Below are 207,137 nucleotides of genomic sequence, written 5' to 3'. Positions count from 1 at the left end.
AATACTACTCACCAACCATAAGGAGGGAACTACTGATACACACAACCACTTGAATGACTCTCAGAAGCATTGTGCTAAGTGAATGAAACCAGGCACAAAAGACCACATTCTGTATGGTTCTATATATATGAAATTCTAGGAAAGACAAAGTACAGTGATAGAAATCAGATGAGTGGTCGTCTGAGGCCAGGGAGAAGGGGGATGAAGGATTGACTGCAAAGGGGCAGAAGGGAATTTTGGGGGGTAATGGAAACGTGCTATATCTTGAACTGGGGCAACAGTTAGCCCGGTGCTTTCATTTGTCAAAATTTCGTCTGTCTTAGAACTGTATACAGTACTTAAAATTTCTGGTATTTACTGTAGGTAAATAATATCTCAAGGTAGTTTTGTAAAATGTGAGGGCTTCTGTGAAGCATGAAGGAGAACACACGTGAAGGGATTCTGCTCAGGGTCTTCCAAAAAACATTTGATCTGGAAGGGAGGGAGGGAGGCTCTCCTCTACTCCGTCAGCCTCACCGAAAAGGCTTGGTGCAACATTTCGCCGCCAGGGGGCAGTGTCGTAGCTGCCGGCCAGCCCCCAGGCTCCGGCCACAGCCTCCGGGCCTGGGCAGGGACCCTGCGGGACCCGAAAGACGACAAGCCTGGCCGCGGCGCGCCGAGCTCCGCCCTGGAGCCCATGGGTGGTGGGCGCTCCCCCCGCGGAGGGACCGGGAGGGGTGGGTCCAGCGCCGCGTCCCGCGCTGGGGGAGCCGGCGGGTGCGGGCCCGCGCCCTCGGCCCAGCCTTCCCGCGGCCGGGCGGCGGGTGTGGACGCCGGCACCAAGGGCCGCGCGTCGGAGAGGGGAGCGTGGGCTCCCGGGCACACAGTGACCTCCCTCCAGCCCCGGCTGTCGGGCGACCTTGGGCACTCATCTGTCCCCCACCCGCAGAGCGCAGAAGGGACGCAGTGCCCGCCGCTGGACTGTTTCCAACATGAAATGCGCCGCGCCGGCGGCTGCCCGGAGCGAGCAGCGTCCACGGGGAAACAGGACCCGCTTCTCCGGCGCCGCTGCTCCAACCGGGCCCGCAGAAAGCCGTGCCGCGGCGCTGTGTCCTCCCTGACCTCTTCCACTACATGAAGCAGGCCATCTTAGCCGTGGCAAATCCCCAGCCACATAGAGCTCAGAAATGTTGCTTTTGAATGACACAAGAAGTCCGGCCTAGAAATGTTTTGCTTAATTGTCCCCCTTGCTAAAAAGGCGGCTCACCAGGCGTGGCTGGCCAAGGAGAGGGCTGCTAGGGGAAGGAGCTGGAATGCAGGCGAGAGATCAGTCACTGCCCGATGTGCCACGGCCCAACGGTCACTGGATCCTCCATAATGTGCCCACTGTATCCACTGCCGGCCATGGGATCGGGGGACGCACTGGTGCGTCCGGGACGCCGGGCGCGCCCGCCAGCTGGCGCACTCGTCTCCACTCCTCTCCGTCACAGCCCCACCCCGCCCGGCGCACTGCGCGGTTTGCCTAATTTCCTGCAGCGGGCAGAGCCGGCCTTGCTGAGGACACGCCGAACCCCCTCCCGCCCTCCGGCCCCGGCGGCTCGGGCCCAACTCAGTGCCGGCGGCGCAGGTGCAGCCCGGAGGCGCGCGCAGGTGAGTCAGCTGACCAGCTCCAGAGGAGTTGACGGGTGTCAAGGGAGGAGGAGGGAAGAGCTGGGAGGACAGCAGTTTCCATTCCTACCTTTGCTCGCTGCCGAGAGACTAACAGTTGCTGGAGATTGGGGAGCAGGCAGGGGAACTATGGACCCCCACCTTCTCGCGGGCAGCTTTCCCCAAACGGGGGTCCGCCGGCTTTGAATATTGACCTGCCCCAACCTTGGGGGGACAGGAGGCTCGTGCTGACGTTTTCTTGAGAAGGGGAAGGGAGGCCATGGGTATATTCCACTTTAGAGCGCTAGCTTTGGAGCCAGACGGAGGCTTAGACTTGAATCCTCTCCTGCTACCGACTAGTGTTCTTGGGTGGTTCCGTCAGTTTACTGAGCCTCATTTTCCCCATCTATAAAATGGGAATATAAGAATGCCACCTCCCAGGGTCCTTGTGAGGATGAAACCAAAAGATGCTGCAAAGTGCTGAACACAAAGCCTATGGACACAGAAAGATACGCGTTATTTTAGCGGAGAAGATTCTCCACTCCCGCCTTGCTGAGTCCACTTAGTGCCAAGCCTGCCCTCCCGCAGGGTGAGAGATTAGCCTTCTTGGCCAGAAGTAGCATGGGGGCACGGAAAACCGCAAAAGCCTGTGGTCAAGGATGCTCCAGGCGACCCTGCGGGTGAGCACCTACCGCTCTGGTTGGTGGCTGTCCAGGCCTTTGCATGGGACGCACAATATGGCAAGGACAGTTGCAGCTTTCCTTAAGGAGGACGTCCCTCACCGTTCCTTCTCAAACGGCATTCTTCACCCCCAGACACCTTCGCATCAGAACACTGGGAACCACTGTCAAAATTAACACCTCCAAACTCCCGGCTACAGAGCAGAGTGCCCATTTTGCAGATGGGAACCGTGAGATCACGATGGTTAAACGATGTACGCCAGTAAATGGAGATACCTTGCTCTCCTCCACTCTCCCTTATGTGTGTTTAATGCTGTGTGTTGCATTCTCTGTTAATCAAAGAATAAACATGGGCGGGTTTAGGCAACCAGAGGAAGGAAGCAGGCAGGGTCGGACTTTCCAGTGCTTCCGGGGTGGGGCGCCCTGCATGGTTTACTGCATGGTTTACCCCGGGATCCAGGTGAGGTTGAAATGCGACACCAAACAGAAAAATGGACGCAGGAGCGCCACTCTCACCCTCTGCCCCTGGGATGGACTCCGAAGTTTGGAACAAGATCTTGGCCTTGATCTTGCGCCAAGATGGTCCTTGCGTGTTGGAGTCGGAGAAGACGCCTTTGGCTGTTGCGCAGGGGCCCTCTTTCTCCTCCAACACTCCCGCCCCCGCAGTCTTTAAAACTTGCTTCAAATGCCGGATCCCGAGAAAAGACCGAACCTTGGGCTTGCCGCCCTCTCCCGTAAGCAACGACCCAGCAGATTTGTCAGGAAGAAGTTTAAGTTTGAAGATAGGGACATTCCTTGGAAAGAGCCACACGCGAGGGCTGCCCTTCTGGACCATGCTCGTTCAGAACTGTATCCCCACAGCCGAAACGGTGCTGCGCACACAGTGGGCGCCGGAGAAAGGTGGGGCACCAAGAGCCGGCCCGGGCCCTGTGACTCAGAGATAAAGACCCGGGTCTCTGCCCACCGCGGCTGGCCCGAGCCGTCTTCCTTCTCGTCCTCTCGCCCCAATGATGTGATCTCTTCTCCAGCTTCCCCCCGCGCCCGGCGCAGTGGTTTCCGCTTCGCTGTACCCCTGCCACCGAGATGGTCTCTCCCTGCTGCCTGCCCTCATACATCCCCCGCACACGCGCGGGGGATGCTCCTGTCTGTGGTTATCAGCACCGGCTCCCCTGCCCCACAGTTGGATCTCCGCGGCCCTAGTCGCTCTGCCTTTATGCTAAAGCCTGCAGCACCCTTGCCTTTCCGGAGATAGACACTCAGCCGGCTGCGGAAGGTGCACGATTTGGACCCCCGCCGGGGCAGCTCAGTGTGCTTAGGTGCGTAAATAAGCAGGCTCCCATCCTGATTGGGTTTAGGTGAGTAGTTGCCACGCCCCATGGTGTTGACTCCGCCCCCCTACGACACCTGGTGGGGGGTGGCCGCAAGGACCGTTCCTCCAGCCCGGCCTCCGCAGGACCAGCAGCCGGAGGGTTTCTTTCTAGAGAACTCCAGCACTTGTTAGGTTCAATACCCACTATGTTGCCACCTGCTCCGGGGACCTCCGACTCTATGCTTGACTCTGGCCCCGGAGTGGGCCCATCCAAGTGGACTCAAGGGACTGAGATGGATTCGAACGGATCCCAGACCTGGGGGACCTGAGCCAGGCAGGGCGGAGAAGCAACCGGACGGCGCCAGCGGTCGGTGCAGGGCGCAGTGCGAAGCCTGGCAGAGGGTCCTGCGGAAATGAGGTTAGGGAGGGCTTCTTGGGGGTCTGGGCAGTTGAAGCAAAATGGATAATGAAAGAAAGCACTTGTTATGTATTTTTTTTTTTCATTTCTTCTTCCCAACAGCCCTGAGGTAGGTACTATTGACATCCTCATTTTACAGATAAGATATAAACTGGGGTCCAGAGATATTAAGTGCTCTTTCACCATGAGCAAGTGATAGAGCGAGAATTTGAAACTGGGTCTACTCAGTGCCAAAGCTGGTCTTAACTTCCATGTTATAAGCATATCCGGCGAAGAAAGGAATGTGAGCAAGACGCTGAGGTGAGAAACAACGCAGAATACAGGAGGGGACTGCGGAAAAAAGTAATGTCTCTGGGCCACTAAGTTCTGTGCACAGAGGCAAAAGTGGAGGCTGGAGAGGACAGTAGGGACCGTGGAAGGCCTTGTAAGCCACAGTTAGGAATGTGGACTTGGTCGTGAGGGTGGTGAGCAGCTGGCCCCCACCCAGAGGTTTTACACGGGAGAGGAAGTCACTCCTTCTGGCTGCAGTCCCGAGGGTGGGTGCAGGTGGGGGAGGGAAGGCAGAGAGTGGGGGCAATCTATTCTAGTTCTTGCTTCTCCACATTTTTCTCATCATGCACACATAGAAAATTATTCCTTTTGTATGACACACTGGGGTAGGAAACGAGGGGGCATTTTGCAGCTAGAGGCAACCAACCCAGGAATTCCAGCCATCTGAAGTCCCTGCACAGCCACCCCTAGGGCTGAGGAATCTCAGGCAACATGTACCCCAGTCACTGCAGACCTGGACTCAGAGAGTGACAGTGGAGGGTGAAGAACAAGAGCTGGATTTGAGGAATGATTAGAAAGCAAAATTAGTATCCCATAGTGAAGCGATGAAGAAGGAAGATGACCCCGGGGTTTCTGGACTGAATAATCGGACAAATGGTATTTCCCTCACTGCTGCGGGGAACACGGGGACAGAGCCGGTTCCTGGGAAAATGATGAATTCTGTGTGACTTCCACTTTCCAGATTTCTCCCATCTAAGGACCAACTTCTGTGTTCTTTATTTCTATTATGTTATGTTATGTAGTTATGTTCTTTTAGCATATGAATTTTCTCATCTGTGAGGGCCTATTGCCTGTAGCCACCTCTGATACCAGATGGTCAGAGTTCAGTGCAGGAAATAGAAGCCAGCAGCAGAAGAGTTTATACAGGGAATTAGGTACTAAAAATCATGAGGTGCACGGGAAGAATGGGCTGTAGTTTGGGCCTCCAGGAAGGACTCTCTGAACACCCAGAAGTAACTCACTAGAGTTTGTGACACAAACTCTGGTTTGTGTGTCACACAAATGGTAACACACTACCATTTGTGTGACAATCAGGCAAGTGTCAAGACCACCTGGGAGCTCCACTGAATTTAGTAACACAGCACTGTTGCTGAGATCCCGGATACCATCATAACTGCGGTTGTGTCTTGATACCCACAAAGTTGGTTCTGGACACTGGAAAGCTGCTGCGGGAAAACCCCATGTGTCCGTAATCTTATTTGCCAGGAGAAAACAGTGAAAGCTGCAGAAATATGGCCGGTCTCACATCTGCTTTCTAAATTCTTAGAACCTAATTTGCATAACCCAACTTCAAAGGAATCCAGGAAATGTAACTTTTTGTTTCCCAGCCTTTTATAGTACAGGAAGACACTCTAGAAGGAGATAGGAATTGTGGAACGAATCCCTGTTGTCAAATGGCATGCAGTGGGAGGGCCTGAAGTGGCCATTGGGTTTGACAATTAGAAAACCAAGGAGGCCCTTGAGAGGGCTGTGTTCATGCAGTGGTGGAAGGAGAAGCCAGACTATTGGGTAGAACCGTAAACAAGGTTCTACCATGAGGAATGAATTCAGTGAATGTGGATGGTTTGAGGATTCCTGTGGAAGGAAGAGTAAAGAGAAGTAGTAGATGGAGGGCACATCCAGTTTCCAGGAGAGTTTTGGTTGGTTGTTTTTCTAAGATTGGTAGAGAATCAAACATGTTTATGGATGGAAGAGAAGGTGCCAACTGAAGAGAACAGAGGGAACAAGTGGATGCAAGATGGATGGAGAGTTTGCGGCTGGTGGGAGGGCATGCTCATGATGTCTGGAAAGATGCTCACAATATTTTGCTAAGTGACAAAAGCTTATTATAAAGCAAACATTATATGATCCCTTTTCTGTTTTAAAAATATGTTAGATACATTCAAAATACTCACTGAATTGTCAGCCCTCATAGAGACAAAACTCAATTCCTTTATTGTAAGCCTGCCCCACTGAGATGGAGCAGTGCCAGCCAATGGCCTAGGCTTGGGCAGGGTGTGTAGTAACTAGAGGGGCAGGATAAGAGCGGGAGAGGGTGGGATGGAGGACAGCAGACCTACACTCTTGCAGGCCATATGGCCACAGGCTGGCTTGCTCCATAGGCCTCATGCTCATGATCCCAACTCACCCATCTTCCCATACACTAAGGAGCAGCCTGCCAATAGTTCTAGAACCAGCTTCAGAGGCCTAGGCATAGCATCTCTCCATTCCATCCACCCTCAACAATTGTGGAGACAACCAGGTTCCCATAGTAGTCTTGGGCAACATCCTGAAAAAGCACTAATGTGATTGCAACACAGTCCCCTTGTGTTTCCTGTTCCCCTCCAAATCATGACCACAGAGATCCACTGACTCTTTTTTATTTCTTTATAATTTTTATTTTTTATTGTTTTTCCCCCAAAGCCCCAGTAGATAGTTGTATGTCATAGCTGCACATCCTTCTAGTTGCTGTATGTGGGGCGCGGCCTCAGCATGGCTGGAGAAGCGGTGCATCAGTGCGCGCCCGGGATCCAAACCCGGGCCGCCAGCAGCGGAGCGCGTGCACTTAACCGCTAAGCCACGGGGCCAGCCCCCCCACTGACTCTTAAGTACATGATTTCCTTGAAAATAACTTGACATGGCTTAAACTAACTTGGCTTTTCTCAACCCCCATCTTATCTCTCAACATGGCTATTTCTTATGCCAACCTAATATATATGTATATATATCTTGTATTCTTACTGTATGTGCATTACAAGTCTGGGACCATTTTTAATCATATTATTGGCTCCAGGTTTTTGGCTTTTTTTTCTTCTAGGGCTTATTATCTATACAAGATAGATAATAATAAATATAATGATATGTGGGCTGAACAAAAGGTAAGGACTACTCAGGCATGAAAGCAGGGGCCTAGAGAGGTATGTCCAAAGCCAGATTTGGACTCAAGGGAATATGCAAAACCAGGGGCATCCAAACACTGAAGATGCTTGAAGATAAAGCCCAGTGCCCACCCAAGAAGGATGTCTAACAGGAGACTCCCTCAAAGCTGGGACCCCAGAGGGATACATTCTCAGTGTAAAGGTGACCTGGAAATAAACTCTCCCATTCCCAGAGAACTGCAAGGAAAACTGCCTTTCTTGGATCCTTGATGCTAATTGAATTGGAGTGGGGGTTTGGGATCTGAGAATTTGCATCCATGAGCCTGCCCTCATATAGTTTTTCAGCCTGAATTCACATGATTAGGCACCACCTCCCCCAAAAGAAAAAAAAAAAACACAACAACCTGGAGCCAATAATATGATTAAAAATGGTCCCAGACTTGTAACGCCCCCAGGTACCTGACAGAAGCAAGTGTAAATCCTTTCCAATGGAACTCAGAAATTTGCCTTCATCCCTGGCGTCAAAGAATTCCCATAGGTAATGTTCCAAAGAAAATGAGCAGCCCCCAAATAAAATCATTCAGTAAACAAGGCACTATGAGTGAGAACCAGTAGAAATAAGACAGCAGATTCAGATCCAAAAAAAACTTTAGATGTTGGAATTATCAGATTTAGTATATCAAATAAGTATGCTTAATATAATATAATAAATAAAAGAACCTTAAAAATATGACAAAAGTGCAAGCAGATGTGTAAAAAAATCAAACTCCTAGAAATGAAAAATATAGAATTGAAATTTAAAACTCAATAAATAGGTTTAACAGCTGATTAACTATGGCTGAAAGGATGATTAGGGATATGGAAGACAGAAGAACTTACTTGAAATATAGCCCAGAGAGACAAAGATATGGAAAATATAAAATAGAAGTTAAAATGACATGGAAAATAGACCAAGAAGGTCTGTCATACATTTAATCATAATTCTAGAGGGAAATTAAATAAAGAAAAGGTAAGAGGCAATATTTGAAAAAATAATGGAGGATTACTTTCTATAGATGACAAAGGACTCTAATGCACAGAGTCAAGTAGCCAAAAAAATTCCAACTATGATAAAGATAAATGCACACCCAGAATAATCATAGTGAAACCACAGAACATAGCATATTAAATATTAAAATATTAAATATATTGCATTTATAACATAATGGAAATCGAGTACATAACTTCCAAACTGTTAGAGAAAAAGGAATGAGAAAAAAGTCAATCCAAGAGAAGGCAAGAAAGGAGAGAGAAACAAAAGATAGAAAAGGCATGAAAGGGCCGGCTCTGTGGCTTAGCGGTTAAGTGCGCGCGCTCTGATGCTGGCGGCCTGGGTTCGGATCCCGGGCGTGCCCCAAGGCACCACTTCTCCGTCCAGCGCGAGGCCGAGTCCCACGTACAGCAACTAGAACGATGTGAACCTATGACATACAACTATCTGCTGGGGCTTTGGGGGGAAAAAAATGAATAAATAAAATCTTTAAAAAAAATAAAAAAAAAAAAAAAAAAAAAGAAAAGGCATGAAAAAAAAAAACACAAAGTAAGATGGAAGCAATAAATATATCAATAATTGCACTAAATTTAAATATTTCAAAATAAAGCTGCATTTTAAAGACAAATATTGTCAGACTTGGTAAACAAAATCCACCTATTTGTTCTTTACAAGAGACATATAAAAGTATAAATATACAGAAAGATTGAAAGCAAAGGGTGGAAAATGATGTACTGGGTAAATACTAAATAAAAGAAAGCTCGGGGCCGGCCCCGTGGCTTAGCGGTTAAGTGCGCGCGCTCCGCCACTGGCGGCCCGGGTTCGGATCCCGGACGCGCACCGACGCACCGCTTCTCCGGCCAAGCTGAGGCGGCGTCCCACATACAGCAACTAGAAGGATGTGCAGCTATGACATACAACTATCTACTGGGGCTTTGGGGGAAAAAATAAATAAATAAATAAAATTAAAAAAATAAAAGAAAGCTCGTATAGCTATATCAATATCAGACAAAGTATTTTAGGGAAAAACAATCATTAGAGATAAAAAGATAACTGTATAATGATAAATATTCAATTTTCCAATAAGGTATAACAATTCTAAACTTTTATAAAAATAATGATACAGCTTCAAAAATTAGATAAAATGACAAAATTACAAGGAAAATTAGACAAGTCCACTATCTCATGAGCTATTTCAACATAAATTTCTGTGATTTGTAGAATAAGCAGTAGAAGAGCATTAAGGATATAAAAGATATGAGCAACACAATTAACAAGCTTGATCTAATGAACACTTATAGAACTCTACATCCAATAACTATAGAATATATGGTTTTTTCAAGCATCCATGGAATGTCTACAAAAATGGACCATTAAAAATTAAATGCTGGAGGGGTAGGGGAAGGATGAATAGGTGGAGCACAGAGGATTTTTAGGGCAGTGAAAATACTCTGTATGATACTATAATGGTGGATGCAAGTCATTATACATTTGTCCAGACCTATAGAATGTACCTCACCAAGAGTGAACCATAATGTAAACTATGGACTTTGGGTGATAATGATGTGTCAATGTAGGTTCATTAGTAGTAACAAATGTGCTGCTCTGGGGGGGAATGTTGATAATGGGGGAGGCTATGCATGTGTGGGGGAAGAGGGTATATGGGAAATCTCTGTACTTTCCTCTTAATTTTGCAGTGAACCTTAAACTGCTATAAAAAAATAAAGTCTTAATCAAAAAAATTAAATGCTTCGACCATAAAGCATTAGTCAAAAAAGAAATTACAATTGAATTAGAAAATATTTAGAATCAAAAAATAATGAAAATATTATAAAGCAAAACTTGTGGAATGCAGTTAATACAGCATTTAGAGAAAAACGTATAACTTTAAATACTTCTCATAGAAAACAGGCTCAAAAATTAAAGGCTCAGAATTAATGAGCTAAGTGTCTATATCAGAAGGTTTAAAATAAAACAGCAAAATAAACCCCTAAAAAAGTAAAAGGAAGGAAAAAATAAAGATAAGAAAAAGAAATTAATTAAAAGGAGTTGAGCAATCGCATGGTGATGGATGGAAACTAGATTTTGGTAGTGAGCATGCTGTAGTGTATACAGAAGTTGAATTATAGTGTTGTACACATGAAATTTCTCAATAAAATAAAAAAGGAGATGAGCAAAGCTAGAACTTGATTTTTTAAAAAAGATTCATAAAATTGACAAAATTCTGGTAAAAATGATCAAGAAACAAAAAGAAGGCACAAGTAACCAAGATTAGGAATAGAAATGAGTTAAGAATACAAGCCACAAATTGGAAAAGAATATTTGTCATGCAATAAATATAAAGAATATATAAAGAATTCCCACACACAGTAAGAAAGAGATGGACACCTAATAAAAATGGTCGAAAGGAATTCTACAAAAGTAGAAACAAAAATGTTCCACAAGCATTTGAAAAGGTGTTCAATGTCATTAGTAAACAGGGAAATGCATGTTAATACCCACAAGATTCACAAAATCAAAATGTCAGACAATATCAAGCATTAAGGAGCATATGAAACAATGGACACTAGAGTATCTTCTAGCTGGCAGGGAACTTTGGAAAGCAGTTTGGTATTGCTTAATGAAATTAAAAGTATACATACTCTCTGACTCAGGAATTCCATTTCTAGGTATGTATGTCAGGGAACTCTTGTATAAGAATGTTTATAGCAGCCTTGTTGGAATAGAAAAAATTTGTAAACACCTGGGAGATAACCTAGCAGATAAGCAACAGTAAGAAACATAAATAAGTTTTAGTATATTCATCCAAGAGAATACCAGAGAATGAAAAGGAGCTACAGCTACAGAGAATGACATGGTGAATATCACTTACAGAACAGAGTATAAAAGCAAGTTATTGTTGAGTTACATAAAGAATTATCCCATTGACCTAAAATTCAAATACAATTACAAAACATTGAATTATTTAGGATGTGATGGTCAGTTTTATGTGTCAATTTGGCGAGGCAATAGTCCCCAGTTATTCAATCAAAAACTAATCTAAGTGTTGCTGTGAAGGTATATTGTAGATGCAGTAAAAGTCCATAATCAGTTGACTTTAAGTAAGGGAGATGATTCTAGGTAATCTGTGTGGACCTGATACAGTCAGTTGAAAGGCCTTCAGAGCAGAACCAAGCCTTTTCTAAATAAGAAGAAACTCCTTTCTGTGGCCTGTGGCTTCAGCTCCTGCCCAACAGTGTAGCCTGCCCTTCCTGATGATCTGCCCTACAGATTTTGGACTTGCCTAGCCAGCCCCCACAAATGCATAAGCCATTCCTGGCAATAAATCGTCTTAATATATATCTCCTACTAGTTCTCTTTCTGTGGTTGAACCCTGACTGATACAGGGTTCCTAAGGGTGAGTTTTCTGAATAGGTTCTGGGTTTTCTGAAATTGGTTCTCTAGTCTGGTTCGACTTAAAGGCACCAATGAGGCCGGCCCGGTGGCGCAAGCGGTTAAGTGCACACGCTCCGCTGTGGTGGCCCAGGGTTCGCCGGTTCGGATCCTGGGCGCGCACCAACGCAGTGCTTGGCAAGCCATGCTGTGCCGGTGTCCCATATAGAGTGGAGGAAGATGGGCACGGATGTTAGCTCAGGGCCAGTCTTCCTCAGCAAAAAAAGAGGATTGGCAGATGTTAGCACAGGGGTGATCTTCCTCACAAAATAAATAAATAAATAAATAAATAAATAAATAAATAAATAAAGGCACTAATGACTCTATTTCAAGTGGTAAAGAGGGCACTGGTAGTCCATGGAGTGATGTGGCATTGAGATATGAAAAATATCATCTTTCGATACTCCAGGCAAGGTTTTGGGTGACCATGTACATGGTACCTTTGAACATTTTAGTCAAACTGAGTATAATGAGATTGGCTGGTTGCTCCTGCTTGTGCTGGACAAAGTGGGAAAAGGATGAGCTCAGGGTTTCCAATTCCCAGCTGGAGATCCTCATAAAATGACCCAAAAGCTTCTATGTCTGCCCTGAAAGAGACTCTTATCTCCTGTTGCCTGCAGGGCTGAAATTGCTGAAAACCAAACCTGGCATCTCTTCCGGTTGAGTGGCTCAATTACAATGCACATTGCATGCACAGCCTCAGAGGGGATCTGCTGTTCAAGTGAGGGCATTGATTGGGAAGGAACGGGTCCTGAAAGTTGGAATGGGGACGTGCGGAAGATGCTGACAGAGCTGGGGACATGGAGTCCACACATTCTGATGAGTCTTTTTCACAAGTAGAAGCAGCTTTTCCACGCCCATCTGAGGCAATTAACCCTGCATTCCTGAGGAAACTGTAATGGCCTCCCCTGGGGTGATTGCCTTGCAAGACAATGCTGATTCTCCTCAGGACCCACCCCCCACTGCCCCCCTCCATGCTTCTAGACCTATAACTAGACTCAAGTCCCAGCAAGTCAAGGTGAAGTACAAAGTACAACCCACAAGGAGGTGTGCTATACACTAAAAGGACTGCATGATTTTTCCCAATTTATACAGAGAGAAATCCAAGGAATATGACATTGGCATGTTAGAGTGGAGTTATTGTGTAAGACGGCTCATCCACCCAGGAGGGTCCAGAGGACACACTTTTCACCACAACACATAGGAATATTTACAAAGTGGGAAAAATTGTTAATACTAGCGAAGGAATGATGTCCCACACACCCTTGCATCCTCACCCCACCAAGCCTGGCAGAGAAGAGAAAGGCTATGACCCACCTTGACCAGTACTTTTCCTAGTTCCTCTAATTGGACCATCTTGTCACGTGTCTAACCCTGAACCAATGAGTGTGGCTGGTGGGATGGGAAATGTTATTTGGCTTAAGCCACTCAGGGTCTATACCTGGTTTTGGGGATGGGATAAAATCCCAAACCACATAGCTGAAACTTGGTGGTAGGGGGTGAGGATGCAGTTCTTGATACTGAACCTCTTAATCTCAAGTTCGTGTGCCCAATGTGCAGTAAGCCAAACACTGAGATGTTGGTGTTTAGAGATGGAGAAAGACTTATTCAAATTGGCCAAAACAAGAAGGCAGGAGCATGGGTTCTATCAAATCCACCTTAACAAGAGAAGAAGGCAGAGAGTTTTATAGAGCTAAGGGGTGTGACAGGAGGTGTTTCAGAGAAACAAAGAGGTAATCTGTGTTTCTTTTACTCCTGATAAACCCCTGGGCAATTGGACTTCTGGGCATCAATGGCAGCTAGGGGCTGGTTATCTGATGATCCTTGAAGGCATTCTCTTTCTCTTGTAAAACAAGCTCATAAATCTTTGTGACTCTTGAGTTACCTCTCAAGTTAAATAAGAAACAGCAATTTGACAAGATTAACTTTTCATAACAATGTCAAAGGGTAATCTTACTGAATATTTACAGTAACCCTCAGGTACCCGGCTTCAATCCCAACTGTCTTTTTTCCCTTCCTCATTCCTGTAGGAAGTGGGGTGTCAATCACTCTGGCTACTTCCTGCTGAAAGGAGGTGAAAATGGGGAAACTGAGGAATGAAATTTTTCAACCTGAGATTGAAAATACTCTTGGGTACCAGGTTATATTTTGCATTATTAGAATTTTTGCACCTCATTCAACAGTTTTAGTACAACATTTAAAAGCACATTTTTATCATCAAATATCTGGCCAGAAGAATAAGAAGTATAGACAACCCAAATTTTAGTAGTCTCCGAAGAATGGATCTAATCCCTTGGGGGTATCCAAGAGAACAGTTCTGAAAACCAGTCTAGACATTATGAACCAGAATTATCAAGGGGTGCTCATGGTCATGCACTAAATAAGGTTTGGGATGACATATGCAACCTCTCGAAAGATTACCTGCGTTTGCTGACATCTGAGAAATTGTAATAATCCAAGTGTCCTTTCAGGCTTGGGGGTCAAAGTCAACAAGGAAGCATAGTAGCCAGTTTACAGATAGAAAACAAAAACCTCAAAGACAATTTATAGAACTAGAATCTAATATCCACAAGTGTATATTATAGTTTCTACCGAAACATAATTTTTCTCTCTAAAACTACCCTCATTTTTCACAAAAGATAGCCAAATTAAGACTAACTGGTTTGCAAAATAAGTCTAGTTTCAATAAACTTGGCCCAATTATTTACATAAGTACAGCAAGAATAGCCATTGATCATATAGGCTCTTTTATTTTTTTATTTTTTAAAGATTTTATTTATTTATTTTTTCACCCCCAAAGCCCCAGTAGATAGTTGTATGTCATAGCTGCACATCCTTCTAGTTGCTGTATGTGGGACACAGCATGGCCAGAGAAGCGGTGCGTCGGTGCGCTCCCGGGATCCAAACCTGGGCCGCCAGCAGCGGAGCGCGCACACTTAACCACTAAGCCACGGGGCCGGCCCAATATAGGCTCTTTTAAATCTGTTTTGCTGGAACTTTTTATAAGGAATCTCAGATTGAACTTTAAAGGCCTCTCAAGGCCAGGCCAAGCATAGCCAAGGACTTGTTGTCAGACTCTACTTGTAATTTTTTTGAGGTTCTCCAAAATATCCTGACATTCCTTGCACCTGCCAGAGAAGTGACCTTCTTTACTCACCTGGTAAGGTGGTAAGGTTGCTGGGAACGCTGTAAGCAAGGTACCAGGCCAATATTTCTAAGTGGCTTTATTTCATAAAGTCAACCTTTGTCCCTTAGCTGTCTTGTCATATCTAAGTCTGTATATTTTCCAATTGTGTATAACAGATTCTTACTGAACTTATGCAAATAACTATATTGCCATGGAAATAAGAATATTTACTCACTAAGAGTTCCAAATTCCGGAGGTATCAGGTAGGGATAAAAAGACGTGTCAAGTCTCCTTACAAAGGTATAATTTACCAAATTGCTATAAGTCATAGTTAGCTTAAGACAAAAGAGTAAAGGTTTCCTTAAATCTGGAGAAAACAAAACATTAAAGATCAGCAATATCTCAAATGAAAAGTCATAAAAATTATAATCATCATTATCAGTTCATTTAGTCCCATGTAATCAACTCTTGATCTTTCATTAGCAGTTTCATGAAGTCATCAGTTTTCCATTAGAGTTCTGTAATTTCTTACTCAGCTCAGTTTTATGATCAGAAAGTTTATCAGAAACTTGTATTCTAGAGTAAGTGTGAGGGGCCAGCCCTGTGGCGCAAGCGGTTAAGTGCGCACGTTCCGCTGCGGCGGCCCGGGGTTCGCCGGTTCGGATCCCGGGTGCGCACCGACGCACCGCTTGTTAAGCCATGCTGTGGCGGCGTCCCATAAAAAGTGGAGGAAGATGGGCATGGATGTTAGCCCAGGGCCAGTCTTCCTCAGCAAAAAAGAGGAGGATTGGCATTGGATGTTAGCTCAGGGCTGGTCCTCCTCACAAAAAATAAAATAAAATAAATAGAGTAAGTGTGAGAGTCCTTTCCATGTATCTCTCTGAAGATGAAATATATTTGCAAAAGCAGAACTAGAATTATGACTGACAACCAGGCCAGATCAGAATTTTAGGACTGTTGTATAATTTTTAAAATGCTTATATCAATAACATTTACCTACACAATATCATGGGTCTCTATGAAACAATGCTTAGTTATCCATTTAACCACGGTGGCAATTAAAGATTTTCAGGCAAATGCAGAAAGTTAAATAGCTGTCCTGTGATTAAAGACCTGATAAAAACAATACAGGAAATTTATTTTGATAAAACATAAAATTCGTACCCTTCTGGTAGACTACTCAAAGAAGAATCTTTCATAATCTCTTTATCAAGAGCAGACTAAAAGTTTAAGAAAATTATTCTTTTAAGAGAGGGGAAAAAACCAAATTCTAATTTTGCACCAGCTTTTGGTATTAAAATTGATTCATTAATTTAATTGAATTCATTTGATTGAATTCTTAATTGAATTCATTTTAATCTTAGCCAACTTAACCATGTACAAAATTCTTTCTCAGAGTTTTTCTTCCATAAACCTTCTATAATGTTTTTTAACAAAAATATCTTTATTTCTTATACCATCTTTACTGAAAACATACATCTTACTTTCCTTGAATACAAAGATGTTTCCCCTATTAAAACTAAGAAATAAGAAATTATAAACTGTCTTTTACATTAGCAGTCTGTGGCTTGGCAAATTTATAAATACTTGTTATAATTTCTAGAAATATGCTACTTCGTAGTACAATCTTTTTAATAAAATACAAGACATGTTTACCAATAGACCCAAATATCTTTTAGTTTCTCTGTAATAAGAAGCCAAAAGTGGATAAACCCATATATAGTAGTTAATGTCTAATATTTTATCTTATTTAGAGATGATCTCGATATTCAATGAATTCTCCATCATTTAGTCTAACCTAGCAAAACTTCAAAGTTTCAAGTTACCGAAGAGATTTTGGAAGTTATTTTAAATATACATGCCATAAAATATAATTACTGCTAAAAGCTTATCTATAAACTCTTATCTCACTTACACCTAAGTCATTTGCTCCCAACAATTATGTTTATATTACCCATGAAGATTTCATGAGACAGTAGAAAAAGTTAAATATTTGCATTTCAAAGACTGGCTTTCAGGTCCTAGAGAAGATGGGAGCAGAAAATCTACATCACAAAGGCACAGAGAAGGCATTCAAGTTTTCTCCAAGATGGAGTTTCTGGGGCATAACAGGGGAGGCTTTGGGATTGGCAAAACGACAAGTGAACTTTGAACCACTTTGTAGAGCCACACCTCTGGCCCTGCAGGGATTTGCAAGACAAAGACAGTTGTTTCTACTTCCCCAAAGAACTGGATTATAGTCTGAATGATAAGAGAGGTTGAACTGCCCTTTCAGCTACATTTTTCCAATTGCTTCTTTATATCAGGTAGATTTTTAACTTAAGAAGTGAATCAAAAGATTTTTATGTTCTAAAACTTCAGGACAATGTATCATACCTTTAAGGAGTCTGCATAAAGTGTTCAATAAAGGCCCTCTTTCCAAGTACTCAATTCAACTCTAGACCAATTTACCCTGGGTGCATGGGGAGCTTTCATTAACATCTATAAGACCATAAGAGGAAGCTGAGACCCCAAATCTGATTAAGTTCTTAAGACTAGTCATTACGAGAGCTCTCTAAAAATTTTCCCAATTTAGAAGTTCTTCCAATTTAAGGATCCATAAAAGATATTGTGGCCATGTGGTGTTATAAAAGAATATCATCTTTTTCCTTTTTCATGGGCTCATAGCTAAAAGTCAACCAATTTTGGAAACTGTAGCCCAGGGGGCTACAGGTGGGGATCGAATTAGTGTTCCCGATAGCTGACTCACAAGACAAATGCACCCCCACACAGACAAAATCCAATTCCTGCAGGACAAAAACAGAAGGTGAAGTCCAACAATCCCCTGGATCTCTCCCAAACGATGGTCCCTCCTTTCACTCACAGAAAATGCAAATGGAGAGACAGGGAATTCACAACCTCGTGTGTTGTGGTGACTCAACCATCAAAAACAAAATCTGAAAATACTCAGATACAAGACAAATGCATCCACACAAGGACAAAAAGTAGACTGAGGTGCAATGCATTTTTCCACTCCAAGCGAGCATTGTGCTGATGGTGGCTGACCCTGGCATGAAGCGGGGAGAGGCAGGAGAAGTCCTCCAGGTAAAGACGCCCGGGCAGCTGCTGGAGACCACCAACCTCTTGAACCCTCACCAGGGCCATCCAGCCCCTGGCACAAGACTCCTGCCTGGCTCAACAAAGTTGATACCAAACCTCTTGATCTCAAGTTCATGTGCTTGATGTGCAGTAAGCCAATCACTGAGACATCAGTGCTTGGAGATGGAGCAAGGTTTATTCAAATTGGCCAAAACAAGAAGGTGGGAGCATAGGTTCTCTCAAATCTGCCTTCACAAGAGAAGAAAGCAGGGGGTTTTATAGAGCTAAGGGGTGTGGCAGAAGGAGTTTTGGGGAAACAAAGGGGTAATCCGTGTTTCTTTCACTCCCGATAAGCCCCTAGGCAATCTGACTTCTGGGCATCAAGGGCAGCTGGGGGCTAGTTATCTGGTGATTCTTGAAGGCATTCTCTTTCTTCTGTAAAACAAGCTCTTAAATCCTTATGACTCTTTACCCCTCAGGTTAAACAACAAACAGCAAATTGACAAGATTAACTTCTTTTCATAACAATGTTGAAAGGTAATCTTATTTACAGTATATTTACAGTATAATACAGAATATTTACAGTAACCCTCAGGTGCCTGGCTTCATTCTCAGTGGGAAACATGAGTACTGTCACCTGGGAAAAGGGGACTAGGTGGTGGGCACTAAGCAGATGTCCCCTTGCTGAATCTCTTCTGTTGCTGCAGAGGGAAAACAGCGCAGCCTCAGGACCCAGGCTTATTCTGTAACTACTCACATCAGTGCAGGGAAGCCTGAGTTTCTGTGTTCCCAATCAGTGTGTCAATGCAAATAATCCATAATCAATCTATAAATCAAAATTGGGGTGAGTTTACTCTATGAGCCAGCTTTGAGGACAGTACCCCGGGAGCTTCCTTCTCCAAGGAAGGATGCACTCCAAAGAAGAGGAGTGTACAGAGTGATTATACACCATCTTGGGAAAAAAAACATACATCACATAGGACAGGAATATCTCTTTTACTACAGTCACAAGATGCTTTGCTGGCACAGCAGGTCAGTGGTCACGAGGTGAACACAACAGGTCGGTAATTAATCCTTAGTTTCAGGGAAGAAATGCTTATCCTTGAAGAAATGCTGATATGGGGAGGGGGGCAACGTCACTATCTTTAAGGGCATCATTCTTGGCTTTGGGACACTGTAAATGTTTAAAGCAGATGAACAATGCATGCTCGATAGGCCACATCAACCCCCTCTGGAAAGAAAAGGTCAGGCTGAATTAGTTTTAAACCAAATGGCTTCCTCATCTACTCCAATATATCATATTGCTTTTCATTTATTCATCAAGTGTAATGGATTTGGTATTTTATTCTAATCATGGAGTAAAAGTTCTGTACTTAGAGAAAAACTTCAAACACATGCATAAATGTATCTAGGCAATTGGACTAAACCAAATCCTGTTTATTTGTGTAGCCAGTATAAGTGCTGATTTTGAGAATCTCCTAGAGTGTCTGGAGCAGCCTGGATTTTATTATTTGTGCCTCGACTAAAACTAGTAATAGGAGCCTCACAGTGATCACTTATAAATGCAAGCTCTGTGTACTAAGTGCCCCCCATGCATCAGCTTTTTAAATCTCCCTCAACTCCTTGAGGTTGATATTATTGCCTGACTTTCCTGATGAGGAGCCCGAGGTTTAGGGATATAAGCAGCTTGCCTGAGGTGACACAGCTAATAATGGTACAGTCGAGATTTGAACCAGGCCTGCAGGACCCCAAAGTCTGTGCTTTCCCCCCACCCCTATCTCCACCCCCCTGAACCCCACCCCCACTTATCCTGCAGTGTCATTTGGGCTGTTGATGAGGAAAAATATTCTGATCCCACCTTTGCATCCCAGCACTAAGACGTTTGGCCTCATCTTCCATCTGAAAACTCTAAAAGTCAGGATATTCACTGGCTCTGGAAAAACAGTCTGTGCAATTCAGTTGGAAAGTTCGAGCAGAGGCTGCAAAACTTAGCTTTCAAGCTCTATGAGGTTGTAGTGAGTATCAAGACGCTCCTTGTCAACAGCTGCCAGATTCCTGTTCTGTTGCTCCACTTCATCTGGTCTCCTCTGTTATGACATGATCTCATACCTGAGAGCAATAGCTGTTTAGGTCAGGCTGTGAAATATCAAAGTCAGGAAACAGTTACCATATGTATCTCTGGAGGAATGACAAACATGTTGTCAGACTAGTTTTTCTGTTCACCAGAGATGATACGTAGGCGCTGATATATAGGTCCATCATGCAGTGGGCTCAGACTCCCGCTGATCTCTGAATCGAGGGAGTGAGAATCCCCATCAAGAGGAATTACATAAGTGTCTTAGTCCATTAGGGCTGCTGTAACAAAATATCACAGACTGGGTGGCTTATCAACAACAGAATTTATTTCTCACAGATCTAGAGGCTGGGAAGTCTAAGATCAAGAGGCCAGCATGGTGCAGTGAGGGCCCCCTTCCTGGTTGATAGCCAGCGCCTTCTCGCTGTGTCCCCACGTGGTGGAAGGGGCGAGGAAGCTCTGTGGGGTCGCATAGAAGAACACTAATCCCATTCATGAGGGCTTCACCTTCATGACCTAAGCACCTCCCAAACGCCCCACCTCCTGATACCACCCCATCAGGCATTAGGATTTCAACATATGAATGTGGGGGAGGGGGACACACAAATATTCTGACCATAGTGGTAAGTTTCCATCACCTTCCAAAAGGTAGGTTCCAGGGTGTGCGGCGAGAAAGTTGGAGGGAGTGAGTGGCGACATTGGGGTCGAATGTTGTTCATTTTTGCGGCGAAATGGATAGAATTCATTGAGGTTCCCAAATTTTTGGACATGCAGGAGACAGGCTGCCATGCTTGCCTGTGGATAGGAGCTGATGAACAGGATGCGGCTGTGAGACCCAGATTCGGAGGGCACCATAATCCTACTTGCAAATGTCATATTCAGACACTTAGCAAATATGGTTAGCAAATAACCAGGTTACTCCACAGAGGCCTCAGTTTCCCCCTCTGTAAAATGGAGATCATAAGACCCACTGTCCCAGACTGTGGAAAGGATTAAATGAGATACGCATGTAAAGTTACTGGCACTTAGTAAGTAGCAGCTATTATTATTAACATTTTTATTGTATGTAGACCCATTTTGAGTTTGTTCAGACAACTGAACATATTATAATTTACATTATAATAACTAACAAATGTTATCCTCGGCAGATGCAGATCTGTGGCACCAGAATAGCAGCCGTAGCAGCTGAGAAGCCATTCTGACATCTTGGCCCAGTGTCTTGGTGGCAATTTGATATGAAGATGGCAGCCCGGGTGCTGTGGGGCAGCCTCAGCCTGCTCCGCCTGGGATGGTGTCTTCTTCCACAGACAGGCTATGTGCACCCAGATGAGTTCTTCCAGTCACCTGAGGTCATGGCAGGTAAAGCTCTCCGTGTACGGGTAAGATAAGTTGCAGCAAAGTCTGGTTGAGGAGCTGGTTGGATATTTAGTGGGGAGGGAGAAAAATGTCTGTGCAGAGGAGCAGTAAATCCACGAGCCTGTCTGGAATAAGAACCTGGGAGTGGGGACTTCACATCTCCTTCCTGAGTGGTGACACTGACCTTCTAGCTGATACTAATGAAATGCCAGTCTCTTGGATGTTTTCCTGCTTGGACCAACAGTACAGGTCATTCAGAATGAAAGCTGTTTTGGGCTTCTCAGTGGCAGAGTTTTAGAGCTGGGCTTCCCCAGTGGTTAGGGAAGCTTACGCAGGGCTGTGGTCTGAAATAATGAAACTTTTCTTCTATAGGTTCATGTAAAGGCTGAGAGAACCCAGACCTGGAATGCTCACTTGTTAGAACTTACGTGCTAAGTGGTGTAGGACACATCATGAGGATGGTTGCCAAAGATCTTGAGGTGTTTCAGAGGCTGTGGGCACATGGCTTCCTCCTCATGGTTCAAGATGGCTGCTTGAGCTCCAGCCTTCAAGTCTAAAACCAAGTCTTTTCAGCCACTGGAGAAGAAATGGGCATGCCTGCTCTCTTTAAGGGCATATTTTGAAAGTCACATACTTTTTGCCCATTTCTATCCCATTGGTCAGATGTATCACATGACCACACCTAGCTGCAAAGGAAGCTGAAAAAATATAGTCTTTATATCTGACCAAATGCCCAGCTAAAGAGACTAAGAAGGAGGGAATGGATATTGAGACATCCAGCTATCTCTGCACAGAGCTCAACAGGTGATTTTTTTTTAAAATCTTCTTTTACTTATTTATTTATTTTTGTGAGGAAGATCAGCCCTGAGCTAACATCTGATGCCAATCCTCCTCTTTTTTTCTGAGGAAGACTGGCCCTGTGCTAACCTCCGTGCCCATCTTCCTCTACTTTACATGGGATGCCACCACAGCATGGCTCAACAAGCAGTGCATTGGTGAGCCCCAGGGATCCGAACCGGTGAGCCCCGGGCCGCCACAGTGGAGTGCGCGCACTTAATCACTTGCGCCACCGGGCTGGCCCTGATTTGTTGTTGTTTTTTTTTTTTTTTAAGTTGAAAGGTCCAGTCTTATTTCCCACACTTTTTTTTTAACCTGAACCAGTGAACAGCAGCCAGCTTGATCTGATCCTAGATTTTCTGTTTCTCTTTCACCTTCTGACATAGAGAGAGAAAACGTCCAAAAGGCTGGAGGATTAGGAGCAGAAGCAAAGAGCCCTAAAAAACCAGCAAGGTTATCAAGCATGAGATGTTGTGGGGCCTGGAGCTGAGATGCAGAAATTAAGAGTTTGTTTTCCTCCCCCCACCCCTCAAAGCTCTGGTACACTGGGGCACAGGGTCACAGACCAGCCCCAGGCAGCAAGTATTTTTTTAATTACATAAGTCCTGCTCGAATACATTCTTATAAAAAAATTTGAGTATCACGGGCAAAACTAAAGTTACTTTTTTTTTTTTTTTTTTATGAGGAGATCAGCCCTGTGCTAACATCTGCCAATCCTCCTCTTTTTTTGCTGAGGAAGACGGCCCTGGGCTAACATCTGTGCCCATCTTCCTCCACTTTATATGGGACGCCGCCACAGCATGGCTTGCCAAGCGGTGCGTCGGTGCGCGCCCGGGATCCGAACCAGCGAACCCCGGGCCGCCGCAGCGGAGCGCGCGCACTTAACCGCTTGCGCCACCGGGCCGGCCCCTAAAGTTACTTTTGACCACAACCCCAATTGCTTATTCCTTTCCCCTATTCTCACACTGCCTTCCTGGATACAATCATAATCACAGAGCTGGGGTTTCGATCCTGACTTTGGAGACTTTAGAACTGCGAGGAGAGGAATGGAGCCTCCCCCAGCCCCTTCCCATACACCCTGTCCAGGGCACATTGTCGCCTCACTTTCCAGGTGGTTCCTCCCGCCCCCTTCACGGGCGGGCCTCAGAAGGGCCGAGCTCCCCTCTCTTCATTTCTATTGCTACATGACAATCATCACAAACCTGGCAGCTTAAAACTGCTAGTCCAGAGTTCTGTAAGTCAGAAGTCCAGCACGGACCCTCTGCTCAGGGCATCACAGGGCTGAAAACAAGGTATGGGCAGGGCAGAGTTCTTATCTGGAAGCCCTGGGGAAAAATCTGCTTCCCAGCTCATTCTTCTTCTTGAACGAATTGTTTATTGCGGCTATGGAACTAAAGTCCCTGTTTCCTTGCTGGCTGTCAGCCAGTGGCTGCTCTCAGCTCCCAGAGGCCACCCACATGCCTTGCCAATGGCCCCCTCCGTCTTTAAGCCAGCAATGGTGCATCAAATCCTTCTCACGGTTTGAATCTCTGACGTCCTCTTCTGCCACCAGCTGAAGAAAACGCTCTGCTTTTAAAGGGCTCTTGTGATTATGTCAGGCCCCCCCAGGGTATCTCCCTGTCTTCCAGTCAGCTGTCCCCTGCAACATAACCTAATCACGGAGTGAAATCCTTCATCTTCACAGTCTCAGGGATTACACAGGGCTGGAACATCCTGGGGGCGATCCTAGAATTTGGTCTCCATATTCTCTGAGCTTGGCACTAGCTCCCCTCTGCTTTTCTCTCTGCAGAGGACATCCTGGGCATAGAGGCTGCACGGCCCTGGGAGTTCCACCCCAACAGCTCCTGCCGCACGGTGGTCTTCCCCCTGCTGACCTCGGGCTCTGCCTTCTGGATGCTCAAGCTCTGGGAAGAGTGGGGGCCATGGCCTGGCCCAGTGAGTGGCTACATGCTGCTGGTGGGGCCCCGACTCCTCCTCACTGCCCTCTCCTTTGCCCTGGACGCGGCTGTGTACCACTTGTCCCCTCTGTGGGGGGCAGAGCGCTGGAACGCCCTGGTCCTGCTGTCTGGTTCCTACGTTACCCTGGTCTTCTACACAAGGACCTTCTCCAACGCCATCGAGGGACTGCTCTTTGCGTGGCTGCTGGTGCTGGTATCCCACCGTGTGGCTTGGAGCCCCACACCCAAGAAGCCTGCTCTAGGCCCGTGGTGGCACAGCTGGCTCCTTGGAGGCATCGTGGCTGCTGGCTTCTTCAACCGGCCCACCTTTCTGGCCTTCGCTCTGGTCCCCCTCTTCCTCTGGGGCATTTGTGGAGCCACAAACCCTGGCTTCAAGTCACTGACCCAGGAAGCCCTGGTGCTGCTCCCAGGGGCGGCCCTCACAGCAGCAGTGTTTGTGGCCGTGGACAGCTGGTACTTCTCCAGTCCATCTAGATCTAGTACCCTTGTCCTCACACCTGCCAACTTCTTGCTCTACAACCTGGATCCTCAAAACCTGGCGAGGCACGGCACACACATGCGGCTCACTCACCTGGTGGTCAACGGCTTCCTGCTCTTCGGCGTGCTGCATGCCTGGGCCCTGCGTGCTGCGTGGCAAGAGCTGCAAGCCTTCCCCCAGGCCTTTGCACAAAGGGGCTTCCTGAGGGCGCTGGACGCCCGGAGCCTGCTTTCCAGCCCCAGGTCTCCCCTCCTGCTCCTCTACTTCATGCCCCTAGCCCTGCTGTCTGCCTTTAGCCACCAGGAGGCTCGGTTTCTGATCCCCCTTCTTGTCCCCCTAGTCCTGCTTTGTAGTTCACAGACCCAACCTGGGCCCTGCAAAAACACCCTGGCCCTCTTCAATGCCCTGGGGGCCCTCTTCTTCGGCTGCCTGCACCAGGGGGGCCTAGTGCCTGGCCTGGAGCACCTGGAGCGGGTGGTCCACGCGCCTGTGCTCCCAAGCATACCCACCCACTACACACTCCTCTTCACCCACACCTACATGCCCCCCCGGCACCTCCTATACCTCCCAGGCCTGGGGTCACCCGTGGAGGTGGTGGACATGGGTGGGACTAAGGACCGGGTCCTGTGCCAAGCGCTGGACAACTTCACCAGACAACCAGCCTGCCAGGTGGCTGGTGGGCCATGGCTCTGCCGCCTTTTTGTGGTGACCCCTGGCACCACCAGGCCTGCCGTGGAGAAGTGCAGCTTCCCCCTCAAGAGTGAGACACTCCTGTTTCCCCACTTGACCCTGGAGGACCCCCCAGCCCTGTCCTCCCTGCTGAGTGGGGCTTGGAGGGACCATCTCAGCCTTCACATCTTGGAGCTGGGGGAGAAGCCTGACAATATGACAGAAAAGCCACTGCCCAAGATTCAGCCATAGGTGAAGGTGCCGCTCCACCTTCTACGTGGGTAGCTGGGCTGGGACAGAGCCCTCATTCTCTTCCTCTCCTTTCCCTTCCAGAATCCCCATCTCTGCCTCTCCTGGGCAGTCTTCGGCTGCTCTGCCTTCTGGGTGAGCTGGCATGCTTCTTCCCTCAAAGACCAAAGATTTGACCAGTCATGGTCCTGATCCCAAGGTCCCCAAAGAACCTGGTGTAACCAATGGCGCCTAATGTCTGTTTCTGTCATATTCCTTCCAGCCACTGTGATGTTTTAAATATATAATAGCACCTGGTTGTGAAAGAGACAATGATCTGCTAATGACATTCCCGAATGGTCTCTCCCAAACCTTCCAGGATGCCTTACCGCTTGCTGTCTTGACAACCCTTTGGCTTCCTAGATCCCTGGAAGGAGGCAGTGTGGTGATGTTGAGAAAGCAGGTAGCTCAGATTCAGGGGACCTGAGTTCTAGTCCCTGGTCTGCCACTTACTGGCTGTGTGATCTTAAGAAAGCCCCTTTCCTTCACCCAGCCTCAGTTTCCCAATCTGTACAATGGATCAGAGGATCTCTGCAGTGTCTGCCAGCTAACACTGTCACTCCTGGGTCTGTAGCACATGTCCCCTGGCTAGACAGCTATGTGTCTCCCAGAGGTCTCTAAGCAGAGAAGCAGGTGTACTGTTGTACTTAATGGCATGTTGGTGCCTGCTGTCTCAGTGTTCCGTAATTACCAAAACAAGTAATTCTGGAACTTTTCTCCCCACTCTCTTCTACTCCTGTCCCTGAGAGAGGTGGTGGGACATTTCTGCATCTCACCCTTTAAAGATCATCGTCCCAGATGAGGGAGCTCAGATGTTCTCCCTCCTCAGCCTGCCCCACTAGGAATGGAGAACACACGATGCTCAGTCAGTATCTGGCGGCACTTGAGGACAACCTGGCGCTCCCAGAGGCCCTTCTTAAATGTGGTCTGTTCACTTTGCAAGTTCAAAGCTCCTGTCTGAAACCTCTCTTCACAGGATGGAGAGCAAACCCCATGCCAAACCAACACCTGCTGCTCTGGTGGAAGCCATCACACCCCTGGGCATGTTGCTCCCAACATACGGTACCCCTACCCAGTCCACTGGGAACGTGAGGAGCTGTGGCTACCATTCATGAGAACCGCTACCATTTCATGAGAACACCCAGGCCACAGGGGTCAGTGAGCTGGAGGTCAGCGCAGAGCAGGAGACCAAACCTGTACGAATGACCAAACCTGAGCACTTCTCTAGCTCTGCATTCTGCCCGCTAAAGCCTTGGGTCATCTTAAAGCCACACCCTTACCCCGGCATGCTGCTCTGTGGCTGCTGCTAGGGTCTTAGTGCCACACTTTCCTCATGACTCCAACCTGGAGGAAGAGGAAAGAAGTGGTAAGCTGGTAAATGTTTAGCAACCTGTTCTCTGGTGCAAAAAAGTCCCCATTTGTAGCATTTGCCAATTTCTGGGTATAAATACTCCCAGCATGGCTCTGAGATGGGAGGAGATGCCAAGGATCTGCTCTGTATAGGCTGCCTCTAGCACACTCCCAGACGTTTCCCTACGTTAAACTCTACAGTACCCTTTCATGACAATTCACTGTTCTTGTGGTCTATTTCTGCTATGAAGCTCTGATTGGTCTTCTTACCCCTACTGCTTAGCATCATCTCTGGCACACGATAAGCATGTATTTGTTTACTATGCTGCCAAAGATGGCTTTCCTGCCCAACAGATAAAAACCAAGTGCCACCTTGGAGACATCCCAGACTCTAGGGGGGGTCCCAAACTCCTCTGCGCTTCTTGGGACTTTTGCCTCTTCCTTCCCTCAATTGGGTCCACAACCTCAGAATTCCCTGGAGGAACCACTGGTGTAGCAGTCCACGTGGATTGTGGTGGTCCGAGTTCAAATGAATTTGTCCATAAACCGTTGGTATCTAAATCTGTGTGGCATCAGGGGTGAGTCGGAATTGCCCTGCAGTATAGCAGGGTGAGTTGCCTCCCTGCTTCCCTTTCTGGAAGAGCTTAAAAGGCATGCTGGGAAATCGCTGCTACTGGGGGTGGTGGGAAGAGTTTGGTCTGTTTCTTGAGTCATAGGGTAACCGGTGGGATGGCAAGCCACTGACTACAAACACTGGAGGCTTCTCCAACGAAGGGGGTAGGCATGTAAATCACCTCCAGCTGCACAGAAAAGACCCAGTTCTCTCTCTCCTCCCAGACTCCTTCTACAAAAATGGAGGGAACGCAGTTCTTATACACTCCTTTGACAAAAAATAAACTGCTCCCTTCGCTTGCTTTCCTTCCTTTCTTACCAAATGGCCAGTTTATCTGGAAGCTGCATTGCTTCCTGTACTGCTTCCCTTTCTGACTCTGCTGGTCTGGAAAAAGACCTAACAGTGAGTGTGCTTATTTATGTTGAGGGTAAGGGGTTGGGCTGGGGACTGCTAATATTCTGCTCCTCTGATATCCAGAGTAATGAGTGGGATTGAGACCAATGAGGCAGACAAGGCAGAATGAACAAACTCCTCAGGCTCCTCACTGCCAGGCTCAGAGGAGAAGCCAGTGAATTGCCTCTGGTCTGGGAGAGGATTTGTCTTCTAATGGGAGGACAGGAAGATAGGACACATGCCAAATCAGGACTTTGGTAATTAGGAGACTGGGACCTCTGGCTTCAGAGAGGATTAAATAGCAGCACCTCTGATAGGAAGACTGGAGAGTGGGATGTGAAGTCAAAAGTCTGACCATTAGGAAACTGGAGGATCAGCTACTTTAGCTTCTCCATCTCCAGCGTAGGTCTATGGCTCTATCTAACTCTCTCTCTGTGGCTATCAGAAAAGCCAGAGTATAAATTGTCTTTGGTTACCAGCCTAAAAGCTTCTCCTGTGGTTTCGAGCTTTCTAGATCACATGATTAACTGTGTAGCCTAATTAGAGGTGATCAGATATGCAGTCAAAAGCCTCAAATGACGCCATTTCTGTGTACAATGAATTTCCTAACCATGGGTCCATTCGCTGGACCATAGTCTTTAGATTGTATCCCAGACCCTCTAAAATGGGGAACAGGAATCCAGGCAGCTTGTTCCACGTAGGCAGGAGTCCTAACACCCAATGGTGATGATGGTGGGAGGCGGGCAACGAAGGTCCGGGTAAATGTGGCAGGGAGCCCTGACTAAGGATTTAGGCACTGGAGTCAAACGCCTGTATTCACATCCCACTCTGTAAGGCCACTGGCAACTTAAGGAGCAGCCTACACTTCCTGATGTGAAACTGGCTGTAAAGAGTTAAGTGAGCTAACCCACACAGAGTGCATTAGCTGGTGCCAGCACTGAGTAAGCACCCAATACGTGTTCACTAGTATTACCATGTGCCTACAGTCCCCAGGAATCCTAACCCATCTTGCCGGAGAAGTACCACGCTCATACCCATTACCCAGCTCACACATTTAATCAGAGGATTTTGGCAGCTGCAGGGCTGTCTTCCCATCCATGATCTCCCTTGGAAGTCACGCCCTGCTAGCACATCAGTGCAGAGGCAGCATCATAGACCACGAGTTTTAGTCCCATTCGCGGAGGGCAGACTGTCTTTCCGGCTGAGGTTTGGTCCGTGGCTCCCTGTCCGTGATGTATCCAGGCCCAGCCTATCTTTCTTTCTCTCAGGCTTCGGGGGCTTCCTTCACACACGGTGCCCTGTCGGATCACAGGGCTTCACCCGGCTCTGGCCAGTGGGACCTCGGCAGGCCGACGATCTGAGTCAGGATTCGAAGCCGCGCGCTGTGCCCGGGGTGACTCCTTAGCGCCGAGGCCTGTGTCGAGCCCAGAAGGGAAAGCAGGCGACCTCGGCCCGGCCCAGCCCAGCCCGGGTTCAGGGGTTTGCGCCCGGGCCCCGCCGGCTACCTGGTGGTGGCCCCGGGCGTTCCCGGAGGCCGCGGCGTAGCTCCTGAGTGAAGGTGTCTTTGAAGCGGGCAGCCCGGCGGCCCAGGGAGCCCGCGGGCCCAGCCGCGAGGCGTCGCAGGCGCCGGGCCGCGTCCTGGCCGCGCAGCTGGGCCTGCAGCAGTGCGAAGGCCGTGAGCTGCGCCGCGCGCCGGATGGGCCGCGACTCGGACAGACGCTCCACCAGCTGCTGGCTGTGCAGCAGGGCACCCAGCAGCCGCCGAAGAACCATCCTCGGACCACCCGGAACCCGAAGCACGCCGCTCTTGCTTCTGCTCGGCGCTGCCCAACAACGCACCACGTCTGCGCCCGCGCCGCTGGGTGACGACACTGCCACGCTTGGATTGGGCCGCACGATTCCGACTTTCTGCAACGGCCCCCGCGCGTTTCCGCTTCCGCCTGGGCCGCGGCGGCCTCGTTGTTCCCGGAGTGGCGGCGTCGCCGACCAGCTGTCTGCACTATGTCCGGCGGCCTCCTGAAGGCGCTGCGCAGCGACTCGTACGTGGAGCTGAGCCAGTACCGGGACCAGCACTTCCGGGTGAGGGAGGCCGGGCCGCGAGAAGGGAAGGCGCTAGGCCGGGACGCCGAGAATCGGTTTGCTCTTGTCTCATTGTGTCGTCTCCCGTTCTCCAGTTTCCCGGGACGCGAAGAGAGGCCCCGGTGCCTCCTGGGGAATGGATGCTGAAAGGGCGTTTGGATGTCACTGAAGCCCCATCTCTCATAGAAAGGGAGTTTGAGGCTCGCTTTCCCATTCCCTTGCAGCCGCTGCCTGTTAGCGGGCCACTGCAGAGCGGTTTGAGCGGCAGTAGTGGTGGCTCACGTTTTCACGGGCTGTGTCTCGGGAAGCTGACTTGGCGATGAGGGGAAGAGGTGTCCTTTGACGCCTGGAGTATGTGGAGGCGCCTTCCTGACCCAGATAGTGGGACTTTTTATTGCCTTTTTAAATTTTAAGTTAAATTAGCCAAACTGCCCCTTGGCGCTTCGAGTCCTGTCCTTGGTCTGGTAGAACGGTCCTACACAGTTCTACGCGGTGGATGGGAGACACAAAGTTGAGTCCTGTCTCCACCCTTAGGGAAGCCCTTGGAGTGGGGAGGTGGACCAGCCAAGCTAGGCACATTAAGTGTCTGGATATCAGGATCAGAGAACTGCTGGGTTTCAGAAGGGGGAAATTTCAGTTTCTCCTATGTCATAGTAGATTATGTGGAAAAGGGAAGGCTGCAGATATTCGGGGTACGTTCTTCAGTATCAGCAAAGGCGGGGGTGGGGTGGACGACACATGAACCACTGGTTATTCAGTAAACTTTTATTGAGTGTTGTTGCTGAAGCCTTCTGCTAAACCTTAAAGGGAGAGGGAAGACAGTTTCGGCACACTTAGAGTTCATAATCCTCTAGTAGGGATGGTAAATAGAGGTAAGTAACCTTAATCTAGAGCAGAAATGATGAGTGGAAAGGGAGGGGCTGTGAGGAAGCAGAAGGGAGAACCCTTATGACTGGGAAAGGAGGGCCACATATAAAAGAGGGTAGGCATGGAGAATGTAAAATGTGTTAGTAGGGTAGGGAAAAGGAAATTTTGTTTGAGGCGAAATTGAGGAAGATCTTAAATTCATTCACTCAGTCAACAGTTTTTAAATGCTTACTCTATGCCGGGCATGATTTTCACTTCTATTACTTTCACAGTTCTCATTACTTTAGAAAGTTCCACATCATAACCATCTTGAATTTCAAGCATCCTGCAAGATTAAAACTGTGAACAGTTTTAATTAACAGATTAAACAGAAAAACGACTTTTTCTGTTATTCATCTCTGCAAGTCTAAAGCCTATAGCTTTATTTAGTAGAAAGATACTGTGATGCAGAATTTCTAGTGTTCCCTGAATGGAATCCACATTAACATCACACGTTAAGTACTTACACCACAGTTGTCTTAAGCCATAGGGTATTTGTTTGGACATTACTTACAAGTGGGAGAAAACTAGAAAGAAAAATAAATGCCTCCTGACCATAATTTTAACAAATCAGTAACAGCAGTAATATAAAGTGAATCACTTTAATGTCTCATTCCAAAGTTCTGAAAGCCTATTTTAATGTAGAATGACTCTTGTCCTGTGAACTTTTTAGGGAGTATGAGATTGGGGATAAGACAGGGTTTGGATTCCAGCTACAACTACTGAGTAGCTGTGTGACCTTGGACAAGTTACTTAATAGTCTTTCCTCAGGTGTAAAACGGGGATAATAAATTAGGACATACCTCATTCAGTTCTGAGAATTAAATGAGCCCTCATACATGGAAATCCCTGACCTGCAGTTCCTTGATTCTCCCTAGAGGCAGACATAATTAACTGTTTCTTGTGTATATCTGTGTATATTCATACTTTTATATAACTTGCAGCGTACCTTTCACGTTCTGTACCTTCTTTTTTCACTTTGCTCTCTCTCGGAGATGTTCCATATCACTGCATGTGGATGTTAGATTTTTTTGGGGACTGCATAGTTTTATATTTATTGATGTACCATAATTTATTCCATTTTCCTTTTGATGGATGTGAGTTCAGATGGTTTCTCTGTTCTACCACTGAATGTGATCAGGAGACCTGTTACTCAGCACTGTGCTGCAAAGCATTCAGACACGAATAATGCAGTCTTAGTCTCTGAGTGAAGGAAGCTGGATCAGCATTATGTATGGTGTGGTACATGAAGAAGGGAGGCCTCTTGGGAAATGCTCTGCGGGCCTGAGTATGGATCTACTGAGCTACTTTCCAAGCTGGAATACCACTGTATGGTTGATGTTAGAGCCGTAACCTGGGTCAGAGGGGCCTGCGAGCAGGTCACTTGGTAGGTCTTCTCTTTAGTCTTCTATTTAATTTAATTCGTCCTCCCCAGTGTGGAGGAGGTGAGAAGAGAAAGTCGGAGGACGGCCACACAGGTTTCTGTGAAGCCATCTAAAATACCACGTCTAGCCCATGATTAGCCATCTTGTCCCCAGGGATTGTCAGGTGTGTTGGCTGAAGTCCAGTTGTATTCCTCTCGCTTCATCTTGTCTTCCAAATTAGGAAGCCCATCAAGAAAGTGAGATATCTTATTTTTAGTGATCCCTACATTTTCTTCTAAACTCAGAGAAAAATATACGAGCATGTAAAACCATCTAAGCAGTTGTTGCTTTGAACATTCTCTATGGAAGTATTATAAGGAAGTTCCCTATCTCTGAAAATCCATTTATTTTTCATCATGAAGGATAAAAGGGTCCCCTCTAATATATTGGTTCAAGGTCCAGAAATTAAATTTGGGCCATTAGAGAAGGAGCCAGTGCTGAGGATATGGGGTGTACAGGGAAAAGGCATGCCATTTGTGTGGCAGTATTGTGCAGGAGGAGGAGGGCCACATGCAATGTAACTTACAAGCCATGGCCCTCTACTAAAAGCAGTCTGGACCCTGCATAGTGCTTCATGGACTCTTTTTTTTTTTGGCAAGGGATTTGTGGTGGATTGGGATGATGAGAGAAGCTGATTCCCAAATCAGAGTTAATGAAAGTTTTTTCTCATACTTAGGAATACTGTTTAAACAAGGCTGTTTTTAGATTGTGTTGCTTAACTTCTCTATTTGAAATTCTAGGGTGACAATGAAGAACAGGAAAAATTACTGAAGAAAAGCTGTACATTGTATGTTGGAAATCTTTCCTTTTACACAACTGAAGAACAAATCTATGAACTCTTCAGCAAAAGTGGTGACATAAAGAAAATCATTATGGGCCTGGATAAAATGAAAAAAACAGCATGTGGATTCTGCTTTGTGGAGTATCCTTCCTAGGTGTTTGATGAAGCTCTTGGATGAGGGTGGGGCCACGAGTGGCTGGTCACCTGTTTAAAAAATGAGTGAGGATATTCACTAATTAGCACCCCTACACTTATCTCTACTTCTCCTTCCTTCATCTACCTCCTACCTTCTGTCCAGTGTGTCTACACTCTTACATTGTGAAAGCTGGTAACATTTACATTCTGTTCTGAAATCCATGCTTTGTTTATAGTAGATGCTTCAAGAAAAACAATCTTTCGAGAATGTATGCTTATGGTGATTAAAAAATCCAAAGGGTGTAGTGAAAATAATATCCCTGTACCATTCTAAGCCCAGAGACAATCAGTTACCAGTCTCTTGGGTGTCTTTCCAGAAGTAATCCTGTGGATGTGTGGTAGTGTACTGCATGCACTAGTTTTTTTCCCCACCTATCTTAGATTGTTCCATGTTAGCACATGTAGATCTACCTCTTTTTAAGATGGCTGTATAGTTTTTCATTATGTAGATGTATATAGCTAGATTTTATTTATTTATTTATTTATTGTGAGGAAGATCAGCCCTGAGCTAACATCCATGCCAATCCTCCTCTTTTTGCTGAGGAAGTCTGGCCCTGGGCTAACATCTTGCCTATCTTCCTCCACTTTATATGGGACGCCGCCACAGCATGGCCTGACAAGCGGTGCGTCGGTGTGCGCGCAGGATCTGAACCCCGGGCCGCCAGCAGCAGAGCACGTGTACTTAACCGCTACGCTGCGGGGCCGGCCCCTGTAGCTTGATTTTATAGGTATTTACGTATGATCGTTTATTGTCTCCCTGGAAACTCTATAAATATTGGACCTTCTGGATTTATCCTTTGGTATTTTGGTTTTTTTTTTTTAGCTAATATTTTCTTTTTTGGTCATTTTGTTTTATATTCTGAGAAATTTCCCAGACCTGATCTAACATGTCTTTTGAATTTTTTTTCTGTGCTCTGAATTATCTGTTTCTTTTGGTTGTATTTATGCTGTAAATTTTCCTTAAATGTCTGGTGATCCCTGGGTTTCCAATCGTATTAAGGAAAAGAAGGCTGAGTTTGTGCACTCAAGCAGAGCTTCTCTCTCAAGTTGCTGCCTTGCCTTTGGGATATGTGGGTTTCTCAAATGCCAGAATGAAAAGGGATTTTATTTTAGCCTCCTAACATCAAAGACTGCCCTAGTTCCTCCAGATAGTTCGTTCAGAACCATATCATTTTATTTTTATTTGCCTGGGATTAAATGCCTTCCTGCTAGCTGGTCGTCTTCCCACATAGAGACCTTTAATTAAATCCTATTTGTACCCTCACTTCTTATTCAACTGTGAATTAAGAGCCTCTGGGTTTGCTGTCTCCTTTCTTAAGCCCCTTCAAGAATATTTCACACTGTGACTTTGTTTCACCCATTAGCACTCTTCCATCAGCTTTTGTTGAATCTCTCATCTGCTGATGGCCTCTTCTATTCTGTAGGTGTATGTTTGTTTCCTATCGTTTTAATAGGGGTCTTGAGAAGGAAAGGAGAGAAATATGCTCACTCTATCAGCTTGAACCTATTCCCCGCTTTTCATTTTGGTATCTGATTTCTGGGCTCTGCAAGCTTCTTCCCTTCTCCCTTCAGACACCAGGCACCAGAATGCCCAGGTTTTGCTTTTGCCTTTGGTGGCAATATCATAAAATAGTTCACAGGGCAGGGAGAACAATGAAAACACAAAAGGCAAAGAAAATCCACCTTGTAGATAATAATCAGTCTTTGAGAACTGGAGTGTTTTTGCATTTGCCTTGTAGGTCAGAGATCAGCAATCATAATGGCAAATACCCGAAAGAGAGGCTGCCATTGCCAGTCTTTTTTTCTCCGTTTGCTCTTTTAGCATACATTTTATTCATTCAACAAAAAATTACTGAATGTCCACTATTTGCTAGGCATTGTGTAGGTGCTGGACACTGGAATTTCAGCAGGGTTCCCCTACCTGTGTGAAGACAAGGAAAAAAACATCTAGATCAGCCTGTCTTAAACCCAGCTAATAATCATAATTGCTTGTAGAGATTTCTTTTTAAAATACCATCCCTAGGGGCCGGCCCCGTGGCTTAGCGGCTAAGTGCGCGCGCTCCGCTGCTGGCGGCCCGGGTTCAGATCCCGGGTGCGCACCGACGCACCGCTTCTCTGGCCATGCTGAGGCCGTGTCCCACATACAGCAACTAGAAGGATGTGCAGCTATGACATACAACTATCTACTGGGGCTTTGGGGGGAAAAATAAATAAATAAATCTTTAAAATACCATTCCAAAGATAGATTTATTAGATCTGATTAAATAGGTTTGGGAACTACTAACCCAAGTAATAATTGGACTCTTTCCTTCTAATGAAATACAATGGCAATTCCATATGCTCTGTGACCTCTTTTTATTTATGGTTCTTCTTGAATATACAGCTCCAAATTTGGATGCTGTTGTTTGGATAAGAAGTGTGCAGTTTGTGGTCTAAACCTGCACTGAACATATTTTATATTTTGCACACCAAAATATGGAGACAGTGGGACCACATTATTACTAGGATTATCCAGGAAATCATGATCAATGTAGCCAGAGATAAGTGTGCTATTTGACTCTCTAAGTGCTTCTGGACCAAAAGCAAACAGGCTTGTGCAAGCCAGATTATTGTCTTTGAAGTCCATCTGCTTGGATTAGTTTTTGTACTTTTTCTTTTTTTTGGTGAGAAAGATTAGCCCTGAGCTAATATCCATTGCCAATCGTCCTCTTTTTGCTGCGGAAGATTGGCCCTGAGCTAATGTCTGTGCCCATCTTCCTCTACTTTGTATGTGGGATGCCTGCCACAGCATGGCTTGATAAGTGGTGCATAGGTCTGCACTCAGGATTCAAACCCATGAACCAGGCCGCCAAAGTTGAGCATGTGAACTTCACCACTACGCCACCGGGCCAGCCCCTGTACTTTTTCTTAACTTAGCTTCATTTAGATGTTGCTTCTTTCCAAAATGTTTGGAGAAATGCTATATAGTGTTCCTTAATACTTACATTTAAGATACTATTCAAGAGCAGATGCAGAAAATGCCATGCGGTACATAAATGGAACTCGTCTGGATGACCGGATCATTCGCACAGACTGGGACGCAGGCTTTAAGGAGGGCAGGCAGTATGGCCGTGGGCGATCTGGGGGCCAGGTATGCAGGAAGGTTCTCTGGGCACCGCCTTTGCCTGGGATTCCAGTCCTAATGACAAGTGTTCTGTCAATTTGTATTTGCTCTTTTGAAAATAACTTTGTGCCTATAACCTTGGTTTGAAGTGAATCTGAAAACTAGCCACTGGAATTGGTAAATTGCTTTTTAAACCATGAAATAGTATTGGACTTCTGCTAGGGGCTAGATATTTTCCACCTGCAAGTATCTAGGAAAAAAGCAAAATGCACTGAAATGAGTTTTAAGTTTTTATTTTAAAATAAATAGCCTAATTTAAGTACTTATTCTTTGGAATGTGCTATTTTTGAATGCTGGTGAATGAGTAGGAGCCTGACGTTTGGGAGAAAACCATTGGGTAGTCTTAGGTAATTTTGCAAGGCAGTTGAGCTTTGTATCAGTTGCTCAAAAAAAGTTATGTCCTGCTCAAATGTTCACATTATGATATTTGAAAAGGCTTAGTTGGTTGTCTGACATGTTGTTGGAGGCATATGTGTTACACCGATCTTCTCTGTACTGTAACTTGTGTTCTTTTCAATTAAGGTACGAGATGAGTATCGGCAGGACTATGATGCTGGGAGAGGAGGCTATGGAAAACTGGCCCAAAACCAGTGAGTGGTGAGAGCCCCATCACGAAAAACTCCTCCTTTGGCCTCTTGAATTTGATGTACGTTACCCAAGGTCTGCACACCTGCTCATTTTTACCAAGCTTTGATCAATGTCTGTACTGAGCGGGAAGCCCCTTCATGGTTTTCCTCTGAAAATTATTAAAGGACAGAATCCAAAAGGATGCCTTTAATTCTTTAGTCTTAGAATCTTGGCCATGTGTCAGGTTACCAGAATGATTTTCTGTTACCAGATCAAAAATTGTGTTCCTTGGCAACAGATTTGATCTATAATGTTGATCTTTCAGTCCCAAACACCACACTTTTTTTTTAGGAAGACTGGAAAACTTAAAAAATTTGTTTACCGTGTTTGCATCTAAGTAGGTTCATGGTCTGCACTGGGGCCTGGAATTATTATTTTTTTAATTCTAAGTTTGTGTGGGATAAAGTTTAATAAATGGAGTTTTGCTTTGTTGTATAGCTTTGCTCTAAATTAGGAACAGATGTTTGACAACTGAATTTGTTTTCTATGTTGAATTCTAATCTCTAAAGGCAAATTTAGGAGTCAAGGGGACTTTCTAAATAGTTGGTGCAAAAGTACGCCTTAGACAGACCCAGGGGACACCACCTGCTTCCATGCTTTACAGATCAGGAAGTTAGGGACAGGACTTGGAAGGGTATTTACTAAACATACTTTTCAAAAGATGTAAGTGTTATACCTAAAGCTAAAAAAAGCAAGGGTTTGTATTATGGAGAACCTCAAATACTTATATGAGCAGGGGGGACACTGTCAGTAGGAAATGGGATGAAGTATCGGGGACATGAATTAATTGCCTTGACATGATGGTTGCTGTGAGGGCCATCAGATTTATTCTTTTCATTTTTGGAGTGATCTTGGGAATGGAGTGGGTTTAAAAAAGAGCCTGAAGATCCAGAGAATGCTTAACAAAAACAATCAAATGCTTCCCTCAGGAAATGTGTTTCGGCCAGTTCCCATACTGAAGTCTGTCTTGTTTTCCCCAATTGTGCTTACTGAGTTTCAGAGCTTTGATAGTGAGCTGATGGTCTCTACAGAGAAGGGAGTCTAGAGAATTTATTTTGCATTTGTAAGGCAAGAGGTGATTTTTCTCTAATATTGTGTGTGAACTATAGCTTATTTAAAACTGCTAGTCTAGTATAATTTTCCCTGACAAATGAAATTTTTTCATCTAGCAACAAAGTATCTCGTAACTTCCAGTACTTTGTGAAAAGTTGGGGCTGAAATATCTCAATGTGAACATCTGTCATGGTACAGTAAGTGTAGGTTGTCTCTTTAAATTGAAACTGGTTATTTGAATTTTTAAAAGAGCTATAACTAGTTGTAAGTGCTTTGGAAAAAACTGTTGGCAGACATTTAATTTAATGAGGACATAATATTCATTTTTAAAGTTTCTTTTTACATCGTAGTTTGAATTAATGTACTTTATATTCTTTTGTAGTAAAACATAACTCTAATTTCTATAGGCCTTAAAACCACAGACAGTGGTTCCTATTTGAATTGTGTCTTCTGTAACGGATTTCAATAAAGTTGGACCAACATCATTGTGCCGGTTTCCTCATCTATAACGAGGGACATTGGAACTTGCTTACTCAGGAGTATTTATGGATGTGTTTTAGGGAGGATCTGTGAATAATATGTAGAATTTGCATGTCCATTTTGATTTTACAGTTACCTAATATGGTAGCCACTAGCCACATGTAGCTAATTAACCAAATTAAAACATTTAGTTCCTCAGTCACACTAGTCACATTTCAAATGCTCAACAGCCACATGTGGCTAGTGGCTGTTGTAATGGATGCAAATATAGAACATTTCCATCACTGCAGAAAATTCAATTGGACAGTGCTGTTTAAGGGTAGGCTGCTTAGAGCCTACATGGATCACTGTTCATTAATGAACCTTGTCATGACCGGAATGTCACTGGTAAAAATTACTACTCACCAAACAAACAGGATATGTTATTCAACACACGAGAACACACATTTATAAAGGCATTTAGTTTATTTTTCAAAAAAATATTTTTGCTAGAAGGTTTGAGTAATTTTACATCATCACACTCTTTAAATAAATTCTTTTTCTGACCAAAAGGTACCATTTAAGTGAACAGCTTGTCTAGGTCTGCTTTTGCAACACCCAAATATAATTAGCACTTCTCTGATGGTATTCCCTGGGTCTTCTTAATTATCTACAGGCCAGGAGGCAGAGCCTAGCACATAACAAAGTATGTGCTTTATAACTGCTGATTAGTTCAGTTTCTTAACAGAATTAAACAGAGCAGGTAGTCTTTATATCTAATTCACACTATTAATAAACTGTTTCTCCCCTGAAGGGTCTGATCCACCCAGAGCTCCCAGTTATCTCTTCTAACCCAGGGAAGCAGTGAACTACAACTGCAGAGAAAAAGGGCAGCTCAACTTAGGCTAGTGCTGGCTTTGTCCCAGTTAGGTTTGTTATTGTTTTGTTCCAACTATGAAGTCAAAATGACCAGTGTTACTAGTATTCAGTGATAAGTAGAAAATACAATGCAAAGCCAAAAATGTGATTTGGGGATTACTGGCAGCAACTGCTTCTTTTCCCTTCCTTAAGAGGTTCCCTTCCTTAAGAGAAGGTTGGTTCTCTATGATTCTTGAGAGAGCTTAACTAAAAGTTGAATTAAATCTACATTCATTGCTACAGATTTAACAAAAGGAAAAGTCACTGGAAAGAAGCAGACTGGTAAGTTTGCTGATGGAGAGGACTGGGCAGCTTGTTGAAGGCACATCATAAGTAGCTTTTGGTTTGTACAAGGCCTGCACTCAACCCCAAAAGCATATGGTCTGCCCACCTTGTGGGCACCAAAACATTTCAGTGCCAAGCTAGTGACAGTAAAACAATGCCTGTCTCTTCTACCAACAGCCTAGACTATGTTTCAAAAATGTCTTTGTTGCAAGGAAGCAATTATTGCAAACATCAGGACAAAGGCCATTCTAATGTGGACTTGGGCTAAACAGAGGTTTACACCTAATCACAAGAAGGGGTGGGGAAAGCAGGCTATGTGTGGTAAAACCAAGTTTCATGAATGACAAACATTTTAACCAAACTTAAAATGTTTAACATTTAGAGTAAAGCACACTGGACAGTACACCTCAAGGTACCCTATTAAGCTGGAAATGAAAGAGAAACTGGACTTGGACAGCTCACTTTAGGTTCTCTGTGCTCGTCCCTGTGTGCCTCAGTGCTGAGAGGGTGACCATTTCTCAGATTGGAGGAAACAGCAACTCAAGCTTTGGGCATTAATTCAGATTCTTGACAGAATACAGTTCTTCCTGTCTCTTCTGCATGCCTAGTTCTGTCAGTGAGGAGGTGAAATATGGAGCTCTAAAGTATAAGACATTTTGAATTGATAGCTTAGTTACTGGCTACTTTGTATAGCTACCAAAAAAAAAAAAAAGTTAGGCAAATGTCTCACTTACAGATTTGAAAAATAGCATGTTTGCATAATTATGTCTGAAAACTTGAAGAAGACATCCTCTCCACTTTAAATTGTCATCTTTCCTAATGCTGACACAACCCTACCTGTAGCAGCATAAAGTGCCTCTAATCTCAGTCTTTTTAATGACCTGAAGCACAACAAGAAATACTGACCTGGTTTTACACCAAGGGTTGGAGTCTGGGGGACTCAGGAAAGTGCTGGGGCTGTTTACAATGTAAACACTGGCGTTGAGCTTGGAATGTCTGGGGATGGGAACCCTGCGTGTAAACATGTCCTGACGCCACTCTCAACTGCTGGCAGTCAGCCTCACCTTAACGGCAAAGTTAAACTGCACATTTTAGCTTTTTATTTTCAACACCCCACACCTAAAGAGGCATAAATCCAAGTATCTTTTGCCATTTACTTGGTATTTTTCTGTACAAGCTTCTGAGTTTCTTATATACACATTTATTGTCTTTCCTGCCCCCATTCAGAAAAGATAATTTGGGAGTTTAACATGCATCCTTCTTTATTTCCTTTCCTTTCAAATATCACAAAAGGCTAAAGATGCAAGATCCATTACTTTAACCCTAATGCAGCTAAGTGTAAGGACAGGGCTATTTCTGCCTTTCCCTAGAAGATGAGGTTCACAGACTGGAAAAAAGGGCTCCCTGTGCTGGAGCCTCAGGCTTGGTCAAGCAGAGGCCAGATGAGGAGCCCTGCATGTTGCTGAGATCACTAAAGAGACGAGAGGAAACAAACTGTAATGACATTTGCTTTACTCCCACAGAATCAAGTTGTCTTTATTACCCTTCCTCTCTTCTCCCCACCCACCTGCAAAAGACCTGAAGTCAGTCTTCGGTTTTGAATGTTTATATTTTAAATACCCTTGAAATAGAAAGGTATTTGGCAAATCTTAATTTCTTCCATATAGAAGACAACAGAAGGGAAGTGACAACTTGTAAATTACTCTTAGGCTGAATTCTCATTTGTCTGACCACTAGTTTGATGGATATTAAGTTTTTTAATGATCAATAACAGAAAAATCCAGGGAATTCAATGTTCCAGCAATAGCATTTGTAAGATTTGGGCATTTATTGTAATTCGTCTTAAAACCAAAATTGAAATCTCTCCATGTGTTAAGATAACTGGACCCTCAAGATCGTTGTCTTTTTCTCATACCTTAGTCAACTCTTGCCAGAGCAGGCACTATGCCTGCAAGTGTGCCTCTATAAACAGAACACGCCAGTCAGTTTATGGCCACTTCCTTCTCACCCTTCAAAAGGAATGCAGCTCACTCTCCAAGACTCACTTGGAAAGGGAAGTCAGTGAAAGGTGCTGCTGGTAGAAGTAAAACAGGACTGGCTTTGTCAAAACCACTCCTAACTACCCTTCATGCCCCAGGGAACATCTACTATTCTCAGAGTTATGTTGTATCAAAAACATCCTGCATTTTTAGGTTCTGGTATTAAATTTTAAACCTGTATTCAGTTCATGTCTAACTAAGTTTCAAAAGCTGCACCAAATCTACTAGGTATTTTTTTCTTTTTTTTTTTAATACTCTGCACTGCATGCTCTGTCTATATGCATGCGTTTGGATAATAAATATTAAATATGGGGGGAAACACGCAGAATCCATAAAAATAAAAATGAAACCAAACTGAACATTAAAAAATAGTACATGGTAGATAGAGAAATGAATAAGGGCAAAAAATAAATTTGAGGTAACAATAGTGGCCCAACACCACTGATCTGAAATATCTATAAAAATTCAAATAAGTGTTTGGAGATTCAAGTAACAAACCATCTGCTCCATCTTGGTCACACTTCCCAGAGTCCCTGCTGAGTTTCAGTCCATGAGCCGGCACTCACACAGCTCCTTGTAAATCCTCTTCCGCACTCGGGGCATGTCTTCTTGGGAAAACTGGAAAGGCTGCTCTAAGGCGAGGCACTTGCAGTACTGCAAAGGTCCCAGAAACATTTAAGTGGTATGTGAAGTTATATACAGCCCAAACAGAATAGGGTCTAAGGCAGCATCTTAAAGTTTTCTAAAACTTATTGTAAAGCACATTGTTTTAAAACATTTACCTCCAAATTATAGTCAACTTTTCAGGCAAGTATATGGCTTGGGATCTCTCCTCCCTCCCCACTCAATACTGTGAAAAGTAGAAACTGATGAAGAGGCGCCAGTTCTTCTCAAGGTGCAACCTCTGCTGAGAATGCACCTAGAGCTAATGTGGTCTTTGAGAATCTGAATTTGTTTACAAACTTCAGTCATTTGTGAGTCATATGAATGAGCCCGTCTAAGATGTTTGTAAACCTCTAAATTCATGGATTATATACTATAATTTCCTTCATAAATATAATGTATAACAAATTTTTTAATAGCCCTTTTAGATCACTAAGAGAACTTACAGCATGAGAAAGTTTTTGAATGTGGCCCTTATTTAAAATCTAATTAGGTTTTACTTTGTGGTTAAAGACCATTTGCCAGTGGTTAAAAAAATATAGTTAACTCTACAAATGGCAAGGGTCTATGATATGGATGAATTCAGGACAGTCTCCAGTGTGGCTTACTAATAACCTCTGAGAAGACATGGATGATACCAATTATGCATGCTTGGCCTTAGAAGTTGGTTGTTCCTTATGATCTGAAAATGCAGAAACTACTGCTTCTCAACAACAAAGGAAGGGAGGGGGAGGAAAAGTACTCTGTTACCTGTATGTAGTACCACATACACATCACAAGGACTCCCATTTCTCCTCTCTAAACCCAACAAATTTAATTCACACGCTGTAAATTCTGAAAAACAGTATTTCTTTACCTGGAGCACAAAGACTCCACAGTCACTGTCATTTTTCTGTTGTGGAATACACTAAGGGGAAAAACAAAATGATCATTAAGACCAAGTACTCTTCTTCAGATAAGAAAAACTGTCTTTATGGAAAAATGAGCAAGAGACAGGAAACTTATCTCTATCCAGGATAGCTGATGTATACCTACAGTATTTAAAGTGTTTGATTTTACGGAGGCATCTGACCACATGAAAAGAACTATCAATCAACCACAATTTATAGAACAACAGTTTGCCTAAATATGAGAAATAGGAAATCAAATAAAACCCTATATTAAAACTTCCATTTGGATAATTAGTTTTGCTATCAATTCACTGACAATGGAATCAAAATGGAATTGTGGATCAGAGAACATATGCCTGGACTCTGAATACTTAGCAAGTAACAATCCTGCTTAGCAGTCTTCACTTTTCATCTCGTATTACACAACTCTGTCCCCTTCTTTGAAAGGAACTGTAAAGGAAGGAGTATGTTTTCAAAAGAACTGGTTACTATATTCTGCCTCAAGTGGGAATATGAAAGATTCTTACTAAATTTAGGAGAATACCTGGATATTCTAGTTGGGTAAATTAAGAAAATTTACAAGTTCAATTCTGGTTTGAACTAATATACTAGGTTATTTAAAACACAAAACAAGTTTAAAATTTAGCATTTGGTTCAGTTCAAGGACAAACAAATAAATCTTGTCCCTTTGGGTGTGGGTTAAAGGTTTATTTCAAGACCCTGCCTCTAACATTGTGTCAATGATCCAGACAGACCCGAGTTCAAGGACCTGACTATCAATAGTTTTGATGGCTTTTGAGGAAGCCATTTATGCTTCAGTTTTCTCATCTATAGAATAAAAATGATGCTTATCCCTAGCTGACCTACCTTACAGGTTGTAAGGATCAAATGAGATCATACATGCAAAAACAACTTTGGAAACACAAAGCAGTGACCATAAAACGTAAGACACTGGTATTTGTGACAGGATTGAGAGGCTGTGCCTGGACACTCTGCTCCACATACAGTTTTAATGTCTATGGGCCAACCTAGTGCTGCTTCCTGATTGTGTTCAGAAGCACTCAGGCCAATGTCTTCCCCACATGCCTGGAAAGTAGCCCAGTGCACTTGCTCCCTCAGTGGATCCAAACAGTCATTTCAGTATTTTTGGGGGTCTATATGGGTCATCTGGAAATAAGAGCCATGAGGCAAGAGGCAGGTACCACCAAAAAAAAAAAAATAAGTAAAGTATATATATTTTTTTATTTTTTTCAATAGAGCAATCATATCATTAGCAGCTGCCCCAGGGATGAAGTGATTTAATTTATTTGTTCCCAGCAAGCACTGGGAAATTGAGCAGCCAGATGATGAATACTAAACTGAGGTTTATTCTGAGTTGCCTTCCTGCAGCCTCCAGGTTCTCCATTGGTACTTTCGTCACTAGTCTTCAAATGCTTTTAAAGACACCACCCCTTAGATAATTCCATCCCCTTGACATGCCTGGGTTTTCATTTTTATCACATACTTACCTTTGTAACAGCAGTCTGCCAACCCTGAAGAAATTCAGGTCTATTTTTTTCTCTGGCTTCAGTCAGCAAATACTTTCTTATATTCTGGTTAAAAAGAAACCACAACACAGATGCTGTGTTCCATCAGTTGGTGAAAAATGGAACCTGCCCATAGCAGACAGAAGCAAAGGAGGAGGCTGTGGCCCCACCACTGGGCAAAAGTATGCATTACAGAGTTTAAAGCTGGAACTTGATTTCAGACCTTTCACTTCATAGTGTTAAGAAGGACTCAGACCTTCTGCACTCAGGTATACACTTAGACTGCGGACACTGGTATGTTGTAATTAAAACTTTTTATGAGGTAGTCAGCCCATTCCAGCAGTAAGTCAACTTGCTGAATTTGAAACTTAAATACTAGCAAGACAAAAAGAAAGTCTTAAGTACTGCCAATGCTCAATAGAGGGAAGGAAGCCATGGCAGAAATCATTAGTAACTGAAACTAAGTGAAAAACATTCCAGCCTTAGATATACTCCTTATTTTTGCTGCAGGTAAAGGTATTCTGTTTCTTGAAAGTTAACTTAAAACCACTGTGGATACGAAATATAATCAAGTCCACTGCTGAAATCTCTACCAAGATGAAGCCCATTGGAGTTTCAAATTTTCCCTTACACCCTCAATGCTTTTGTGCATCTCTCACTCTGCATATCTCTTCTAAGGGTGAAGTCAGAGGTTACATGAATTAAATCAACCACCCTGAAGATAGAGTAGAAGTATCAGTAGAAGTATGTATGTATGTGTATATATACAAGTGTGTGTTTGTATATACATACCTATATATACATATACATGTATGCGTATATGTATTTTCTTTCTATAAACATACTATACCATTCTGCAACTTGCTTTTTTAAACTCAAAACATCTTGGAGATCATTCCATGTTAGGACACGGAGATCTACTATATTCTTTTTAACTGCTATGGTCAATTTAATAATATGAATATACTATAGTGTATGTATTTAGCTATTCTGTTGGTAGGGCTAAATTTGGGTTGTTTTGATTTTTCACTGTTATCAATAATGCTGCAATGAACATCCTGGCGCACACCTCTTTCTTATGTGCATACACAAGCATTTTTATGGAGTAGATACCAAGAAATAGAACTGGTATGCAATAGGATATGCATCTTTTAAATTTATAAGGCACTTAGAACTGATTAGAATTGCAATTGTCCCCTAAGTTGCTATATCAATTTATACACTCCACCAGAAAATATGATAATGCCTGTTTCCTTACACCCACATAAACACTTAACATCAAACTTTTCCTAATATAATAGGCAAAAAATGGAACACTGACATAGTTTTAATTTGCATTTCCTGTAATTCTGGTGAGGCTGAGCATTTCTCCATGTGTTTAATGGTTATTTACATTTTTCCTAAAAATTACTTATTTTATCCTTTGTCCATTTCTATTAGATCTTTCTTTTTCTTTTTCATTTGTAGGAGTTCTTTATATATTCTGGATAGTGACTAGCTATAATGTATGTCAGAAACATTTTCTCTAAGTCTATTCCTTGTCTTTTAACTTTAAGGCATACAGAAGTTTTACATTACGTTACGGTCCAATTTATCAATGTGTTCCTTTATGTCTTTTGATTTTTTGTTCTGTGTAAGAAGGCCTTCCCTACTCTAAGAACATAACATCTTCTACATTTTATTCTAACTTATACAGTTTTCTGTTTTATATTTAGGTCATTAATCCATCTGGAATTTGTTTTTATAAATGGTATGAAGTAAGGAGCTATATTTTACTTTCTAAACAGACAGCGAACTTCCCCAGTGGCATATTCTGAATAGCCTGTCCGTTCCCAACTTTATCATATACTAAGTTCCCACATATACATGAGTTATTTCTAGATTCTCTATGCTGTCCCACCAATCTACTTGTCTATCCCTAAGCCAATATAAATACATAGTTTTAATTATTAAAACTTTGGTTTGATGTCTAATAGAGTATTCCTTCCTTCACTGTTCTACTTCAAAACTTTTAGCTGTTCATGCACATAAATCCTGCAAGATGAATTCTAGGATGAGCTTATCAGATTTCACTCAAAATCCTGTTGGGAAATTGGTTAGGACAGAAATTGGTATATATTAGTTCGGGGAGAATTGATCTCTTTCCAATATTGAATCTGCCTGTCTTTCCATCTATTCAAATTTCCTTTAAATACTGCCGAGTTTTCATCTTGAAGAACGTCCACATGTTTTGCTACAGTATATTCCTGGGTAATTTACATCTTTGTTGCTTTTGAAAATTTTTCAGTTACATTTTCTAACTAGTTCTGCTAGTGCAGGAAAATCAGGAAACCTACTGATTTTTCTTGTTTTTATTTTGTTGAACTCTTGTTAGTTGAACTGTAATATTTCTCCAGCTGATTCTCTTGGCTATAATTCATTCTATAGGTTATTTTGAAGATATAAGCCAATCCTAGCTCTAAGAGAGACCAAGGAAAATAATTTCTATCCACATTCAAAATGTAGTTTTAAGAGAAAGGCAGAAAAAAATCTGACAAAATCCAAATAAGACATGTATCTCAGAGAGGGATCCAGATCGTAGACAGCTACCTCTCCCCACCTGGAGATTCCTCTTGTAGACCTTTTCTCTGCCAACATTTTAGATAGTTTTTATGACAGAAACTGACTATGGTACTGACTTCCGCTATTTTAGCTAGAGCTAAGATACTATTTGGTCAATCACAGGAGAAGCAAAAAAACAGGCAGTATATTAACTTACCTCTACACAAAACTTAAAATGAATGCCTTGGGAATCATAAAATGAAATAATTCGATTAGAGAGTGTCACAGTAATGAGAGACCAGTGGACTTCCAGGTGAATAGGAATCAACAGAAGACTCTTTTTAAACAAATCCACCTGATTAAGAAAAGAAAAAGAAATGCAGCCATCACCACAGGCTCTCCAAATCAGTAACAACAAACAGCAGCTTCCATTTACTGACCTTTGACCTGCCCAAGGTCATAAAACTAGGAAGTGGTGAAGCCAGAATTTGAACCCAGGTTTTAGCCCAGGCTTGTAACTACCAAGCTATAGTACACGACAATAAGGAAATTGAAGATACAGAAAGCACTACTTTCCATTTAACCTGCCAAACCTGTGCTTATCAACTGCCTAATATCACTGGGTGCCTTATTTTCATGCTAATTTTCTTGTGAATATATTTGACCTAGACTCAATTCTTATTTCGGAAGGAATCATGGTATTAGAAAACAGCATAGGCTATAAGCCTTCTATCTTTCTACAGACTCAGTACAGTAGTTGAGATCATGGGCTCTGAAGCAAGTCTGGTCAAGTTCCTGCTGTGGCTCTTCCACTTACTGGCCAGATGACTTTGGCAATTTTGGTAGCTTCTTTGTGCCTTGATTTCCTCAACTGTAAGATACAGATAACAATAGTACCTACTTTATGAAGTCGTTGAGTGATAATACATGTAAAATGTGTAAAACTGTGCTTAGCACATTATATGTAGTCAATAAATCTTAGCTATTATTATTACTACCTCGGGTCTCCCAGATGTCAAAATTGAGAAAAATGTCTTTGATAATTCTTTACACATCATTTAAAACCTAACTCATCCTTTACATCCTGATACATATCCTTTACAATTGAGAAATATTTGCTATTCAATTCAAAATCCCAGTTGTGGACTGGATGATAAAGTAGTAGATGCTCAGTAACCATATGTGAAAGAGTTAATGAATTTCGTTTTTCAGGTCTTTTTTCAGAGTATTTTAGTGATTCCTTGGGTTAAAACAATTACAAGGCTATTTTAAACTACATCAGATTTTAAGAAACTATTTCTCAAGCCTTTTTTGCTTTCTGATATTCAGATAATGTCCTGCTCTAGATGAACCTTCTATTAGTCTACATAACCTTGAAGCAAAGCATTGAGCACTTCTGCTTTTCAGTTTCTACATCCATAAACCTGGGAGGTGAGGTGGACAGAAAGAAATGTTAGACAGGATAGACAATTGATCCTTTCCAGCTCAAAAATTCCAAGTATCTAAAAAAAGGACATTTAACATATAGTATTAAATGAGACCAAATTTACATTCTTCTCAAAAAGAAACTTTTTTCTTAATTATGAAACAATTTTTTAAATAAAAATTAGAAAATACAGATAAAAAGATACACTTCAGTGTATATCTTTCCAGATCTTTTGCTTCTTCTTGTTAATATATTAATTTTCACACACACATAACTTTATACGTAGAATTAAGAATGATGTGTGTGGCAGATTGTATTATTGATCCCAATTATTTGTTGCCCTCCCTATACGAAGTTTCTACAGAACTACCTATTGCCATGTGGCTTCACTGCCCTTCCCAGGGGAAGAAATGTAGTCCTGTCATGTGATTTGCTTTAACTAATGTGCTGTAAACAGAAGTGAAGTTATGTCATGTCAAGAGCCATCATGTAGCCCTGAGACTGGCATGTCTCAAGATTAAGGGCTGCTCCTTCAGTTTGGGTCGCATTAAAGGAATAACGACAAAAAAACCATAGGATCATCTTCTTAGGTGCAGGAAAAGCATTTGATAAAACTCAACATCCATTTATGATGAAAAACTCTCAGCAAACTGGGAATAGGAGGGAATTTCCTTAACCTGGTAAAGAGCATCTATGAAAAAACCTATGGCTGACATCATAAATAGTAGCGAAAGCTGAATGCTTTCCTCCTAAGATTGAGAACAAGGCAAAGATGTCCTCTCTTATTACTTCTATTCTACATTGTACTAGAAGTCCTATGGGACTGGCCCCGGGGCTTAGCGGTTAAGTGCGCGTGCTCTGCTACTGACGGCCCGGGTTCGGATCCTGGGCGCGCACCGACGAACCACTTCTCCGGCCATGCTGAGGCGGCGTCCCACATACAGCAACTAGAAGGATGTGCAACTATGACGTACAACTATCTACTCGGGCTTTGGGGGGGGGGGGGAATTAGAAGTCCTAGCCAGTACAATAAAGCAAGAAAAAAATGGCATACAGTTTGGAAAGGAAGAAATAAAACAGTCACTACTTACAGACATGATTGTCTATGAAAATCTCACAGAATCTACAAAAAAGCTCCTAGAACCAGTGAGTGAGTTTGGCAAGGTCACAGGAGACAAAGTCAATATACAGAAATCAATTGTATTTCTATATATTAACGGCAACAACTGGAAGATAACATTTTAAAAATTCTCTTTATAGCAGTTTCAGAAATATGAAATACTTAGGGATACATTTTTAAAAATGTGCCAAGACCTATACACTAAGAATTATAAAATATTGCTGAGAAAAATTCAAGACCCAAATAAATGGAAAATATACCATGTTCATGGACTGGAAGACTTATTATTGCTAAGAGGTCTATTTTCCCCAAAAGAATGTATAGATTAAACACAATCCCAATCATAACCCAGCAGGTTTTTTAAAAACATGGACTGACAAACTGATTCTAAAATTCATATGAAAATGCAAAGGACCTAGAATTACCAAAACAATCCGGAAAAAGATGGATAAAGCTGGCCAACTTACACTAATTTCAAGACATACTATAAAGATACAGTGATCAAGACAGTAGATATTAGCATAAGAACAAAGAGATCAATGTAAGAGAGACATAAAGTCCAGAAACAGACTCACATATATATGGTCACCTCACTTTTTCCAAAGGTGCCAAAGCAATTAAACTGGGAAAGAAAACTCTTTTCAGCAAATGACATTGGAATAACTGGATATTCACATGGCGGGAAAAAAAAGAACCTTGATCCCTACCTCATGTCTTACACAAAAATTGAGATGCATCAGAGAGGTAAATGTAAAACCTAAAACTATAAAGCTATTAGGAGAAAACATATGAGACAAATATTTTTTAGACTGGATACAGAAAGAACTATAAAAGAAAAAAGGATGGTAAATCAGATTTCATCAAAATTAAAAATCTCCATTCATCAAAAGACAAAGTTAAGAAAATAAGTAGAAAAGCCATAGACTGAGAAAACAATCACAAAACATAGATCTAACAAAGGACTTATATCCAGAACAACTCAATAATAAGCCTTTCTTTACTACAAATCTTTTCATTTATATCATTCACCCACTTTTCTATTGAGCTGGTGGTGTCTTTTTCTTGATTGATTGTAGAAGCCCTTTATATATTAAGAAAATGAGTTCTGTGATATGTACAGCAAATATTTTCCCCAGTTTACTATTTGTCTTTTTACACCAGTCCTATTTTTAAATGCAGAATTATTTTTCTTTTTATGTAAGTGAATTCATTTTTCTTTTATAGCATCTGAGTTTTCGGTTGTACACAGAATGGACTTTGCTACTCTGAGATTATTTTTAAAAAGTTCTCTCATGGATCCTCTTAGTACTTTCATTGTTTCATTTTTGTTACATTCAAATCTTTGTTCATTCTGTAATTTATCTTAATATAATCTAATTTAGTGAGTAATTAATTCTTCTATTTTTCACTTTTATTTAATAATAAAGGCATTTATGGCCATTAACTTTCTCCTCAGAACAACTTTCATTATGTTCCACAGTGGTTGGTAAGATGTATTCCCCATCCCATCTCTTTCTCTAGACAGTTTGTATACAATTTCCCTTTTTATTTTGTTTTAGATCCAGGGGTTATATCCAGTAATACGTGTATCTGTAAAACTTTCAAATTGTTAGGAATTTTTAGTCACCTTTTATTATTTATTTTTAATTTGAGTGAATTTTGATCAAGGAATAATGTATGTAATAATTTTCTTTGGGGCCAAGTACGTGATCAATTTTTACAAATGTTCCTTAGATACAGGAATAAATGGATATTCTCTTTTTGACGGGTATAAAGATCTAGTATATACCTATTAAACCAAAGGAATTGGTTTTATTTTTTAATTTTTACTTATGATCTTATTTTTTGGTCTACTAGATTTGTCAAACTATGAGAGGTCTCCCACTATCACTATTTTATCAAGGTCTCCTTGCTTCTGTAATCATTGTTATATCTCCTATACACTGAAATTTTATCACACAGTTTGTTTTCACCTTAAATTCGACCTCATCTGCTGTTAATACTGCTATTCCTTCTTCTTGTTTGCCACTCCTTTCTTTTGGTTTGCATTTGCCTAGTATCTCTTTATCACTTTATTTCCAATCCTTCTTTTTCATATTATTTTACATTCTTATATACAACATATAGTTGGATTTTGTGGCTTAACTCAATCCGAGAGGATCCAAAGGATGGAATAATTTAATTCATTCTATTTAATGAAATAACTCACATACCTGATTTTATTCCTTCACTCTCATGTAGTTTATTATTCAGACATTTTTCCATGCTATTTATAACCTTTCTCTACTCCACACTATATGTGATCATCTTTCCTCATCTACATAACTTTTCCTGGTTAAGTAGCATCCTATTATATGGATGTATATATATATTTTTGTGTGTGTGTGAGGAGGACCAGCCCTGAGCTAACATCCAATGCCAATCCTCCTCTGTTTTGCTGAGGAAGACTGGCCCTGGGCTAACATCCGTGCCCATCTTCCTCTACTTTATATGGGACACCGCCACAGCATGGCTTGACAAGCGGTGCGTCAGTGCATGTGCGGGATCCGAACCGGTGAACCCCGGGCTGCTGCAGCGGAGCATGCGCACTCAACCACTTGCGCCACTGGGCCGGCCCCTGGATGTATATTTTTAATTTGACCTATTTCCTACTAATTAGTTGTTCTCAATTTTTCTAATATAAACACCACCACAGCCCATCCAGTAGTACAAGCAACATACTTGGAAGTCATCTTTTCATACTTCCTTCTCCTTCATCTCCATACCCAACTCACCACCAGGTCCTGTTAATTTTACTTCCTAGATCACACTCACATTTGTGTATATCTCCCACTTCTCCTGCTACTATTCTAATCCAAAGAAACATTAATCTGCAATGGCCTTCTGTTCCACCCACAACAGCTTTGCTCTCATACTCATCCATCTTCTTCAGTGCTGCTAGAGCAAAGAATACAAATTAGATTATGTTACCTAAAACCCTTCAATAAATTCCTATACATTTAGGATAAAATTCAAAACATAGACCTCAAGGCTGTACATCTCCAGATCAGGTCCACTTCATGCCATTCTCTTCTCTGCTCTCTGCATTCCAGTTATAGAAGCCTTCTCCCACCATAATATAGTCATGCGCCCCATAACAATGTTTCGGTCAATGACGGACAGCATATACAATGATGGTCCCATAATATTAGTATCATATAGCTTAGATGTGTAGTAGACTACACCCATCTAGGTTTGTGTAAGCACTGTAGGAGAGGAAGAAATTCTACTCTACCCTTCTAGGTTCTTCTGGCTGGTCTGAGATTTAAATTGACACAAGACAGATTAACCGTAGAAAAGCAAACAAAAGTTTAATAACATGTATACATGGGAAAAACCTAGGAAAACTGAGTACCTTGCCAAAATGGCCGAAGCCCTCACCTTAAATACTATCCTCAGATAAAAACAAAAGATCTTGGGGTGGGGAGAGTCAGGGACTTCAAAAGGAAAGCAGACAATTCACAGGTAGGTGAAGGAGCAAAAGTTTGGAAAACAAGTGTTTGGCCACACAGAAACAGAAGAACACAGGGGAGCCCCACAAACAGGCTTTTCTAGGTTCCTCCCTGTCTACCTCCTAGTCCATATTATGCTAAGGTGATAGCTCAGTTCCTGAGACAGGTTGTTTTTTTAATCAGAATTCTTTTAGCCAGTTAAGGGGGAAATAAAAAAACCCTGAGTCTTTTGTTTCTTAAAAATAAACAGCCTAAAATAATCCTCATGTTAAAGAGACACTTTTTGGGGTGGCAAATTTTGTTCCCCTTCAGCACGCTCTATGATGTTCACACAATGATGAAATCACCTAATGAAGCATTTCTCAGAACTATCCCCTATTGTTAAGCAACACGACTGTAATGATTATCCCTGTGTGTTTATCATGTGCTTAGTGGTTTACATGCATTATCTCATTTAATCCTCACAACAAGGTAAATACTATTGATGTTCCTATTTTACAGATGAAGAAACCGAAGCTTAGAGGCATTAAGTAGTTTGCCCAGGGTCTTACAACTAGTTAAGTGGCTGAACTAGGATCTGAACCCAAGTCTGATTCCCGACTTCATTATATCTATTTCCCCAGAATCGCACTCTTCAACTACATTTCATTTATCTTGGCACTACTGATGATACTTTGCACATATTACCTACATAGCAACATTCAGTTAGGTGTTTGTATCTTGCAAAAAGTTATTTCCATGCACAACTACTTCAGACTTACTCTTAATTTCTTTAACCCATCTAGTATAAAAAGTGAAAAGTTACAGTATCTCTTGATCTATGACTGTGGTATTTGAACTTGTTGGTAATTTTGTCAAAATATCAAAAATAGAAGATAAATGGGCTTTAAAAATAATGTTTCAGACATAGTCAATGAATACAGAGAGATATTAAGGTTTGAAGGAACCATAGGGATTACTCTGATTTGTCATGTTGTTTTATAAATAAGCAGTCTAAAGCCCAGGCAAAGTAAATGTCTTGTCCAAGTTGTACAGCAAGCTAACAGCAATGCTGGAACCATTAACTTCCAGCCCAGTGCTTTCAGTTATAATATTCCAGTCAACTGGATAGACTCAGAGTTTTACTAGTGTCTTGTCTTTCAAACAACAAGATTTAAAATAAACAATAAAAAACAACTGTCACATTAAAGAGTGTGTTTCTAATTAACATCATACTGGCATTAACGTTCTTATTGTTCCACTCAAAGTGGCTTATCATCTGCCTTTCAAATTTAGAATAAAAAAGAAATAAAAAGAATACCTTTTTAGTCCATCTTTTTACTCCGTTATATCCTTTGGTTACCAGCTGTCTATGAAAAAAGCTGTTGAAGAAGTGAACCTAGAAGAGATGTCAAATACAAGCACCCAGATTATGTTAGGCTATGCCCAGATTTAACATCAAAAGAAAATGGAAATTTAAAAATCCTTGAATGTAAGACAGACAAAAAAGTGATGAAAAGTTTCTTTTTAAAAATAATGACCAAAATATAGAAAATACACAGTTCACACAAGATTCTGTTCCAAATTTTCACTAGAATGACCTTATAGCTGTGGTCTGTAGTCAACACTGGAATGGGGCAGTAAACAGATTACCTGAATCCAATCAAGTAGAGAAGCAACCTGACAAACCTCTCCCAATCAGGTGACAGAGCTGAAAGAGTACTCAGCCATTAAAGAATGAGGTGACAATTACCTTGAACTCAAGGGATATGGATTACAAGTTTTGCAAACTAACTCCATCTGAAGGATGAGGATTTGGAGACTCCTGCTGTCATAACAACTATAAAAGGGCCTTAGCATGATCATTTCTAGCACTGAAAGAATTACCCTAGTCGTATGGAACGTCATGTCTTGCATTCTTGGCTTCAAATTTCTGCCTTATAAATTAGTATCAGCTCATCCGAGATAGAAAACATATTGTGGTCTTAAAGTGTTCACTCAGGGGCTGGCCCCGTGGCATAGTGGTTAAGTTTGTGCACTCTGCTTCGGGAGGCTGGGGTTTGCAGGTTTGAATCCCAGGCATGGACCCATGCACTGCTCATCAAGCCATGCTGTGGCGGTGTCCCACTACAAAATAGAGGAAGATGGGCACAGATGTTAGCTCAGAGCCAATCTTCCTCAGCAAAAAAAGAAGAATGGCAATAGATGTTAGCTCAGGGCCAATCTCCCTCACCAAAAAAAAAAAAAAAAAAGTTCACTCAGTAACTTTCACTCACTTGAGATGATGAAACTGTTCCCTCACTTCTGAGGTTCTCAGGGTGTAGTCCTGGCTCTCAGAGTGTGGTGCAGAAACTCTAAGGGTGGGGCTCAGCAATCTGGTTTTATAAACCTTCCAGAGGATTCTGATGCACATTTGTTTTGAGAACCATGCAGCTTAAGATATCGATAAAAAGAGTTTGTAGTAGCCATCTCTAGAGCAGTGATTCTCAAACTTTGTGTGCATCAGAATCTGGATGGCCATTAAAACACAGATTGCTGGACCCCACCTCCAGTTTCTGATTTGGTAGGTATGGGTTGGAGTCCAAAAATATGCATTTCTAGTAAGTTCCCAGGTGATGCTGATTCTGCAGGTCTGGGGACTACACTTTGAGAACCACTGCCTTAGTAAGTGTCCTTTTAATCCAATGAAGGTTTAATCAAATGTAGAGGTAATGAAGGTAAATTATATCCTTAAAGTTAATACTTTTATGTTAAAAATCATCTGTATGTGTTTAGATTTAAACTTTCTGATAATTAAGAGAATTTGACATAATAGAGAATCTGACAGATGAGCCTCATGATTCCAATTTGAAATGCATAAGAGATTTATGATTTTAAGTGGAAAATTATAAGACATTTTGTCTATATTCATGAATAGCATTGGAATCTGACATTCATTATATTTACCTGTTTAAATTATTAGATTTATAAAAGTTTATAAAGTACTGAGAAAAGTTTTGCTTGTTGAAATCAAAGGCTGCCCATCAGGTAATTTGAGTACTCAGAAAGGAAAATTAACATATTAAATTAAAAAAAATAGTTTTAATATGTAAATAAGCTCTTAAGGGAATTTTAGAGTTTAAGGGGGGTTACTTTGTATTCGAACTGGGTATCAAATATTAATCCAAGAAGAAGGGAAGATGAATACTACTTTACTACATTTTTAAACAGAGTAAGACTTTAAGTTAAATTTTAAAGCTTAAAGCAAATAGTGCCTTTTGTGCATCTCCCCACTTAAGAAAAAAAAGCCTCCTCAAGATATCAACAAACACACCCACTCTGAAACAAATAAGCAGAAAAACACTGGCATCATCACTTTCTTATGCAGAAATTACTTTATGGAACTTACGCCCAAACTGAGCATATTATCAATACAAAACCTAACCCTTTTTAAAAATCTAAAGAATATTAAATAACTACATAAAGTTAAAAAAAAAAAAAAAACTTTAAAAGTTAAAAAAAAAAAACTTCTCCTTTTAATATACAAAGACTCTGTCCTGAAGAAGAATAAGTTTTCACTTACTTTTTCTGGGACTGCATCCATTATCAGCTCACCGTACATATTAATAACCTATAAAAAGTCAACACAAGACCAGCTTACTAACCCTGTACAATTCACAACACCTCACTTAGAATGAATAACATATTGATACTGCTAACAGTAATCAAACTTTGTGGATACTGGGGTTAGTGAATGAGTCACTTCAGTAAGGAATAAAGAATCCTTGATTTCAAAAGAAAACCATGAGGCCAACCCAGAGGTTATTAATCACATTTTATTGTTCAAAATCCTCTGCAACTCTTCCATGTTGAGAACCTACAATACACTAACCTGGTCATTCAGCCAATTCTGACCATCTAGGGTCGCTAGATCATCCATATCCAGCATGTGCTTATTGTAGAAGATGCGGAAGTTGCATTTTTGATGTCTGGCCCGATAGTTTGTTATTTCCCTATTGATAAACGGTTTTCTGAAAGGAAAGATTTTGAAAGGTAAAAAACATGAGTTCTACTCAATTTATTGCTAAGCATCTTTTTTTCAATCAAGAGAAAAGTCATATATGTCAACAATTTTATTTTCAAGGGCTTAACTTAAGCATCATTGACAAACCTATTAGAAAAGTCTTCATTAAAGACATCTTTTAATCTTCCAAGGACATCTTTTTCACTGAGTGGGACCAAACTGCCATACTTCTTCATAACCTCATCTAGGAATCCTTAAAGGAAGAAAGAAAAATTAAGATGGAAAAACCATTTTCAGCAAAGTCATTCCCCCAATACTTAACCTATATACAACACAACCACATTTAACCTATATTACTACATGTATTATACTATAAAGAAATCTTTTAAAAGTTATGCTTTGTAAAAAAAAAATTAAATGGATCAAGCCCTCACCATTCCAATCTAGAGAGAAATACTCTAAGGCATCAGGCCACATTGGTTTTTTAAGCTACTGATGCATGGCTAGAGGCTAGCTAAAACTAAAGATTGACATCTTTCAGGAGCTTAACCTTGGAGAAGAATCCTATCTCCTAAAGAGTGAAATCTAAAGGGCTTAATCACCTGGTTAAATGTGTTTATCACATTTGGTAACTGAAGGAATTATTCTTTTAAAAATCATAATTAGAGGGAATTCATTGTTGAGATCACTGTCACTGTATTATTTGGTAAAGGTATGTAATTTCACATCTCATAGCAAGGGAAAAATTCTAAGGCATTTTTAATATCATACAATTTGAGAGTTATTCTCCTCCTGATACTGAATAACTCTATGAGGTGAGCTTAACTGGATAACAGCTGGTGAGGCATATTTTAAGAGGGGAAACAGAATTGAAGGGTGACTTCCTGGCCAGAATATAGGATAGTCAATTTAAGTAATATGTATATGCATTTTAATGGCTTCCAAGAGGATCCACTGAAAAAACATACCTAAAAAGGCCCTAGGAAATAAACCCAGGACATTATTTCTAAGTAAATACAAAGAAGCTGAGGGATGGCTTAAAGGTTCACAAAAGCGCAGACACGACTTAGGCTATTCACTGATGCTGAAAGGGGAGAGCAACAGCCTGGGTAACCATCACCCTGACAGCCAAGTCTACTGAGTTAAGATGGGAAAAATGAGGACTGTTAGCCACTTACTTTACCAAGCTCCCTTTCTAACTTCAAGAATGGCCTCTGCTAATGCATCAATACAAAATGGACAGGAAGGATTCCAAGAGTGACTGTCCTGGGAATGGAGTGTTTTGTAGGGGGAGGGCATCAAAGGTATGAAAAACTTATTTTTCCTCCTCTTAGTCTCCCACCAGAGTGGCTCTCAATTTGAAAGGCTTAAGACAAGAGCAAAGGTCAGGGTATAGGAAACAAGAGTTGCTTGCTTGCTTATGCCTGCTTCTGGTCTAGGGCTTTAGGTATACGGAAGACAGAAAGGGAGTCCCATGTTCCAGCTTAATCAGAGTAGGAGATAAAGACTCAGGGCTTCCAAATGAGGAATAGAGCATATATTTGCTTATAGTTTACTGTATCATATCTTACAGTTATCTAAGCACAGCCTTGGGTCTACACAGGAGAATGGACCCAAACAAAAGATAAAGAATCCCAACATTTGAGAAACTTTTTTTTTTTTTTAATCTGAGGAAGATCAGCCCTGAGCTAACATCCATGCCGATCCTCCTCTTTTTGTTGAGGAAGACTGGCCCTGGGCTAACATCCGTGCCTATCTTCCTCCACTTTATACGGGACGCTGCCACAGCATGGCCTGACAAGCGGTGCATCGGTGTGCGCCGGGGATCCGAACCCGGCTGCCAGCAGCGGAGCACGCGCACTTAACCACTATGCCACAGGGCCAGCCCGAGAAACTGGTTTTAAGGAACAATTTTATACAAAAAAAATATTTTAACAAAAAATTAAACTTTAGGCCTGGCAACCTTAATTAAGATTCCTCAAATAAGAAAGCAGTCTCCTCTATCAAGGGGATATGGACCTCAATTCCAAATAAGTGATACCATGGGAAAGAGGTGTTCTTGTTAACAATGTTATTTCTGGATGGTAGTATTTTGAGAGTTTTAAATTATTATATTTTTCCTCTTATCTGTATTCTTGTTTTCACTTTCAGATGATAAACATGGATTCCTAATGTATAGAAAGGCCCTACCTGGATCTTCAAGGAGAACTCTAGATGACAATGTCTCACTGATGCACACCATTATCTCACTGGGACCAGAAGTAAAACGACAGTTAAAGAGCACTTATGAGCCAAGAACTAGAATATCTCATCTCATCCTTGTAACTACCCCATGTGTTAGACAGTATCTCTCCTTTACAAATGGAGACAGGAAGCTTAGGGAGGTTAAGTAACTTCCCCAAGGACCCTTTTTTTTTTTTTTTTTAAGATTTTATTTATTTTATTTTTTCCCCCAAAGCCCCAGTGGATAGTTGTATGTCGTAGCTGCACATCCTTCTAGTCGCTGTATGCGGGACTCGGCCTCAGGATGAACGGAGAAGTGGCGCCTCGATGCGCACCCGGGATCCGAACCCGGGCCACCAGCATCGCAGCGCGCGCACTTAACCACCAAGCCACAGGGCCGGCCCCCGCAAGGACCCTTAACTAGCACATGGCAGAACTAAGGGTCTGACTCTAGGTCATGTGACCAGAGAAACCGAGCCCATAACTATCATGCTGTGTCACCTCCAAAGCAGGGAATACCTACTATCTTTTCTCTATAAAAACAATTTGGTTCTTCACTTCACCTTTCCCTTTTACTACCAGTGGCCAAGAATCTCCCAGAAAACAGACTTCTTAAAATGTGAGTTAAATCCATTATTCTTTACCTACTTGCTTTCACCAAACTAATGAACCAAAAAGGAAAAATGCATTTGCTATACACAATTTCTTTTACTCCAAAAACACTAAAATTTCAATGTGACCAAGAAATAAAGGACACAATGTTACAAACACACAAAACAAAAAATAGAGTTCAAATTATAGTCTATCTTGCAAGTAATAACATGAAAAAGGTTAATAATATGAAAAACAAAACCTGAGGTGTTATAAGTTCAATTACTTATGATGTTAAACCAACTGCGTTGTACAGTTTTTTCTTGAGACAACTGACTTGGGCGACGTCCCAACCTGAATGTAGAATGGGGTTCATTGTGTTGTGTACGTAAGAAATGCAACCATTTGGTTCTCCAACAAAACACAATACACATGTCAGAAAGGTCCCATCAAAAATAAGGAAGGCACGGGGCCAGCCCAGTGGCCTAGCGGTTAAGTTCGTGCATTCTGCTTCGGAGGCCTGGGGTTCACTGGTTCAGATCTTGGGCTTGGACCCACTCACTGTTCATCAAGCCATGCTGTGGCGGCGTCCCACATAGAAGAGCTACAACTCAGTAACTATGATACACAACTACATAGTCGGCTTTGGGGATTAAAAAGAAAAAGAGGAGGATCGCCAACAGATGTTAGTTCAGGGCCAATCTTCCTCAAAAAAAAAAAAAAAGAAGGCATGAAACATCTAAGAATAAACTTAAAGAATATGTGAAACCTAAGTGAAAAGCACTACAAAATTCTAGTAAAGGACAGAGGTCAATAAATGGAGTAATTCTGTTTTTAGAAATGCAATTTTCCCTAAATTAGTCTATAAATGTAATGCAATACCAATCAAAAGCCATTGTTTGTTTTAACTGAAAAGACAAATCCAAAATTCATCTTGGGACAAGAATGTGAGAAACTCCTAGAAATTTTTGAAAAGGATTAAAGGGGAGGTGAATAACAGGCAAGAGAGAAGAGGAGAAGGAGGGCCTAGTCCCATCAAATTATAAAACTAACTACAGTAATTAGAGAATAGTGCTAGCATAGAAATAGAGAAACCAAGTCCAGAAAGAGACCCAATGGCAGGTGTCATCTTACAACCATGAGGAAAAGATCAATTAATCAATAAATAGTATTAGAATTACTGACAATGTTTTATTCACAGGTGAAATTCATTTTGGTGTACAGAATGAGGTAGGGATCCATCTTTACTTTTTTCCAAATGGCTAAATGTACAAATAACACATTAACAGTGTAGAAGAAAATAGGGTTGAACATTTTTATAAACTTGAAGTGGGAATAAACTTTAAGTAGAAGTTTGGTTTTTTTCCCCTAATACATGACCATAAACATTTTAAAACGAAGTGGCAGTTACCTCATAATTCCTTTATACCTTTTATGCCCTCATGAACATGTATTTCTTAAACACTGTAAGTAGCACACTGTACTTACTCTTTTTGAAGCTGCTTTTTTCCATTCAATACAAATCATGGATATTTTTTTCCTAAATCAATTCAAAACAACCTAGAAGTCTATTAAATGGGTATGCCATATTTTAACCAATTCCCTATTGATGAGGATTTAAGTTGTTAATTTTTAGCTCTCTAAATAATGTCACAACTAAAATCCTCAATATATCCTTGTTCTATTGTTTCCCCAGAACACACTTGCTAAAAGTCAAATCTCTGGGTCAAAGGACATGCACACCTAAAACTTCCAAATTTTCACTGATGACTTTTGTTATATGCATATACAAGATTTTAATATTTATGGAGTCAAATTGGTATATTGTTATTGCTTCTGAGTTTCCTATCATACTTTAAAATATCTTTTCAAGATAAGATTATAAAAATGGTCTCTTGTATGTTTCTTTTTAACAGCTTTATTGAGCTATGATTCACATACCACAAAATTCTCTCTCTTAAAGTGTACAGTTCAGTGGGGCTTTTGTATATTCAGAGTTGTGCAACTATTACCACTACCTAAGTCCAGAACACTTGGAATACACCCACAAAGAAACTTTGTACCTGTTAGCAGTCACTCCTCATTCTCCCCTCTCCCCTGCCCCTGGCAACCTTAATCGACTTTCTATCTCTAAATATTAGCCTACTCTGGACATTTCAAATCAATAGAATCATATGGTATGTGGCCTTTTGTGACTGGCTTCTTTCACTTAGCATGTTTTCAAGGTTCATCCACGTTGAAACATGTATCAGTACATCATTCCTTTTTACGGCAGAATAATAGTCCATTGTATGGATACACCAAATTTTATTTGTCATTCATCAGTTGATGGACATTTAGGTTGTTTCCACTTTTTGGCTATTATGAATAATGATGCTATGAACATTTGTGTATAAATTTTTGTGTATTTGTTTCTAATTAGTTAAATTTTTCTTTTTGTGAGGAAGATCGGCCCTGAGCTAACATCTGCCAATCCTCCTCTTTTTGCTGAGGAATACCGGCCCCAGGCCAACATCCATGCCCATCTTCCTCCACTTTATATGGGACGCCGTCACAGCATGGCCCAACAAGCAGTGCATCGGTGTGCACCCAGGATCCGAACCAGCGCGCCCCGGGCCGCCACAGTGGAGCACATGCACTTAACCTCTTGCGCCACCGGGCCGGCCCCTCTAATTAGTTAAATTTTTAATCCATCAGGAATATACTGTGACATAGAAATCTATTTCTTTTCCTTCCAAAACAGATAGCTAATCTGAGCGCAGAATCCTAGATTTTTATATCCTCCCTCAAATCTTTTAAAGTTATCTTGTACAAGTGTAACTCAGTATTAATTTTTTTCAGCAACCCACTGTCATTACAAAGCATTCAACTTGGTTTTGAAGGGAATAACTTCCCTTTTATACTCATATTTCACCAGTTTATGCAATATTTAATAAAATTATGAAACACAGTAAGTAAACTGTAATAAGTACAACTGGCTCTTGATAAATATATCTACTAAAATGAGCATAATGTGCATTATATTAGAGAAGAGCCAGCATTCAGCATACCATAGAGCTTAATATTGGCTAACGCTATAGAAGTCAGCTAAGAGAGCATCTACTATACTGATTGTCCTAAATTGATTCCTATTCTGATTGCTCTATTAACCTTGATAACTCAGGTTTAGTTCTTTTATTTGTTGAATTTGTCTCTCATTGTGTTGGCTTTCCTGAGATGTTTAGTGATAGATTATGGGCTCATCTCTACTTGGGTAACTTGCTGGGTAGGGGGAGGGCTGTGATAGGCAGTAGCTATTGCTCTGCCTTGAACTATTTTCAGTGGGAATGGGGATGCTTAGAACGTCAAAAACTGTTCTTCTGGAAAGGGATGTTCCTCCTCCTTGCCAGGTGTTACAAGTTATGGGGGAGGGGGAGGGGAAAATATCCTCTCTCCCCCCACCAATCTCCTGTTCTTAGAATTTCTGTGATGTCAATTATATCTCACTAAAACTTGCTGATATGTGGCACAGGCAGGGAGAGAGACTACTCAGTCTTTTACGATGGGTCTCCCCTTTCTTCTCCACCATCTCCAGAAACGGGACACCCTCAGTGTTGCACCATTTTCCTGCACTAATCTTCCTTCTGCCACTGGGGCTCCCCTCTAGACCTTCCCTCTACTTTCTGCCTTGTGGGAGTTTCTCAGTTTCTGATCCACCAAAACTCTCCTCCTTGTTTTTGAGTATGGAGATACGTATGTGTTTTAATATATTTTTCATAATTTCTATGGATTTGAGAGGAGGGAGAAGACATTCCATGGTGCTTACTTCATCCTCTTAAACCTGGAACTGCTATTTGTTTCTGACAGATGTTGTTTACTAAGTGAAGAAGTTTTCTTTATTACTAGTTTTCTAAAAGATTTCAACACAAGGGTAGCTGAGTTTTATTAATAGGCTTTTCAGTACTTGCTAAGATGCCATGATTTTTCTCCTTTAGCCTATTAAAATAATGAATCACATTACAGATCACTAAGTGTGAATTCTGTAAAAATTCCTACTTCCTCACATCATGCTACAGTTTTACTATATGTCATAATCCATTTATCAATTGTTTTTTTGTTATTTATAAGTTAATTAGTATTTGTGGGAAATGCTAACTTTCGGGGTGCTAACCACATAGTAGGGAAATTTGTTTTTATTCTAGAACAGTATAAACAACAGAAAATAGTTTTTTTTAAATATTTACTAGGACTCTGTACTTTGTGTTTTTGTGGGGAAAAACTTTTTTACATACTTCATGGTTGGGAAAACAAAGTGTTCAGAATTATTTAAACCGCCAAGAAGTAACTCTCCTACATCCCCAGAAAAAGCCATTTATAACAATGTGATATCTGTCCAGAATATACGCTATACAAATGCATGTGCACACATACATATAATCATGCTACATGTGTGTATATATATATCTTTTAATTAACAAAATGGCATCACTCTGCTTTGCAACTTGCTTTTTTCACTTTATATAGACAGCTTTCAGTATCAAAATATAGATCAAATTTATTCTTTAACAGCTTTGTAGTATACTATTGCCTGGATGTGCAATAATTTATACTTCCATAGAATCATTTGCTTGGGTTGTCTTCGGTTTTTTATTACCAAGACAATACTATAAGTAATGTCCCTGTACAAATATATTTGTGCTGTTTTATATCTCGGATAAAGTGCAAGAAGGGGAATGGGTCAAAGGCTGATACTGTCATATTGTCTTTCAAAAATGTTTATACCAATTTACTTCATGGGGTAGATTTTGACAAGATGACTTTTTAAAGCATGACGTAAAAACTTGAAGTCACAAAGTAAAGACAGGTAAGTTTTACTATGTTAAGAAGTGAAATTTTCTGTTAAAAAAAATCATACACAAAGTCAGGGTACTGAAGGCTTTTTATCTGATGGGAGAGAAAAATGTAAAACTCTTATGACATTTATAATTAAAATTAATTTACATCTTTAAAACTAGAATAATGCTGAGCCAGCCCTGATGGCTTAGTAGTTAAAGTTCAGTGCACACCGCTTTGCAGCTCGGATTCGTTTCCCGGTCATGGAACCACACCACCCATCTGTTAGTTGCCATGCTGTGGCAGTGGCTCACATAAAAGAACTAGAAGGACTTACAACTAGGATATATAACCACACATGGGACTTCGGGGAGGAAGAAGAAAAAAAAAAAGAAAGAGGACAATTGGCAACAGATGTTAGCTCAGGGCAAATCTTTCCCTGCAATAAACCAAACCAAGACCAAAACCAAACAAAACAAAAAACTAGAATAGAGGAAGATGGGCATGGACGTTAGCCCAGGGCCAATCTTCCTCAGCAAAAAGAGGAGGATTGGCAATAGATGTTAGCTCAGGGCTAATCTTCCTCACCAAAAAACAAAAACAAAAACAAAAAACTAGAATAATGCTAAGGTCCATGAAGATAGGAATCAGTGTATCCTGCTCATTGCCATATTCTTAGAGCTAGCACAGTACCAGGTACATAGGAGCTTCTCAGATATTAAATAAATAAAATATAAACAATCCAATAGAAAAATAGGCAAAGAAAAATTATATACAAAAAATGGTCACCAAAGGAAAGTATGTTCAAACTTTAAACTTAAAAACAACAATTAAAACAAAGAACTTTCATGGGATCTATAACACTGGCAAAGTTTAACAAGTACAAACCGGTTCAACTTTTTGGAGGGTAATTTAACAATCCTCTTAAAATTTTAAGTGTGAGTATTCTTTCACCATCAATTCTACTACTAGGAATTTGACTTAACAGAAACAACCGTGTGAGTATAAAGAAGTAATTTCATTACACTATTGTTTATAGAAGGAAACGACTGGAAGCAACACGAGTGTGCACCAATCAAAAATTAAATAAATTATGGAACATCTATATAATATGGCAATATAAAAGGCATGCAGAAGAATGTCTAATTGCTTAAAGGGAAGTCCACGTGTGGAAGGAAAAAAGAGGACTCTCCCAGAAAGGATAATGGACAGCAAGTGTGGGCTGGAGGTTGGGGGAGAATAAAGGAAGAGTGCATACCAGAAAGGCAGACTGACAGCTGTTCATCATCCACTGGAGATGCTTTTTGACTGTTCTTCCCACCTCCCACTTGATTTTCTAGTTTGAGTCCACTGCACATCAAAGGAGCCTCCAGTGGACTTTTACAGTAAGGGTGGTCCAGCAACTTAGAACTAAGAATGTTCTGCTTGAGAGATCCATCCTCATCCATGTGGCATGAGCTCTTATTCTGAACAGTCTCTTCGGATACAGGCCCGTCTACACTACTCACAGATTGATCTGTCCCAGACACTGACAGTTTTAGTCTGTCATCATTGACAGTACTTGTCCGATTTTCCTGACCCAGAGTCATAACTTCTCTTTCAGTTTCCGAGACAAACGTGTTACTAGAATGATGTTCTGGTAAGGGGATGTCATGAATCAGCTCTGTACACTCCCACTTAGGAGAGGAACAGGGTGACTGGTCCCAGGAGTATGTGGCACTGCCATTCTGTTGGTCAGGGAATGCTTCATCTAAACTAAGCTCTTTGCCCAAGAAAGGGCTTCCTTTAGCATGGCCATCAGGCATATGAGAGTTCGTTCCCTTCACCACAGCACTGCTGTCCATATCTGGGAAGTATGGTTGACGCTGACAAGAAGGGTCTTTAGGTTCTGGGGGAGGAAATGGGCTGCAACTGCCACCCTCACCTTTCTCCCTAAGGGTCTCTTGATGGTCCCCAGTGACCTGCACCCAGCTTTGCTGGGCTTTTTTTAGCTTGCAAACTTTGTTTTTTGTTCTGAAGTGCTGTGATCTGAGAATCCTGTACCGAAATCTAATCATGGATAATTTCTCATACATCATAAGAGGAGATACTTTTACTCTTCTATGTTGGCTAAGTTGGAACTTTTTTGGAATCAAGGGTCCCCCACTCCTGTGTTGCTCCAGCCCTTGGTAGCAGCCATAACAAAAACGCTTTCTCTTATGGTTGTTCAAGGTGACCACAATCGTGCCACTCTCACCTGGACTTTGGCTCTCCCCATTGAACTTCATGGGAAAGTCAGAAGCTTGTGGCTCTGTCCTAGGTCTGTGACCATTGGCCTGACCTAAAATACTATTTGCTGGTAAGTCAGCAACTGCCTTCAAGAAACTCTTCTCTCCACAGTATTCATGGTCACAATTCTCTGCTGATGACAGCAACTTCTCTGCTTGGAGTTTCAGGAGGGTCCTTGAAGAGGAAATGAAGTGTTTAGTGTCCTTTCTTTTCACTTTAGAGGACAAAGTACTAACATTGTGAGCAGCCACATTGGAGTTTGTCTTAGCAAAAAGGGGTTCATCCTGGATCCACGTTTTCTGGATTTGAAGGGCCTTCTTTCTGCACTGGAAATGCCTCAACTGCCTGCTCCAAGTAACTGGCCTTCCCAACTTGGCTTTCAGAATGCACAAGTGTTGGTGAAAGTAGAACTTCTTAAAGCCTCCGAACCCAGTGTTCCATTTCTCAGAAAAGGCTAAGTGGATTCCTTTCCTCCATAGAATTTTCCTCTGTTTTTTCATTTTTCTGATGCATAATGAGATCTGGATGCAGCTGTAAAGAAGAGAAAGAAAAGTTACATTGCTACCCTAAAAATAAGGTCATAAAGATATATTCACAGCAATATAAGTTAGAAAATTGAAAAAAGAGACAATATGAAGTTCAACTTAGACTATCAGACAAAATAAAATCCAACTTGATCAAGATTTTCCCCACAATGAAAACTGAAAGGAGGGAAGACATAAGGGAAGTCATGTTAGAGTGACTTACTAGCATGACCCCATTTGCTGTACCTGCCTCTCACAGAAATAAATTTCAAGAATCATTTCCCAGGGTCTGGCCCCGTGGCGCAAGCGGTTAAGTGCTGCGTTCTGCTGCGGCGGCCTGGGTTCGCCGGTTCGGATCCCGGTCCTGGGCGTGCACCGACGCACCGCTTGTCAAGCTATGCTGTGGTGGCATCCCATATAAAGTGGAGGAAGATGGACATGGATGTTAGCCCAGGGCCAGTCTTCCTCAGCAAAAAGAGGAGGATGGGCAGATGTTAGCTCAGGGCCGATCTTCCTCACACACACACAAAAAAATTAAAAAGTAAAAAAAGAAAAAAAAGAATCATTTCCCAATACGCAGTCAGTTTCTGATGGAGTACACAGGGCAGGGAGTCAAAAGAGAACTTCTAAGTGTTGGCCCTCCTTCTCATTAGCTAAGTGACTTTAAGCAAGTCACCCAAATTCCGTGTTCTCATTTGTAAAATGAAGGATGGAGAAGGAGTGGAGACCAGACACCATTCTACACTGATTCTGTATCACAACAGTTTTTTCATACAGCAAATTTTAGAAAGGAAGTGTAGGTACTTTTCCTATGTACAGTCATCCAAAGGCAGATATTCAATAAATGCAAGCAATATCAGTATTTCAAGAGGGAGACCAGCCTCCTCTTTGTCAGTCAGTCAAAGACTTTCTGAGTGACTATGTGGGGACAGGACTCTATCAGGTGCTCTCACTCAGTTATGGTTTTGGCTCTCAAGTGAATATAAGAAAAAAGAACCAACACAAACACAAACACACACATGAACTTCAGGAACACACTTATGGGATATGGTAGATGAAAATGATAGTTAAAACCAAACATGATTTTCCCTCAGATTTAATAAGATCTAATATTACTGAAGGCTCTTTAGCCTAGACAGAAAGGCACCAGTCACTGCAGGTGGAGTAGAAGAAATACTACACTACGAATCAGAAATACAATATTCTAATTTCAGCTTGCTAATAACTCACTAAGAAAAGTTGTATTAACTTTCTGTGCAGTTTTCTCTGAGAAACAAAAAGAGGACCGAACACGTTCCTTGTTGAAATCCCATTAAGATGACAGAAATGAGGTTTTAAAAAAAGCAAAAACTCTCAAGGACAAAGATAATGAAAAAGGAGAAAAGAGCAATAAAATTTTTCAAAGAGGAAAGCGGATGAATGAGTGATAAGAGACTTAGGAGGCGAAAAGAGCTAAGTCTAAGCCAGCAGTAGGGGAAGCCAAGAAGCAAGCTACAGGACCTTAGAAAGGCTCAGGAATTGGAAGCAACAATATCTGTGAGGGTCAGGGTACAAGGGGAGCTGAAAAAGGAAGGACTGGTTGAAGGTGTGAAAAGAAGCAGTCAGATCCCAAGACCCCTTCTTCTACCTTGTCAGATAACCAGTTTCACTGTCTGGGGAGGATGAACGAGGATAGTTAGGCATATCATGCACAAATGAGGGCAAGGGTACAAAAGGAGGGTAAATGAGTTTATATAGTGAATTCCTTCCCTAACCTCTTTTCCCAGTCAGCTCCCAGAAAGGTGGCGATCAATCCCAGTGGGAATGGATAATTCAAAGAGAAAAGACTAACAGATACTGATATCCAAGGATGCCTCAACTAAACAGGCCTGAACAATTACTCTACAGTGTACCCCAAAGTTCAAGAAGCAATGAGACCACAAATCCCTCCCCAACTCCACATAGCAGGTAATTGCCCCTCCCCTCCCAAATGGAAGCTCTGCAGACAGGGGGATCCTAGGTACAGTTTAAAGATGGAATTATCTATTGAATACAAGAACCCCAACACCTGCCCACTCACCTCCCAGAACCCTAGTAGTCTGTCTTATCCATCCAAGAGGTAGATTGGAAGAATCTTCTCTGGAGAATCTGATTAGTCCACACAAAAATACATAAATACAGATTCCCCCTCCACTCTCAAATGGCCCAGCATCACACAGCACACTCCAAAGTTGACAAGTCCCACCACATGCTCAGAATTTCTAAGCAACTTCTTAGTGGTCATTCTTTAAAATGATGGGATAATCAAGAATCACCAGACTTCTAGGGAGGAAAAACAGACCAAAACAAACAAATAAAAGCAAAATTTTATAGAGAAGTCAACTTTAAAAGACTAAGTGGGGGAGGGAAGAGGAATTATTGTTTAATGGGTACAGTTTCAGTTTAGGAAGATGAAAAAGGTTCTGGAGATGGGTGGTGGTGATGGTTGCACCACAATGTGAATGTATTTAATGCCAATGAACTGTACATCTAAAAATGATTAAAATGGTAAATTTTATGTTATGTATATTTTACCACAATAAAAAAAAAAAGAGAGAAGGAAAGAAAACTAACACTACTCTCAAAGAAGTAAACGAAAATATTACATCCACTGGGAAGAAAAGAACAGGATGTTATTTTTTTAAAAAAAGGAACAATCAAAACCAATAAAGGAGCCTTGGAAATTAAAACTAATAGCAGAAATGAAAAACTCAATAGAAAGTAAAGGGCTAATATCTCTGATATAAAGAACTCTTAAGTTGAGGGATAAAGAACAAAAAGCCTGATGGAAAAATAAAAAAAAGACATAAGGAGAAAACTCACAAGATTTTTAAATGGCTTTTAAACATAAGAAAAGAGGGCCGGCCCCATGGCTTAGCGGTTAAGTGCGCGCGCTCTGCTGCTGGCGGCCCGGGTTCAGATCCCGGGCGTGCACTGACGCACCGCTTCTCTGGCCATGCTGAGGCCACGTCCCACATACAGCAACTAGAAGGATTTGCAGCTATGACATACAACTATCTGCTGGGGCTTTGGGGGGGAAAAAAAATTATTAAACATAAGAAAAGATGTTCAACTTCACTCATAAAAAAAATTGGCAAATGGGGGAGGGGGTCAGCAAAATGGGTAAGGGAGGTCAAAAGGTACAAACTTCCACTTATAAAATAAATAAGTCACGGGAATGTAATGTACAGCATGGCGACTATAGTTAATAATACTGTATCGCGGGGCTGGCCCCGTGGCTTAGCGGTTAAGTGCACGCACTCCGCTGCTGATGGCCCGGGTTCGGATTCCGGGCGCGCACCGACACACCGCTTCTCTGGTCATGCTGAGGCTGTGTCCTACATACAGCAACTAGAAGGATGTGCAACTATGACATATAACTATCTACTGGGGCTTTGGGGAAAAAAAAGGAGGAGGATTGGTAATAGATGTTAGCTCAGAGCCGGTCTTCCTCAGCAAAAAAAAAAGAGGGGGATTGGCATGGATGTTAGCTCAGGGCTGATCTTCCTCACAAAAAACAAAAAAACAAAAAAACACTGTATCGCATATTTGAAAATTGCTAAGAAAGTAAATCTTAAAAGTTCTCATCACAAGAAAAAAAATTTTTTTAACTATGTATGGTGATGGATGATAACTTATTGTGGTGATCATTTCGCAATGTCTACAAATATTAAATCATTATGTTGTACACCTGAAACTAGTATAATGTTATATGTCAATTATACCTCAATAAAAAAAATTGGCAAAAATTATGACACCACATTCTGTTGGTGGGAGAAAAGGAGCTTTCATACTTGGCTGGTAGGAATACAAACTGCTAAAATCCTTTTGGAGGGGAATTTGGTAATATCTAACGAAACCACGGAAGTATTTACCATTGAATCCAGCAATTCCACTTTTAAGAACTTACTCTGAAGAAAACACCTTCACTAGTAATGAAAATACAGAGTCCAAGGTTATTCATTCCAGCACTGTTTGTAATCGCAAAATACTGGAAACAACCTAAATACATAAGATAGTGGTTGAAGAAACTGTGGTTCATCCATACAATGAATGAAGCTATAAAAGAATACAGATGAGCTCTATGAACTAACATAGAGCGATTTCCAGGTTGAGTGAAAAAAGCAAAGTTGAAATGAATCAACAAAATGCCACTGCATAGTTTAGCCAAGTGTAAAGTTAGAGAGAAGAGTCCACACAAGATCTTCCTCACTTCTGACACTAACTGCAAGTTCGAGGAGTTCCCAAAGCCACCCTCAGGTTTGATAAGTTGCCAGAAGGACTCACAGAACTCACTGAAAACCGTTATATTCATAGTTATGGTTTATTACAGCTAAAGAATATGGATTAAAATAAGCCAAGTGAAGAAGCACATACGGCAGGGTCCAGGAGAAGTAACAAATGCAGAGCTTCCAGCTGTCCTCTTCCCATGGAGCCAGGACAGCGTCACTTTCCCGGCATCAATGTGTGACAACATGCACAGAGTATTGCCAGCCAGGGAAGCTCACCTGAGCCTTGATGTCCAGTTTTTATTGCGGTTCGTAGGCATAACTGATTGCCCACATGACTGAACTCAGTCTTCAGCCCCTCTGGAGATCCACTGATACCAAAGTCATCACCCTAAATCACGCTATTGGTCTTCTGGATAGCCAACTCCCATCCTAAATCATAGACTACCTGTGACCCAAGGCCCCAGGCAAATAAAGCCACTCCAATCAGGCATGACATGCCAAGGGCTTAGAGATTATCTCCCAGAAGCCAAGGATAAAGGCTTTCTTTTCGGGCAAGGTTAATTTCTTTACTATATAGCCATCTTTCATAAAAGATAAAATAAGAAAATATACATGTATCTGTTCCTTTGTGCCAAAAAAAAAGACAAAATAAAAATCAAAATATGGGAAGGACTGGGGCTGGCCCAGTGGTGTAGTGGTTAGGTTCGCACGCTCCGCTTTCGCGGCCCAGGGTTCACAGGTTTGAATCCCGGGTGAGTACCGATGCACCGCTCATCAAGCCATGCTGTGGCGGCATCCCACATACAAAGTGGAGGAAGATGAACACAAATGTTAGCTCAGGGCCAATCTTCCTCAGCAAAAAGAGGAGGATAGGCAGGAGATGTTAGCTCAGGGCCAGTCTTCCTAACCAAAAACAAAAAACAAACATGGGAAGGATAAACCAGAAACTAATGAGAATGGTTAGCTACATGACATGGTAGCTGGAACTGGAGTGAAAAGAATGAGGAATAGGTAAATGGTAGAAGGGATGAGAGGGGAGTAGTACTTCTCTGAATATGTCTTTATGTAAAGTTCTGACTTTTAGAACCATGTTAATGCTTCATATACCTTAAAAATATACAAATAATTAAAATCAACCAGAATGCAGGAGGAATCCAAAATGAAATACAAACAATAACAAATGGACCTAACTGTATTACAAATAAATAACATAACCACACTGAAAGGAGTTGAGCAGAAAAGAATTAGCAAGAGTAACTTTGGAAAACATTATTTTGACTGTACAAGACTGGAAACAAAAGGACTGTATACAAACACTGTATTTTAGTTAGAAAATTTGTTTTTCACAGAGGAGTGAGTTAATTCTGAAACTACTTTGTAAGTATTCTAAAATTGAGCAAATAAGTAAATATGTTGTGGATAATTAGAGCTAGGTTTCTCACTGCTGGTGAAAGGAGTTACAAATAACGAAAGACAGAAAGTGAGATAGCTTTGAATCCGCAGTGACAGACTGAAATCAGAGGTATCCGTATGAATGCATGGTGTTTAGTATATATATACACAGAAACAGATCTACAAGTGTGCATACACATATATTTATTTCCTAGTGCTATCTGCTTAGAGGGCCTAGAAGCAATAAGATCCCAGTAGCAATTAGCAACCCTAGCACCTAGATCTTGTTTCTAATTATTATTCTCCACTTAAAGAAATGGCTGATTCCAGAGCTGAGGCAAAGGAAGTAGATGATGAGCCTGGAATATCACTGTAGTGCCAGAAAGTAAATAAGTGCTCAAAAAATAATGACAACATGTCAAAAGAACACAGGAGCCAATCTGAAGGGACTCACAATGGCCAAAAGAACTGAGCAATTGAATATATAACGATAGTAATGGATTATAACTCAAGAATAAAACAAACATCCTGAGTCTATAGTGATATAAATAACTGATTAAATAAATAAAGGGGGAGAAGGGACAGCTCTTTCTTATATAGAATTTCAAATTAATACATACAGAAAGAATGACAGAAATAGAAAAGTTACAGTTCGCAACTCCTCTCAGAAACAACTGACTCAGGCAAGAATCATCAATGGATGCTAAAATTAGAGGGGAAAAGTACAATGAGAAAAAAGATATTGACATAATCTCAAAGTATCTCCCACAAGATACTTAAAATTACAAAGGCAAAAATTGTGCCTTTCAACGGAAAAATCTGGCAAACACCTTTATCAGGTGATCAAGGTTAATATCACTAGTAATGAGACATATGGACATCGTGTGCCTCCTGATGTGGCACAATGTCACTTGTGTAGCATTCTTGTCAAAAATGTACAACCTGAATTTAATCATAACGAAACAACAGACAAACCCACGCTGAGGGACACTCTATAGGATAACCAGCCAATACTCTTCAAATGTGTCAATCAAGGTCATGAAAGACAAGAACAGACAGGAACTGCCCCAGATTAAAGGACTAAAACCAAGGAGACAGGACAACTAACGCAACGTGTAATCCTGGATTGGGTCCTAGTCCAGAAAAAGGAAACTGGTGGGACACCTGACAAAATTTGAATAAGGCTTCTAGATCAGTTAACAGTATTATCAACGTTAATTTCCTGGTTTTGATAATGTATTATAGTTACATAATATAACACTGGCAAAAAGCTGGGTGAAGTGTGTATGAAAGTTGTTCGTTTTTTTGTAAGTTTGAAGTTATTTCAAAGTGAAAAGTTAAAATTTCTTCTCAAACTTTTAATTTTTTTAAAATTTTTATTTATTTATTTTTTCCCCCAAAGCCCCAGTAGATAGTTGTATGTCATAGCTGCACATCCTTCTAGTTGCTGTATGTTGGACACGGCCTCAGCATGGCCAGAGAAGCAGTGTGTCAGTGCGCGCCCAGGATCTGAACCCGGGCTGCCAGCAGCAGAGCGCGCGCACTTAACCGCTAAGCCACGGGGCCGGCCCTCTTCTTAAACTTTTAAAATTTTGAAAAAATCTCCCAGAAAGTAGCACAAAACGACAGATTGAAAATAACGGAGAAAGATAAGAATATTAAAGGATTAGGTCAGGAGATCAAATATCCAAATAAGTTTCAGAAAGATAAACTAAGAAAGTGTAGGAGGAGTGAGGTGTCAAATATATAATTCAAGAAAATTCTCCAAGGCCAGCCTAGTAGCATAGTGGTTAAGTTTCTGTGCTCCACTGCGGTGGCCTGGGGTTTGTGGCTTTGGATCCTGGGCGCGGACCTACACACCACTCATCAAGCCATTCTGTGGCAGTGCCCCATATACAAAAAGTAGAAGACTGGCACAGATGTTAGCTCAGGGACCATCTTCCTCAAGCAAAAAGGGGAAGATTGGCAACAGATGTTAGCTCAGGGCCAATCTTCCTCACCAAAAAACAAAGAAAAAAAACACCACCAAAAAAACCCTCAGAATTAAAGAACACGATTTTGTACATGGAAAGAACCTATCACTGAATGAAAACAGATCCATACCAAGGCACGTCAATTATGAAATTTCAGAACACTGGTGGCAAAAATAACCTTCTACAAGCTTTGGGGGGGGAAGGTAACTGACAAAAAAAGGATATATATATCGCATATATATATATACATATATATATAGTATATACATAAAACATATATAAAACATAAAATATATAAATATACATTTATATACTATAATAAAAATATATTTATATAATTTTATATAAATTTATATAAATATTTATATATATAAAATCAGGTATAAGAATGGTAATGGACGACTTAATAGCAAGACTGGAAACTAGAAGAAAATGTACTAATGCTTTCAAAGTTCTGAGGGAAAATTAATTCAACATAGATTTTTGGACCCAGACAAATTATTGATCAAAACTGAGGATAGAAAAAAGGTTTTTAGAGATGTAAGTTATCAAAATATATACCTCACAGGCAACCTTGTCTCAGGGAGCCACAGGAGGAAGTACTCTGACAAAATGAGGGAATAAATCAAGAAAGAAGACAAGAGATCCAGAAAATGAGATCCAAAACAAGAGACAGGCAAGGGGAATACTAAAGAAAATGGTAAAGAAAGATCACAGAGTGACAACTGTGCCTCAGGCCTGGAGAGCCACCAAACCAGAACGAAGAGGTCAGAAGGCTCTGGGAGAGATGTCTCCAAAAATGTGAAACTGACAGAATTTCTAAAGTGTCTGAATGCAAAGACAGGAGATACAGACAACTGGAAGAGAGCTTGAAGATAAACTAGTAATAAGTACAGAGACCACTAAACAAAAAAGACAATTATTAATTTCAGGGATCACAAAAAGTTGTACAAGAAAGGAAAAACAGTTGTTTTAAATCACAGTATACTACACAGCTTCGCAGTGACTACCATTTACCTAATCATAATAAGGTAAACACCGATCTAACCCAATGATTCTCAACTAGATACCCTATGCCATACCACAACCCAACATTTGGAAATGTGTGGGAAATTCTTGGTTGTTGCAATGAATTCAGGTTGGTATTGATATTTAGTGCCTGGGGAATGCTAAATATCAGGTAAGGGACAGGATAATGAAGAACTCTCTCATGCAAAATGACAATACTGCCCCTATTGAGAAAAACTAATTCTAGCCACAATTATGGTATCACTCTATAGGGAGGATGGGTGGCAGAGTTGATAAGCAGTGTACATGTATACAGGAGTGAGGAGTAGACATGAAAGAGAACTAAACCTTCATCTTCCATAGTCCATAGATAAAGCCTAAAACCAGAAAATCAAAAGTAACATAAAAAGGTAATTTAGAGACATGCTATTTATACCAAAAGAACAGCTCAAAGACCTGAAAGAGGCTGCCTTTGAGGAATGAAAACAGTGGAGAGGGGTGGGATTCTGGGAACTAAGTCTGGAAAGAAGGCTAAAGGTTGCTGCCTTCCGTATATAAATTTCCCTTTAGTCCCTATATAAAGCACTGTACCCCACTGTCGACTATGCATGGTATCTATCCCCCAGTCCAGAGACTGTTTTACTCTCTCCACTTCAGATACTAAGCCTCTAGGTACCCTGTTTATATGTATGGGGAGAAGAAAAGGTCAGATCTGGAAGTATTTCTCTTAAACAGACTTTCAAATAATCACTTACACTTTTTGTCCCACATTTCCCACCACTTACATAGTACATGACACCACTAATCCTGAAACTTTCAAAAGGCTCTAAAACACAAACATGACTACATTTTTTTTGTGTGTGAGGAAGATTAGCCCTGAGCTAACATGTTGCCAATCCTCCTTTTTTTGCTGAGGAAGATTGGCCCTGGGCTAGAATCCGTACCCATCTTCCTCTACTTTATATGGGATGCCACCACAGCATGGCTTTACAAGTGGTGCGCTGGTCCACGCCCAGGATCCAAAGCTGCGAACCGTGCGCCACGGAAGAGGAACTCTCGAAGTTAACCGCTATGCCACCGGGCCAGCCCCCAAATATGACTACTTTCTGGCTTTCTCCACTTGTTGGTTTAGGATTCAGCTTTCTCAAGTCGGCTAATCAGCAACTAGCCTTTTCTGCTTTCCATTTTCCAGAATTTTGTAGTTATTCTCACTGCTCCTGTTCTTTGTCATTTGGGTTTTAAAAAAAACAGAAAACAAAAAACTTCTCTACTGTTTTAATGGAAGTTTTTAGGCTAGAGTGGAATTAAATGTGTTATGTTCAATCCAGTATCTTTACCATAATATATTGTTGAATAAAAAAAAATCAAGTTGCTAAACAATATGTATAAGCCTATTTTTTGTTAAAAGGAAAAAATGTATGTATGTTGTGAATATTTATAAGGGAAAAAATGTCTAAAAGGATTTACACCAAACTATTAACAATTTAGGCCCACAGTTCCTAAACTGTGCACCAAGGAAGCCTGGGGTTCTGCAGTGAATTCAGAGGGATGTCATAAGATATTCTAAATTAGAGGGAAAAGTGATATTCTATATCTGTTAAGCACAAACTACCAACTCAAAGATAGGCCAGTTTCAAATTAGATCATGCTATATTCCTCCTGATGCTATCATATCTTTGCAAAGCTGGATTTCTATTGGTTGCTGTGATTAAAAAAAATGAATACCGTGCAAAAATCAATTTGGAACAAGAATTGTAGGTGGCAGTGTTTAATGATTCAAAGGTTTGAGAAGTTTTGTAGTGCTCTGTAAGTGCATACAGTTGGTAACTGTGGTTATTTAAGAATGAAATAAAAATACTATTTTGTCTACCAATTGATGTGTAATTGTTTTTTTTTTTCTTGGAGGAAGATTAGCCCTGAGCTAACATCTATTGCCAATCCCCCTCTTTTTTGGTGAGGAAGATTGGCCCTGGACTAACATCCCTGCCCATCTTCCTCTACTTTATATGAGACACTGCCACAGCATGGCTTGATAAAGCACGCATTGGTCCGTGCCCGGTGTTCTGAACCTGCGAACCCCGGGCCGCCGAAGTGGAGCATGCGAACTTAACCACTACACCACTCGGCTGGCCCCTATGTGTATTTTTTTAAAACAACTATTAGGTTGCTAATTATTAAATTTAGACCTAATTACTTAGTAAACTACACTTCTAGGCCTAAGGGCACTATGAAAAAGACATTAAGGGAGCTATGAACAGAGAAAGTTCAGGAACCTCTGGTTTAGGGTATGGTATTTTACCTTATTTCTTTATCAACGGAAAAAGCACTTTAAGATAAACTTCTTAATATGAAGTTCAAATACGCTCTCATTGTGTACTACCAATATAACACGCGATCTGGAATTTATTCTTCATAATACTTAAAAGCAATATAATTGCTGAGCAATCTCATCAATAAGATGTTTATTTTATTAAGAATATTACATTACACAAAAACATACAAAAAGCTGCATAAATATGGGTCCAAGTTTGATTGACATGGTGGAAAAAAGCATGTAACTAAGTTCTTAAAAATCCTCCCTAAATTAGAGAAAACTATCTGGACTGTACCTTAAAAAGTTAAACTAATCTAAAATATTTCTGGTGGCTGTTATATTATCAATAATGCTGAAATTGTAAAAATATACAAACATCTACTACATTTCAATTCAATAAATATTTGAGTTTCTACAAATATAATGGCACTGAGCTTTCAACAAATTTATAGTCTAGCGGGCAAATCACTTGAATAAGTATTAACAAATGTGACGCATGTAAGAAAAGCAAAATTCAGAGTGTTATGGGAATACTTGGCAAGAAGGTCAGGGAAGACTTCTCTGAAGAAATTATGTTTAAGCTGAGACAAAAGATGAGAAAGAGTTAGTAGGCAAAGGGAAAGATAAACAAAAGCCCAGGAGAAGGAATATAATTTTCCAAGGAACTGAAAAACCTTCAGTATCACTTAAAGAAGGAGCAGGAGAGGTAGGCAAGGAATAGAAAAGCTAAATTAACAATGCTGCTGTTTACCATTGTGAAGCTACTGAAAGACAAAGAGGGGTACAAGACCTGATTTGTATGCTTAAAAAGATCATTCTACTTGCACCGTGCAGAATGGCTGGGAGAAGGCCACCGCAAAGGAAGCGTCTTAGGAGGCTGTAAAGGGTAAATGTAGGCAAGGTGCAATTGCCGCTTGGATTAAGGAAAAACTGGGAGAAGCAGCAACGTGAATCGACCTTGACATTTTCCAGGACAGAAATGACAGGACTGTGAAAAAGCCTCCATGTGGAGGAGTTCCAGTATGAGCTACTGGGTAGATGGTGGTATAATTTACATGGAACAAATGGAGAAAGACTGGAGGAAGGTTATACTTGCTATGCCTTTAGTTTTAGACATGTTAGGTTTGAGGTGACTGTAAGAAATCCAAGAGGACGCATACTGTTGGTTATATAGTTCAAGAACTCTGAAAACAGGATACCACAGGAATTCCAGTTTAAGTCATCAGCTTATAGTGACCAAGCTACAGAAAATGATAAGCTCACTTAGGGACAATTTGTAAAAGGTAGAAGAAAATGCACCCTAGGGCAGTGTCCTGAGGAACTCTAGGATGTAAGAGCAAGGTAATGGAAGACTACTCAGCAAAGGAAAGTGAGAAGGAATGATAAGAGAAATAAAGTGGAAAATCAGGTAAGTGTGGTGTCAGGACAGCTAGACAAAGTTTGTAGAAGGGGAGAAATGGTCAGTCAAAGGCTGTTGAGAGGTCAAGCAAGATAAGGATTAAAAAGTGTCCATTTGATTCTCATGACATTTACAAAAGGAATTTTAGTAGAATGGAGACGACCAAAACCCAGATGGAGTGAAGAAGTCAAAAATAAAACTGCTCAAGAAGTCTGAGTAGATATGAGAGACAGGGCAGACTTTTTTTTTTTTTTTTTTAAATGGAGACAGTTTACATGTTTAAATGCCAATGGAGTTATTTCACTTATGGACAAAGATGGCAGACTAAACAGACACATTTTAGTTTCACTCCCTCCTAAAACCCCATGAAGATGAGAATAAAGAATTTTTTTAACTTTATTTGTTTTTAAGATATAATTTACATGCAGTGAAATACACAGTTCTTAAGGGTTTACCGGGTGTTTTTTTTTAAAAGCATATGTACACAAAATGGAAGACAGAACAACAACAAAACCTTTGGGAAGCTGGAAAGCAGACTGACTTAAAGACCTAAGAAAGTTAAATCTCAAGCTCGGAATGAGGAAAGCAATCTGATTCATACAACGGTGCCTCAAAACAGGTCAGGAATTGGCAACAGGTTCACACCTAAGTAAGGTGTGAACATGGTGCTAAAAACAAGAGGATTGGTCAAATCATTTAGATATCTTCCTACTCTCCACAAAACCAGCCAACTGTCCCTCCCTCATCCTTGCAGAAGCCTGGAGCATTATTTTCTGGACTAGACCAGAGCTGTCCAATAAAACTTCTGCAATGACAGAAATACTCTGTCCAATATGGTAGCCTCTGGACACATGTGGTTACTGACCACTTGAAATGTGTCTAATGCAACTGAGGAACTAAATCTTTAATTTAATTTTATTTTAATTACTTAAATTTAAGTTGCTACACATGGCTAGTGGCTACCATATTAGACAGTGCAGTTCTAGGGAGTAAAACAAAGGATTTCTGGACTGAAAAACATCTGGTCCAGTTGAGAACGAGGGTATCATACAGAAAACAGTTGACTTAAATGAACATAAGTGAATGTTTACCTACTGAATGCTAAGATCTCTATCCTTTCCTTCAATTTAGCCACCAGATTGCTGGCAGCCCAGCTTATAAGTGCCAAGCAGGAGATATGAAGATTCTTCTTTGGGGAACAAAGATATTGCTACTGAAGGTTCTCCGATAAAAACGTCCATCCAGCACACCCTAAAAGGGACAGATCCCAGGCATGCACGCAGAGCACATGTAAATTAAAATTAAAAGCAACCTCCACATGGGGTCCCTCTACATTTCTGCCCCTGTATTCCTGGCCATCCTGTTGCGTGTTCATGTTCACCAAATACCAACAAAACACACATACAAGGGAAAAAGAAGAGAGTTTTCAACTCTTATTAGATACTCACTGACCCTAGGACAGCTCGAAGTCTGAACGATCCTTAAGGGGCCCAGTATTTGGGTAAGTTTCCAGTGCAGCCCTGTACAGGTTAACTCAAGCATCACTATGAAAAAGTTCTTTCTCCTAGAGGTAGTAAGACAGTAGTGAGAATAGCTGTTGTGGGATTATCCAACCCAGAAAAATGAGACAGAATGAATGGTTTGTAGCAGGAAACAAGATCAAAAACAAACAAAAAAATACTGCCCATTGGCATCAGAGGGCATAAAAAAGATCAAGATTGAGAATTGGAGACCTGCACATTTATGGTACCTACTGCTGATACTTTCTTCACATTCGAGTCCCAGATATAAAGTGGAGTAAGCTAAGTATCCAATTTTGGTCTCAAGTCCTTACAGACACAGAAAACTGCCTCAAGGACTAGCAAGTGACTTCTAAACTCCACTTTCCACTGGGTCTTCAAGTTGTTACTACCCCCACCCTTCCTTTGTTTCTATGTTAAACCTGTAATATCAGTTTAGATTCAAATTGTGACCCTGAGTTCGTATTTATCCTTTCTGAATATCTCTACTTGAAAAGTCTGCTCTGTCAGAATCTGAAATTCAACAACTTTTAAAACTTCAGAACTGAGCCATTTCAGACACAAAAATCAAAAATCTAGAGACTCAGAGATTTGGTTTTTCATCTCAGACACATACCATACATCTCCCTAAAACTCTGAATTCATAGACTACCTACCTGTTAACATCGCTTTTTCAATCAGTGAATTTAGAAAGCCCTTTGTCATCTGGTTGTAGGAAGTTAACATGCTAAAAACAGTCATTTTTAGAAAGAAAATAATTCAGCATCTTCCATTAGAGGATCTGGATGTAGGGTTCATTTCTGGCTCTACTACTAACACAGAATAGGAAATACTGAAGCACTGAGAATGCTATCAAAGAATAATTTGAGAATGAATATATCTCCCTAAAAGAGAATGTTTAACTCTGCCGGATGGCCTATTACCTTAATAATTCTGAAAATATTACCAAAAAAAAAAAGTCGTGAGGTTTTCATTATAATGGGTAAAAAAAAAAATACATGAGGCACTGTTACCACCTCATCAGTTGATCCTTTCTAGGTGTCCACCAAATTCTTTAAATCAGTGGCACTGTACAATTTAACCAAGAAAAGAAAGAGGTACTAAAAATTCAAGGATAAGCTTAAAGCAAATACAAGACCCTCTAGTTAAATCAAGTGTTTATAAGGCAATCAGAGATGTATCGAGCCCAGTTCTCAAACTTGAGTTCCATAGAAAGCTGGCTAATAATACAAAGTAAGTGGTCATGCACACCAAGATGGAAGAGGGGGAAAAAAGCCTGTGTATAGAGCACTAGGTTTATGATAAGCCAGAACAAAACCAAAATATTCTTAAACTGGAATTTTTCTGTGGTTTAAACGGCGTAGCATAAAAAACTGATTTATAAAGTGATATGATCTTTATATAATTTTACCAATAAACAAACCTAAGCAACATTTAGAATGAAATTTTACTGTAAAATCTAATGCTTTGATCAAAGAGCATTAAGGAGTCTAACTGAATAGGAAACTATAAAAACAGAATTACACAGAGCTACTGACTTAAAGGACTTTTTTTTCCCTTCTGGGCTCAAGGCACTACAAAAGCTGAAATAGTACTATTGATTCAAGTAAGGTTATTCGTTAAGGAAAGGAAAAGAAAAAAATTAAGAAGGCATAGAGGGGCCAGCCCCGTGGCTTGGCGGTTAACTGCGGGCGCTCTGCTACTGGCGGCCCAGGTTCGGATCCCAGGCGCGCACCGACGCACCGCTTCTCCGGCCATGCTGAGGCCGTGTCCCACATACAGCAACTAGAAAGATGTGCAACTGTGATGTACAACTATCTACTGGGGGGCTTTGGGGAAAAAAAAAGGAGGAGGATTGGCAATGCATGTTAGCTCAGAGTTGGTCTTCCTCAGCAAAAAGAGGAGGATTAATACGGATGTTAGCTCAGGGCTGATCGTCCTCACAGAAAAAAAAAAAAAAGAAGGCATAGAATGCAACAAACTAATTGGGCATGACATTTCATCTCTCTGAACCTGTTTATAAACTAAAATGTGAAACCTGATCTACTACATCTGTGCTTCCGAACCATGAGTTATCATCTGAGAAGCTTTTTAAAAGCCACCAATACCCAGTTTGCACTTCAGATCTACTAAGGTAGTGTCCAGGCATCTGGGATTTTAACTTCCCAACTGATTCTGATGCCCAGCCAGGTTTTGGCACCCCTGGATTAGATGAAGCTCAAAGTCCCTTCCATATCCATGACTTAAAATTCCAAATTGATAATCGTGTCAAAGGAACTGAAGATTGCACTTGCACAGCAGCCATCATCATGCACCACTGAGGAAAGGCAAGCATCCTTAATTTGTCTGACCAGGCAATTGTAAGAATAGGTGCTACTCACTCAAGTCACTGACTGCAACCCCCACTCCCTCCTCCCCCAAACACTTCTCTAACTTGGAGTCTATTAAACTTCAGTGTCTGTTCTCTCCAATATAGAGAAAAGCATTTCCTTAGATTAACTTAGATCTGTAATGTCCAGCACTCAAAGGATTCAAGTTTCTGTATTTATTCTCTGCATATTTTTAATTAACATGAAATGTTTTAGAGGCAGAGCGAGGGGTCCTCAGAAATACGCCCAAAGAATCCTTCTAAAGTGGGCCAAGGAGTAAATGAAGCCCCTGCCAGCTTTTCTCCTAGAAAGGGTCCACTGGGCAAAACTGTCTTGAGTAAGGAGCACAACTGATTTGGGTCATCCCTCATATACCAATAACGTTTTATCAATAAGCATGAGACATCTGGGTGACTAGGACAGTGATTTCTTCCTAATGCTGCCCAACCCAAAGCACAGACTGCAGTTAGGTTCTAACCACACAAGATCCTAGTACTTCCCCTGGCACCCTTCTTCATACCAAGCTTAGTTGTTCTGAGTAAAAGACATAATTAGGAACCTACCATTAAGTGTCCTGGATATTCTTAAACCGAGCTTAACTAGATTTTCTCAAAACACTTCATGATTAACGTTCTGCTTTCTTCATTTCATTTAATTCTCCCAATTAATTTATATAGGTATAAGAAAGCTCCACTTCACATACGGTTAAAAATGTTAAAGTGTCTAGCACGAGATTAAAACCACTACCAAACGGCAGGTTAGCATTTCAACTCAACTCTTCTGACTCTAAGTCCAAAACTCGTATCTCCCACATCCTCATTGCCTCTCTCCTCCCACAGAGTGGCCATACAGCGGAATGGGGGTTGACACTGCCTAGCACAGACAGACTAGAAAAACAGGCTTCCCACCACCCTAATGTTCAATTGTGCCATATCCGTTCATTAGAACAGGGTCCGAGGAGTGTGGGGAAAAGACCCAAAGGCAGAAAGGAAGCAGAACTGTGCCATCAAATAAAAACGCTTGACTTCCAAGACGGCAGGAGCTGGAGGACCTCTAACAGCAGCTCTTCCTCTCAAAGCTGTCCCCAGTTTCAGGAAGAGCGGCCGGGGGCGCTAGCTTTCTCTGCTTCTGCGTCGTACAGCTCGCACTGGAGAGAAAGAGGAGAGGACAGCGGTCCCTCGGGAAGAGCTCCCTCCCCGCCCCCAGAAAGGCACAGCAGCGCCAGGGAAGAAATCTTCTGCCACCGGTTAGGGCGTGGGGGGAGGGCAGCGCTCGAGGCCTGCAGGCCCGGGTGCTGAGCTGGCGCGCACTAGCGCGGGCATCGCCAGCGAGCCCGGTCCGTTAAGTCATTCGGCGGATCTGACACCCAGGCTCCCGCTTACCTACGCCCCTCGCTGCCGACACCTGCCTCGCCGGGGATCCAGATACTGCGGCACCTCAGATTGCGGCCCCGCCTTCGCCAGCTCTAGAGGAAGCTCCGTCAGCGAGGAAGTGTCCGGCCTGCTCACAGCGGCCACGGCCGCCGAGCTTCCTTTAGACCTGCGGCCGCGACGCTGGCGCACACTTACGTCGTCATCTCCTTCCGTGCCCTTCCGCCTCAGCCCCGCCCACGTGGTGAGCGGGGGGCGGGAGAGAGAGGGACGGCCGGGCGCTGGGGGCGTGGCTCCGCCTTCCCTCCCCTTCCGGCGGCGCGCGCTCCCCTGCCCCCTGGGCCGTCAGCATGACGCACGGCGCCGCGCCGTCCGGTCGCTTGCTGTATCCCACTGGGCGTTTCTATCGAAGCGCTGGAGGAGTTGTAGAAACTGTTAACCCGGAAATTGCAGAGGTTCCTCAAAGCGGGTTTGAGACTTCTGTTCAGCCCTCTCTCAAGTTTTTAACCCCAAAAGGGCTTAAGCGGACCACAGCTACTATATGGCCCCTCCCTCCACTAATCTCTTTTCCCGTTTGCCAAAAGCGAAAGACCACATTCCTGCTCTGGATGCACTTTGAGGCTCGGCCCAGGCTTTTCTTCTCTGGTTTTCCCATGGTGATCTTACCCCTGGGTATTGTAATGTGTCTCTTTATCTGTGCCCTGCCTCTCCTTAACTGAGAACACTTACTTCCCCAGAACGGCAGAGCCCAGTCTTATTCAACATTCAAAGAGTGACTGGCCTGTAAGTGCTTAGTAAGTCTGTGCAGTAAATGTGTTATTCTCTTTCTGATGAGACAGGAAAGTGACTTCAGCCTGATTAGTTGAAGCACTATTCATTCAACAAACATTTTTAAAATGTGAACATGAAGTAGTCTTTCTCTTGAAGCTCTCAGTCTAATTGTGGGGAAGGAGTCATAAATAGATAATTATAATACAATGTCCTGACAAGTAGAAAATATAATAGCAGATTTATGGTGGAAGATGAATTCAATTTTGGACATAACTCGGTTTGAAATAGAGTAGAGATGGGTACAATGGATACCAAGGTGGGGTGCTGGAGCCTTGTGCCCCAGGTGCAGGCAATAGCGAGGGTGTGCACTGTCTGTAGTAGAGATGATAAAAACAATAATAAAACCGACTACAAGGTGGTTTGCTTTGAATTATCACGTCTCAGCAAATTCTAAACAATATCAGTGATAAAGTATTCCTTCTCAAACAAAAGCTTTCCTTAACCTTAGTTCTAAATGATTGCCGTAGTTACTACTATTGAGTTTTAATAATATATGTGTGGGCTTCAGATTGGCATATTTCCTCAGTTTAAAAGAGAATCTATTTTGAGATTTCCACTTCCAGCTGAGATGGAATAACAGAGGTCAGATTTACCCTCTCAGTTGAAACAACTAAAAAACCAGACAAAAAAAGTATGAAACAACAGTTTTCGAGACATTTGACATAAGGCAAAGAAGAATGGTGATCCCTGAGAGTTGGGCAAAAAATAGGGTGAGTCCCCCAAATGGCTCAGTTTACTGCCTGGAGAGAGTCTCTAGGATATGTCACAGGTAGGGGAAACCAGGAGGAGCCTGGTGGTCTCCCTGAATTGAGGGGAACAGGCTGGGAGACTGGGAAGGCCAAAGCCAACAGAGTTCACAGGAAAGAGCCCCAGGGAAGAGAGAGTTGCACAAAGAGAAAGCTCTAGCTGCTTTTAGTATTTTCTCTTTGTTGTGGGTTTTCAGCCATTTGACTATTTTGTGCCCTACTGTGGTTTTCTTTGTATTTATCTGGCTTGGGTTTCACTGATCTTCCCTAATTTGTGGGTTGATACCTTTCATCAACTTGGGGAAATTCTCAGACATTGTCTCTTCAACTGTTGTTTTTGCTCCATTCTCTGTCTCCTTTCCTCTAGTATTCCAATTACATATGTAAGATTATTTGACCTTGTTCACCATGTGTTTTACACTTTTGTACCTTCTTTTTTTTCTCTTGACGCTTTTGTTTGAATGTTTTCTATTGACCTGTCTTTGAGTTTACCGATTCCCTCTTCTCTGGTCTCCAGCGTGCTCTCAAATCTATGCACTGAGTTCTTAATTTTTAATATTGTATTTTCAGTTTTATAATTTGATTTGTTTTTATAAATTTTTGTATGGATTCTAGTTATCCCTTGAAAGTCTCTAGCTTTTCATCCATTTTGTTCATCTTTTCCTCTATTTTTAAAAATCTTATTTGTAATAGTTTTTTTTTTCAGTCCTTGTCTGCTAACTTCGATATTTTGTTCATCTGTTGGTCTGGTCCAATGGTTCATTTTTCTTTCTTGATTATCAGTCATATTCTCATGCTTAGTAATGTTTTATTGTGTGCTAGACAGTATAAAAGAATTGGAGAGCCACCACATGATGTAATCTATCAGTGAGGGTTCCCCTTTCCCTTTTAGGTTGATAGAATGAGGGGCTGATCATCATAATATAATCAGGGATTGAGCTGGGTCTTGGCAAGGTTACCTTTTAATTTAGATTCATTCCACCTCTGGTTCATCCCCATTCCTCAGGTGTAGCCCAGGCCTTTGATAGAAAATCTGTCTCCTCACCCCTGAAAGACTACAGGACTTTCAGTTCATTCCTTTAGAGACTTTGAAGTGTATTGCCTCTAGCCTATTAAGCTTCAAAATATGAGAAATGTCTTGAGGGAGAAGTTAGCCATGTGTTTGAGGAGCCCATGTTCCTGTAATGGAGCATGGTTTCCTAAGCACCATGACTTGTTAAAAGTTTTGGCCCAGTCCCACAGCCTCCCAAGCAGTTCTTGGACTCAGCAAATGCCTCACACAGCAAACCAGCCATGCACTGGGGCTCTTTTGATTTCCAGTCATCCCCAGTAGCCCCATATGACCACCAAAAGTTCTTCTGGGTTTTCTTTCCCCCAGTAGACTCCCTCTGCCTAGGTTAAGACTGATCCGCAGCTTGCACCTAGAATCAGCAAATGTTTCCAGAAAAGAAAACAGCTGGTAATTATCAATTCACATTGGAACGGCTCTCCCCTCTCTGGAATTTTAGTTTACCTAAAATTTGGTAACAAATCCTTGTTACCTCACAGCTCTCCAATATATTTTAAAACATATTTTTAACGTACTCTGCATTTTTCAGATTGTTGTAGCAGGAGCATTGTCCTGGTGCAACCTACTACATCCTATTTGGAAGCAAAACTCACTTGTAAAACTCAGTTATATCATGTCTACAATGCCCTAGTGTATAAATGAAACCTTCTGTTTATAATGATAATTCTCACATTTCTTTAGACTTAGATATTTATATAGATTCATTGCTCACTGCAAAAACTGTTTTAAAAAAATTTTCCACCTATTATTTGGTTGCCCTAAGTTTGTCTTTTAGAAGTTTTTTTTTCCCCCCGCAAGGGAAGATTCGCCCTAAGCTAACATGTTGCCAATCTTCCTCCCTTTTTCCCCCTTCCTTCTCACATACCCTGCCCCCACCAAAGCCCCAGTACATAGTTGTATATAGTTGTAAGTTCTTCTGGTTCTTCTATGTGAGCTGCCACCACAGCATGGCTACTGACAGACCAGTGGTGTGGTTCTGCACCTGGGAACTGAACCCAGGCCACCAAAGCAGAGTGTGCCAAACTTTAACTGCTAGGCCATCAGGGCTGGCTCTAGAAGATTTTTTTTTTAAATAAATAATCATTAATTAAGCTCTTACCATGCATTCGGCATTTTATTGGCATCATAACATTTAACTGTCACAACAAACCACCAAGGTGGGAATTTTTGTTTTTATAAATAAGAATATAGAAACTAGGTTTAGTTAAATGCCTAGAGTCATATAGCTAGAGCCATCTGATTTCAAAGCCCCTAAAAAATATATTATTTTGCCTTCCTCTCAATGTGAAATACTCTACAACTGTGCTATAAAAAATAATAGCTGGGGTGCCCCAGTGGCGCAGTGGGTTAAGTGCACGTGCTCCGTGGCTTGGGCTTTGCAGTTTCAGATCCCGGGCGCGCACCGACGCACCGCTTGTCCAGCCATGCTGTGGCAGGCATCCCATATAAAGTAGAGGAAGATGGGCATGGATGTTGGCCCAGGGCCAGTCTTCCTCAGCAAAAAAGGGGGGGATTGGCAACAGATGTTAGCTCAGGGCGGATCTTCCTCAGCAAAAAAAAATAAATAAAGTGAGTTGCTTAAAAAAAAAATGCAGTTCCTCAGTTGCACTAGCAACATTTCATAATTACATGTGGTTGAAAGTTACCATAATGGAGGCAAGGATATAGATAATTTCCATTGTGAAAGTTAATAAACAGAAACCTCATTTAAAATGGAGTTGGGAGGCCAGAAGAGAGAGCTCTCACACCCTACCACTCCACATCAATTGCGGACTCAACAGCAAGAGGCCTGCTTTGCTACCTCAGCAAGAGGAAGGAAGATTTTGTCTTTGCAACAGCCCAGCCAATGAGAGATTATCACAACCCAACTGATGAAAAGCCACTACACTTCAAACTCCCAGTTTCCTCCAACGGACTTGTTGTTTATAAGAGCCCCTCCCAACTCCCCCTTCTCCTCTATAAAAGAATGTTCCTCTTCTTGATTCTCCGGACTTGCCTGTGGTTCACCTTAGATTGCATGTCTTGAATTGCAATTCTTTGCTGTTCCAGAGTAAACTTATTTTTGCTGGTAAAATAACTGTTTTGTTTTTAAGGTCAACACTTTAAGGTCAACACCATTCTACTGGAAGGTTCTGCTCTTAGAAGATTTTTAAAGAAAGGTCCATGAGAATGATATACTCTGAGTTCTTGCATATTTTTAAAATGTTTGTGGCCTGCCTGCCTTTATGTTTGAACAATGATTTTCATGGGTATAGAATTAGAGGGTGACATTTTCTTTCATTGACGATTTCAAAGGCATTAACAAAGCATTCTAGTTTTGAATGTCATTAGGAAGAGGTCTGAAGCCACCTTATTATTTTTTTTTTTTTACAATAACAGCTTTATTGAAATATATATTCTGGATACAAATACCTTATCAGATATATAATTTACAAATATTTTTTTCCCATTCTGTAGGTTGTCTTTTCACCTTCTTAGTGGTATTGTTTCAGCATAAGAGTTTTCAATTTTGAATAGTCAAATTTATCTATTTTTTTCTTTTGTCCCTTTTGCATTTGGTGTCATATCTAAGAAACCACTGCCTCAATGAAGGTCATAAAGATTTATTCTTATGATTTCTTCTAAGAGTTTTATAGTGTTATCTCTTACATATACATCTATGATCCACCTGGGATTAATATTTGTATATGATGTAAGGAAGGGGTCCAACTTCATTTTTTTGCATATAGATATTCAGTTGTTCCAGCAGCATATGTTGAAAAGACTATATTTCCCCTACTGAATTGTCTTGGCACCCCTGTCAAAAATCAATTGACTGTAAATGTGAAGGTTTACTTCTGGCCTCTAAATTTTATCCTTTATGTCAATTTTTATGCCTACTACACTGTTGCTTTTTGTATATTGATCTTATATCCTGAAACTTTGCCAAACTCATTTATTAGTTCTAATATTTTTGTATGTGTGTGAATTCTTTGGATTTTCTTTTTACAAGGTCATGTTATCTGTGAATCGACATAGTTTTACTTCTTCCTCTTCAATATGGACACTTTTTATTTCTTTTTCTTGCATAACAACCCTGGCTAGAACATCTAGTACAATGTTGACTAGAAGTGGCAAGAATGGACATCCTTGCCTTGTTCCTGCTCTTACAGGGAAAACAGTCGGTCTTTAACCATTAAATATAATGTTAGCTGTTGGTTTTTGCAAATGGTTTTTATCAGGTTGACGAAGTTCCCTTCTATTCCTAGTCTGTTGAGTGTTTTTGTCATGAAGGGATGTTGAATTTTGTCAAAGGCTTTTTCTGCATTTATTGCAATGATCACGTAGTTTTGTTAGTTTATTCTATTAATATTTATTCTATATATTATTTTGATTGATTTTTATCTGTTAGAACAACCTTATGTCTTTCTAGGAATTTGCTCATCTTATCGAGATTATCTAATTTGTTGGCATACAGTTGTTCATAGCATTCCCTTATAGTCCTTTTTACTTCTGTAAGGACAGTAGTGATGTCCCCTCTTTAATTCCTGATTTTAGTAATTTGAAATTTTCTCTCATTTTTTTTCCTTGGTCATTCTAGATGGAGATATGTCAATTTTGTTACTCTTTTCAAGGAACCAACTTTTGGTTTTGTTGATTTGCTTTATTGTTTTTCTATTCTCTATTTCCTTTATTTCTGTTCTGATCTTTATTATTTCTTTCCTTTTTGTTTTGGGTTTAGTTGGCTCTTCTTTTTCTAGTTTCTTAAGGTGGAAGGTAAAACTATTGATTTGAAATATTTCTTTCTTTGAACATGGCCATTTACAGCCATATATTTCATTATAAACATGGTGTTAGGTGCATCCTGTAAGTTTTGATATATTATGTTTTTGTTTTCATTCATCTCCAAGTATTTTCTAGTTTCTCTTGTGATTTCTTCTTTGACCCATTGATTATTTAGGAGTGTGTTCTTTAATTTCCATGCATTTGTGAATTTCCCAAATTTTATTCTGTTACTGATTTCCAATTTCATTCCCGTGTGCTCTGAGAACATACTTTGTATGATTTCAATCTTTTAAAATTTATTAAGATTTGCTTTATGGTCTATCCTAGAGAATGTTGTTTTTTTGTGTGTGAGGAAGACCGGCCCTGAGCTAACATCTATTGCCAATCCTCCTCCTTTCTTTTTTTTCCCCTTTTTCTCCCCAAAGCCCCAGTAGATAGTTATATGTGATAGTTGCACGTCCTGCTAGTTGCTGTATGTGGAACGCCGCCTCAGCATGGCCTGACAAGCGGTTGGTCAGTGCGCGCCCGGGATCCGAACTCAGGCCACGGAGCATGCACACTTAACCGCTAAGCCACGGGGCTGGCCCCAAGAATGTTTTATGTGCACTTGAGAATATGTATTCTGCTGTGGTTGGGTGGAGTGTTCTGTAAGTGTCTGTTAGGTCTAGCTGGTTTTATAGTATTGTTCAAGTTTTCTACTTCTTTTTTGATCTTCTGCCTCATTGTTCTGTCCATTACTAAAAGTGAGGTTTTGAAGTCTCCAACTGTTATTGTCAAATTCTCTATTTCTGCCTTCAATTCTGTCAGTTTGTACTTCATGTATTTTGGGGCTCTGTAGTTAGGTGCATATATGTTTATAATTGCTATATCTTCTTGATATATTCACCCTTTTATTATTATAAAATATCCTTCTTTGTCTCTAGTAACATTTTTTGTCTTAAAGTCTATTTTGTCTGATATTACTATGGCCACTCCAGCTTTATTTTGGTTATTGTTTGCACAGTATATCTTTTCCCATCCTTTCACTTTCAACCTATTTGTGTCTTTGAATCTAAAGGGATCATTAAGTAGTAGATAATAACAACAATAAACAAACACATAGAGACAGAGATTGGATTGGTGGTTACCAGAGGGGAAGGGGGGAGGGAGGAGGGTAAAAGGGATAATTCAGCACATGTGTGTGGTGATGGGTTGTAATTGGTATTTGGGTGGGGAACATGATGTAATCTATGCAGAAATAGAAGTATAATGATGTACACCTGAAATTTATACAATGTTATAGACCAATGTTACTGCAATAAACAAAAAATTAAAAAAAAATAAAGGGGATCTCTTGGAGATAGCATATAATTGGATCATGTATTTTATCCATTCTAGAAATCTCTGCCTTTTAATTGGAATGTTTAATCCATATACATTTAATGTAATGACTGGTAAGGTAGAATTTATCTCTACCATTTTGATATTTGTTTTCTATATGTCTTATGTCTTTTTTGTTTCTCTATTCCTCCATTACTGCCTTCCTTTGTGTTAAACTGATAGCTTCTAGAGTACTGTTTTAATTCCCTTGTCATTTCTTTTACTATATACTTTGTGTGTGTGTATATATATACATATATATAAATACACACACACACACACACACACACACACATATATATATATATAAACTTGGAGTTCCTTTGTTTTCCTAGGGATTACAATTAACATATTTATAAAAATCTAATTCATATTAATTCCCCCTTTATTTGAATAGTATACAGTACTATTTGAATAGTATACAGTAATTTTGCTCTTATATAGCTCAGTTCCCTCCTCCCCTCTTTTGGACTGTTGTCATATAAATACATTGTGTTCATATCAACACTGATTTTAAATTATTGTTTTATACATTTCTCTTTAACTCAGATAAAAGAAAAAAGAAGTATGAAATTACATTTGTGCTGTCTTTTGTATTTATGGTGTAGTTATCTTTCCCAGTGCCCTTTATTTCCTCATGTGATTTCAAGTTACTCTCTGGTGTCCTTTCAGTCAGAAAGGCTCCCTTTAGTATTTAAAGCAGGTTGCTGGTGACAAGTTCTCTTAGTTTTTGTTTATCTGGGAATGTCTTAATTTCTCCTTCATTTTTGAAGGGTAGTTTTGCTGGATATAGAATTCTTAGTTGACAGTCTTTTTCTTTCAGCACTTTGAAAACATTATCCTGCTTCCTTCTGGCCTACATGGTTTCTGATGAGAAATCAGCTGTTAATCTTATTGAGGCTCTCTTACATGATGAGTTGCTTCTCTCTTGCTGCTTTCAGGAATCTCTCTTTGATTTTGGCTTTTGACAATTTGATTATGATATGTCTAGGTGTCAATCTCTGAGTGTATCCTGCTTGGAGTTTCTTGAACTTTTTGGATTTATAGATTAATCTTTTTCATCAAATTTGGGAAGTTTCTAGCCATTTTTCCTTCAAATATTCTTTTATACCTTTCTCTCTCCTCTCTTTATGGGATTCCCATCATGCATATTTTGGTAAACTTGATAGTTTCCTACAGGCTTCTGAGGGTTCATTCATTTTTCTTCATTCTTTTTTTCTTTCTGTTCCTCAGACTAGGTAATCTCAATTGACCTATCTTCAAATTTGCTGAATTTCCTTTACCAACTAAATTTTTAATTTCAGTTATTGGGTCCCCCACCATTTTTTTTCTTGTAAGTTATTATACTTTCAACTCCAGAATTTCTATTTGGTTCTTTTTCTATATTTTCTCTCTATTGATATTCTTTATTTGGTGAGCCATCCTTCTCATACTTCCCTTTGATTCTCTAACATTTAGCTTTTTGAACATATTTGAAATAGCTGATAGTCTTTGTTTAGTAAGTCTAATGTCTGGACTTCCTCAGGGATAGTTTCTATTAATTGCTTTTTCCCCTGTGTATGGGCCATATTTTCCTGTTTTTTTTTTTTTTTGGCATATCTTGTAATTTTTTGTTGGAAAGTGATAATTCTGGAAATCAAATTTTCTCCTCCCCAGGACTTATTGTTACTGCTACTTGTTCTAGCAGTAATTATTTGTTTAGCAGTTTTTCTGAGCTAATTCTGTAAATCTGTATTCTTTATTGTATGTGGCCACAGATGTCTCTATTCAGCTAGCCTAGTGGAGTGGTCAGCTAATGACTGGACAGAGATTTCCTTAAAGGCTTAGAACCAATAAGTCTCCCAGTCTTTACCAAAGGGTATGCCTTCAACACTCCACCATACAGTTTATAACTCTGCCTTACCCTTCACTTCCTGCCTGCTCAGAGCCTTAAAGTCAGCCAGAGGAGAAAGATTAGGGCTTTCTTAGGTCTATCTTGAGCATGGACATAGCATGCAGAGCCCTGGGCATGCATGTGGACGTCTAGGTTCTCAGGAATATGTCAGAGCTTTCTAAAGCCCTTATAGATATATCAGGCCTCAGATTGTCCTTTTAAGCCTTTTGGTTAGTCTATTGTTTCTCCAGCCCTGATCTGCTCCCTCCATTAGCTGCCAAGCTAATTTTCACCACTAATGTGAACTGTTATTGTTTAGAGCTACTGCAGAACTGGAGAGTGGAGGACAGGATTAGGGCAGGTTAAAACACCACAAAGCTCACTGTTCTTACAAAGATTCAGCTGTTTTTTCTTGAATAAATGCTGCCAGATTGCTGCAAGCCTTTGGTTAATTTTCACAGTTCTGAGAAATTGAATCTAATAATTTTTGCCAGTTTTCTCTAACCTTTATGGAGGAGAAATTTTTCAGAAGTCCTTACCCCACATTCTATTGATAGCACCCTATAACTGCCTTTTCAAAGTGTGTCTCAGTTTTATTCTCAAAAAAAAAAAGAGGGGGAGAATCTTCAGATGAGTTTGCTCAGTAGAATCAACATACAGGACTCCCTGCCTGTCTATCCATTTGTCTACCTATTTGTCTATCTGTCCTATCTATCTATCTATCTATCTATCTATCTATCTATCTATCTATCTAACAATCATCTATGGATCTTTTAATACACAGCTCTGAAATAAACCTCTCTTCTCTGCTGATGTGAAACTCTGCAAACTCCTTAGTTCCAGGAATACATATGACAGGACCAATTGCCAACTGATGATCAAGATATGCATCATACTTTTCAGTTGGGCTCCTACTCTTAGCCATTCCAAAGCTAATTTTTTTAAACAAATTTTCCCTGAAAGCTTCTCCCACTGCTACCTCTACTAGCTAAATGGGGCAGCCTGGAACTGGGTTTTATTCTGGTGCCCTCCCACACTGAGCCCTTACAGTAAACATAATGAAATAGACACTGGAAGCTACTTCCTTTCTTCTGCACATCATGAGGCTCCTAAAATCCACCTCCTCACCTCCAAGGCCATTTTACCTCTTTTTTAGCTGCCTCATCACCCTTACCAAGATGAGGCTTCTTTGACCCAACAGGTGGGGATGGCCAGCAGTTTGTTAAAGATAGAGTGAAAGAACAATTTTGATTCACACTTCTTTACTGAAATATCCCTGAGATTTTCAGGGTTGTAGGTGCTCCCCTCACTAACGTGGTTCTCAATGCCTTAGTGAAGAGAGTGTCTTCTGTGCCTTCTTGGGAGATGTAGTTGAGAGTTGGTGTACAGGATGTACATAAATCCACTTCATACATCTTCTAAGCCTTTGGATTCTTTCCTTCACATAATGCCAGTGAACCTACGGCATCTTAGCCTTAGTACATGTAGGTCACCATTTAATCCAAGTTTTAGTGAACCAGCTGATTAAGCTGTTAAAGCCACTTCCAGCTGCACAAGCTGACACATTAAATTGAAATCTCTAAAAAGTGCATCCATATCAATTACTTTGGCCTGATGGGGTGTTATTTCCTTCTTCCTTGGGGTCTAACACTCTTAGGATCCACACTCACATACATTCCCCAATATTTCTGCTGGTATATATTAGCAAAATATTACAATTCTTTGGTGTATAAGCTCTTTTCTCCTGAGTCATACTGTGTACCTGGGGCATGTTGAGATTTGACTCTAATTATAGGTCTAGTGGCAACAAGTAGTGGTTGTAGTGGATCTTGAGGAAAATGAGTATTTTTCTACCATTTGCAAGGTAGCTGCTCCGTGTGAGACTACTGGAGGATTTTCAAGCAAAGAAAGGCTCCTCAGCCATAGGAGAGAAAACTACTTCCACTGGTAAGGGAGGCTCAGAATATCATGTGTGTGGAGAGGTGTCTCCAAGATTGTTTCACCATCTGAGTTCAACAGAATTTTCCGATTCCAAGCTTCAGGATCCCATTCTTTCCTAGTGAATGTCCCAAATTTCACATAAGAAACTTAGTGAGGTTGTGAATTCAACTGATGTTGTAATTCTGCAATCCGCACAATTAAATTTCATGTTTGATTTTCAGGAGTATCAGCACTGTGGCTATAAGAAAGTAGAGATTCTTTTAGGGCTGCTTTTGAATCTCTATGGTTCTCAGTGACTTGAGCTGAGAGTTAAAGGAACTGAGCATGTCATTTTCTTTCTGTAATCTCTCCAATGCACTCAGGAAAACCATCCTACACCACAGTGCTTGCAGTCATTATTACAGCAGCCACTTGGGCTTCCAAAACACTTGCCTTGGTTAGCACCTCATCACAATCAACCACAAGTGGTAGCTTGATTAATTGTTATGCCACTGCATGCCATGGGTTACTAGCATCTCATTTACCACAGGCAAGGAGCTCAGCACTGCACTCAAACCCAAAGGCACAACTAAACCAATCTCTAAATCCCATCTTTGAGTGACTATCCCCTGGGACCACTGCTGGTACAAAATTTATCAATCAGGGTCCAGGCAGAAGACAGAATTTGAATTTGAAAAAAATTTTAATGGCTTTATTAAGATATAATTCACATACTATAAAATCCACTCCTTTAAAGTGTACAATTCAATCGTTCTTAGTATATTCATAGCGTTGTGCAACATCACCACTATCTAAATTCAGAACATTTTCATCACCTCCAAAAGAAAGCCTGTACCTATTAGTAGTCATTCCCCATTCTCCCCTCTTCCCAGCCCCAGGCAACCACTAATTTACTTTTTGACCCTATGGATTTGTCTATTCCAGACATTTCATGTAAACAGAATCATACAATGTTTGTCCTTTTTTGATAGGGATTATGTTGAATCTGTAGATCAGTTTGAAGAGTATTGGCATCTTAATATTAAGATCTGTGAACATCAGATATCTTTCCATTTATTTAGGTGTTTTTAAATTTCTTTCAACAATGTCTTGTGTGAACAGGGAAATTTTAATATAAGGAATGATTAACTAGTAAGGATGTTTATTAAAAGGAATAAAGGAGGATACTAAGGAATACAGAAAAAGCAAATGTAGGGAGCAGCTACTAGCTCCAGGGTTGGGAGAGAGTACATAAGGTAAGACCTAAGAACATGAAAGGGTAACCCCTCCTGAAGGCTGAGATGCATTGCTCATCAGCGAGTGTGGGTCCCAGAGGAATAACAGTCTATCAGTGTTGAAGAAACTTGCCAGAAGCGGTGGGCTGAAGTTGGTCTGTGGGAACAACCAGCTGGGTTGTCAAGACACTCACTAGAGGGTTTAGGTGAGTGAGCTGGCCATGGTCCATAAGAACCACCTGCCAGGTGGCCAAGAAGTTCTCTGGAGAGTGCTAATAGGCCAGAGATGGAACACAGGAAGTAGCTTTCTGGGTGGCAGAAAAGTTCACTTGGTACTGATGAGTCAGAACTGATTCATAGGAAGTGGTCCATAGAGATACCAGAGAAACTTACTAGACAGCAAACATCATTGGACCACCTGCATGCTTCTGGCAGCCACACCAAAGGAGGAAAAAGAGACTGAGAGCTGTTTGAAAGATGGCGGCATATGCAGACTCTGAACTCACCTCCTCCCTGTGGACACAGCCAATTTACAACTACTCATGGAAAAATTACCCGAGACAGAACTGAAAACTGGATAAGAGGAACTCCTGCAACAAGGGACAATCCTGATTGAGGTGGAAGAGGCAGAGGCTCCCTTCTAGAGAGAAAAAACGCCGCCTTCATAAGCCGCCAGCTTCGCAGCCGCCCGGGAGCAGCCCACAGGTACGGAGCCTCCCTGAAGGCGCGGGGCCCTGAGCCGGGGAGTGTCCCCCGCTGTGGGCATTTTGTGGACCCAGCACAATCGAGACCAGCGGCATAATATCTGACTTTGCCTGTTACTAAAACATTGGGGAATACTCCCAGAAAAGCTGGTTCACAAAGAAACTAAAGCCAGCTCTTAAAGGGCCCGCACGCAAACTCACCCTTTTCAGAAAGCATCCTAAAAAAACCAGAAAGAAAGGTGCATAGTGCTTTGGTGAAAAGAGACTCACCTGATAGGCCCTGAGTGCATCTCGGTGAGAGGTGAGACCTCTCCAGGGACTGGGACGTTGGCGGCGGCCATTGTTGTGGCCTGGTGTGGGCATGCTGACACAGACGCCATTGGAGTTCTCCCTGGGGCCTGCTAGCCCGGGTCTGCCCCACCCACTAGAGCACCAATTTAATCCAGCTCAGCCAGGGTGGGCAGCCGACCCTAGAGACTGGACCCACCCAGCAACTAGCCCTCAGGCAACTTGTGGGCCTGCATAGATTGGTGACTGGATTCTCTGCAGCCTGGCAACTGAGCCGACTTCAGTGGGGCAGGGCATGCACAAGGAGTGGGTGGAGAGTGTGGGGCAGTGATGGAGTGTGTGGGGCTCCCACCGTGGAGAGACTGGGTCGACGTCGGGAGGTCGGGGTGCACACATGGGGCAGGACTGTGTTGACTGTGTGTGTGGACCTGTGGGCAACAGGGCTTGTCAGCTGCAGAAGACTTGTGTTTCTCAAAGACCCACATAGGGGGTTTGCCCCACCTTCCCAAGTCTGAAACAATTGGGTGCTCCTGTGCCTGAGGCCAGCCCCACACAGCTGCAATCCTCAGAGAGCTGACAAGAGACCTAAAGGCTGGAGGCTTATAGCAATTGTAAGCCCCTGAGCCTAACAACCTGCCATGCTGGGGGCCTACTCACTTAAAAGAAATACTGCAACACAAATGTGGTATTAGAACTTGTAGCCAACTGTGCTGGGGCTCCCCACACCTGATAAAGAGACTGAAGGGCCCACAACAACTACAAACAGCTGAGCATTACAACAGCTGGCCAGGAGCATAACTCAGCCTACCTGAGCACATACAGGGAGAGCAAACAGGCCACAACAGAAGGACACATGTAGCCCACATAGGGGTCACCCCTGGAACATTGAGAACTGAGGGAAGCACACTGCAGGACTCCTAAGGCATCACTTGTATAAGGTCACCTATCCAAGAGCAGGAGACGTAGACACAAGCACAGGGAAAGAGGCAAAATGAGGAGGCAAAGGAATACATTCCAAGTAAGGGAACAGGACAAAACTCCAGAAAAGAAACTAAGTGAAACAGAAATGAGCAACCTACCCAACAGAGAGTTCAAACTAAGAGTGTTAAGGATGCTCACTGATGTGGGGAGAAGAACAGATGAACTCAGTAAGAATGTCAACAAAGAAATGGAAGATATAAAAAAGAACCAATCAGAAATGAAGAATACGATACTGGAAATGAAAAATTCACTAGAGGGACTTAAAAGTAGAGTAGAGGATACAGAAGAATGGATCTGCGAGCTGGACAAAAGACTAGAAGAAATTACCCAAGCTGAACAGGTAAAAGAGAAAAGAATTAAAAAGAGTGAGGACAGTCTAAGGGACCTCTGGGACAACATCAAGCACACTAACATCCATGTTATAGGTGTCCTGGAAGGAGAAGAATGAGACAAAGGGGCAGAGAATCTATTTCAAGAAATAATAGATGAAAACTTCCCTAACCTAAGGAAGGAAGCAGACATCCAGGTACAGGAAGCACAGAGAGCCCCAAACAAGATAAACCCAAAGAGGCCCACACCAAGACACGTCATAATCAAAATGTCTAGAATTAAGGATAAAGAGAGAATCCTAAAAGCTGCCAGAGAAAGACAAGTTACATACAAAGGAAACCCCATAAACTATCAGCTGACTTCTCAGCAGAAACCTTACAGGCTAGAAGAGAGTGGCATGATATATTTAAAGTGCTAAAAGGAAAAAACTTACAGCCAAGAATACTCTACCCAGCAAGATTATCATTCAAAATGGAAGGAGAGATCAAAAATTTCCCAGACAAGCAAAAATTAAAGGAGTTTGTCACCAAGAAACCAGTGCTACAAGAAATGTTAAAGGGACTGATTTAAGGGGAAAAGAGAAGACCACAAATAGGAAAAATTATCTATTTCCATGATAAGAGGGCAATGGATACTAATGCACAAAAAAGAGGTTAGATATGATATCAAAAACATAAAATGAGGGAGGAGGGGAGTTAAAGAGTAGAGCTTTCAGACAGAGGTCAAACTAAAGAGACCATCAATTCTCTTTAGAGAAGAAGAAAGGAACAGAGAAGGACTACTAAAACACTGAGAAAAAAAGTTAAAAAATGGCAGTAAGTCCATATCAATAGCTACTTTAAACGTCAATGGACTAAATGCCCCAATTAAAAGGCATAGGGTGGCTGATTGGATAAAACACCAAGACCCATATATATGCTGCATACAAGAGACACACTTCAGACCTAAAGACACTCACAAACTGAAAGTGAAGGGATGGAAAAAGATACTCCATGCAAATGGCAATGAAAAGAAAGCTGGGGTAGCAGTACTTATATCAGACAAAATAGACTTTAAAACAAAGAGACAAAGAAGGGCATTACATAATGATCAAGAGAACAATCCAACAAAAGGATATAACACTTGTAAATATGTATGCACCCAATGTAGGTGAACCTAAATATATAAAGCAATTATTAACAGACATAAAAACAGAAATAGACAGTAACACAAAAATAGTAGGGGACTTTAACACTCCACTTACACCAATGGATAGATCATCCAAACAGAAGATCAATAAGGAAATATTGGCCTGAAATGACACACTAGAACAGATGGACCTAGTAGATATATACAGAGCATTCCATCCAAAAACCGAAGAATACACATTCTTTTCAAATGCACATGGAACATTCTCCAGGATTGATCACATATTAGGCCACAAAACGAGTCTCCATAAATTTAAGAAGACTGAAATAATACCAAGCATCTTTTCTGACCACAACGGTATGAAACTGGAAATCAACTATAGGAAGAAAATCAGAAAAGCCACAAATACGTGGAGATTAAACAAAATGCTACTGAACAACGACTGGGTCAACGAAGAAATCAAAAAATACCTGGAGACAAATGAAAATGAAAATACGACATGCCAGAATTTATGGGATACAGCAAAAGCAGTTCTAAGAGGGAAGTTTATAGCGATACAGGCCTATCTCAACAAACAAGAAAAATCTCAAATAAACAATCTAACAATGCACCTAAAGAAACTGGAAAAAGAAGAACAAACAAAGCCCCAAATCAGTAGAAGAAGGGAAATAATAAAAATCAGAGCAGAAATAAATGAAATAGAGACTAAAAAAACAATAGAAAAGTTAATAAAACCAAGAGCTGGTTCTTTGAAAAGATCAATAAAATTGACAAACCTTTAGCTAAACTCACCAAGAAAAAAAGAGAGACGGCACAAATAAGTAAAATCAGAAATGAAAGAGGAGAGGTTACAACAGACACCTCAGAAATAGAAAAGATTATAAGAGAATACTATGAAAAACTATATGCCAACCAATTCGACAATCTGGAAGAAATGGATAAATTCTTAGAATCATACAACCTTCCAAAACTGGATCAAGAAGAAGTAGAGAATTTGAATAGACCAATCACCAGTAAGGAGATCGAAACAGTAATAAAAACCTCCCCAGAAATAAAAGTCCAGGACCAGACGGCTTACCTGGTAAATTCTATGAAACATTCAAAGAAGACTTAATACCTATCCTTCTCAAACTCTTCCAAAAAATTGAGGAGGGGGGGAAGCTCCCTAACTCATTCTACGAAGCTGACATTACCCTGATACCAAAACCAGACAAGGACAACACAAAAAAAGAAAATTACAGGCCAATATCACTGATGAACATCAATGCAAAAATCCTCAACAAAATACTAGCAAATCGCATACAACAATACATTAAAAAGATTATACACCATGATCAAGTGGGATTTATTCCAGGTACGCAGGGATGGTTCAACATTTGCAAATCAATCAACGTGATACACCACATTAATAAAATGAAGAATAAAAATCACATGATCATCTCAATAGATGCAGAGAAAGCATTTGACAAGATACAGCATCCATTTATAATAAAAACTCTGAATAAAATGGGTATAGAAGGAAAGTACCTCAACATAAGAAAGGCCATATATGACAAACCCACAGCTAATATCATCCTCAATGGTGAAAAACTGAAAGCCATCCCTCTAAGAACAGGAACCAGACAAGGATGCCCACTGTCACCACTCCTATTTAACATAGTACTGGAAGTCCTAGCCAGAGCAATCAGGCAAGAAAAAGAAATAAAAGGGATCCAAATTGGAAAGGAAGAAGTTAAACTGTCACTATTTGCAGATGACATGATTTTATATATAGAAAACCCCAAAGAATCCACCAGAAAACTTTTAGAAGTAATAAACGAATACGGTAAAGTTGCAGGATGCAAAATCAACATACAAAAATCAGTTGCATTTCTATACACTAACAACGAAGTAGCAGAAAGAGAAATTAAGAATACCATCCCATTTACAATTGCAACAAAAAGAATAAAATACCTAGGAATAAACTTAACCAAAGAGGTGAAAGATCTGTACACCGAAAACTATAAAACATTGCTGAAAGAATTGAAGAAGACACAAAGAAATGGAAAGATATTCCGTGCTCTTGGGTTGGAAGAATTAACATAGTTAAGATGTCCATACTTCCTAAAGCAATCTATAGATTCAATGCAATCCCTATCAAAGTTCCAACAACATTTTTCACAGAAATAGAACAAAGAATCCTAAAATTTATATGGAACAACAAAAGACCCCAAATAGCTAAAGGAATCCTGAGAAAAAAGAACAAAGCTGGAGGTATCACACTCCCTGATTTCAAAATATACTACAAAGCTATAGTAACCAAAACAGCATGGTACTGGCACAAAAACAGACACACAGATCAATGGAATAGAATCGAAAGCCCAGAAATAAACCCACACATCTATGGACAGCTAATCTTTGACAAAGGAGCCAAGAACATACAATGGAGAAAAGAAAGTCTCTTCAACAAATGGTGTTGGGAAAACTGGACAGCCACATGCAAAAACATGAAAGTAGACCCTTACCTTACACCATACACAAAAATTAACTCAAAATGGATTAAAGACTTGAATGTAAGACCTGAAACTATGAAACTTCTAGAAGAAAACATAGGCAGTACGCTCTTTGACATCGGGCTTAGCAACATATTTTCAAGCACCATGTCTGACCGGGCAAAAGAAACAATAGAAAAAATAAACAAATGGGACTACATCAAACTAAAAAGCTTCTGCACAGCAAAGGGAACCATCAACAAAACGAAAAGACAACCTAACAATTGGGAGAAGATATTTGCAAACCATATATCTGATAAGGGGTTAATCTCCAAAATATATAAAGAACTCATGCATCTCAACAACAAAAAAACTACCAACCCAATTAAAAAATGGCCCAAAGACCTGAACAGACATTTCTCCAAAGAAGATAAACAGATGGCCAACAGACACATGAAAAGATGTTCAAAATCATTAACTATCATGGAAATGCAAATCAAAACTACGTGATATCACCTCACGCCCGTCAGAATGGCTATAATTAACAAGACAGGAAACAACATGTGTTGGAGAGGATGTGGAGAGAAGGGAACTCTCATACACTGCTGGTGGGAGTGCAAACTGGTGCAGCCACTATGGAAAACAGTATGGAGACTCCTCAAAAAATCAAGGATAGAACTACCATATGACCCAGCTATTCCACTGCTGGGTATTTATCCAAAGAACTTGAAAACACCAATGCATAAAGATACATGCACCCCTGTGTTCATTGCAGCGTTATTGACAATAGCCAAGACTTGGAAGCAACCTAAGTGCCCATCAAGGGATGAATGGATAAAGAAGCTGTGGTATATATACACAATGGAATACTACTCAGCCATAAGAAACGATGAAATCCAGCCATTTGTGACAACATGGATGGACGTTGAGGGTATTATGCAAAGTGAAATAAGTCAGAGGGAGAAGGTGAAATACCGTATGATTTCCTTCATTAAGTAGTAGATAATAACAACAATAAACAAACACACAGAGACAGAGATTGGATTGATGGTTACCAGAGGGAAAGGGGGGAGGGAGGAGGGCGAAAGGGATAATTTGGCACATGTGTGTGGTGATGGGTTGTAATTAGTATTTGGGTAGTGAACATGATGTAATCTATGAAGAAACAGAAGTATTATGATGTGCACCTGAAATTTATACAATGTTATAGACCAATGTTACTGCAATAAACAAAAAACAACAACAAAAAAAAAAAAAAAGGAGGAAAAAGAAATAAACAGCATCTGGGAAGAGAAGCCTCTGATATGCCTTGCAGTGTCCCTCTAGCATCCCCTTCACAAAACCTAACAATGCACCAGCTGGCAAAAGAGAAATTTTTATAGGGAACAAGCAGGACAAAGAAGGTTAGATTTGGAGCTAGAAAAGGCAATATATTGTTTAGGGGGCACGCCCCCTGAATTTCCTGTTGTTCTGTCAGTCCCAAGTTCTGTTTCATGGTTGCAGGCATCACAACTCCATGAGCAAACAGCTACTTACCCCAACCCCTAGCCCAGTTCCTGGAATTCTGCCCCTACCCAACCCTCGCCTCTCTCAGCATCTGAGACCACCTCCTCAAAGGCCTTCCAGAGTCAAAGTGAATAAGACAATTCCTCATATCTACCTATCCGTTTGGCTGGAACAATTACATTATGTGGATGAAGGCACAAAGCAAGTGCCAGAAAATTAAGGTGAACATTTTGAACACCTCCTAGGGGCCTGATGGTGTCACAATGCTGAACACTTGGGATTCACAATAGGCCAATAAAATCAGATTCTCTTTCTTAAAAATGTAGTAATATTAAATGCAATGTCCTATTCTGGATTGGATGCTGAACAGAAAAAGGACAGTAGTGGAAAAACTGGTGAAACAGAATAAAGTTTGCAGGGTAGTTAATATTTAAGTTAATATTACTTTTTGACCCTATGGATTTGTCTATTCGTACCATTTTTTTTTTGTTTTGATAAATATACCATGGTTAGTAATGTGAAAGATGACATGAGTGAGCCATATTAAAATAGAGCTGGAGTATCCATTTCACAGGAATTGCCCTGCACATCTTGTTTATTTTCCAAACTGGACCAAACTGCCAAAATTCCAAGAAGTCAGTAGGGACAAGAATATCCTATTTGTAAGGACTGATGAAATTGGACTTTGGTGATGAGTGAACCACTAATTAATGAAGTAAAAAACTAGCTTTTTGCCTGATTACTGAATCTCAAGCCAATCTATGAAATACAAACCTAGCCTTATCTCCTCTAGCACCAATGAACTCTTCTTTAATAAAACTTACCTCATCTTCCTCCCTTTTCCCCATAAAAACCCTGAGCCCCTCTACTATAATTGGGAGACTATTTGGGTTTCTACCTAAATCTGTGCTCCTTGAATTGCAATTCTTTGATCCCAAATAAATGCTTTGCCTCTTAAACTGGTTTTCTGTTTTTGAAGGTTGACACATCTGGTGTCAGAAGTGGGGCCTGAAGCAATCTCACCTTTTCAGGCCAGCATCCTCCGGAAACAGATTCGGTACCAACAGGAGTCCCCTTGCATGCTCACTGCTTTCATGGACTGCCAGTTTTCCAGTTGTGAATCCTCTCAGGTTCTGACCTTCCTCCCTTTTGGTTGAGGTCTTTATCTTTCTTTGGGATTCTGGGGGCAATAGCCCAATCTGAGATCAATCAACCAGAAGACAATTGTCTCTGAGTCACGGCTTTTGCCTGTCAGGAAGAGTTTCCTTCTTTGCACCACCTTGTAGCGGCTCACAGCTATTGTCATCTGAAAGAGTTTCACTGTTTGAGCCAGCTATGGCTTTTGCTGTCTGTTTATTCCCTATCTGGTGATTACTCAAATTCTGTCTTTCGTGTTGTTTGTCCAAACAGCTGTGGCCAGTGGGTCAGAAGCACAGGTAACAACCTGGGCTTTGCGACTGACATCTTTTTGTCTCTTTGTCCAGCCATGCTTTAACATGGGAATTTCATCTGAAAGTTCCTGAGAAGTTCCTCCCTCAGGAATTCCAGCTGGTTTTATGTTTAAGAACTATGGTCCTTCCTCTTGTAAATTTTTGTCCTGGGGACCAATCATAAAAAAGATGATCTAAAAGTACAGTGGCCACTTTGGGGCTCCTTTGAGCTTCTAAAATTTGCCTTTTTGCACACTAGATTGGAGAACCGTGGACTAGACAAATTGAATGCAATCTTTAATTTCTAAAGAATCAAGCGTGCCACCTTCTGGCACACCTGCTTAAAAACTATGGTCCCAGAAGCTGTAAATATTTACAAAAACAGCAAGATCTTACTAAGCTTGTTCCGTGTCCTGAGAGCTTGGCTTGGTATCTGTCATGTTGGGGGCCCAAAATATGGTTGGACAGAAAAGTGAGTTACATCCCATTTGTAGCCAGATATGTGGGTTGAACTCCATTTGCAGCTAGGCTCCTACCAAACTGCTGCCAGCCCTCAGGGGAATTACACTAAGCATTAGAAGGAACGTTCTGATCAGATAAGTGCCTTAGAAGTACATTTAGAAGCAGAGCCTTCAAAATTCCAAAATAGCCTGATTGAAAGTTTCATTGCAAAAAGCTAATGAAAAATTAAGATATAAGAAGTACCTAAAAGAAAAGACTATGCAAAAGTCGGTTAAGTTAATGGCTTTACAGACACCCTCAATTTACCTTCAAAGGAGGACCCCATATGGGCCCCTCCCAAAGGTAGAGAAACTGTGATTTTCTGGTTAACTGCTACATTATTCCCTTAAACAGCCACAGGGAAACTAAAATTAAAAATTAATGAAGTTGTTTAATACTGCCAGAAATATTTACTGTTTTTCCTGGCTGAAATCTGACAGGATTTAGTAACTTATGATCAGAAATTTGGCCAAATTGAATTTTGAAGAAATTTGGCCAAAGCTTATATTTAGAGCCTGATAGGAATTTTTTTTAATGCAACTTCTTCCTTAAATTAAAATAAAACCATGTACCCAGAGATAAAGAAGCAAATTAGGGATGATGTAGTTGGGCGGGTAGATCAACCTATGATATCATTTAAGTTACAACCCAATTTCTGAGGAATTCAGAGCAACTGTCCTTATCTTACAAATCTTTGCAAAACTGGAAATGCAGCTCTAGAGGCATTTCAGAATTCACCCATTCCCTTTCACCAATCCCCAAACCTCCCCTATTTATCTCAAAAGGCTTGCAACCTCTCTGAGAACTTACTGAGACCATCCCCAATTCCTAAGACTGAAGGAAAAAAGAGGCAAACAGCTAGAGAAGTGCCCTTGTCCAAAATCTAGCATCTTAAGTGACTTCTCCACAAATATTAGTAAAAAAAAGCTTTAGCCATCTGAGCAGGTAAAGTTAATTTATTCCATCTGCCAGAACACAGTTTGAATCCAACTTTTCTTTTATAAACTAGTGAGTTTTGCATTATCATACCTCTCTCATGGCTAAAATTTTAAAAATGAAAACTAAGGTCTCTGCTTGCGTCTCTACAGACATGTATCTATATATGTCTATGGATGTATGTTATATATGTGTGGTAGTTTTCTACCTCCAGATGGTGTAATTTCTAAAAGAGCTCTATTTAATTGGCTTAAAGTAAGCACTTATATAAATTATTTCTAAATATAATAGAAACTAACCCAAATGTTTTTCAAGTTAAGGTGATGTAAAACTTTTGTTTTACCTAGGTTTACTAAAAGTCAAAGAAATTCCTATTATCTCTGTTACGAAATTTGGCACCAAAAAAAATTGATGGCTGACTTTGTCTAATGTCTCGTGAAGTTTTTGTAGGTAACCTAAACATAATTTTTGAAAACAAGTAAACTAAATAGATGTAAGTAAGATAAAAAGTTTTTTTTAGGAGAACTTTTTAACAATAATTATGTGTTATGGTATATGTACTTAAAAGTAACACCAAAATCTTTTTGGTAACTTGAAACCTTAGAGTTTTGCTAAATTAAGTTAAATGATGGGAATTCCTTGAGTATCTAGATCATTTCCAAATAACATAAAACACTGAAACATTAATTGCTAAACAAATGTAAGTTTACCTAGTTTTGGCTTCTTATTACAGAAAAACTAAAAGATGCTTGAGTATCTTAGTAAACATGTCTTGTGCCACATTAGAAAAATTTTATGCTATGAGAAAATGCATGTTTTCAGTAAAAGAAGATATAAAGAATGGAGATATTTTTGTTAAGAAAGTAAATTTGTCCTAAAGTAAGACTGGTTATGGGAAAAAGGAAAGGACTAATTCTGAATGTAAAAAGAAAAGAAAGTTATAGAAGGTTTATGGAAGAGGAACTCAGAGAAAAGAGTTTTATGCATAGCCAAGCTGCCTAAGATTGGAATGAATTGAATTAAGTAAATGAGTTTTAATATCAAAAGTAAGCTGGTGAAAAATTAGAATTTGGTTTTCTTTTTATTATAAGGACAGTTTTCTTGGACTGTTGATCGGCTCCTGATAAAGAGATTATGGGAGTGAAGTCAGCATCATGGCAGAGTGAGTTCTTCCCTTTGTCTCTCCCCTCTAAGTTACAACTAAATGCACATTCATTAACCAACAAAGGATCCCCTACACAGCACAATAGGATGTCTGAGAGATCCACGCAGCCATACATCTGAAGGTGGGGAGACTGGATCCCTGGGAAGCAGTGGAACTAGGTGAGAGGATCCCTCCCCATCCCCAGCAGCAGTGATCCAGGTCACAGGTCCAAACACAGCAGCCGACACAAGTCTAAGAGGAGGCAGGGGTGGCCTGGCCGGTATGTGGAAGCTTTTGGAGTGGTAGCCTAGCCCACAAGAGCACCCACCATGCCATGGTGGCCCCACACATGGGAACGCTCCCCACTGAGTGGCACAGCTCAGCCCCCACAAAGGAACTCCCACCAAGCCAGCAGCTTAGCCGAGCTACCTATCAGCACAGAGCCAGGCCATGCAGGAAATAAGGTGCCCTTCCCCTCCTGCCTAGCTCACCAGCTCGGCCAGTCTCCTGCCAAGTGCAGCAGTCCTGCATGAGAGCAGCCTTCTAGCAGAGCACAGAAGCTCTGCACGCATGTGCACGTGTGACCTGCCAAGAAGCTGTGGCCAACACGCAAACACAGAGCAACCCCACTGGCACAACTACCAGCAGACAGGGCGGGACCAGAAAACACAGCTCCTGTCCACCCCCAGTGGTGGCAGGTGTAGCCCACGACCTGAAACTACCACAAATGCGCCGGCAAAAGATTAGTTCAGCAAACACGAGAAACTACAGCAACAATTCAGAGCAGAAGGAAAATGATAATTCTCCAGAAACCGATGCTGAAGTCACAGAAATTTACAATCCAGATGACAGAGATTTCAAAATAGCTGTCATAAATAAAGTGAACGAGTTACAAGAAAACTCAGAAAGAAAGTTCAGTAAGCCCAGGAATAAAATTAATGAGAAGAAGGAATACTTCACCAAAGAGACTGAAACTATTAAAAAAAAAAAAACCAAGCAGAAATCCTGGATATGAAGAATCAATGAAATAAAAAATAATCTAGAATCCTTGAAAAATAGAGCTGACATTATGGAGGAAAGAATTAGTGATTTGACAGAAATATAGAAATGCTTCAGGTGTAGGAGGAGAGAGAACTAAGGTTTTAAAAAAATGAAGGAATTCTTGAGAAATATCCAACTCAATTAGGAAAAACAACATCAGGATTATACGTATTCCAGAAGGAGAACAGAGGGAGATATGAGCAGAGAGCTTGTTCAAAGAAGTAATAGCTGAGAATTTCCCAAAACTGAGGAAGGAACTAGAGTTACAAACACATGACGTCAATAGAACTCCTAATTACATCAATGCTAAAAGACCTTCTCCAAGGAATATAACAGTAAAACTGGCAAAAGTCAGTCACAAAGAAAAAATATTAATGGCAGCAAGGCAGAAGAAAATAACCTACAAAGGAACCCCTATCATCCTTTCAGTGGATTTCTCAGCAGAAACCTTACAGGCTAGGAGAGAATGGAATGATATACTCAAAATACTGAAAGACAAAAACTTTCAGCCAAGAAAACTCTATCCAGCAAACCTATCCTTCAGATATGATGGAGAAATAAAAGCTTTCCCAGATAAACAAAATCAGAGGGAGTTCATCACCAGTAGACCTCCTCTACAAGGAACAATGAAGGATGCCCTTCATACCTGAAATAAAAAGGCAAAAGTCTGCAAAGCTTTGAGCAAGGAGATAAATAGACAAAATCAGAAAACTGCAGCTCTCTTTCAGAACAGGGAAGCAAGTACTTAATTATAACTTAAAAGATAAAGGGAAGCAAAGCATCAAAAGTAACTACAAACACTTTGACTTAGTCATAAACTCACAACACAAAACAGAATAATTTCTTTTTTTTTTTTTTTTGTGAGGAAGATCAGCCCTGAGCTAACATCCGTGCTAATCCTCCCCATTTTGCTGAGGAAGACCGGCTCTGAGCTAACATCTATTGCTGATCCTCCTCCTTTTTTCCCCAAAGTCCCAATAGATAGTTGTATGTCATAGTTGCACATCCTTCTAGTTGCTGTATGTGGGATGCGGCCTCAGCATGGCCAGAGAAGCAGTGTGTCGGTGCGTGCCTGGGATCCAATCCCAGGCCGCCAGTAGCAGAGTGTGCGCACTTAACCGCTAAGCCACGGGGCCGGCCCCACAATAATTTCTGACAATAACTCAGAAGAGGAAGAGGAAAGGGATAGAACCTGCTTAGGTTAATGGAGACAAGAGGCTATCAGAAAATGGACTATCTCATCTATGAGATCTTTTATACAAATCTCATGGTAACCACTAAAGAAAAAATCAGAGCAGAGCCACAATTCATAAAAAAGGAGAAAACTGAGAAAATCTCCACAGAAAACCAACAAAATGAAATGGCAGTCAGAAATACAAAGGAAGAGGGCCGGCCCCATGGCTTAGCGGTTAAGTGCGCGCGCTCCGCTGCTGGCGGCCCGGGTTTGGATCCCGGGCACACACCGACGCACTGCTTCTCCGGCCATGCTGAGGCCGCGCCCCACATACAGCAACTAGAAGGATGTGCAACTATGACATACAACTATCTACTGGGGCTTTGGGGGGAAAAAATAAATAAATTTATTAAAAAAAAAAAAAGAATTTATAGGCATTCAAATACCTATGGAAGCCTCCCCATTTAAAAAAAAAAAGAAATACAAAAGAAGAGAAACAATGGAAACAGAACAACTGGAAAACAAGAGATAAAATGACAGCATTAAGCCCTCATAGATCAATAATCACTCTAAATGTAAATGGATTGAATTCTCCAATCAAAATTAGAGAGTAGCTGGATGGATTAAAAAAACAAGACCCAACAACATGCTGCCTCCAGGAAACACCTCAGCTCTAAAGACAAACATAGGCTCAGAGTGAAGGGATGGAAGAGGATACTCCAGGCTAATGGCAAACAGAAAGCAGGTATTGCCATACTAATATCAGACAAGCAGACTTCAAGATAAAAAAGACAATGGGAGACAAAGAGGAGCAGTAAATAATGATAAAAGGGAATTTTCAGGGACCCACCCCGTAGCCTAGTGATTAAGTTTGGCACGCTCTGCTTCAGTGGCCCTTGGTCAGGGGTTTGGTTCCTGGGCGCAGACGTACACCACTTGTCAGCTGTGCTGTGGCAGCGACCCACATACAAAATAGAGGAAGATAGGCACAGATGTTAGCTCAGGGCAAATTGTCCTCAGCAAAAAAAAAAGGGACTTTCCATGAAGAGGACAGAACACTTATGAATGTATATGCACCTAACACAGGAGGACCAAAGTATATAAAACAAGTATTAACAGACTTATAGGGAAAAATTAACAGCAACACAAAAATAGTCAGGGACCTCAACACCCCACTTACATCAATGGATAGATCATTCAGACAGAAAGTCAACAAGGAAATAGTGGATTTAAATGAAACACTTGATCAGATGGACTTAACAGATATATAGAGAGCATTCTATCCAAAAACAGCAGAACACATTCTTCTTAAATAGAGGCACATGAAACATTCTCCAAGATAGAACACATGTTGGGAAACAAAGTAAGCCTCAATAAACTAAAGAAGATTGAAATCATAACAAGCATCTTTTCTGACCACAATGCTATGAAACTAGAAATCAACTACAAGAAAAAAGCTGGAAAATTCACAAATATGTGGAGACTAAACAACATGCTACAGAACTGCCACTGGATCACTGAAGAAATCAAAGGAGAAATTCAGAAATACCTGGAGACAAATGAAAATTAAAATACAATATACCAACTCTTATGGGATGCAGCAAAAGCGGTTCTAACAGGGAAATTCAGAGCAATACAGGCCCACCTCAACAAGAAAAATCTCAAATAAGTAATCTTAAACTACACCTAAGAGAACTAGAAAAAAAGAACAAATAAAGACAAAGTCAGTAGAAGGAGGGAAATAATGAAAATTAGAGCAGACATACATGAAATAGAGGCTAAAAATCAGTAGAAAGGATCAGTGAAACTAATAGCTGGTGTGTTGAGAAAATAAACAAAATTGACAAACCCTTAGACTCACTAAGAAAAAAGAGAGAAGGCTTACATAAATAAAATCAGAAATAAAAGAGGAGAAATTGCAATGCATATTGCAAAAATACAAAGGATTATAAGAGAATACTATGAAAAACTATATGCCCACAAACTGGATAACTTACAAGAAATGGATAAATTCTTAGATTCATACAACCTCTGAAAACTGAACCAAGAAGAAATAGAGAATCTGAATAGACCAATCACAAGTAAAGAGATTGAAACAGTAATCAAAAACTTCCCAAAAAACAAAAGTCCAGGACCAGATGGCTTCTCTGCAGAATTCTACCAAACATCCAAAGAAGATTTAATATCTATCCTCCTCAAACTAGCCCAAAAAATTGGAGAAGATGGAACGCTTCCTAACTCATTCTAGGAGGCCAACATCATCTTGATACCAAAACCAGACAAGGACAAGACAAAGAAGGAAAATTACAGGCCAATATCGCTAATGAACACAGATGCAAAAATCCTCAACAAAATACTGGAAACCAAATACAGCAATACTTTTAAAGGATCATACACCATGGTCAAGTGGGATTTATACCAGGGAAACATGGATGGTTCAACATCCGCAAAACAATGTGATATACCACATTGACAAAATGAGGAAAAGAAATCACATGATCATCTCAGTAGATGCAGAGAAAACATTTGACAAGATCCAACATCCATTTATGATAACAACTCTCAATAAAATGGGTCTAGAATGAAAGTACCTCAACATGATAAAGGCCATATCTGACAAGCCCACAGCCAACACCATACATAATGGTGAAAAACTAAAAGCCATTCCTCTGAGAACAGGAACAGAACAAGGGTGCCCAACTCTTGCCACTCTTATTCAATGTAGTAAAGGAGGTTTCTGCCAGAGCAATGAGGCAAGAAAAAGAAATAAAAGGAATCCAAATTGGAAAGGAAGAAATGAAACTCTCGCTCTTTGCAGACGACATGATTCTACGTATAGAAAACCCTAAGGAATCCATCAGAAATCTATTAGAAATAATCAACAACCACCACAAAGTTGCGGGGTACAAAATAAACTTATAAAAATCTGTTGCATTTGTATACGCTAGTAACGAACTACAAAAAGAGAAGTAAAGAACACAATCCCATTTAAAATCGCAACAAAAGAATGAAATATCCAGGAATAAATTTAACCAAAGAGGTGAAAGATCTATACACTGAAAACTATAAGACATTATTGAAAGAAATTGAAGAAATTATAAAGAAATGGAAAGATATTCCATGCTAATGGATTGGAAGAATAAACACAGTTAAAATGTCCATATTACCTAAAGCAACCTACAGATTCAGTGAGATCCCAGTCAGAATCCCAATGACATTCTTCACGGAAATATAACAAAGAATCCTAAAATTGATATGGAACAACAAAAGACCCCGAAGAGCCAAAGCAATCCTGAGAAAAAAGAACAAAGCTGGATGCATCACAATCCCTGACTTGAAAATATACTACAAAGCTATAGTAATCAAACCAGCATGGTACTGCCACAAAAACAGACACATAGATCAATGGAACAGAACTGAAAGCCCAGAAATAAAACTACACATCTATGGACAGCTAATCTTTGGCAAAGGAGCCAAGAACATACAATGGAGAAAGGAGAGTCTCTTCAATAAATGGTGTTGGGAAAACTGGATAGCTGCATGCAAAAGAATAAGAGTAGACCATGATCTTGCACCATACACAAAAATTAACGCAAAATACATTAAAGACTTGAATGTAAGACCTAAAACCACAAAACTCCTAGAACAAAATATAGGCAGTACACTCTTTGACATTGGTCTTTTCGAATATCATGTCTACTCAGGCTAGGGAAAAAGAAAAAATTAACAAATGGGACTACATCAGACAAAAAAAGCTTCTGCAAGGCAAAGGAAACCAGGAACAAAATGAAAAGACAACCCACCAACTGGGAGAAAATATTTGCAAATCATATATCAGACAAGGGGTTAATCTCCAAAATATATAAAGAACTCATACCACTCAACAACAAAAAAACACAACCCCATAAAAAATGGGCAGAGGACATGACCAGATGTTTTTCCAAAGTAGATATACAGATAGCCTACAGACACATGAAAAGATGTTCAATACCACTAACTGTTAGGGAAATGCAAATCAAAACTACAATGAGATATCACCTTACACCAGTCAGCCAACGGCTGTAATTACCAATACATAAAATAACAAACGTTGGGGAGGATGTGGAGAAAAGAGAACCCTCGTAGACTGCTGGTGGGAATGCAAACTGGTGCAGCCACTATGGAAAAATGTATGGCGATTTCTCAAAAAATTAAAACTACAAATACCATATGATCCAGCTGTCCCACTACTGGGTATTTATCCAAAGAACTTGAAATCAACAATCCAAAGAGATTTATGCACCCCTATGTTCCTTGCAACATTATTCACAATAGCCAAGATGTGGAAGCAACCCGAGTGCCCTTCTACGGGTGAATGGATGAAGATGATGTGATATATATACACAATGGAATAGGACTCAGCCATAAAAAAAGACAAAATCGTCCCATTTGCAACACATGGTTGGACCCTGAGCGTATGATCTTAAGTGAAATTAGCCAGACAGAGAATGACAAATATTGGATGCTCTCACTCGTACGTGGAAGATAAAAGAAACACATGGATAAAGAGAATAGATTAGTGGTTACCAGAGAGGAAGGGGGCTGGAAGGAGGGCAAAAAGGGTAAAGGGGCGTATGTGTATGGTGACAGATAAAAATTAGTCTACTGCTGGTGAGCATGAATAAATATATACAGAAATTGATAAATAATAACGTACACCCGAAGGCGGGCCCCGTAGCGTAGCGGTAAAGTGCGCACGCTCCGCTGCTGGTGGCCTAGGTTCGGATCCCAGGCGGGCACCGGCACACTGCTTGTCAGGCCATGCTATGGTGGGGTCCCATATAAAGTGGAGGAAAATGGGCACGGATGTTAGCCCAGGGCTGATCTTCCTCACCAAAAAAAAAAAAATAATAATAATGTATACCAGAAATGTCACAATGATATAAATGAATACAATCTCAATAACATAATGGAAATAAAAAAATTTAAAAAAATAAAAATAGACACTCAGGAGGCTGGTTAGATGTACAAGGTGCCTTTATTGAGTCCCTTTACTCATCATGCCAATGTAATTATTTTCAAACTTCCCATAAGAACTAGTCTTCTTTCCTAAAGGAATAAATCAATTCTGTTATCATGACAATGACTGAAATGTGACTTTTAAAAATAAATTTCAGGGCCGGCCCCGTGGCTTGGTGGTTAAGTGAGCGCGCTCCACTGCTGGCGACCCGGGTTCGGATCCCGGGCTCGCACCGACGCACTGCTTCTCGGGCCATGCTGAGGCCGCGTCCCACATACAGCAACTAGAAGGATGTGCAGCTGTGACATACAACTATCTACTGGGGCTTTGGGGGAAAAATAAATAAATAAAATCTTTAAAAATAAATTTCATTTAATTGGCTATGATCGCCCACAATGATGGTACGAGAACTATACTTTATAAGTAGAAACATACTAAAGTTTCCTCCAAGAAAATCGCAACCTGCTCCCTGACTTTCCCTGATAACATCCTCCCCTTATCAGTGGGCCAAGGCCTCTGAGGGCTGTGTGTGAGATCATGGGCAGGTCCAGCAGAAATGGGGAGGAGGTGGAAAGGGAAGGTGGGTGCAGCTCAGCTGAGGCTCCAGCCTGGCAGGCAAGAATCTGTGAGGGGGTCCCAGCGCGCAGGAGAGAGGGTGTGTGGGGGATGTCAAAGGAAGGAGTGCAATAGGTCCCTCTTAGTCCTTGAGAAGCAGAGGAGCATGAGGCAAGGGACTTTCCTAAAGAAACCCTACAAATCTCTGGCTGGGAGGGTCCAGAAAGACCCAGAATCTACGTCCCAGAGCAGGAGGGGTCATGGCCGCCTTTGAGAGTCTGGTGAAAGAGATGTCTTTGCCCAGTGGGGAAACTGAGACCCAGGCTGTTGGGGGAGATGACTCACACCTGGCTTAGGACTTGGAAGGCTCAGCCTGGGACTGGGTGAGTGGCCTGTATAGCCGGAGGCAGGGACCCAAGAGGTGCCACCCTGATGACCAGCCGCCCAGCTCTTATCCTGGCATGGAGGCAGAGGGACGGGCAGCAGGGCAGGGTGGGACTAGGCCTCCCCAGACTCTGGGGCCTGGCCTTCCCAGCCTCCTGCAGAGCTGGGGCTCCAGCAGGCGCCACTCCTACACTCACCCCATTCCCAAAGCTCCCCGCGGGACTCAGTCCACCTGGTCAGGACTCACAGACCTCAAAGCCTGCTCTAAATAGCCAGGGTAGTCACAGATCCAGAGAGGCTCCACCAAATGTCACCCAATACTCCCAGCCATCAACAGCTCCCCAAGGCACCAAGCACTCTATGCCTCTGTGACTTTGCACATTTGGTTCCCTCCGCCTGGAATATCCTCCCTTCCCTGATGCCTTTTCTGCCCTTCCCCTGTCCAGACTCTCATGATCTGTCTTCCTTTCTGTCTCTCTGTAAGAAACCTGCCTGCTTGTGTGGGTGACTCACGGGAAACCGAAGAAGAGCCTGCTGACACAGACCAGCAGGACTCCAGTGAAGGCAGCGAGCAGGCTCGGGATGAGCCAGGGAAGCGGGACCTGAGGCGGGGGATGGCGCTCCTTTATGAGGGGAATGCCATCCTGCCAGAGCCACATGGCCAGACCTCTGGTGCCCACAGGCTCCCTCCCTGATACTGGCTCCGAGAGCCCTATGTGCATAGCGACCGCTGAAGCCATAGTGAGCTCAGAAGCCACAGCCCACGGTGGAAGGCAAGAAGTCCCAGTGTGACATCACAGAGCCTGAGGAGAATGTGGACTATGGGCTCTGCAGCCTGTGACTGTCACTTCCCACAGCAACCACCCCACCCCCACCCGTGCTGGGAACTGAAAGGTCCTGCCCCTGTGAGCTTGCCTTGCACACCACATGAGATTACACAAACACATGGGGAGAAGGAGGTGATTCCAATCTCCCTCTCAGGCAAAGTGCCAATAGAAGCAAACAGTGCTCATTGCTCATCTGTCTGCAGTTTTTCCTTTGTACTCTTCTAAAATTATACTTTGGGGGAGGGGGCAGCAAAATAATTTCTCAGGCTTCCTCATTTCCAGGCTTTTCATGACACAATTCTGGTCGATGAGATATAAGTGGATGTGTGTTCAGGGTTTCTAGAAGAGCTTTTGCCTTCCTGATAAAGGGGGAAAGGACACAGTTGGCACAGCTCTGTTCCTTCTTCCTGTCTTGAACCCAGATATGCTGGCTGGGGGGGGGTCCCCTTGGACCCGTTAGCCAACCCCTCAGCAAGCTACACAGACAACATGTGATGACCTTGTTGAGTCACTGCCCCAACATTGATTCCTTCCGCCTGAGCTGCGTATTATTTGAGAAAATAACTGGCTTCTCTCTTACGTGCAGCTGACAGTTGTCATTCGTTTTAGCCACTGAGCATCTGAACCCCTCTGTGTTTGGAAGATTCCCCCAACTGGGACTCAGGGGCCACCAATGAGCCTCAGAGCTGCTACCACCAACCAATGGGTAGTCTTGGCCGAGAGGCAGCCAATGCACACATTTTCAGAGCTCCTGCATGTTGCAGTGTAGTGGCCATTTTGGAGGTCACTTCAATTTCAACGGTGATTGGCTTACTCTTGAACATGGGCAAAATATGTAATTCCAAGGTTCCTGCTTTGCTTTAAAAACTTAGGCTGATAGTGAATGGGAGTAATTGAACTAGAACATTCTGAGAAAATTAATTTGAGACCTACATATGAGAAAATTAATTTGAGACCTACATTAATTAATAAGTACATATGGAGAGATATTAAAAATTTTAAAGGTATATGTATAACAGAGACAAAGAATTGGTAGCCTGCAAGAGAAATGACCTTTGAATAACAGTCTGTTGTCAACACGATACAGTAAAAAGTCCTTATTTGCTTTCTGCCTATTCCACCCAGTGGCAGACAGTCATGATCTCACCGAAAACCTAAGTGAGTCATCTGAATGGGGTCTATTCACGTACATGCTTTCTTGCTGTTTTGAGACATGTTATGACCATAGACAATTCTAAACAAATTAATAGAATGATGGGAGAGTCCTCACTTCTAACAAAAACTGAAAATGCTGAATGTTTGTTATGGTACCTTCTGCTATGCCATGTAAAGACTGTTAGTCTGATGAATAACACGGCCAGCACTATGACCCTTTCTTATCCTCAGGCACCTGGACTCATATAGAGCAACAGCTCTCTGATGTTGCTGTTTTCTGACGCTGAGCTCCAAATTCAGAAAAACAAAATTGACCTTGTGTCTTTTTGGCTGCTAGGTGCACAACAGGCTGGCTCCGCCATCTAAGAACCCATGACATGGCACTCTCATGCATCAAAGAATGTGGAAAACATAGAGATAGAACCAACATGCTCCATATTTCCTTCCTGTGCTCAATGACATTGTAAGCACTGCCTTATTTATTGAGCCCACATTGTGGGGTAAACTGATAAATTAGAAAGATGACTTCATCTCGGTTTTCTATTTCTAAAGTGTTATCAATGTGAATAAGTTTTCAGTAATTTGGATCCTCTTGCAAAGTGAGGAAAAGCACATTCGAAGTCAAGTGCACGGCCCAACACAGAGAGTGTCAACAAACTGGTCTCTAAGAATACTTTTTATTTTTTATTTTTTTTGGGGGGGTGGTGAGGAAGATCAGCCCTGTGCTAACATCGGCCAATCCTCTATTTTTTTTTTTTTATCTGAGGAAGACTGTCCCTGGGCCAACATACGTGCCTGTCTTCCTCCACTTATATGGGACGCTGCCACAGCATGGCCTGCCAAGCGGTGCATCGGTGCGTGCCCGGGATCCGAACCGGACAACCCCGGGCCAAAGCAGCAGAGCGCAAGCACTCAATCAGTTGCACCATCTGCTGGCCCCATAAGAATATTTTATTCCTTGGTTTAAAACACTTATGTTAGTTGGAAGCAACTGTGGCACAAGCTTTACATAACAGATTCCTCAGTGTTTTCACGGCCCATTAATTCATTTTCTCCTCAGATTAACTATCAGTTAAGTCTTCACGGAAAAATGAAAGGGACCCACACACTTACATACCTCACCTCCATAGAGATTCGACTCTCCTCCATCTGATAATGTTGGCCTCTGTAAGAAGTTGCCCTGCCTTGTCATCAACACATGCTTTCTCTGCTTCCTTCATTTTTGCCTGAAGGTCCCTGCAAGAAGCTATAGACCAGAGATTGGTATTCTGGAAGAAAATCAGAGAAGGACAGCCTGAGAGAGGGATACAGGGAACAGATCCATGCTCACAGCCTTCCTAGAAGAAGCTGATGTCCCCACCAGAGAAGACACCGGGGGGACCTGACACTCGGGACTCCAGGACTCCAGGGTCCAGCAACAGATGACTTCAGGAACACAGACTGTTGAGCCAGGGTTGACAGAATGAGATTCACAACATATGACTGAGTAACGCCCATGAGGGAAATCTGACGGTGCCTATTTCTTTCAGAATTTGTGGCTTCTTGTTTCAGAATTCTGTTGACCAGATTTACTGATTTCTTTTCTGATGAGGACACAATAAGGCCCCTTTTTATACTTTATGTTCCATCTCCAAACCCTGAATTTCACAGGCTATGACCATGACTATGACAATTATCAAACTTATCTGAATATTGGTGTTTAATTTAAATCTTTCCTTGATTGATATATTCATCCAAAATATATGGAAAGAACGATCCTATTTGAAAGAGCAAAAATACTTCTTCACCTGGGCCCACCTATCGGAATCTGGGCACAGATAATAAGAGTTCCTCCACACTATCACGGTGAGGCTGAATATGGAAAGCTGTGAGTTACAGCTGAGAATTACAAGCTAATTAATTCGCAGGAAAACTTTACAATCATGCCCTAATAATTGGAATCCAGAGGAGTGCTTTTACACAAATTGAAGCTTGGGACTATTCCAGCTGCCCTGTGAACCTTCTGGGAAACATTTAAATTGTGATGTGTAGAGAGCTCCACTTTTTAGTGGCATGATAACTCTACAGGAACTTGAACATACATTTACACACAGACGCTCAGGAGGCTGCTTAGATATACACAGTGCCTTTACTGAGTCCCTGTACTGAACACGGCAATGTCATTATTGTCAAAGTTTCCATAAGAACTAGTTCGCTTTCCTCATTGAATAACTAGGAAAATTGGTCATGATAACATGACCATGACTGAAATCTCGCTTCTAAAAATAAATTTCATTTAATTAGCTATGACCAGGCCACTATGAGGGAATAAGAACTGTACTTTATAAGTAGAAACATGCTAAAATTCCCTCTCACAAAAATGGTACCTGTCACTGGCTTTATAGACGGCACGTCAGGAACACTGGACAGCGTGGGGCTCTCAGAGAACACCTGGAGGTTTCTCACTACATGCCTGTAGCGACTGGCAGCAAAACCTGGAGGAGAAAGCACACTTGATCTCGACCTTGGAATACACAAGAAGATAGGTTCAGCAAAAAAATATATCTGGAATTTGGGAAGTATCTAAGTGACTCTCCAGGCAGAGTTTAATTCTCTAGTCTTAGGGTCTTACAGCTCTAGATCTCCGGCCAGAAATCACGGAGGTCTTTGGGTGTCTTTTACTTACACCTCTTCCTATTTTACATAAACAAAACAGCCCAAACAGAACATGACATGCACAAGTTGAAAGCCCAGGTCCTCCCAGCACACCAGCTGCCACCCCAGCCCTGGTCGCCGTGAGGTTTCGTTTCGATATCCTTGCCTAAGGGAGGAAACAGGCATAAACAAACAATATCAATGTGTGTAAAAATATAGCTGCTAATTGTGATTGTGTATGTCTTCTAAAAATTAATTTACATTCATGATAATTTCCCAATTATTCCTAATTTCCACTTCCTATAAGAAATGTAAAGAGGTAACATATTCAATTAATGATATTGTCAAAACAAAACAAAACAAAAAGACCACACCTGAGATGGAACTTGAATTATTAGCTCAGTGAAAAAGAGGTATTGGAAAAAGTTGTGTGAAAACCCGGTCTGGGACATTTTGCCTGTGATAAATTGCTAGCTGCTCTTGGGAAACAACTAGTGTGCTTGATCAAATTTGGTATATTTTAATCAGATTAAGATTTCTTCTACGCAGTTACCAAGAAGACCCAGCCAACCGTCAATCAGAGGTCACATTGTCTTGAAGACATTTATTTGACCCTTTCCTTCTTTTTCTTTCATTCTTTTCTTTGTTTCATTTCCTTCCTCCCTCTCTCTCTCTTTCTCTCTCTCATTCTCTCTTCCTTTCTTCCTATTAATGTCTTTGAGAGAACTCTTCGAATTGGACTGCTTACAGTCCTCTGTCCTTGCAGCAAGTTTGAAACAAAACTTGTAGGCATGCTTGTAGCCAATTTGTAGAAAAAGTTGTACTGTTGTACTGTCTACAATAATTAGACACCACAACCTCCTGGTTTTCCTCCTCCTTTATTTGCTTCTCTACCTGAGTCTCCTTTGCTGATGCTCCCTCCTCTCTGACCTCTAAATATTAGAGCATCCAGTGCGCTTCTCCATCTCTACTTCACTTCCTAGGCCATCTCTTGTGGCCCATAGCTTAACTACTCTCCATCTGCTTTCAGTTCCCAAATTAGTATCTCCAGCCCTGACCTCTCCCCTGAACTCCAGACTCATCCTTCCACCTGCTCAGACGACATCTGCACTTGGTGTCTAACAGGCATCTCACATTTCACCTTTCCAGACTGAATCCCTGGATTCCTTCCTCCAGAAACCTACTCCTCCCTCAGTGATGTACGTCCGAGAAATTAGGACCATCATTCACCCTCCTGTTCAGATCAAACCCTTAGAGTCACCTGACTCCTGTCTCTATCTCATGTCCCACATCCAATCCATCAGCTCTACCTTCAAAACAGAAACTCATGAGTCCAAGCCATAACCTTCTCTTTCTTGGATATTGCAGTAACCTCCTAAGTGACCTGTGCCTCTTCTGCCCTGACCCTTAATAGATTCTGCTGCAAATAGTAGCCAGTGCTCCTTATAAAGCTTAGATCATGGCCTCTGCTCAGAAGCCTCCAATTGTTTCCTGGCTCACTCACAGTAAAGTCTGCAGTCTTTACTGTGGCCTTCAAGGCCCTCCCTCATCTGGCCCCACTCACTTCCTGACCTCATTCCTAACACTCAGCCCCTTGCTCAATCCATGCCAATAGGCACACAGAATTCTCCGCCAACAATATTCACAGAGCTGGCTCCCTCACTGCACCGAGTTCTTTGTTCAAGGGGTGCCTTCTGCCATTATCCCCATGCCTGCATCTCCAATGATATCCTTAGAATAGATTCCCAACTGTTAGAAGGGGGTTAATGAATGTGAACATTTGAAACTTCTTTTGCATGGTTTGGAAGGTGCTTTCCTGAAAGTTTGCACATGTTTATACTATCATTGTGAGCATACCAATGCTATAACACTAACATTATAATTAAATATTAGCATAAAATAATATCATCAATTTTATAGATCACAAATAATACGTTGATCTTTTCATTTATATCTTCTTAAATTACTTATGAAATTAAATATTTTTATAAACCTGTAGGTCATTTTATTATAGTTGTTTGGTGAATCTCCCTTTTATATCTTTTATCACTCACATTTCAAGTTTATGCCTTGGGGTATTTTTCTTTTTTTTATTGTGGTAAATAAACATAACATAAAATTTACCATTTTAACCATTTTTAAGTGTGCAGTTCTGTGGCATTAAGTGCATTCACAGTGCTACATGACCATCACTACTATTCATTCCAGAACTTTTTCATCATTCCAAACAGATACTCTGTACCCATTAAATAATGACTCCTCATTTTCCACTACCTCCAGCCCCTGAAAACCACTGTTCTGCTTCTGACTCTATGAATTTGACTACTCTAGGTACCTCATACAAGTGCAACAATAGGATATCTGTCTTTTTGCCTATAATTTACTCCACTTAGCATAATGTCCTCAATATTCATTGTCACTGACATTTAGCAGTCCTGAAAGTTGGTATGTTGTAGCATGTATCAGAATTTCCTTCCTTTACAAGGCCAAATAATATTTCATTGTATGCATATGCCATATTTTCTTTATCCATTCATCTATTGTTGGACATTTAGGTCCTTTCCACCTTCTGGCGATCGTGAGTGATGCTGCTATGAACAGGAGTGTAGAAATATCTATTCAAGTCCCTGCTTTCAGTTCTTTGGGGTATATAGCCAGTAGTGGAATATCTGAATCATATGGTAATTCTATGTTCAATTTTTTGAGAAAGGGCCATATTATTTTCCACAGCAGCTGCACCATTTTACATTCTCGTCAGCAAGGCACAAGGGTTCCAATTTCTCCACATCCTTGCTATCACTTTCTGTTTTCTTCTGTTGTTGTTTTATAACATCCGTCCTAATGGGTATGAAGTGGTATGTCATTGTGCTTTTGATGGAAGTGTTGGGTTTTTATTTCTGATTTACAGGAGCTCCTTTCTTTAAAACTTTTGGCACTGTTTATTGCAAATATATTCCTGGTTTGTTCTTTGCCTTTTAATTTTGTGTGCAATTTTGAATATCAGGTTTTGTTGTTTTTCTGTAATCAAATCTATTGATATTTCCTTAGCATCATCTTACCTTTCTTCTAAGTCTTTCCCTCTCCTTCTCTCTGATAAATATTTACTTATACTTCTTATTTTCTTTGTCATTTAAATCTTTAATCTATCTGACATTAGGTAGTGGTAAGACATAAGGTAAAGGTCTAATCGTGTATGTCACTCATGTCATCACAGTAAATTGTTCCAGCATCATTTATCAAGTAAGCTTTCCTTTTCCTCTTACAACAGTTACTAAGTTCTTCATATATGCTAAGATCTGTGGGTGGCCCTGTGAGGTGCCTCCCAGACCCCAGTCCTGGAAGGCAGAATCTATCCCCCAGCTGCTGGAAGACAGCCTCTGCTTTGAGGGTAGCCTCCTCGAAAGAAAATTGCCTCACCCAAGGTCCCGCCTCCTTCAGGGGCAGTTTGTTTGCATCCAGGGACTGGTCAACAAGAGGGTTTCAAGGTCCAGCCACTTTGCCCCAATGCAGGGTAATGCTGAAGTGCCATCCCAGCCCCCATGTGACCTCTGGGTTGCTTGAGGCTTTTGTTGGGCCCTTACCACAGATGGACTGCTCCCTCTGCTCAGGCCCGCTTCCTTCCCATCCCTTAAATTCTACAGGTGTTGATCCCAAAATGATTCCCTATTAAACATTCTGCAGGCTACTCTTTAGAATCTGTTTGTGGACTTTTGTTTCATTAATTTACTAAAATTAGCACCATGTATTTCGGTGTTTGTAGTTTTAGAATTCAGGGGGCTTTTTGCGTTCTTAGTTGTCACACTCTGAATCCCTAAAGTTAGCATGTTACGTAGTAAACAAAAACACCAGCACGCAAAAATATTCACTGATGAACAAGAAATGAGGCCCCACCCAAACGTCACCTTTCACTCAAAAGTAGCATCTTCATTTCCCATCTCAACTGTAATGTAAAACAATGCCAAGTGCAGGTATAATGAAAACTTACAGCAAAGTCAAAATTAAAATCTTGCAAAAGAAGCAGAATTTAATGATGTTTATAGAAGTGATATTAGAATACCATTGAAGTCACCCAAAGGCCATGAACCGATAAGGAGCTAGTCTAAAACAGCTAAACATTGAAGAAGGGACAACACGGTAGGCTCTTCAAAAAGAATGGCCTATGGCTTCCCTGGTAAATTCTAAACACATTAAAGAATGAACACTCATCCTTCTCAAATTCTTCCGAAAAACAGAAGAAGGAAGACTTTGTCCAATTCATTCTATGAGTTCAGTATCGCCATGATACCAAAGCCAGATGAAGACATCACACACATACAAACTACAGACCAGTATCCTTCATGGATATAGATGCAAAAACCCTCAACAAAATACTGGAGAACTGAAACCGGGGCATATTAAAGGATTACACACCAGGATCAAGTAAGATTTAGCCCAGGAACGCAAGAGTGGTTCAACACACAAAAGTCAATCAACGTACTACACCATATTAATAGAGTGCAGGGAAAACACAGCATGATCATCTCAATGGCGAATAAGCATTTGGCAAAATCCAACACCCCTCTGTGATTAAGACACTCACACACCAGGGATAGAAGGGAACTTCTTCAACCCGATAATGGGCATTGATGAAAACCCCACAGCTAACATTGTACTTGATGGGGAAGGACTGAAAGCTTTCCCTGTAAGATCAGGAACAAGACAAGTGTGCTTGCTTTTGCCATTTCCATTTAACACTGTGCTGCAAGTTCTAGCCAGAGCAGTTAGGCAAGAAAAACAAACAAAAGCATCCACACTGGAAAGGAAGAAGTAAAACTATATCCATTTGCAGATGACATGATCTTGTATATAGAAAACCCTAATCAATACACACACACCCACACCCACCCACCCACCCACACACACACACACACACACACAGAGCTAACAAATGAGCTCAGCGAAGTAGCAGCATTATTCATAGTAGCCAAAAACAGGGAAACAACTCACATGTCCATTAGATGATGAGTAGATAAAACAAAATATGACATATCCGTATGACAGACTATTATTCAGCCATGAGAAGGAATGAAGTACTGATACATACTATGACATGAATAAACCTTGAAAACATGCTCAATGAAAGAAGTCAGATGCAAAAGGCCACATATTGTATGATTCTCTTTAGATGTACCATCCACAAGAGACAAAACCGTACAGACAGCAAGTAGATTAATGGTTGCCAGGGGATGGGAGGAAGGAGGAATTGGGAAGTATGAGGCTTCTTTTTGGGATGATGGAAAGATTCTGCAATTAGATTAATGAAGATAGTTGTACAACATTACAAATACGTTAAGAACCTCTGATTTATGCACTTTAAAAGAAGAAAATGCTGAATTTTATGTTATGTGAATTTTATCTCAATAAGAATTTGTTGAAAAGAGAGAGCACGGCTTTTAAACATCAAATGATTGAGGAGTCCTGGGGAAAAAACGGTGAATCTCAGGTTTCTTTTGCGTATTTTTAACTGTCAAAAATGACCCTTACTGAGAAAGCCAAACTGAAGGGAAAGGTGTCATATCACATTATCATACAATTTTGTGAGGGAAATTAAGGCAAAAACATGAAACGAAGGAACCTGTGTTCTTCTTGGCTCTAAAAACCAGTGTTTGAGAGGTAGCAGTCCAAAACTGTCAAGAGAAGAATTGATTGGCTGGTCCAGCTCGTCCTCTCTTGCCACAGCTGAGCTATGAATGGGCTGGCCTTGAGTCAGGGCATCGCCCTGGACTAGTCACGGGTCACCCTGCACAGAAGATAGCCACTGAGGGACTTTGGGTGGGGCAGAAGTACCCCGTCACAGCTAAAGTCCTCCCCCTCACCCACACCCTGCCATTCCTCCCGCCATCCTCAGCCATCCTGAGAATTCGCCAGTCTCCCCTGGACCTCACAGCCCCTACAACCCAGCTGTGGGAGCACTGAGTGTCAGCCCAGCCGCCTCCCTTCCCGACTCCCTCCTGCTCTTCAACTCCCCTCTCTTGCCTCCCCCACCCCCAACTCTGTCCTGAAGAAGTTTTGGAGAACATCCTCAGCACCCTGTTATCGGCTCTGGAGCAGGCTAAGGTTCAGGGCTTTGGCCCATTAAGCTCAAGGCCTCTCGCTGGCTAGAGATGAATGACCCAGGGAGTGCTCTGTGCACATAGTTTGAGGAAGCTGAGTCAGCCTGTGTCTTTGTCAGGGCTGCCAAGGGGGTGGACCCTCTGGGGCTCAGTGCCCTTGATTCTTTGTTGTGCCTTTATCCCCACCGCAGGAGGTAATGGGGCCCCTGAGACTCCTGGTTCCCTGCTTTGTCCTGTCCCCAGCATGTACTTTAGGAGGAGGCTGAGAGAGGGAGAGGATTCTGTTGACCCTGGGGAGATACTTGGAGGTGTTCGCAGACAGGACGAGGGAGTCCTCTTGGCACCACAGCAGTAACTGCTTCCTCTGATCGCATCTACTCCCCAGCCAGGGCAAGAGCCGCCTCTACTTTCCCAGAATTCACTCTCTTGACCCCCTATGAGTCCTTTCCTTACCATCAAAAATCTTCACCCGAACCTCAACAGAGCCCCTATAGCAGGTCCCTTCAGCTCTCTCCATACCTCCACAGCTTTCTATCCAATCTGATGTCATAACCTCTCTGAAACTCAGTTTCCTTAACTGGAAATTGGGAATAAAGATAGTATTTACCTGATAAGAGTGTTTATAAGATTGAAATGAGATCAGGATCATATTGTATTTCACACAGCACCTGGTGGACCATAAAAGCTTAATACACATTAGTGGCTGCTGTTGCCATGATTTTATTATTTTATAAGTCATGCAACCAATTCTAAGGAGCACTGAGTATGTGTGAGGCCCTGTGCCAGGAACCTAGGGTCACACTCTTTGGCCTCAGATAGGTTTAAATCTATTCTGAGAGATAAGAGAAATCACCAGTCAATAAAATAGTTCATAAGCATATAATCGGCTTATAAAAATTGTCAGTTTTTCAAAATGTGTCAAAATGCTCAGAAATCTCACTCAGGACCTCTGCCCCTGAAATACAGCCTCCCTCGCATTTGCTGCAACCTTCGCTGCTGTGTGGCTGGATAAGCCCGTCATCCACATGTGGTGGGCCGGGCTTTGGGAAACCCACAAGGGCCTCATCTGGCTTTTCCAGCTGGTCCTCCCTTCCACATGCCGGGCCAACAGCACCAACACAGCCTACGCCTCAGCCCTGACTCTCCAATTGCCAGGGCACCAGAGCCTGAGCTCCAGACAGGTTCTGGGGGAGGGAGGGTTGCTGTCCAGGAGGTCTTGCAGGGAGGATTGAGAACTCTGTCCCTACCACTGCCCTAGAAGGCTCCTTAGTAGGGGAAGTAGATGGGGGTGGGCCAGGGGCAAGGGGTGGCCAAAGGCATTTGTGGGAGGGAGGCAGGAGGGACCACACCTAGGGACAGGGAGGAGTCAGGAGCCAGGGAACTCAGCCAGCAGACAGGATCCAATTCCTCCGGGGTGAACTCTGAGAGAGATCCTGGGAACTTGTGCGCACAGAAGGCTCCAAGAGGGAAAGAGCCAGAGAGGAAGACCGGCCACTCCACCTACCTGTGGCCTGAGTCCTCTGGGAAAGGCCAGCAGGCAACAGGGCCAGTGGGAGCCGCCTCCCTCAGGGCCCCTCCTGCCTACCCCTCCTTGTCCTTCAGTGCCTGCCTGCAGAGATGGAGAGGGAGAGAAGATCACGCAGTCAGGCAGGACTCAGATAAAGCTGGACCCCAGGCGAGTGAGAGCACCAGGCCCTGAGCCAGTAGCCAGTTGATAAGGAGCGGTGGCCCCTATGGCTCTGGCCTGTCCCTCCCTCCCTCCCAGGGCCCTTTGGCTCCCAGCACACAGCGTGAGACAGGACTGATAATGGTCTGGCTGTCCATGAGGTCCTCAGGGACACAGTGGGTTTGGCCCAGTGCATGAGCCCTCGGAGCCTTGGTTTTGCACGCCAACTGGAGAAAGATAGATCCCAGAGGTGGGGACTCTGGGGGACTTGCACAGGACCCGAACAGTTGGGGACCCATCCCTGGCGCTAAGGCTCCTGAGGGTGCTAAGCTCTTTCTCTGAGACCCTGCTCTTTCTCCACAGCCAGCCTCTGGGCTGCTGCCTCAATGGAAGTGGAGAGAATGCACTGTGGGCTTTTTGGACACCACAGCCAGACCTGCCTGTGGCCTGCGTGGCAGCCTGCCTGACACCCTAGCCTGGGCCAATTCTCCCTTCCCTACAGGTCTTGAGGGGAAATGGCCAGGCTTCCTGAACCCAGGAGTGTTTGAGGGAGTGTCAAGTAACTGGTGTCCCTTCTGGTACCCTCCCCCTTCCCCAAGTCCCCATATTCTGAAGGCAGGCTGATGTCTCTCCAGGTACACGGCAGATCTTCTGGACATACTGAAAACCAGCTACAGCATCCCCTCTGCCTGCTTCTCTCTCCCGCCCACCGCAGCCCAGCTTCTGAGAGGTGAGTCAGGGACCCTCCCCAGAGGGAAGTGAAGGGAGGAAATGAGCATCCCAGCGGGAGTCAGGACAGCTGAGAGGAGCTGAGGAGAGGTGGTCCTGAGCTGGCCAGCCTGGAGAGCCTGGGAGGATGGCTGGCCCAGTGTCCGTCGTGGTTAAGGCCTTGGAGAAGAGCAACTCCTCACGGAGCCAGTGGGTCAAAGAAGGGACGTGACAACATAGCCCGGGAGACAAACTTGCATGTGGGGCCTCCCACAGATCCCAGGCTCAAAACTCTCAAACAGGGGACACTGGCCTGGAGCAGTGAACTTAACCACTGGGCCATCAGGTCAGCCCCTAATCAGCATATTTTTTAAAACGACTTTTTATTGAGCAAATACTACACGCCAGGTGCTGTGCTAAGAGGTTTAATGAGAGGATAAATAAGCTGTCCAAGGTCCTAGAGCAGGAAGGAGAATTTCGCTTTGAACTCAACTGTCTCTGACTCCAGAGCTTACGATCTTAACCTCCCCGGAAACAAATACGCAAAAAGGAAAATAATTTTGGGTTGGGGACTAGCTAGGATTATGACTCATCCACTTTTTTTCAAAATTTTAATGATGTGATATTGTTTGCATTGTTTAAAGAAGGAATCTTCGCTATTTCAGAGACAGTGGGAAATGTGCTAGTTGCTAAAGGTATAGTTGTTTTCAAAACGGTCGGCTAGACAAGCATTTCCCAAAGTGTGTTCCTGGAATAAGAATCCCGAGGAGCGCATCGTGAAAACAGAGTCGGCAGAAACACAAGTTTTGTACAAGCTGTGGTCTATGACATCCTTTTGGAAATTAATAATGTAAATCAGATTAAAAGGTCCAGTATGCTCTGCAGGAAAGAAACACGTTTAACTTTGTTTAAGGCATTTCTTTTGTCTAAGGCAGATCTTTAGGCGATAGAACACTTTTGTCCCATCATATCTATTAAGATGATGCAGTCAAATACGGTGGGGGACAATTTTCTAAGAAGACAAATGAGTGTGATGGAGCGAGGGGTGGCAGGCTATGGGTGCTCAGGCCCTGCTCTCTCTCAGCTTCTGCGCTGTGGAGGTGCACACAGGAGCCTGTAGTTACTGCGGGTACTAGAAAGAGTCGAGTGCCCAAGCCAGCACTCACAAGACACTGCACAAGCACTTCTGTACTGAACAGTCAGGACATGCCCATCCCCACCTTCATCAACCGAAACAACCCTTTAGGGCTGCATTTGATTGTCTGTATCACTCCACGCTCTCTCCCGTATCCACGTGAACACACACCAAGAGTGAGTGTGTATAATGGTGAAGAATACGGGCTTAGCCTCAGGACCCCTGGGTTTCAATCCAGCTCCTTCTTTTCCAGGCTGTGTGACCCTGGGCAAGGTGCTTAACTCTCTCAGCCTAGTTGCCTGGAAAAGCCTATGCAATGGAAATGACAATAGCAATTGTCACGGGGTCATTTCTTTCATTCAAGAAATAGTCACAGACAGTTACTGCTCCAGGCAGTTGGATGGTGGAACGGAGAACAAGCCCCAAAGAGTCCCTGCCTTCGTGGAGCTTACACAATGGTGGGAGGACGGATGGTGGGGGCAACGTCACACAGGGCCGGGGGGAGGCTAGCTGAGCAGGGGCATTGAAGCAGAGAGCTCAGAGATGAGAACGAGCCAGCCACACGCAGCTCAGGGAGAAAAGCTGAGCAGGCAGAGGCCACCTGGAAAGTCCTGGAGGTGGGAATAGCTCACATAGTTGCAACATGGAGGAATCTCAAACTCATTATGCTAAGTGCAAGACACCGCAATCAAAAGGCTATGAGTCCATTCACATGAGACTCTGGAAAAGGAAAGACTAGAGGGATAGAAGACAAATCAGCGGTTTCCAGGGGCAGTAGGTACCGGGAGAAACTGACTACAAAAGGCCTTAAGAGAATTTGGGGGGGTGATGGAACTGTTCCAAATCTTAATTATGGTGGTGGTTACAGGACTGCATGCATCTGTCAAAACTCCTATAACTAGGCACTAAAAAAGCGTGAATTTTACTCCATGTTAAAAACAAAAAATCTTGTTTTGGCTCCCAGGTTTCCACGGCACCAAGACTAATGCTCCACCGGAACTTCTGGGCTGTTTCCCTATGGCCAATCCCTAGCAGTCCACTTGATTTTCCATCCACTTTCTGCTCCAATTACAACTTGCTCCTCAGCATCTTATCAATATTCGACAGACTTGCCATCTTCCCGGCCTTTTTGCATGCTGTGCCCCTCACCTGCAATTCCCTCCCCTCGGCCTTCTGCCCCTCTAAACCCTCTACACCGTGGTGCTCTGAAGCCTCCAGTCCCTTGCAGAGTCTGTGCTGCACACCGGAGGGCAGGCTCCTCTCTCAGTGTTCCAGGGCGTCAGGCGGGAGTTATTCTGACTTCAGGTTCCTTACCAACAGGAGCGCAGGATGTGGCCTTACTCACCTCCACGCCAAGCGCTCAAAATAATGCACGCGCGGCCTAGCACACAGTAGGCCCTCGATGCAGTGCACGCGGGAGGGAGAGGGACCCCGGAGCCCCAGAGGAGGTGAGATCTGAGCTGAATCTGTGTCTGAAGGGCTAACGAGGCACCTTCGAGGGAGGTCAGGCCATGAGGACCGGGGCGGGGTAGAAAGAGTGGCAAGTGTGGCGGTCCAGGAGGCGCAAGGTGACCGCCCAGAGCCCGCTGTCGTGGCGCCCCCGGGGACCCGCGTACCTTGTCCTCGTAGGAGCGCTGGGCGGCGCTCACCGACCTGGCCTTCATCAGCAGAAGCACCAACAGAGGCACAGGGAGCCAGTGGCGGATACCGCCACCATGATGCTGCCCACGAGCTAAGGAGCTGCGCCCCCAACGGTCCTCCTCGGCCCCGCCCCTCACCCCGACTCCGCCCCTAACGGACCCGCACACGACCAGCCAGTCCATCCTCTCCCCACCCTCCAACTCCTGGTAAACCTCACCCCACCCTGCCGACCTGGTCTCGGTGCCACCCTCAGCACCCTCCCCCCAAGACAGGGCTAGATTCTCCAATTGCCACAGTGCCTCCTAGCCCCACCCATCTCCCCGACCCTACCATCCTCACCTGGTCCAGACTGCTCCTCCTCACCCTTCTCTCTCTCTAACCTGGCCCACCAATCGCTCCGCCCCTGGCACCCCGCCACTCGGCTGTCCCCGCCCTCCCCACTGCTCCCCAAGTGGGCCCAGCAGACTGGCGGTGATGGGATGACCCTATCCATGCCCAAGGGCAGGTGAGTCGTGCGCACCAGGAAGACCACGGAGGTGACCAGCAAGCTGCCCGAGGAGAGGCATAGGGACAGGATGGGCAGCATGAAGAAGCCAAAGTTGCACTGACCGATGCTGTTGTTGACACACTTGCAGTGATGTTCTAAGTCCTGGGCAGAGGGAAGGGGGCAGCGTTCTGGACACCAGAAGAGGACAGGTAAAGCTCCCCGGGCCAGGCCTACAGCCAGTGTGGGGCCCCTGGGCATCTAGTGTCAGCGAGCCCTGGGGTAGGACAGGGGTGCCTTTTCTCCCCCTGGCCTGACCAGGCTTAGCATAGATGTGGATGCTCCTGGGCGTGTGAGCACGTGGGTCGGCAGGGGCCAGCCTCCCAGGACAGGTGCCGGCAGGGAGGCAGTGAGCTGCATGAGCGACGAAGACTGGCTGGGAGTTACTGCCACCCTTGGCCTTGGCAGTCCTGGAAGTGGTTTGAGGCCTGCTGCTGGTCCCCTGTGCAAGTGGGCCTCTTGAACCGGCCAGGTGCTGGGCAGGTGTGGGTGGGGGCCGGAAGGGGCAGATGAGAGGCGCTCACCTAACACAAATGTTTCACCAGGGGCACGGGTACGTCCGCGGCGGGCGGTGGAAGCAGCACTGTGAGCACCACGCACGCAGAAGGCTGTGTGGTTCACCCATTCCACATGCACCGTCCTGGGGCCCTGTTCGTTGGAGCCTGGCATGGGAAGAGGATTGTGCAGCAGCAGGAGCACTTCATCAGTCTGCTGCTGGCGGGAGTCTCGGACAGCCCTGCAGCATCACAGGGCTCCGGAAAGGGTGGGGAGGAGGTGGGCAGGGGAATCCTAGTCCCCACTGAGAAAGCTGACCAAACTCGGAGAGGCTGGCAATCCAAGGGAAGGTAGACTTCCAGCCAGAGGAGTCTGTGATGACTCAGGCCTTTGGAACTGTGATTGATGCTGTAAGCAGTGTGTGCAGTGGGAAGGAAGAAGACAGAACTGAGTGGTTGCCAAGAGCTGGCTTCTCTCGCTGGCCTGCCCTGCCGTCCCCTCCAGAGCAATTGGAAAGCCTCCAGACTGCAGTTTTTTCACATCTTGGTGGCTTGGGAAATGAAGCACCAGAAGCAGGGCCCAAGCAAAGGGGATAGGGGTTGACGGGGTCTTGAGACCCACGGAGGTGAGAGGAGGAGCACTTTAGGAATCATCCCTGCATGCAGGAGCCTTTAGGGTGCTACCTCCTTAACCTAGGGCCCGAGAGCACACCTTGATGCAAGATGTCAGAGTCTGAGAAGTTCAGGAAAACCAGACTGCTGAAGGTGAGGACGAACAATGGGAGGCCTGTGACAATGGGAAAGAACCACTCCCCACTCTGGGCCAGCCATCTGCAACTGAGACCAGAGTAGGACTCAGTCCTGATCCCGGGGGGCCCAAGCTTCTCGGGGGACTCAGTCCACCTGGTCAGGACTCACCGACGTCAAAGCCTGCTCTAAATAGCCAGAGTAGTCACAGATCCAGAGCGGCTCCACCAAATGTCACCCAATATTACCAGCCACCAATAGCTCCCAAAGGCACCGAGCACTCTATGCCTCTGTGCCTTTGCATATTGGGTTCCCTCTGCCTAGAATATCCTCCCTTCCCTGATGCCTCTTCTACACTTCACCTGTCCGGACTCTCCTGATCTGTTTTCCTTTCTGACTCTCTGTAAGAAAACTGCCGGCTTGTGTGGGAGACTCACGGGAAACCGAAGAAGAGTCCGTTGACACAGACCAGCAGGACTCCAGTGAAGGCAGCCAGCAGGCTCGGGTCGAGCCAGGGAAGCGGGACCTGAGGCGGGGGACGAGACTCCTTCATGAGGGGCATGCCATCCTGCCAGAGCCGTGTGGCCGGACCTCCGGTGCCCACAGGACCCCACCCCGATACTGCCTCCGAGAGCCCTATGTCCACAGTGACCGCTGAAGCCATAGTGAGCTCAGAAGCCACAGCCCAGGGTGGAAGGCAAGAAGCCCCAGCGTGGCATCACAGAGGATGAAGAGGTCTGGGCTAGGGGCTCTGTAGCCTGTGACTGCCACTTCCAACAGCCACCCCCCAACCCTCAACTGTGCCGGGGAAGGAGAGGTCCTGCCCTCTGAGGATGGCCTCCACACTACAGGAGATTAGAGAAACTCCTGGGGAGAAGAAGTTGATTTCAATCTCCGTTTCACGCAAAGCGCTAATCGAAGCAAACAGTGCTCATTGCTCATCTGTCTCCAGGTTTTCTTTTGTACTATTCTGAAATTATACTTTGGGGGAGGGGGCAGCAAAATAATTTTGCAGGCTTCCTCATTTCCAGGCGTTTCATGACACAATTCTGCTCAATGAGATATGAGTGGATGTCTGTTCAGGGTTTCTAGAACAGCTTTTGCCTTCCTGATAAAAGGGGGAAAGGACACAGTTGGCAGAGCTCTGTTCCTTCTTCCTGTCTTGAACCCAGATGTGCTGGCCGGGGGTGCCCCCTTTGACCCGTTAGCCAACACCTCCACAAGCTACACAGACAACAGTGAGGACCTTGTTGAGTCACTGCCCCAGCCTTGACTCCCTCCCTCTGAACTGCTTATTATGTGAGAAAATAACCAGCCTCTCTCTTACCTGCAGCTGATAGTTGTCATTCGTTTTAGCCACTGAGCGTCTGAACCCCTCTGTGTTTGGATGATTCCCCCAACTGGGAGTCAGGTGCCACTAGTCAGCCTCAGAGCTGCTACCACCAACCGACGGGGAGTCTTGGCCGACAGGCAGCCAATGCACACATTTTCAGAGCTCCCGCGTGTTGAGGTGTAGTGTCCATTTTGAAGGTCACTTTAATTTCAACAGTGATTGTATTTTTCCTGAACCTGGATAAAATGTGTAATTCCAAGGTTCCTACTTGGCTTTGAAAAAGGCTGATATTGAATGGGAGTAATTGAATTGGAACATTCTGAGGAAATTACTTTGATTAAAAACAGAGAGCAAAAGTCCCTCATGGACACATAATTATTGTTACTTTTATTTTCCTGTCTACAGAAACATATTTTTTCTTCATCACATTCAAATTAAGAGGTTAAAATTCAAGGCCGGTCCCGTGGTGCAGTGGTTAAGTGCGCGCCCTCTGGTGCTGGCGGCCCGGGTTCGGATCCGGGGCGGGCACCGACGCACTGCTTGTCAGGCCATATGTGGCGGCCTCCCAAATCCAATTGAGGTGGATGGGCACAAATGTTAGCCCAGGGCCAGTCCTCCTCAGCAAAAGGAGGAGGATTGGCATGGATGTATGGATGTTACCTCAGGGCTCATCTTCCTCACATACACACACACACAAAATGCATGCAGTGAGAATACTGTCTTCTACCTGGTGAGAACATATTTTAAATACTAAAGTTGAAACCTTTAGATATTTTCATTTGTTATCATACAACTGTATATAGGTATGCACATTTAAAATATCTACATATTGAAATATACTAAAATTACTTTTTTAATGGTGTAGGGATAATAGACAGGAAGACCTGGTGGCTTGGAAGAGAAATGATCTTTGTAGAACAGTCTCTTTTCATCCCGATCCACTAAAAACTTATTAGTTTCTGCCTATTCTAGTCATGGTAGAGACTTATTATCTCACTTAACCTCAATGAGTAATCATAATTATAAGCAAATTAATAGAATGATAAAAGAGAATTAAGAGAATGATAGGAGATTCCTCACTTCTGAAAAAACTGAAAAGGCTGAGTGCTTGTTATGTTACCTGCTGCTGTGCCATCTACAGGATAGTTAGTCTGCTTAATAACACAGCCGACACTATGACCATTTCTTGTCCTCACACACCTCTACTCATATAGGGCAACAACTCTTTGAGGTTGCTATTTTCTGATACCGGGCCCCAAATTCAGAAGAATAAAATAGACCTTGTGTCTTGTTGGCTGCTAGGTAACACCAGAGGCTCGCTCCCCACCCACCCCCAGAACCCGTGACATGGCACTCTCAGGCAGCGAACGCTGTGAGAAACATCGAGTTGGAATTAACATGCTTCATATCTCCTTCATGTGCTCAACGATTTTGTAAGAGCTGCCCTATTGATTGGGACCACCTTGTGGGGTAAACTGATAAATTCAAAAGAAGATTGAAAATTGGTTTTGCGTGGGTAAAAGGTGTGGTCAGGGGGCTATGACCATGTTGAAAGGACTAGAGCTCTCACGCAGAGAGGACTAACTCTGCTCTCCGTCTCTTGTGACACTTGTGTGTGTGCATGTGTATGTGAATGTGAAGTTTGTTTGCCTGTTTCAGGGGTTTTGTTCTAGGTTATGGGAGTTTGTTCGGAGGGAGCCCCAATTTGTTGAAAGGACTAACTCTTGGCTCCATCTGTTCTGACACTTGTGTGGACATGTGTGAATGCAGGTAATGTGTGTGTGTGAGTGGTGCCATAATGGGAAACTGGGATTTGACTCCCAGTGGCAGCCCTCTGGGTCATGTATAGCAAAACTGGGATGTTTCCAGTTATAAACCTGTGAAAAAAAAAGATGAAACTTAACCAAATTTGGGGTCTCAGCTTCCTCTCGTGGTCTCACAGATGCTAATGAAAACAAGTTAACAGAAGAATAAAAACAAGCTGAGAGAAAAAAAAAAGGGACTCTTCCCAGCAAGTTGGAAATTTTTAAAGGTTTATTTTTTTTATGTTTTTATTTTAAGGGAAACTAAGGTAAATAAGACGCATATTAAAAGGGGGAAAAACAAAGAGGAATCAGAAAAGGAAAGAGTCACAGGACTCATCACAGCAGGATGGAAATCTTTAGCTAGTTATTAAAAGGAAAAATGGGATAAATAAAACAGACATGAATGAGGCTAACATAAAGGTTTTCATAAAACACCGCCTAAAGTTAGGTGGGCTGAAAGGACCCCCTACTGGCCCCGCAAGATTAAAAGACCTCAGACAGGCCTGTTCTAGTCACCCCAGGTTGGAAAAATATATATATTTTTAAGCCAGAAAGCAGGAAATCACAATGAGAAATCTGACCAACAATTGTTGGGGGCAACACTTCGGCTGCTAATCTTGATAAGATCATAAAGATTATAATGTTTGAGCTAATATTATATGAAGAGGTCATGTCAACTTCGCCTGGATGTTTTTTCGGAAACGGATGTTACGTCTGGCTGGGAATGCTTTCCCTACACAATATTATAAGACAGAGACTTATTGATGGAACCCTAATGAAAGCGATGATGAGAGGTATAAAAATTGATAAAATTGAATTAAATGTCGTTGAAAAATTAGTACAGTTAAATGGGCTTTACGTAAAATGATTACATCTCTTTTGCCTGATGCATTATAGTATTTTTTTTTTTTTTGGATCCAACTATTCTTTTTATTTATTTATTTATTTATTTATTTATTTATTAATTTTTTGTTTATTGCAGTAACATTGGGTTATAACATTGTAAAAATTTCAGGTGTACATCATTGTACTTCTATTTCTGCATAGATTACATCATGTTCACCACCCAAATACTAATTACAACCCATCACCACACACATGTACCAAATTATCCCTTTCACCCTCCTCCCTCCTCCCTTCCCCTCTGGTAACCACCAATCCAATCTCTGTCCCTATGTGTTTGTTTATTGTTGTTATTATCTACTACTTAATGAAGGAAATCATACGGTATTTGACCTTCTCCCTCTGACTTATTTCACTTTGCATTATACCCTCAATGTCCATCCATGATGTCACAAATGGCTGGATTTCATCATTTCTTATGGCTGAGTAGTATTCCATTGTGTACATATACCACAGCTTCTTTATCCATTCGTCCCTTGATGGGCACTTAGGTTGCTTCCAAGTCTTGGCTATTGTGAATAACGCTGCAATGAACACAGGGGTGCATGTACCTTTACAAATTGGTGTTTTCAAGTTCTTTGGGTAAATACCCAGCAGTGGGATGGCTGGATCATATGGTAGTTCTATCCTTGACTTTTTGAGGAATCTCCATACTGTTTTCCATAGTGGCTGCACCAGTTTGCACTCCCACCAGCAGTGTATGAGAGTTCCCTTCTCTCCACATCCTCTCCAACACTTGTTGTTTCCTGTCTTGTTAATTATAGCCATTCTGACGGGAGTCAGGTGATATCTCATTGTAGTTTTGATTTGCATTTCCCTGATAGTTAATGATTTTGAACATCTTTTCATGTGTCTGTTGGCCATCTGTATATCTTCTTTGGAGAAATGTCTGTTCAGGTCTTTTGCCCATTTTTTAATTGGGTTGGTAGTTTTTGTTGGTAAGATGCATGAGTTCTTTATATATTTTGGAGATTAAGCCCTTATCAGAAGTATGGTTTGCAAATATCTTCTCCCAATTGTTAGGTTGTCTTTTCGTTTTGTTGATGGTTTCCTTTGCTGTGCAGAAGCTTTTTAGTTTGATGTAGTCCCATTTGTTTATTTTTTCTATTGTTTCTCTTGCCCGGTCAGGCGTGGTGTTTGAGAAGATGTTGCTAAGACTGATGTCGAAGAGCGTACTGCCTATGTTTTCTTCTAGAAGTTTCACAGTTTCAGGTCTTACATTCAAGTCTTTAATCCATTTGGAGTTAATTTTTGTATATGGTGTAAGGTAAGGGTCTACTTTCATTTTTTTGCATATGGCTATCCAGTTTTCCCAACACCATTTGTTGAAGAGACTTTCTTTTCCCCATTGTATGTGCTTGGCTCCTTTGTCAAAGATTAGCTGTCCATAGATGTGTGGGTTTATTTCTGGGCTTTCGATTCTATTCCATTGATCTGTGTGTCTGTTTTTGTGCCAGTACCATGCTGTTTTGGTTACTACAGCTTTGTAGTATATTTTGAAATCAGGGAGTGTGATACCTCCAGCTTTGTTCTTTTTTCTTAGGATTCCTTTAGCTATTCGAGGTCTTTTGTTGTTCCATATAAATTTTAGGATTCTTTGTTCTATTTCTGTGAAAAATGTTGTTGGAACTTTGATAGGGATTGCATTGAATCTATAGATGGCTTTAGGAAGTATGGACATCTTAACTATGTTAATTCTTCCAATCCAAGAGCATGGAATATCTTTCCATTTCTTTGTGTCTTCTTCAATTTCTTTCAGAAATGTTTTATAGTTTTCTGTGTACAGATCTTTCACCTCTTTGGTTAAGTTTATTCCTAGGTATTTTATTCTTTTTGTTGCAATTGTAAATGGGATGGTATTCTTAATTTCTCTTTCTGCTACTTCGTTGTTAGTGTACAGAAATGCAACTGATTTTTGTATGTTGATTTTGTATCCTGCAACTTTACCATACTCGTTTATTACTTCTAAAAGGTTTCTGGTGGATTCTTTGGGGTTTTCTATATATAAAATCATGTCATCTGCAAATAGTGACAGTTTAACTTCTTCCTTTCCAATTTGGATCCCTTTTATTTCTTTCTCTTGCCTGATTGCTCTGGCTAGGACTTCCAGTACTATGTTAAATAGGAGTGGTGACAGTGGGCATCCTTGTCTGGTTCCTGTTCTTAGAGGGATGGCTTTCAGTTTTTCACCATTGAGGATGATATTAGCTGTGGGTTTCTCGTATATGGTCTTTATTATGTTGAGGTACTTTCCTTCTATACCCATTTTATTCAGAGTTTTTATCATAAATGGATGCTGGATCTTGTCAAATGCTTTCTCTGCATCTATTGAGATGATCATGTGATTTTTATTCTTCATTTTATTAATGTGGTGTATTACGTTGATTGACTTGCGAATGTTAAACCATCCCTGCATCCCTGGAATAAATCCCACTTGATCATGGTGTATAATCTTTTTAACGTATTGTTGTATGCGATTTGCTAGTATTTTATTGAGGATTTTTGCATCAATGTTCATCAGTGATATTGGCCTGTAATTTTCTTTTTTTGTGTTGTCCTTGTCTGGTTTTGGTATCAGGGTAATGTCAGCTTCGTAGAATGAGTTAGGAGCTTCCCCCTCCTCAATTTTTGGAAGAGTTTGAGAAGGATAGGTATTAAGTCTTCTTTGAATGTTTGGTAGAATTCACCAGGGAAGCCGTCTGGTCCTGGACTTTTATTTTTGGGAGGTTTGTGATTACTGTTTCGATCTCCTTACTGGTGATTGGTCTATTCAAATTCTCTACTTCTTCTTGATCCAGTTTTGGAAGGTTGTATGATTCTAAGAATTTATCCATTTCTTCCAGATTGTCGAATTGGTTGGCATATAGCTTTTCATAGTATTCTCTTATAATCTTTTGTATTTCTGAGGTGTCTGTTGTAACCTCTCCTCTTTCATTTCTGATTTTACTTATTTGTGCCTTCTCTCTTTTTTCTTGGTGAGTCTAGCTAAAGGTTTGTCAATTTTGTTGATCTTTTCAAAGAACCAGCTCTTGGTTTTATTAATTTTTTCTATTGTTTTTTTGGTCTCTGTTTCATTAATTTCTGCTCTGATTTTTATTATTTCCCTTCTTCTACTGCTTTTGGGCTTTGTTTATTCTTCTTTTTCCAGTTCCTTCAGGTGCATTGTTAGATTGTTTATTTGAGACTTTTTCTTGTTTGTTGAGATAGGCCTGTATCGCTATAAACTTCCCTCTTAGAACTGCTTTTGCTGTATCCCATAAATTCTGGCATGTCGTATTTTCATTTTCATTTGTCTCCAGGTATTTTTTGATTTCTTCTTTGATTTCTTCGTTAACCCAGTCGTTGTTCAGTAGCATTTTGTTTAATCTCCACGTATTTGTGGCTTTTCTGATTTTCTTCCTATAGTTGATTTCTAGTTTCATACCGTTGTGGTCAGAAAAGATGCTTGGTATTATTTCAATCTTCTTAAATTTATGGAGACTTGTTTTGTGGCCTAATATGTGATCAATCCTGGAGAATGTTCCATGTGCCTTTGAAAAGAACGTGTATACTTCGGTTTTTGGATGGAATGCTCTGTATATATCTACTAGGTCCATCTGTTGTAGTGTGTCGTTTAAGGCCAATGTTTCCTTATTGATCTTCTGTTTGGATGATCTATCTGTTGGTGTAAGTGGAGTGTTAAAGTCCCCTACTATTATTGTGTTACTGTCTATTTCTGTTTTTATGTCTGTTAATAATTGCTTTATATATTTAGGTGCACCTACATTGGGTGCGTAGATATTTACAAGTGTTATATCCTCTTGTTGGATTGTTCCCTTGATCATTATGTAATGCCCTTCTTTGTCTCTTTTTACAGTTTTTGTTTTAAAGTTTATTTTGTCTGATATGAGTACTGCTACCCCAGCTTTCTTTTCATTGCCATTAAAATATTGTGTCTCGCTGGGGAACGTTTCCCCTGCCTGATATTGTAAGGCCATATAAATCCACCCTTCAGCCAATGTTACTTAAACATGCTAAAGGAGACCTTACTTTAAAATGGCCAAAAGGGGGCAACTTCAGTTTACCCAAACTGGTGTATTTACATATGCAATTGGAAAAAGCCAGCCACAAAGTTAAACAACCAATGGGAAGCCTATTTAATCTTTTGAGGCTTCTAAAGGAAATCAGGAATAACTTCCTGCCTCTTTCAAAGAAAATAATTAAGTCATTAAACATGCCAGATTGGGGGATGCCAGGGGCCCTGCTAGGAAAGAAACCAAATCTCCTCTCTTGCTGAGCTTCCCCACTTCAACTCCCCCGAAATTCCTGAACTCAAGTTAAGCAAGTGCAAATAGGTAAACTTTTGAGGTCACTTGGAATCATAAGGGCCAGGCTGGGGAACTTCTGTTTCAAGACCACCTTAAGAGTCACCCTTAAAAGTGAGGATTCAAAAGCTCTCATAATGGAATGCAGTCTTGGAGTAATATGCAGAGGCTTCTCAAAGACAAAATGATGTCAAACACAGCTATGAAAAGGATCCTTACAACAAAAAAGAATCTTGAGGAAAAATCTTTGGCCATCTGAGCAGGTCCATTTGCTAGGGAGTAATTTGGATCCAACTGTTCTTCTGAGTTTCGTCCCTGCGACCTGGCTAAAGTTTTAAAGATCTCTGTTGGCATCTTTCTGGATGTAAGTCTCTCTCTCTCTATTTGTCTGCCTACAGATGATATAATTGCTAAAGCATCTCCATTTAATTGGCTTAAAGTAAGTGCTTATATAAATTCTTTCTAAATGTAATGGAAACTAACCCAAATGTCTTTCAAGTTAACATGATATAAAATGATCTTTGGTAAATAAAAGCTTATTGAAGTTTGTTGGTTTGATTAAAATAAATATGTTTTCAGAGTTATCAACATCAGATATGGTGTAAACGTGTTATGCTCGTGACAAAATTTGTCGGCAAACAATAATAACTTTCAATAATGGCTGATTTTGTCTGATGTCTCGTGAGGGTTTTGTAGGCAATCTAAACGTAAGTATTGGGAACAAGTAAACTAAATAGATGTGTAAACTAAATAAGGTGTTTTGGGGAACTTTTAACAGTGATCACATTATGGTGTATGTACTTCAAACAACTTAAGATGATGGCTAACGGCTTAATGTCACATGAAATTTTTGTGAGTAACCTAAACATAATTATTGGGAACAAATAATTTAGATAGATACAAATGGGTAAGAGGTTTGGGGTGCAATAATTATGTTTTATGGCCTATATGCTTGAAAAACTGCTTCGAAAATCTTTTCTGGTAACTTAAAACTTAAGAGTTTTGCTAAATTAAGTTAAACGATAAAATCTGTTGAGTACCTAGGTCATTTCTACATTAAAAACATATTAGAAATTGATTACTACTCATAGATTTGTCCACCTTTTGTTTCTGGTCACAGGGAAACTTAAAGATGCTTAAGTTGATTAATAAACGGGTTTTGTGCATGCTCAAAAACTTGCTTGTGAAAACACGTATTTCTAGAACCTCTGTCTACAAGGAAAATAAAATGTATGTTTTCAGTAAAGAGGCATGATGCATAGAGATATCTGTCCTAAAGTACAAGGAAAGACAAAATGAAGGCATGGGACAAATACCGAATGTAAAAAGTAAGCGACAGAAGTTTGCGAAAGGAAAACCCTGAGGAGTTCTGTGTACGGTCAAGTTGGCTGTGGTTGAAATGAAGTTAATTAAGTCAGTAAGTTTCAATATGAAAAGTAAGCTGGTGCAGAATTAGAATTTGGCTTTCTTTCTTCAAAAGATATTTCTCTTGAACTTTGGGTCGGCTCTTGATAAAGAGGTTATAAAAAGTTTTTCTTTACCTTTGAGTAAGTTTACCTAAAAGACAGAAAATCCATGTTTTGTGAAAATAATTTCCTATGTTCAAACAACTGAGGTCTCTCTATTAAGGTTTGCTGACTGCTTGAACTCTCTGTTGCCTTTGCTGATTCTGTTGTCTCCTTGATTAAATGAATAACTAAGCATTGTTTCCTACATGACCAAGTGTTTTAAACCTTTTTGATATTTTCGATGAACTTCCCCCCAAATTCAAGTCTTTCTTTTGACTTAAAAGAAAACTTTGAGAATTTCAATCAGCTCTGAGATGTTTCCAAGAATTTGTTCTCTCTTTCTACAAAGAGGAAGATGTAAACTCATGAAACATATTTGAGTACGTTAAATTACATGGGAAGCATTATCAAAAAAACCATAACAAGCTTTCCGAGGTAATATCGTGTGGGTAAATGTTATTAACATAGGTTTTCTTTTCTAAAAATTATCTAACATTCCAAAAATTCTGATCTGTCCTGGTTGTCAGTCATAATTCTAGTCATTATCTCAAAGTGTTGTATGTTACAGAAATAGCTGAGTGTCTTTGCCAATTTGCCATTTTTGAATGTTTGGTCATACGCAGGCACTTGTTTTACTCTCATGTTTCATCTTCAGAGAGATTCATGGAAAGGACCCTGACACTTGCTCTAAAATACAGGTTTCTGACAAACTTTCGGATTACAAAACTGATCTGGGTAGGAAATCACAAAACTGTAACTGAGAAATTAGTGGCCTCATGAAACTGCAAACAGAAGATCAAAAGTTGACATCGTAGGACTGAATAAATTGATGAGGATGATTATAATTTTTAAGACTCCCTGTTTGAAATATTGCTGATATTTAATGTTTTGTTTTTCCAGAGTCAGTAAACCTTTTTCTCTTTTCTCGTAAGCTAACTATGACTTACAGCAATTTGTAAGCAAAAGGGAAGCATTTCTCTTTTTCTCCGTTATCTTATGCCTCCAGCATTTAAAAACTCTTCAAGAGTAAGTATTCTTATTTTCATGGCAATATAGTTATTTGTATAAGTTCAATAAGAATCTGTTTCCCTTACAGCAGGGCAGAATTAGAAACGGGTTATATTGCCAAGGCTTTGACTGGAATGTCATATTTGACAGAAACATACACAAACTTGGATATGACCGTACAAATTTGAGAAGCAAACACTGGACTTTCCGGAATAAAGCCACTTAAAAATATTGCCATGGCACCTTGCTTACAAGGTTCCCAGAAACCTCACCAGGCCAGTAAAGAAGGGCACTTCCCTGGCAGGTGCAAGAACTTTAGGATATTTGGGGGACCCTCAAGAGAAAAGAGGAAGTCACACAAATCTGTAGGTATCCCAGGTCAAGTCTGATGACAAGTCCTTGGCTTGACTTTTCCTGGCGTGGACGTGCCTTTCAAGTTCAATCTGAGATTCCTTATAAAAAGTTCCAGCAAAGCAGATTTAAAAGAACCTATATGATCAATGGCTACTCTTGCTGTACTTATGTAAATAATCGGGCAAAGTTTATTAAAACTAGAGTTAGTTTGCAACCTATGACTCTTAATTTCGCTATCATTGGTACAAATGAAGGTAAATTTAGCGAGCAAACTTATGTTTCAATAGAAACTGTAATACACATTTGTGGATGTTGGATTTTGGTTCTGTTCATTAAAAACTTCAAGGTTTTTGTTTTTTATTTGTAAATTGGACTGGATCCTGAATTCTTCTAGTTTGCTCAAATATCTGGTACAGATCTCCAAATTGACGTTTTCAATTTTTTCTTTCCTTTTCATTTCCAATCATTGAGAACTAAAATCACGTTGTTTCCTGAAGCCCGGGAACCTGAAGCTGCAGAACTTGATATAAACCTAAGAGAGCGCAGCACGACAACCCATTTGGGACGATCTTCACGCCTGTTTCTGTGTAAGCCACTCAAAAGGTTTACCTGAACACCTGATGACATCATCGGAGACATTTTAAACTGCAGGGGATTCTTCAATGCTGACATCCAGAGATCTTCTTGAATAACCATACCCTGGGCTCAGAAATTGGTTTATCATTTGCTCCAACCCCATTAACCTTGCTTTTCTTTTCTAAAAATGCTTCCTATTAAATACCTGGTTACTTGCTGACACAACATAGGCCTAACTTTGGGAGACCCTTTCTATGTTCCAGAGATGATCCAAAAGCCCTGAAGGGAGCTCAAACCAAGGAACTAGACACCGTCAGAGGTTTCTCTGCAGCATCTTTGTCATGGAGACTGGGTCCTACTGAATTCTTGGATTGCAGGGGACCATACTGAAAACGCCACAGGGAACAAGAGTCATGCCACAGAAGTACATCACAACTGGGATCTCCCAAACTTTGGCTGGCTTCATCCTCTAGACACTGACTTCTCCGAATGGTCAAATGGACTCGTGACAGACTGCAAGTTGCTGTGCACAAGACAGCCTCCTATAGATGAGTAATACATGACTCCCAGGTTCTTACATTACTTGTTGGTCTATTAGACAGCAGGCTACTTGGCGACGTCAGATTTCTCCTGAGGTTCCAGGCAGTAAACTTGATTGGTTTACAGTCACCTTCTCAGGGATTCCTCAAGGACTGAGGTCCATTATGGAGGCGATACTAAAATTTGGGCTGTCTATTTTGCTATCTGTGTGCTTATCCATGTAATTATAAGTGATGAACTTAAGTGTTGTTCCAAAGCCGTCGATCAGAGTACTTGTTATGAGAGGTTCGGGGATTCGATCGGAGACGTAAAAGACACTTTCCACTCCAAACAAATGGACTGAAGGTATATTTTATTATATAGAGGATAGTAAAGGTGACAGTCTGCAAACAGATCCAAATAGGTCAAATATTAAGAGGGAAAAAACATCAGCCCGACTGGAATGGGAAAACACCCACATCGGCTGAAGAGAAATGACACAAATCAACCAGAAAGAGAAACACCAGGTTAACCGAAAAGAGAACACATCAAATCAATTACTTCATATCAAATCAATTACTTCACATCAAATCAGTTACTCACAACATCCACGCCCCACTGCCGGGAGAGCTCTGTCAATCGACGCGGCTGGGCAAGGATCACACGTCCTGGGCAAAGTGTCCCTTCCACAGGTGGAACTCTCACCGGGTCTCAGTTTCCAGCAGTTTTTATACCATCAGTAATTTTCAGAGTAAGCAATTACAGAGTTTGCAGAGCAAGCATTTAGTGTTCCCATGCACAAAATGGTTATCAGTGGCGTCGTGCACTGAGCCCCTGGCTAACGTCCCAGCCCAGTAGTTGTGTCGTGCATTGTTTTCTTTGGTTATCGTCCCAGCCCGGCATAGATGGCCAGTCCATCCTGTGCTACGACGCTCCAAGGGCCTTGAAATGTTACAACCTGCAACTCTCTCCGCGGGAGAAGAGCCACTTCCCACCACACAGAAAGCAGCTTTGTATTTCTTTTTGTGCTGGTGGCTGTAGGTCAATGGAGCGGCCAAACATGGCTGTACTCATGTCAAGACAGTACTAAAATATTAGTGATGCAAAGCATATCTCTCTCTCCCCACCTGGTACTCAAAACTATTTTAAAGTGACGGTAAAACAGTTTCATTCCTCCGATCCTGATCTTTGCCCTTTCACAGCAGAAGGTAGCTAGAGGCCTTCACCCCGTTCGAAGACTGAGCCTGATCATAAGAGGTGGGAACTGAAACCGAGCATGAAAATGTTCAAAAATCTGCCCTAGAGCCAAAAGTTTTGACATAAGCTTTGCTAACTGCACCCGCGCATATTCAGCATAATCAGCTGTTGTCTAAAACTAACCAGGTCTTCCTGTCTCTCCTCACTATATGAGTGAGCTGTCTTTCCCAGGAAGTCAAGGCCCAGACATCAGGATTCAGCCTCACAAGGCCAAATGCAGGCTGATGCCGAAAACTAACCAGAAAAGTCCAGAAAGTCAAGAGAAAGGAAATTCAGTCTTCAAGGCCAAACACAGGCTGCTGGAAGGTGCCAAGCAGCACAGCCACATGCTCCTGCTGCCCTACCTCAAACCCGGAACATGCTCTTGTTCCCCTACATAAAACCACGGCACACGCTCTCCCTCCCCTACCGAAAACCTCAGATACAAACCTCAACCTTTTTTCATTCGACGAGGTGGATCTGAGTTCTAACTCCTGTCTACTCATCGGGCTGCCCTTCGATAGTAAGGCTCTTTCCTTGCCACAAGCCTGCTGTTTCAGTTCCTTTACTTTTTTGGCCCTCCTGTGCGCTGGGTAAATGAACCTGTGTTTGGGATCGGTAACAAACATGATTAAGTTTTTCAGTAATTTAGATACTCTAGCAGAGTGGGGAAAAGCACATTAGAATTCAAGTGCCTCGCCCGACACAGAGAATGTCAACAAATTAGCTTCTAAGAATACTTTATTCCTTGGTTTCAAACACTTATGTCAATTGGCAGCAATTGTGGCACAAACTGTACATAACATTTCGTCACTGTTTTCATTGTCCATTAATCCATTTTCTCGTTGGATTAATTATCAGTTAAGTCTTCGTGGAACAATTACAGGGACCCACGTGCCTATGTACCTCACTCCCATAGAGATTCCACTCTCCTCCATTCTGATATTGTTAGTTACTGGAAGAAGTTAACCTGCCTTGTCATCAACACGTGGTTTCTCTGCTCCCTTCATTCTTGCCTGAAGGTCCCTGCTAGAAGCTACAAGCAGAGATTGGGTCTTCTGGAAGAAGCACCCAAAAAAGACAGCCTGAGAAAGGGATATAGGGAACAGATGCATGATTACAGCCTTCCTAGAAGAAGCTGACACGCCCACCATAGCAGATACCGGGAGGACCTGACACTCAGGACTCCAGGACTACAGGGTCTGGGAACAGATGACTTCAGGAACACAGACTTTGGAGCCAATACTGACAGAATTCACAACACGAGACTGAGTAACACTGATGACAGAAATCTGCTGGTTGCTGTTTGTAGCAGAATTTGTGGCCGTTTCTCTCAGAATAATGTTGATCAGTTTTACTGTTTTATTTTCTGATGGGCATACAATAAGGTCCCCTTTTATGCTTTCTGTTCCATCTCCAAACCCTCATTTTTGCAGGCTATGACCACGACTATCACAATGGCCAACCTTAATTGATTATTGGTTTTGAATTTAAATCTTTGCTTGATTGACATAGTCATCCACTATACATGAAAAGAACAATCCAGTTTTAAAGAGAAACAATATTTCTTCGCCTGGCCCAGCCTCTCAGGATCCGGGCACATATACGAGGTCCTACATACAGTAACTGTGAGTCTGAATATGGAAAACTGTGAGTGTATTTTACAAGGTAATTAATTCTCAGGAAAACTGTAAAATGATCCCCTAATAACTGGAATTTAGAGGAGTTCTGGGTCACATATTTATGCTTGGGAAAATTCCAGTGGCCCTATGAACATTCCACAAAACATTGAAACTATAACTTGTAGATAGCTCCACTTAGTAGCAGTGTCCATGATAACTGGAGAGGAACGATGACATATATTGAAAAATTGATACTCAGCCCGTGCGTGATCACTTTCGTGGCCGGCTGAAGAGCCCACAATGCCGCTTCAGTCCCCAGGGGTGGCCCAGGCTCAGACCCCCCTTGGAAGCCCCGCCCAAGAAGCAGCAACCATAGTGAAGATGAGAAGGGGGGCTGACAGACCTACGCACCTGGCCCAATGCTTTCCCGGCCAGCACAAATGCCCATAGCACTTCCACAACTTTCAGCTGATGTGGTAGTACCAGAAACACAGTTCCTGCTTCAGCCCCAGTGGTAGCAGGTGGAATCTGCCAACGGATACAGCCACAAATGCGCCGGCAAAACATTACTTCATCAAACACCACGAGAAACCAGAGCAACAATTCAGAGCAGAAGGAACATGACACTTCTCCAGAAACTGACCCTGAAGTCACAGAAATTTACAATCTCAATGGCAGAGGATTCAACATAGGTGTCATAAAGAAACTCCATGAGTTACAAGAAGACTCAGAAAGTTCAATGAGCACAGGAATAAAGCAGGTATAAAATTAATGAGAAGAGTTAATACTTCACCTGAGAGATGGAAACTAGAAACAAAAATCCAAGCAGAAATTCTGGATATGAAGAACACAATAAGTCACATAAGAAATAATCTAGAATTCTTAATAAATAGAGCTGACGGGGGCCAGCCCAAAGGCGTAGTGGTAAAGTTGGTGCACTCCACTTGGCGGCCTGGGGTTATGAGGTTCGGATCCTGGGCATGGACATATGCACCGCTCATCCAGCCATGCTGTGGCAGCATCCCACAAACAAAATAGAGGGAGATGGGCACAGTTGATAGCTCAGGGCTAATCTTCCTCAGTGAAAAGTGAAGATTGGCAATGGATGTTAGCTCAGGGGCCAATCTTCCTCTGGAAAAAAAAAAAGAGCTGATGTTTGCAGGAAAGAATTAGTGATTTAGAGGATAGACAAATAGAAATCCTTCAGGTGGAGGAGGAGAGAGAACTGAGATTTAAAAAACAATGAAGGAATTTTTCAAGAAAAATCCGACTCAACTAGAAAAAGCATCCTAAGGACCATAGGTATTCCACAGGGAGAAGAGAGGGAGAAAGGAGCCGAGCGTTTCTTCAAAGTAATAATAGCTGAGAATTTCCCAGGCCTCAGGAAGGAACTGGACTTACAAATACATGAAGCCAATGGGACTCCTAATTACATCAACGATAAATGAGCTTCTTCGAGGCACATAACAGTAAAACTGGCAAAAGTCGATGACAAAGGGAGTGACGTCAGCATCCTGGCGGAGTGAGCTCTTCCCTTAGACTCTCCCTGCTGAGATACAATGGAAAGGACACTCATAAATCAACAGAGACATTCAAACAACACAATAGATGTCTGAGAGACCCATGCAGCCATATCTCTGAACGTGGAGGTGCAGGACTGCCCGGGAGGCAGTGGAAAGAGGTAAGGGGAATCTCCTCTACCTCCCCCACTGGCAGACACCTAGGGCGCAGGAGCGCTTGCAGCTCTGAGAGGAGAAGGGGGAGGGGGCAGTCATTCGTGGGAATGCCTTCGCTCTCTGAGTTGCCTCCCAGCCTGTGGGACAGCTCCACTCTGAGGAGGCTAGGCAATCACTGGGCCGTATTCACCAAGCTGAACATCCCAGGAGGCAGAGAGTGAGGACAGAGCAGGAGCTCCTGCGGGCATGTGCACAGGAATGAAAGCGCCCCTCCCCCACCTGGCACACAAGTACTGTTGGTCAGCCAGAGCAAGAGACCCCCGCCAAGGTGCCGGCACACATATGTGTAAATCAGCGGCGTCCAGCAGTCAAATGCAGATAGGCTCCGTCAGCATAACTTCCAAAGGACAGACACAGCTGCCAGGGAATGGGCAGGCTCGGAATACACAGGTCCTGCCACCACCCAGAGGCAGAAGGTGGAATTTGTAACCTGATACTACCACTCTGGGATGGATCAAATCCACAACAACAAATAGTATGAAAGTGTATACTAAGACACGAGACCAGAAGTAAAATGACAAACACCCAGAAATCAATCCTGAGGGCACCGCTATTTACAATCTAAATGACAGAGAATTCTCAATAGTTATTATGAGAAAACTAAAGAAGTTACAAGAAAACTCAGAAAAATTGTTCAAGGAAATCACGAACAAAATTAACGACCAAAGGGAATTCTTGACAGAAGAGATCGAAACTATCAAGAAACATCAATGAGAAATGTCAGAGAGGAAAAACACAATGACTGAGATAGAGAAAAATCTGGAGTCCTTAAATAGCAGAGCTGAAATAATGGAGGACAGAATAAGCAATTCAGAGGACAGAAATATAGAAATGCTTCAGATGTGGGAGGAGAGAGAACTAAGAGTAAAAAGAAATGAAGACATTCTCCGAGAAATATCTGACTCAATTAGGAAATGCAACCTAAGGATTATAGAAATTCCAGGGGGAGAAGAGAGGGAGAAAGGAACACAGAGCTTGTTCAAAGAAATAATAGCTGAGAATTTCCCAAACCTGGGGAAGGAACTGGAATTACAAGTAAAAGAAACTAATAAAATTACTAATGACACCAGTCTAAAAAGACCTTCTCCAAGGCATATATTAGGAAAACTGGCAAAAGTCAATGACAAAGAAATAATGTGAAGGGCAGCAAGGCAGAAGAAAAGAATCTACAAAGGAACCCTTAGCAGGCTTTGAGCAGATTTCTCAGCAGAAGGCTTACAGGCTAGGAAAGAGCAGAACGATACATTCAGAAATCTGAAAGGCAAAAACTTTCATCCAAGAGTAATCTACCCAGCGAAAATATCCCTCAGATATGATGGAGAAATAAAATCTTTCCCAGATAAACAAAAGCTGAGGGAGTTCCTCGCCACAAGACGCCCACTCCTAAAAGAAATGCTCAAGAAGACCCTCATACCTGAAAAATAAAAAAAGAAAGGGTTGAGAAAGCTGTGAGCGAGGAGATAAATGGCAGACAAAAATGACCATGACTTAACATTACTTTAAAAATGAATTTTCATTTAATTAGCCATGACCAGCCCATAAGGATGGAACAAGATCTCTACTTTATAAGTAGAAACATACTAAAATTTCCTCCAAGAAAATCGCTACCTGCTCCCTCACTTTCCCTGATAACACCCTCCCCTTATCAGTGGGCCAAGGCCTGCGAGGGCTGTGAGTGAGACCATGGGCAGGTCAAGCAGAAATGGGGAGGAGGTGGAAAGGGAAAGTGGGCGCAGCTCAGCTGAGGCTCCACCTGGCAGGCAAGAATCTGTGAGGGGGGCCCAGCGCGTAGGGCAGAGGGTGTGTGGGGGATGTCAGAGGAAGGGATGCACTAGGTCCCTCTTAGTCCTCGAGAAGCAGAGGAGCATGAGGCAAGGGACTTTCCTAAAGAAACCGTACAAATCTCTGCCTTGGAGGGACCAGCAAGACCCAGAATCTACGTCCGAGAGCAGGAGAGGTCATGGCCGCCTTTGAGAGTCTGGGGAGAGAGAAGTCTTTGCCCAGTGTGGAGACCGAGACCCAGGCTGTTGGGGGAGATGACTCACACCTGGCTTAGGACTTGGAAGGCTCAGCCTGGGACTGGGTGAGTGGCTTGTATAGCCGGAGGCAGGGACCCAAGAGCTGCCACCCTGATGACCAGCCGCCCAGCTCTTATCCTGGCAGGGAGGCAGAGGGACGGGCAGCAGGGCAGGGTGGGACTAGGCCTCCCCAGACTCTGGGGCCTGGCCTTCCCAGCCTCCTGCAGAGCTGGGGCTCCAGCAGGCGCCACTCCTACACTCACCCCATTCCATGCATATGCCCCTCCAGGCCTTGGCCCACGTTCCTGGATGCTCCTCCGATGAGGCCCAGGCCCACACCACCCCCAGCACTCCCATTTAGGAGTGGGCCTGAGAGCCTCTCCTCAGTGTTGGGCAGCCTGGGCTGAGCTGTGCCCTCTGAACACACACAGACGGGAGACCCACACAGATTTCTGTGCCACATGCACACCTGGGCTCAGGGGCTCAAAAGGCCTCATGCCCCCCTGCCCTGACCATGCGACCACGGACTGCGGGCTTCGCAGACAGATGAGGTTTCTTCAGCTTGACTCATAAATGCAAGCCCCAAGAATTGTAAGGGTGGCCACTGAAGCCAGTGAAAGCAAGGCCCAAACTGGGCTGCCTTTCTGCCTGTCAGCGAATATCCTGCAGCCCTCCCCAGAAACCCACGGTTACCCCTCAGTTGAGCAGGATGAGAGCTGAGAACAAGCTTGCACCCCAATGGAGCTTGGGACTGGGGAGACCTGGCACCACGGAGAAGGGAACACAAAAGAGCTGCAGTTCCTAGGGTTGAGCGAGGCTGGCCAGGAGCCCAGGGAGCCAGAGCCAAGCCCTGGGTGAGGCTGGGCCTGGACACAGCGGGGCCTGAGGCCACCACAGTCAGGGTGGGAGGAAGAGGGAAGGGCAGCCTCCACTGGGACTCTTCGTGTAGAGAACCGGAGCCATGGCCTGCATCGGAGGTCACCTACCTCCCCAGTCTGGGCTGACACGCCCAACGAGGAGCTCCTGCCCCAGCACACAAGCTCGGGCGTGCACGCACAGGCACACAACCTCCACGGGCCCGGGGCTGTTCATCTGGCCCTTCAGCCACATCCTGCCCTCTGGCCCTCACCATATCCTGCTTTCCCCTGGACACAAGGGGGACAGGAATCAGTGTGGTGGTGCCCATCCTCACCTCCTAAGGCAGCAGTTCGGAAACTTCAGGGTGGCAGCATCACACCGGGCACTTTACAAATATTCAGATTCAGACTGCAGCCCACCCCAACCCCGAGTTTTGGAGTCGGAGCCTGGGGCCCAGGAATATGAGAAGGTGGTCCTTGGAGGAACACAGGGTGGTCTGTTAGCAGTGTGAAGGAGAAAATAACCAGAATCATACTGGCTGCATACACTGTGTGCCTACTGTGTACCTGGTGTTGCATGAACCACCTGATTTCATCCTCATAGGACCTGCCAGGAAGGGACCATTATTTCCTCCTCTCAGCCTCACTCACTGCCCATTGGAGGATTCACCGTTTGACATGGTTCCCTCCTCCTCTCTGCCCATACCCAGAGGTCTGCTGGCTCCCAGAGTCTAGGACACCCCACCCCCACCGCCAGACACAGGACTAGAACCGGCATCTGACTCCCCAACAGGAGGGAGTGACCAAGGTGAGACCCACTTGGAGGAATGATGCAGGGTGGACTGTGATGGGGAACACCCCACTCCTCCACTTCACTGTCTTGAGGCCGCAGGAGGGCACACTCCTACCCGGAGGCCCAGCCACAACCCATACAGGAGCCTCCTGTGCTGCCAGGCTGGAGCTGGCCAGGCTTGGCGAATTCCCAAGAGGCGCGCGCCCCCTGCAGTCAGACAGGGTGGCCGCAGGGCAGAGGCCAGGACTTGTCTAGGCCGACATCCAGGCACTGCTGGGTTTTCTCTTCTCTTCCATCATCTCCAGTCCTCGCTTTGGTTGTTATGGTTTCCCCGTTTGAAGGATGAGAGAAATGTTCAGTGTCTTGCACAAGATCGCAGAGCCAGCCAGTATTGAACCCTGGCTGCCCCCGCCCCGGGTCTTTATCTCAGCCCCTAGAGGCCCCCTCACCACCCCACTCCCTTGATCCCAACACACAGTGCAGCAGGGCAGCTGTAGGAGGCAGGCAAAGGGTATTTAATGGGCTTTCAGGGGTCTCGGCAGTCCGCCGGGGACTGGGCAAGGATAGGGCTCAGAGAGCCTCCACGTGGGGCTCAGGAAGTGAGGCTCAGGTGCCGGGTCTCCTGGCATCTCCGGGTGCAAATGGGTGAGAGGCAGATCGAGCCTCCTCTGGGGCCTGAGCGGCAGGGGCCACACTGCGCCGGCCGGCGTGGATCTAAACACAGAGTGGAGGAGGTCAGCTCTCCAAAGGTGCCGGCCCCACACCGCATGACCCACCAGCTCGGGAGCAAGAAACTGTCCAAGGTGCCACCCCCACAGGCTGAGCCAAGGGAGTGGGCAGGCACCACAGAACTTCACTGCAGGGGCCCTGCGGTGGTGTGTGAATTACCTTCCCCGCAGCAGTCCTAAAGCTCCACTGCCACCTGTTTCAAACATTGAGCTTCAGGTTAAAAGTTGCCTGTAAATAAATGAATCCGCCCCCCAAAATGATTGCCCACTGGCCTAGTCTCAGTCCTCATTCATGGTTAAGGAAACTGAGGCCCAGAAAGGGTAAGGGACTGGCCCAAGGCCAGCCAGCAAGTGAGTGGTGTGGTCTCTTCCCTTTGTTTCTCCAGGGACCCCTGGTGTAGTCTGCAGGCCTGCGACTCTACCTTCAACGCTCCGCTGGCCTATGATCCGCCGCCCTCCAGCTCGGAGTGTTCCAGCTTCAGCACCAGCGAAACATGGAGGGGGGCTTTCCCTAAACCTGTACAATCTTCAGATGCCCTTTCCCAACACGACGGGCGCCTGCACATGTGTGGGCACAAACACACACACACCCACACACACGCCCCTTACCTCCTGGAGGGCTGCAGCCTCACCACTCCCTGGGGGATCCTGCCCTGCTTGGTACAGATCCAAAGGTTGGACCTGGCGGCCAGACCCCAGCCCAGGGAGGGCTTCGGGAATGGGCATGGAGGGGCACGTCGGGAAGTGCAGGTTGCGGGTGGGCACCCAGTCAGGCCCCACCACTCTCTGCAGCCCGACAGCTTCGGCCATGTACCTGGAGAGCAACAAGCCAGATGCAGGTGGTCGTGACCCTCCTTGCCTGGTGCCCCTCATCTTAGGGAGGACAAGGCCCAGCGCTCGTCACCACGGGGAGCTGGGGCCTGTCTCATCCAGGCTGCAATGCCCTCTACCCCATTTCTTGGGGCAAGAACCCACAGAGGCAAGGAAGTGGGGCCTCCAAATGCTCCCACAAGGCCCTGGGGAAAACCCCAAATCAATAGGAAGAGTGAGCGGAAGGACCTGGGAGCTCTGCTAAGGGGCCGGGCGAGAAGACCCAGCTTCACCCCACCCCACCAGCCCCAGGGCCACCACTCAGGCCTCTGGTTTGCAAACTCACTTGGGTCCCAGCGCTGCACAAAGTGTCCAATACCAGTTTTTGGCACAGCCAAGGTCGAAAGGGTTGTGTCCATGTCGGTATTGGTACTGGAGGGGGCGAGGGTGGGAAGAGGAGCTCAGATCCAGCAGGACTGGGCAGGCCGCCCCCACTGCCCTCCCTGAGCCGGTCAGCTCAGCCCAGGGCTGCAGCAAGACTCCAAGGGCGGGGAAGCCGCAAGGGTCAGCCAAGGCCTCCCCCAACCCACTTCCGAGGAGCTCTCTCCACGCAACCCCTGGCCCCGCACCCCCAACTCCTGCCGCCTCAGGGATCCCTCCACCACCTGGTACCCCCTTTGGCAGCATCCTCCCCCTCCATGTCTCCTTTGGCCACACACATCCTCCTGCTGCCTCCTTCCAAACATGCTTTCAGATCTGCCTTGTTCTATTAAGCTGCTGCAAAGACAGCTCCACACCCCGCTCCCCCTACTTCTCTGCTTTCCCACCTCTCATTACTTCCAAACTTGTGCCTTCACTGAATTTCACTATCTGGAACGGCAGTGCTTTCGGGCCCAGTCATATTCCCTAACCAAACTCACATGGCCCCGGAAATCGGGGTTCAAAGTCCTGAGCACCTAGTGCAGTAAAGGTCAAGCCGAAAGTCCAAGTCCTCTCCTGGACACACTTGACCCAGCTCTCGTCCTCCCCGCCCTCCACCCACCAGCCTCATCCCCTCCTCCTCCCCAGCGCAGGCCGACTCTCACCCCGACTTCAAGAGCCCTAGCTACAAAGTGCTGGTCACGACCGAAAGGGGCCCAGGAGCACATCCGCCCACCACCAGCTCTCCTGTGTCCCACGCCCCTGTCACAAAGACATTGATCTTCAACACGATTCTCCACCAAAATGAGCCACAACCCCAGCAGGACAGCTGAGCCCTGGGGGAGGAAAATCAAGACAGCTCCAGAATGTCCCATTGTGGCCAAAACCAACACCAACCATTGTGAGATTTTGAGTTCTGCGTCCTTTAGGGTGTTTAAAGCATTTAAGGGAAACTAAAAGCTTAAAAGACTTTGATTAAATTTACATTCAAAATTTCAAATTTAGAGGAATATATTTTCATTCATGAGATGTATATGGAGCATAGGAAAATGCTGATTGTTCAGTGCTTCAAGGAATGATAGCTGTTGAAGGAATTTGTAAGAACTGACTAATACAGTAGAGCACCGTGCTCCCCCACGTGGCCCCTCTCAGCTGGGAACGGAAGCCAGCAGCTCTGAGCTTCCCACACTGTCCCCTCTCACTGGCTCCAGACCCGGGTCTCCTGCTCCCATTGCGAGTCTCCAACGCCCTCACCCTCCACAGGCCCAGACCAAAGTGGGCGTCTTCTAGTCCCGTCTCCTGCCCAACTCCTTGCTGCCCTGCTTCCTCTGCTCTCTCTGTTCTTCCCCAGGGTTTATGGCATCAGGCTTCTCTCTCTCTCTCTCTCTCTCTCTCTTTCTTTCTCTTCCTCCCAAAGCCGCATGCATTCCTTTGTCTGCAGGTTCACTCGTTTGCTCATAAATATTTTGAGGCTTCAACAATGTTCCGGGCACTGCGCTGGGGACAGAGGACACACCATGAATAACAAAGCCAGTCGTGACTTTCAGGGTGGAGAGGGCAGCTGGGGGTGGCAGAGCAGCAGGGAGAGGGCATCAGCGAGAAGAGCAGGCAGCCTAGGGCAAGACTCCACGGTGCAGGCCGAGGAGCATCAGCCAGGAGAGCAGAGGGAGCGGGACCCCGAGAGCCTGGGGCAGGGCCATGGCAGCTGCGTTCCGTTCCACATGGGGCTGTGTGCGGCCAGGAAAGATCAGTCTGAGGACTGCCCGCTGGCTGTGGCCTCGTGGAGAGCGCAGCATCACCGTGACAGTGAGGACAGAGGCTGAAGTGGGATGAGGAATGTGAAGAACGATGCTAGTGAGCACAGCCAACTCTGTCAGAAACTCCGGCTGTGCCGAGGGGGCCCCTTTGACCCGTTAGCCAGCCCCTCAACAAGCTACACAGACAACATGTGAGGACCTTGTTGAGTCACTGCCCCAGCCTTGACTCCTTCCCCCTGAGCTGCGTATTATTTGAGAAAATAACTGGCTTCTCTCTTACGTGCAGCTGACAGTTGTCATTCGTTTTAGCCACTGAGCGTCTGAACCCCTCTGTGTTTGGAAGATTCCCCCAACTGGGACCCAGGGGCCACCAATGAGCCTCAGAGCTACTACCACCAACCGCCTGGGGAGTCTTGGCCGACAGGCAGCCGCCGCACTCATTTTCAGAGCTCCTGCGTGTTGAACTGTAGTGGCCATTTTGGAGGTCACTTCAATTTCAACAGTGATTGTATTACTCTTGGACATGGGCAAAATATGTATTTCCAAGGTTCCTGCTTTGCTTTAAAAGCTTAGGCTCATAGTGAATGGGAGTAATTGAACTAGAACATTCTGAGAAAGTTAATTTGATTAAAAACAGAGAGCAGGGGACGGTCCTGTGGCGTAGTGGTTAAGTTCGACGTGCTCTGCTTCGTCGGCCCAGGCTTCGCGGGTTCGGATGCCGTGCACAGACCCACACCGCCTGTCAGCCTGACTGTGGTGTCGACCCACATGCAAAAGAGAGGAAGATTGGCACAGTTCTTCGCCCAGGGCTAATCTTCCTCAAGCAAAAAACAAGAGGCAGATCGGCAATGGATGTCAGCTCAGTGTGAATCTTCCTCAGAACAAAAAGAAGACAGCACAAGTTCCTCATCAACTCACAATGATTGTTACTTTTAGTTTCTTGTCTATAGAAATGTTATGTTTCTTCCTGATGTTCAAATTAAGAGGTTGAAATCAATGTAGAAGAATATTGTCTTATAATTTGCTTGATAAAATTATATTTTAAAAACTAAAGTTTAAAACTTTAGAATTTTCATTTGTCAGAATTTTGCATAACTCTATATTTCTATGCACATTTAAAATACCTACATCCGGAGAGATATTAAAAACTTTTAAAGGTATATGTATAACAGAGAGAAAGAATTGGTAGCCTGCAAGAGAAATGACCTTTGAATAACAGTCTGTTGTCAACACGATACAGTAAAAAGTCCTTATTTGCTTTCTGCCTATTCCACCCAGTGGTAGACAGTCATTATCTCAGCGAAAACCTAAGTGAGTCATCTGAATGGGGTCTATTCACGGACATGCTTTTTTGCTGTTTTGAGACATGTTATGACCATAGACAATTCTAAACAAATTAGGAGAATGATAGGAGAGTCCTCACTTCTAACAAAAACTGAAAATGCTGAATGTTTGTTATGGTACCTTCTGCTATGCCATGTAAAGGGCTGTTAGTCTGATGAATAATACGGCCCGCACTATGACCCTTTCTTATCCTCAGGCACCTGGACTCATATAGAGCAACAGCTCTCTGATGTTGCTGTTTTCTGACGCTGAGCTCCAAATTCAGAAGAACAAAATTGACCTTGTGTCTTTTTGGCTGCTAGGTACACCACAGGCTGGCTCCACCATCTCAGAACCCATGACACGGCACTCTCAAGCATCAAAGAATGTGAAAAACATAGAGACAGAACGAGCGTGCTCCATATTTTCTTCGTGTGCTCAATGACATTCTAAGCACTGCCTTACTTATTGGGCCCACATTGTGGGGTAACCTGATAAATTAGAAAGATGATTTCATGTCGGTTTCCTATTGGTAAAGTGTTATCAATGTGAATAAGTTTTCACTAATTTGGATCCTCTTGCAGAGTCAGGAAGAGCACATTTGAAGTCAAGTGCACGGCCCAACACAGAGACTGTCAACAAACTGGCCTCTAGGAATATATATATATATGTTTTTGGAGAGGAAGATCAGCCCTGTGCTAACATCTGCCAATCCTCCTTTTTTAAATTTTATTTATTTTTTTGCTGAGGAAGACTGGCCCTGGACCCACATCCGTGCCTGACTCCCTCCACTTTATATGGGACGCCGCCACAGCACGGCTTGCCAAGCGGTGCGTCGGTGCGTGCCCGGGATCCGAACCGGCGAACCCTGGGCCGCCGCAGCAGAGCGCACGCACTCGACCGCTTGTGCCACCGGGCCGGCCCCATAAGAATATTTTATTCCTTGGTTTACAACACTTATGTCAATTGGCAGCCATTGTGGCACACGCTTTACATAACAGATTCCTCAGTGTTTTCACTGCCCATTAATCCATTTTCTCCTCAGATTAATTACCAGTTAAGTCTTCATGGAACAATTACAGGGACCCATGCACTTATGTACCTCACCCCCATAGAGATTGCACTCTCCTCCATCTGATAATGTTGGCCTCTGTAAGAAGGTGCCCTGCCTTGTCATCAACACGTGCTTTCTCTGCTCCCTTCATTTTTGCCTGAAGGTCCCTGCCAGAAGCTACTGGCCAGAGATTAGGTCTTCTGGAAGAAAATCAGAGAAGTGCAGCCTGAGAGAGGGATACAGGGAACAGCTCCATGCTTACAGCCTTCCTAGAAGAAGCTGATGTGCCCACCAGAGCACACACCGGGGGGATCTGACACTGGGGACTCCAGGACTCCAGGGTCCAGCAACAGATGACTTGAGGAACACAGATTGTTGAGCCTGGGTTGACACAATGAGAATTCACAACATATGACTAAGTAACGCCCATGAGGGAAATCTGACGGTGCCTATTTGTTTCAGAATTTGTGGCTTCCTGTTTCGGAATTCTGTGGACCAGTTTTACTGTTTTCTTCTCTGATGAGCATACAATAAGGTCCCTTTTTATACTTTGTGTTCCGTCTCCAAACCCTGAATTTCACAGGCTATGACCATGACTATGACAATGGTCAAACTTAGCTGACTATTGCTGTTTAATTTAAATCTTTCCTTGATTGACATATTCATCCAAAATATATGGAAAGAACGATCCTTTTTGAAAGAGCAAAAATACTTCTTCACCTGGGCCCACCTATCGGAATCCGGGCACGGATGATAAGGCTTCCTCCACACTATCACGGTGAGGCTGAATATGGAAAGCTGTGAGTTACAGCTGAGAATTACAAGCTAATTAATTCTCAGGAAAACTTTACAATCATGCCCTAATAAGTGGAATCCAGGGGACTGCTTTTACACAAATTGAAGCTTGGGACTATTCCAGCTGCCCTGTGAACCTTCTGGGAAACATTTAAACTGTGATGTTAGAGAGCTCCACTTGTTAGTGTCATCATAACTCTACAGGAACTTGAACATACATTTACACACAGACGCTCAGGAGGCTGCTTAGATACACACAGTGCCTTTACTGAGTCCCTGTATTGATCACGGCAATGTCATTATTGTCAAAGTTTCCATAAGAACTAGTTCTCTTACCTAATTGAATACATCAAATCTGTTATCATGCCCATGACTGAAATGTCACTTCTAAAAACAAATTTCATTTAATTAGCGATGACCAGCCCACAATGAGGGAACGAGAACTATACTTTATAAGTAGAAACATGCTACAAATCCCTCCCAGAAAAATGGTACCTGTCCACTGGCTTTATAGACGGCACGTCAGGAACATTGGACAGTGTGGGGCTCTCAGAGAACACCTGGAGGTTTCTCACTACATGCCTGTAGCGACTGGCAGCAAAACCTGGAGGAGAAAGCACACTTGATCTCGACCTTGGAATACACAAGAAGATAGGTTCAGCAAAAAAATATATCTGGAATTGGGGAAGCATCTAAGTGACTCTCCAGGCAGAGTTTAATTCTCTAGTCTTAGGGTCTTACAGCTCTTGATCTCTGGCCAGAAATCAAGGAGGTCTTTGGGTGTCTTTTACTTACACCTCTTCCTATTTTACATAAACAAAACAGCCCAAACAGAACACGACATGCACAAGTTGAAAGCCCAGGTCCTCCCAGCACATGAGCTGCCACCGCTGCCCTGGTCGCCGTGAGGTTTCCTTTCGATATCCTTGCCTAAGGGAGGAAACAGGCATAAACAAACAATATCAATGTGTGTAAAAATATAGCTGCTAATTGTGATTATGTATGTCTTCTAAAGATTAATTTACATTCATGATAATTTCCTAATTATTCCTAATTTCCACTTCCTATAAGAAATGTAAAGAGGTAACATGTTCAATTAATGATATTGACAAAACAATACAAAACAAAATACCACAGCTGAGATGGAACTTGAAATACTAGCTCAGTGAAAAAGTGGTATTGGAAAAAGTTGTGTGAAAACCCGGTCCGGGACATTTTGCCTGTGATAAATCGCTAGCTGCTCCTGGGGAACAACTAGTGTGCTTGATCAAATCTGGTAGATTTTAATCAGATTAAGATTTCTTCTACGCAGTTACCAAGAGGACCCAGCCAACCGTCAATCAGAGGTCACATTGTCTTGAACAAGACATTTATTTGACCCCTTTCCTTCTTTTTCTTTCATTCTTTTCTTTCTTTCATTTCCTTCCTCCCTCTCTCTCTCTTTCTCTCTCTCATTCTCTCTTCCTTTCTTCCTATTAATGTCTTTGAGAGAACTCTTCGAATTGGACTGCTTAGACTCCTCTGTCCTTGCAGCAAGTTTCAAACGAAACTTGCACGCGTGCTTGTAGCCCATTTGTAGAAAAAGTTGTACTGTTGTACTGTCTACAATAATTAGACACCACAACCTCCTGGTTTTCCTCCTCCTTTATTTGCTGCTCTACCTGAGTCTCCTTTGCTGATGCTCCCTCCTCTCTGACCTCTAAATATTAGAGCATCCCGTGCTCTTCTCCATCTCTACTTCACTTCCTAGACCATCTCATGTGGTCCATAGCTTAACTACTCTCCATCTGCTTTCAGTTCCCAAATTAGTATCTCCAGCCCTGTCCTCTCCCCTGAACTCCAGACTCATCCTTCCACCTGCTCAGACGACATCTGCACTTGGTGTCTAACAGGCATCTCACATTTCACCTTTCCAGACTGAATCCCTGGATTCCTTCCTCCAGAAACCTACTCCTCCCTCAGTGCTGTACGTCCCAGGAATTAGGACCATCATTCACCCTCCTGTTCAGATCAAACCCTTAGAGTCACCTGACTCCTGTCTCTATCTCATATTCCACCTCCAGTCCATCAGCTCGACATTCAAAACAAAATCTCACGAGTCCAAGCCATCACCTTCTCTTGCTTGCATATTGCAATACCTTCCTAAGTGACCCATGCCTCTTCCGCCCTTGACCCTTAATAGATTCTGCTGCAAATAGTAGCCAGTGCTCCTTATAAAGCTTAGATCATGGCCTCTGCTCAAAAGCCTCCAATTGCTTCCCGGCTCACTCACGGTAAAGTCCACACTCCTTACTGTGGCCTTCAGGCCCTCCCTCATCTGGCCCCACTCACTTCCTGACCTCATTCCTAACTGAGTGTTAGGAATGCTCACTCCATGCCAACAGGCACACAGCATTCTCCGCTACAAATATTCACAGAGCTGGCTCCCTCACTGCACGGAGTTCTTTGTTCAAGGGGTGCCGTCTGCCATTATCCACATGCCTGCATCTCCTATGATACCCTTAGAATAGATTCCTAACTGTTGGATTTGGGTCAATGAATGTGAACATTTGAAACTTCTTTTGCATAGTTTGCAAGATGCTTTCCTGAAAGTTTGCACACGTTTATACTACCATTGTGAGCATACCCATGCCATAAGACTAAGATTATAATTAAATATTAACATAAAATAATTTCACCAGGTTTATAGATGACAAATGATATGCTGATCTTTTCATTCATATCTCCTTAAATTACTTACGAAATTAAATATTTTTATACACCTGTAGGTCATTTTGTTATAGTTGTTTTGTTAATTGCCCTTTTATATCTTTTATCACTCACAGTTCAAGTTTATATCTTGGGGTATTTTTCTTTTCTCTATGTGGTAAATAAACATAACATAAAATTTACCATTTTTAAATGAGCAGTTCTGTGCCATTACGTTCATTCACATTGCTATGTGACAATCACTACTATTCATTCCAGAACTTTTCATCATTCCAAACAGAAACTCTGTACCCATTAAATAATGACTCCTCATTCTCCACTACCTCCAGCCCCTGATAAGCACTGTTCTGCTTTCTGACTCTATGAATTTGACTACTCTAGGTACCTCATACAAGTGCAATCATAGGATATCTGTCTTTTTGCGTATGGTTTATTCCACTTAGCATAATGTCCTCAAGATTCGTCTCTGACATTTAGCAGTCCTGAAAGTTGGTATGTTGTAGCATGTATCAGAACTTCCTTCCTTTTCAAGGCCCAATAATATTTCGTTGTATGCATATGCCATATTTGCTTTATCCATTCATCTGTTGTTGCACATTTAGGTCCTTTCCACCTTCTGGCGATCGTGAGTAAAGCTGCTGTGAACCAGAGGGTAGAAATATCTCTTCAAGTCCCTGCTTTCAATTCTTTGGCGTACATAGCCAGAAGCGCAAGATCTGGATCGTATGGTAATTCTATGTTTAATTTTTTGAGGAACGGCCATATGATTTTCCACAGTAGCTGCACTGTTTTACATTCTTGTCAGCAATGCGCAAGGGTTCCAATTTCTTCACATCCTTGCCTACACTTTCTGTTTTCTTCTGTTGCTGTTTTATAACATCTATACTAATGGGTATCAAGTGGTATCTCATTGTGCTTTTGATGGAAGTGTTGGGTTTTTATTTCTGATTTACAGGAGCTCCTTTCTTTAAAACTTTTGGCACTGTTTATTGCAAATATATTTCTGGTTTTTTGTTTGACTTTTAATTCTGTGTGCAATTTTGAATATCAGGTTTTGTTGTTTTTCTGTAATCAAATCTATTGACATTTCCTTAGCATCATCTTACTTTTCTTCTAAGTCTTTGCCTCTCCTTCTCTCTGATAAATATTTACCTATACTTCTTATTTTCTTTGTCATTTAAATCTTTAATCTATCTGACATTCAGGTAGTGGTAAGACATAAGGTAAAGGTCTAATCGTGTATGTCACTCATGTCATCACAGTAAATTGTTCCAGCATCATTTATCAAGTAAGCTTTCCTTTTCCTCTTACAACAGTTACTAAGTTCTTCATATATGCTAAGATCTGTGGGTGGCCCTGTGAGGTGCCTCCCAGACCCCAGTTCTGGAAGGCAGAATCTATCCCCCAGCTGCTGGAAGACAGCCTCTGCTTTGAGGGTAGCCTCCTCGAAAGAAAATTGCCTCACCCAAGGTCCCGCCTCCTTCAGGGGCAGTTTGTTTGCATCCAGGGACTGGTCAACAGGAGAGTTTCAAGGCCCAGCCACTTTGCCCCAGTGCAGGACAATCCTGAAGGGCCATCCCAGCCCCCATGTGACCTCTGGGTTACCTCAGGCTTTTGTGGGGCCCTTACCACAGATGGACTTCTCCCTCTGCTCAGGCCCGCTTCCTTCCCTTCCCTTCCCTTCCCTTCCACAGGTGTTGATCCCAAAATCATTGCCTAATAAACATTCTGCAGGCTACTCTTTAGAATCTGTTTGGGGACTTCTCTTTCATTAATTTACTGAAATTAGCACCATGTATTTCGGTGTTTGTAGTTGTAGAATTCAGGGGGCTTTTTGCGTTCTTAGTTGTCAACCTCTGAATCCCTAAAGTTAGCATGTTACGTAGTAAACAAAAACACCAGAACGCAAAAATATTCACTCATGAACAAGAAATGAGGCCCCACCCAAACATCACCTTTCACTCAAAAGTAGCATCTTCATTTCCCATCTCAACTGCAATGTAAAACAATGCCAAGTGCAGGTGTAACGAAAACTTACTGCAAAGTGAAATTTAAAATCTTGCAAAAGAAGCAGAATTTAATGATGTTTATAGAAGTGATATTAGAATACCATTGAAGTCACCCAAACGGCCATGAACCGATAAGGAGCTAGTCTAAAACAGCTAAACGTTGAAGAAGGGACAACATGGTAGGCTCTTCAGAAAAGAATGGCCTATGGCTTCCCTGGTAAATTCTCAACACATTAAAGAATGAACACTCATCCTTCTCAAATTCTTCCGAAAAACAGAAGAAGGAAGACTTTATCCAATTCATTCTAGCAAGTCAGTATCCCCATAACACCAAAGCCAGATGAAGACATCACACACATACAAACTACAGACCAGTATCCTTCATGGATATAGATGCAAAAACCCTCAACAAAATACTGGAGAACTGAAACCGGGGCATATTAAAGGATTACACACCAGGATCAAGTAAGATTTAGCCCAGGAACGCAAGAGTGGTTCAACACACAAAAGTCAATCAACGTACTACACCATATTAATAGAGTGCAGGGAAAACACAGCATGATCATCTCAATGGCGAATAAGCATTTGGCAAAATCCAACACCCCTCTGTGATGAAGACGCTCACACACCAGGGATAGAAGGGAACTTCTTCAACCCCATAATGGGCATTGATGAAAACCCCACAGCTAACATTGTACTTGATGGGGAAGGACTGAAAGCTTTCCCCGTAAGATCAGGAACAAGACAAGCGTGCTTGCTTTTGCCATTTCCATTTAACACTGTGCTGCAAGTTCTAGCCAGAGCAGTTAGGCAAGAAAAACAAACAAAAGCATCCACACTGGAAAGGAAGAAGTAAAACTATATCCATTTGCAGATGACATGATCTTGTATATAGAAAACCCTAATCAATACACACACACCCACACCCACCCACCCACCCACACACACACACACACACACACAGAGCAAACAAATGAGCTCAGCGAAGTAGCAGCATTATTCATAGTAGCCAAAAACAGGGAAACAACTCACATGTCCATTAGATGATGAGTAGATAAAACAAAATATGACATATCCGTATGACAGACTATTATTCAGCCATGAGAAGGAATGAAGTACTGATACATACTGTGACATGAATAAACCTTGAAAACATGCTCAATGAAAGAAGTCAGATGCAAAAGGCCACATATTGTATGATTCTCTTTAGATGTACCATCCACAAGAGACAAAACCGTACAGACAGCAAGTAGATTAATGGTTGCCAGGGGATGGGAGGAAGGAGGAATTGGGAAGTATGAGGCTTCTTTTTGGGATGATGGAAAGATTCTGCAATTAGATTAATGGAGATAGTTGTCCAACATTACAAATACGTTCAAAACCTCTGATTTATGCACTTTAAAGAAGAAAATGCTGAATTTTATGTTATGTGAATTTTATCTCAATAAGAATTTGTTGAAAAGAGAGAGCACAGCTTTTAAACATCAAATGATTGAGGAGTCCTGGGGAAAAAACGGTGAATCTCAGGTTTCTTTTGCGTATTTTTATCTGTCAAAAATGACCCTTACACCGAGAAAGCCAAACTGAAGGGATAGGTGTCGTATCACATTATCATACAGTTTTGTGAGGGAAATTACGGCAAAAACATGAAACGAAGGAAGCTGTGTTCTTCTTGGCTCTAAAAATCAGTGTTTGAGAGGTAGCAGTCCAAAACTGTCAAGAGAAGAATTGATTGGCTGGTCCAGCTCGTCCTCTCTTGCCACAGCTGAGCTATGAATTGGCTGGCCTTGAGTCAGGGCATCGCCCTGGACTAGTCACGGGTCACCCTGCACAGAAGATAGCCACTGCGGGACTTTGGGTGGGGCAGAAGTACCCCGTCACAGCTAAAGTCCTCCCTCTCACCAACACCCTGCCATTCCTCCCGCCATCCTCAGCCATCCTGAGAATTCGCCAGTCTCCCCCAGACCTCACAGCCCCTACAACCCAGCTGTGGGAGCATTGAGTGTCAGCCCAGCCGCCTCCCTTCCCGACTCCCTCCTGCTCTTCAATTCACCTCTCTTGCCTCCCCCACCCCCAACTCTGTCCTGAAGAAGTTTTGGAGAACATCCTCAGCACCCTGTTATCCGCTCTGGAGCAGGCTAAGGTTCAGAGCTTTGGCCCATTAAGCTCAAGGCCTCTCGCTGGCTAGAGATGAACGACCCAGGGAGCGCTCTGTGCACATAGTTTGAGGAAGCTGAGTCAGCCTGTGTCTTTGTCAGGGCTGCCAAGGTGATGGACCCTCTGGGGCTCAGTGCCCTTCATTCTTTGTTGTGCCTCTATCCCCACCGCAGGAGGTAATGGGGCCCCTGAGACTCCTGGTTCCCTGCATTGTCCTGTCCCCAGCATGTACTTTAGGGGGAGGCTGAGAGAGGGAGAGGATTCTGTTGACCCTGGGGAGATACTTGGAGGTGTTCGCGGACAGGACGAGGGAGTCCTCTTGCTACCACAGCAGTAACTGCCTCCTCTGATCGCATCTACTCCCCAGCCAGGGCAAGAGCCGCCTCTGCTTTCCCAGAATTCACTCTCTTGACCCCCTATGAGTCCTTTCCTTACCATCACAAATCTTCACCCGAACCTCAACAGAGCCCCTATAGCAGGTCCCTTCAGCTCTCTCCATACCTCCACAGCTTTCTATCCAATCTGATGTCATAACCTCTCTGAAACTCAGTTTCCTTAACTGGAAATTGGGAATAAAGATAGTATTTACCTGATAAGAGTGTTTATAAGATTGAAATGAGATCAGGAACATATTGTATTTCACACAGCACCTGGTGGTCCATAAAAGCTTAATACACATTAGCGGCTGCTGTTGCCATGATTTTATTACTTTATAAGTCATGCAACCAATTCTAAGGAGCACTGAGTATGTGTGAGGCCCTGTGCCAGGAACCTAGGGTCACACTCTTTTGCATCAGATAGGTTTAAATCTATTTTGAGAGAGAAGAGAAATCACCAGTCAGTAAAATAGTTCATAAGCATATAATCGGCTTATAAAAATTGTCAGTTTTTCAAAATGTGTCAAAATGCCCAGAAATCTCACTCAGGACCTCTGCCTCTGAAATACAGCCTCCCTCGCATTTGCTGCAACCTTCGCTGCTGTGTGGCTGGATAAGCCCGTCATCTACATGTGGTGGGCCGGGCTTTGGGAAACCCACAAAGGCCTCATCTGGCTTTTCCAGCTGGTCCTCCCTTCCACACGCCGGGCCAACAGCACCAGCACAGCCTAGGCCTCAGCCCTGACTCTCCCATCACCAGGGCACCAGAGCCTGAGCTCCGGACAGGTTCTGGGGGAGGGAGGGTTGCTGTCCAGGAGGTCTTGCAGGGAGGATTGAGAACTCTGTCCCTACCATTGCCCTAGAAGGCTCCTTAGTGGGGGAAGTAGGATCGGGGTGGGCCAGGGGCAAGGGGTGGCCAAAGGCATTTGTGGGAGGGAGGCAGGAGGGACCACACCTAGGGACAGGGAGGAGTCAGGAGCCAGGGAACTCAGCCAGCAGACAGGATCCAATTCCTCCGGGGTGAACTCTGAGAGAGATTCTGGGAACTTGTGGGCACAAAAGGCTCCAAGAGGGAAAGAGCCAGAGGGGAAGACTGGCCACTCCACCTACCTGTGGCCTGAGTCCTCTGGGAAAGGCCAGCAGGCAACAGGGCCAGTGGGAGCCGCCTCCCTCAGGGCCCCCTCCTGCCCACCCCTCCTTGCCCTTCAGTGCCTGCCTGCAGAGCTGGAGAGGGAGAGAAGATCACGCAGTCAGGCAGGACTCAGATAAAACTGGACCCCAGTTCTTTATATATTTTGGAGATTAAGCCCTTATCAGATGTATAGTTTGCAAATATCTTCTCCCAATTGTTAGGTTGTCTTTTCGTTTTGTTGATGGTATCCTTTGCTGTGCAGAAGCTTTTTAGTTTGATGTAGTCCCACTTGTTTATTTTTTCTATTGTTTCTCTTGCCCAGTCAGATGTGGTGTCAATAAACAAACACATAGGGACAGAGATTGGATTGGTGGTTACCAGAGGGGAAGGGGGGAGGGAGGAGGGTGAAAGGGATAATTCGGTACATGTGTGTGGTGATGGGTTGTAATTAGTATTTTGATGGTGAACATGATGTAATCTATGCAGAAATAGAAGTACAATGATGTACACCTGAAACTTTTACAATGTTATAAACCAATGCTACTGCAATAAACAAAAAATTAAAAAAAAAAAAAAAAACTGGACTGCAGGCAGGTGAGAGCACCAGGCCCTGAGCCAGTAGCCAGTTGATAAGGAGCAGTGGCCCCTATGGCTCTGGCCTGTCCCTCCCTCCCTCCAAGGGCCCTTTGGCTCCCAGCACACAGAGTGAGACAGGACTGATAATGGTCTGGCTGTCCATGAGGTCCTCAGGGACACTGTGGGTTTGGCCCAGTGCATGAGCCCTCGGAGCCTTGGCTTTGCACGCCAACTGGAGAAAGATAGATCCCAGAGGTGGGGACTCTGGGGGACTTGCACAGGACCTGAACAGTTGGGGACCCATCCCTGGTGCTAAGGCTCCTGAGGGTGCTAAGCTCTTTCTCTGAGACCCTGCTCTTTCTCCACAGCCAGCCTCTGGGCTGCTGCCTCAATGGAAGTGGAGAGAATGCACTGTGGGCTTTTTGGACACCACAGCCAGACCTGCCTGTGGCCTGCGTGGCAGCCTGCCTGACACCCTAGCCTGGGCCAATTCTCCCTTCCCTACAGGTCTTGAGGGGAAATGGCCAGGCTTCCTGAACCCAGGAGTGTTTGAGGGAGTGTCAAGTAACTGGTGTCCCTTCTGGTACCCTCCCCCTTCCCCAAGTCCCCATATTCTGAAGGCAGGCTGATGTCTCTCCAGGTACACGGCAGATCTTCTGGACATACTGAAAACCAGCTACAGCATCCCCTCTGCCTGCTTCTCTCTCCCGCCCACCGCAGCCCAGCTTCTGAGAGGTGAGTCAGGGACCCTCCCCAGAGGGAACTGAAGGGAGGAAATGAGCATCCCAGCGGGAGTCAGGACAGCTGAGAGGAGCTGAGGAGAGGTGGTCCTGAGCTGGCCAGCCTGGAGAGCCTGGGAGGATGGCTGGCCCAGTGTCCGTCGTGGTTAAGGCCTTGGAGAAGAGCAACTCCTCACGGAGCCAGTAGGTCAAAGAAGGGACGTGACAACATAGCCCGGGAGACAAACTTGCATGTGGGGCCTCCCACAGATCCCAGGCTCAAAACTCTCAAACAGGGGACACTGGCCTGGAGCAGTTTTCAGACCCCAGGGCCATCCAGGGACTCAGGACGGTGCCCGAATGATCCAAGCCCCACAGAATCCCCTTGACGCCTGCACAACAGCCTCCTTGGGAAAGGGCCTGTGTCATTCCAGAGGGGTAGCCACTAGCAATAAAATTCTTAAAATGTAGATGAACCTGTGAAAGTATTCTGACCCTGCTGGCCCACTAGATCCTATCACTGAATGCTTTTGAAAATGAGAGGCAGAGGATGGGACTCAGTTTATTCCCTGGACACCTAAGTCATCGACAGTCAAATGAATCTAGCACCTTTATAGCAAATGTGGTTCATATCCACGTTGTATTTTGTTTTCCCACTGCATGATTAACTTCCTCGAAGATGTGGATAAATAGGTGTCTCTATGGTATCCTAAATGCTTTCCCAACCTCCTTCTGATCTCGTCACCTCAAGGAGCAGACGCTCTCTGAACAACAGGATGTGCTCAGCGTGCATCAGGAGGAAGACGTGGACACGGCCTTGGGCAGTATTCAGCCCCGTTTCAGATGCTCTGAACCAGAGCAGATGCCAACTGCCAGAGAGTGTCCAGAGACACCTTGTAGCTGCTCTGTGGTTCGTGCCAGGAGGCAGCTGCCACCTCCAGCTCCAGGAACCCGTTGTTCAGATTGTGCAGCTGGGGGTACAAGTCTTCCCTTGCATCAGTGGTTGTCAACCAGAGGCCATGTTGTCCCCCAGGGGACTTCTGACAAGGTCTGGAGACAGGTTCAGGTGCCACAACTAGAGGGTGCTCCTGGCATGTAGTGGGCAGAGGCCAGGGATGAAGCCTGGAAACAAAGAAAAGCCCCCACAACAAAGAATTATCTGGGCCAGGTGTCAACAGTGCTCAGATTGAGAAACCCTGCCTTACCACGTTGCTTTGCCACAAAGTCTGCAAATAGAAGCACCAAGGATGTTCACAGTAGGGAGACCATTCTGGCTCTGGTCGTCGGGTGAGCTGCCTTGTTCCAGGTGGAACTGTTGGAGTTGGGTAGCAAGTGGAGAGTGGAGAGCAGGCAGTGGGCACGGCTGGGGTGGCCATGGAGACTGAATGAGCAGGCAGGTTCCCCAGACACTGAGGAGATGGATCCGGCAGGAGTCAAGGTCACCGATGGAAAGCAGGTGACAGTTGAGAGGGCTTGGCAGGAAAGCTGGGGCCTGCTGAGCGTCAGGCAGAGGAGCTGTACTTGATCCAGCAGACAGAGGGCTCTGAGATTGGGAGGGCCTGGATGGTGCTTTACGACCACTGATCAGTAATCAGGGTGCCTTCAGGGAAGAAAAGTCTTGAGAAGCAGGGTCATAAACGGGAGGTTATTGCCCCAGCCCAGCAAGACAGACAAGAGGCTGAACCAGGGCAAAGTCAGGGAAAGGAAGGGAAGGCTAGGGAACAGGCAAATCAAAGAAAGAGCCGGCAATCTGCTAAATATCTATACAAAGAAGGAAAGTAAAAGAGACTCTAATGATGACTCGGGATCTGGGCAAAGTGATAACAGTGCCGGAAACAGGGCGTCAGGAAGAGGCGCCCATTGGAGGATGTGGCGAAACCCCTTCCTCCTTCATTTGTAAATTCTTGTGTTCCTTGAATTAAATGTCACTTAAGAAAGAGCTATTCTCGAAGAGCTATTGAACCTTTCACTAATTCATTTGTGAAATGCCTGTGATATGATTGCAATTATAATCCCTACAGGACTTTTTTTTTAATGGACTGATCCAAACATTTATATGGAGGAGTGCAAGGCCAAGAAAAGGCAAGAGAGTTCTCAAAAAGTGAAAGCAGGGTACCTGCCCTACCAGAGATTACTTTAGCTTTAGATGCTAAAACGACAGTAATTAAAGCTATGAGGTACTAACTGTAAGGGGCCTGACAAGTAGACAAATAGAACAGAATAGAGGGCCCGGAACAGACCACTGCCCACTCAGGGACTGGCTTTATGAAACGATGCTACACATATCGGGGGCAGGATGGATTCTCCAAGAAGAGATGCTGGACAATTGCCTGTCCCTATGGCAAATAAATAACCATGAAAATAGCTCCAAAGTAGCTTTAATCTGGATTAAGTACCTAAACGTAAAATGTAAATACCTTTACAAAAGAAAATAGAGAGAGAGATTTTTATGATTGGGAGTAGACAATAATTTCTTAAAACAGAAAAAAGCACAAATAATCATGGAGAAGATTGACCACATAAGGTAAACAAACTTCTGCACAACTAAAAACAGTAAAAACAACATTAAAAGCCAAACCATAGACCAGGAGAAGATATTTTCAAGCCTCTAAACAATGAAGGATGAGTAGGCAGCATAAGAAAAATTACCCCATAGAAATTGGATAAAATATATGAAGAGATGATTCACAGAAGAAGATACCCAGATGGCCAATAAATATACAAAAAGATTATCTGTTTTGTTAGGAATTAGGCAACTGGGAATTAAACAATGAAATATCATTTCACTCCTATCTTATGGGCAAAAATAAAAAGCCTGAGATTCCCCAGTGATGGTGAATTGGAGGTGAACTGTGAGCTCTCATAGACTGCTGGTGGGAGTAAAAATTGGTGTAACCACTTTGGAGGGTAATTAGATATCTGCAACACTGAAGATTCTCATCTCCTACACCCAGCAATTCCAGTCCGGCGGGTCCGAACACAGGAACTCCCCTATACACGCCAAGGAGACACATCCATGAATGCTTACCGCAGCATTTGTTTGTCATGATAAAAATAAAAATCGTGAAAACAATGTTGGGTGGGAAAAGCATTGTGTGGGATGGTGCCATTTGCCTAGGTTTTTGAAGATGCAAAGCGATATCATATGTTGAGTGTGAACATATGTTGTAAAAATTAAAACATGATTGGGAAAGATATACACCAACTTCAGAATAGCAGTTACCCCTGGGGAGTGAGGTCAGGAAGGGAAGAGGATCCGGGAGGTACATACAGGGGGCTTCAGATACGTCTGTAATGTTTTGTTTTGCTAAAAATAACTTTTGAAGCAAAATGAGCAATTTCGTAAAACTCTTTAAAATGGAGTTACGGGTATATTTTATGTTTGCTCTATTATTGTCTTTGTTTTGGGAATATTTTATAATTTTCAAAATAATTATGAAAATAGTTTTGAAAGGCAGAGATGAAATGTTAGATGAAAAACCAGAATATAATCTTTACAATATGATTGCAGCAAGATACTCTCTATGCACTCTAAGCAACATATTTTTTAAAACTACGTTTTTTTACACCTTTTTTTCTCTTTCTGGTGAGCAAGACTGTCCCTGAGCTAACATCCGTGGTAATCTTCCTCAATTTTATATGTGGGATGCCGCCACAGCACGGCTTGATGAGCGCTGTGTAGGTCTGGCCCAGGATTCAAACCTGTAAGCCCCGGGCCACTGAAGAACAGGGCGTGAACTTAACCACTGGGCCACCGGGTCAGCCCCTAATCAGCATATTTTTTAAAACGACTTTTTATTGAGCAAATACTACACGCCAGGTGCTGTGCTAAGAGGTTTTTTTTTAAAGATTTTATTTATTTATTTTTCCCCCAAAGCCCCAGTACATAGTTGTCTGTCATAGCTGCACATCCTTCTAGTTGCTGTATGTGGGATGCGGCCTCAGCATGGCTGGAAGAGCGGTGCCTCGGTGCGCACCCAGGATCCGAACCCGGGCCGCCGGCAGCGGAGAGCACGCAGTTAACCGCTAAGCCACGGGGCCGGCCCAGTGCTAAGAGGTTTAATGAGAGGATAAATAAGCTGTCCAAGGTCCTAGAGCAGGAAGGAGAATTTCGCTTTGAACTCAGCTATCTCTGACTCCAGAGCTTACGATCTTAACCTCCCTGGAAACAAATACGCAAAAAGGAAAATAATTTTGGGTTGGGGACTAGCTAGGATTATGACTCATCCACTTTTTTTCAAAATTTTAATGTTGTGATATTGTTTGCATTATTTAAAGAAGGAATCTTCGCTATTTCAGAGACAGTGGGAAATGTGCTAGTTGCTAAAGGTATAGTTGTTTTCAAAACGGTCGGCTAGACAAGCATTTCCCAAAGTGTGTTCCTGGAATAAGAATCCCGAGGAGCGCATCGTGAAAACAGAGTCGGCAGAAACACAAGTTTTGTACAAGCTGTGGTCTATGACATCCTTTTGGAAATTAATAATGTAAATCAGATTAAAAGGTCCAGTATGCTCTGCAGGAAAGAAACACGTTTAATTTTGTTTAAGGCATTTCTTTTGTCTAAGGCAGATCTTTAGGCGATAGAACACTTTTGTCCCATCATATCTACTGAGATGATGCAGTCAAATACGGTGGGGGACAATCTTCTAAGAAGACAAATGAGTGTGATGGAGCGAGGGGTGGCAGGCTATGGGTGCTCAGGCCCTGCTCTCTCTCAGCTTCTGCGCTGTGGAGGTGCACACAGGAGCCTGTAGATACTGCGGGTGCGAGAAAGAGTCGAGTGCCCAAGCCAGCACTCACAAGACACTGCACAAGCACTTCTGTACTGAACAGTCAGGACATGCCCATCCCCACCTTCATCAACCGAAACAACCCTTTAGGGCTGCATTTGATTGTCTGTATCACTCCACGCTCTCTCCCGTATCCACGTGAACACACACCAAGAGTGAGTGTGTATAATGGTGAAGAATACGGGCTTAGCCTCAGGACCCCTGGGTTTCAATCCAGCTCCTTCATTTCCAGGCTGTGCGACCCTGGGCAAGGTGCTTAACTCTCTCAGCCTAGTTGCCTGGAAAAGCCTATGCAATGGAAATGACAATAGCAATTGTCACGGGGTCATTTCTTTCATTCAAGAAATAGTCACAGACAGTTACTGCTCCAGGCAGTTGAACGGTGGAACGGAGAACAAGCCCCAAAGAGTCCCTGCCTTCGTGGAGCTTACACAATGGTGGGAGGACGGATGGTGGGGGCAACGTCACACAGGGCCGGGGGGAGGCTAGCTGAGCAGGGGCATTGAAGCAGAGAGCTCAGAGATGAGAAGGAGCCAGCCACACGTAGCTCAGGGAGAAAAGCTGAGCAGGCAGAAGCCACCTGGAAAGTCCTGGAGGTGGGAATAGCGCACATAGTTGCAACATGGAGGAATCTCAAACGCATTATGCTAAGTGCAAGACACCGCAATCAAAAGGCTATGAGTCCATTCACGTGAGACTCTGGAAAAGGAAAGACTAGAGGGATAGAAGACAAATCAGTGGTTTCCAGGGGCAGTCGGTACCGGGAGAAACTGACTACAAAAGGCCTTAAGAGAATTTGGGGGGGTGATGGAACTGTTCGAAATCTTAATTCTGGTGGTGGTTACAGGACTGCATGCATCTGTCAAAACTCCTATAACTAGGCACTAAAAAAGCGTGAATTTTACTCCATGTTAAAAACAAAAAATCTTGTTTTGGCTCCCAGGTTTCCACGGCACCAAGACTAATGCTCCACTGGAACATCTGGGCTGTTTCCCTATGGCCAATCCCTAGCAGTCCACTTGATTTTCCATCCACTTTCTGCTCCAATTACAACTTGCTCCTCAGCATCTTATCAATATTCGACAGACTTGCCATCTTCCCGGCCTTTTTGCATGCTGTGCCCCTCACCTGCAATGCCCTCCCCTCGGCCTTCTGCCCCTCTAAACCCTCTACACCGTGGTGCTCTGAAGCCTCCAGTCCCTTGCAGAGTCTGTGCTGCACACCGGAGGGCAGGCTCCTCTCTCAGTGTTCCAGGGCGTCGGGCTGGAGTTTCCCTGACTTCAGGGTCCTTACCAACAGGAGCGCAGGATGTGACCTTACTCTTTCCACGCCAAGCGCTCAAAATAATGCACGCGCGGCCTAGCACACAGTAGGCCCTCGACGCAGTGCACGCGGGAGGGAGAGGGACCCCGGAGCCCCAGAGGAGGTGAGATCTGAGCTGAATCTGTGTCTGAAGGGCTAACGAGGCACCTTCGAGGGACGTCAGGCCATGAGGACCGGGGCGGGGTAGAAAGAGTGGCAAGTGTGGCGGTCCAGGAGGCGCAAGGTGACCGCCCAGAGCCCGCTGTCGTGGCGCCCCCGGGGACCCGCGTACCTTGTCCTCGTAGGAGCGCTGGGCGGCGCTCACCGACCTGGCCTTCATCAGCAGAAGCACCAAGGGAGGCACAGGGAGCCAGTGGCGGATACCGCCACCATGATGCTGCCCACGAGCTAAGGAGCTGCGCCCCCATCGGTCCTCCTCGGCCCCGCCCCTCACCCCGACTCCGCCCCTAACGGACCCGCACACGACCAGCCAGTCCATCCTCTCCCCACCCTCCAACCCCTGGTAAACCTCACCCCACCCTGCCGACCTGGTCTCGGTGCCACCCTCAGCACCCTCCCCCCAAGACAGGGCTAGATTCTCCAATTGCCACAGTGCATCCTAGCCCCACCCATCTCCCCGACCCTACCATCCTCACCTGGTCCAGACTGCTCCTCCTCACCCTTCTCTCTCTCTAACCTGGCCCACCAATCGCTCCGCCCCTGGCACCCCGCCACTCGGCTGTCCCCGCCCTCCCCACTGCTCCCCAAGTGGGCCCAGCAGACTGGCGGTGATGGGATGACCCTATCCATGCCCAAGGGCAGGTGAGTCGTGCGCACCAGGAAGACCACGGAGGTGACCAGCAAGCTGCCCGAGGAGAGGCATAGGGACAGGATGGGCAGCATGAAGAAGCCAAAGTTGCACTGACCGATGCTGTTGTTGACACACTTGCAGTGATGTTCTAAGTCCTGGGCAGAGGGAAGGGGGCAGCGTTCTGGACACCAGAAGAGGACAGGTAAAGCTCCCCAGGCCAGGCCTACAGCCAGTGTGGGGCCCCTGGGCATCTAGTGTCAGCGAGCCCTGGGGTAGGACAGGGGTGCCTTTTCTCCCCCTGGCCTGACCAGGCTTAGCATAGATGTGGATGCTCCTGGGCGTGTGAGCACGTGGGTCGGCAGGGGCCAGCCTCCCAGGACAGGTGCCGGCAGGGAGGCAGTGAGCTGCATGAGCGACGAAGACTGGCTGGGAGTTACTGCCACCCTTGGCCTTGGCAGTCCTGGAAGTGGTTTGAGGCCTGCTGCTGGTCCCCTGTGCAAGTGGGCCTCTTGAACCGGCCAGGTGCTGGGCAGGTGTGGGTGGGGGCCGGAAGGGGGCAGATGAGAGGGGCGCTCACCTAACACAAATGTTTCACCAGGGGCACGGGTACGTCCGCGGCGGGCGGTGGAAGCAGCACTGTGAGCACCACGCACGCAGAAGGCTGTGTGGTTCACCCATTCCACATGCACCGTCCTGGGGCCCTGTTCGTTGGAGCCTGGCATGGGAAGAGGATTGTGCAGCAGCAGGAGCACTTCATCAGTCTGCTGCTGGCGGGAGTCTCGGACAGCCCTGCAGCATCACTGGGCTCCGGAAAGGGTGGGGAGGAGGGGGGCAGGGGAATCCTAGTCCCCACTGAGAAAGCTGACCAAACTCGGAGAGGCTGGCAATCCAAGGGAAGGTAGACTTCCAGCCAGAGGAGTCTGTGATGACTCAGGCCTTTGGAACTGTGATTGATGCTGTAAGCAGTGTGTGCAGTGGGAAGGAAGAAGACAGAACTGAGTGGTTGCCAAGAGCTGGCTTCTCTCGCTGGCCTGCCCTGCCGTCCCCTCCAGAGCAATTGGAAAGCCTCCAGACTGCAGTTTTTTCACATCTTGGTGGCTTGGGAAATGAAGCACCAGAAGCAGGGCCCAAGCAAAGGGGATAGGGGTTGACGGGGTCTTGAGACCCACGGAGGTGAGAGGGGAGGAGCACTTTAGGAATCATCCCTGCATGCAGGAGCCTTTAGGGTGCTACCTCCTTAACCTAGGGCCCGAGAGCACACCTTGATGCAAGATGTCAGAGTCTGAGAAGTTCAGGAAAACCAGACTGCTGAAGGTGAGGACGAACAATGGGAGGCCTGTGACAATGGGAAAGAACCACTCCCCACTCTGGGCCAGCCATCTGCAACTGAGACCAGAGTAGGACTCAGTCCTGATCCCGGGGGGCCCAAGCTTCTCGGGGGACTCAGTCCACCTGGTCAGGACTCACCGACGTCAAAGCCTGCTCTAAATAGCCAGAGTAGTCACAGATCCAGAGCGGCTCCACCAAATGTCACCCAATATTACCAGCCACCAATAGCTCCCAAAGGCACCGAGCACTCTATGCCTCTGTGCCTTTGCATATTGGGTTCCCTCTGCCTAGAATATCCTCCCTTCCCTGATGCCTCTTCTACACTTCACCTGTCCGGACTCTCCTGATCTGTTTTCCTTTCTGACTCTCTGTAAGAAAACTGCCGGCTTGTGTGGGAGACTCACGGGAAACCGAAGAAGAGTCCGTTGACACAGACCAGCAGGACTCCAGTGAAGGCAGCCAGCAGGCTCGGGTCGAGCCAGGGAAGCGGGACCTGAGGCGGGGGACGAGACTCCTTCATGAGGGGCATGCCATCCTGCCAGAGCCGTGTGGCCGGACCTCCGGTGCCCACAGGACCCCACCCCGATACTGCCTCCGAGAGCCCTATGTCCACAGTGACCGCTGAAGCCATAGTGAGCTCAGAAGCCACAGCCCAGGGTGGAAGGCAAGAAGCCCCAGCGTGGCATCACAGAGGATGAAGAGGTCTGGGCTAGGGGCTCTGTAGCCTGTGACTGCCACTTCCAACAGCCACCCCCCAACCCTCAACTGTGCCGGGGAAGGAGAGGTCCTGCCCTCTGAGGATGGCCTCCACACTACAGGAGATTAGAGAAACTCCTGGGGAGAAGAAGTTGATTTCAATCTCCGTTTCACGCAAAGCGCTAATCGAAGCAAACAGTGCTCATTGCTCATCTGTCTCCAGGTTTTCTTTTGTACTATTCTGAAATTATACTTTGGGGGAGGGGGCAGCAAAATAATTTTGCAGGCTTCCTCATTTCCAGGCGTTTCATGACACAATTCTGCTCAATGAGATATGAGTGGATGTCTGTTCAGGGTTTCTAGAACAGCTTTTGCCTTCCTGATAAAAGGGGGAAAGGACACAGTTGGCAGAGCTCTGTTCCTTCTTCCTGTCTTGAACCCAGATGTGCTGGCCGGGGGTGCCCCCTCTGACCCGTTAGCCAACACCTCCACAAGCTACACAGACAACAGTGAGGACCTTGTTGAGTCACTGCCCCAGCCTTGACTCCCTCCCTCTGAACTGCTTATTATGTGAGAAAATAACCGGCCTCTCTCTTACCTGCAGCTGATAGTTGTCATTCGTTTTAGCCACTGAGCGTCTGAACCCCTCTGTGTTTGGATGATTCCCCCAACTGGGAGTCAGGTGCCACTAGTCAGCCTCAGAGCTGCTACCACCAACCGACGGGGAGTCTTGGCCGACAGGCAGCCAATGCACACATTTTCAGAGCTCCCGCGTGTTGAGGTGTAGTGTCCATTTTGAAGGTCACTTTAATTTCAACAGCGATTGTATTTTTCCTGAACCTGGATAAAATGTGTAATTCCAAGGTTCCTACTTGGCTTTGAAAAAGGCTGATATTGAATGGGAGTAATTGAATTGGAACATTCTGAGGAAATTACTTTGATTAAAAACAGAGAGCAAAAGTCCCTCATGGACACATAATTATTGTTACTTTTATTTTCCTGTCTACAGAAACATATTTTTTCTTCATGACATTCAAATTAAGAGGTTAAAATTCAAGGCCGGTCCCGTGGTGCAGTGGTTAAGTGCGCGCCCTCTGGTGCTGGCGGCCCGGGTTCGGATCCGGGGCGGGCACCGACGCACTGCTTGTCAGGCCATATGTGGCGGCTTCCCAAATCCAACTGAGGTGGATGGGCACAAATGTTAGCCCAGGGCCAGTCCTCCTCAGCAAAAGGAGGAGGATTGGCATGGATGTATGGATGTTACCTCAGGGCTCATCTTCCTCACATACACACACACACAAAATGCATGCAGTGAGAATACTGTCTTCTACCTGGTGAGAACATATTTTAAATACTAAAGTTGAAACCTTTAGATATTTTCATTTGTTATCATACAACTGTATATAGGTATGCACATTTAAAATATCTACATATTGAAATATACTAAAATTACTTTTTTAATGGTGTAGGGATAATAGACAGGAAGACCTGGTGGCTTGGAAGAGAAATGATCTTTGTAGAACAGTCTCTTTTCATCCCGATCCACTAAAAACTTATTAGTTTCTGCCTATTCTAGTCATGGTAGAGACTTATTATCTCACTTAACCTCAATGAGTAATCATAATTATAAGCAAATTAATAGAATGATAAAAGAGAATTAAGAGAATGATAGGAGATTCCTCACTTCTGAAAAAACTGAAAAGGCTGAGTGCTTGTTATGTTACCTGCTGCTGTGCCATCTACAGGATAGTTAGTCTGCTTAATAACACAGCCGACACTATGACCATTTCTTGTCCTCACACACCTCTACTCATATAGGGCAACAACTCTTTGAGGTTGCTATTTTCTGATACCGGGCCCCAAATTCAGAAGAATAAAATAGACCTTGTGTCTTGTTGGCTGCTAGGTAACACCAGAGGCTCGCTCCCCACCCACCCCCAGAACCCGTGACATGGCACTCTCAGGCAGCGAGCAGCTGTGAGAAACATCGAGTTGGAATTAACATGCTTCATATCTCCTTCATGTGCTCAACGATTTTGTAAGAGCTGCCCTATTGATTGGGACCACCTTGTGGGGTAAACTGATAAATTCAAAGAAGATTGAAAATTGGTTTTGCGTGGGTAAAAGGTGTGGTCAGGGGGCTATGACCATGTTGAAAGGACTAGAGCTCTCACGCAGAGAGGACTAACTCTGCTCTCCGTCTCTTGTGACACTTGTGTGTGTGCATGTGTATGTGAATGTGAAGTTTGTTTGCCTGTTTCAGGGGTTTTGTTCTAGGTTATGGGAGTTTGTTCGGAGGGAGCCCCAATTTGTTGAAAGGACTAACTCTTGGCTCCATCTGTTCTGACACTTGTGTGGACATGTGTGAATGCAGGTAATGTGTGTGTGTGAGTGGTGCCATAATGGGAAACTGGGATTTGACTCCCAGTGGCAGCCCTCTGGGTCATGTATAGCAAAACTGGGATGTTTCCAGTTATAAACCTGTGAAAAAAAAAGATGAAACTTAACCAAATTTGGGGTCTCAGCTTCCTCTCGTGGTCTCACAGATGCTAATGAAAACAAGTTAACAGAAGAATAAAAACAAGCTGAGAGAAAAAAAAAAGGGACTCTTCCCAGCAAGTTGAAAATTTTTAAAGGTTTATTTTTTTTATGTTTTTATTTTAAGGGAAACTAAGGTAAATAAGACGCATATTAAAAGGGGGAAAAACAAAGAGGAATCAGAAAAGGAAAGACTCACAGGACTCATCACAGCAGGATGGAAATCTTTAGCTAGTTATTAAAAGGAAAAATGGGATAAATAAAACAGACATGAATGAGGTTAACATAAAGGTTTTCATAAAACACCGCCTAAAGTTAGGTGGGCTGAAAGGACCCCCTACTGGCCCCGCAAGATTAAAAGACCTCAGACAGGCCTGTTCTAGTCACCCCAGGTTGGAAAAATATATATATTTTTAAGCCAGAAAGCAGGAAATCACAATGAGAAATCTGACCAACAATTGTTGGGGGCAACACTTCGGCTGCTAATCTTGATAAGATCATAAAGATTATAATGTTTGAGCTAATATTATATGAAGAGGTCATGTCAACTTCGCCTGGATGTTTTTTCGGAAACGGATGTTACGTCTGGCTGGGAATGCTTTCCCTACACAATATTATAAGACAGAGACTTATTGATGGAACCCTAATGAAAGCGATGATGAGAGGTATAAAAATTGATAAAATTGAATTAAATGTCGTTGAAAAATTAGTACAGTTAAATGGGCTTTACGTAAAATGATTACATCTCTTTTGCCTGATGCATTATAGTATTTTTTTTTTTTTTGGATCCAACTATTCTTTTTTATTTATTTATTTATTTATTTATTTATTTATTAATTTTTTGTTTATTGCAGTAACATTGGGTTATAACATTGTAAAAATTTCAGGTGTACATCATTGTACTTCTATTTCTGCATAGATTACATCATGTTCACCACCCAAATACTAATTACAACCCATCACCACACACATGTACCAAATTATCCCTTTCACCCTCCTCCCTCCTCCCTTCCCCTCTGGTAACCACCAATCCAATCTCTGTCCCTATGTGTTTGTTTATTGTTGTTATTATCTACTACTTAATGAAGGAAATCATACGGTATTTGACCTTCTCCCTCTGACTTATTTCACTTTGCATTATACCCTCAATGTCCATCCATGATGTCACAAATGGCTGGATTTCATCATTTCTTATGGCTGAGTAGTATTCCATTGTGTACATATACCACAGCTTCTTTATCCATTCGTCCCTTGATGGGCACTTAGGTTGCTTCCAAGTCTTGGCTATTGTGAATAACGCTGCAATGAACACAGGGGTGCATGTACCTTTACAAATTGGTGTTTTCAAGTTCTTTGGGTAAATACCCAGCAGTGGGATGGCTGGATCATATGGTAGTTCTATCCTTGACTTTTTGAGGAATCTCCATACTGTTTTCCATAGTGGCTGCACCAGTTTGCACTCCCACCAGCAGTGTATGAGAGTTCCCTTCTCTCCACATCCTCTCCAACACTTGTTGTTTCCTGTCTTGTTAATTATAGCCATTCTGACGGGAGTCAGGTGATATCTCATTGTAGTTTTGATTTGCATTTCCCTGATAGTTAATGATTTTGAACATCTTTTCATGTGTCTGTTGGCCATCTGTATATCTTCTTTGGAGAAATGTCTGTTCAGGTCTTTTGCCCATTTTTAATTGGGTTGGTAGTTTTTGTTGGTAAGATGCATGAGTTCTTTATATATTTTGGAGATTAAGCCCTTATCAAGTATGGTTTGCAAATATCTTCTCCCAATTGTTAGGTTGTCTTTTCGTTTTGTTGATGGTTTCCTTTGCTGTGCAGAAGCTTTTAGTTTGATGTAGTCCCATTTGTTTATTTTTCTATTGTTTCTCTTGCCCGGTCAGGCGTGGTGTTTGAGAAGATGTTGCTAAGACTGATGTCGAAGAAGCGTACTGCCTATGTTTTCTTCTAGAAGTTTCACAGTTTCAGGTCTTACATTCAAGTCTTTAATCCATTTGGAGTTAATTTTTGTATATGGTGTAAGGTAAGGGTCTACTTTCATTTTTGCATATGGCTATCCAGTTTTCCCAACACCATTTGTTGAAGAGACTTTCTTTTCCCCATTGTATGTGCTTGGCTCCTTTGTCAAAGATTAGCTGTCCATAGATGTGTGGGTTTATTTCTGGGCTTTCGATTCTATTCCATTGATCTGTGTGTCTGTTTTTGTGCCAGTACCATGCTGTTTTGGTTACTACAGCTTTGTAGTATATTTTGAAATCAGGGAGTGTGATACCTCCAGCTTTGTTCTTTTTTCTTAGGATTCCTTTAGCTATTCGAGGTCTTTTGTTGTTCCATATAAATTTTAGGATTCTTTGTTCTATTTCTGTGAAAAATGTTGTTGGAACTTTGATAGGGATTGCATTGAATCTATAGATGGCTTTAGGAAGTATGGACATCTTAACTATGTTAATTCTTCCAATCCAAGAGCATGGAATATCTTTCCATTTCTTTGTGTCTTCTTCAATTTCTTTCAGAAATGTTTTATAGTTTTCTGTGTACAGATCTTTCACCTCTTTGGTTAAGTTTATTCCTAGGTATTTTATTCTTTTTGTTGCAATTGTAAATGGGATGGTATTCTTAATTTCTCTTTCTGCTACTTCGTTGTTAGTGTACAGAAATGCAACTGATTTTTGTATGTTGATTTTGTATCCTGCAACTTTACCATACTCGTTTATTACTTCTAAAAGTTTTCTGGTGGATTCTTTGGGGTTTTCTATATATAAAATCATGTCATCTGCAAATAGTGACAGTTTCACTTCTTCCTTTCCAATTTGGATCCCTTTTATTTCTTTCTCTTGCCTGATTGCTCTGGCTAGGACTTCCAGTACTATGTTAAATAGGAGTGGTGACAGTGGGCATCCTTGTCTGGTTCCTGTTCTTAGAGGGATGGCTTTCAGTTTTTCACCATTGAGGATGATATTAGCTGTGGGTTTCTCATATATGGTCTTTATTATGTTGAGGTACTTTCCTTCTATACCCATTTTATTCAGAGTTTTTATCATAAATGGATGCTGTATCTTGTCAAATGCTTTCTCTGCATCTATTGAGATGATCATGTGATTTTATTCTTCATTTTATTAATGTGGTGTATTACGTTGATTGACTTGCGAATGTTAAACCATCCCTGCATCCCTGGAATAAATCCCACTTGATCATGGTGTATAATCTTTTAACGTATTGTTGTATGCGATTTGCTAGTATTTTATTGAGGATTTTTGCATCAATGTTCATCAGTGATATTGGCCTGTAATTTTCTTTTTGTGTTGTCCTTGTCTGGTTTTGGTATCAGGGTAATGTCAGCTTCGTAGAATGAGTTAGGAGCTTCCCCCTCCTCAATTTTTGGAAGAGTTTGAGAAGGATAGGTATTAAGTCTTCTTTGAATATTTGGTAGAATTCACCAGGGAAGCCGTCTGGTCCTGGACTTTTATTTTTGGGGAGGTTTGTGATTACTGTTTCGATCTCCTTACTGGTGATTGGTCTATTCAAATTCTCTACTTCTTCTTGATCCAGTTTTGGAAGGTTGTATGATTCTAAGAATTTATCCATTTCTTCCAGATTGTCGAATTGGTTGGCATATAGCTTTTCATAGTATTCTCTTATAATCTTTTGTATTTCTGAGGTGTCTGTTGTAACCTCTCCTCTTTCATTTCTGATTTTACTTATTTGTGCCTTCTCTCTTTTTTTCTTGGTGAGTCTAGCTAAAGGTTTGTCAATTTTGTTGATCTTTTCAAAGAACCAGCTCTTGGTTTTATTAATTTTTTCTATTGTTTTTTTTGGTCTCTGTTTCATTAATTTCTGCTCTGATTTTTATTATTTCCCTTCTTCTACTGATTTTGGGCTTTGTTTGTTCTTCTTTTTCCAGTTCCTTCAGGTGCATTGTTAGATTGTTTATTTGAGACTTTTTCTTGTTTGTTGAGATAGGCCTGTATCGCTATAAACTTCCCTCTTAGAACTGCTTTTGCTGTATCCCATAAATTCTGGCATGTCGTATTTTCATTTTCATTTGTCTCCAGGTATTTTTTGATTTCTTCTTTGATTTCTTCGTTAACCCAGTCGTTGTTCAGTAGCATTTTGTTTAATCTCCACGTATTTGTGGCTTTTCTGATTTTCTTCCTATAGTTGATTTCTAGTTTCATACCGTTGTGGTCAGAAAAGATGCTTGGTATTATTTCAATCTTCTTAAATTTATGGAGACTTGTTTTGTGGCCTAATATGTGATCAATCCTGGAGAATGTTCCATGTGCCTTTGAAAAGAACGTGTATACTTCGGTTTTTGGATGGAATGCTCTGTATATATCTACTAGGTCAATCTGTTCTAGTGTGTCGTTTAAGGCCAATGTTTCCTTATTGATCTTCTGTTTGGATGATCTATCCGTTGGTGTAAGTGGAGTGTTAAAGTCCCCTACTATTATTGTGTTACTGTCTATTTCTGTTTTTATGTCTGTTAATAATTGCTTTATATATTTAGGTGCACCTACATTGGGTGCGTAGATATTTACAAGTGTTATATCCTCTTGTTGGATTGTTCCCTTGATCATTATGTATTGCCCTTCTTTGTCTCTTTTTACAGTTTTTGTTTTAAAGTCTATTTTGTCTGATATGAGTACTGCTACCCCAGCTTTCTTTTCACTGCCATTAAAATATTGTGTCTCGCTGGGGAACGTTTCCCCTGCCTGATATTGTAAGGCCATATAAATCCACCCTTCAGCCAATGTTACTTAAACATGCTAAAGGAGACCTTACTTTAAAATGGCCAAAAGGGGGCAACTTCAGTTTACCCAAACTGGTGTATTTACATATGCAATTGGAAAAAGCCAGCCACAAAGTTAAACAACCAATGGGAAGCCTATTTAATCTTTTGAGGCTTCTAAAGGAAATCAGGAATAACTTCCTGCCTCTTTCAAAGAAAATAATTAAGTCATTAAACATGCCAGATTGGGGGATGCCAGGGGCCCTGCTAGGAAAGAAACCAAATCTCCTCTCTTGCTGAGCTTCCCCACTTCAACTCCCCCGAAATTCCTGAACTCAAGTTAAGCAAGTGCAAATAGGTAAACTTTTGAGGTCACTTGGAATCATAAGGGCCAGGCTGGGGAACTTCTGTTTCAAGACCACCTTAAGAGTCACCCTTAAAAGTGAGGATTCAAAAGCTCTCATAATGGAATGCAGTCTTGGAGTAATATGCAGAGGCTTCTCAAAGACAAAATGATGTCAAACACAGCTATGAAAAGGATCCTTACAACAAAAAAGAATCTTGAGGAAAAATCTTTGGCCATCTGAGCAGGTCCATTTGCTAGGGAGTAATTTGGATCCAACTGTTCTTCTGAGTTTCGTCCCTGCGACCTGGCTAAAGTTTTAAAGATCTCTGTTGGCATCTTTCTGGATGTAAGTCTCTCTCTCTCTATTTGTCTGCCTACAGATGATATAATTGCTAAAGCATCTCCATTTAATTGGCTTAAAGTAAGTGCTTATATAAATTCTTTCTAAATGTAATGGAAACTAACCCAAATGTCTTTCAAGTTAACATGATATAAAATGATCTTTGGTAAATAAAAGCTTATTGAAGTTTGTTGGTTTGATTAAAATAAATATGTTTTCAGAGTTATCAACATCAGATATGGTGTAAACGTGTTATGCTCGTGACAAAATTTGTCGGCAAACAATAATAACTTTCAATAATGGCTGATTTTGTCTGATGTCTCGTGAGGGTTTTGTAGGCAATCTAAACATAAGTATTGGGAACAAGTAAACTAAATAGATGTGTAAACTAAATAAGGTGTTTTGGGGAACTTTTAACAGTGATCACATTATGGTGTATGTACTTCAAACAACTTAAGATGATGGCTAACGGCTTAATGTCACATGAAATTTTTGTGAGTAACCTAAACATAATTATTGGGAACAAATAATTTAGATAGATACAAATGGGTAAGAGGTTTGGGGTGCAATAATTATGTTTTATGGCCTATATGCTTGAAAAACTGCTTCGAAAATCTTTTCTGGTAACTTAAAACTTAAGAGTTTTGCTAAATTAAGTTAAACGATAAAATCTGTTGAGTACCTAGGTCATTTCTACATTAAAAACATATTAGAAATTGATTACTACTCATAGATTTGTCCACCTTTTGTTTCTGGTCACAGGGAAACTTAAAGATGCTTAAGTTGATTAATAAACGGGTTTTATGCATGCTCAAAAACTTCCTTGTGAAAACACGTATTTCTAGAACCTCTGTCTACAAGGAAAATAAAATGTATGTTTTCAGTAAAGAGGCGTGATGCATAGAGATATCTGTCCTAAAGTACAAGGAAAGACAAAATGAAGGCATGGGACAAATACTGAATGTAAAAAGTAAGCGACAGAAGTTTGCGAAAGGAAAACCCTGAGGAGTTCTGTGTACGGTCAAGTTGGCTGTGGTTGAAATGAAGTTAATTAAGTCAGTAAGTTTCAATATGAAAAGTAAGCTGGTGCAGAATTAGAATTTGGCTTTCTTTCTTCAAAAGATATTTCTCTTGAACTTTGGGTCGGCTCTTGATAAAGAGGTTATAAAAAGTTTTTCTTTACCTTTGAGTAAGTTTACCTAAAAGACAGAAAATCCATGTTTTGTGAAAATAATTTCCTATGCTCAAACAACTGAGGTCTCTCTATTAAGGTTTGCTGACTGCTTGAACTCTCTGTTGCCTTTGCTGATTCTGTTGTCTCCTTGATTAAATGAATAACTAAGCATTGTTTCCTACATGACCAAGTGTTTTAAACCTTTTTGATATTTTCGATGAACTTCCCCCCAAATTCAAGTCTTTCTTTTGACTTAAAAAGAAAACTTTGAGAATTTCCAATCAGCTCTAAGATGTTTCCAAGAGTTTGTTCTCTCTTTCTACAAAGAGGAAGATGTAAACTCACGAAACATATTTGGTACGTTAAATTACATGGGAAGCATTATCAAAAAAACCATAACAAGCCTTCCGAGGTAATATTGTGTGGGTAAATGTTATTACCATAGGTTTTCTTTCCTAAAAATTATCTAACATTCCAAAAATTCTGATCTGTCCTGGTTGTCAGTCATAATTCTAGTCATTATCTCAAAGTGTTGTATGTTACAGAAATAGCTGAGTGTCTTTGCCAATTTGCCATTTTTGAATGTTTGGTCATACGCAGGCACTTGTTTTACTCTCATGTTTCATCTTCAGAGAGATTCATGGAAAGGACCCTGACACTTGCTCTAAAATACAGGTTTCTGACAAACTTTCGGATTACAAAACTGATCTGGGTAGGAAATCACAAAACTGTAACTGAGAAATTAGTGGCCTCATGAAACTGCAAACAGAAGATCAAAAGTTGACATCGTAGGACTGAATAAATTGATGAGGATGATTATAATTTTTATGACTCCCTGTTTGAAATATTGCTGATATTTAATGTTTTGTTTTTCCAGAGTCAGTAAACCTTTTTCTCTTTTCTCGTAAGCTAACTATGACTTACAGCAATTTGTAAGCAAAAGGGAAGCATTTCTCTTTTTCTCCCTTATCTTATGCCTCCAGCATTTAAAAACTCTTCAAGAGTAAGTATTCTTATTTTCATGGCAGTATAGTCATTTGTATAAGTTCAATAAGAATCTGTTTCCCTTACAGCAGGGCAGAATTAGAAACGGGTTATATTGCCAAGGCTTTGACTGGAATGTCATATTTGACAGAAACATACACAAACTTGGATATGACCGTACAAATTTGAGAAGCAAACACTGGACTTTCCGGAATAAAGCCACTTAAAAATATTGCCCTGGCACCTTGCTTACAAGGTTCCCAGAAACCTCACCAGGCCAGTAAAGAAGGGCACTTCCCTGGCAGGTGCAAGAACTTTAGGATATTTGGGGGACCCTCAAGAGAAAAGAGGAATTCACACAAATCTGTAGGTATCCCAGGTCAAGTCCGATGACAAGTCCTTGGCTTGACTTTTCCTGGCGTGGACGTGCCTTTCAAGTTCAATCTGAGATTCCTTATAAAAAGTTCCAGCAAAGCAGATTTAAAAGAACCTATATGATCAATGGCTACTCTTGCTGTACTTATGTAAATAATCGGGCAAAGTTTATTAAAACTAGAGTTAGTTTGCAACCTATGACTCTTAATTTCGCTATCATTGGTACAAATGAAGGTAAATTTAGCGAGCAAACTTATGTTTCAATAGAAACTGTAATACACATTTGTGGATGTTGGATTTTGGTTCTGTTCATTAAAAACTTCAAGGTTTTTGTTTTTATTTGTAAATTGGACTGGATCCTGAATTCTTCTAGTTTGCTCAAATATCTGGTACAGATCTCCAAATTAGCGTTTTCAATTTTTCTTTCCTTTTCATTTCCAATCATTGAGAACTAAAATCACGTTGTTTCCTGAAGCCCGGGAACCTGAAGCTGCAGAACTTGATATAAACCTAAGAGGCGCCTTACGACAACCCATTTGGGACGATCTTCACGCCTGTTTCTGTGTAAGCCACTCAAAAGGTTTACCTGAACACCTGATGACATCATCGGAGACATTTTAAACTGCAGGGGATTCTTCAATGCTGACATCCAGACATCTTCTTGAATAACCATACCCTGGGCTCAGAAATTGGTTTATCATTTGCTCCAACCCCATTAACCTTGCTTTTCTTTTCTAAAAATGCTTCCTATTAAATACCTGGTTACTTGCTGACACAACATAGGCCTAACTTTGGGAGACCCTTTCTATGTTCCAGAGATGATCCAAAAGCCCTGAAGGGAACTCAAACCAAGGAACTAGACACCGTCAGAGGTTTCTCTGCAGCATCTTTGTCATGGAGACTGGGTCCTACTGAATTCTTGGATTGCAGGGGACCATACTGAAAACGCCACAGGGAACAAGAGTCATGCCACAGAAGTACATCACAACTGGGATCTCCCAAACTTTGGCTGGCTTCATCCTCTAGACACTGACTTCTCCGAATGGTCAAATGGACTCGTGACAGACTGCAAGTTGCTGTGCACAAGACAGCCTCCTATAGATGAGTAATACATGACTCCCAGGTTCTTACATTACTTGTTGGTCTATTAGACAGCAGGCTACTTGGCGACGTCAGATTTCTCCTGAGGTTCCAGGCAGTAAACTTGATTGGTTTACAGTCACCTTCTCCGGGATTCCTCAAGGACTGAGGTCCATTATGGAGGCGATACTAAAATTTGGGCTGTCTATTTTGCTATCTGTGTGCTTATCCATGTAATTATAAGTGATGAACTTAAGTGTTGTTCCAAAGCCGTCGATCAGAGTACTTGTTATGAGAGGTTCGGGGATTCGATCGGAGACGTAAAAGACACTTTCCACTCCAAACAAATGGACTGAAGGTATATTTTATTATATAGAGGATAGTAAAGGTGACAGTCTGCAAACAGATCCAAATAGGTCAAATATTAAGAGGGAAAAAACATCAGCCCGACTGGAATGGGAAAACACCCACATCGGCTGAAGAGAAATGACACAAATCAACCAGAAAGAGAAACACCAGGTTAACCGAGAAGAGAACACATCAAATCAATTACTTCATATCAAATCAATTACTTCACATCAAATCAGTTACTCACAACATCCACGCCCCACTGCCGGGAGAGCTCTGTCAATCTTCGCGGCTGGGCAAGGATCACACGTCCTGGGCAAAGTGTCCCTTCCACAGGTGGAACTCTCACTGGGTCTCAGTTTCCAGCAGTTTTTATACCATCAGTAATTTTCAGAGTAAGCAATTACAGAGTTTGCAGAGCAAGCATTTAGTGTTCCCATGCACAAAATGGTTATCAGTGGCGTACGTGCACTGAGCCCCCTGGCTAACGTCCCAGCCCAGTAGTTGTGTACGTGCATTGTTTTCTTTGGTTATCGTCCCAGCCCGGCATAGATGGCCAGTCCATCCTGTGCTACGACGCTCCAAGGGCCTTGAAATGTTACAACCTGCAACTCTCTCCGCGGGAGAAGAGCCACTTCCCACCACACAGAAAGCAGCTTTGTATTTCTTTTTGTGCTGGTGGCTGTAGGTCAATGGAGCGGCCAAACATGGCTGTACTCATGTCAAGACAGTACTAAAATATTAGTGATGCAAAGCATAGCTCTCTCTCCCCACCTGGTACTCAAACTATTTTAAAGTGACGGTAAAACAGTTTCATTCCTCCGATCCTGATCTTTGCCCTTTCACAGCAGAAGGTAGCTAGAGAGGCCTTCACCCCCGTTCCCGAAGACTGAGCCTGATCATAAGAGGTGGGAACTGAAACCGAGCATGAAAATGTTCAAAAATCTGCCCTAGAGCCAAAAGTTTTGACATAAGCTTTGCTAACTGCACCCGCGCATATTCAGCATAGTCAGCTGTTGTCTAAAACTAACCAGGTCTTCCTGTCTCTCCTCACTATATGAGTGAGCTGTCTTTCCCAGGAAGTCAAGGCCCAGACATCAGGATTCAGCCTCACAAGGCCAAATGCAGGCTGATGCCGAAAACTAACCAGAAAAGTCCAGAAAGTCAAGAGAAAGGAAATTCAGTCTTCAAGGCCAAACACAGGCTGCTGGAAGGTGCCAAGCAGCACAGCCACATGCTCCTGCTGCCCTACCTCAAACCCGGAACATGCTCTTGTTCCCCTACATAAAACCACGGCACACGCTCTCCCTCCCCTACCGAAAACCTCAGATACAAACCTCAACCTTTTTTTCATTCGACGAGGTGGATCTGAGTTCTAACTCCTGTCTACTCATCGGGCTGCCCTTCGATAGTAAGGCTCTTTCCTTGCCACAAGCCTGCTGTTTCAGTTCCTTTACTTTTTTGGCCCTCCTGTGCGCTGGGTAAATGAACCTGTGTTTGGTTCGGTAACAAACATGATTAAGTTTTCAGTAATTTAGATACTCTAGCAGAGTGGGGAAAAGCACATTAGAATTCAAGTGCCTCGCCCGACACAGAGAATGTCAACAAATTAGCTTCTAAGAATACTTTATTCCTTGGTTTCAAACACTTATGTCAATTGGCAGCAATTGTGGCACAAACTGTACATAACATTTCGTCACTGTTTTCATTGTCCATTAATCCATTTTCTCGTTGGATTAATTATCAGTTAAGTCTTCGTGGAACAATTACAGGGACCCACGTGCCTATGTACCTCACTCCCATAGAGATTCCACTCTCCTCCATTCTGATATTGTTAGTTACTGGAAGAAGTTAACCTGCCTTGTCATCAACACGTGGTTTCTCTGCTCCCTTCATTCTTGCCTGAAAGGTCCCTGCTAGAAGCTACAAGCAGAGATTGGGTCTTCTGGAAGAAGCACCCAAAAAAGACAGCCTGAGAAAGGGATATAGGGAACAGATGCATGATTACAGCCTTCCTAGAAGAAGCTGACACGCCCACCATAGCAGATACCGGGAGGACCTGACACTCAGGACTCCAGGACTACAGGGTCTGGGAACAGATGACTTCAGGAACACAGACTTTGGAGCCAATACTGACAGAAGTCACACCACGAGACTGAGTAACACTGATGACAGAAATCTGCTGGTTGCTGTTTGTAGCAGAATTTGTGGCCGTTTCTCTCAGAATAATGTTGATCAGTTTTACTGTTTTATTTTCTGATGGGCATACAATAAGGTCCCCTTTTATGCTTTCTGTTCCATCTCCAAACCCTCATTTTTGCAGGCTATGACCACGACTATCACAATGGCCAACCTTAATTGATTATTGGTTTTGAATTTAAATCTTTGCTTGATTGACATAGTCATCCACTATACATGAAAAGAACAATCCAGTTTTAAAGAGAAACAATATTTCTTCACCTGGCCCAGCCTCTCAGGATCCGGGCACATATACGAGGTCCTACATACAGTAACTGTGAGTCTGAATATGGAAAACTGTGAGTGTATTTTACAAGGTAATTAATTCTCAGGAAAACTGTAAAATGATCCCCTAATAACTGGAATTTAGAGGAGTTCTGGGTCACATATTTATGCTTGGGAAAATTCCAGTGGCCCTATGAACATTCCACAAAACATTTAAACTATAACTTGTAGATAGCTCCACTTAGTAGTAGTGTCCATGATAACTGGATAGGAACGATGACATATATTGAAAAATTGATACTCAGCCCGTGCGTGATCACTTTCGTGGCCGGCTGAAGAGCCCACAATGCCGCTTCAGTCCCCAGGGGTGGCCCAGGCTCAGACCCCCTTGGAAGCCCGCCCAAGAAGCAGCAACCATAGTGAAGATGAGAAGGGGGCTGACAGACCTCGCACCTGGCCCAATGCTTTCCGGCCAGCACAAATGCCCATAGCACTTCCACAACTTTCAGCTGATGTGGTAGTACCAGAAACACAGTTCCTGCTTCAGCCCCAGTGGTAGCAGGTGGAATCTGCCAACGGATACAGCCACAAATGCGCCGGCAAAACATTACTTCATCAAACACCACGAGAAACCAGAGCAACAATTCAGAGCAGAAGGAACATGACACTTCTCCAGAAACTGACCCTGAAGTCACAGAAATTTACAATCTCAATGGCAGAGGATTCAACATAGGTGTCATAAAGAAACTCCATGAGTTACAAGAAGACTCAGAAAGTTCAATGAGCACAGGAATAAAGCAGGTATAAAATTAATGAGAAGAGTTAATACTTCACCTGAGAGATGGAAACTAGAAACAAAAATCCAAGCAGAAATTCTGGATATGAAGAACACAATAAGTCACATAAGAAATAATCTAGAATTCTTAATAAATAGAGCTGACGGGGGCCAGCCCAAAGGCGTAGTGGTAAAGTTGGTGCACTCCACTTCGGCGGCCTGGGGTTATGAGGTTCGGATCCTGGGCATGGACATATGCACGCTCATCCAGCCATGCTGTGGCAGCATCCCACAAACAAAATAGAGGGAGATGGGCACAGTTGATAGCTCAGGGCTAATCTTCCTCAGTGAAAAATGAAGATTGGCAATGGATGTTAGCTCAGGGGCCAATCTTCCTCAGGAAAAAAAAAAAGAGCTGATGTTTGCAGGAAAGAATTAGTGATTTAGAGGATAGACAAATAGAAATCCTTCAGGTGGAGGAGGAGAGAGAACTGAGATTTAAAAAACAATGAAGGAATTTTCAAGAAAAATCCGACTCAACTAGAAAAAGCATCCTAAGGACCATAGGTATTCCACAGGGAGAAGAGAGGGAGAAAGGAGCCGAGCGTTTCTTCAAAGTAATAATAGCTGAGAATTTCCCAGGCCTCAGGAAGGAACTGGACTTACAAATACATGAAGAAGCCAATGGGACTCCTAATTACATCAACGATAAATGAGCTTCTTCGAGGCACATAACAGTAAAACTGGCAAAAGTCGATGACAAAGGGAGTGACGTCAGCATCCTGGCGGAGTGAGCTCTTCCCTTAGACTCTCCCTGCTGAGATACGATGGAAAGGACACTCATAAATCAACAGAGACATTCAAACAACACAATAGATGTCTGAGAGACCCATGCAGCCATATCTCTGAACGTGGAGGTGCAGGACTGCCCGGGAGGCAGTGGAAAGAGGTAAGGGGAATCTCCTCTACCTCCCCCACTGGCAGACACCTAGGGCGCAGGAGCGCTTGCAGCTCTGAGAGGAGAGAAGGGGAGGGGGCAGTCATTCGTGGGAATGCCTTCGCTCTCTGAGTTGCCTCCCAGCCTGTGGGACAGCTCCACTCTGAGGAGGCTAGGCAATCACTGGGCCGTATTCACCAAGCTGAACATCCCAGGAGGCAGAGAGTGAGGACAGAGCAGGAGCTCCTGCGGGCATGTGCACAGGAGTGGGAGCGCCCCTCCCCCACCTGGCACACAAGTACTGTTGGTCAGCCAGAGCAAGAGACCCCCGCCAAGGTGCCGGCACACATATGTGTAAATCAGCGGCGTCCAGCAGTCAAATGCAGATAGGCTCCGTCAGCATAACTTCCAAAGGACAGACACAGCTGCCAGGGAATGGGCAGGCTCGGAATACACAGGTCCTGCCACCACCCAGAGGCAGAAGGTGGAATTTGTAACCTGATACTACCACTCTGGGATGGATCAAATCCACAACAACCAATAGTATGAAAGTGTATACTAAGACACGAGACCAGAAGTAAAATGACAAACACCCAGAAATCAATCCTGAGGGCACCGCTATTTACAATCTAAATGACAGAGAATTCTCAATAGTTATTATGAGAAAACTAAAGAAGTTACAAGAAAACTCAGAAAAATTGTTCAAGGAAATCACGAACAAAATTAACGACCAAAGGGAATTCTTGACAGAAGAGATCGAAACTATCAAGAAACATCAATGAGAAATGTCAGAGAGGAAAAACACAATGACTGAGATAGAGAAAAATCTGGAGTCCTTAAATAGCAGAGCTGAAATAATGGAGGACAGAATAAGCAATTCAGAGGACAGAAATATAGAAATGCTTCAGATGTGGGAGGAGAGAGAACTAAGAGTAAAAAGAAATGAAGACATTCTCCGAGAAATATCTGACTCAATTAGGAAATGCAACCTAAGGATTATAGAAATTCCAGAGGGAGAAGAGAGGGAGAAAGGAACACAGAGCTTGTTCAAAGAAATAATAGCTGAGAATTTCCCAAACCTGGGGAAGGAACTGGAATTACAAGTAAAAGAAACTAATAAAATTACTAATGACACCAGTCTAAAAAGACCTTCTCCAAGGCATATATTAGGAAAACTGGCAAAAGTCAATGACAAAGAAATAATGTGAAGGGCAGCAAGGCAGAAGAAAAGAATCTACAAAGGAACCCTTAGCAGGCTTTGAGCAGATTTCTCAGCAAAAGGCTTACAGGCTAGGAAAGAGCAGAACGATACATTCAGAAATCTGAAAGGCAAAAACTTTCATCCAAGAGTAATCTACCCAGCGAAAATATCCCTCAGATATGATGGAGAAATAAAATCTTTCCCAGATAAACAAAAGCTGAGGGAGTTCTTCGCCACAAGACGCCCACTCCTAAAAGAAATGCTCAAGAACACCCTCATACCTGAAAAATAAAAAAAGAAAGGGTTGAGAAAGCTGTGAGCGAGGAGATAAATGGCAGACAAAAATGACCATGACTTAACATTACTTTAAAAATGAATTTTCATTTAATTAGCCATGACCAGCCCATAAGGATGGAACAAGATCTCTACTTTATAAGTAGAAACATACTAAAATTTCCTCCAAGAAAATCGCTACCTGCTCCCTGACTTTCCCTGATAACACCCTCCCCTTATCAGTGGGCCAAGGCCTGCGAGGGCTGTGAGTGAGACCATGGGCAGGTCAAGCAGAAATGGGGAGGAGGTGGAAAGGGAAAGTGGGCGCAGCTCAGCTGAGGCTCCAGCCTGGCAGGCAAGAATCTGTGAGGGGGGCCCAGCGCGTAGGGCAGAGGGTGTGTGGGGGATGTCAGAGGAAGGGATGCACTAGGTCCCTCTTAGTCCTCGAGAAGCAGAGGAGCATGAGGCAAGGGACTTTCCTAAAGAAACCGTACAAATCTCTGCCTTGGAGGGACCAGCAAGACCCAGAATCTACGTCCGAGAGCAGGAGAGGTCATGGCCGCCTTTGAGAGTCTGGGGAGAGAGAAGTCTTTGCCCAGTGTGGAGACCGAGACCCAGGCTGTTGGGGGAGATGACTCACACCTGGCTTAGGACTTGGAAGGCTCAGCCTGGGACTGGGTGAGTGGCTTGTATAGCCGGAGGCAGGGACCCAAGAGCTGCCACCCTGATGACCAGCCGTCCAGCTCTTATCCTGGCAGGGAGGCAGAGGGACGGGCAGCAGGGCAGGGTGGGACTAGGCCTCCCCAGACTCTGGGGCCTGGCCTTCCCAGCCTCCTGCAGAGCTGGGGCTCCAGCAGGCGCCACTCCTACACTCACCCCATTCCATGCATATGCCCCTCCAGGCCTTGGCCCACGTTCCTGGATGCTCCTCCGATGAGGCCCAGGCCCACACCACCCCCAGCACTCCCATTTAGGAGTGGGCCTGAGAGCCTCTCCTCAGTGTTGGGCAGCCTGGGCTGAGCTGTGCCCTCTGAACACACACAGACGGGAGACCCACACAGATTTCTGTGCCACATGCACACCTGGGCTCAGGGGCTCAAAAGGCCTCATGCCCCCTGCCTGACCATGCGACCACGGACTGCGGGCTTCGTGAACAGATGAGGTTTCTTCAGCTTGACTCATAAATGCAAGCCCCAAGAATTGTAAGGGTGGCCACTGAAGCCAGTGAAAGCAAGGCCCAAACTGGGCTGCCTTTCTGCCTGTCAGCGAATATCCTGCAGCCCTCCCCAGAAACCCACGGTTACCCCTCAGTTGAGCAGGATGAGAGCTGAGAACAAGCTTGCACCCCAATGGAGCTTGGGACTGGGAGACCTGGCACCACGGAGAAGGGAACACAAAGAGCTGCAGTTCCTAGGGTTGGCGAGGCTGGCCAGGAGCCCAGGAGCCAGAGCCAAGCCCTGGGTGAGGCTGGGCCTGGACACAGCGGGGCCTGAGGCCACCACAGTCAGGGTGGGAGGAAGAGGGAAGGGCAGCCTCCACTGGGACTCTTCGTGTAGAGAACCGGAGCCATGGCCTGCATCGGAGGTCACCTACCTCCCCAGTCTGGGCTGACACGCCCAACGAGGAGCGCCTGCCCCAGCACACAAGCTCAAGGCGTGCACAGGCACACAACCTCCACGGGCCCGGGCTGTTCATCTGGCCCTTCAGCCACATCCTGCCCTCTGGCCCTCACCATATCCTGCTTTCCCCTGGACACAAGGGGGACAGGAATCAGTGTGGTGGTGCCCATCCTCACCTCCTAAGGCAGCAGTTCGGAAACTTCAGGGTGGCAGCATCACACCGGGCACTTTACAAATATTCAGATTCAGATTGCAGCCCACCCCAACCCCGAGTTTTGGAGTCGGAGCCTGGGGCCCAGGAATATGAGAAGGTGGTCCTTGGAGGAACACAGGGTGGTCTGTTAGCAGTGTGAAGGAGAAAATAACCAGAATCATACTGGCTGCATACACTGTGTGCCTACTGTGTACCTGGTGTTGCATGAACCACCTGATTTCATCCTCATAGGACCTGCCAGGAAGGGACCATTATTTCCTCCTCTCAGCCTCACTCACTGCCCATTGGAGGATTCACCGTTTGACATGGTTCCCTCCTCCTCTCTGCCCATACCCAGAGGTCTGCTGGCTCCCAGAGTCTAGGACACCCCACCCCCACCGCCAGACACAGGACTAGAACCGGCATCTGACTCCCCAACAGGAGGGAGTGACCAAGGTGAGACCCACTTGGAGGAATGATGCAGGGTGGACTGTGATGGGGAACACCCCACTCCTCCACTTCACTGTCTTGAGGCCGCAGGAGGGCACACTCCTACCCGGAGGGCCAGCCACAACCCATACAGGAGCCTCCTGTGCTGCCAGGCTGGAGCTGGCCAGGCTTGGCGAATTCCCAAGAGGCGCGCGCCCCCTGCAGTCAGACAGGGTGGCCGCAGGGCAGAGGCCAGGACTTGTCTAGGCCGACATCCAGGCACTGCTGGGTTTTCTCTTCTCTTCCATCATCTCCAGTCCTCGCTTTGGTTGTTATGGTTTCCCCGTTTGAAGGATGAGAGAAATGTTGAGTGTCTTGCACAAGATCGCAGAGCCAGCCAGTATTGAACCCTGGCTGCCCCCGCCCCGGGTCTTTATCTCAGCCCCCAGAGGCCCCCTCACCACCCCACTCCCTTGATCCCAACACACAGTGCAGCAGGGCAGCTGTAGGAGGCAGGCAAAGGGTATTTAATGGGCTTTCAGGGGTCTCGGCAGTCCGCCGGGGACTGGGCAAGGATAGGGCTCAGAGAGCCTCCACGTGGGGCTCAGGAAGTGAGGCTCAGGTGCCGGGTCTCCTGGCATCTCCGGGTGCAAATGGGTGAGAGGCAGATCGAGCCTCCTCTGGGGCCTGAGCGGCAGGGGCCACACTGCGCCGGCCGGCGTGGATCTAAACACAGAGTGGAGGAGGTCAGCTCTCCAAAGGTGCCGGCCCCACACCGCATGACCCACCAGCTCGGGAGCAAGAAACTGTCCAAGGTGCCACCCCCACAGGCTGAGCCAAGGGAGTGGGCAGGCACCACAGAACTTCACTGCAGGGGCCCTGCGGTGGTGTGTGAATTACCTTCCCGGCAGCAGTCCTAAAGCTCCACTGCCACCTGTTTCAAACATTGAGCTTCAGGTTAAAGTTGCCTGTAAATAAATGAATCCGCCCCCAAAATGATTGCCCACTGGCCTAGTCTCAGTCCTCATTCATGGTTAAGGAAACTGAGGCCCAGAAAGGGTAAGGGACTGGCCCAAGGCCAGCCAGCAAGTGAGTGGTGTGGTCTCTTCCCTTTGTTTCTCCAGGGGCCCCTGGTTTAGTCTGCAGGCCTGCGACTCTACTTTCAACGCTCCGCTGGCCTATGATCCGCCGCCCTCGAGCTCGGAGTGTTCCAGCTTCAGCACCAGCGAAACATGGAGGGGGGCTTTCCCTAAACCTGTACAATCTTCAGATGCCCTTTCCCAACACGACGAGCGCCTGCACATGTGTGGGCACAAACACACACACACCCACACACACGCCCTTACCTCCTGGAGGCTGCAGCCTCACCACTCCTGGGGATCCTGCCCTGCTTGGTACAGATCCAAAGGTTGGACCTGGCGGCCAGACCCCAGCCCAGGGAGGAGCTTCGAATGGGCATGGAGGCACGTGGGAAGTGCAGGTTGCGGGTGGGCACCCAGTCAGGCCCCACCACTCTCTGCAGCCCGACAGCTTCGGCCATGTACCTGGAGAGCAACAAGCCAGATGCAGGTGGTCGTGACCCTCCTTGCCTGGTGCCCCTCATCTTAGGGAGGACAAGGCCCAGCGCTCGTCACCACGGGGAGCTGGGGCCTGTCTCATCCAGGCTGCAATGCCTCTACCCCATTTCTTGGGGCAAGAACCCACAGAGGCAAGGAAGTGGGGCCTCCAAATGCTCCCACAAGGCCCTGGGAAAACCCCAAATCAATAGGAAGAGTGAGCGGAAGGACCTGGGAGCTCTGCTAAGGGGCCGGGCGAGAAGACCCAGCTTCACCCCACCCCACCAGCCCCAGGGCCACCACTCCAGGCCTCTGGTTTGCAAACTCACTTGGGTCCCAGCGCTGCACAAAGTGTCCAATACCAGTTTTTGGCACAGCCAAGGTCGAAAGGGTTGTGTCCATGTCGGTATTGGTACTGGAGGGGCGAGGTGGGAAGAGGAGCTCAGATCCAGCAGGACTGGGCAGGCCGCCCCACTGCCCTCCCTGAGCCGGTCCAGCTCAGCCCAGGGCTGCAGCAAGACTCCAAGGGCGGGGAAGCCGCAAGGGTCAGCCAAGGCCTCCCCCAACCCACTTCCGAGGAGCTCTCTCCACGCAACCCCTGGCCCCGCACCCCCCACTCCCCCCCCCCCCGGGATCCCTCCCCCACCCGGAACCCCCTTTGGCAGCATCCTCCCCCTCCATGTCTCCTTTGGCCACACACATCCTCCTGCTGCCTCCTTCCAAACATGCTTTCAGATCTGCCTTGTTCTATTAAGCTGCTGCAAAGACAGCTCCACACCCCGCTCCCCCTACTTCTCTGCTTTCCCACCTCTCATTACTTCCAAACTTGTGCCTTCACTGAATTTCACTATCTGGAATGGCAGTGCTTTCGGGCCCAGTCATATTCCCTAACCAAACTCACATGGCCCCGGAAATCGGGGTTCAAAGTCCTGAGCACCTAGTGCAGTAAAGGTCAAGCCGAAAGTCCAAGTCCTCTCCTGGACACACTTGACCCAGCTCTCGTCCTCCCCGCCCTCCACCCACCAGCCTCATCCCCTCCTCCTCCCCAGCGCAGGCCAACTCTCACCCCGACTTCAAGAGCCCTAGCTACAAAGTGCTGGTCACGACCGAAAGGGGCCCAGGAGCACATCCGCCCACCACCAGCTCTCCTGTGTCCCACGCCCCTGTCACAAAGACATTGATCTTCAACACGATTCTCCACCAAAATGAGCCACAACCCCAGCAGGGACAGCTGAGCCCTGGGGAGGAAAATCAAGACAGCTCCAGAATGTCCCCATTGTGGCCAAAACCAACACCAACCATTGTGAGATTTTGAGTTCTATGCGTCCTTTAGGGTGTTTAAAGCATTTAAGGGAAACTAAAAGCTTAAAAGACTTTGATTAAATTTACATTCAAAATTTCAAATTTAGAGGAATATATTTTCATTCATGAGATGTATATGGAGCATAGGAAAATGCTGATTGTTCAGTGCTTCAAGGAATGATAGCTGTTGAAGGAATTTGTAAGAACTGACTAATACAGTAGAGCACCGTGCTCCCCACGTGGCCCCTCTCAGCTGGGAACGGAAGCCAGCAGCTCTGAGCTTCCCACACTGTCCCCTCTCACTGGCTCCAGACCCGGGTCTCCTGCTCCCATTGCGAGTCTCCAACGCCCTCACCCCTCCACAGGCCCAGAGCAAAGTGGGCGTCTTCTAGTCCCGTCTCCTGCCCAACTCCTTGCTGCCCTGCTTCCTCTGCTCTCTCTGTTCTTCCCCAGGGTTTATGGCATCAGGCTTCTCTCTCTCTCTCTCTCTCTCTCTTTCTTTCTCTTCCTCCCAAAGCCGCATGCATTCCTTTGTCTGCAGGTTCACTCGTTTGCTCATAAATATTTTGAGGCTTCAACAATGTTCCGGGCACTGCGCTGGGGACAGAGGACACACCATGAATAACAAAGCCAGTCGTGACTTTCAGGGTGGAGAGGGCAGCTGGGGGTGGCAGAGCAGCAGGGAGAGGGCATCAGCGAGAAGAGCAGGCAGCCTAGGGCAAGACTCCACGGTGCAGGCCGAGGAGCATCAGCCAGGAGAGCAGAGGGAGCGGGACCCCGAGAGCCTGGGGGCAGGGCCATGGCAGCTGCGTCCCGTTCCACATGGGGCTGTGTGCGGCCAGGAAAGATCAGTCTGAGGACTGCCCGCTGGCTGTGGCCTCGTGGAGAGCGCAGCATCACCGTGACAGTGAGGACAGAGGCTGAAGTGGGATGAGGAAGGTGAAGAACGATGCTAGTAGGCACAGCCAGCTCTGTCAGAAACTCCGGCTGTGCCGAGGGGCCTTTGACCCGTTAGCCAGCCCTCAACAAGCTACACAGACAACATGTGAGGACCTTGTTGAGTCACTGCCCCAGCCTTGACTCCTTCCCCCTGAGCTGCGTATTATTTGAGAAAATAACTGGCTTCTCTCTTACGTGCAGCTGACAGTTGTCATTCGTTTTAGCCACTGAGCGTCTGAACCCCTCTGTGTTTGGAAGATTCCCCCAACTGGGACCCAGGGGCCACCAATGAGCCTCAGAGCTACTACCACCAACCGCCTGGGGAGTCTTGGCCGACAGGCAGCCGCCGCACTCATTTTCAGAGCTCCTGCGTGTTGAACTGTAGTGGCCATTTTGGAGGTCACTTCAATTTCAACAGTGATTGTATTACTCTTGGACATGGGCAAAATATGTATTTCCAAGGTTCCTGCTTTGCTTTAAAAGCTTAGGCTCATAGTGAGATAGAGAGTAATTGAACTAGAACATTACTGAGAAAGTTAATTTGATTAAAAACGAAGAGAGCAGGGGACGGTCCTGGTGGCGTAGTGGTTAAGTCTCGGCGTGCTCTGCTTCGTCGCCGCCCAGGCTTAGCGAGGTTCGGGATGCCGTGCACAGACCCACACACGCCTGTCAGCCTGACTGTGGTGTCGACCCACATGCAAAAAGAGAGGAAGATTGGCACAAGTTCTTACGCCCAGAGGCTAATCTTCCTCAAAGCAAAAAAACAAGAGAGCAGATCGGGCAATGGATGTCAGCTCCAGTGTGAATCTTCCTCAGAACAAAAGAAGACAGCACAAGTTCCTCATCAACTCACAATGATTGTTACTTTTAGTTTCTTGTCTATAGAAATGTTATGTTTCTTCCTGATGTTCAAATTAAGAGAGTTGAAATCAATGTAGAAAGAATATTGTCTTATAATTTGCTTGATAAAATTATATTTTAAAAACTAAAGTTTAAAACTTTAGAATTTTCATTTGTCAAGAATTTTGCATAATCCTCTATATTTCTATGCACATTTAAAAATACTCTTACATCCAGGAGAAGATATTAAAAACTTTTAAAGAGTATATGTATAACAGAGAGAAAAAGGTAGTAGCCTGCAAGAGAAATGACCTTTGAGACCAACAGTCTGTTGTCAACATACGATACAGTAAAAAGTCCTTATTTGCTTTTCTGCCTATTCCACGCAGTGGTAGACAGTCATTATCTCAGCTTGAAAACCTAAGTGGGAGTCATCTGAGAAGTAGGGTCTATTCAACGGACATTCTTTTTTGCTGTTTTGAGACATGTTATGACCATAGACAATTCTAAACAAATTAGGAGAATGATAGGAGAGTCCTCACTTCACAACAAAAACTGAAAATGCTGAATGTTTGTTATGGTACCTTCTGCTATACTCATGTAAAGGGCTGTTAGTCTGATAGATAATACGGCCCGCGACCATGACCCTTTTCTTATTTACTAACATCCTCAGGCACCTGGACTCATATAGAGCAACAGCTCTCTAGTGTTGCTGTTTTCTGATCGCTGAGCTCCAAATTCAGAAGAACAAAATTGACCTTGTGTCTTTTTGGCTGCTAGGTACACCACAGGCTGGCTCCACTCATCTCAGAACCCATGACACGGGGCACTCTCAAGCATCAAAGAATGTGAAAAACATAGAGACAGAATCTAGCGTGCTCCATATTTTCTTCGTGTGTCTAACAATGACATTCTAAGCACTGCCTTACTTATTGGGCCCACATTGTGGGGTAACCTGATAAATTAGAAAGATGATTTCATGTCGGTTTCCTATTGGTAAAGTGTTATCAATGTGAATTAAAAGCCACTAATTTGGATCCTTCAGCAGAGTCAGGAAGAGCACATTTGAAGTCAAGTGCACGGCCCAACACAGAGACTGTCAACAAACTGGCCTCTA

General features: G+C 43.3%; 4 protein-coding genes and 1 long non-coding RNA gene across 20 annotated transcripts; 2 read left to right on the top strand and 3 right to left on the bottom strand.

The window, feature by feature from the left end:
- The first annotated feature begins 868 nt into the window (after nt 1–868).
- On the top strand, nt 869–25,805 carry PIGZ (phosphatidylinositol glycan anchor biosynthesis class Z (Gwada blood group)). 4 transcript variants are annotated; one of them, XM_004424800.3, is made up of 3 exons: nt 869–1,629; nt 21,111–21,321; nt 23,945–25,805. In XM_004424800.3, the coding sequence occupies exons 2-3, from the start codon at nt 21,198–21,200 to the stop codon at nt 25,510–25,512; spliced, it is 1,692 nt and encodes a 563-aa protein (XP_004424857.3). In that variant the 5' UTR covers nt 869–1,629; nt 21,111–21,197; the 3' UTR covers nt 25,513–25,805. The 4 variants fall into 4 exon arrangements, with proteins under 4 accessions (XP_004424857.3, XP_087295934.1, XP_087295935.1 ...); XM_087439808.1 differs by having other exon boundaries at nt 869–4,033; XM_087439809.1 differs by lacking the exon at nt 869–1,629 and adding an exon at nt 18,365–18,425.
- A 3,132-nt stretch (nt 25,806–28,937) lies between these two features.
- NCBP2AS2 (NCBP2 antisense 2 (head to head)) lies at nt 28,938–29,749 on the bottom strand. The gene has a single exon (XM_087439813.1). It carries the CDS (start codon nt 29,675–29,677, stop codon nt 29,378–29,380), a length of 300 nt encoding a protein of 99 aa, XP_087295939.1. The 5' UTR covers nt 29,678–29,749; the 3' UTR covers nt 28,938–29,377.
- A 68-nt stretch (nt 29,750–29,817) lies between these two features.
- Nucleotides 29,818–38,617, top strand: NCBP2 (nuclear cap binding protein subunit 2). Of its 3 annotated transcripts, none has more exons than XM_004424537.3 (4): nt 29,818–29,983; nt 33,054–33,235; nt 36,281–36,419; nt 36,975–38,617. In XM_004424537.3, exons 1-4 carry the CDS (start codon nt 29,906–29,908, stop codon nt 37,044–37,046), a joined length of 471 nt encoding a protein of 156 aa, XP_004424594.1. In that variant the 5' UTR covers nt 29,818–29,905; the 3' UTR covers nt 37,047–38,617. The 3 variants fall into 3 exon arrangements, with proteins under 3 accessions (XP_004424594.1, XP_087295938.1, XP_087295937.1); XM_087439812.1 differs by lacking the exon at nt 29,818–29,983 and adding an exon at nt 30,833–30,855; XM_087439811.1 differs by lacking the exon at nt 29,818–29,983 and adding an exon at nt 32,064–32,276.
- A 2,767-nt stretch (nt 38,618–41,384) lies between these two features.
- SENP5 (SUMO specific peptidase 5) lies at nt 41,385–133,762 on the bottom strand. 10 transcript variants are annotated; one of them, XM_087439799.1, is made up of 12 exons: nt 133,689–133,762; nt 122,204–122,311; nt 120,960–121,105; nt 66,357–67,897; nt 57,620–57,725; nt 57,341–57,479; nt 57,032–57,079; nt 54,791–54,868; nt 47,671–47,808; nt 44,895–44,978; nt 43,353–43,403; nt 41,385–42,487 (listed from the first exon to the last, which is right to left on the bottom strand). In XM_087439799.1, the coding sequence occupies exons 3-12, from the start codon at nt 121,055–121,057 to the stop codon at nt 42,377–42,379; spliced, it is 2,394 nt and encodes a 797-aa protein (XP_087295925.1). In that variant the 5' UTR covers nt 121,058–121,105; nt 122,204–122,311; nt 133,689–133,762; the 3' UTR covers nt 41,385–42,376. The 10 variants fall into 10 exon arrangements, with proteins under 10 accessions (XP_087295925.1, XP_087295926.1, XP_087295927.1 ...); XM_087439800.1 differs by lacking the exon at nt 133,689–133,762 and adding an exon at nt 122,503–122,519; XM_087439801.1 differs by lacking the exon at nt 43,353–43,403.
- Nucleotides 133,763–161,526: 27,764 nt separating this feature from the next.
- LOC147915155 (uncharacterized) lies at nt 161,527–179,118 on the bottom strand. 2 transcript variants are annotated; one of them, XR_015554448.1, is made up of 3 exons: nt 179,021–179,118; nt 163,453–163,561; nt 161,527–162,362 (listed from the first exon to the last, which is right to left on the bottom strand). It is a non-coding gene; the product is annotated as an uncharacterized LOC147915155 (long non-coding RNA). The 2 variants fall into 2 exon arrangements; XR_015554449.1 differs by lacking the exon at nt 161,527–162,362 and adding an exon at nt 162,486–162,543.
- Nucleotides 179,119–207,137: the final 28,019 nt, after the last annotated feature.

The sequence above is a fragment of the Ceratotherium simum genome, chromosome 15 (genome assembly GCF_057802395.1).
Source record: "Ceratotherium simum simum isolate JZ-2026a chromosome 15, ASM5780239v1, whole genome shotgun sequence".
NCBI lineage: Eukaryota > Metazoa > Chordata > Mammalia > Perissodactyla > Rhinocerotidae > Ceratotherium > Ceratotherium simum.
The sequence above is the reverse complement of the archived record's forward strand: the minus strand, read 5'-3'. Positions and strand labels throughout refer to the sequence as shown.

Bases quoted from the DNA above. Each gene is read 5' to 3' on its own strand.
- NCBP2AS2 (XM_087439813.1), bottom strand. From the start codon at position 29,677: ATGGTTCTTCGGCGGCTGCTGGGTGCCCTGCTGCACAGCCAGCAGCTG.
- SENP5 (XM_087439799.1), bottom strand. From the start codon at position 121,057: ATGAAGGAAGCAGAGAAAGCATGTGTTGATGACAAGGCAGGGCAACTT. The intron at 57,726-66,356 runs GTATGCACTCTT...TCTTCCTTTAAG, and splicing joins GCTGTCAGTCTGCCTTTCTG to GATTCCTAGATGAGGTTATG. The intron at 47,809-54,790 runs GTATTCTTTTTA...TTTCTTAATCAG, and splicing joins TAAAAAGATGGACTAAAAAG to GTGGATTTGTTTAAAAAGAG.
- PIGZ (XM_004424800.3), top strand. From the start codon at position 21,198: ATGAAGATGGCAGCCCGGGTGCTGTGGGGCAGCCTCAGCCTGCTCCGC. The intron at 21,322-23,944 runs GTAAAGCTCTCC...TTCTCTCTGCAG, and splicing joins GTCACCTGAGGTCATGGCAG to AGGACATCCTGGGCATAGAG.
- NCBP2 (XM_004424537.3), top strand. From the start codon at position 29,906: ATGTCCGGCGGCCTCCTGAAGGCGCTGCGCAGCGACTCGTACGTGGAG. The intron at 29,984-33,053 runs GTGAGGGAGGCC...TTGAAATTCTAG, and splicing joins ACCGGGACCAGCACTTCCGG to GGTGACAATGAAGAACAGGA. The intron at 36,420-36,974 runs GTATGCAGGAAG...TTTTCAATTAAG, and splicing joins GTGGGCGATCTGGGGGCCAG to GTACGAGATGAGTATCGGCA.